This window comes from Oncorhynchus mykiss, chromosome 20 (genome assembly GCF_013265735.2).
Source record: "Oncorhynchus mykiss isolate Arlee chromosome 20, USDA_OmykA_1.1, whole genome shotgun sequence".
NCBI lineage: Eukaryota > Metazoa > Chordata > Actinopteri > Salmoniformes > Salmonidae > Oncorhynchus > Oncorhynchus mykiss.
Window position 1 is genome coordinate 12,653,753 of NC_048584.1, and position 243,565 is coordinate 12,897,317.

Here is a 243,565-nt window from a genome sequence, read left to right on the forward strand (position 1 = left end):
CAATTAAAATGCGAATCCTTTACACATGAACGCTCACTCATTCGGGAACAATTGCAATCAATATATATATTTACGCTCAGTATGTCGTCTTGATCGCTGGTGAAAAGTTTGTGTCTTTTGTAGAATTGTCCGTCTCTCTCCCTCTCTGTCTTGGTTAGAGGGGATAGTTCAAAGTGACGTTCGTTATGGAATGGATGTTTCGACGGTTGTCGTTCTTCGCGTTCAATGATACCGAATTCCTAGCTGCAGACTAGTAATTAGTATCAAAGACTTGTTCCTATTCTGTCGGTATCGATAGTCTAAGAGTTTAACCACGCGGTATGGTTAAAAGATTCTGCAACCTTTAGCCATCTCGTAATTGAGGTAAGCTCGGCCTACAACCTTTGTCCCCCTCCTAATGGAGGAACACATGGTCTGGTGATAATTTCTCAAAGTTGGGTTTTATTCGGAATGGCAGAAAAGGGCTGTCCCAGGATGTCTGACCCTAACTGGGCTCAGGGGCGTTCCTCTGATTTAGTTCAAATCCAATTCCCTTTTTGAGTTTTCCTTCATTAAACAGTCCAAAATCACATTGTAAAATTGTGTAAACAGTATCATACTCACTCATTCATCTTATACAACAATTAGATGTAAACTTTATATCTGGGGCTATTATATAAACAGCATTATGGTAATGTGGCCACACCGTCTCCCATGAGCTTCCCAAGTTGTGACAAACGGACCAGTTCGTAGCTGGATTCTTCACCGATCTTTTACACTTTCTCCGGAACATGAAGTTTGTTCATACCTCAAGTTCTGTGAGGTGGAAGGATTTCCTTTGTCCTCTGTGAAAGTTTACCCTATCTCTAATACTGTGTGGCCATGAGGCAGGGTCTTCTGAGGAATTTACGACCTCTGACCACAGCAGTCTGGTTGTAGAAGCAGAGAGCGGGGGATGGTGCTCGCTGTACTCAAAGAGGGCAACGTCATGACAACTGTATGGTATATATTTTTTTTTAAATAGATTTTTGGAAGGCAAAGTGACAGTATTTGATGTATCAACCAGGTGGAGATAATAAATGACACTTTCCTCCACTTAATAACTCTAAGATGTGTGTTTATGTTGCGTAGTTTGACTGCTATTGGCAGCGTGTCTAATCCTAAAACCTTTGAAAGGCAATGTTCCCGCATTAGAGGAATCTGCATATGTCGACTCAATCGGAAATGACTTAAATGTGACTGGTGCTATAATGCGGATTATCAACGCTACGGATTGAATTGAGCCCTCGTTTCTGAGCTTTTCTCAGGACATGTCCTTCTAAATTCCAGGAAATGTTGCGTAACTATGGATGTCTTGAAGACAAGCATCAGTTTGATTATTTTAAGATTAAACAATACCAAAACAATGGCAGAGGTCTAGACTACCATCTGTGTTTCATTTTAGTGTTTGTCTGAAGATATTATCGCAAGAGATAAAATTCACTTTATTTGTATACAGATTTGTTTGGGGTGGTGGGAAAATGTTGGGGAAAATACAGAATCTCTTTTTCTTGTTCAAACATGTGTGTTGACGTAGAAAGTCATGTTTGCTGTCTCATGGTGGATAAGTGTTTGTGGGATTGGCCTCAGGCCACTTGTGCATGGGGAGAGACTGATTAAGAGAATTGAAATCTGGAAAGCGGTCAACCTCAGACATGTTTGGATCTGTGGTCAATACTAATGCGATCGGGCATTCAGAATATTTCGAACAGTGGTTATATTTTTGCTCTCCTAGTCCACTAATACAGATGTAGGGTCTTAATTTGAGCAAGTTTGCTACAGCAGGACAATAATCCTGCCGCAACAGAACATGTGAATTATTATGTGGATTATAATTAATGGTCAATCTTTGTAGGGAAGATACATTTTACGTTAGGGCAATTAGAAATGTACAACTTTAGAAGCTTTTTTATTCCTTGAATGCACTACACTTTTATATATCCTGCAGTACAGGAACAATATTTTCAAGAAAAGAGTGATCAAAATAAGATCCTATGTCTGCGAGACTCATCTCAGCCTGAGTACTCACCATCATAGCAAAACCTGAACACCATCATTCTCAGACATTACCCCTTAGCAATGTTGTTCAGATTTGTTTTAGAAAGAGACAGAGGATCTTAGGATACATCATACTTCTAGTTGTCTGTAAAAGTGAACCCCGAATTGCTTCAAACAGTGGTTCCCCACTTGGTGTTCCCCTGTGACTCAGTGATTAAACAAAGCCAGTGCCTCTTTTAACATCAAAACAGGCTTGACCACAACCCATTGACCAGTGGCAACACCAGTGGGCCGCAAACCACTATCTTGAAAACACTGCTCGAAACGCTATCATAACATTCACAAAGAATCCTACATGTTCACAAAGATATAATCAGAAAACGTCATACAGTGTATTGCATAGGCCAGGAAACGAGTGTCTGATGGCTCTGTTTTGTCTGCAGAATTGTATTGTTTCTTCTCCTGTTCGGGAATTCTCCAATTACTTCTGGGAAATTCTCAATTGTCAATCTCAGGAAGATGTCCTTTTCCCTTTTTAGATGAGGCTTTGGTGACTTCATATTTCGTTTGGAAGTGTGGATGGGGGGCAATGCTGATTACTGCACTTTTATAAATAGTGGACTTCATTCTGTACTTCCCCTCGCGGGGATCCTGTCACCAGTGGGTTTTGACACAACTTTCACATGATTACAGTAGTAATGGAAAGGGCCTAATTAACATTAATACTGTTGTCCATATATCGTAAGTAAGAAAGATAACAGTTAGAAACTGATAAAATTAGTACATGCTAATGTAGAAAACCTTTGTTCATGTTCAGGTCACATGGTCCAGAAAAAACGAATGGATCTTGGAATGAGCATCGACCTCTTTTGTTCACAAGGTCATGATTAACAAAATGAGAGCCGCACACTCTAGGAGCTCAGATGCAAAAATGTAATACCAACGTTTCGACAGCCAAGTATTACATTTTTGCATCTGAGCTCCTAGAGTGTGCGGCTCTCTTTTATTTTCAAGTTTCTACTCCGCTAGCCAGCACCTCGTCTTAATAGGTGTGCGTTTCTTTTTCTTCTACATGATTAACAAAATAACACATAGCTTCAGTCACCAGACAAAGGGAATTTGGCGCACGGTGGCACACTCATGGGTTTCAAAATACTACATACAAATGATGTTTACGTATGTATGCGTCATAGAAAACCATCAGGGTTGTGCTGCATGCAGCCTTGCTGTATCTGAAAACAGCCATCTCTATAAATCAACAACATCGTATAAACAAATAGGCTTATGTACGGAAGAATGTAGATGAATGAAAGCGAGCCACACAAATATTTAGGTCACAAGTTTTATTACATCTTGTTTTGTAACTAAAATGTTGGGAGTCATCCCTTGTTAATACTGCATACAGCTTGAAACAGCTGAACATTTTGCTCTGTGATGCTCACCCAGTAGCACTGAGAAGTCAACACAATCATTCACAATAGTTTTCAGTCATTCAACCCCAGTCAAAATCATTCTGATAGTTCAGTAAGCTAGCATCACAGCTCTGAATCTTTAGAGATAACTTTCATATACAACTGTCATAGAAAATCTGCAGTCAGGCTATGCCATAATAAATAACACGTTTAATTAAATAAAAAAGTTAAATACAGCTTTATCTTTACTATGCTAAATAACATCAGCATATCATACAATGTATCACAAAGTGATGCTCTCTGCATCCCATCCTTTTAACATAAAAGATATTCAAGATGTCCAATTGCACTTTCTTCTGTGCAGAAATTCAGTCTGAATGCTTGTGCAATGTCCCAAAAACCCTGTCCCAGTGTGTGAAGTACGGAGCATAGTTGGACTTGAACTTCAGATGGTGCAGGTCGTGGTGCGGAGCTCCACCGTAGAGCCCAAAGGGCACCAGTCTATGCGTGGACCAGGGCAGGTCATAGCCAGAGTGGTCCTCCACAGAAAGCCAGATATTTAGAATATAGAAGAGCATCTCTGTCAGGGGGTGGCAGCCCAGCAGCAGAGGGTTGACCCCAGCGAAGAATCCCAGAGACAGGGTTTCCCAGGCCCCAGAGTACTCAGTGGTCAGGGCGAAGGTGGATGTGTGCTTGTGGTGCACCTTGTGGAACGTCCGGTAGAGCCAGGGCACCTTATGGTGCAACAGATGCCAGATGAAGTATTGGAAGTCGAACAGCAGGAGGCAGGCGACCACGTCCCAGATGAGACGCAGCGTTCCGGGGGCCTCGGGCATGAAGGTGGCTGGTCTCCAGAACCAGTGCAGCACAGTGAGAGGGAAGAGGAACACTACATGGTTGTAGAGGGAGTGAGCCAGGCAGCTCCACATCATGGTCCAGGAGACGTGGCTCTTCTGCTGGATCTTAAAGGTCCTGATCCAGGCCAGCCTGGGGGAGAGGAGGTCCAGCACCACGAAGGGCAGGCAGAAGGTGAGGTAGACGCTGAGGGAGAAAAGCACAGGGAAGAAAGGTGATCTGAGCCACGCATGATATCCCAGGATGAAGTCCCATAGGCTCTGTAGAAGCATTGTGTTCAGTCTTGTTGTGTGTGAGCTTGACAGGCGTGTTTAAACAACCTCCTGCAAAAGCTCTCTCCTTTTATGAGTTCTCTGTGAAAAGTATCCGCCCACAGATGTCCTTATATAGACTTACTAAACTTCCGGGGGACTTCTTACAGTGCCTTCAGAAAGTATTCATACCCCTTGACTTATTCCACACTTAGCTCAGTTATCTGATTCAGAGTATGATTGTTCTGTGTGCCTGTATTAAAAATCTCAATACAATCATTAAATAAATACATTCATAACCAGAAATGAGTGTTACTCTAAGCTAAGGTATATCAAGTTTCCCTGTACTGCATAATGTTATCAAGGAGAAGAGGAGGACAACGAGGAGGGGTGGGTTGAACATTTTTCTTTTGCCAGGAGCAAACAACGTGGTGAGAGCTGATGGAGGTCTGACCCACTGATAGTCAGAGAGACTTCACCACTGTTACAACAGAGCTGTGACCCTCTGATGACTCAACCTTGTGTAGCAGAATTCCTGTGAGAGCTGAGAACTTGGCATAGTGACAATGCAAACAGTAGATGGCGCTGTTGATTGCTTTCCGTTTCTGTTCTACTAATTGTCCTTCTATTCACATTCCAATGTGTGATGAAATGAACTTTCCATTCATCAGTTTTAGGGATGTGTTCCTGAACAGTATTGTGTCAGTGCCAGAGATCAAACAGAAAAGGAAACCTGTCATTCCTGATGTTGAGTGGTCGACTGCCTTGGTATTTAGAGTGAATAGCTGGATAATAGACCATGACTCATATAGGCTCTGTCAAGCCCTACTCATGATAAACATCTGTTAACAAAACCACAGTAATTAATTATTTTCTATGCACAATGAAGATGTCAATAGCACTTTCTGTAAACTGGATGTGGCAACTAACTAGGGTTTAGTTGGGATTAAAGCTCATCCTCATCTCCACTTTAAATTCAATGCATCTATCCTATGAATCACAGGGAGAGAGTGGGAGTGGGTCAAGTGGTGACTCTCCCTTTCTGAGATAAGATAAGGTAAGTTAAGTTCCACTTGTCTTTACTGGTTCTTTGGTGTCAGCTACAAATAGAGATCCTTCCATTCCCGGAAAATCCAAGGTGTACTTTCCAAGATTACCCAACACACAATGGTTACATTCCGAAATCTCAATTCTGATCATATCTGTGGCAGTGGCGACTGGATCTACGGGTTTACTTTGGCTCCCCCCCTCTGTCACACAGTCTGGCTTAGTGAACCACTTTACGTTTGTATTTTTTTATTTTTTATATTTCACCTTTATTTAACCAGGTAGGCCAGTTGAGAACAAGTTCTCATTTACAATTGCGACCTGGCCAAGATAAAGCAAAGCAGTTCGACACGTACAACAACACTGAGTTACACACGGAGTAAAACAAACATACAGTCAATAATACAGTAGAAAAAATGAATCTATATACAATGTGAGCCAATAAGGTGAGATAAGGGAGGTAAAGGCAAAAAAAAGGCCATGGTGGCGAAGTAAATACAATATAGCAAGTAAAAAATAAAAAATAAACACTGGAATGGTAGATTTGCAGTGGAAGAATGTGCAAAGTAGAGATATAAATAATGGGGGTGCAAAGGAACAAAATAAATAAATAAATACAGTAGGGGAAGGGGTAGTTGTTTGGGCTAAATTATAGATGGGCTATGTACAGGTGCAGTAATCTGTGAGCTGCTCTGACAGCTGGTGCTTAAAGCTAGTGAGGGAGATAATTGTTTCCAGTTTTAGAGATTTTTGTAGTTCGTTCCAGTCATTGGCAGCGGAGAACTGGAAGGAGAGGCGGCCAAAGGAAGAATTCGTATTGGGGGTGACCAGAGAGATATACCTGCTGGAGCACGTGCTACAGGTGGATGCTGCTATGGTGACCAGCGAGCTGAGATAAGGCGGGACTTTACCTAGCAGGGTCTTGTAGATGACATGGAGCCAGTGGGTTTGGCGACGAGTATGAAGCGAGGGCCAGCCAACGAGAGCGTACAGGTCGCAGTGGTGGGTAGTATATGGGGCTTTGGTGAAAAAACAGATTGCACTGTGATAGACTGCATCCAGTTTGTTGAGTAGGGTATTGGAGGCTATTTTGTAAATGACATCGCCGAAGTCGAGGATTGGTAGGATGGTCAGTTTTACAAGGGTATGTTTGGCAGCATGAGTGAAGGAGGCTTTGTTGTGAAATAGGAAGCCAATTCTAGATTTAACTTTGGATTGGAGATGTTTGAGACACCTAGGTGTTTGAGACACCTAGACACCTAGGTATTTGTAGTTGTCCACATATTCTAAGACAGAACCGTCCATAGTAGTGATGTTGGACGGGCGGGCAGGTGCAGGCAGCGATCGGTTGAAGAGCATGCATTTAGTTTTACTTGTATTTAAGAGCAATTGGAGGCCACGGAAGGAGTGTTGTATGGCATTGAAGCTTGTCTGAAGGGTTGTTAATACAGAGTCCAAAGAAGGGCCAGAAATATACAGAATGGTGTCGTCTGCGTAGAGGTGGATCAGAGACTCACCAGGAGCAAGAGCGACATCATTGATGTATACAGAGAAGAGAGTCGGTCCAAGAATTGAACCCTGTGGCACCCCCATAGAGACTGCCAGAGGCCCGGACAGCAGGCCCTCCGATTTGACACACTGAACTCTATCAGAGAAATAGTTGGTGAACCAGGTGTGGCAATCATTTGAGAAACCAAGGCTATCGAGTCTGCCGATGAGGATGTGGTGATTGACAGAGTCGAAAGCCTTGGCCAGGTCAATGAATACGGCTGCACAGTATTGTTTCTTATCGATGGCGGTTAAGATATCGTTTAGGACCTTGATCGTGGCTGAGGTGCACCCATGACCAGCTCTGAAACCAGATTGCATAGCGGAGAACGTGTGGTGGGATTCGAAATGGTCGGTAATCTGTTTGTTGACTTGGCTTTCGAAGACCTTAGAAAGGCAGGGTAGGATAGATATAGGTCTGTAGCAGTTTGGGTCAAGAGTGTCCCCCCCTTTGAAGAGGGGGATGACCGCAGCTGCTTTCCAATCTTTGGGAATCTCGGACGACACGAAAGAGAGGTTGAACAGGCTAGTAATAGGGGTTGCAATAATTTTGGCAGATAATTTTGGAAAGAAAGGGTCCAGATTGTCTAGCCCAGATGATTTGAAGGGGTCCAGATTTTGCAGCTCTTTCAGAACATCAGCTGACTGGATTTGGGAGAAGGAGAAATGGGGTAGGCTTGGGTGAGTTGCTGTGGGGGGTGCAGTGCTGTTGACCAGGGTAGGGGTAGCCAGGTGGAAAGCATGGCCAGCTGTAGAAAAATGCTAATTGAAATTCTCAATTATAGTGGATTTATCGGTAGTGATAGTGTTTCCTATCCTCAGTGCAGTGGGCAGCTGGGAGGAGGTGTTATTATTCTCCAAGGACTTTACAGTGTCCCAAAACGTTTTGAGTTTGTGTTGCAGGAAGCAAATTTCTGCTTGAAAAAGCTTGAACGTGTTACACAGATGTTGATCTATACGCAGCAAATTGGCCAGTGTTAACTAGTGCTGATTTTTCAGTGTAAAATTTCTAGTGTTGATTCAGGTGTTACATTAACTCTGTAAATCTGTCCTGTACAGCCAGGGCACCTTGGGGTGCAGCAGATGTCAAAGTAAGTATTGAAAGTCGAAGGAGGCAGGTGACTACGTCAATCTGAGAATGTGATCTGAGTCACATATGATATTCCAGTATCAAGTCCCATAGGCTCTGTAGAAGCGTTGTGTTCAGTCTTGTTGTGTGAGCTTGACATATGTGTTTAAACAACCACCTGCAAAAGCTCTCCCCTTTTGGGCTCCCGAGTGGCGCTGTGGTCTAAGACACTGCATCTCTGTGCTTGAAGTGTCACTACAGACACCCTGGTTCGATTCCAGGCTGTATCACAACCGGCCATGATAACACATTTGGAATCATGTAGTAACCAAAAATGTGTTAAACAAATCTGAGGTAACTCTGGGTCTTCCATTCCTGTGGCGGTCCTCATGAGAGACAGTTTCATAATAGTGCTTGATGGTTTTTGCGACTGCACTTGAACAAACTTTCAAAGTTCTTGAAATGTCCCGCATTGACTGACCTTCACATTCTACAGAAATTATGGACTGTGGTTTCTCTTTCCTTATTTGTTCATGCTATAATATGGATTTGGTCTTATACCAAATTGGGTTGTCTTCTGTATACCCCCATACCATGTCACAACACAACTGATTGGCTCAAACGCATTAAGGAAATAAATTCCACAAATTAACTTTTAGGAAGGCACACCTGTTAATTGAAATGCATTCCAGGTGACTACCTCGTAAAGCTGGTTGAGAGAATGCCAAGAGTGTGCAGAGCTGTCATCAAGGCAAAGGATGGGTATTTGAAGAATATCAAATATAAAATCTATTTTGATTTGTTTAACACTTTTTTGGTTACTACATGATTCCATATGTGTTATTTCCTCGTTTTGATGTCTTCACCATTATTCTACAATGTAGAAAATAGTTCAAATTAAAGAAAAAGCCTTGAATGAGTAGGTGTTCTAAAACTTTGGACCGGTAGTGTACTTATTGTATGTAGGCCTAATGCAACTTCCCTATGAATTCTTCAAAACCATGAATAAAATAAATATTGCCTCAGATTGAAAATTGAAAGTGAGAGATCAGGAATCTGTATCTTTAGCATTGTAGTTTCATAAGTAGAATGCTGCTGTGTTGTCTGCTCTATTTTGACTGGACACTGGCCACGGATGAAACCCAAAAATCTTTTGCCCCTCTAGCTCCTAGTGCAGAGCGCCATCAAGTGGTTAAAACAAGTAATGATAAAGCTGAATACCGATAGTTCATATAACGTGACCCGGTAAATTGTTGGAGAAATCCATCAGTCAAGCAAATGTATTGATAAAGCCCTTCTTAAATAAGCTGATGTCACAAAGTGCTGTACACAAACCCAGCCTAAAACCCCAAACAGCAAGCAATGCAGGTGTAGAAGCCGGATGTATGGTATGCTTGAGATACTATTAATATGATGGTGCATACACGTTATCTAAATTTCGATTCAGTTGTTGATAGTAGGCTACTGTTTTTTATTCACAGAAAAAATACTTTGTTACATGATAAATAGCTATTTGGCAGAATAGAAACTCATGGCAGTCACGTATCAGTTTCGTTTTCGTCTCTGCAAAATATAAATAATATGCCAGGGAGTGGCTAGTTCAAGTTTCAAGTTTCTGTGCCAATTATTTCTTTATATACTACATTACTTCCAGGGGGCGCTGTTTTGAAGCCTCCATCTTGGCTTCTAAAAAATGTTTAGGAAGCTATATAAATGCATTTATTGTCTACATTCATTTTTCCCATAAATGTATTATATTACAGACACTTTAATGCATACTTTGAAATTATATTATGTGAGCTAACTATACAGTGCCTTGCGAAAGTATTCGGCCCCCTTGAACTTTGCGACCTTTTGCCACATTTCAGGCTTCAAACATAAAGATATAAAACTGTATTTTTTTTGTGAAGAATCAACAACAAGTGGGACACAATCATGAAGTGGAACGACATTTATTGGATATTTCAAACTTTTTTAACAAATCAAAAACTGAAATATTATATTGGGCGTGCAAAATTATTCAGCCCCTTTACTTTCAGTGCAGCAAACTCTCTCCAGAAGTTCAGTGAGGATCTCTGAATGATCCAATGTTGACCTAAATGACTAATGATGATAAATACAATCCACCTGTGTGTAATCAAGTCTCCGTATAAATGCACCTGCACTGTGATAGTCTCAGAGGTCCATCAAAAGCGCAGAGAGCATCATGAAGAACAAGGAACACACCAGGCAGGTCCGAGATACTGCTGTGAAGAAGTTTAAAGCCGGATTTGGATACAAAAAGATTTCCCAAGCTTTAAACATCCCAAGGAGCACTGTGCAAGCGATAATATTGAAATGGAAGGAGTATCAGACCACTGCAAATGTACCAAGACCTGGCCGTCCCTCTAAACTTTCAGTTCATACAAGGAGAAGACTGATCAAAGATGCAGCCAAGAGGCCCATGATCACTCTGGATGAACTGCAGAGATCTACAGCTGAGGTGGGAGACTCTGTCCATAGGACAACAATCAGTCGTATATTGCACAAATCTGGCCTTTACGGAAGAGTGGCAAGAAGAAATCCATTTCTTAAAGATATCCATAAAAAGTGTCGTTAAAAGTTTGCCACAAGCCACCTGGGAGACACACCAAACATGTGGAAGAAGATGCTCTGGTCAGATGAAACCAAAATTGAACTTTTTGGCAACAATGCAAAACGTTATGTTTGGCGTAAAAGCAACACAGCTGAACACACCATCCCCACTGTCAAACATGGTGGTGGCAGCATCATGGTTTGGGCCTGCTTTTCTTCAGCAGGGACAGGGAAGATGGTTAAAATTGATGGGAAGATGGATGGAGCCAAATACAGGACCATTCTGGAAGAAAACCTGATGGAGTCTGCAAAAGACCTGAGACTGGGACGGAGATTTGTCTTCCAACAAGACAATGATCCAAAACATAAAGCAAAATCTACAATGGAATGGTTCAAAAATAAACATATCCAGGTGTTAGAATGGCCAAGTCAAAGTCCAGACCTGAATCCAATCGAGAATCTGTGGAAAGAACTGAAAACTGCTGTTCACAAATGCTCTCCATCCAACCTCACTGAGCTCGAGCTGTTTTGCAAGGAGGAATGGGAAAAAATTTCAGTCTCTCGATGTGCAAAACTGATAGAGACATACCCCAAGCGACTTACAGCTGTAATCGCAGCAAAAGGTGGCGCTACAAAGTATTAACTTAAGGGGGCTGAATAATTTTGCACGCCCAATTTTTCAGTTTTTGATTTGTTAAAAAAGTTTGAAATATCCAATAAATGTCGTTCCACTTCATGATTGTGTCCCACTTGTTGTTGATTCTTCACAAAAAAATACAGTTTTATATCTTTATGTTTGAAACCTGAAATGTGGCAAAAGGTCGCAAAGTTCAAGGGGCCGAATACTTTCGCAAGGCACTGTATATATATATGTGTTTTTTTAAATGTTAGCTCACATAATATAATTTCAAAGTATGCATTAAAGTGCCTGTAATATAAACATATATAAATATTTTATATAAACATTTTCCTTAAAGTACATTTTTTGAGATAACTAATGTACTGTTACCATTACAACAACAAAAATACTTAAAAACAGGTAATTTTGTCCTTGAAACATTGAATTGAAATACTGTAAAATTCCATTAATTTCTATGGAGGACTGCTCCTACCAGGGAGTGCCAATACGGCCAACCCGGTGGCTTCAAAGCCTCTCAATGGTCAATACATAGAAAAATCACAAAGCCAGGGTTTATATACATGATTGGTCTCAGATTTGTATTACCTCAATACTGTGGTCATATATCTTATCTGCCATCGAAAATAAAACGAGGTAAGAATTTTACACCAATTGTAAAATAATTTAATTACAATCTATCTCTCTGAACTACTTGATATCACAATAACAAACAATGCTGTTGTGTTGAAGATGAGGATGATTATGACTGTTAACAACGATGTCAATGTTGGGCTAGTAATAATATAATAACTTGTAATAATTTGTATTTTTTCTATTTCCTCACAGAGGTCAAAGTCCCTCAGTGACTCAGACAAGCAGCTCTGCTATGCCGGCTTTGGTATAGCAAGAAGAGAGACGGGGATGGCGCTGTGACATAGTTCAAAAACGCCTACCAGATTTGGAATGATAGTTGGGACAAGAGGCAGGCTGGGAAGAGGTACCTCTCAGCGGATCACAGAGGTGGCAGGGATAACAAGAGAGTTGGCGAGTCCTCTGAGATTTTGTCGTTCCACAAACAGGAAAGGTAGTCTGAGGACACAGGCGACCTGACAGATTCTTTCGGCAAAGGAATGAAACTCAAATGATATGCCTAACTACAACACAATGCATGGCTTACATGACTCACACTGCTGCATGCATTTGAGCATTTGAATGGTTTTAATGGCTAAGTGAAAAGTAAAGTTCAAGTTGGGACTACGCATCTCTGGCTGCACTCTTCGTTTTATTTTGTGCAAAAGTTGCAAAGAAAATTTTAGTTCAAATGTATTACTTTTGGGAAACATATATATTTTTATGTCTTAAGATGTCAGGTAGTGTCACAAAGTTCAGTTGTCTGAGTAAAATTGCACCATGTGGCTGCATGATACATCTTGCAATAAAACAACTAGGCCTATAAAAAAAACACTTGTAAGTGTTATTATAATTTCTAAAGTTTATTATTCATCATGTAAATAAGCATTGTTCAGAAACAATGAGTGATTATAGAGTCACTAGTGTTGAAATAACAATTTGAATATTTACTCGCTGGAAAATTATTTTTCTACAAGCATCTCCTCTCTACCCCTTATATGACCTTCTCCTTTCCCCCTTTATATAGTACACAGCGCCAGTACATGGTCAATCATTGCAGCACAGGAATTATCTTCATGCAGGTTTGAATAAGGGTGTTGATGGCACTGCTTTTCTATTCAAAGTTTTTAAAGTTTGTCACATGATGATCACAAGTCAGTAGACCATATACCAACATCTTATGTAGGCTACAGTGCAAAATGTTTAATAATTTACGTATTTGCACTTGTCAGAATGTAAACCGTGGCAATACAGCTACGCATCAGTTTCGGTTTCCTTTCATTTATTTGTAAATTGCAGAAGGTCTATATATAGCCAGGGAGTGAGTACGTGTTGGCTGTGTAGCCTATTCCGCGTACCCCGACATTACAAAAACACAACTCGCTGTATTCAACAAGATGAGGTGAGAATTTTACTCCGAATATTAGACAGGATCTCTATGTGGGATATAAATATATGTTACATTGTTATTGTCAATTTATCAATTAATTGAAGGCACAATTTGGCATCACCTGTGATATTTCTTCTTGAAATCATGATTTATTTAGCGTATACTACAATTTGTGTAATTTCGTATTGCTAATAAATAGCTGTCCTGAATGTGACAAGTTTATTTTTGGATGCAATATTCAGACATTCACAGAAGTAATGACATCATAACACAATCATCCAAACCGGAAAATGTAGTTTACAGTAGTCCTAGCGCTAATTTATGAAATATTGATTTAACACAATAGCTAATATTTAGATAACTCTCGGCTGACAAAAAAAAACCACAATGTGAATTAGCTAATAGCAATTACTATTTATAGTTAATCATATCACGGGTGAGCTCAACATTGATCGAAATAATTGAGTAAAACACTTTCTAGAAATAAAAAATAATCCGATGATGGTAGTTTGTGCGCGCCGCCCTATTTGTTTTCGCGTCGACCAAAGATAATACGAGACAAGATGAGTTTGGTCTGTTTGCAGTATGCATGTTGAAGGGGGTGTGTCGTCTACCATCATTGACTTCCCTTCATTCACTTACGGAAGTTTACCCGAATGACGAGTAAACTATTCCTTCACCTCATTATAACATCTTCCGTCTGGGGGAGGTGCCAAGATGGCGGCTTGAACCGACGCTTTTTTTACCGAGCTCCGTACTAAAATTTCTGAACGATTGTGAAAAAAACAAGTTTACAGTCATTACTATTACAGTTTTTATTTGTTCAAGATACAAGACCTTTCATGTGACTGGAATAATAATTGGATAATTTAATTCGGCATGTCCATGCAAAGTCGTGACAAAAAAAAGAAAGGAAGAAGCTAGCGGTTCTATTGCTAATCAACAAGAGAGAAACGTTCTTATAGACAACTGCCATAACTACGCGTGCCCTATGGATAATATCATGCTTTCGAATGCTGTTGAAGATCACGAATTCCCCTCTTTACCGGTTATTCCGTCCAAACATCCACCCTCCAAAAAACCCAACATGAACTCTTACATCGTGGCTACCCTCTCCTTACTCATCAACTCGCAAGTCTGACACAATTGAGAAAATGGTAGAGGCGCAAACACCATGGTTATCGAAGGCTTGAAAAAGACTGGAGTTTGCATGTGGTGAAATCAAGGATGTGAAAACGAGAGTGGCAAAAGTTGAAAAAAGTGTGGAAAAGAATAACAATGTCTACCATAGACGTCTCAAGATGCTAACGAAATTCCAATATCGATCAATGTGATACAATCCTTTCCCAAAGCGTCTGGTCTATCTTAACATTAATAAATGTGAACTCATGGCTGTCAAAGATTGTGTGACACCTTCATATTATGGTATTCCAGTAAAAGAATAACTTACATATTTAGGCATAACCATTACAAAGGATCAGAAGTCTAGAGGCGTACTAAATTGTAACCCTCTTATTTAAAAAAAACCCAGAAGAAGCTAAATCAATGGCTACAGAGGGCCTTATCTTTAAAAGGTAGAGTCCTAATAACCAAGGCTGAAGGTATCTCTAGACTAACATATGGCGCTCTATCTTTATATCTTGATGGTAAAATAAGCAAGGAAATAGACCAGATGCTTTTCAACTTTCTGTGGAGAATCCGTACCCATTACATTAGGAAAACTGTTGTAATGAACACTTGGTGTTCCTGAGACTAGACTAAAATGTTCAACACTTACAGCCAAATGTTTAATACCCCGGGTATTCCCAGAACACATTCTGGAAAGTCTATAGATTGAGTGGTCACTTTATTAGGTACATCCCCCTTTGCATCTGGAACAGCGTGAATTCAGAACTGTTGATGAAACTGGGAAAGGAGATAAGACTGTTCAAGTTTTTAAGTCCAGTTGGAGTTAATTACAGTCAGTTCACATTTTGGAACTTTTCTGAGTTACAGAAGACCATCACAGACTGCTGTCGTTTTGCACATTCTAAAGTTCAAACAAACAGTAACAGAATATCTGATTAATACTTCTCTGCATGCTTTAGTGTCTAGCAAGCCGAGACCACGGGGCTTTGTGTATGTACTGTAGGAGTAATTTATTTTCATGAATAGGATGGTGAACCTAATAAAGTAGCAACTGAGTGTAGATATCACAATTAACTCCTTTTGAGATGTGTTTGTCTGTTATACGTTTCATCAATGGGTATAATGGTAAATCTGATCCCCAAGGTCCTCATAGGCTCACTTGGATATATAGAGTTGGAGGTAAAGAAAAAAATATAAAACTAGGACTTTAACACACTGGCAGAATTCTTTCATCCACATCCATTCACATAAAATATGTATTTTAAAGTATAAATACCCTTCTTAAGTTTTTCTGGATGTTTTAAAAGGTTTGCAAATAGTTCTTTCTGCAAGGAATGTAAATTGAAAGGGATATGGTAATACTTATGTAGGTGATGTAATTTCTCCATTGGTATAATGGGTATAATGTGTGGTAGTTTCACACCTCCCTGCTGAATTATGTATAGCTGATTTGGGCCAGTTGATCTTTTTTTTCATGATCTTTTGTGAAAAAACACATTTTCACGTAGGCTTTGTGCTAGCAGTTTAAGAGAGAAAGAGAGCAAATAGCAAAGGGACAGCCTGGTTGAAGTCCTAGTTTTTAATGGTTAGTGCCGGTAGATTGCAGAGGGTTTCACATACAGTTCAGAGGCAAATCACAATGTATACATTTAGCCCAAAAACAAAACATGTACCTTCCACTTCTTTTATTAGTGCTTTTTTTTGTTATCCACCATCTGGTATCTTTATATATATATATATATATTAGCATGGGTATTGAAAGATACCAGATGGTATATATATATATATATATATATATATATATATATACACTGCTCAAAAAAAAGGGAACACTTAAACAACACAATGTAACTCCAAGTCAATCACACTTCTGTGAAATCAAACTGTCCACTTAGGAAGCAACACTGATTGACAATAAATTTCACATGCTGTTGTGCAAATGGAATAGACAACAGGTGGAAATTATAGGCAATTAGCAAGACACCCCCAATAAAGGAGTGGTTCTGCAGGTGGTGACCACAGACCACTTCTCAGTTCCTATGCTTCCTGGCTGATGTTTTGGTCACTTTTGAATGCTGGTGGTGCTTTCACTCAAGTGGTAGCATGAGACGGAGTCTACAACCCACACAAGTGGCGCAGGTAGTGCAGCTCATCCAGGATGGCACATCAATGCGAGCTGTGGCAAGAAGGTTTGCTGTGTCTGTCAGCGTAGTGTCCAGATCATGGAGGCGCTACCAGGAGACAGGCCAGTACATCAGGAGACGTGGAGGAGGCCGTAGGAGGGCATCAACCCAGCAGCAGGACCGCTACCTCCGCCTTTGTGCAAGGAGGAGCAGGAGGAGCACTGCCAGAGCCCTGCAAAATGACCTCCAGCAGGCCACAAATGTGCATGTGTCTGCTCAAACGGTTAGAAACAGACTCCATGAGGGTGGTATGAGGGCCCGACGTCCACAGGTGGGGGTTGTGCTTACAGCCCAACACCGTGCAGGATGTTTGGCATTTGCCAGAGAACACCAATATTGGCAAATTCGCCACTGGCACCCTGTGCTCTTCACAGATGAAAGCAGGTTCACACTGATCACATGTGACAGATGTGACAGAGTCTGGAGACGCCGTGGAAAACGTTCTGCTGCCTGCAACATTCACCAGCATGACTGGTTTGGCGGTGGGTCAGTCATGGTGTGAGGTGGCATTTCTTTGGGGGGCCGCACAGCCCTCCATGTGCTCACCAGAGGTAGCCTGACTGCCATTAGGTACCGAGATGAGATCCTCAGACCCCTTGTGAGACCATATGCTGGTGCGGTTGGCCCTGGGTTCCGCCTAATGCAAGACATTGCCAGACCTCATGTGGCTGGAGTGTGTCAGCAGTTCCTGCAAGAGGAAGGCATTGATGCTATGGACTGGCCCGCCCGTTCCCCAGACCTGAATCCAATTGAGCACATCTGGGACATCATGTCTCGCTCCATCCACCAACGCCATGTTGCACCACAGACTGTCCAGGAGTTGGCGGATGCTTTAGTCCAGGTCTGGGAGGAGATCCCTCAGGAGACCATCCGCCACCTCATCAGGAGCATGCCCAGGCATTGTAGGGAGGTCATACAGGCACGTGGAGGCCACACACACCACTGAGCCTCATTTTGACTTGTTTTAAGGACATTAAATCAAAGTTGGATCAGCCTGTAGTGTGGTTTTCCACTTTAATTTTGAGTGTGACTCCAAATCCAGACCTCCATGGGTTGATAAATTTGATTTCCATTGATAATTTTTGTGTGGTTTTGTTGTCAGCACATTCAACTATGAAAAGAAAAAAGTATTTAATAAGAATATTTCATTCATTCAGATCTAGGATGTGTTATTTAAGTGTTCCCTTTATTTTTTTAGCAGTGTATATACACACACATATACAGTATATACATACACTACCGTTCAAAATTTTGGGGTCACTTAGAAATTTCCTTTTTTTTGAAATTTAAGCAAATTGTTTTGTCCATTAAAATAACATCAAATTGCTCAGAAATTCAGTGTAGACATTGTTAATGTTGTAAATGACTATTGCAGCTGGAAATTGAATATCTACATAGGCATACAGAGGCCCATTATCAGCAACCATCACTCCTGTGCTCCAAACGTGCTCTGGCACGTTGTGTTAGCTAATCCAAGTTTATCATTTTAAAAGGCTAATTGATCATTAGAAAACCCTTTTGCAATTATGTTAGCACAGCTGAAAACTGTTGTGCTGATTAAAGCAGCAATAAAACTATCCTTCTTTAGACTAGCTGAGTATCTGAAGCATCAGCATTTGTGGGTTCAATTACAGGCTCACATAGAATAGCCTTCTTTTCTCAGAACAAGAATAGACTGATGAGGTTCAGAAGAAAGTTTTGTTTCTGGTCATTTTGAGCCTGTAACAATGTCTACACTGTACACTACACTGGCTCATTCTGTGGAATGTCCATGTTGATCCTCTTGGTTGTCTTGGTCCTCTAGATCCATCCACCGGTCTTCTTCGTTAGTCAGGCCTGACCACTTCATCCCGTAGTTTTTTCCTGTAATCTAATTTAATATGACTGAAGATGCAGAATTTTCTGTCAGGCCCCTTCTAATAGACTCGTTCGAACTTTAAACACACACCCTCTAGATGGACTACATGCCCTCTATCAAATCAAAACTGGAATTTTTACTCAAAACAAAAGTTATAAAAGTATGCTAGACATTTATAGAATGAATCATATCTAGTTTGATGATTGTGACAAACGGTGAATTAGTTATTGATTTTTAAATGGATTTTGACGAATGTCTGTTGAACGACTGATGAATGTCTGAATATGTGAATATAAAACCAACTTTACCTCGGTAGATTATCCTGATTAAAATGGTGTCCAACTTGAAAAAAATCCAAATATACATATTGCGAGATATTTGGCGAAATATACCAGCATGCCTCTCCATAGGAAAACAATGGGGGGAGCTCAGCGTTCCAAGGGCAAAAGGTATTTCGGGGCTAGCTTTTGATGACAACGAAGTACGCTACCCAGTTGAGTCAATTGCATCTGAATAATCTAAAAGGGCTAAACGAATGTTGGAGTTTATGTGACGGCCCTTCATAAATCCTGTTTGAGTCTCATTTCTAATGGTATCTATTCCTTTCTTTAATCTATTGGCATAATCCAGAGCAATCCATTTGTAATCAATATTTAATAAAGTAGTTGGTCTCCAATTGTCAATGAGAGAAGGGTCTTTATCGGGCTTCGCAATCAGTGAAATAAGGCCCCGTTTCATAGTGGAGACCATTTCATAATTTTCAATGCAATGTTGAAACATTAAAAATAGGGTCTTCTAGTAACTCCAAGTACTGTCTATAGAATTCAACTGACAGGCCATCAGGGAATGTCTGCATACTTGATCTGCGGAAACATTGGTGTAGTGCGTGGGCACTCCTCGAATGGAGAAGTTTGTCCGGCTCATTAAAGCCTCAACCATGAATTGCCCGAAATGCTGAAATGGGCTACTTCTATGTGAATTAATGAGGAGGTGGTACACATCTATTCAAACAGTTAGAAAATACAACTTGTTAGAAAATCATTTGAAATTGACAAGCCTATAGATAATTAGCAGGCAGCCCGTGTTAACCGTCCTGTTGCGTAACAATCACATTTTGGAAAAGTGAGTGCATTCTGATATCACGTGCACAAAACAACTCTGCTGGGGCGACTGTTAGAGATATTTGGAACTCACCTGTGAAAAGGTTTTAAAGATGACAATTGACAGGCGGGCTACACGTGAAAAAGGATTCACATAAAAAAAAATACCAAGAAGAAAATAGGACATACTTTGTACTCACACACAGCAACTTCGATAGTGCTAGTGCAATATTAATGCTCGGGCAGTAAAGGGAGCTAGGCATTAGTGTAAGTGTGTGAAAGGATAGAATAGGCAGATAGTGCCGGTCAGGGGTGTTGATCAACTAGACGACCTTGGGTACAATTGTGATTATGTGACCCTCAGCTTTATGGTCCGACACCTTGGGAGGCAGAAGTGACAACGGTAGTTAAAATGCTGGGTGTTAATTATGGTATTTTTGCCTTTCTCACAGTGCCTCGGTCAAAGCAGATATGGAAGTTAAGCTGAAAGCACTTGAGTGTCATTTCACATGGGGCATAAGGAAAGGTGACATTAAGGAACTGGACAGCCTCCCTGAAAAACTCCTGGATCGCATCATGAGGTTTACCACGCCGAAATACCATGCCACATATTTCAACTTACTAGCGTTCCTGAGCCACCTGGAGGAAAATAATGTTAGTGCTCTTGAGTATCTCCACAAGGCTGAGAGTGCATTGAAGGACAGACAGGATGATACAGAGTTACTGGTGACCTATGCTAACTTTGCATGGGTTCACTATCACTCAGGAAACCTTGATGATGTGGATGCCTACATTGGAAAGCTGGAAATCATCAGTAAGGGAATTCCAAGTGCCTTAAATATTCAAGGCAGCTTACCTTCCGTACATGCTGAGAAAGGTTGGAGTCTTATCAGGTTTGGGGGATTATTTTATAAGAGGGTAAAAGAGAGCTTCCAGAAAGCTCTTGAGGGGGAACCAGACAATGCATCTTTCAATATGGGCTATGCCTTGGTCCTGTACAGGTTGGAGGGCATGGTCAAGAATAAGAGAGTGAGTTCAGTGATGACTGCAGGTGCCAACCAGCTAAGGAAGGCCTTATCCCTGGAGCCTGATAACTCTGAACTTATGGTCCTCCTAGCTCTGAAACTTCAAAAAAATCAAGAAAACAAAGTGGAGTCCTTGAAACTCACCAAAGAGGCCCTCAGGCTGTCTCCTGACGTGCCTCATGTACTACGTTATGTGGCCAAATATTTCAGATATGAGGGCTCCATCAATGAGTGCCTACAGGTTTTGGGGAAAGCTCTGGAACTGTCTCCAAACTCCCACTTCCTCCATCACCAAATTGGCCTGTGTCACAAACAGCAGCTCATCCAGATGTTCGAGCAGAAGAGGGAAGGGGGAGAGGTGAAAGTGGGCCAGATAAAAGCAAAAGTGTTGGTCTGTATCCGTCACTTCGCCAGAGCCGTAGATCTGAAGCCCTCCAACATCCACGCCAGGGTGAACCTGGCTGAGGCCTACGGGAACAACTACCAGCTGGAAGAGGCGATGAAGATATTCACTGTCCTTTTAGTGGACAAGTCCCTCAGTGACTCAGACAAGCAGCTCCTCTACACCGGCTTCGGCACGTTTCTTTATTACAGGAGGATGGACGAGGATGGCGCTGTGACACAGTTCAAAAATGCCTACCAGATTCCAATTGAGAGTTGGTACAGGAAGCAGGCTGGGAAGAGGTTGAAGCAGATCGCAGAGAGGTGGCAGGCTAACAAAAAGAGAGTTGGCGAGGCCTCTGAGATTTTGTCGTTCCTCAAACAGGAGAGGTAGTCTGAGGACACAGACATCCAGACAGATTCTTTCGGCAAAGGAATGAAATTCAAATGATATACCTAGCTGTAACACATTGAAACACTGCTCAAATCAAACTTTATCTGTCACATTGCCCCGAATACAACAAGTGTAGACTTTACCGTGAAATGCTTACTTACAAGCCCTTAATCAACAGTGCATGTTTTTAATGGTGAAGTTCAAGTTGGGTGTACGCATCTCCGGCTGTGCGCTTCGAAAATTTCAGTTCAAATGTATTACTTTTGGAAAGCATATGTTTCTATGTCGTAAAGATGTGTCATGTAGTGTCACAAAGCTCCGTTTTTTTCTGTACAATTGTACCATGATAAATCTTGCAATAAAAAAAATACTTTGAAGTGTTATTCTAATTTCCAAATGTGGTTATTCATCATGTAAATAAGCATTGTTCAGAAACAATGAGTGATTGTAGCGTCACTAGAGTTGAAAAAACAATTTGAATATATACTCGCTGGAAAATTATATTTCTACAAGCATCTCCTCTCTACCCCTTATATGACCTTCTCCTTTCCCCCTTTATATAGTACACAGCGCCAGTACATGGTCAATCATTGCAGCACAGGAATTCTCTTCATGCAGGTTTGAGTAAATTGTTGATGGCACTGCTTTTCTATTCACGGTTTGAAAACTTTTGTCACGTGATGATCGCAGGTCAGTAGACTACCACCGTCTTTGTTAGGCTACAGTGCAAAATGTTAATAAATTACCTGTTGTCACTTGTCAGAATGGAAACTTTGGCAATACAGCTAAGCATCAGTTTCGGTTTCCTGTCTTTTGCGAATTGCAGAAGGCCTATATATTGCCGGGAGTGAGTTGTTTCGGCTGTGTAGCCTATTCCGCGTACTTGGTCATTACAAAAAACAACTCGCTGTGTTCAACAAGATGAGGTAAGAATTTTACTCCGAATATTAGACAGGATCTATTGGTGCGATATAAATAAATATGACATTTTTATTGTATTTCATCAATGACTTAAAGGCATACTTTGGCATCACCTCTGATATTTATATTTGAAATCATGATTTATTTAGCGTATACTACCATTTGTGCAATTTCGTATTGCTAATAACACCTATAATTTGTATCATCGACTTGACATAACACAGTAATAATCCGTGTGGTGTGCTGTATGCTTCTTCAGTTCAATTCACATTTTATTTATCCAGAGGGACAATTATTTCTGGAAATTAAAGGTGACAGTTGACAGGTGGACTACGCATGAAAAATGATTAATATAATTACCACAACATATAGGAAAAAAAACATGAAGAAAATAGGACATTCGTGTAGGTGTGTGAAAGGATAGAGAGGAGGCAGTGTTACTCCAATTTCTGTTGGTTATTCACCATGAAAATACGCATTGTTCAAACACAACGAGTGATTGTAGAGTCATTAGTGTTGAAAAAACAATTTGAATATTTACTCGCTGGAAAATTACATTTCTACAAGCATCTCCTCTCTACCCCTTATATGACCTTCTCCTTTCCCCCTTTATATAGTACACAGCGCCAGTACATGGTCAATCATTGCAGCACAGGAATTCTCTTCGTGGAGGCATTCTTACTGAATAAATTGTCGATAGCACCTCTTTTCTATTCACGGTTGAGAAACTTTTGTAACATGATGATCCAGGGTCAGTAAGCTAAATTACCACAAGATGTTGTATGCTACAGTGCTAAAGGTTCATAAATGGCGTATTGCCGGAATGGAGACGGGCAATACAGCTACTCATCAGTTTCGTTGTCCTGTCCTTTGCAAGTTGCAGAAGGCCTATATATTGCCAGGGAGTGAGTACGTTTCGGCTGTGTAGGCTACGTCCGCGTACTTGTGCAATGCAAAAAAGTACTCGCTGTATTCAACAAGTAGAGGTACGAATTTTACTGCGAAAATTAGACAGGATCTCATGTTGTGATATAAATATATTGTAATGAAACTTCAGAGAGTAGGTCTCGAACCCTCGACCTTCTAGCCCGAAGTCCAGCGCGCTATCGACTGTACCGCAAAAGCATGCTCAAGCAGCAGGGGCAATTTCCGCGCTTATAAACCCAGGCTCGTTACAATATGTAACATTTTTATTGTATTTCATCAATGAGTTGAAGGCACACTTTGGCATCACCTGTGATATTTGTCTTTGAAATCATGGTTTATTTAGCGTATACTACCATTAGTGTCATTTCGTATTGTTAATAATAACTATGATTTGTATCATCGACTTGACATAACACAGTAATAATCCGTGTGGTGTGCTGTATGCTGCTTCAGTTCAATTCGCATTTTATTTATCCAGAGGGACAATTATTTCAGGAAATGAAAGGTGACAGTTGACAGGTGGACTACGCATGAAAAATGATTAATATAATTACCACAACATATAGGGAAAAAAACATTAAGAAGAAAATAGGTCATACTGTATACTCACACAAAGCAACTTCGATAGTGCTAGTGCAATATTAATGTTTGAGCAGTAAAGGGAGCTAGGGTGTAAGTGTGTGAAAGGATAGAATAGGCAGATAGTGTAGGTCAGGTCTCAGGGGAGAGGGTGTTGATCAACCTGACGACCTTGGGTACAATTGTGATTATGTGAACCTCAGCTTTATGGTCCGACACCTTGGGAGGCAGAAGTGACCACAACCGTTAAAATGCTGTGTGTTAATTATGGTATTTTTGCCTTTTTCTCACAGTGCCTCGGTCAAAGCAGATATGGAAGTCAAGCTGAAAGCACTTGAGTGTCACTTCACATGGGGCATAAGGAAGGCTGACATTAAGGAACTGGACAGCATCCCTGAAAAACTCCTGGATCGCATCATGAAGTTCTGCCCTTCAAAATACCATGTCACGTATTTCAACTTACTAGCGTTCCTGAGCCACCTGAAGGAAAATTATGCTAGTGCTCTTGAGTATCTCCACAAGGCTGAGAGTGCATTGAAGGACAGACAGGATGATACAGAGTTACTGGTGACCTATGCTAACTATGCATGGGTTCACTATCACTCAGGGAACATGGATGATGTGGATGCCTACCTTGAGAAGCTGGAAAACATCAATAAGGGTATTCCAAGGGCCTCAAAGATTCAAGGCAGCTTACCTTCAGTACATGGTGAGAAAGGTTGGAGCCTTATCAGGCTTGGGGCATTCTTTTATAAAAGGGTAAAAGAGAGCTTCCAGAAAGCTCTACAGGGGGAGCCAAACAATGCTTCTTTCAATGTGGGCTATGCCATTGTCCTGTACAGGTTGGAGGGCATGGTTAGGGATAACAAAGTGAGGTCAGAGGAAAGTGAAGCTACCACTCAGCTAAGGAAAGTCTTGTCATTGGAGCCTGATAACTCAGAGGTCATGGTCCTCCTAGCCCTGAAGCTTCAGAACAAAAATAAACAAGAGTCCAAGAAACTCATCACAGAAGCCCTCAGACTGTCTCCTGATGTGCCTCACGTCATGCGTTACGTGGCAAAGTTTTTCAGATACGAGGGCTCCGTCAATGAGTCCCTACACATTTTGGGGAAAGCTCTGGAGCTGTCTCCAAACTCCCACTTCCTCCATCACCAAATTGGCCTGTGTCACAAACAACAGCTCAGTCAGCTGTTCGAGCAGAAGAGGAAAGGGGGACGAGTCAATGGGGGCCAGATAAAAGCAAAGGTGGAGGACTGCATCCGTCACTTCTCCAGAGCCGTGGAGCTGAAGCCCTCCAACATTCACGCCAGGGTGAACCTGGCTGAGGCCTACGGGAACAACTACCAGCTGGAAGAGGCGTTGAAGATCTTCTTCAACCTGGTGAAAGATAAATCCCTCAATGACTCTGACAAGCAGCACTGCTACACCAGCTTCGGCCTGTTTCTGTTCCACAAGAAGAAAGATGAGGGCAGGGCTGCGACACAATTCAAAAAGGCCTACCAGATTCAGATTGAGAGTTGGGACAGGAAGGAGGCTGGGAAGAAGCTTAAGCAGATAGCAGAGAGGTGCCAGACTAACAAGAGGAGAGTTGGCGAGGCCTCTGAGATTTTGGCGTTCCTCGCCACTGTAGACAAAGAGGAGAGAAAGGCTGAAGAGCCAAGGGGAGTCAATGTGGACTCTCCAGACACAGATGACCTTACAGATGCCCTAGGCAAAGGAATGAAACTCAAATGATATATTTGATTGTAACACAACGCATGGCTTACATAAGAATACTGCTACGTGCATTTTAATGGTTTTAATCAGGGAGTAATATTTACTTCAAGTTGCATGTATGCTTCTTAAGTTTGATTTTGTGTAAAAAAAATTGCAAAGAAAATTTGAGTAAGATTCTATTTACTTTTGTAAGATTTTTTTTTAATGTCTTTGGATGTGTCCCCTATAGCGTAGATGATTAGATATCTTCATTGACTGTTAAACTGTTGCTTCAACTGACAGTAACATTCTGAAGAGGTAATAAAACACAGTACCAAAGTCTTGATTATCTTTTGTTCTTGTTAAATTGCTATGTTTTTTTCTACTTAGTTCCTAAAGCCAACATTGCTTAATAAAGGGGAACCACGTCAGATATACACGTTTCCTGTTGTTCCCTCTAAGAATCTCCATGCTTGCACTTTGATTGAAGTTTGGAGGGACTCACTCGAAGTTTGACAGACAGTGAGTCTACCTACCACTTACATTACAGGGAACAATAAGAAATAAATTCCATAACAAAATTAAAAGTAATTTTATTTCAGATATTTAAGATCCAATGCAGCTGGGTTTTTTTTCTTCTCAATATCAAATAATTTCAGGCAGTCTTTCCAAACAGCTCTTACACTAATTTTCACAATTTCACAGTACTATTCCAACCTCATAGTTTGGAAATATATATAAATCACAGGAAAATCATGTTTCTACTGCACTGGGCATTTAACGATTGTAAGGCTTCATTTAAGGGGTTAGGCTATGGCTCTGGTGACAGTAAAATTGCAAACTGTTGTGCTGCCATCCAGGTTAGGAAGAGATTTTCAATGTACCGATTCCATGGTCTATGAACATACACAAAACAACACCGGATTCAATTTAGATTTGTATGGCCTCCCGAGTGGCGCAGCGGTCTAAGGCTCTACATTGCAGTGCTTGAGGCGTGTTTCCTACAGACCCGGGTTTGATCCCAGGCTGTGTCACAACCAGCCGCGACCAGGAGTTCCATAGGGTGGTGCACAATTGGCACAGCGTTGTCCAGGTTACAGGAGGGTTTAGCCAGGGGTGCTTTACTTGGCTCATTGTGCTCTTGTGGCGGGCTAGGTGCCTGCAGGCTGACTTCAGTTGAACGGTGTTTCCTCTGACACGCTGGCTTCTGGGTTAAGCGGGTGGGTGTCAAGAAGCATGGTTTGGTGGGTAATGTTTCGGAGGACGCATGGCTCGACCTTTGCCTCTCCTGAGTCTGTTGCAGTGATGAGACACGATTGAAAGAGGGGGTAAAAAATAAATAAACACTTTTTATATACAATTCTTGCTCCCAATATAATTGTATATATATGGGGGATACAACCATCCCAGCTCTGCAGAATTTGCCACGAAGAGAGAATCATTAGATTACTTGTTTTGGTACTGCCCATATGTAGCTTGTTTTTGGTCAACATTACAACATTTACCAGGATCTAACTCTGCAAATAGCACTGCTGGGTGATTTGAAAAGTCATAGTCAATCAATCAATAATATAATAATACTCTTAGCAAAACATTTGATCTTTAATTCACAATCTGTAGAAACTATAAGAATATAAAGGTACAGGTCTTTTGGGAAACATCACAGCACAGTTGAAAAATATATGACTAATAGAAATCAAAACTGGATGGTGTTCAGAGATAGATGGGAGGGGTTGAGCGGAGCTGAAGGGTGGGACTAAATACAACAAAAATAATCATATGAAAATAAAATGTTCCGAAAAAATTAAAGCATAGAGTAGTAGCCTACGGAAGAGTATTACTGCCAAGTGAAAAAAACAAATTAAAACATGCTGATGGATGGAAGTACTCTGATAAATGTTTTTTGCGCAGATAGTACTTTAAAAATGTAAAATACTTTTACAATAAAGTCAAGATTTCGAGAATAAAGTAGAATTTTCATTTTATAAAGTCACATTTAAATGCCGTGAATAAAGTAGCAATATTACGAGAATAAAGTGGGTATATTTCGAGAATGAAGTCGACATTTTGAGAATAAAGTCGCAGTTTCAAGATTAAAGTAGGAGATTTGGTTATTAATGATTAATGCATCCCTGGCTCATAGTTGCTTGGCGCGCCACGGTTAAAATGCCTGAGTTAGATGACTGGTGAAACTATACTTTAGGATTTGCTTTAGAAATAACGAAATCATTGCTCTTGTAGCACATACTAGCCATATTATTATAAGTCTAAGGACCTGTAAGAGGTTGTGCCACAAATTGGGTATTTTCAGGAGGAACCACACCAACTTGGAAGAGGTATTTCATCCAAGTCCGTGTGGTTACATACACAGGTAGAGACTGGTCGGTTGTGTGTGTTGGTGGGCGCTAAAAAGTACGGTGTTTCCTGGTGCGGCTGGCTTCCGGGTTGGATGCGAGCCGTGTTAAGAAGCAGTGCGGCTTGGTTGTGTTGTGTTTCGGGGGACGCATGGCTTTCGACCTTTGTCTCTGCCGAGCCCGTACGGGAGTTGTAGCGATGAGACAAGATAGTAACTACTGAAATTCAACAACAACAAAAAAGTACATTCTTAAACCATGTACCTCTAGGGTGCCTTTGTTTAAAACGTTCATCAAAAACAACCACCGACTTTCCTCATTGCTGCATGTGCCAATTGAATCTCAACATGGAAACAGTCAGTGGTTGTAGATTTATTTGGATGAACATTTTATTGAAAGGTATAGATTTCAGCAAATAAAGGCATGCAACAACAGAGGATAAACATAGGTACAAGGTAAAGGGTTTAAGAATTTACATTTTGAAGCATAGACTGCATAGCGAGCAACTCAGAGGAGTCAGAGGTTCCTTTTTTTTTACTCTAAGGAGGGGTTGCAGGGTCATTCAGCTTTCTTGCCAACATCAAATATCTGAAGGGTTACCCAGAGGAGGCCGTGGCTAATTTGGCTAAAGGCTGAGGAGCTCAGAAGGGAGCACTATGGGGAGAACTGTGAGAAACATCTGTGTCACCTATGGAGACCTCACCTGGTTATGTGTGGGTGATTACATCAAGTGCCAGAGCTACATAGAGAACTGAAGATCAAGGAGAAGTTTCTGGTTCCACATCTGTCTTGTACCCTGAGGTCTATCGGGGAGAAAGGCTGGACCTACCTCATGTTCTCCTATAACAACTATGACAAAGCTGTAGCGTGCTTCAAGAAAGCTCTGGAACTGGAGCCTGAGGAGAGTGAGTGAAATGTAGGCTATGCAGAACAAGAGCGCTCTTAATTTTGACTCGCCAGCTATCAAACAGCTGAGACGTGCCCTAAATATCAACCCACAAGACGCAGTCCTGATGGTCCTACTGGGCCTGAAACTGTCTGTCTATAAAATATTTGGGGAGACAGAGGAGCTAGTGGAGAAAGCTCTGGAGATGTCCCAAGACTGCATGCATGTGACACGATATGTGGGGAAGTTTCTCCGACCAACAGGAGCACATTTGCAAGTCCATTGATCTGTTGAATGGAGCACTAAAGCGTACAAGCCAGTCTGCCATAATATATCATCAATTGGCTTTCTGCTAAAAGAGGAAAAATATCGTTCTATGCTAGGAAGCTTCCATGAAAAGGGTGCTGAGATCCAGCAGCTACTCCGTAAGTGCATTTATCATCTGAAGATGTCTACTTTACTGATGTCCTCCTTCACCTATGCCACGGCTAAACTGGCACTGCACTACGGCGAGGATAAAGACACCGCCAATGCAGAGGAACTGTTCAAGAAAGTCTTAGACAGGACTGCCATTCTGCAAGTGGTCAACCTGCACACCGGCCAGTTCCACCAGTATCACAACAAATGTGAACCTCTGGCCATCAAGCACGACAAAGGTTTTTGGAGCTGCAGAAGGACACTGCTGAAGAGAAGAGATGTATCCAGAAACGGATGATGATCGCAGAGAATCCTTTCTCCAAAGACGCCACAGATGAAAAGGCCTGTGGTATCCTGGGGGTTGTGTATAAAATAACAGGGGGAGAAACAGCAGGCCAGAGAATGACAAATACCTCTCTGTGCACCGTGAACTCCGTCTCTCACTGCAGTAATAACATACCAGGGTAAAACAGTCATTTACAAAGTGATCTAGTAATAAATCCCTGCAAGGGTGCATGCATCAACTTTATTAGACATAGTTTAAATTCTCCCTGAGCAGAGAATGATGTGTTTTTATAATAGCTGAAAAATATATATTTTAGCCAATGTATTTATTGAAAAGGAAAAGGCGCAACACTTGCACACCATAACAAAATATTTGTTTTATTAAGCAAGGTTCAAAAATAAAAGTTTCGGCCTTCAATGGTTTTCATCCGAATAATCACACAAAAGGAATGAACAACATCATATACAGTGGTGGAAAAAGTACTAAATTCTCATACTTGAGTAAAAGTAAATATACCTTAATAGAAAATGACTCAAGTAAAAGTGAAAGACACCCAGTAAAATACTACTTGAGTAAAAATCTAAAAGTATTAGCTTTTAAATGAAGCTAGGGGGCACTATTTTCATTTTTGGAAAAATAACGTGCCCAAAGTAAACGGGCTATTTCTCAGGACCAGATGCTAGAATATGCATACAATTGATAGCTTAGGATAGAAAACACTCTAAAGTTTCCAAAACTGTAAAAATATTGTCTGTGAGTATAACAGAACTGATATTGCAGGCGAAAGCCTAAGACAAATCCAATCAGGAAGTGACTCGTGTTTTGAAACCGTTGTGTTCCTATGCACCCCTATTGGCCATTGAAAGGGATATCAACCAGATTCCTTTTTCTACGTATTCCCTAAGGTGTCTACAGCATTTTGACGTAGATTCACGCCTTTATGTTGAAGAATGAGCGTAAACGACTACATTGCGTAAGTGGCCAGCTGAGGGCTCTCCGAGTGATTCTTGCGTAAAAGACAGAGGTAGTCATTTTTCCTCTCGCTCCAACTGAAAAGCCAATTGTCCTGGTTGATATATTATCGAATAGCTATTTGAAAAACACCTTGAGGATTGATTATAAAAAACGTTTGCCATGTTTCTGTCGATATTATGGATATCATTTGGAATTTTTTTGGTGTTGTTGTGACCGCTTTTTCCGGTGGATTTCTCAACATATCATGACCAACAAATGGAGGTATTATGGGTATAAAAATAATCTTTATGGAACAAAAGGAACATTTGCTGTCTAACTGGGAGTCTCGTGAGTGAAAACATCCGAAGCTCATCAAAGGTAAACAATTCATTTGATTGCTTTTCTGATTTTCGTGACCAAGCTTCCTGCTGCTAGCTGGACATAATGCTATGCTAGGTTATCGATAAACTTACACAAACGCTTGTCTTGCTTTGGCTGTAAAGCATAATTTCAAAATCTGAGATGACAGGGTGATTAACAAAAGGCTAAGCTGTGTTTCACTATATTTCACTTGTGATTTCATGAATATGAATATTTTCTAGTAATATTTTTTGACCGTTGCGCTATGCTAATTAGTGTAGTTGATGACAATTCTCCCAGATCCGGGATGGGTAGTTCTAAGAGGTTTTAAGTATCAAAAGTAAATGTAGTTGCTAAAATATACTTAAGTATCAAAAGTGAAAGTATAAATAATAAAAAAATCCTTTATATTAAGGAATCCAGATGGCACAATTATCTAGTTTTTTTTATTTACGGATAGCCAGGGTCACAATCTAGCACTCAGACATAATTTACAAACAAAGCATTTGTGTTTAGTGAGTCCGCCAGATCAGAGGCAGTAGGGATGACCAGGGACGTTCTCTTGATAAGTGTGCAAATTGGACTAATTTCTGTCCTGCTAAACATTCCAAATGTAACAAGTACTTTTGGGTGTCAGGATAAAATGTATTGAGTATAAAGTACATCATTTTATTTAGGAAAGTAGTAAAGTAAAAGTAGTCAAAAATATAAATAGTAATGTACAGATACCCCAAAAAACGACTAAGGATTATGTTAAAGTATTTTTTACTGAAGTACTTTACACCACTGACAATTGAGGAGAAAACTCTTCAGCTGGCGGTGCTAATGAAAGAGTATGTGGCAAACTATACATGTTGGTCCTCAGGGTGAGGGGTACTGTGGACTGTCTTCACCTAGTGGTAAAATACAGAAATGGAACCAGTAAAACAATTGTGAAGACAGTATATTTAAACCTGCAGGATTTATAATCGATGTTAAACCATTACTATAGAATACATGTTGAATGTTAGGTATTTGAAAAAAAACAAGGCTAAGCAAAACTATGGATATCAAAGGGCCCCTTCTCTTTGTTAGGCCAGTGACAACCAAAGGCCAACTTGTTAATATTTTAGCATTTACTATTTTTTTTATTTTAGTCATATAGCAGACTCTCTTATCCAGAGCGATTTACAGTTAGTGCATCCAACCTAAGATAGCAAAGTGGGACAACCACATATCACAGGCATAGAAAGTACATTTGTACTCAACGTAGCTATCAGTAGAGTCAGAGCTAGAAGTGTGCAATTTAAAGTGCTGGTTAAGTGTTTTTTGGGGGGTGGATTAGTTAAGATACTGAAGAGGTAGGGTTTCAGATGTTTTCAGAAGATCGGCGGGACTCTGCTGTCCTATCGTTAGAAGGAAGCTTGTTCCACCGTTGGGGTGCCTGGACATAGAATATCTTGGACTGGGCTGAGTGGGAGGTGCCTACGGGAGGGCCATGAGATCTGAGGTGGCAGTGCTTGGGTTGGGGTGTAGGGTTTGAACATAGCCTAAAGGTAGGGAGGGGCAGTTTCTCTTGCTGTTCTGTAGGTAAGTGCCATGGTCTTGTAGTGGATGTGAGCTTCAACTGGAAGCCAGTGTAGTGTGCGGAGGAGCAGGGTCACATGAGAGAACTTGGGAAGGTTGAAAACCAGGCGGGCTGATGCGTTCTGGAGAAGTTGCAAGAGTTCGATGGCACAAGCAGGGAGCCCAGCCAACAGCGAGATGCAGTAGTCCAGACTGGAGATGACAAGTGCCTGGATTAGGACCTGTGCCGCTTCCTGTGTGAGGTAGGTTTGTACTCTAAGTACACTACCAGTCAAAAAACCTACTCATTCAAGGGTTTTTCTTTATTTGAACTTTTTTCTACTTTGTAGAATAATAGTGAAGACATCAAAACTATGAAATAACACATGGAATCATGTAGTAAGCTAAATATATATTTGAGATTCTTGAAATAGCCACCCTTTGCCTTGATGAAAGCTTTGCACACTCTTGGCGTTCTCTCAACCAGCTTCACCTGGAATGACTTTCCAACAGTCTTGAAGGAGTTCCCACATATTCTAAGCACTTGTTGGCTGCTTTTCGTTCACTCTGCGGTACAACTCTTCCCAAACCATGTCAATTTGGTTGAGGTCGAGGGATTGTGGAGGCCAGGTCATCTGATGCAGCACTCCATCACTCTCCTTCTTGGTAAAATAGCCCTTACACAGCCTGGAGGTAGCCTATGCCGCACTGACATTGCTCATCCATACATTTATTTCTCCTCTGACTCTGCCCTGCTTACGCCGCCAAGGTGCCTTCCTTACAAAGGAATTCACGCTCAGAGTATACGTAACAGGCATAATTAAAAAACTTGACTTTAAATCTGTGTGTGGTTCGCTCACCTTTTTCTTGAAAAAAAAAACTCAGTTCGAGATGTGGTATCCACTCGGCTCGCTTCCTCTTAGATCAAAGGTTGGTCCATCTGCTTCTTCCCGAAGTGTGGTTTCCCTGAGATCCCAAGTTTGGGGGATCCCTCGTGCACAATTTATTTACCTAGATCGTCAGGAACGGTCACCGAGTGAAGATTCACATCCCCTCCTCGTCGCCAAATGTCGTGGAAATTTCCTCTATTTACCAAATCATGAGAGCAAACCACACACAAGTCAGAGTTAGTTATCAAAGTCCATCTTTAATTATATGAGCTCTATCACAACCCTGTGACTCTCAGATCAATTCAGTGTCTATCAATGAATTCTCTGAGAGTCCCTTCCACATTTCAACTGAGATCCTTTATAGCAAAAACACACACAGGATAAGACAGCATCAGCATAATTCATCGTTCAGCTTTGTCTCCTAAAACATGTTATTTTCTCAAACTCAGAACCATAAACCAATCCTCCATATCAACAGGCATATATCAAATCCATCCTATCTTGACAAGATCACAGAGACACACTGACTGGCACACAGACATTGTGGAGCCAAGAGATACACGCTTGACCTCTCCCCTCTCTCCGGCCCAAACAACTTAGTCTTGACATAGAACAGATACTGCAACCCTGCCACAGTATTATACAAAAATAACATTCTGATGAGAAGTAACTTACAAACATATGATGAATATAAAACATCTTACCTATGTTACCAACCAATTCTGATTATTCCCCAACAAATCATCTGTTCCCCCACACTGCATCTCACAAAGACGCGGCGGTTGGAACCAAAAATCTCAAATTTGGACTCCAGACCAAAGGACAAATTTCCACCAGGCTAACGTCCATTGCTCATGTTTCTTGGCCCAAGCAAGTCTCTTCTTCTTATTGGTGTCCTTTAGTAGTGGTTTATTTGCAGCAATTCGACCATGAAGGCCTGATTCACATGGTCTCCTCTGAACAGGGAAAGGGGGACACCTAGACAGTTGTACAACTGAATGCCTTCAACTGAAATGTGTCATCCGCATTTAACCTAACCCTTCTGAATCAGAGGTGCAGGGGGCTGCCTTAATCGACATCTATGTCTTCGGCGCCTGGGGAACAGTTGATGTTGAGAACGTGTCTGTTACGTGTACTCTGTGAAGCATTTATTTGAGCTGCAATTTCTGAGGCTGGTAACTCTAATGAACTTATCTTCTGCAGCAGAGGTAACTCTTGGTCTTCCATTCTTGTGGTGGTCCTCATGAGAGCCAGTTTCATTATAGCGATTGATGGTTTTTGCGACTGCACACAAAAAAACGTTCAAAGTTCTTGAAGTGTTCCGTATTGACTGACCTTCATGTCTTAAAGTAATGGATTGTCGTATCTCTTTGCTTATTTGAGCTGTTCTTAACATAATATGGACTAGGTCTTTAACCAAATAAGGCTATCCTCTGTATACCCCCCCCCCCTACCTTGTCACAACACGATTGGCTCAAACACATTAAGAAGGAAAGAAATTCTACAAATTAACTTTTAATAAAGCACACTTGTTAATTGAAATGCATTACAGGTGACTACCTCATGCAGCTGGTTGAGAAAATAACTAGTGTGTGCAAAGCTGTCATCAAGGCAAAGGGTGGCTATTTGAAGAATCTCAAATATAAAATATATTTTGATTTGTTTAACACTTCTTTGCTTACTACATGATTCCATATGAGCCTCTAGTCCCACTCAACATGCCTCAGACAGCTCTTTTATCCCACCTCCAAACACATGCGGTGACCTCAGCCTGCATAACTAGTGCGTCCAGAGATGCAACCTCTCTTATCGTCAGTCAATGCCTAGGTTTACCTCCACTGTACCCACACCCTACCACACCCGTCTGTACATTATGCCCTGAATCTATCCTACCACACACAGAAATCTGCTCCTTTTATTCTCTTTCCCCAACGCACTAGACGACCAGTTTTGATAGCCTTTAGCCGTACCCTTATCCTACTCCTCCTCTGTTCCTCAGGTGATGTGGAGGTTAACCCAGGCCCTGCATGTCCCCAGGCGCTCTCATTTGTTGACTTCTGTAACCGCAAAAGCCTTGGTTTCATGCATGTTAACATCAGAAGCCTCCTCCCTAAGTTTGTTTTACTCACTGCTTTAGCACACTCCGCCAACCCTGATGTCCTTGCCATGTCTGAATCCTGGTTTAGGAAGGTCACCAAAAGATTTCCATCCCCAACTACCACATTTTCCGTCAAGATAGAACTGCCAAAGGGGGAAGAGTTAGCCTGCAAAGTTCTGTCATACATTCCAGGTCTATGCCCAAACAGTTCGAAAACTTCTAATTTAAAAAAATAATTTCTCCAGAAATAAGTTCCTCACTGTTGCCGCCTGTTATAGACCCCCCTCAGCTCCCAGCTGTGCCCTGGACACCATATGTGAATTGACTGCCACCCATCTATCTTCAGAGTTTGTTCTGTTAGGTGACCTAAACTGGGATATGCTTAACACCCTGGTAGTCCTACAATCTAAGCTAGATGCCCTCAATCTCACACAAATTATCAAGGAACCTACCAGGTACAACCCTAAATCTGCAAACATGGGCACCCTCATAGATATTATCCTGACCAACTTGCCCTCCAAATATACCTCTGCTGTTTTCAATCAGGATCTCAGCCATCACTGTCTCATTGCCTGCATTCACTATGGGTTTTGCAGTCAAACGACCACCCCTCATCACTGTCAAACGCTCCCTAAAACACTTCAGCGAGCAGGCCTTTCTAATTGACCTGACCCGGGTTTCCTGGAAGGATATTGACCTCAGTAGGTCCTGTCAGTAGAGGATGTCTGGTCGTTTTTTTAAAGTAATTTCCATCACCATCTTAAATTACCATGCCCCTTTAAAATGTACAACTAAGAAAAGATATAGCCCTTGGTTCACTCCAGACCTGACTTCCCTCAACCAGCACAAAAACATCCTGTGGCGGACTGCACTAGCATCGAATAGTCCCGCGATATGCAACTTTTCAGGGAAGTTAGGAACCATTACACGCAGTCAGTCAGGAAAGCAAAGGCTAGCTTTTTCAAACAGAAATTTGCATCCTGTAGTTATTACTCCAAAAAGTTTTGGGACACTGTAAAGTCCATGGATAATAAGAGCACCTCCTCCCAGCTGCCCACTGCACTGAGGCTTGGTAACACTGTCACCACCGATAAATCCACGATAATCGAGAATTTCAATAAGCATTTCTCTACGGCTGGCCATGCTTTCCTCCTGGCTACCCCATCCCCGGCCAACAGCTGCACACACCCCGCAGCTACTTGCCCAAGCATCCCCAGTTTCTCCTTCACCCAAATCCAGATAGCAGATGTTCTGAAAGATCTGCAAAACCTGGACCCGTACAAATTAGCTGGGCTAGACAATCAGGACCCTCTCTTTCTAAAATTATCCACCGCCATTGTTGCATCCCTTATCACCAGTCTGTTCAACCTCTCTTTCATATCGTCCGAGATCCCCAAAGAGTGGAAAGCTTCCGTGGTCATCCCCCTCTTCAAAGGGGTTTACTCTCTAGACCCAATCTCTTACAGACCTATATTCATCCTGCCCTGCCTTTCTAAAGTCTTCGAAAGCCAAGTTAATAAACAGATCACTGATAATTTCGAATCCCACCATACTTTCTCCGCTGTGGAATCCGGTTCCTGAGCTGGTCACGGGTGACCCTCAGCCAAGCTTAAGGTACTAAACGATATCATAACCACCATCGATAAGCGACAGTACTGTGCAGCCGTCTTCAGCTACCTGGCCAAGGCTTTCAACTCTGTCCATCACCGCATTCTTATCGGCAGACTCAACAGCCTTGGTTTCTCAAATGACTGCCTCGCCTGATTAACCAACTACTTCTCAAATAGAGTTCAGTGTGTCGAATCGGAGGGCCTGTTGTCCAGACCTCTGGCAGTCTCTATGGGGGTTCCACAGGGTTCAATTCTCGGGCCGACTCTTTTCTCTGTATATATCAACGATGCCGCTCTTGCTGCGGGTGATTCCCTGATCCACATCTACGCAGACAACACCATTCTGTATACATCTGGCCCTTCTTTGGACACTGTGTTTACAAACCTCCAAACACGCTTCAATGCCATACAACACTCCTTTTGTGGCCTCCAACTGCTCTTAAACGCTAGTAAAACTAAATGGATGCTTTTCAACCGCTGCCCCCGCCCGACTAGCATCACTACTCTGGACGGTTCTGACTTAGAATATGTGGACAACTACAAATACCTAGGTGTCTGGCTAGACTGTAAACTCTCCTTCCAGACTCATATTAAACATCTCCAATCCAAAATTTCAATCTAGAATTGGTTTCCTATTTCGCAACAAAGCATCCTTCACTCATGCTGCCAAACTTACCCTCGTAAAACTGACCATCCTACTGATCCTCGACTTCGGCGATGTCATTTACAAAATAGCCTCCAACACTCTATTCAGCAAACTGGATGCAGTATATCACACTGCCATCCATTTTGTCACCAAAACCCCATATACCACCCTCCACTGCGACCTATATGCTCTCGTCGGCTGTCCCTCGCTACATATTCATCACCAGACCCACTGGCTCCAGGTCATCTATGTCTTTGCTAGGTAAAGCTCCACCTTATCTCAGCTCACTGGTCACGATAACAACACCCACCCATAGCACGCGCTCCAGCAGGTATATCTCACTGGTCAGCCCCAAAACCAACACCTCTTTGGTCACCTTTCCTTCTAGTTCTCTGCTGCCACTGACTGGAACAAATTGCAAAAATCACTGAGGTTGGAGACTTATATTTCCCTCACTAACTTTAAACATCAGCTATCTGAACAGCTAACCGATCGCTGCAGCTGTACATAGCCCATCTGTAAATAGCCCATCCAATCTACCTACCTCATCCCCATATTGTTTTTATTTACTTTTCTGCTCTTTTGCACCTCAGTATTTCTACTTGCAAATCATCTGCACATCTATCACTCCAGTGTTAATTTGCTAAATTGTAATTACTTCGCTACTATGGCCTATTTATTGCATTATCTCCTCATGCCATTTGCACACACTGTATATAGACTTATTATTATTTAACTTTTTGTATTTATATTGTGTTATTGACGGTACGCTTGTTTATCCCATGTGTAACTCTGTTTGTGTTGCACTGCTATGCTTGATCTTGGCCAGGTTGCAGTTGTACATGAGAACTTGTTCTCAACTGGCCTACCTGGTTAAATAAAGGTGAAATAGAAAAATAAAGAAATGTGTTCTTTCATAGTTTTGATGGCTTCACTATTATTCTACAATGTAGAAAATAGTAAAAATAAAGAAAAACCCTTGAATGAGAAGGTGTTCTAAAACTTCTGACTGGTAGTGTATGTTGTCGAGCATGAACCTGCAGGAGCGGGTCACTGCTTTGATGTTTGCAGAGAATGATAGGGTGTTGTCCACAGACACGCCAAGGTTCTTTGCACTCTGGGAGGTCGACACTGTGGAGTTGTTAACCGTGATGGATAGGTCTTTGCGCGGGCAGGCCTTCCCCTGGAGAAAGAGCAGTTCTGTCTTGTTGAGGGTGAGCTTGAGGTGGTGGGCCGACATCCAAGTTGAGATATCTTTCAGGCATGCGGAGATGCGTGTCGCCACCTGAGTGTCAGAAGGGGGGGAAGGAGGAAAGTAGTTGAGTGTAATCTGCATAGCAATAATAGGAGAGGCCATGTTAAAATATAACCTTGTTTAAATAAAACAAAGCATTTTTAACCGTGAGTGAGCCTTTTCAATTATGTTTTTTTTTATTTCACCTTGTCTCACATTAGTTGTGCAGATGTATTTATGAAGATCTTGCACTTATGATGGTTATGAAAACTGTATGTTTCTGTGTGGAAATATGGTTTGTGTCATTTGAAGATATAGTTGTGAAATGTATATTATTGTATTCTATATGTGCTTTTAGGTTAATAGGCTTTTACTGCACTTTTATTTACAATACACTTACAATACACAAATGGCTATATTTCCACTACTGTATGATTTAAAAAAATTATTTTATTTAAAGAAATATCAACATAAATTCGTAGGTTTCTTCTGGACATTGTAAGAGAATACATTTAAATTGTGATAGATTCCATTTGGCAGAGGCTTCTATCCAAAGGGACTTACAGTCATGGTTGGATACATTTTACATATGGTCGCTGGAATTGAACATACTACCCTGGTGTTACAGGCACCATGCTCTACCAACTGAGCTACAATGACATAGTGGTGGCTTTGCAATTAATCCAAGGATACCAGGACACCTCCCCTTCATCTCCCCTTTCATCTAACTCCATTAAACCCTCTGTGGAAAAGGTTCTACATGGAACTGAAAAGGGTTCTAGCTGGAACCAAAAATTGCTATTCAAAAGGTTCTCTTATGGGGACAGTAAAACACTCTTTTAGGTTCTACACTGAACAAAAATATAAACGCAACATGCAACAATTTCAAAGATTTTACCGAGTTACAGTTCATATAAGGAAATCAGTCAAATTAAATAAATCCATTAGGCCCTAATATATGGATGCACAATGACTGGGAATACATATATGCATCTGATACCTTAAAAAAAAAAGTGAGCGTGATCAGAAAACCAGTCATTATCTTGTGTGACCACCATTTCCTTCATGCAGTACGACACATCCCCTTCGCATGGACTTGATCAGGCTGTTAATTGTGGTCTTTTGGAATGTTGTCCCACTCTTCTTCATTGGCTGTGTGAATTTACTGTTATTTATTTATTTAAATTATTTAACCTTTATTTGACTATTGTTGGTAACTGGAACACACTGTCGTCGTACACGTCGATCCAGAGGACCTCAAACATGCTCATTGTGTGACATTTCTGTCGAGTATACAGGCCATGGAAGAACTGGGGACATTTTCAACTTCCAGAAATTGTGTACAGATCCTTGGGGCCGTGCATTATCATGCCGAAACATGAGGTGATGGGGGAGAATGAATGGCTTGACAATTGGGCCTCAGGATCTGAAGTCGGTTGCGATGCTGAACTGCAGTCATGTCAAGACCCTGGTAAAGACCACAGCTTCCCTGAGATGGTTTCTGACAGTTTGTGCAGAAATTATTTGGTTGTGCAAACTCACAGATTCATCAGCTGTCCGGGTGGCTGGTGTCAGACGATCTCGCATGTGAAGAAGCTGGATGTGGCTGGCGTGGTTACACGTGGTCTGCGGTTGTGAGGCTGGTTGGATGTAGTGTCAAATTCTCTAAAAAGACATTGGAGGCGGCTTATGGTAGTGAAATGAAAATTCTAGTCTCTAGCAATAGATCTGGTGGACATTGCTGCAGTCAGTAGGCCAATTGCACGCTCCCTCAAAACTTGAGACATCTGTGGCATTGTGACAAAACTGCACATTTTATAGTAGACTTTTATTGTCTCCAACACAAGGCGCACCTATGTAAGTATCACACTGTTCAATCAGCCTCTTGAGGGGTTGGATTAAATGCGGAAGACACTTTTCAGTTGAATGCATTCAGTTGTACAACTGACTAGGTATCTCCTTTTCCTGATATGCCTCACCTGTCAAGTTGATGGATTATGTTGGCAAAGGAGAAATGCTTACTAACAGGGATGTACATTTAAGAGAAATAAGCTTTTTTTTGTGAGTATGGAACATGGAACCAACACTTTACATGTTGTGTTTCTATATAGTTATCAGTGTAGATAACACCTTTTTTTCTAAGTGGATCCAATGTGTGTTTTGAAGTCATATGGCTGAGATGGCCTATAGCTTTTACGTTAAGCTCAGAGAGGTCAGGACAAGGGTTGTTCTAATATGGAACAAGATAATTGTCCTCCTAGCCCTCTGGTGTAACTACAAAGTAACAAGTGGCAATGAAATAATACATTTTGTATATCTTTACAAAACTATACATTTGGTGTACACATGTAAAGCAAATCATCCTGTCTTTTAATGTCATCAATTATTGTATAGGAAATTGGTATGAAAATGCAAATACCTTTATAAATGAATAATGACTCATTCATTATTAACTTCTAAGTTCCAGTCTGAAGGAAGTTCCCATTATCATTCATTTCAATAGATCATAGTCGTTCACAAAGGAGTGAAAGACTATGGCTGACCTCCCATGTCAATATCAAGTATTTACGAAACAACTGGAAGACTGTTGTCTTCAGAAATAATCTATTACAAACACCCTGTCTGAATCTTCAGATATTGAAAATGATCAACTTCTTCCGTTACATTTGGATTGACAGACATGGAAACCCTGAAAGAGAAAGGCACATAAAATGAGCAATAATATCACAGCTTTGATAGACAGATCAGAAGGAAAATTCCATATTTCAACTGAAGCTGTTCTGGTTCCGGCGGAATTCTTTACATTCCATTTAAGTGTCCGTTTATAATGGCTCATTCTGAGGAAAATCAATCCCAAACTTGAACTACCACGCTAGATTATGTGTACCAATTGACCATCGTTTCTCATAATCTTCAATATACTTTGGTATTCCAACAAAACAAATGCAAAACTACACAAAAGCGTCCAATGTTAAGAATTTGCTGTGTTGGTTGAAGGGTTCACATCTTTACTTGAGGCTATGTAGAAGTCTGATCGGCTGCCTTGACAAGGATCCTGTTTGGGGTCTGTGTCTTTATTGTTTTTTCTGTGCTTTTGGGTCCTGCGACAGTGGCGTATCCCAGTCACTGTGCTGATGACCAGCGAGCTGGAGATGAGGGCAAAGCCACTGAGGAAGAAGGTGGCCGTGTAGGTGCCTGTGGTGTCAACTAGCCAGCCTGCGGAGGGAGGAGGAGGAAGGAGATATGAACATTCACTTAGGCTTTAACTTGATGGATGGAGGACTTGCTGACTATAATGCATGTGTTAATAAATACAAAATAAATCATTTTTAAATCAGTAAAAGTACACTGGTGGGTAATTTAACAAGCTATTGGTGCACTTAATGCACAATTTTTGCATCCAAGACAAAAGACAAAAAAAAACATTTTACATAATGTGAATATCTAACATCCATGGTGTACTCTTCAGGCCGGTTTCCCGGAATGGTTTAATCTCCTAAAATTCAGAATCAGGACTGAATAAGCGGGTCACTTATGAATGACATAATATACTATAAGTGACATTGTTTGCTGTTATAATTTTCTCAAAGAGACCAGCAGGCTTGCTCTACCTGATGAGAGGTCTAGAAAGAAGCCCACTGGGCACACAATGGTTAAATCAACTTTGTGTCCACGTGGAATAGATGTTGAATTGACATCTGTGCCCAGTGGGAGGTAAATGTCTGCTCATTGTTTGCTGCTCGCAAATGTGGTATTTGGCAAAGCTTTTAGTGAAGCAATAACAATGGCCCAAACACGGCTTTTTTTACCAGTAAAAGCTTTCATAAAGACCACTTTTGCGATCAGCAAACAACGCGTGGACATTTACTCCCATATCTTTTGTTCACCTCCTGTGCTATGAACGGTTAGTACTTAATCTTTTTCCTTTCAACACAAGGACACTCACCTCCTATTGGAGGGCTGAGCAGGTAAGGAATGGCATGTAGGAAGTACACAATCCCCAGAGCGGAGGAGAGGTTAGTTGTCCCCACAATGTCTGAGGTCACCACAGGTATGAGGGCCACGTAGGCGCCATCGAAGTACCCATAAAGCACAGAGAAAGGCACCAGCAGGGCGAACGTCCGCAGGAGAGGGATGAAGAGGCAGCAAAGTCCCTCCATGCCCACTGCAATCATGTAGCACACATTACGATACTTCTTCAGGCACCTGGGGGGGGGGGAGAAGAAGAGGGCATACAATCAGTCTAAAAACACATCCTACTGGGCACAATGGTTGAATCAACGTCGTTTCCACGTCATTTCAATGAAATTACATTGAACCAACGTGCACTAGACGTTGACTTGACGTCTGTGCCAGGTGGGATATTTCCCATATTGACCATCTGAATGATCTGCGGCTCAACTGTTCATGTCCTTACAGAAAAACTTCATGATTTAAGGTGGAAAATCACGTTATCACATTAACTTCACATAAGATCAGATGTGATCACATGAAAATGTGTTTTTGGAACAATTCACGTGATCATGTGAAATTAATGTGGGTTTTCTTAGAAGTGTGACTTCTTTGATGAAACCAGCTGTTTTCACCTTCAAGATAAAATTGGGTAACAGCTCCATTTCTTAGAGCAGGGCTCTCCAACCCTGTTCCTGGAGAGCTACCTTCCTGTAGGTTTTCAATCTAACCTCAGTTGTAACTAACCTGATTCAGCTTCAATCAGCTAAGTATTAGAATCAGGTGCACTAGATCAGCGTTGGAGCGAAAACCGACAGGAACAGGAACAGGAACAGGAACAGATCCTTGCTTAAAAAGGTGAGACTACAAAAACTAGGTGACAGTTCAGTAAAAAGTGACACTGCAAAAACCAAGTGAAAACTGAATAAGAAAAGGCTGGATCTGTATTTATGTTAAAGCATGGCTTCTGATTTCATACAAACTCCAAGTGGAATGTTGCAGAGGAAGACCTACAGAAAGACACAACTCAACAAATACAGGTATGTTTTGGACCTGTCTTCCAGTCCAAATAAAGGAATTGCGGGCCTATCAAAGAGCAAGGCGGGACAGAGGCACTCTTCATGGAATTAAAATACCCTTGTTGTGGTGGCATGTTCAATGGAACAAAATCTTAACTCAGGCCTACCTCCTGTCTACGAGCCAGCCGAAGGTGATGTTCCCCACGATGTCTATGACCCCCAGGATAGACATGAGGAAGGCGGCCTGGTGGTGGCTTACGCCCACATCCAGTGCGTAGGGCACAAGGTAGACAAATGGCAGGCTGCAGCCGCTGGCTAGGAACAAGAAGCTCACCGCCAGCATCAGGAAGTCCGGCATCAGCAGGAAGCGGTACTCCTGCATAGACTTGAAGCAGCGGCTGTCTTTGCTGTTGTTAATCGCCAGAGGTTCCTCTAACGTGCTCACCACCTGAGCTTTGACCCTATATCCACAGTCAGTATCCAACGGGACCGGACCATGGGCCTCCTCTTCTTCTTTCAGAGTGATAGGGCGCAGTAAGGCCCCACAGACACACAGATTGGAGACAACGCCCCCCAGGATGAGTAGGGCCCCGCGCCAGGAGTAGTGCTCTATGAGCAGCTGGACCACAGGGGCCAGGATGAAGGTCCCGATGCCACTACCTGACATGGCGATCCCGTATGCCAGGGCTTTCCTCTCACAGAAATATGACCCCACCATGGCAATGGCAGGGGTGTAACAGAGGGAAAATCCAATACCTGAAAATCAAAAGAGGAAAAGGTGGTTGTTGGTATGCCATGATCCATACTAGGGCATGTTTTTGGTACAGTATGTCTACCCAGTATCCCTGAATTATATGACGTGTGATTTATAGGGGTTCCTCATGATACTGCAGTTGCCCTTTTAGGTGCCTGTCTGAGGATGTCAGGGAGGACCCACCTGTGAGGACCCCCAGGCTGAGGTACAGGTACTCCAGGCTGGTAGCGAAAGAGCTGAGGACCAGGCCGATGGAGGACAGGAAGCCCCCAAGGATCACAGCGATGCGGCACGAGAGACGGTTCCCAATGAAGCTGCCTAGAGGAGCTTCAATCACAACACAGTACACATGTTAGTATGGGACTGTGCAGGCACGTAGCTTGAGCTGGGGGGAGACGGACCCTTTTCATTGGTCTGCATGTATTGCTTTAGTCTGCATTAACAGTTCAGCAGCACGCACTATCCCCCTCTCTCTCTTTCTCTTTGTGGTGTTTGCTGAGGCGAGGTAGCTACATGTTTGGAAAGATTAAAACGAGTAAAAGTTAATTAACATTTTATACATGTATTCCTATGTTGTTGTGTAACTAGCGAACTATTGGTGATGAGATAACATTGTGTAAAAAGAGTGTTATACCAAGTGATACTGATGCATGCAATGTTAGGTTGGCTATTTTTGCTAGGCTAACGTTAGCTAGCTACCTAAGCTTGCAACAAAAGCACAGTATGGTGATCTTTCCCTTTTGAACTGCAGTTTTAGATGAGCAGCACTTAGTGAGTCAGTGTTCACCCTACAGAAAAAGTAGCTTTGCCCGTAATGGAGGTGCCAACATCAAAGAGGAGAAAAGTACAGAGCATAAGATATTTTGGGGGAGTGCAGAGTACTGTAAATCAAAATCAAATCAAATTATATTTGTCACATGCTTCATAAACAACAGGTTTGGACTAATAATTACATTTTTTTAGGGGCAATTTTCCCTCTAAACTGAGCTGCACCTCGGACTGCCACACAGATGAAATATCAGCCCGCACAGAGAATCACGAGATTGAATTTCACTTAACTTTCTAGAGTATTCTCCATGATTCAGGCCTGTACTCAACACAGACCGGTGCGCCATAACCAATCAGAGCTGCAGTAGGCCTATATGCAAATAGACATAGCCATATTTGGATCATTCATTTGAACTGGACAGCATGAGCAGTCATGAGTAGATGCGCTTGTTTTGAGATCAAAGTGAGAACTGCATGAAGCAGTGGTGTAAAGTACTTTAAGTATGTTTACTTAAGTACTTGAAAGTAACTCTTAAGTAGTTTTTTGGGGTATATGTACTTTACTAATTATATTTTTGACCATTTTTACTTTTACTCCACTACATTCCTTAAGAAAATATATACTTTCTTCTCCATAGATTTTCCCTGACACCCAAAAGTACTCGATACATTTCAATGCTTAGCAGGACAGGAAAATTGTCTAATTCACGCACTTAAAGACAATATCCCTGGTAATTCCTACTACATCCGATCTGGCGGAATGACTAAACACATACTTTCTTTGTAAATTATGTCTGAGTGTTGGAGTGGGAACCCTGGCTATCCGTAAATTTAAAAAACTAGAAAATCGTGCAGTCTGGTTTGCTTAATATAAGGAATTTGAAATTATTTATACTTTTGATACTTACAGTGCCTTGCGAAAGTATTCGGCCCCCTTGAACTTTGCGACCTTTTGCCACATTTCAGGCTTCAAACATAAAGATATAAAACTTTATTTTTTTGTGAAGAATCAACAACAAGTGGGACACAATCATGAAGTGGAACGACATTTATTGGATATTTCAAACCTTTTTAACAAATCAAAAACTGAAAAATTGGGCATGCAAAATTATTCAGCCCCCTTAAGTTAATACTTTGTAGCGCCACCTTTTGCTGCGATTACAGCTGTAAGTCGCTTGGGGTATGTCTCTATCAGTTTTGCACATCGAGAGACTGAAATTTTTTCCCATTCCTCCTTGCAAAACAGCTCGAGCTCAGTGAGGTTGGATGGAGAGCATTTGTGAACAGCAGTTTTCAGTTCTTTCCACAGATTCCCGATTGGATTCAGGTCTGGACTTTGACTTGGCCATTCTAACACCTGGATATGTTTATTTTTGAACCATTCCATTGTAGATTTTGCTTTATGTTTTGGATCATTGTCTTGTTGGAAGACAAATCTCCGTCCCAGTCTCAGGTCTTTTGACGACTCCATCCAGAATGGTCCTGTATTTGGCTCCATCCATCTTCCCATCAATTTTAACCATCTTCCCTGTCCCTGCTGAAGAAAAGCAGGCCCAAACCATGATGCTGCCACCACCATGTTTGACAGTGGGGATGGTGTGTTCAGCTGTGTTGCTTTTACGCCAAACATAACGTTTTGCATTGTTGCCAAAAAGTTCAATTTTGGTTTCATCTGACCAGAGCACCTTCTTCCACATGTTTGGTGTGTCTCCCAGGTGGCTTGTGGCAAACTTTAAACGACACTTTTCATGGATATCTTTAAGAAATGTCTTTCTTCTTGCCACTCTTCCATAAAGGCCAGATTTGTGCAATATACGACTGATTGTTGTCCTATGGACAGAGTCTCCCACCTCAGCTGTAGATCTCTGCAGTTCATCCAGAGTGATCATGGGCCTCTTGGCTGCATCTCTGATCAGTCTTCTCCTTGTATGAGCTGAAAGTTTAGAGGGACGGCCAGGTCTTGGTAGATTTGCAGTGGTCTGATACTCCTTCCATTTCAATATTATCGCTTGCACAGTGCTCCTTGGGATGTTTAAAGCTTGGGAAATATTTTTGTATCCAAATCCGGCTTTAAACTTCTTCACAACAATATCTCGGACCTGCCCGGTGTGTTCCTTGTTCTTCATGATGCTCTCTGCGCTTTTAACTGACCTCTGAGACTATCACAGTGCAGGTGCATTGATACGGAGACTTGATTACACACAGGTGGATTGTATTTATCCTCATTAGTCATTTAGGTCAACATTGGATCATTCAGAGATCCTCACTGAACTTCTGGAGAGAGTTTGCTGCACTGAAAGTAAAGGGGCTGAATAATTTTGCACGCCCAATTTTTCAGTTTTTGATTTGTTAAAAAAGTTTGAAATATCCAATAAATGTCGTTCCACTTCATGATTGTGTCCCACTTGTTGTTGATTCTTCACAAAAAAATACAGTTTTATATCTTTATGTTTGAAGCCTGAAATGTGGCAAAAGGTCGCAAAGTTCAAGGGGGCCGAATACTTTCGCAAGGCACTGTAAGTATATTTTAGAAATTACATTTACTTTTGATACTTAAGTATATTTAAAAACAAATACTTTTAAACTATTACTCAAGTTGTGTTTTACTGGGTGACTTTCACTTTTACTTGAGTCATTTTCTATTACGGTATCTTTACTTTTACTCAAGTATAACAATTGGGTACTTTTGCCACCCCTGTGGCATGTGCACATTTGTTCATATTCTTTGCTAGTTAGTTGTTAGCCCAGTTAGCTAATGCAGCTAATTTCAACAATGGGGGAGTGGTTGCTTCCTACAAGAGCACAAAATGTGTGCATTTCTAGCCATCTTTGAAAATAGCTTTTTTTTGTCTTAAAGGGGCAATGTTGTACTTTGAGACCGTCTTGATTAAGCTAAGTAGCCAATAGGCAGAGGGTAGCATCATTTATCTGATTCTCTGTATTCGTGGTATGGGAATAATAATGAATTATATTTTATAAAGTGATTTCTTGCATCAAACAACACAACTTTTTCAGTCACCTCGTCTGAAGGACAAGTGGGTAAACAGGTTAATGTCAAGCCCTGCATGTTTTTTTCAAAGGTCTCATGGATTGTAGGTCTACATTGAACACCACACATTTGCTGCTACTGTAGATTGAATGATAGAACAGCTATTTCCATGTTAAAATGTCATGGGATGCATTTTTCTCATCGTTGTTTATGTTAGGCCACTCTGCTAGGCCTACATTATGATCAAGTAGCCTACTTGGCCACTGCTAAAACTGTAACTTAAAGCGGGAACAGCCTCAGTGTTTACAGTAAATTGCACAGGTAATTGCACAGAAATTTCACAATGTTCAAGTTTGTGCTTCGAAGACCTGAAATTTGCTCAGTGCTGAATTTTTTTGAGGGAATATTGCTTGCGGGCCCTTCCCAACAATGCATAGAGAAAGAAAATAGAGAAATAATAGAAAAGTAAAACATGGAATAATAGAAGTAATAATAGATACACAATGAGTGACAATAACTTGGCTATAGACAAGGGGTACCAGTGCCGAGTCAAAGTGCAGGGGTACGAGGTAATTGAGGTGGATGTGTACATATAACTAGGAACACAGTAGCAGATAGTAAACAGTAGCAGCAGTGTATGTGATGAGCCAAAATGTTTAGTGCAAAAACTGGTCACTGCAGATGGCTATTTGGTTAACTGTTTAACTAACTATTTAGCAGTATTATGGCTTGGGTGTAAAAGCTGTCTAGGGTCCTGTTGGTTCCAGATTTGGGTGGCTGGAATCTTTGACAATTTGTCGGGCCTTCCTCTGATACTACGTGGTATAGAGGACTTGGATGGCAGAGAGCTCAGACCCAGTGATATACCGGGCCTTACGCATTACTCCCTATAGCGCCTTACGGTCGGATGCCGTGCAGTTGCCCCACCAGGCGGTGATGCAGCCAGTCAAGATGCTCTCAATGGTGCAGCATAGGGTGTGTGTGTCTCAGTCACCAGATCTCAACTAGAGGTCGACTGATTAATCGGAATGGCCGATTAATTAGGGCCGATTTCAAGTTTTCATAACAATCAGAAATAGGTATTTTTGGATACCGATTTGGCCGATTTTAAAAAAAAATTTTTACACCTTTATTTAATCTTTATTTAACTAGGCAAGTCAGTTAAGAACACATTCTTATTTTCAATGACGGCCTAGGAACGGTGGGTTAACTGCCTCGTTCAGGGGCAGAACGACAGATTTTTACCTTGTCTGCTCATGGGATTCAATCTTGCAACCTTACAGTTAACTAGTCCAACGCTCTAACCACCTGATTACATTGCACTCCACGAGGAGACTGCCTGTTACGTGAATGCAGTAAGAAGCCAAGGTAAGTTGCTAGCTAGAATTAAACTTATCTTATAAAAAAACTATCAATCAATCAATCATAATCACTAGTTAACTACACATGGTTGATGATATTACTAGTTTAGCTAGCGTGTCCTGCGTTGCATATAATCAATGCGGTGCATATCGTTGCTCCAATGTGTACCTAACCATAAACATCAATGCCTTTCTTAAAATCAATACACAGAAGTATATATTTTTAAACCTGCATATTTAGCTAAAAGAAATCCAGGTTAGCAGGCAATATTAACCAGGTGAAATTGTGTCACTTCTCTTGCGTTCATTGCACGCAGAGTCAGTGTATATGCAACAGTTTGGGCTGCTTAATTTTCCAGAATTTGACGTAATTATGACATAACATTGAAGGTTGTGCAATGTAACAGGAATATTTAGACTTATGGATGCCACCCGTTAGATAAAATACGGAACGGTTCCGTATTTCACTGAAAGAATAAACGTCTTGTTTTCGAGATGATAGTTTCCGGATTCGACCATATTAATGACCTAAGGCTCGTATTTCTGTGTGTTATTATGTTATAATTCAGTCTATGATTTGATAGAGCAGTCTGACTGAGCGGTGGTAGGCAGCAGCAGGCTCGTAAGCATTCATTCAAACAGCACATTTGTGCATTTTGCCAGCAGCTCTTCGCAAGCACAGCGCTGTTTATGACTTCAAGCCTATCAACTCCCGAGATTAGGCTGGTGTAACCGATGTGAAGCTCTGAGACTTGGAGTGGTTGTTCCCCTTGCTCTGCAAAGGCCGCGGCTTTTGTGGAGCGATGGGTAACGCTGCTTCGAGGGTGGCTGTTGTCGTTGTGTTCCTGGTTCGAGCCCAGGTAGGAGCAAAGAGAGGGGCGGAAGCTATACTGTTACACTGGCAATACTAAAGTACCTATAAGAACATCCAATAGTCAAAGGTTAATGAAATACAAATGGTATAGAGAGAAATAGTCCTATAATTCCTATAATAACTACAACCTAAACTTCTTTCCTGGGAATATTGAAGACTCATGTTAAAAGGAACCACCAGCTTTCATATGTTTTGAGCAAGGAACTTAATTAAACGTTAGCTTTCTTACATGGCACATATTGCACTTTTACTTTCATCTCCAACACTTTGTTTTTGCATTACTTAAACCAAATTGAACATGTTTCATTATTTATTTGAGGCTAAATTGATTTTATTGATGTATTATATTAAGTTAAAATAAGTGTTTATTCAGTATTGTTGTAATTGTCATTATTACAAATAAATTGTAAAAATCGGCCGATTAATCGGTATTGGCTTTTTTTGGTCCTCCAATATTCGGTATCGGTATCGGAGTTGAAAAATCATAATCGGTTGACCTCTAATCTCAACCCAATGTGTGTGTGTGCGCGTGTCTTAGTCAACAGATCTTAACCCACACACACACACTTATGGGAGATTCTGGAGCGGTGCCTGAGACAGCGATTTCCACCACCAGTAACAAAATGGTAATCACCAAAGCTTATTCCAGACACTTGTATAATCTATGCGAAGGTGCATTGAAGCTGTTCTGGCAGCTTGTGGTGGCCCAATACCTTTATGTTGGTGTTTCCTTTATTTTGTCAGTTATCTGTAGCTAGCTAGCTAATTACACTGCACAATTCATAATAGACTGGTACTAGCTAGCTAGCTAGCTACAGTGCATTCGGAAATCATTCAGACCCCATGACCTTTTCCACATTTTGTTACATTACAGGCCTGTACTAAAATTGATCATCAATGTACGTACACACAATACCCCATAATGATAAAGGAAAAACGTTTTTATTTTTATTTTTTACATTTCTGCAAAAATTGAGCTCAGATTGTGTCCATTGATCATCCTTTAAGATGTTTCTACAGCTTGATTTGGAGTCCACCTGTGGTAAATTCAATAGATTGGACATGATTTGGAAGGGACATACCTGTCTATATAAGGTCCCACAGTTGACAGTGCATGTCAGAGCAAATACCAAGCCATGAGGTCAAAGGAATTGTCTTGTAAAGCTCTGAGAGGCAAAGATCTGGCGAAGGGTACCAAAACATTTCTGCAGCATTGAAGGTCCCAAGAACACAGTGGCCTCCATCATTCTTAAATGGAAGAAGTTTGAAACCACTAAGACTCTTCCTAGAGCTGGTCACCCGGCCAAACTGAGCAATCGGGGGAGAAGGGCCTTGGTCAGGGAGGTGACCAATGGTCACTGACAGAGTTCTAGAGTTCCCTGTGGAGATGGGAGAACCTTACAAAAGGACAACCATCTCTGCAGCACTCCGCCAATCAGGCCTTTGTGGTAGATTGGCCAGATGGAAGCCACTCCTCAGTAAAAGGCACATGACAGCCCATTTGGAGTTTTCCAAAAGGCACCTTAAGACACCAGTCTATATAAGGTCCCACAGTTGACAGTGCATTTCAGAGCAAAAACCAAGCCATGAGGTCGAAGGAATTGTCCGTAGAGCACCATGACAGGATTGTGTTGAATACTTATATACAGTGCCTTGCGAAAGTATTCGGCCCCCTTGAACTTTGCGACCTTTTGCCACATTTCAGGCTTCAAACATAAAGATATAAAACTGTATTTTTTTGTGAAGAATCAACAACAAGTGGGACACAATCATGAAGTGGAACGACATTTATTGGATATTTCAAACTTTTTTAACAAATCAAAAACTGAAAAATTGGGCGTGCAAAATTATTCAGCCCCTTTACTTTCAGTGCAGCAAACTCTCTCCAGAAGTTCAGTGAGGATCTCTGAATGATCCAATGTTGACCTAACTGACTAATGATGATAAATACAATCCACCTGTGTGTAATCAAGTCTCCGTATAAATGCACCTGCACTGTGATAGTCTCAGAGGTCCGTTAAAAGCGCAGAGAGCATCATGAAGAACAAGGAACACACCAGGCAGGTCCGAGATACTGTTGTGAAGAAGTTTAAAGCCGGATTTGGATACAAAAAGATTTCCCAAGCTTTAAACATCCCAAGGAGCACTGTGCAATCAATAATATTGAAATGGAAGGAGTATCAGACCACTGCAAATCTACCAAGACCTGGCCGTCCCTCTAAACTTTCAGCTCATACAAGGAGAAGACTGATCAGAGATGCAGCCAAGAGGCCCATGATCACTCTGGATGAACTGCAGAGATCTACAGCTGAGGTGGGAGACTCTGTCCATAGGACAACAATCAGTCGTATATTGCACAAATCTGGCCTTTATGGAAGAGTGGCAAGAAGAAAGCCATTTCTTAAAGATATCCATAAAAAGTGTTGTTTAAAGTTTGCCACAAGCCACCTGGGAGACACACCAAACATGTGGAAGAAGGTGCTCTGGTCAGATGAAACCAAAATTGAACTTTTTGGCAACAATGCAAAACGTTATGTTTGGCGTAAAAGCAACACAGCTCATCACCCTGAACACACCATCCCCACTGTCAAACATGGTGGTGGCAGCATCATGGTTTGGGCCTGCTTTTCTTCAGCAGGGACAGGGAAGATGGTTAAAATTGATGGGAAGATGGATGGAGCCAAATACAGGACCATTCTGGAAGAAATCCTGATGGAGTCTGCAAAAGACCTGAGACTGGGACGGAGATTTGTCTTCCAACAAGACAATGATCCAAAACATAAAGCAAAATCTACAATGGAATGGTTCAAAAATAAACATATCCAGGTGTTAGAATGGCCAAGTCAAAGTCCAGACCTGAATCCAATCAAGAATCTGTGGAAAGAACTGAAAACTGCTGTTCACAAATGCTCTCCATCCAACCTCACTGAGCTCGAGCTGTTTTGCAAGGAGGAATGGGAAAAAATTTCAGTCTCTCGATGTGCAAAACTGATAGAGACATACCCCAAGCGACTTACAGCTGTAATCGCAGCAAAAGGTGGCGCTACAAAGTATTAACTTAAGGGGGCTGAATAATTTTGCACGCCCAATTTTTCAGTTTTTGATTTGTTAAAAAAGTTTGAAATATCCAATAAATGTCGTTCCACTTCATGATTGTGTCCCACTTGTTGTTGATTCTTCACAAAAAAATACAGTTTTATATCTTTATGTTTGAAGCCTGAAATGTGGCAAAAGGTCGCAAAGTTCAAGGGGGCCGAATACTTTCACAAGGCACTGTAAATGTAATATTTCCCTTAAATTCTTTAAATACATTTGATAAAATGTCTATAAACCTGTTTTTGATTTGTCATTGTGGGGTATTTTGTGTAGATTGACGAGGGCAAAAAATATTTAATACATTTTTGAATAAGGCTGTAACATAACAAAATGTGGAAAAAGTTCAGGGGTCTGAATGCGTTCCGAATGCACTGTACACATAATGCCAGCCAGTAAATCAATTATTTATCTAATAAAAGCAGAATCTAATTAATGTTAATAAGCTAACCCCATTGTTAAGGCCAGACATTTTTGTCATATGATAATGGTATTTGGTCATATGATTATGGCAGGGGTCAAAGGCAGGCAGTAGAGAGAGTGACAGAGAGAGAGCATCGACCATGCTGAGGCAGGGAGAGGACAAACGGGTCATCATCAACTCCCCATCTTTGCCGACTGTAGCCCAAGTGCCATAACACATGTTGTTGCCTACATTCTGATTTAATTTGGTTGTCATGGCAGGGGTCAGAGACAGGCAGTAGTGTGACGGCCTTGAATTTGTCTGAACAGTCTCAGTGCTTCTCCTTCCAATAGGGCGGTTCCCCTTTTAATTCCCTATTAAATAGCCAGCATCAGCTAAGCAAAAGTAGGGTTGTGATGGTGGTGCAAATGAGGATGTGTTCAACCCTCAGTTCCGAAGCTTTTTTACTCTGTTTTGTTGTATTTCAAAGAGTGCTTTGTAGCCTTGTCTCAAGTTTAACCACCAGGATCGGATCCAATCACAGCTCAGTTGGTCTCCGCTGTTTCTTCATGGCCTTTCTCAGCTGGAGATCTGTTGGCTGATTGGATTGTCTGACTGACCGATGGGACTCATTCCCTCTCAAACTAAAAGGAGAAATCTATATTTTCTTTGGTAGGCACAACCTACCTGGCACCCTACAAACAATAACCTCAAGTCAAAACCGTTACAGTAGAGGGAACGAGAGCACCGCCCATGTTGATGTAGGGAGAGGACAAACAGGTCATCAGGTGAGAATTTGAGTTACAAGGCACTATCAGTCCCCCAGACCCCCTTAGAAGGGGTGTTGACACCGAAACATGTTGACCCTGACCCCCACCAATATACAGTGCCTTGCGAAAGTATTCGGCCCCCTTGAACTTTGCGACCTTTTGCCACATTTCAGGCTTCAAACATAAAGATATAAAACTGTATTTTTTGTGAAGAATCAACAACAAGTGGGACACAATCATGAAGTGGAACGACATTTATTGGATATTTCAAACTTTTTTAACAAATCAAAAACTGAAAAATTGGGCGTGCAAAATTATTCAGCCCCTTTACTTTCAGTGCAGCAAACTCTCTCCAGAAGTTCAGTGAGGATCTCTGAATGATCCAATGTTGACCTAAATGACTAATGATGATAAATACAATCCACCTGTGTGTAATCAAGTCTCCGTATAAATGCACCTGCACTGTGATAGTCTCAGAGGTCCGTTAAAAGCGCAGAGAGCATCATGAAGAACAAGGAACACACCAGGCAGGTCCGAGATACTGTTGTGAAGAAGTTTAAAGCTGGATTTGGATACAAAAAGATTTCCCAAGCTTTAAACATCCCAAGGAGCACTGTGCAAGCGATAATATTGAAATGGCAAGAGTATCAGACCACTGCAAATCTACCAAGACCTGGCCGTCCCTCTAAACTTTCAGCTCATACAAGGAGAAGATGCATCCAAGAGGCCCATGATCACTCTGGATGAACTGCAGAGATCTACAGCTGAGGTGGGAGACTCTGTCCATAGGACAACAATCAGTCGTATATTGCACAAATCTGGCCTTTATGGAAGAGTGGCAAGAAGAAAGCCATTTCTTAAAGATATCCATAAAAAGTGTCGTTTAAAGTTTGCCGCTTTTCTTCAGCAGGGACAGGGATGATGGTTAAAATTGATGGGAAGATGGATGGAGCCAAATACAGGACCATTCTGGAAGAAAACCTGATGGAGTCTGCAAAAGACCTGAGACTGGGACGGAGATTTGTCTTCCAACAAGACAATGATCCAAAACATAAAGCAAAATCTACAATGGAATGGTTCAAAAATGAACATATCCAGGTGTTAGAATGGCCAAGTCAAAGTCCAGACCTGAATCCAATCGAGAATCTGTGGAAAGAACTGAAAACTGCTGTTCACAAATGCTCTCCATCCAACCTCACTGAGCTCGAGCTGTTTTGCAAGGAGGAATGGGAAAAAATGTCTCTCGATGTGCAAAACTGATAGAGACATACCCCAAGCGAATTACAGCTGTAATCGCAGCAAAAGGTGGCGCTACAAAGTATTAACTTAAGGGGGATGAATAATTTTGCACGCCCAATTTTTCAGTTTTTGATTTGTTAAAAAAGTTTGAAATATCCAATAAATGTCGTTCCACTTCATGATTGTGTCCCACTTGTTGTTGATTCTTCACAAAAAAATACAGTTGTATATCTTTATGTTTGAAGCCTGAAATGTGGCAAAAGGTCGCAAAGTTCAAGGGGGCCGAATACTTTCGCAAGGCACTGTACATCATAAAAAGTTACGCCCTTCGGATTGTGTATTGCACTAGAGCAGTACATAGTGTCTTACTTGTTCTTATCCAAGCAAATGTCTGGCAAACTGTTGCCAAAAGACCGGTGTATGAATGATTTGTAGCCCAGGGGGAATATGGGCAAACCAGCTCTTTACTTTTCTCACACCCTGACACGATAAAACACATGCAGATACAGGAAAAAAGGGTGGAACACCAATTTAGCATAATATTAAGCTCTGATAAGATACACTACATGAACAAAAATATTTGGACACCTGCCTGTTGAACATCTCATTCCAAAATCATGGGCATTAGTATGGAGTTGGTCCCCCCTTTGCTGCTATAACAGCCTCCAGTCTTCTGGGAAGGCTTTCCACTAAATGGTGGAACATTACTGCCGCGACTTGGGATATTAGGCTTGGCTCATAGTCGGCATTCCAATTTATCCCAAAGGTGTTCAATGGAGTTGAGGTCAGGGCTCTGCGCAGGCCAGTCAAGTTCTTCCACACCGATCTCGACAAACCATTTGTGTATTGACTTCACTTTGTTCACAGGGGTATTGTCATGCTGAAACAGGAAAGGGCCTTCCCCAAACTGTTGCCACAAAATAGGAAGCACAGACTCATCTAGAATATGCTGTGGTGTTAATATTTCCCTTCATTGGAACTAAGGCGCCTAGCCCTAACCATAAACAGCCTCATTCCTCCTCCACCAAACTTTACAGTTGGCATTATGCATTGGGACAGGTAGAGTTCTCCTGGCATGCACCAAACCGAGATTTGTCCGTCGGACTGCCTGATGGTGAAGCGTGATGTATCACTCCAGAGAACACGTTTCCACTGCTCCGGAGTCCAATTGCGGCAAGCTTTACACCACTCCAGCCGATGCTTGGCATTGCGTATGGTGAACTTAGGCTTGTGTGCGGCTACTTGGCCATGGAAACCCATTTCATGAAGCTCCCGCCGAACAGTTCTTGTGCTAACGTTGTTCCAGAGGCAGTTTGGAACTCGGTAGTGAGTGTCGCGGAAACACGATAGTGAGTGTCGAGGAAACACGATTTTCAGCGGTCGGAGGACATGTTCAGTGAGCGTGTGTCGCCTACCACTTCGCGGCTGAGCAGCTGTTGCTCTTAGATGTTTCGACTTCACAATAACAACACTTACAGTTGACCGGGGAAGTTCTAGCAGGCCAGAAATTTTATGAATTGACTTGTTGGAATGGTGGCATGCTATGACGGTGCCACGTTGAAAGTCACTGAGCTCTTCAGTAAGGCCATTCTACTGCCAATGTTTGTCTATGGAGATTGCATGGCTATGTGCTCAATTTTATACACCTGTTAGAAATGGGTGTGGCTGAAATAGCCAAATCCACTAATTTGAAGGGGGGAGTCCACATACCTTTTCTATATATGTAACTCACCAACTGATTTCGGTCTTATGTAGCAAAATTATAATTTATTTAAAACATTTGATAAAAGTAGAGACTCAGAGCTACATAATGCTATATCATACACTGCATTTGAGGAAACAATGGGAACGTAATTCTGCTTTGAAAGTTGGTCAACTTGTAAACTCACCTTTGAGAAAACCGTCTTTCAATGTTTTGGTACTTCTATTGGAGAGCCCTTATTTGTCTACACCCATTCAACATTGTTCACACCCTCTTAAGCCTTAGTCAAGAGTTCTGTACAAACTTGGCAGCTAATTCCAGACAACTAAGAGAGCGAGAGAACAGCTAACTGAACATTCCTCGCCCTAGCAGAGCTGGTTAGGCTGTTATGTTATCTAGAGCGTTGGTGACTGCAACTGTGCTGTCAGATTGTCCGTTTGTAAATTCAGAGTGTTTCGCGTTCAGAGCGCTCCGGTCAATAAGTAGGATTGATCCAAAAGCTCTGACCTCACGACAGTCACAGCTAGCTAACAGTACACTTTAACTTGACATTAGGTTTATGCAGTTTTTACTACACATTAAAAAATAAATCAAATGAAAAGCCGCGTTCGACTCGATTATCTAAGCATACTGCATACTGACCAGCTCCAATAGACGCAGGCTATATGGCAGACCAATACAAACGCAACTCTTGGCATGTCCGGCTCACTCATTATCTCAGCCAATCATGGCTAGCGGGAAGGTTACTGACTTTTTCTGTAGCTAAACCAACTAGACTCGTAATTTAACAATTGTATTCGTATTTACAGATGGCATAAAAGTTTGATAGTAAAGGCACATGAAAGTTCACATGTTCGAGAAGGCATTTCTGACAAAAAAACGCATTTTGATTAAAAAAATACTTTTTACATTCAAACGGCTCTACTGTGAAGTCGTGACTTGCGACATACGCCTAGTTTCCTGAATCGGGTCACATATAGTGTACCTCACTGCTAGTTTCAACTTGTATAAATAGATGCAAGTACATTTTTCTCTTTTGCCACTTTTTTTGTCACTTTGGACCATTGATACTGTGAGTAAACACAAGACAAAGAGTTGCAAAATGTGAACCTAGAAGAGAGGTTTGTGATCCGCAGCAGTCCTCTGTGACCCGTGCTGACTTGCCTTGGCATACACCTGCCTGAACATGTTACCTAAGTCAGCCTTGAGTCTGCTATGAGTCAGTTTAAGGGTCTATTTTTACATGCTTTTTCAAAACAGTCTCTATCGTGGTGTCAAATTTCACTGGGAGCAAGCGAAATAAACAAACTCCCTCTGTTGGGTCATAGTGTTGTGACACTGTTTTGGTATTTCAAGATGTTCTCTGTGTGTTGCTGACTTTGTTCTCTCAAGAGCTAAATCAACAGGAAAAGAAGCAAACTCCTCTCTCTGGTGTCTGCTTTAGTCAGACATGGGGTTCTCAGTACTTCATTCTTAAATACGACTGCACTAATGTGTGCCTACTAATAAAATACAATCCTGTGATTCAACCCAAAAACTTTTTAAGAGCAATCAACATGTCCAAAAGATCTATAGAAGATCCAAAGAAGATCCACGCACTTAAAAAACACTAAAACATAACTTCTGTTCTATGTAAGGGGGTCAAACAGGGAACATCCCAATTTAAGAGAAGCAGATAAAACTGACCAATATGGTTGGCTGAGTTGCAAGGACACATTGCCAGTCAGCGGCCTGTGACTTTCTCAACTTAAGCATACTCTAACTTTGCTGTGTGATTGTAAAAAGCACATTTACATGACATTGTCTTCGTCATGTGTACTAATTGGAAGCAAAATGATGTACAAAATATCAAACCTAGTTGTCTTAGTTGTCAAACTGGCTTAACTTCTCCTTAACAGTCTTTTAAAAGCTTATATGTTTACATCCAATGAACCAAATCCATTTCATGACTACCCTGGGCATTGAGCAACCTGTCTAGACCACACATTCCAAGACAGTGCCAGGCCGAGTGTGATGCCAGATCACTGTTGCTGAAGCAGCACTTGACTGATGGCCAGTTGTATTTGTATGTATTATGTATCCCCATTAGCTGCTGCTAAGGTATAAGCTACTCTTCCTGGGGTCTGGCAAAATTAAGGCATATATACCATTTTAGAAACATTACAATACATTCATAAATTATTTCACAACACACTAAGTGTATGCCCTCAGGCTCCTACTCCGCTACCACATATCTACAACACAAAATCCATGTGTACGCATGTTATTGTGTGTGTGTATGCATGTTTCTGTGCCTATGTTTGTGTTGTTTCACAGTCCCCCATTGTTCTATAATGTGTATTTTTAAATCTGATTCTACTGCTTACATCAGTTACCTGATGTGGAATAGAGTTCCATGTAGTCATGACTCTATGTATTACTGTGCATCTCCCATAGTCTGTTCTGTACTTGGGGACTGTGAAGAGACCTCTGGTGGCATGTCTTGTGGGGTATGCATGCGTGTCAGAGCTGTGTGCTAGTCGTTTAAACAGACAGCTCGGTGCTTTCAACATGCCAATACCTCTCACAAATACAAGTAGTGATGAAGTCAATCTATCCTCCACTTTGAGCCAAGAGAGATTGATGTGCATATTATTGATGTTAGCTCTCTGTGTACATCTTCCACTGCAAATCTTCCATTCCAGTGTTTTACTTGCTATTTTGTATTTACTTCGCCACCATGGCCTTTTTTTGCCTTTACCTCCCTTATCTCACCTCATTTGCTCACATTGTATATAGACTTATTTGTCTACTGTATTATTGACTGTACGTTTGTTTTACTCCATGTGTAACTCTGTGTTGTTGTATGTGTCGAACTGCTTTGGTTTATCTTGGCCAGGTTGCAATTGTAAATGAGAACTTGTTCTCAACTTGCCTACCTGGTGAAATTAAATAAAGGTGAAATAAAAATATATATTTTTAAAACATCCAAGGGCCAGCCGTGCTGCCCTGTTCTGAGCCAATTGAAATTAACCCAAGTCCCTCTTTGTGGCACCTGACCACCCGACTGAACAGTAGTCTAGCTGCAACAAAACTAGAGCTTGTGGAACCTGCCTTGTTGGTAGTGCTGTTAAGAAGGTAGAGCAGCACTTTATTATGGACAAACTTCTCCCCATCTTAGCTACTGTTGTATCAATATGTTTTGATATGTTACTCCAAGCAGTTTAGTCACCTCATTTTGCTAAATTTCCACATAATTTATTACAAGATTTAGTTGAAGTTTAGGTTTTTGTAAATGATTTGTCCCAAAGACAATGCTTTTAGTTTTTGAAATATTTAGGACTAAAGTATTCCTTGCCACCCATTCTGAAACTAACTGCGGCTCTTTGTTAAGTGTTGCAGTCATTTCAGTCGCTGTAGTAGCTGATGTGGATAGTGTTGAGTCATTCCTATACATATACACACTGGCTTTACTTAAAGCAAGTGGCATATCATAAGTAAAGATTGAAAAACGTAAGGGGCCTAGAAGGCTGCCCTGGGGAATTCCTGATTCTACCTGGATTGTGTTGAAGAGGCTACCATTGAAGAACACCCTCTGCGTTCTGTTTGACAGGTAAGTCTTCATCCAGAATATTTCAGGGGATGTAAACACCTATGTTTTTCCAGCAACAGATCATGATCAATAATGTCAAAAGCTGCACTAAAGTCTAACAAAACAGCCCCCACAATCTTTTTATCATCAATTTATCTCGCCCAATCATTAGTCATTTGTATAGTGCTGTGCTTATTAAATGTCCTTCCCTATAAGCTTGATAAAAGTCTGTTGTGAATTTGTTTACTGTAAAATAACATTGTATCTGGTCAATTTTCCCCAAAACCTTACTAAGGGTTGGTAGCAGGCTGATTGGTCGGCTATTTGAGCCAGTAAATGGGGCTTTACTATTCATAACTAGCGTAATGAATTTTGCTTCCCTCCAGGCCTGATGGCACACACTTTTAGGTAGGCTTAAATTGAAAATATGGCAAATAGGAGTGGTAATTTCGTCCGCTATTATCCTCTGTAATTTTCCATCCAAGTTGTCAGACCCCGGTGGCTTGTCATTGTTGATAGACAACAATATTTTCACCTCTTCCACACTCACTTTATGGAATTCAAAATGACAGTGCTTGTCTTTCATAATTTGGTCATATATACTTGGATGTGTAGTGTCAGCATTTGTTGCTGGCATGTGATGCCTAAGTTTGCTAATCTTGCCAATTAAAAAAAACATTCAAGTTAGTGGCAATATGGCAATATCAGTTAGTTTTGTGATGAATGAGCCATCTGATTCAATGAATGATGGAGCTGAGGGAGCTTTTATCCCCCAAATGTAATTGAATTTCATAAATGTGTCAAGTGCAGCATCTGTTTGCTCCTCATTACACACCACATACCAGCAAATATTCTTTACATCATCAACATAGGACTCACTACACAACTTATTGTATGACCTCTTATACACTATATTAGGCCCAGCACTTTGGTTTCCCTAGATATGGCTACTATATTGTGATCACTACATCCGATGGATCTGGATACTGCTTTCAAGCACATTTCTGTAGCATTAGTAAAAATGTGATTAATACATATTGATGATTTCATCCCTGTGCTGTTTGTAACTACCCTGGTAGGTTGACTGATAACCTGAACCAGGTTACAGGCACTGGTTACAGTTTGAAGCTTTTTCTTGAGTGGGCAGCTTTATGAATATTTAAATCACCCAGAAAATATACCTCTGTTGATATCACATACATTATCAAGCATTTCACACATGTTATCCAGATACGGACTGTTAGCAGTAGATGGTATATAGCAGCTTCCCACCAGAATGGGCTTTAGGTGAGGCAGATGAACCTGTAGCCATATTACTTCAGTTTTTAATATGATGACTTACCACACAGCATAGTGGTGCAGTCCACCAGACTGTGGATCCAGGCTGTCCCTGAATAGTCCCTACCAAAGTGCATCTGAAACTCCACAAAAAAAATGGAGATGCATCTGGAACAGAAGAAAAAGATCAAGATGAAGAGAAATCATGACAAAAAATTGATTATCTTGCATATTTCAAAATGTACCAGAACTTAAAAATGTATGTTTCCTAGTGGTGTATCTGACACAAATTTGACACAAGTCACAATGGTGTGCATACACGCACACACACACACACAGTCTGACAAGCACACACACACCAACACACCATTTTTGGTGTATACAGCACACGTTCTCAGAACACACTGAGGTTTCTTCGATTATGTAATTACTCTTTTCCAGCTAGACATGGTGATGACCAGAGCGGTCGGAGGGAGCGATGCAACCGTAATGAATTGTGTAATCACGAAGCTGAGGGGAGAGCTGTAAAAAGCCTGGGACGTGTGGGAAGAACGCCTGCTTGGGGGGTAATGAACCACAAGCTCCTACGTCCGAATCTGCAGAGAGGCTGCACCTGTACAAACAGAGGAATAGCACCAGTCAGGCGATAAGGCCCAGATCACTCAGTGTGAATGTGACGGCCATCTGATCTTCATGTCCTCCCCAGCACTGGCCAGAGAACGCACATGTGGGGACCTACATAGTGTGGCCCTCCGTCAGCCTGCTGTTTCCTTACACACACACACAAACGTGTACACACACTCGCTGTCCGCTACAGCTGGTTTAGGGGTTTAAACTCACTCACTAGACCTTAAAGGACCTTGGGATCACTTATGCATATCAAGAAAGTAGAGGATCAGGACTGCCTAGACTTATTACCTTTGGTTACTCTCAAACCCTTGGTAAAATTTCACCCATTCCTTCCAATTCCGACCTAATATTGCAATGTGCAATAGGGTAAAGGTTCAAGGTGACAATCTGGGCAGGCATTATCAGTTTACAACAATCAGTGACCAGGTTGCTGTTTGATAATTATTGAATAATGTTGGGAGGGACATTCCAACATGCTCTTCCTTGTTTAAATGTTTTCCAATTCTAATCTATACAAAGGATTGCCTTATGGAAATGTGAGATTATAATCTCCTTCTTTATCCCTCACCCAACAGGTCTTCATCTGACTGAACCATTTTTTTTCAGTAATGCAATTCACTAAACCCCCTTCACCTGGGTAACAAAGCACGAAACGTGAAACCTTGAAAAACAACATTTTAGAGGAGACCTACAAAAATGTATTTGTTCCAGCAAACAGTTCGCTTGAGTTTTTTTTCTGGCAAGCAATTCTCTCAAGATTCTATTTGAATCTGTGGCAAACCTGTGGCAACAATATTTTTTGCCATTAGTGACAAACAGTTTACCAGAAGCCTTTTCTGGTGAACACATGAGTTCCAAGACCAGTAATCATTGGTGACCAGTCAGGGGGAGAAGGAAAATCAGTTGGAAAGCTATCTACCTAGCTACCTACCGAAATTGTCCAGTGAGCAGGGGTTGGAACCAGTTCAGGGAACAGAACCAAAAACTGAAAAATAAGGACAATTTTTAGAGGAACAGAACCGAGAACTAAAGTGATCAATACTGTTCTGGAACAGAAACGTTATTTTAAAAGCATGGAAATCGGTTAATAATGTTATTTTATGGGCATTTTTTTCAGTCCCACAACAAACACAACAAAGTGCCCGTGCAAAGCCCTCACTGTCACTCAAACTTGTTCTAGTGTCTGCCTGCCTGCCAGCTGAAAATCTTTGCCAGTGTGTGTGTGGTGTACTTGCCCCTCCCCCTCCTTACGAAGCATACATAGTCTACTGTAGCTACTGACGTTACAGGGGTGATTCAGAAATTAGGGAGAGCAATGTTCAATTAGAAAATAATGGATTAACTTTTTCAATGCTAGGTAAGGATACTATAGTTATCATGTTTCACATTGGATTTATTATCTACAAAAAGCTAAGATGTGTTATTATTTTAATTCTGGTTATTATTTTAATTCAAAATTGTTAGCTAGCTAAGCTTGTTAGCTTATGATCAATTAGCCTTTTAAAATGACAAACTTGTATTAGCTAACACAATGTGCCATTGGAACACAGGCGTGATGGTTGCTGATAATGGGCCTCTGTACGCCTATGTAGATATTCCATCCAAAATCAGCCGTTTCCAGCTACAGTAGTCATTTGCAACGTTAACAATGTCTACACTTTCCTAAAAAAAATAGCTTTTGTTTAAAAAACAAGGACATTTCTAAGTGACCACAAACTTTTGAACGGTAGTGTATATTGATTTCTTCATTAAACATCCTAAGAAACTTTAAAATTGTGTTAGCTAATTGATGCTTAGCAATGTCATGTTTTGGGGCCTCCCGGGTGGCGCAGGGGTTAAGGGCGCTGTACTGTAGCGCCAGCTGTGCCACCAGAGACTCTGGGTTCGTGCCCAGGCTCTGCCGGCCAAGACCGGGAGGTCACACAATTGGCCTAGCGTCGTCCGGGTTAGGGAGGGTTTGGCCGGTAGGGAAATCCTTGTCTCATCACGCACCAGCAACTCCTGTGGCGGGCAGCACTAACCAAGGTGCACAGTGTTTCCTCTGACACATTGGTGCTGGCTTCTGGGTTGGATGGCGCTGTGTTAAGAAGCAGTGCAGCTTGGGTTGTGTATCGGAGGACGCATGACTTTCAACCTTCGTCTCTCCCGACGATGCAGTGCAGCTTGGGTTGTGTATCGGAGGACGCATGACTTTCAACCTTCGTCTCTCCCGACGATGAGACAAGATAGTAGCTACTAAACAAAACATTTAATTGGATACCATGAAAAAGGGGTCAAATAAAAAAATTAAAAAAGCAATGTCATGTTTTATCGGATACACATTTTGGCACATCTTAACTTTTTAGCTATCATATTTTTTTCACAATTAATGCTAGCTAACTAATGATTTGCCTGAACACTTATTTTTTAGGTGAATAACTTGCTGCCGCTAGAACAGCTAAGGTAGCAACAATATGAGCTAACTTGACATCAAAGCAAAACTTTACTTTTGCAGATGGATACCGTTCCCCTACCCGTGGTGTTGGTTGAAGCTGCATTGGGAGGAGGATGCATCAACAACCTGGAAAGATGTTAGTGGTGCACTCCCTCATAACACTTTTTTTTGAGTGATAAATGAGTGTATCGTCTTCAAGCTTGAAAAGGACGCTATGTAAATGCATGTATTATTCTGATAAATTAATACATTCATTCTTTGTAACAATTAGATCTCTCATTGCTTTAAACTAGTAACGAGCTCATCTTAATCACGTGTTGCTAATTCTCCCTTTCTTTCCAGAAGCAATCAGTTACAATGCACCTGGTCAAGTTCAAGGTTCCTTGCATGCATGGCTTTGTTGACAGTAATTCATTTTGGAAAATAATATGAATTCCCATACTAGGCATAAATACATTTTATGTTGCATTTCTTCCACCCAAGCCTTGTACACCTGAGTCAGGAAGAAGAGACAACTATTTTACATTTAGCAGATGCTCTTATCCAGAGCAATTTACAGTAGTGAGTGCATACATTTTTATACTGGTCCCACGTGGAAATCAAACGCACATCCCTGGCAATGCAAGAGACATGCTCTATCAACTGAGCCACACAGGACAACTAAACTCAGCAAAAAAAAGAAACGTCCTCCCACTGTCAACTGCGTTTATTTTCAGCAAACTTAACATGTGTAAATATTTGTATGAACATAACAAGATTCAACAACTGAGACGTAAACTGAACAAGTTCCACATTTTCCAGTTCTTGCTGTGAGATGTTACCCCACTCTTCCACCAAGGCACCTGCAAGTTCCCGGACATTTCTGGGGGGAATGGCCCTAGCCCTCACCCTCTGATCCAACAGGTCCCAGACGTGCTCAATGGGACTGAGATCCGGGCTCTTCGCTGGCCATGGCAGAGACTGCCTGCAATGACAACAAGCTCAGTCCGATGATGCTGTGACACACTGCCCCAGACCATGACGGAACCTCCACCTCGAAATCGATCCCGCTCCAGAGTACAGGCCTCGGTGTAACGCTCATTCCATTCGACGATAAACGTAAATCTGACCATCACCCCTGGTGAGACAAAACCGAGACTCGTCAGTGAAGAGCACTTTCTGCCAGTCCTGTCAGGTCCAGCAACGGTGGGTTTGTGCCCATAGGCAACGTTGTTGCCAGTGATGTCTGGTGAGGACCTGCCTTACAACAGGCCTACAAGCCCTTAGCCCAGCCTCTCTCAGCCTATTGCGGACAGTCTGAGAACTGATGGAGGGATTGTGCGTTCCTGGTGTAACTCAGGCAGTTGTTGTTGCCAACCTGTACCTGTCCCGCAGGTGTGATGTTCGGATGTACCGATCAGGTGTTGTTACATGTGGTCTGCCACTGTGAGGACGATCAGCTGTCCATCCTGTCTCCCTGTAGCGCTGTCTTAGGCGTCTCACAGTGCGGACATTGCAATTTGTTGCCCTGGCCACATCTGCAGTCCTCTTGCCTCCTTGCAGCATGCCTAAGGCACGTTCACGCAGATGAGCAGGTGCATGTTCATTAATTGTTTATGGTTCATTGAACAAGCATGGAAAACAGTGTTTAAACCCTTTACAATGAAGATCTGTGAAGTTATTTGGATTTTTACGAATTATCTTTGAAAGACAGGGTCCTGAAAAGGGACATTTCTTTTTTTTCTGAGTTTAGTAGATAACTGGCTCTTAATGATCAAGTCCCCAGTCTAGATTGAAGATCATAATTAGTTGATTAGTTTGAATCACTTGTGCTAATGCTTGGCTGGAGAAAAATATTGTATACTGTAGCTCTCTAGGAACAGCTGGCCACACATTCAAATGTAGCTATAATTAGCCTAAGCCTCAGTTTACACTAGCAACCTTGTTTGTTTATATAGCATTTATACATGACAGAAACATTGCTTCCTTGCTGAAAAATATATAGAATGTATGTTTCAGTGAAAAGCATAGCAACATCAAGGTAACATTGTAACAGCTGATGCTGTTTTAAGATATATATATATATTTTAAAATTCCATTGGTTAAAAGCTATTGCTCAGTCATCACTTGGCTCATGTAAATTCTGTAGTTGCTCCATTAAACATCCCACGGTCAACATCCCCAATGTGTTCACATTTCTCTTTTGTAAATGTTATTTGGGAAATATTCGGTCTTTACTCTTTTCTGCATTAGCATGCCGATGATTTCAAGTTGCATTGATTTATTTTGATCTGTTTAGACATCGAATACATGTTGTTTAGAATATGTATTAAGTTTAGTTCAGTTTTCTCTGTGAGAAGCAGGTTCATTTAAAGTTATATGTTAATTGGTTTACGTAGACACAACATTTCAATGTCAATACAGTATTCAAAAGGCGCTCGCACATCTGAGCTATCTTTGTTGCAGGTGCGTGGTAACCTAACATGATGAGAAAAAAACAAGAAACACGCACACTGCTCTTGCTAGTATCACTGCTCTTTAATAAGCTTTACGTATCGGCCTCAAGGCCTTTGTCAGAGCTTTTGTGGGTGTTTATAATTTGCACCCTTATGTAGACATTACTCCCCCCTCACATCTCAATGCATCGAATGGGGTTGGAGTCGAGGGATATTCCCAAAAGGTCTTAATGACGAGATGCCCATGCATGTTGTGTTGTAAATGTGATCATTAATTAATGCCACTAATTCAGACTACTCTGACGTTTTTTCTTGCACTGTACCGAATGATTTATGAAAACTTACATGATAGGTCGATGTCCTCATTGTGGTTTTACAGACGTGCTTAATGCGTTTTTATGTACACACTTTATTAGAATACTTATGAAATGCACATTGTTATATTTGGTAACACTTTCTTATTTTCCCTGGATTCCAACCCCAACCCCATCCGATGCATTGAACAGATGTGGGGGGAGCAATGTTGTTAATACACAAAGTAACCAAAAACCTGATATTTGTATACATAATGCTTGTTTGCCACAATTTGCCGCAAATTTGCCACAACAGTTTGCCAGAAAACTCATTTGCGTGTGAAAATATTGTCAAAAATTTGTCACAACTATTTGCCAGAAATAAGCCTGTTTTTTTCCCCGTTAAGGGTAGATGTTAAAACACAACCATCCTCACTCAGGGTGTATTGTGCTTCAATGTAGTTCTATACTGAAGGCCTGCTTCTGACCTGCAGGTTGTTTACCAGGCACCCAGTGTAACCTGAACTGGGAAGTGTGATGGCAGAAACACAAGATACCTCTTGCCACTTTAGTAAACCGGAGTCTTGTTCTAAAGTCATACTCAGTCCAAGTTGCACTATATATAGAGTTGACTTTGACCTGTATTACATATATTATAAACATTTCATCATACCATAACAGTGTTATTGTTTGAAAATCATTTTCAGATGTATTTAAAAGGACATACAATATTTCTGTGTAAGATGATAATAAGTATTGGAGAATAAGTATTTTTGAATACCTTTCAACTCACACACTTTATTAAGTACATAGCCCACCATTATAGAATGGATGGATAACCTGCATCAAGTTTGGTTAAAATTATTGTTGAGTTTTGTTTGAAATCATAATTTGTCCCACAAACTTAACTGTACTCAAACATGTAATAAAATTGCTAATAGACTGATTTGTTAGGATGCCCACATATACTGTAAAATAAACACACATGCTTATCACTCCACAGTTCCCAGAGTTGGGTCAGGTCCCAGGGGATCTGCAGTGACTCTCTCCAGCTGCCAGACTTACCTAGTGACGGCACGTGTGCAAACAGTGACCATGAAGCAGCCGGCCACGATCACCCAGCCCCAGCCCCCATCAGGAGGGGGGACCGCTGGTCTCTTCTTCCCCTGAGCCATAGCCGCAGCATGAACCATGCTCAGATCCTTGTTCTGTTCACGCAGTTTTCTCCTGTTCTCAGCCAAGAAGCCCCAGGTACACCTCGCAGACAGACAGCCTCACACAGTCACAGCTAGAATGGGTTGCACTGATTGTTGAAGAGGCTGTTCAGTTCACTTCAGTTACACTGTTGTAGAACACAGGGAGAAGCAAATATACTAGCTAAGACTCTATGAATAAGTAAAAAAGAGACTTGGAATCATTGACAGGCATCAATTGAGAGGCAGTACCCATAAACAAAAAACCTCAGACATCTTCTCTGGGTCTAAAACATGTCCAGCCCATTCAGCATTTGTTGAAGAGCTAGCCTACGAACAAGGCTAGTCACTGCTGATGTGCATGTTGAAATACTTTACTCCCCGGCCCAAGCAGCACAGTGAGGCGACAGGGTAGTGACGTAGGAGTCCATGAGAGGAGGTGTTTACTGGCAAGGTGTCAGGGCTAACTCGGGGTGGTACAATATTAACTTCAGACACCAGCAGCCATCTGCTGGCATGACTTCGGACCCTGTTGAAAAGCTGAGGCATGTGCAACCCTAAAACACTTTCCATCTCTGCAGCTTTGGTTCCTCAGATGTCAATTGACCAGGTGATTTAGCTACCCTTCATTTCCTTTAAATGTACTCCCGCAAGCAGCAAAAAAGGATTTGATTGATGAATGTCAGTTAATGTCAGTACTTAAATCACTAATCTTAATCAATAATCCAGTGTGATTTAAATCAGTAATCGAAACGCACTAGCTCTATGATATCTTTATATGGTAACTAAATAAAGAGTTAACATTTTTAAATAAGAATGTGGAGGATATACAGTGCCTTCAGAAAGTATTCATACCCCTTGACTTATTCCACATGTTGTTGTTTTACAGCCTGAATTCAAAATTCAATAAATATATGTTTTTCTCTCAGCAATCTACAAATAATACCACATAATGGTAAAGTGAAAACATATTTTTGAAATCTTTTCAAATGTATTTAAAAATTAAATACAGAAATATCCAATTTACATAAGCATTCCCACCCCTGAGTCAATACTTTGTAGAAGCACTTCTGGAAGTGATTAAAACTGTAATTCTTTCTGGGTAAGTCTCTAAGAGCTTTCCACACATGGATTGTGCAACATTTGCCCATTATTGTATAAAAATTCTTAAAGCTCTGTCAAATTGGTTGTTGATCATTGCTAGACAACCATTTTCAAGTCTTGCCATAGATTTGCCATAGATTTAAATCAAAACTGTAACTCAGCCACTGAGGAACATTCACTGTCTTCTTGGTAAGCAACTCCAGTGTAGATTTGGCCTTGTATTTTAGGTTATTGTCTTGCTGAAAGGTGAATTCATCTCCCTGTGTCTGGTGGAAAGCAGACTGAACCAGATTTTCCGGATATTGCCGGTTCTTAGCTCCATTCCATTTCATTATTTTCCTGAAAAACTTACCAGTCCTTAACAATTGTGACCCGTTTGGCAGAAAAGCCTTCTCGAACATGTGAACTTTCACATGCCTTAATAACAAATTTTATGCCATCTGGAAATACGAATAAAATTGTAAAATTATGAGCCTAGTTGGTTTAGCCACAGAAAACTGCCCAACCAAGCAAAAAGGCAGTAACTGCTCATTTGGTAGAAAATGAGTTAATGTCATTTTTGCTACATTAAATACATGCTTAATCATGTGGACAAGTATCCTGCCTCTATTGTATTGTGTTTTGGAGAAAATGGGGGTCACGTTAGCAGTAACTGCATAAAGTTACTGTGAAACCAAGGTAAATAAAAGCAATTTTTCTCAGTTCCACGCTATAAGCAGCTACTGCCTTTCTGGTTGGTAGGGCAGAAAAAGTGGGCAAAAAAAAGTTCCCTCTAGCCACGATTGGCTGAGATAATGAGTGGGCTGGATATGCCGAGAGATAAGTTTGGATTGGTCTGCCATATAGTACGCTTCTGTCTATTTGAGCTGGTCAGTATGTCTAGTTAATCCTATCTAACGCTGCTTTAAAAAATATATATTGCATAGTAAAACTGCATAAGTGTGGCTCTCCACTTTCCGGAGGACCGAGTTTTGAAATCTGTGGAATTGGAGTATGATAGCTAAGGAGATGGAGAAAACACCTGTCTCCGGATTACATCTTCAAACTAAGGGCAGCCATGGCATCTGACAGGAGATGTGTCCATCCATGATGGGTAAGATGGTCTAGCTAGCTACATCTTCAGATATTACATGTTTCTAATTTTGACAGAAAGTGGTTTCATTTCAAGTTAATATGCACTGTTAGCTAGCTAACATTAGCTGGCTGGCTCACTAGCTAACATTACGTGTATGATATTATTATTCGTATATCAGAGCCATTTGCTTGGCTAGTTATAGCCTAATGTTAGCTAGCTAACATTGAACCTGGTTGGTTAGCTACCTGCAGATTCATGCAGGGTAGTAATGCCATGAGTTGGGATTATGGTTCATTGTTTAGCTAGCTAACTAGCGACATGTCTTAACAAAAGACTCCACTATTCAAGTAACAATTTTGGGTGCATTCGATTTCAGTGCACTCTGGTCTGAGTGTGCCAGAGTGCAGAATAACAGATGAATTTACGAATGCTCAACACACGTTGAATATGACCGGTGTCAGTAAACGACGGCAAAAAAGCATAATTAAATTGTTGCCAACAGCACAGTTACAGTAACCAACACTCTGGATAACAAGAAAACAGCTTAACCAGCTCTGCTTGGACGAGTAAAATGCTCAGAGTTTGGGTGTGGACTAAAGCTTAAGAGGGTGTGAACAATGCTGAATGGCTGTAGACAAAGAAGAGTTCTCCGGTAGGTATCAAAACTTTCAAAGGCCATTTTTTCAAAAGTGGGGTTACAAGTTTATCAACTTTCAAAGCATAATTACTTTCCCATTATTCCTAAAATGCCATGTATGATATACCATTTTGTAGCTCTGTGTCTCTGCTTTTAACCAATGTAAAATACACTATTTCACATTTTGTTACATAAGACCAAATCAAGGCTGTCGGTCACAATTACAAGCATTTTTTGCAGTATTACTTTAGTGCCTTGTTGAAAACAGGATACATGTTTTGGAATATTTTTATTCTGTGCAGTCTTCCTTCTTTTCACTCTGTCAATTAGGTTAGTATTGTGGAGTAACCACAATGTTGTTGATCCATCCTCAGTCACCATTGTCCTTACGGTGAAATTCCTGAGTGGTTTCCTTCCTCTCAGGCAACTGAGTTAGGAAGGACACATGTATCTTTGTAGTGACTGGGTGTAAGTGTAATTAATAACTTTACCATGTTCAAAGGGATATTCAATGTCATTTTTTTTATCAATCTACCAATAGGTGCCCTTCTTCATGTGGCATTGTAAAACCTCCCTTGTCTTTGTGGTAGAATCTGTGTTTGAAATTCACTGCTCAACTGGGACCTTACAGGTATGTGTGGGGTACAGATATAAGGTGGTCATTAAAAAATCATGTTAAACACTATTATTGCACACAGAGTGAGTCCATGCAACTTATGTGACTTGTTAAGCACAGTTTTACTCCTGAACTTATTTAGGCTTCCCATAACAAAGGGGTTGAGTACTTACTCATTTTTTATGCATTTGTAAAAATGTGAACAAACATAATTCTACTTTGACATTTTGGAGTATCGTATGTAGGTCAGTGAAAAAAAATCTCGATTTAATACATTTTAAGGCTGTAAAACAATTGTCTGCATTTCTAGTTGGTTAAAACCTGTCTGACTCCCATTGCTTCAGCTGCTGAGCCCATGGCAACCACCTGCCTGGTTCAACATGGCCAGAGCGACATTATTGCACAGCAGGGAGAATAATCTACTGAGTATCCAAACTATTACTACATAGCCCTATCTAGGTCAATTGTTCATCTAAATGTTGCTGATAAAAAAAAGATAATTTCATGGCATGTTTGTTTATCATTGTTTTGTTAACCTTAGAACTTAGACATTTGCCACAGTCGGCAAAATTTTGATTCTGAAGTTTAGGAGATTCAGTATTGCACTTCAAATTCATCAAGTAAAAACATGGGATCATGCGATAATGTTTGAGCCTCATATAAAAACATAAGACAACGCAAGCAATATATAGTATGTGTCGAATTGACAGAAGGCAGATATTGTGTGGTGGGTTCACGCGGCTGAACTATCGACAATGTGGACTGGGTCTCATGTTCACCATATTTCCTCCTCGGGAAATGGCAAGTTCTCAAAAACGTGCAGCTTTAGTAAAATGTGTAAAACTTTTTCAGACCTTCTTTCTCTTTGTGTTATGTTAGCGTGCAATAATTTCCAGTTTATATCAAACAAAACATGTGAACCAGTAAGTTACGGAATATTCAACTTCGTCGACTTTGTAACATTCTGTTCTTCTAATGAATACCTTTGGTTCTCATCAGCATCGGTCAAAGCGCCAATAGAACACCAGAGGCTGCTGGCTTCGTAGGCTACACATTATTTTTAAACAATCAATTGGAAATAATACACACAGCACCAACATTTGAAAATATTTCCAATAAACATTTTCCCCACAGTTTCTAAGATGGAGCAATAAGGTTCTTACCTTTCCAGACACACACATCAGCTGTTGTTGAATTGCATAGCTCAGTCAAGTCATTTACAGCCAACCTTGTCTCATAGCATTTCGTATTATTTGGTACGAAAATCCGAGACACTCCATTTGGTATGATATGTTACGTTTCGTATGGTATGTTTTAATTTGTTGATGTCCATCAGCCATTGTGTGTGATATGTTACGAATTACAATTTGTATGATTTGTTACACATTTTCTAAAATATGTTAAGAATTGGAAATATTTACAAAATGTTACCAATTTTTAAATCGTACAATATGTTATGAATTTGCAAAACTAATGATATGTTACAAATTCCAATTTGTTGTGGCTAACATTGGCTAGGTGTCTGGGTTGGTAATGCTAACGTTAGCTAGCTGGCTAACGTTAGCTAGGCTAGTGGTTAGAGTTAGGTTAAAGTATTATGGGAAGTGTTAGCTAAAAGGGTTAGGGGAAGTGTTAGCTAACATGCAAAGTAGTTTCACATTAGCTAAAAAATAGTACGTAGCTGAAAAGTTGCTACTTATTTCAAATGCTGAAGTTGGCTGTGATGAGATTCAAACACACAACCTTTTGGTTGCTAGATGTCTGCATTATATTCGTTTTCGTTTTTGCCCTAAGTAACCTTTTGTCATGTGTAACCATACTAAACACGCTGGCCTCCCGAGTGGTGCAGCCGTCTAAGGCACAATTGCGATGCACAATTGGCCGAGCGTCGTCCGGGTTAGGGGAGGGTTTTGTCGGCCTTGTCCTTGTCCCATCGCTCTCTGGCGACTCCTGTGGCGGGCCGGGTGCATACACGCTGACGCAGTCACCAGTTGTACTGTGTGTCCTCCGACACATTAGTGTGGAAGGCTTCCGGGTTAAGAGAGCAATGTGTCAAGAAGCAGTGCGGCTTGGGAGGGGTCGTGTTTCAGAGGATGCGTGGTTCTCGACCTTCACCTCTCCCGAGTCCATGCAAGAGTTGCAGCGATGGGACAAGACTGTAACTACCAATTGGGCACATTCTTCTCTTCTTCTCTACCCTGCAACTCGTCCCTGGGTCCTTGGTGTACAAAATATGTGTTTGCTGTCATACCTGGCAAAATCATGGTTAATAAACAACTGCAAGGGGGCCTCATCAAATTATATTTTGTATTTTACTGAATTCTGTTTTCTCTTTTTTTTTTTCCTTGTTTGAAATTTGTTTAAGTTTTTTACTCTCAATATTATAATTATTCATAGAGAAACAAAGAAAATTGATGTTCTACGTCCATGTCAAGGCTTAAATTACAACAGAAGACCATTTTGGAAAAATAAACTGACAAATGTAGATTGAGTGTAATTCCCCTTTAATTGGGCATCTAGCAAGAGAGGAATGTGTTGATCTAGCTATGTTTCTGCTGATAGGACTACTGCTGCACCATATGGCAGAGTTTGCAAACAATCACCAGCCAATTGATACAAATAATTATTATATTGTTCCCCCGGTTAAACCTACTTTGCAGTTAACATTTTATTGAGAATGTTTTTGGGGAAAGTCTTTCTGTCTACCCACAAAGACGGTTATCATTTGCATCGCTAACTGGCTAAATATGGAGTGATAGACAAACACGGGCACCAAACAGACAGACAGGAGCAATATTGCTGCAAATTAGTTGTCTATTTAAATGGAAAAACAAGGATGTCTTGATTGCGTAGGTCTTCACACCTAAGAGTTCATTTGTGATTAAAGCTGTAAATCATTTTGTCAAAATTGCTCAAGCTCAGTCAATTTAGTTGGGAATCATTGATGGACAGCAATATTCAAACCGTGTCTCTGATTTTCAAGCAGATTTAAGTCAGCACTGAGACCTTCAACACATCTTGGAAAGCCATTCTAGTGTGCCGGCTGAAAAATAAAACTCTAACCCAGGGTTAGGTTTTCAGAAGGCTGAAACAGATTTTCCTCTATGTTTTTACCTGGACTTTGCTCCTTTCATATTTCTTTTGATCCGGACAAACTCCCCAGTCCCTGTCGGTGACAAGCATACCCATAACAAGATGCTGCCACCATAGATGTCCCATTAAATAAAGTGTTCTAATTCCTAATTATATGGCTGCCACCACAATGTTTAAAAATACAGAGCGTTTCACTCTAAATGGATTTGACCCATACCTGACATTTTTCATTTAGGCAAAAAAGTAGATTTATTTAAAATGTTGTCTTTTAGTATTGGATGATTTGCAATATATATATTTTAAACACAGGCTTCCTTCTTTTCACTCTGTCATACAGGCCATTAATGTTGAGTGAATGCAATGTTGTTAAACCATGCAGTTCTCTCAGCTCCGCCAATAAATTATGTCAGCTTTAAAATCATTTTAAACCTCATAGTGATATCAGTTTCCATTCTCTTCCGCAGTTAGGATGGCCAGATATTTGCAGTGTCTGGGTGATATGATACACCATCCATAGATTCATTACCATACTTGACCATACTGAAAGGGACATTCAGTGTCTTGGAATTATTTATTAACCTCTCCTGATCTATCCCTGCCTAAAAATGTATCCCAGACATTCTCATGAATCTCATTGGTGGCTCTGAGGTTAAATCATTTTGAGAAATTCACTATACAACTGAGGGATCTTACACAGACAGTTGTTCTGGAATCATGAGAAGCATACATTTGAGTTTTTTACTTATTTCAGAACATAAAAAAACCAACTGAAAATGTGGAGTAGGTTGGGAGGAAATCCCAATGTAAACCCTTTTTAGATTGAAATTTAAGGCCGCAAAATGTGAAATCTGTGCAAGAGTGTGTAGACTTTAACTAGGCACTGAGTGTACAAAATATTGAGTTACATCCTGAATAACTCACCACAGGTTAACGAGAAGGCTGTGCTTGAAAGGATGCACATAAATAACTCTGCAATGTTGGGTTGTATTGGAGTCTCAGTCTTAAATCATGTTCCACAACCAGTCCGTGCCTGTATTTAGTTTTCATGCTAGTGAGGGCTGAGAATCCACTCTCACATAGGTACTTGGTTGCAAAGGGCATCAGTGTCTTAACAGCACTACTTGCCAAGGCAGGATGCTCTGAGCGCAGCCCTCTCCAGAAATCTGGCAGTGGCTTCTGAGTAAATTCTATTTTCAAAGAACCGCTTGTTGTAATTTTGATGAGGCTCTCTTGTTCAGATATCGGTAAGTGTTTGTGTTGTCTGTTTCGGGAAAGTACCTTCGTAATTGCGCACCCAGCTCACTCAGGTGCTTTGCTATATCACATTTGACATTTTCCGTAAGCTTGAGTTCATTTGCACACAAAAAATCATACAATGATGAAAAGACCTGTGTGTTGTCCTTGTTAATGCAGACAGAGAAGAGCTCCAACTTCTTAATCATAGCTACAATTTTGTCCCGCACATTGAATATAGTTGCGGAGAGTCCCTGTAATCCTAGATTCAGATCATTCAGGCGAGAAAAAACATCACCCAGATAGACCAGTCGTGTCATGCCTGCGGTCAGCCAAGTGAAAATTATTGTCTGTAAAGAAAACTTTAAGTTCGTCTCTCCATTCAAAAAAACTTGTCAATACTTTGCCCCTTGATAACCAGCCCACTTCTGTATGTTGTAAAAGCATTACATGGTCGCTGCCTATATAATTGCATAACGCAGAACATACACTAGAGTTCAGTGAAAATGCTTTAAGTTAACCATTTTCACTGTAGTGTCCAAAGCGTCATTCAAGCTGTCAGGCATTCCCTTGGTAGCAAGAGCCTCTCGGTGGATGCTGCAGTGTACCCAATTGGCGTCGGGAGCAACTGCTTGCACGAGCGTTACCATTTCACTATCTCTCCCTGTCATGGCTTTTGCGTCACCAGTACAGATACCAACACATTTTGACCACCAAAGTCCATTTGATGTCACAAAGCTATCCAGTACTTTAAAAATATCCTGGTTTCCAGTGGTTTGAGAAGAGGATGTCTTCCTTAATTGACCACCCATAAACGTAACAGACATATACCAGGAGCTGTGCCAGGCCTGCCACGTCTGTTGACTCATCCAGCTGTAACGTAAAGAATTCACTGGCTTGTATGCGAAGCAGTAATTGTTCAAAACATCTCCTGCCAAGTCACTGAATTTGTATTAATTTTATTTAACCTTCATTTAACTAGGCAAGTCAGTTAAAAACAAATTCTTATTTACAATGACGGCCTACACCTGCCAAACCTGGACAACGCCAATTGTGCGCCGCCCTATGAGGCTCCCAATCACGGATGGTTGTGATGCAGCCTGGATTCAAACCAGGGTGTCTGTAATGATGCCTCTAGCACTGAGATGCTGTGCCTTAGACCGCTGCACCACCCGGGAGCCCATGAAACAGTGTTGTTTGATGAAGAAATCGTCTGTATAGTTTTCTGGCCTTTCCCCCCAGCATAGTCCCAGCCATGTCCACAGCAGCAGGAAGAATGAAGTCCTCCAATAGCATGGGGCTTACCTGTCCTAGCCACTCGGTAGCTCACCATATAAGACGCTTCTAACCCCTTCTTAGTAATGGTATCTGTTGCTTTTATACGTCATACTACTCGAAAGTCATCTTAATTCTCAACTCAAAAACTCCTGTGGCTGATTTTTCAAATTGGCATGTTTTGTTTCTAAATGTCTGCGCAAGAGTGAAGGTTTCATTGAGTTGTGAGATAGTACTTTTGCACATATAACACACATATAACACACTAAGTGTGTTACCAACATAAGTGAACCCCAAATCAATGTAGTTCTCATCATACTTGTGCCTCTTCGAGGGTCCAACGTCCCTGTCATTTGTTCGGTGCTTTCTTGTGTCGTGGTGCAGGTGTAGTACTGCTGGTAGGTAGTAGCAGTACTACCAGTAGAGCTGGTATGTGTCTCTATGGACGCGGGCCTTACTCTCCCGACGGCATTGTGCGTACCCTCAGTTTGGGAATAGTCGGTCTATGTCATGGAAAGAGCAGGTGTTCTTAATGTTTTGTACCAAGTCTTCACTAGGCAAGTCTTATAAACACACACAACAGGACAAGGCAGGACATCAGAAAGTAAATGCAACAAACTCAACATATCATCAGGTTAGAGAACAGTTTTAATGACGACAAGCAAAACTGAATTCATAGCAAGACCCAGCTCCGTAATCCAGTTCAATCAGGTTCAGAGTTACATATATTATTCGCCATGACATGTATGCAGTAATTCAATTCATAAAGCACATTTAAAAATCTGTCCTAAAATATAGCTGAAAACTCCACCAGGTTAAATTGAGATAAAAAATAAACGTATGATGTTAGGGAAGTCAGTTTGGGGATGAGTCCAAGATGGCATCATATTCCTTATATAATGCGCTACTATTGATCAAAATCATCGCCCTGGTCAAAAGTGGCGACCCGTCATTCAGGGTAGGTGGAGCAGATGTACAGTGGTGACCCGTCATTCAGGGTAGGTGGGGCTGATGTACAGTGGCGACCCGTCATTCGGGGGGGGGGGGCTGTTTTCCATGTTATTTTGGCATTAATACATGTCACATATCAGTTTGCAAACAATGCAACAAAAAAATATATAATTGAGTTAATAAAGCCGCATACAAACAGGCAGCACCAAAATACAGGTGTTTCAGCCTAGCTCAGTGCTTTCTGTGATGGGGCAGGCCAGCAGAAAATAGGAGCATTGCACCGTGATTGGCTCAGTGTTCTGTCACTCATGGGGACACTAGCCTTTAGCAAGGGTAGACATCAAGAATGTGAGCCCTTTGGGTGCTACCCATAGAGTTACATTAGAAGTGCCCTTCCAAGAAGGCTCAACGTCAATGACCACAGACAAAATGACATCAAATCACGTTATATGTACAGTAGCTTTGATTGGACTGATCATGTCAACATCTTACTTTCAAAATCTTAGCTAGTCATCATCATAAATCAACTGGCAAATCCTTTTTAATCCTTGTCATATGAAGAGAAATAATGAAGATAAATGTCTAATACATAGACATAAACATTACACAACAACTTGGAAATCGCAAATTCAACAATGAGTTGTTTGGAAGGAATCGGTGACAGTGGCTAACAGCAAGCATTGCAACTGGGAAGTCAGACTGGGAAGATACGTTTTGAACAGTCATCCAACTCAAAATTGTAAATCTTTTTCTTTGATGACAACATTTGCCAACATACGACTGCCGCGCACAGCAAGGTGAGTCCAAAAATGTCTTAAATGCTGCTGCATAAACGATGCAATATGCCAGGGAGATATGGTCATATCAGCTATGTTTTTTTTTAAAGGCAGTAAACCAGGCTGAATGAATTGTTTCGCTGCCAGACAAGGCTCCGCTGATAGCCAGGTGTAGCGGTGGTAAGGATTCACTCCATGGTGCTGAAAAGAAAGCTCTGCTGTCGGGACAGCTTTATGTAGACCCTAAAAGTTTGTGGGCACCGCTTGTCGCCGTTATAGGGCAATTCATGTATTGTTTAGTGTTGTGTTGTGTAGTGGCTTTGCTGGCATGTATCTAAAAAAAAATGGGGGGGGGGGGGGAGTTTTCCACACCAAGATTTTCATGCTAAAATCACCACTGGTGAATTATATATGGAAAAGCGTGATCTGTTCCAAAGTATCGCACTATAGGGAATAGGATGCCATTTCAGATACAGCATGGATGTATTGTTTGTGTATTGGTCATGGGACCCTCTGAAGTGGACAGGAAGGCAGAAGGGTATGCAGCTCACAGCGGTTCACAGGCCAGCTATGCAGTTTCACTTGAAACCAAAATGCCATCATGAAATGTCATGAAATGTAACCAAGAGATCCAGTAGGAGAGTCAAATCTCCTTTCGACTAGAGTACTCAGCACAGTACATCCAAAACAAATATGAAATTACTATCATAAAGCACATACTGATTATTACAGGTAGGAAGGCAGGCATAAATGGTCCCCATCTTTGATGACAATGAAAACAACTGTAGTAAGTAAATATTGTTAAAGTCTCTTCACATGGAGGTGGAAACTTTGCGTAGCACTGCTTAGTGAGTCAGTGATTTGGCTTTGCTGAGGAACATGTACTTAATAATGATAATTAGGTGGTTGCTTATATTTGTCTTATTTCAAACACGTGCATGTGTGTATTAATACGCATGTGTGAATTGAAAATGTATTTTTCTGCATATCCCAACTCCCCTGGAAAGTGGAGTCACAGACAGGGTCTATTTTTTGAGGTTTCTAAGGATAATTTAGTAATGAAGGCTTGGTTCCAAAGTTAACTGTTTCAGTAAAACAGTAATGGAATTATAAGGCATGGGACAGGAAAGAATATACATAATATAGATTTTGGGCACTGGTCATTCTACTGCCACCGATAAAAATAGATGCATTATGTAAAGTGTTCTAAGGTTTTTCTGCGTATTATTAAGCAAAATCAACCCGCAACATTATCAGTCAAATTTAGCTATTGCTTAATGGTCCATATTCCACAAATTGGCAAATCCACAGATGACGGGTTGACAGAATGGGTTGATAAGAGTAACTGCGTACGATTCACATATTCAGTAGGGTAATACATTTGATTATATCTCAAATCATATCACAGAACATTAGGATAGGACGATTGATTAGAAAAAAAATGCAAAAGCTAGTTGTAAGCTAATGCTTTAAGTTAAAGATCAATGTAACTACTTGCATCTTGTAAGTACTTTATACAATTTAAATTAAACAAATAAGGGACCAATAAGAGGGGGGGGGGGGGGGTTCTCAGATCACTAAAAAAGTAAACAAAAGCAAATACACACGAAGGATCAGGGGTCAGTAGCGTTTGGCTTAATCACACATTCAATATACAGTTAGGGTTTTTATAAACAATAAGTACCCAGGTTTGCTTTTCAGTGGCAAATAAAACACCAACCTCATCTCCTCCAGCCTGCATTCATAATATTGAAAATCAATTTTCTTAAACATCAGCAGACGAGGAGGAGGATAATTAGTAGAACCTCTTAAAACAGTTAAATTATTCAAATGTAATTTCCTCATTTCGTCCAGTCAGTAGCAGTGTCTTGTGGTGAGAGTTTGGGTTTCGCCTCGGTCTGTCTCTGTCTCAAAGGTCATCTGTTATCCTCAGTAGTTCCAGGAAGGCACCGACGGCCCCAAAATAACCCTGAAAAAAACAGAGTGGCTCGGGTTAATTCATTATCTGTTTAGGTATTCGCCCAGGTTATCATCAATAACCTTGATATTCCTGTTCAGCGCCCAATTGTAACCTATCCAAATATATGCAGATGATCTGTTTACCCTTTTTATTGTACAATTAGACTAAAACAAGAGTGCTGAACATCCCTCACATAACACAGAACGTGGGCGGCAGGTAGCCTAGTGTTGGGCCAGTAACTAAAAGGTTGCTGGATCGAATCCCTGAGCTGACAAGGTAAACATCTGTCGTTCTGCCCCTGAACAAGGCAGTTAACCCACTGTTCCTCGGTAGGCCGTCATTGTAAATATTCATTTGCCTAGTTAAATCAAAATAACATATATATATATATACTGCAAACTACTTACCTCATGCTCTAAGAAGAGAGCTTTTAATTGTCCTTTGGACCAAAAGTCCATGGCATACGCAAGCAGCTTCGTTGACACAGTATTGATTCTCAGGAAATTCCCAACAAACACCACTCTTTCAATTTTCTGAAAGACAACATTGAACCATTGGTAAACCAGACATTTTTAGAGCTTGCAAGAATGACCGTTTCATAAAGCAAGACAGAATTAGACATTTCAAAAGTAAGATGTAAAAAAAAAAAAAGTACACATTTTTTTTGTTTAAAGACCTTAGGCCAGTTCTCTCAGACTATTAGCCATAGATAACGGACGTCAAATTCGTTCCATGGAGGGTTTAGTGTCGGCTGGTTTTAAATTCTTATTTTCAATGACAGCCTACCCCGGCCAAACCCAGACGACGCTGGGCCAATTGTGCGCCGCCCTATGGGACTCCCAATCACGGCCGGATGTGATACAGCCTGGATTCAAACCAGGGACTGTAGTGGCGCCCCTTGCACTGGGATACAGTGCCTTAGACCACTGTGCCACTCGGGAGCCCAAGGTGAGGGGAGTTCCTTCAGTTCCCAATCAGTGACCTTAATTCATCAGTCAAGAACAAGGGAGGAGCAAAAACCCGCAGACACTCGGCCCTCCATGGAATGAGTTTGACACGTGGCATAGATGGATGTATTGTTGCCATCTAGGGGAGAGAACCTGACATTACAGCAGTGGGAGGAGCTGTCTCACGATTCAGTGACTCAGCAGCAAGGGAGAAAAAGATTGAGCAACAGCCAAGAATGAAGAGCTCAACTCCTGTGAATGACATAGTTGCGGGGCTAACAGAGTAAGTCCGCTCATTCTAAGTAAAGCTCTACCGACAAAAAAAAAGCGCCGTACTTTGCAGGCTGGTTTTAAGACTTCCCCCAATTGATACACTGTACACTATATGCATAGGTAGCTAGAAAGCTGAATCAAATGTACATTTGTGTACCTCGTGCTCAAAACACTACAATGGGGTTACTCATGGGGCAGATCATTTGCCCACTTGATATTTGTGTCAGAAGACTTCCTGTTGTTGTTCTATGTGCTTTGATAGCCCTGTACAATGCTGCTTGATCTCCATGCCACAAGGCAACACTGTAAAGAAGCTGAAAGCACACAGAGTCCATTCCCATCATCCATCACACTGGCTGCCAAATCCACTTCACTCCTTTGCTTTATGGTGAAAGAAAAATCACTTTGAGAAAGTTGACCCCGTACGTTACAGTCACAACCACAGTGTGGTATATTCTCACTGTTTGAATAAGTGTTCATTTTGGCAGCTATTTTAAATTGAGTTTTAGTCTTGAAATACATTTTAGTCTTAGTCACGTTGTAGTCATTTCATCCTACGTCGGTTTTAGTTATTATCAGTCGACTAAAACTAGACTATTAAATAATGAATATTTAGGCTTTTCCAACTAGACCTACTATCCCCATGTAAACCGTAGCTGGCTACATTGATATTGTGGCAGATTGTAAACAATAACAGCCATAATTAACCACGTAGGCTATTAAGCCTTGGCTACAGGTTAAACAATTTAGAGCTCTGATTTTCTCCCCATCATAATCGTCATGGGGGGGAATAACAGTGGTTTCCTTGAAAAGAGGAAAATATGAAAATGCTGGAAGTATTACTTCACTCCTAATATCCAACAAATAGCATTTGTTTTTCCCATAAGGAACAAGCTACCTCAACTCGCATTTGCAGACCGCGGCGTGAGAGCAGCAACACAAGCGAGTGAATAACAGCACACATGGGAAAATAGAGCTTCTGTTGTGATCAAAGCAAAAACAGCCTACATGAAAGTACAAGAGAGTGTAAACATTGTTGTTTCTAGTTGAGGTTAGTTACAAGTCAAGTGTCCTGGCTTCTCATCAGTTGATAAGACTAACGAGTGATTGAAGTGACCACCTGGGAGCTGTGTGGGACAGCCGGGCAGATCAGCTCAGACCGTGCAACTGAAAATTGTTAATCCTGCCAATGAGAGGATTGCATGAAATAATCTGCATGCATGTATGCTTCGTGTCAAATTAAATGTTCATTCGTTTCATGTGGAATTCTCATCTTGTCATATTTCCGTAGACTAAATTGAAAAGTAATTTGTAATAGTTATCGGGGTTTTTTTTTCAGGGCATCTCGTTTCATTATCGTCACAGTTTTAGTCAGGAAAAATAGGTTGTCGACAAGTATTTTTTGTCAGAGTTATTGTTGACGAAACTAACACGGTTAGAATTACTCATTGAAGTAAGACTTCCACTGAAACAGAAGTAAATACATCTACTTTGTACCTCATTCACCGCACACATACGAGCAATAGAACCAATGTTGTTGGTGATGGTGACGAGAGTGGCTCGGGCTAGGTCCTCCTTACTGATGCTGACACGCTTCTCCTTGCTCATCATATGACCAAAACTGCAATGAATTATTCACGGGGTTAGTTTCCATAATACTCCGTTTTCAAAGCATACTGTTACTGGAAGTCTTGAGGTTACAACACGTATCATGTATCAGCTAACTTAGAGCTCACCTAGATGCAACTGCAGACCCCTGGAGGCCGAAGCGTTCATAGTCTCCTCCGTAGATGTCCTTCACCAGTTTGTCCACGTTGCTGCTGTCCCCCTTCGCTGCCATTTCCAGGGCCTCCTCGAAAGTCTCGCAGCCAGTCAGCAAGCAGCACAGGCCTAGGAAAGTACCACCTCCCAAACTGTGGGGGGGACAGGCAATTAATGTGACCTACTACTCTATGGGTTGTACCACTGTTTAGCTTGCAGGAAACAACCCACTGGGCACAGACATCATTTCAACATCTAGTTTTGGTTTACATTTGATTGAGTTGTCAACAGTGATGTGAATTCAAGAAAAAACATCACCATGTCATTGGATTTAGGTTATAAATTTGGTTAAAAAAAATACAAAATTCCCTTACGTTGATTGCTTTCTTTCATCACATTACATGTTTTCTTTGTTGAGATTACATGGAAACACCAGTTTTTGCCCAGTGGGAAAGTTGTATTTGACTAAGAAGTTATTAACTAGTTACCACGGTAACTATTATCTAGACTCAAAACAAGAATACTTTGAATACAGATGAACGCGAGCAATGACAGAACTGTGTTACCAATGACAGATCAAATAAATACAGCTATCATTATGTGGAGTGACACAGGATTACCTCTGTTTGCCTACACTAAAACAGCAACAGATTACATTTATTTACCTGGTGCCTGTGACCCGTTTGTAGTTGTCCTTCGAATAGACTGCCAGGATGCTGACCCCTGAGCCAATGTTTACCAACAACATGGGGAAGGGGTTGTCAAGGCAACATGCTCTCTTGACACAGTTCTCACTCTCGGGATCAGAGGGGTTCTCGAAAAAGTAGCACTTTGGATGGCCATTGAACCCCACTGAGTCCACATAGAGAAGACCATGGATAAGGCAGTCCAGTTCATCTAGCTTCTGTAGCTCTAGGTTGGCGATCTGGGAGATGGAAAGCAGAAGATCTATAAGACTATAGGACAGAAAGAGAAACTGGAGTGGTTTTGATATGCAAAGGTAACTCCTCCAAGAGCATGAACTGTCTATAACACACCTCAACCAGGCAAGCCTAAACCATCAACACCTACTCCCATCTAATCACATAAGAAACCATGTTGCCTGTAATGATCACGCCACAATATAGTTAACTGACTAATGACATGTAATAACATGCAATAAGACATGAATTCACATCGCCTGTCACTTTCAGTCATTCTCCCTGGCCGACAACACCCAATCGTTCTAGCAACCACCACGCACCGTCCTAAAGTCGTCCTCAAACTTGTACGCCCCTCCGCCGGTGGCACAGAGTGTGGTGTGCAGGCTGGAGAAGTTCTTGTCTCTGCCCATCTGGATGAAGCCCAGCATGTCTTGGGTGGGGAAGCGGATGAAGTGCAGGTTGCCCTTCCGGCCGCACATGGTCAGGTTTTTCAGCTCTAGGTGGACATCGCGGATGCCTGTGTCGCCGTAGGCCACATTGGAGGTCAGGTAGTGGCGGATGCTCTTCAGGCTCTCCACCTCCTCCTGCTCCTCCTCCGCCGTGATGTCCTTAGGCTCAAAGTAAACCAGCTTCACCAGGGTGCCGCCGATGTCCATCCCAAACCAGGGGAAGGCTGGAACAGAAAACAAAATTTGTTTTGAGAGATTAGTTGGTAGATTCAGGAAAAGCTTGGTCACCATTGCCTGTAGAAAAGCGCTGTTTAGCTCTTTTGGAATTGTGCAAAATCCTCTATGGAGAAATGCATACTCTCAAAACAGAGGGCTCTAGTATTCTGTCTATGTCACAACTAAGCTATTGCTCCATATAAGTCTACCAATGAACTGTGCAAACTGAAACTTACTCAAACCTGTTGCATTTTCTAACTTGATTTCACTGAAGACGAAAGCATCATGGCATATTATGCACACATCATGTCTTCATATTAGTAGATCATTGTGACATGTTTCTCTCTTTTTTTGGAGAGAGGAAGGAAGGGAGAGGAAGAGGGTCGTCTTAAATTCACAGCAGTGTGTTTGCTCTGCAACAAAAGATGAGGGCTTTGTTGCCATGGAAACCCCAGCATGGAGAGAAGATTGCCTGGATATCCTGCCTAACTCTCAATTAACTATTGAGTGTACAGTACAATGAATATGTAGTCAATACATCGGCAGGCAAACTGGTTCAATAGCACTTCATTTGACAGAGGGGTGTATAGTCCCTTATTGCTCATTCCACAAATCAGCCTGGTTACATTCAACTATGTGTGAAGCTACAGAAAAGCAGTAACCAAAAGACATGCTTGAGGTGCTTAAAATAGTCAAATTTGAGATGTAATTGTTGATTTGGTTCTGGCTTGCAATGATACCCAGATTACAACACCATTACACCTCTGATATATGGTCGATCCAATATATTAGAGGTGCACTGGTGATGTAATCTGGGTTGGACAATCAATTTCTAGTAGAGGAACTTGACATAACATAAATATATTGATCTCAGCAAATGTGTGAGTGTCTACTCTGGAATCTTCACTGACTGGAATCACATGCTTTCAATGTCTTCAGTCAGTTGTGCTACAGACAGATCCTGCATTGCAATGGTTTCACTGTAAATTTACAGAGGACTGAATGCTTGAATTTCTGCCACTCATTCTCAAGTAATGGCTGAGCTATATTGCTTTTACTATAATTTCACAGTGGTCACATGTATGTGCAACAAAGGACCAAAGCTCAAGTCAATGGAAATGATTTAACGGCATACATTTTCATAGTTGAGTCTGATTGGCAAAGCCTAGCTCTATTTGGGCTCCCGAATGGCGCAGTGGTCTAAGGTACTGCATCTCAGTGCTTGAGGCCTCACTACAGACACCCTGGTTTGATTCCAGGCTCTATCCCAACCGGCCGTGATTGGGAGTCCCATAGGGCGGAGCACAATTGGCCCAATGTCGCCCGGGTTTGGCCGGGGTAGGCCGTCATTGTAAATAAGAATTTGTTTTTAACTGACTTGCTTAGTTAAATAAAGGTTCAATAAAAAAATTGTCATAAAAATTGGGATTCAGTTTGTTGCATCCAAGTGGGAACTACCAATAAGAGACATCAACAAAGCATATGATGCTTATTCAATTGAGCATACTGGAAGGTAAAAATGTTGTATTTGTCTTCATGCCAAGTGCATTTTAGCAACTTGCTGCAATTGTCCACAATCCCTTCCATTCAATTATATAATAGAAGTGGTATTTTTGGATTCAAGACTTCTTTCCACAGTTCCCAGAGGAATGCAAACAAGCCAGCAGTGTTGTAGCAACGTCTTGGACAAATGGCTGGGTTGCAGGCATTGAAGACAGATAAAGACCGCTTCTAACTACACCAGCCAAATAGTTCCTGGCGCCAAAGTGTAACATTTGTAAAATTGCTGTTTGTTTGCTTAGATTTGATTCTGCCGAGGTAGCAGATGTAAATAAACAAATAAATGAAAGTAAGCAAATAAGTATATTTCATCCATTTAAAATAGAGTAAAAACTCGTACCTGTTTTTCTTAAACAACAAACTTAATTGTGATCCTCAGGTCAAGTTGCTTATGGTCAAATACACTTCATACCAAGACTGATAAGTAGTATCACTCAGTCCTAATGAATTGTGGCATGATGTCAACACAGCAATAAGGCGGACTACATTTTCCTGACATAGTGACACATTTGTTTTACAGTGTTATATTGGAGACAAAGAAAGATCTGTGCTATTCATGGAGCTGGCTGCTCTGTCAGTTTCTTCAGCCAACTTCCTTAGACAAGTACTGGCGGCTGATTGGTCGACATTATGTGGCTCTCATATCAGCAGCGATTTCAGCACACCTCCTGACTTTGGAACGACCAATGAAAAATGGCTCGACGGACAACATCAAAGATCTCACAATAACAAAGGGGACGAGAGAAAGAGAGGCTAAAGCTCTATTACCAGGAGGGTTACATTCGTGTAAAATACAAATTATTATTGCATAGTATGATTAAAACATGTAGAAATAATACAGAATATGGTGCTTGATTCTTATTGCTTGCTAAATTCTGCATTTCTCATAGACATAAATAGCTTATGGAATGTACTTTGAGGATACAGGAAAACAAAACATTTCTCCACATAGGAGTACAGGCCCATTATTCATTACAGAAGTCGTATCAATGGGAGAATTGGGCGGATAGGCTTCCTTATTTACATTCTTGGAAAAGCCTCGCAACGCGATAAAGCGATATTCTATCCTGCAGCATAATGTCTTAACTGGTTCATTGTGTCATCCAAATAGACTAGATATGGCACCATAGGAAATCTAGGCGACTGTCACTTTGGACACCCAGAGCTATGTGCAATCAATACTTAGGCCGAACCCCCCTCCCTTTCATTCCTGAGAGGTTGCTTTGAAATTGTGTAGGGCAGAATTTGACCGAATGTGTAGTTTCAATGTCGTATAATTTTCATCTTAGATTTTAGACAGCCGAGATGATTGACATCATCGATGCTGAAACAGTGTGGAAACGATTCATATTGTGTCCTACTTACGCGGTCGGTTCTTTTTGCCAGAATCCATTCTTCTCCTGAGTCTGCACCGCTTTGGAGGCGACCCATTATTATGGGCATCCTCCTGAAGATGGTGGACATTTTCAATTCCATTATGGCTACAACCACCACTAAAACTACTACTACTACTACTACTACTACACCCGCCACTACCACTGCTACTGGTTCCGTTTGAACCTAAAACATTGCAGCTCCCGTTGTCAGTTTGTGTAGGCATGAATCCATTTGTCAAACCATTCTCTTGGCAAGCGCCTGTTCTTTTCTGATCCGATGCTTTGCCATTATCCATTTTTTTTGCGCAGGGAAAGCACTAGCGGGCAGTCTCCGAAAGGCGAAATCTGTCCGCTTTCCTCGGCGATGTTTCTTCAAAAGAATGTCAGGCTATTTGGTAAAGATCTATTACGGCGATAAAAAAAGAAGATGTTTGGTCGATGTGGATAATGGGACAACAACTGCTAGAACGTTTGACTAAGGTCACTGTCTTTATACAATCTATGGGTCACTGTCGGTCATCTTGCTTCATCATGCTCCTCTTGCGGCAGCTTCAGAATTAAAACAGCCAGCAGCCTACGTCATTGTATACAGGCTGTTTCTTACAACCCCCAATTTCCCCTGTGGGTATTATTATTACATTGCTTTATCATGCTCCTCTTGCCGCAGCTTTCCGAGTAAAGATAGCCGGCAGCCTATGTCATTGTACAGGCTGTTTCATCAGCCTGGTCTCGGAGCATTTTGTATTATTCTGTACGTAAATTCTGTACGTAGATACTACTTTTCGTATGATATATTACATTTGGTATAGTAACATCATTTTACGGTGGATCAGTGGCCATATAACACCAACGTCTAGCAACCCAGAGGTTGAGAGTTCAAATGTCATCATGGGCAACTTTAGCACAATTTAGCTAATTAGTAACTTTTCAACTATTACTACTTTTTAGCTACTCTGCAAACTACTTTTTTTTCAACTAAACCTTTCCCGAACCCTCACCTTAACCCTTTTAGCTAACCTTACCCTTTAGCCAACTCCTAAACTTAACATATTTAATTTCTAAATTGTGTCTCAGATTTTTGTACAGAATAATACGAAATCCTCTGAGACCAGGTTGGTTTATTACATTTCTAAAACGACTCTTAATGCTGTCTCCCTTGCCCAAATCAGTTACTGTTATATTGTTACACATGGTCTCTGACATTGCTCATTCTGATCTTTCTTAATTACAACTTTTTTTTTGTGTGTGTGTGTGTGTGGGGGGGGGGATTATGTGTGTGTTGTTGTTTTTTTAAATTATTGCTAGGTATTAGGCCTACTGCCCTGTTGGAGCTAGAAACGCAAGCATTTCCCTGCACCTGCGATAACATCTGCAAATCTGTGTACCCAGCCAATAAAATTTGATTTGATGAACTGACTAGGCTAAATTTACAGTGTATTACTGTGTAATTATTCTTGTAGTGCAGCCTATCAAGAATTGGGCTAATTATGCTACATTGTTATACTCTAGGTCTACTTAAGAACGATGTACAAAGCCTCATTACAATTATTGGCTGTGTTGTATCCTACCTACAAGGCCTAATAAGAACCGAGTACTGCTAGAACAAAATGCAAAACAAAATGTCCAGTATATTTTTCAAAAACTTAAATAGAAAAAATAGCTATCCTACATTTGATTAGGACTACATTTATAGATTTAGCCTACCCAAATTTCCCCTTGCCATTAAAATAGATTAGGCTATAATATGCCCTATATACATCTATGTGGGGAAAGAATGATATTGTTACGTATACCTAGAATAAAGCCACAGGATGGCGCCAAATTATGTGTTTCAAAGTGTATCAATACCCCCCCCCCCCCCCCCCCCCCCCCCCCCCCCCCCCCCCCCCCCCCCCCCCCCCCCCCCCCCCCCCCCCCCCCCCCCCCCCCCCTCCCCACCAGCTTCTGTACTCTCTCTCTCACACACACACACACACACACACACACACTTGGTATATGTGTTGCTCCGTAAAAATAAAAAAAAAACATGAAATTCTGTGATAGGCCTATGAATATACTTTATTTTGACTGAATAATGTCCAACCACACTAGGCTACATCTACGCGGGTTCTTCTGACGTCATCCCGGTATATTCCCTTTCGCCAATAAAACATTTTCTCAGTGAGTTCTTTGCTGCGGTAGCCACTCGCGTGATGGTGACCAATGAATCGCATTACATTTAACAATGTATTACAAACCAAGCTTGTTAACGGGAGTCTGTTTATCCTATTAATCTACTCTATCCCATTAACCTGCTGATTTGGCGCCGGTGGATGGATAACTGGCCTACCGGGACTGGTAATTTGGAAGTTGTGGAAAAGACAAAGGTATCAATTTAGTTGGGAGGAAATTATCATTGTGATTTGATGGATACCCAATGCATTATTAATAACGGATTAATAGGCATTAAAAGAATGGTTCCAATGAAATAGTATTCATTTTATGAGATCATATTTGACCAAAGACCTGATGAAGGAATTTGCCAGGACCAGCATGACTACAGCGGGGATGGATCTGCGTTTGCTGAGAGCGCCCCAAACAACCATCGCAATTTTGCCAACTCTGAGCTTCACGGAAAATGACACCAGCTGCGGGGAGCAGATTCTTAGCCACGGGAATGTGGAGAAGGTGCTTATCGGAGGAGTTCTCACTGTGCTCACTTTGTTCACTATTTGCGGGAACTTACTTGTGGTGATATCCGTGTGCTTTGTGAAGAAGCTGAAACAGCCTTCCAATTATCTAATTGTCTCTCTGGCGGTGGCAGACCTGTCCATAGCGGTGGCGGTGATGCCCTTTGTCAGCATCACGGACCTCATCGGGGGGCAGTGGATCTTCGGACAGGTGTTCTGCAACGTTTTCATTGCCATGGACGTGATGTGTTGCACTGCTTCGATCATGACCCTGTGTGTAATAAGCATAGACAGGTGAGTCAAGATGCCTTCATTAATGATAAACCAACAAATCTTTAATTATTGCAAATGTTCTTGTTTTTTCCCCCCAAAACCATTATCTATGCAGGTTAGTCTAATTTATAAAAAATATATGTCAACAGCAATTAACACCAAAGTACTTGCTTACATTTTTTATTCTACCATTGATGAATAATTAAGAATGGATTTTCATATGTATGTAAGCAGGGCTGTAGCGAAAGCCTGCACACAGCAGCTCTCCAGGAAGACAGTTGGACACCTCATGATCTATACTATCCTCTGTGTGCTATATTTCAATCACATTACTTTCATCAGAGACTTCACAATATTTTTAACTAATCTCTTTGCTGTCACAGGTACCTAGGCATAACTAAACCCTTGACCTACCCTGTGCGACAGAGTGGGAGATGCATGGCGAAAGTAGTTCTGTCTGTGTGGCTGCTGTCTGCTTCCATCACCCTGCCCCCGTTGTTCGGCTGGGCCCAGAACGTCAACGATGACAAGGTGTGTCTGATCACCCAAGACGTGGGCTACACCATCTATTCCACCGCCGTTGCATTCTACATCCCCATGTCGGTGATGTTGATGATGTACTACCGCATCTACCGAGCAGCCAAGGTGAGCGCCGCCAAGCACACCATCCAAGGCTTTCCCAAGGCGGAGGACGAGCGTAACAGTGTTGACTGCGTGGCCGCGGCCTTTAAGCTCCAGAAGGAGGTGGAGGAGTGTGCCAGTTTCTCTCGTCTGCTTAAAAACGACAGGAAAAACATCTCCATCTTCAAGCGGGAGCAGAAGGCGGCCGCTACGTTGGGGATCGTTGTGGGGGCCTTCTCTGTCTGCTGGCTGCCCTTCTTCCTGATGTCCACGGCCAGGCCCTTCATCTGTGGGGTAGAATGTAGCTGCGTTCCCCTCTGGGTGGAAAGGTTTCTCCTCTGGCTGGGCTACGCCAACTCCCTCATCAACCCATTCATCTATGCCTTCTTCAACAGGGACCTGAGGACCACCTACCGTAACATCTTGCTCTGCAGGTACAGGAACATTAACCGCAAACTCTCCGCCGCCTGCATGCACGAGGCCATCAAACTGGCTGAGAGACCGGATCTGGAGATCTAGAACAGTGTTTCTTAAACTTCTCTAACACTTTGCTACACAAGGACCGGCAAACTATGGTTTAGATCAGGGTGTCAAACATTCGACTGCGGCCTGTGGGTGGTTTGAGTAAAAAAAAAAAAAACTCAATGTAGTGATAATGGACTTACATTTTTACAGTCTCTTCACTCTGTCCATCTTGTTAACAATCATCAAAACGAAAGCCTAACAGTCAGGGACCATCAAAATTACAAAAATGAGGTGCAAAATGAGTTTGACACCCCTGGTTTAAATGAAAACTTGGGCTTGACATATGACTAAATTGGAGCAGACAACCATCTGTGGTCCACAGGTCCACAGACCAGGGTTTGAAAAACACTACTCTAGACTGAGGAATCCTATTCCGTTCATGAGTAGAGAAGGCTACATGCATGTGTATAGAATAACTGACATTATTGTTAATACCTGGCACACACAAGAACATTAGATCCACATCTTGTCAGGTTATACACAGTACATTCATTTCACTTAAAGAGTTCATTTTAACACTACCTTAGATAACATATAGTCCCACTCTACAGAGTGTAAAAAGTACTCTGATTGTAGTGTTACATTTTGAGTGTTAATGTAACAATTCATATTATAAAATATTAACATTGCATTTCACGTGCCACTGTTACAGTGATTTTGGGTGTTGTTTTAACACTATTTGGTGTAAAAGCTAAATTTGCATATTTCCCATGGTGCCTTTTCTTTTCAATTGAATTGTAGCGTTACCACCCATGACTATATTTGTTAGTGACAAAGACATGGTTGTTGAATTCTTTCCTTTTAAAGACCTGTTATAATAAAAAATTTAACTTTATGACAATAGATTACATATATCATAAGGCTTTAATTTGCTAACAAATCCTAACTCGCTAACAATTGCTTTACAAATTACAGGCCACATCAGGCCTGCAAGTCCCATTATGCTGACTGGCAAAGGGATGTATAATTCCTTTTTTAAATTCAGCCAGTTAGTATATTCAACAGTTGGAATTTCTATTTACCCTCAACCTGCATTCAGAATGACTACCAGGGTTAGCAACCTGGTCTCAGAGCATTTCGGATTATTCTGTATGTAAATCTGAGACACGCCGTTTAGTATGATATGTTACGTTTGATATGGTTACATAAGACAGATGGTTAGTTAATGTGGGTTTATAACACGGGATGAGTGGGCGTAAAACATGAATATAAGGAAACCTAAACAACTTTGCAACAACATAGCATGTTTGCTAACCCTTCAGCTAACCCTAACACTAACTTTAACCCTTTAACCTAACTCCTAAACCTTAACCCTAACCCCTAGCCTAGTTAACGTTAGCCATCTAGCTAGAATTCATATCATACATTTTTCAAATTTGTAACATCTGGTACATTTTTCAAATTCGCAACATATAATACGAATTGTAATTTGTAACACATAATATGAACTGGGTGATGGACATCCACAAATGAATACATAACATATGGAATGCAACCTATCATACCAAATGTGTGCCTCAGATACAGAATAATACAAAAGAGTTCAATCAAATCAAATTTCATTGGTCACATACACATGTTTATCAAATGTTATTGTGGGTGTAGCAAAATGCTTGTGTTTGGTCTTAGACCAGGTTGGGGTTAGGAGCTATAAAAAAAAAATTGTTTAAAAGGAGACTACCTAAACCATGTGGACTGGAACAACCATTTCACTAATGAGTGCAATAAATCAAACTAATTGATTGGATTAGTTTAGAAACATGTATGTTATTTATCTTGTATAGCATAAGATTAATAAATCAATCAATGTACATGCAAAAACAGATATTAAAACAATCCAACAAAAAAAAGTACCTGCATAGCATGCTGGGAAATATGATAATGATAGTTGTGGTTTTGATGGTACTGGTTTCCTATCCACAGTGTAAAACAATAACTCTGGTTATTAACACTAACACTGGGGTTATTTTACACCAATGAGTGTTAATTTCACTCTAACAAAGGGAATTTAAAGGTGCATTATGCAGAAATTGTTCCACCTTTTCCTGGTTGCTAAAAATATTGTGTTTGAAGCTGGTGTACAAAACCAAACGTGAAAAACCAAAAATCAAATCTTAAAAATGGGAAGCATGAAAATATTTGGTCATGTCGCCCAACAAGTTACATGTTCCAGCTTTAACTCCTGAAACTATTGTGTGCTGTAGCTTGGAAAATAAATAAATAGGACTCTGGATGACAACATAATGATGTTTGTTTCCAACATTAGGGCTGTTTTCCTAAAACAGTTAAATACGGTTTGTGTTTTGTTTCCTTGCCAAGATACTAACGAGTATTGTGATACTAACGAGTATCGTCCCGGCCCTAACTGAAATGCACATAACATTTGTAGATAACATAGCACACTATTGTATTTGATGACAGGGCAAATAATAGTCTACGATTGTAATATATCTCTGTGTATTTGGTACTTGAAATTGAAATCATTCTCAGTGCATAAAGTTTGTGTGAGTAATGTACTTGGTAAAAAAAAAAATGTCAGAGTTTAACAGCATCCGACACAGATGGTGAGTCATGCTTCCAGTTGTGTATTGAGTAACAGGTAAATTATTCATTTTATTGTGTGTTCAAGGAACAACCTTCGAAACCATGTGAAATTGTAATTATTATGTATAGAATGTTGACCAATATCAGAAAGTCATGCAAGACAATCATGTTATAGTAACCTACTTATATCTGAATAGTATGACAGTTGTTGATATGGACGTTTGGTTAAATTTACCATGTACGTTTGTTTATTTGCTCATTTATATTAGCTTTTTTCGACTTGTGTGATAACAGGAAGGAACACGTTGCACACTATGTACTGATGTGTTGATTAACATTTTTGGTAGCCTTTTTTTTTTTTGCCTGATAGTTTTGCGTTTGAAATGGTTTATATTTTACATCAATACACTAGGTCAATACATCATGTTATAATTCTACATTTTGGTCATTTGACAGTGACGTGCTTGTTTCATGCCAAAGCCTAGTTAAACAAAGTATCTAAATGTTGAAGAACCAAAAGGAACACCATGTACTAGAAGAGACCAGAGGATCATAGATCTCTCCTCCCACAGGTGATCAGCATGTTCCTCTTGTCCCTCCACACAACCATCTGATAGGAGTGCTGATCACAAGCTTTAATGTGGAAACGTGATGGGCAGAGCTGTACTCACCAGAGGAGATTAGTATAATTATTAGAACCAAGGCATTAATTGCCTTGCTGGGAGAAAGGCGGGGAAGGGCACAGACTAGAGTCAGACTAAGTAGGTGCCTCTCATTCCATTCGTCAGGCACAACAACAGATGGCAGCCATTAAATCAACAAGCGGTGGTCGTGCTGACTGTAACAGTAAGACGTGGGCACTTTCCCTCAAAACAGCCTCAATTTGTCGGGGAATGGACTACAGTACAAGGTGTTGAAAGCGTTCCACAGGGATGCTGGCCCATGTTGACTCCAATGCTTCCCACAGTTATGTCAAGTTGGCTGGATGTCCTTTGGGTAGTGGACCATTCTTGATACACACGGGAAACTGTTGAGCGTGAAAAACCCAGCAGCGTTGCAGTTCTTGACACACTCAACCCGGTGCACTTGGCACCTACTAAATACCATACCTCGTTAAAAGGCACTTAAACATTTTGTATTGCCCTTTCACCCTCTGAATGACGCAGACACACAATCCATGTCTCAAATTTCTCAAGGTTAAAAAAAAATCCTTCTTTAACCTGTCTCCTCCCCTTCATCTACACTGAATGAAGTGGGTGATATCCATAAATGATCATAGCTTTCACCTGGTGAGGTATCTTTGTTTTTGACCACTGGATGTATAATGAGTGTCAGATTGAGGGGGAATGAATTCAGGGGACTCAGCTGCCGCCTGGATCGGTGCTTCCAAAGCAATTGGCTTGGCTGGTTCTTTAAAGTGGTATTTGTTTTGAGGTGTGAATCATAGACCAGTGAGGGACAGCTTAATTTACAGAATTTTTATTATCCTGTGGCGCACCCTATAGATCACCAATAATAAATAGCAAATCTGCTGTATGGGAGAATTTTAGATACCTCCATTCCCCTGTGCTAGGTTGTGAACAGAGCTACCATTGACGCACATATGACCTTAAAACAACAATTGCATCATGATGAGACAGTGGAACCGAAAGACAATATTACCGCAACTTGAAAACCGCATGGGAGAACTATTCAGACCATTTACCTTTCCCAAGGAAAGACAGAGAGGAACACGCAGTGAGATTACATGAGGACAAACAATAATACAGCAATAGAGGTTGAATGATAATCAAATAAGATTTGATTTGATTTGATTCGAGTTGGAGCCACTACAATGAATCTGTCTCTGACAATAAGCAAGCTTTGTACTCTCGCCGGCCTTTTATTGCTAAAGCAGACATCAGGGACTGCGCCCTCTGAGTAAATGAAATGTGTCTTTGGCTATAGTGACAGTAGCATCACTGAGACAGTGAGGATATTGGAACCAAGGTGTGAAAAAAATGACCTTGAGTTTATTATATTATATATATTGTTCCTAGATGCACTTGCACCATAAATCTCTTTGAATTATCCTAGAAAATGGATTGATTCATCCTCTTAAATGACCCAATGATTTTTCCTTTTCAATGACCCCATGCTAAGTTGACCAGTACTACAGAGAGAAGGAAAGCCACAGAATTCAGTTAAGGATAGAGGTTTTTTCCTCTTGTGCCTCTTGAGGGGTAATGCTCAGTGATAGTTGTTAGGAGTGCTGGATGGACATTGCATTCTTGAGAAATTGCCCTACCTGGCAGGTCCTTTTTTAAACTTCTGTTAATAATTCTCAATCATTAACACTTTTAAAGAGCCCAAAATGTTGAATTCCGGCTGGTCCACAGTCCATACTCTGAATTTCAGCACAGATATGCACATTCAAGGTATAACTGCAGTATGACAAATGGCATTCCATTAAATAGCATGCCACATTAAATCCTCTCTGTGGGAAAAAATAACAAGATATTGCTTGTTACTACTAACCAGGTTTCCATCCATTTTTTTAGTGCGAGTAAAGTACATGTCGGGTGAAAAGTAATGACAGGCCTGATGAAAATTTGGCGGTAAAATTTCCAAAAGTCGACAAAACAAAATACGCCAGACAGGGTGGGACCTTTTGGTGTCTGTAGATAAATTATGTGAGAACTGTCGGTGGAAACGCTTTTATGCTCAAATATTTATGTAATAATCGTATCAAAGTAAACTTGGAGTCATGTGATGACATGTGTTGTCGTCCCATTACGACTCGTCGGGAAAGCGTTCAGTTTATTAGGCTACAGATGAAATTCTGCACACCGCCTGGCATGGCAACTGCTCGGCATCCGACCGTAAGACGCTACAGAGGGTAGAACGTATGGCCCAATACATCACTGGGGTCAAGCTTCCTGCCACCCAGGACCTACAGTATGAGTCATAAGTTTGGACACACTGTTACATGGAATGATGCTGGAGAGACGAAGCAGGCACAGTAAAACATTTAATAAATAACGGACATGGAATGAGACAGGAACAGCGTCAGCAAACAGGTAAAACAAACAAAAGACAATCAATGCAGCAGCAGGTACAGAGCTGGGGAACTGACAAATATAGGGGAGGTAATAAACAGATGATGAGTGAGTCCAGGTGAGTCCAATATCGCTGATGCGCGTGACGAGGGGATGCAGGTGTGCGTAATAGATGATAGGAGGGAGTGATGCAGGGCAGCCTGGCGCCCTCAAGCACCAGGGGGTGGGGGAGAGCGGGAGCAGAGAGCAGGAGCAGAGGTGACACATACCTACTCATCGAAGGGTTTTTCTTTATTTTTAATATTTTCTACATTGTAGAATAATAATGAAGACATCAAAACTATGAAATAACACATATGGAATCATGTAGTAACAAAAAAAGTGTTTAACAAATATTTTATATTTGAGATTCTTCAAAGTAGCCAACCTTTGCTAATGAAAGCTTTGCAGACTCTTGGCATGCTCACAACCAGCTTTACCTTCTAAATTAATCACTGACAGTGTCACCAGCAAAGCACCCCCCACACCATCACACCTCCTCCTCTATGCTTCACGGTGGGAACCACACATGCGGAGATCATCCGTTCACCTACTCTGCTTCTCACAAAGACACGGCGGTTGGAACCAAAAATCTCAAATTTGGACTCATCGGACCAAAGGACAGATTTCCACTGGTCTAATGTCCATTGCTCGTGTTTCTTGGCCCAATCAAGTCTCTTCTTATTGGTGTCCTTTAGTAGTGGTTTCTTTGCAGAAATTAGAACATGAAGGCCTGATTCACGCAGAGTCCTCTGAACAGTTGATTTTGAGAAGTGTCTGTTACTTGAACTTTGTGAAGCATTTATTTGGGCTGCAATTTCCAAGGCTGGTAACTTTAATGAACTTATCCTCTGCAGCAGAGGTAACTCTGGCTCTTCCTTTCCTGATGCGGTCCTCATGAGAGACAGTTTCATAATTTTTGCGACTGCACTTGAAGAAACTTTGAAAGTTCTTGATATTTTCCATATTGACTGACCTTCATGTCTTAAAGTAATGATGGACTGTCGTTTCTCTTTGCTTATTTGAGCTGTTCTTGCCGTAATATGGACTTGTCTTTTACCAAATATGGCTATCATCTGTATACCTCCCTACCGTGTCACAACACAACTGATTGGCTAAAACGCATTAAGAAGGAAATCAATTCCACAAATTAACAAGGCACACCTAATAATTGAAATGAATTCCAGGTGACTACCTCATGAAGCTGGTTGAGAGAATGCCAAGAGTGTGCAAAGCTGTCATGGCAAAGGGTGGCTACTTAGAAGAATCTCAAATATAAAATATATTTTTATTTGTTTAGCACTTTCTTGCTCACTACATGATTCCATATGTGTTATTTCATAGTTTTGATGTCTTCACTATTATTCTACAAGGTAGAAAATAGTAAAAATGAAGAAAAATCCTTGAATGAGTAGGTGTGTCCAAACTTTTGACTGGTACTGTATATACTAGGAGGTGCCAGAGGAAGGCCCAAAAAATTGTCAAAGACTCCAGTCACCCAAGTCATAGACTGTTCTCTCTGCTACCGCACGGCAAGCAGTACCGGAGCGTCAAGTCTAGGTCCAAAAGGCTCCTTAACAGCTTCAACCACCAAGCCATAAGACTGCGGAACAATTAATCAAATGGCCACCCGGACTTACATGGACCCCCCTCCCCTTTTTTTTACACTGCTGCTACTCGCTGTTTATTATCTGTGCATAGTCACTTTACCCCTACATGCATGTGCAAATTACCTTGACTAACCTGTACCCCCACACATTGACTCTGTACCGGTACCCTCTGTAGATAGCCTCATTATTGTTATGTAATCTTATTATGTTACTTTTTAATTGGATTTTTTACCTTAGTTTATTTAGCAAATATTTTTCTTAACTCAAATTCTTAAACTGCATTGTTGGTTAAGGGCTTGTAAGTAAGCATTTCACAGTAAGGTCGACCCCTTCTGCATTTGGCGCATTTGACAAATAAAATTTGATTTGAAGTTATGAAGAAGTTCACAGAGTGGTGGTGAAAGTGCAGGGTGATGAGCCTGACGCTCCTTTCCAATAAATATGGAGGGTCTTATTCTGCTGACATGATCATCGATGATTGGCTGCTGTTTGACAAATAAAAATATTATTGCTCTTTTGTTCACAATAATCTCATATATGTTATACCTGCACTGTATCTGTGAGCTGTTGGCTAGAGCGCATGTGCCAATACAAGAGTGGGCATACTCGCTCTATAACAATTTTTTAGGGGAGAAAACCATATTTAGTTGAAGTTGCGATGAAAACCCATTTAACTTGTTTTTTTTTGGTACATGGAAATTTAACCGCAAATTTGTTTTTTTTTAATGTTCACTACGTCATCATGCACAGCCTTTTATCCCACGAGTCAATTTGATGGAAACACATCTCTGGTAGGAAAATGAGCATATCATTTTTAGGTGGATTTTTGAATATTCGCATCCTTGCTGGAATATCCTTTTTAATTTACCTTTCCACTTTATAGGGCAGAGATGGAATGTCCACGGGGCAGGCAGCATCACAAAATCCTCTTCTAGGGTAGACTTTTATGCTCTAATTTCTCAGTCTAATAAACATCCTAATAAATCAGACCTTATTATAATTAGACTTTTTTTTTTTAATAAGTAGAGGGGGAAGTTGGAGCTTAATTGAAGTAAAAATCCTGCAGACACGTGGTGCATGGTGCTCCCGTGGGCCATGTCTTGAAGCAGTGTCTACACCCCTCCACCCATGGTGAGGTAAACATGGGCAGGGCCGTGGTGCTCAGAGACAAAGGAGTCTCAGGTCCAATAAATCATACAGTCCAGTGGAATATTCCCCCATGCATTTAGAGAAGCAGACTTGTGTATTAATAGACCACCACTAGCGGAGTTCTGACACAAATTGGACATGAAGCTCGCTGAAGATTCTCATTAGGTGGAGAATGAAGAAGGTGACACTGGGTGTTGGGATCGTCAGATAGAGGGTGTACATGCAATCCGTCATCGGCGTCATTACCATTGGATGAGTGTGGGTGGGACAGGCTGGTAGCAGCAGCTTCTGTGAACTGTGGACCACATGTAGGGCTTATGCATTGCCACTGAGATATTCAATTGACCACTACTCAAATGGATAGAAATCTCTGTAAATGATATAACATGGCTGAAACCTCCCAGGCCTCCCTGTGTCTGTCCATCTGTCCAGTGTCTCACTGCCACCCAGACCTCTGTCCTTTGCCCTGCGGACTCTGGGGGACATTGAGAGGAAGTGTGGGATTAATACCAAACGACAAAAGTCAGGGATAAACAGCTGACAGCAAAACTCTGAAGGTAATGCACTCAGAAAACCCGTAATTCATCCGTATTGAATTCATCACACCTGGAGATGAGATTGAATTAAATCTATACACTTCCATCACCTTTTTTCTTGTAGGTGCAAACAGGATTCATTGGATGACTTATTTTAATACACAAGGGACTGATAGACAAGATTGAATACTTCAGAATTGTGATGAGTCAAATAAGTTATTTCACCCTATTTAGAGACAGAGAAAGAACAATGACATGTACTGTTCCAACAAAATAATTTCCTCATGGCAATAGCACTTCATGCAAATTCAATGTCAAATGCTGAGCAATGGTGGGTAGTCAGGCACTAATCCATTTTAGATGGCATGATCAACTGAGAACCAAATTCAATTTTAGGTACTTCAGTGTATTTCAAGGTCCTGCTATGCATGTTGGATAGCAGAGATCACAGTCCTAATTGTCCCATTATGTTGTCTCGCCTGCCTAGCAGATGCCTGGTTGGAAGTACACCGAACAAAAATATAAACTCAACATGCAACTATTTCTAAGATTTTTACTGAGTTACAGTTCATATAAGGATATCAGTTGATTAAAATAAATTCATTAGGCCCTAATATATGGATTTGACATGGCTGGGAATACACATATGCATTTGTTGATCACAGGTACCATACGCGTCGATCCAGAGCATTCCACACATGCTCAACGGGTGATACGTCTGGTCAGTTTGCAGGCCATGGAAGAACTGGGACATGTTTGGTTTTCAGGAATTGTGTACAGATCCTTGTGACATGAGGCTGTGCATTATCATGCTGAAACATGAGGTGATGGCAGTGGATGAATGGCACGACAATGGGCCTCATGATCTCATCACTGTATCTCTGTGCATTCAAATTGCCATCGATAAAATGCAATAGTGTTCATTGTTGTAGCTTATGCCTGTCCATACCATAACCCCACCGCCACCACGGGGCACTGTTCACAACATTGACATCAGCAAACCGATCGCCTACACGATGCCACACACACAGTCTGCCATCTGCCCGGTACAGTTGAAACCGGGATTCATCTGTTAAGTGCACACTTCTCCAGCATGCCAATGGCCATCGAAGGTGAGCATTTGCACACTGAAGTATGTTACAACGCCGAACTGCAGTCAGGTCAAGACCCTGGTGAGGATGACGAGCACACATATATGAGCTTTCCTGAGACGGTTTCTGACAGTTTGTGCAGAAATTCTTTGGTTGTGCAAACCCACAGTTTCATCAGCTATCCGGGTGGCTGGTCTCAGATCATCCCGCAGTTGATGAAGCCAAATGTGGAGGTCCTAGGCTGGCGTGGTTACACATGGTCGGCGGTTGGAGGCAGTTTATGGTAGAGAAAATAACATTACATTCTCTGGCGACAGCCCTGGTGAACATTCCTGCAGTCAGCCATCAAAACATCAGTGTGTGACTAAACTGCACATTTTGGAGTGGTCTTTTATTTTTCCCAGCACAATGGGGTAAATCAGTTTTTTCCGTTTTTGATATGCCACACCTATCAGGTGGATGGATGGATTATATTGGCTCACAAACAGGGATGTAAACAAATGTGTGCACAAAATTTGCAAGAAATAATATTTTTGTGCATATGGAACATTTCTGGCCTCTTTTATTTCAGCTCATGAAAAATGGGACCAACACTTTACATGTTGCGTTTATATTTTTTTTCAGTGTATATTACCACACTCTTATTTCATTGAGGTCTCTGGACAGCCCCATCAACTGAGACACTGCAGGCCACCAAGCTCAAATATAGATCTTCAAAGACGAGCTCTACTATCTCATGTTTTTCATATCATTATCAATAAGATTTTTTTTTACCACGTTGACATTGCCGATAAAAGGTACATATCAAATCTGTACAGTAAATTAAAACAATGTCATGGAAAGTAGTACGTCTTCATCACTAGTGTGTCATTTTAATGAGGCCATAGCAAACTGGGCCGATCAGAGGAGGACCTCCACACAGCACACACCAGCCGGTTCTCACACACGCCCTGTGGAATCCTAATCAGGACATCAAGGCTGCTGCAGACCCCAGACCAGACAGCATGATAAGGTTACAGACCCCCTCCCCCAAGGCCCCACCAGTGTCCAATTCCACCTTACAAGTTCAGATGATGATCACATAACCAATGCAACAAACGTGTCAACAAAAACATTAATCAGTGTGGTGGGACGTCTGTGCTACACTGCCTGCAGTGTCTTGTTTGAATATCAGGCGACCTAATTTAGACAAAAAATGTACAGGGCATGTTGCTAGTGTCCTATGAACAATTAACATTGCCAGCGCTTCTATCGACTTTTAAAAAGTATCTCCCGCTTTGCTGCTTGGCTGAATTCAGTGTTCATTTGGCTAGTTCTGAATCTATAAAAACGAATGGGCAGAACGCAAATAAACACTTGTTACGTTCCCAAGCAAGAAAACCAAATATTGTTGCTCAAACAGAAGGGAGAACAAACAAAGAATCACTGAACAACAACCAAAACCAAACTGATGGGGTTTTATGAGGGGTTCTGAAAGACGCTCATGAGGGTGTCCACTGAAAGTTGCATCGCAACAACAATTGGGACCTAAAAGACACCCACCATGAGCGCCCACAAAATTTGCCTAAATTGAGGCCAACCAAAAGAAAAACACACACCAAACTTCAAGACAGGAAGCAAACCAAAAAGGTGGAGCAAAACAAAATCAGATAAAGGATTGTTTGCCATTCTTAAATAGCACCTAGGCCAGCCCAGCTGAAATACCTTCCCACCAATGAGATAACAACCAGCAAAGGTGTAGCACATACGGACTAAATCTAGAATCGGCTTCCTATTTCGCAACAAAGCCTCCTTCGCTCATGCCACCTAACATACCCTCGTAAAACTGACTATCCTACCGATCCTTGACTTCGGCGATACAAAATAGCCCCCAACACTCTACTCAGCAAACTGTATGTAGTCTATCACAGTGCCATCAGTTTTGTCACCAAAGCCCCATATACTACTCACCACTGCAACCTGTATGCTCTCGTTGGCTGGCCTTCACTACATATCCGTCGCCAAACCCAGTGGCTCCAGTTCGTCTATAAGTCTTTGCTAGGTAAGGCCCTGCCTTATCTCAGCTCACTGGTCATCATAGCAACACCCACCTATAGCACGCGCTTCAGCAGGTATATTGCACTGGTCATCCCCAAAGCCAACACTTCCTTTGGCCGCCTTTCCTTCCAATTCTCTGCTGCCAATGACTGGAACGAATTGCAAAAATCTCTGAAGCTGGAGTCTTATATCTCCCTCTTTATCTTTAAGCATCAGCTGTCAGAGCAGCTTACCGATCACTGTACCTGTACACATCCAATCTGTAAATAGCACACCCGACTGACTACCTCATCCCCATATTATTACTTACCCTCTTGCTCTTTTGTACCCCAGTATGTCTATTTGCACATTATCATCTGCACATCTAATAACTTCAGTATTATTGCTAAATTGTAATTATTTTCACATCAATGGCCTATTTATTGCTTACCTCCCTACTCTTCTACATTTGCACACACTGTACATAGATTTTTCTATTTTTCTTTTCTATTGTGTTATTGACTGTACGTTTGTTTATGTGTAACTCTGTGTTGTTGTTTTTGTCGCACTGCTTTGCTTTATCTTGGCCAGGTCGCAGTTGTAAATGAGATTTTGTTCTCAACATGCCTACCTTGCTAAATAAAGGTGAAATTAAAGATTTAAAAACAGTAAATTGAGCTTTCCTCATAGTCTCGAGGAAGACCATAGTCAACGGTGACAGCAGCAGCCACAGGCAGAACATCACTACCAGTTTACACTGACTTCTCCGTCCAATCATATGGTTTCAACATGTTGACATGACACAGGCAGGTTTTCTTCCTGCGCTCCGGTGTGGCAATGATGTAATCCAGGTTACCATTTTTTTTTACTATGGGGTAAGGGCCTGAAAAGCGAGCCTGCAATGGTGGGCAACGAAACCAGGTCTTGGCCACATCAGAATTGTCTCTGGGTCTCGGGCCTTTCGATCGTACCAAACTTTAATTTTCATTTGCGTCTTCTCCAGATTATCACTGGCAAACTCACAGGTGTGGTGTAATCTGTGCTAATGTTCTCCAACAGATTAGTTTTTGTGTTTAAGGTGTCATCCTGCAACAAGCTCTCTCTCAGCAAACTCTGACATGATGTCCAAACACGAGTTCATTCGTACAAAAACCGAGAGATTCCTGAATAACCTCCTGCGCTGTAAACAGCACAAGAGGAACCTCTTCATCCCAGTCTTTCTCAAACTCAAAACAGTAAACTCTCAACATAGACTTCAAAGTCTGATGAAATCTCTCAAGAGCAACTTGAGAGTCAAGGTGGTAGGCAATAGAGGGTCAATGGGTGTTGTAGGAATTTAATTCCTATATGTTCATTGACCAATTAAATTGTAACAAAGCAAAACACTTTCTAAGACGTTTCTAAGAATTTGTAAGGTTCTTATTTGCATAAAATAGACAAAGACCAGTCTCAAAATATACAATAGCGTTTATTCCCGAGAGCTCTGCTCAAAATACCATGTACATTAGTTTATATACCATTCTAACCTACGCACATACATACACACTAACATTAGGATTCTCTCTTTTTCTACTGAAGTCTCACCACAGTTTATCACCACTCAGCTGACAGTTCCAGGCCCCCCCAGATACGGGAAACCTGGAGGGGCACTCCTTGTCCTATCTTATCTCTCCAGAGTTATAGCTGGGTCGGTTCAAACACAGGTTAAGGATCCTCTTTGTTTTCGTTAGGCACACACATGCATTCCTCTCTTCCCCCCCCCTCCAACCCAGTTGGAGCTGTGTTTATTATTTTTAATTACTCCTTGTTCATGCTACATAAACGCTAATCCCTAATGGTTAAGTTTCTGGGTAGAAATTATTTAATAATTTATCTTAAATCTTGATAAAATATCTTAACAATGGGTTACACTAAACTGTTGTAGCACTTGCTGGAAGACCTTTGACATGTAATTATATCCTTGGTCTGACTGCACTAGCTGCAAAAGTCCAAATGTTGAAAATAATTTCACCAGGGCCTTAACAATACTGGGAGCTGTGATTTTCCTCATTGGAATGGCCTCAGGAAAACAAGTGGTTATGGTTAAGAGAAACTGGTTACTAATCTTGGCTTTGGACAAAGGACCAATACAATCCACCAGAACCCTGCTGAAAGGTTGGTCAAAAGCAGGAATAGGCTGCAAAGGTGCAACTAGTACAGCTTGATTTGGTTTACCCATCCACTGACAAACGTGACACAATTTACAGTAAGCCACAACATCCTGTTTCAGACCAGGCCAGAAGAAATTATGCAACATACGTCTTGTTGACCCCAAGAGGGCCTGCCATACTACCATCATGAGCCAACCTCAGTATCTCTTGTCGAAGTGTAACTGGAAAGACAATTTGAGATACACTGGGCCAATCGTCTTTCCCAGAAGTAGTGCGAGAACATCATTTCCTTATTAGAACCCCATCTCTGTCAAAGTAAGCCTCACAAACTTCCTCAAACTCCTCCTCCGGACATATTTCAGCAAAAAGAGGGTAGAGGGAAAAATATTTACTCTGTTCCACAATCAGCTGCTTCCTTGAGATCGAAGTGTCAACTTTAGGGTACCTCTCTTCCTTTGGGGTTTTCAAAGGAGAAGTCAACTCAGGAGGTTTAGCAAAATCAGGATCACCCATAAAGGTATCGGACAGATCGACCATGGTGGAATCGCTGACATCCTCCAGAACACTAGACCTTCTTAGACATACCACGTGTAACAGCACATGCTGGGAACAATCTAGGGTACTTTTCTGATAACCCATCAGGTTTCTCTACTCTTGGTTCCTTACAAATGGCAGGATTCGGCACAACCTTCCCTCCAGCCAAATCATTTCCCAAAAAGAATGATACTCACTTCACCGGTAGGCTAGGCCTCACTCCAACGACGACGGAAACAAGAAATAAGATCAGACTCGAGTTCCACATTATACAAAGGAACTTCCATGCAACCCATCCCCACACCTTGTACCAACACACTGTAAACAGTTGCTGAAGTGCCAGACAAAAGCAAAACACCCCGCTTAGTGAGTCTGCCAGATCAGAAGCAGTAGGGATGACCAAGGATGTTCTCTTGATAAGTGCATGAATTAGACAATTTTCCTGTCCTGCTTAAGCATTTAAGATGTAACTAGTACTTTTGGGTGTTACGGAAAATGTAAGGAGTAAAAAGTATACTATTTTCTTTAGGAATGTAGTGAAGTAAAAGTAGTCAAAAATATAAATAGTAAAGTAAAGTACAGATACCCCAAAAAAACTACTTAAGTAGTACTTAAAAGTATTTTTATTTAAGTACTTTACACTACTGATTAAAACGTCCCCTAACAACCAGCTGAAATGCCATAGAGGCACCAATTCCGATCATTCCATATGTAAGGTGAAAGGAAATGAAAGGCCAATTTACCTAACTCTCTAGACACCAAAAGAGGGAACGGGTTTGATAACTTGTCATTTTAAATCTTAACAGCAATGTTAGGTAAGTCGGAAGTATGTGGAGCAGGGCTTTGTAAACAAAAAGACCGTAATAATGTGGGTTTATGCCTTGGGGGAGATCTTCATGGGCTATACTCAGGATAGCAAGTTGGTGGTTGAAGATATCCCTCTAGTGGTATGGGGGCTCCTTTGGCAAAGTGGGTGGGGTTATATCCTGCCTGTTTGGCCCTGTCCCGGGGTATCGTCGGACGGGCCACAGTGTCTCCCGACCCCTCCTGTCTCAGCCCCCAGTATTTATGCTGCAATAGTTTGTGCCGGGGAGCTAGGGCCAGTCTGTTATATCTGGAGTATTTCTCCTGTCTTATCCGGTGTCCTGTGTGAATTTAAGTATACTCTCTCTAATTCTCTCTCAACTGTTCTGCCTGCAGCTATGGAACCCTGACCTGTTCCCTGGACGTGCTACCCTGTCCCGGACCTGCTGTTTTCAACTCTCTAGAGACAGCAAGAGCGGAGACACTCTTACTGATCGGCTATGAAAAGCCAACTGACATTTACCTGAGGTGCTGACTTGCTGCACCCTCTACAACCACTGTGATGATTATTGTTTGACCCTGCTGGTCATCTATGAACATTTGAACATCTTGTCCGTGTTTAATTATTATTATTATAATCTCCACCCGGCACAGCCAGAAGAGAACTGGCCACCCCTCAAAGCCTGGTTCCTCTCTAGGTGCCGGCCTTTCTACTGAGTTTTTCCTAGCCACCGTGCTTCTACACCTGCATTGCTTGCTGTATGGGGTTTTAGGCTGGGTTTCTATACAGCACTTTGTGACATCAGCGGATGTAAGAAGGGCTTTATCAATACATTTGATTGATCTGGCCAGGTCACAGTTGTAAATGAGAACTTGTTCTCAACTGGCCTACCTGGTTAAATAAAGGTGAAATAAAATAAATAAATACAATCTACGTAACTTAAAAGATGTCTAGCCAGCCTTTAGGTAAATAATACAGTGATGAGTCTTCTGTGATAAAGCAAAGGGCGCTATGAAAAATGGCATCCAAGGGTTAAAGAGTAGAGGCATCTGCACTTTGATAAATAGTGTTGTGGAATGTCTTATAATGGACACTCAAAGGCAATATTACATGAATTACTCTTTATTGTCAGCAAGCTGGAGAGGTCAGAGTCAAACTTAGATGTATAAAGTACCGGTCTGAAGTGAGATCTAAAAGTGCGTTCCTTAAATAGAGCCTTTACACGGCTACATAAAAACCTACATAAACAGGATCTCATTGGATTGGTTCCTACGTGTGACTGGCTCAGTCTCCTACCTTAACTTAAAGAACATATTCTGGGCGTTCTGCCAGATGGTCCTACGGAGGGGGTCATGACGGCCCTCCCTCGTAATCTTTACCAGAAACAGGCAGGAACCAAGAATAGTTTATTACACCAAAGATAAGATGCACAAAGTAACATTTTCTTCCCAATAGTATCACCATAATCAAGAACAGGTAGAAAGGTTGACGACACAATCTGCTTCCTGCTGACTAGAGAGAAACCAGATCTGTTTTTGTAAAAAACAAATCCACGTTTCCATTGGAACACAGGAGTGATGGTTGCTGATAATGGACCTCTGTACGCCTATGTGGATATTCCATTAAATAATCTGCTGTTTCCAGCTACAATAATCATTTACAACATTAACAGTGTCTACACTGTATTGCTGATCAATTTTATGTTATTTTGATGGATAAAAAATTTGCTTTTCTATCAAAAACAAGGACATTTCTAAGTGACCCCAAACTTTTGAACGGTAGTACAGAGAAACTTTTATAAAGTCCTCCGAGTGACTTTAAATCAAGGTCAATTGGGAAATGGAATTAGGGTGCGGTAATTCAGTCTCAGATTACCATCGTGTTAATGACAAGGTTAGCACATCCTTAATGACATAAGCAATCTTAATGTTTCAGTTCAGCTGTCCATAAACGAAAGCTTGTCTCCAAAGCTTCCTCAACCCAACTTCAAATGCATCAGCAAACATTTCCTCTGCATGTTGAAATAAGCAAAGCCATTTTTTTCAAGTGTCAGGGAGTGACATGGTAATAGAATTCAGAAACATTTTCAATTACGAAATGGAATGACTGGGCAAATAAGATGAGAGAATCAAACTGCATCCCAGAACTCAGGATGAGGATATGACTCAACTCCAAATGCATGTTTTCCCCAGATGAATGTGAAAGGCCAATTTAATACCTTATTTATTTATTTATTGGATGGAAGACAGAATATACTGTTTGCAGCTATTGTAATCCAATAGTCATAGTAAACCAGGCCTTCTACACTACCGGTCAAAAGTTTTAGAACACCTACTCCTACAAGGGTTTTTCTTTAATTTTTACTATTTTCTACATTGTAGAATACAAGTGAATACATCAATACTATGAAATAACACATATGGAATCATGAAGCAACCAAAAAAGTGTTAAACAAATCAAAATATATTTTATATTTGAGATTCTTCATATAGCCACGCTTTGCCTTGATGACAGGTTTGCACACACTTGGCATTCTCTCAACCAGCTTCACCTGGAATGTTTTTCCAACAGTCTTGAAGGAGTTCCAACATATGCTAAGCACTTGTTGGCTGCTTTTCCTTCACTCTGCGGTCAGACTCATCCCAAACCATCTCAATTTGGTTGAGGTCGGGGGATTGTGGAGGCCAGGTCAACTGATGCAGCACTCCATCACTCTCCTTCGTGGTAAACTAGCCCATACACCAGCACACCATAACACCTCCTTCTCCATGCTTTATAGTGGGAAATACACATGCAGAGATAATCTGTTCACCCACACCGCATCTCACAAAGACACGGTGGTTGGAACCAAAAATCTCCAATTTGGACTCCAGACCAAAGGACAAATGTCCACCGGTTTAATGTCCATTGCTCGTGTTTCTTGGCCCAAGCAAGTCTCTTCTTATTGTTGGTGTCCTTTAGTAGTGGTTTCTTTTCAGCAATTCGACCATGAATCCCTGATTCACACAGTCTCCTGTGAACAGTTGATATTGAGATATGCTGCTACTTGAACTCTGTGAAGCATTTATTTCGACTGCGATTTCTGAGGCTGGTGACTCTAATGAACTTATCCTCTGCAGCAGAGGTAACTCTGGGTCTTCCATTCCTGTGGCGGTCCTCATGAGAGCCAGTTTCATCATAGCGCTTGATGGTTTTTGCGACTACACTTGAAGAAACTTTCAAAGTTCTTGACATTTTCCAGATTGACTGACCTTCATGTCATAAAGTAAGGATGGACTGTCATTTCTCTTTGCTTATTTGAGCTGTTCTTGCCATAATATGGACTTGGTCTTTTACCAAATAGGGCTATCATCTGTATACCCTCCCTACCTTGTCACAACACAACTGATTGGCTGAAAATGCATTAAGAAGGAAAGAAATTCCACACATGATCTTTTTAGAAGGCACATCTGCTAATTTAAATGTATTCCAGGTGACTACCTCATAAAGTTGGTTGAGAGAATGCCATGAATGTGCAAAGCTGTCATCAAGGCAAAGGGTGGCTACTTTGAAGAATCTCAAATATAAAATATATTTTGATTTGTTTAACAGTATTTTGGTTACTACATGATTCCACATGTGTTATTTCATAGTTTTTATGCCTTCACTTTTATTCTACAATGTAGAAAATAGTAAAAATAAAGAAAAACCCTTGAATGAGTAGGTGTTCTAAAACTTTTTACTGGTAGTGTATGTATTTACCCTGGAATGCTCATCACGGGACTGAAATTGTGACTGAAATTTCACACCCCTTGGATTTCTTCACATTTTATTGTGTTACAAAGTGGAATTAAAATGTGCCATTTTTTTGTCGACAATCTACACAAAATACAATTATTTTAATATATATACAAAATTCATAACTAAAATAGTATTTGCATAAGTATTCATCCCCTTTGTTTAGGCAAGCCTAAATTAGTTCAAGAGTCAAATTTGGCTGAATCAATCACATGGACTCACTCTGTGTGAAATAATAGGGGTTGACATGATTTTTGAATGAATAACCCTTCCTCTGTCCCCCATACATACATACATACAAGTTCGAATCCCCGAGCTGACAAGGTACAAATCTGTCGTTCTGCCCCTGAACAGGCAGTTAACCCACTGTTCCTAGGCCGTCATTGAAAATAAGAATTTGTTCTCAACTGACTTGCCTAGTTAAATAAAGGTAAAAATAAAAATACATTCAACATCTGTTTGGTCCTGCAGTCAAGTATTGAATTGCAAGCACATATTTAACTACAAAGACCAGGGTGCTTTTCGAAAGCCTCAAAGAAGGGCAGTGACTAGTAGATGGGTAACAATAACAAATCAGATATTGAATATCTCTTTAAGCATGGTCAAGTTAATAATTATGCTGTGGATTATATATTAAACCACCCAGACACATCAAAGATAGTGTTCCTTCTCAACTGAGCTGCTGAACAGGAACGAAACTGCTCAGGGACGTTACCATGAGGCGATTGGTGATTTTAAAACAGCTACAGAGTTCAATGGCTGTGATGGGAGAAAACTGAGAATGGGATCAACATTGTAGTGACTCCACAATAATGACCTAAATGACAGAGTGAAAAGAAGAATACAAGTATATACAATACAAATATTCCAAATTATACAACAGGTGGGTCTAATCGTGAATGCTGATTGGTTAAAACTGCATTCCAGCCTGTGTCTATTCCACAAATTACCACAGACTAAATCTATGACGTTAAAATGCTGATTTACTCTGTTCCATCTGACTGCGCAATCCACTGTCTCATCAGCCCAGCCAGGCAATTTATACATTTGATCTCCACTATAAAAAGCAGATAGACATTACGAATCCCCGAGGTGACAAGGTAAAAATCTGTCTTTCTGCCCTTGAACAAGGCAGTTAACTCACTGTTCCCCGGTAGGCCATCATTGTAAATAAGAATTTGTTCTTAACGGACTTGACTAGATAAATAAAGGTTAAATCAATTTAAAAAATAAATACATCCTTTCATTCCGTTTTCAACAGCGGAGATTTGTATTAACCTCGCTGTCTGTCTCTCTGACATTTGCAACATTGTTTCAATATTCAAATCTCCAGCTGTCACATCGTAATGACCATGTCGGGAGTCGGGACGAGACAAACAGGCAGGTAGTTTTTCTCAGCCAGAAAAAAATCATGAATCAGTCATATTTTTATGGATATATACACAAAGAAATATCCATAGAAAACAGGTCAAACGAAACAAAGTGCATCTAGTTTGCAATCTTTCCAGATTCAGTTTGAAGTGATTGTGTTAGCTTGTGTTGTTGGCTAGCTCCTCTGAACAACAGTATCTTGACAAGAGACCACATTTTCTATGCCAGGTAAAATCTCGCCTCGTTAGCTCATTGTTATGGATGTATAAATGTCACTGGAAATCAGCTTAAACAAATGCAAATGCAGCTACTATGAGGTTGGATTAATACTGCCCTTTAAGTGTTAGAGCTTTTTGAAAAGACTGAAATTCAGCCTGTTTTGGTGGGATTGGGTTTTGGCCTGTCACTAAGCGTTTAATTAGTCAATGGACCAATAAGAAAGAGAGTTCAAAACCTCTCTGCCAATAACAGCTAGTTTTCAGTTTTCCCCTCCCCACTCCCAGAAAGTCAGAACAAAATTCTTTCAGGAGAAATTACTCTTGCACCACAGTCTCCTTCAAACTCAGGACCCTGGTACTGAACACCTCCCTCTGCAACTGGATCCTGGACTTCCTGACGGGCCGTCCCCAGGCGGTGAAAAATGTAAGAATGCTGAGAATGATGAGCTCCAAGCTCATCATCAAGCTGGAGGCCCTGGGACTCAACCCCGCCCTGTGCAATTGGCTCCTGGACTTTCTGACGGGCCACCCCCAGGTGGTGAAGGTAGGAAACATCTCCACTTCACTGACCCTCAACACTGGGGCCCCACAAGGGTGCGTTATCAGCCCCCTCCTGTACACCCTGTTCACCCACGACTGCGTGGCCATGCACGCCTCCAACTCAATCATCAAGTTTGCAGAGGACAACAGTAGTGGGCTTGATTACCAACTACGACGAGACAGCCTACAGGGAGGAGGTGAGGGTACTCGGAGTGTGGTGTCAGGAAAACAACATCTCACTCAACGTCAACAAAACAAAGGAGATGATCGTGGACTTCAGGAAAAAGCAGAGGGAGCACCCCCCTATGCACAACGCATCACTGGGGGCAAACTACCTACTCTCCAGGACACCTACAGCACCCAATGTCACAGGAAGGCCAAAAAGATAATCAAGGACAACAACCACCCGAGCCACTGCCTGTTCACCCCGCTACTATCCAGAAGGTGAGGTCAGTACAGGTGCATCAAAGCTGGGACCAAGAGACTGAAAAATAGCTTCTACCTCAAGGCCATCAGACTGTTAAACAGCCATCACTAACTCAGAGGCTGCTGCCTACTTACAGACTTTAAATCATTGGCCACTTTAATAAATGGACCACTGGTCACTTTAATAATGCCACTTTAATAATAATGTTTACATATCTTGCATTACTCATCCCATATGTAATATACTATAATTTATACCATCTATTGCATCTTGCCTATGCCGCTCGGTCATTGCTCATCCATATATTTATATGCATATATTCTTATTCCATCCCTTTACTTAGATTTGTGTGTATTAGGTAGTTGTTGTGGAATTGTTAGATTACTTGTTAGATATTGCTGCACTGTCGGAACTAGAAGCACAAGCATTTCACTACACTTGCAGTAACATCTGCTAACCATGTGTTTGTGACCAATAAGATTTGATTTATTATAGAAGATCTAGTGTAGACTTTTGTACACTGAACAAAAATATCAAATGCAACAAGCAAAAATGTCGAAGATTTTGCTGAGTTACAGTTAGTGGAAGGAAATCAGTCAATTGAAATAAATTCATTAGGCTGTAATATATTGATTTCACATGACTGGGAATACAGATATGCATCTATTGGTCACAGGTACCTTAAATAAAAGCTAGGGAAGTTGATCAGAAAGCCAGTCAGTATCAGGTGTGACCACCATTTGCCTCATATAGCACGACACATCTCCTTTACATAGTGTTGATCAGGCTGTTGATTGTGGCCTGAGGAATGTTGTCCCACTCCTCTTCAATGGCTGTGCGAAGTTGCTGGATATTGGTGGGAACTGGAACATGCTGTCGTACACATCGATCCAGAGCATCCCACACATGCTCAATGGTTGACATCTCTGGTGATTATGCAGGTCATGGAAAAACTGAGACATTGTCAGCTTCCAGGAATTGTGTACAGATCCTTGCGACATGGGGCTGTGCATTATCATGCTGAAATATGAGGTGATGGCAGCAGATGAATGGCACAACAATGGGCCTCAGGATCTCGTCACAATATCTCTGTGTATTCAAATTGCTATCGATTTTACAGCAATTGTGTTCGTTGTCCGTAGCTTATGCCTGTCCATACCATAACCCCACCTCCACCATAGGGCACTCTGTTCACAACGTTGACATCAGAAAACCGCTAGGCCACATGACATCATCCCAGGCATCTGCCCGGTACAGTTGAATCCGGGATTCATCTGTGAAAAGCATATTTTTAGAGTGAGCCAGAGGCCATCGAAAGAGAGCATTTGCCAACTGAAGGTTACGACACCGAACTGCAGTCAGGTCAAGACCCTGGTGAGGACAACGAGCACGCAGATGAGCTTCCCTGAGACAGTTTCTGACAGTTTGTTCAGCAGTTCTTAGGTTGTGCAGACCCACAGTTTCATCAGCTGTCTTAGTGGCTGGTCTCAGATGATCCGGTAGGTGAAAAAGCCAGATGTGGAGGTCCCGGGCTTGCGTGGTTACACGTGGTCTGCGGTTGTGAGGCCGGTTGCACGCACTGCCAAATTCACTAAAATTATATTGGAGGTGGCTTATGGTAGAGAAATTAACATTACATGATCTGCCAACAGCTCTGGTGGATATTCCTGCAGTCAGCATGCCAATTGCACGCTCACTCAACACTTGAGACATCTGTGGCATTGTGTTGTGGGACAAAACTGCACATTTTAGAGTGGCCATTTATTGTCCCCAGCACAAGGTGCACCTGGTCATGCTGTTTAATCAGCTTCTTGATATGCCACACCTGTCAGGTGGATGGATTATCTTGGCAAAGGAAAAATGCTCACTAACAGGGACGTAAACACTTTTGTGCACACAACTGGAGATAAATCTGATTAGGAACATTTCTGGAATCTTTTATTTCAGCTCATGAAACATGGGACCAACACTGTGTTTACATTTTTGTTAAGTGTAAATTAATTGGAATGACTGGAAATCTGACAGACTTTGGTTTTTAATGTAAAGATATATCCTATATCTGTAGTAGATAACAATGGGTTAGAATAAGCCTGATTTATCCTGCAATAGAGGTTGTTTAATTGGTCATATTAATTTAGTCTTCCAATGCATCTTAAGGTGAAAGTAACGTAAAAATAAATGAAAGTAATCAGATTACGATACCGAGTTTGTTTAATCCAAAAGTTACCTTGATGAGTACAGTTTTGTACATGTAACTAACATTACATTTAGAAAGTAACCTACCCAACCCTGTCTACCTACACTAAGTGTACAAAACATTAGGAACACCTTTTGAGTTGCACCCCCTTTTGCCATCAGAACAGCCTCAATTTGTCAGGCCATGGCCTCTTTAAGGTGTCAAAAGCGTTCCACAGGGATGCTGGCCCAGAGTTAGGGTAACCCTGACCCAGTTGTGTCAAGTTGGCTGGATGTCCTTTGGGTGGTGGACCATTCTTGATACACACGGGAAACCCAGCAGCATTGCAGTTCTTGACACACTCAAAGCGGTGCGCATGGCACATACAACCATACCCTGTTCAAAGGAACTTCAATATTTTGTCTTTCCCATTCACCCTCTGGATGGCGCACATACACAATCCGTCTCAAGGCTTATGATCTTTATTTAACGTGTCTCCTCGCGTTCATCTACACTGATTGAAGTGGATTCAATAGGTGGCATTAATAAGGGATCATAGCTTTTACCTGGTCAGTCTATCATGGAAAGAGCAGGTGTTCCTCATTTTTTTGTACACTCAGTGTATATGTACACAGCTACCTCAATTACCTCGTCCCCTGCACATCAACTCGGTACTGGTAATCCCTGTATATAGACATGTTATTTTTACTCGTTATTGTTATAAATTATTCACTGTGTATTCATTCCTCGTGATACGGTTTCTATTTTTTTATCTTTAACTCTGCATTGTTTGATGATAAACTGTAAGTAAGCATTTCACTGTTAGAATACACCTGTTGTTTACGAAACATGTGACAAATAAAATGTATAAGGTATTTGTTCTCAATCAAAATGGTAAAAAAATAAACAAAATCACAGCAAGGTACTTAAATTGTTACCCAGAAATGATTCAAAAATGGCTGCTTCGGGCCTTTAAAACTGGAAACAAAAGATATCCAATAACAAATCACATCCCCTGCCAAGGCTCCATATCAATGACACCTCTCTGTATGTAATTTCTCACACCTATTGGCCAGAGTGGAAACACTCAGGACTTTAATCAAAAGCAAAAGGCTGCTGTAGCTGGAAGAGGTAAAAATCGATGTTGAGATAGATTGGGGGGGGGGGGGGGGGTATGTTCCCCTGCTTGTTTAGATCTGATTATTTATTTCAATTGACAGCCATACAGTAGTCATGAAGCAATGCGGAACATTTACATCAAGAGCACTCAGTAGAGAAACTGGTCCTTGATAAGAATCCACATACCATCACTAATCACCTTGGTGAACTACAGAGCTTTTCCATTATCTCCCTTGTCCTCAGAGCTGACCACTGATTGGCCACAAGCACTAGCTTTCTTCAACAACTGACTGTTGAAAATATTTTCTTCTGGGTGACTGCCTATACACATGAAAGTGGTGATCAGTCATTCCCAACACAGCGCCGATGTGCTGTGCTGTGACTGCTTCAAACGCCCCCAGGCCTGCTAACTTAAGTACATATATTCAAGTAATGATTTTATACTGGGAAGTGTTGTAGTCCATATTTTCGGATTTTGCACAATGCAGCCAAGACATTGACAGTTCAAGTTGAGCTATGTTCATGAATAAATGAAGTGGCAGAGTGTGTGGGATCTTGCCATCATAAGGAAACCATTATCTTGGCCACTGTTAGGCTGGTAAACCAAATCCTTCTCTGCCTGTATGTTAAGTTCAGTGAAGAGTCATCGGTGAGCAGTAGCACATTGGGAAGACATGGGATGGATTTAGACAAAATGCCTGATAATGATGAAGTGACAGATGGCCTATTCCCCCTCAGGAAACTAAAAAGATTTGGCATGGGTCCTGAAACCCTCAAAAGGTTCTACAGCTGGAACATCGAGAGCATCCTGACTGGTTGCATCACTGCCTGGTAAGGCAATTGCTCGGCCTCCGACTGCAAGGCACTACAGAGGGTAGTTTGTACGGCCCAGTACATCACTGGTGCGGAGCTGTCTGCCATCCAGGACCTCTACACCAGGCAGTGTCAGAGGAAGGCCCTAAAAATGGTCAAAGACCCCAGCCACCCCAGTCAAAGACTGTTCTCTCTACTACCGCATGGCAAGCAATACCAGAGTGCCAAGTCTAGGACAAAAAGGCTTCTCAACAGTTTTTACCCCCAAGCCATAAGACTCCTGAACAGGTGGCTACCCGGACAATTTGCATTGTGTGTGTCCCCCAACCCCTCTTTTACGCTGCTGCTACTCTCTGTTCATCATATACAGTATGCATGCATAGTCACTTTAACTATACATTCATGTACATACTACCTCAATTGGCCCGACCAACCAGTGCTCCCTCACATTGGCTAACTGGGCTATCTGCATTGTGTCCCGCCACCCACCACCCCCTCTTTTACGCTACTGATACTCTCTGTTCATCATTTATGCGTAGTCACTTTAACCATATCTACATATACATACTACCTCAATCAGCCTGACTAACCGGTGTCTGTATGTAGTCTCGCTACTGTTATTTTTCACTGTTTTATTTCTTTACTTACCTATTGTTGGGGCGGCAGGGTAGCCTAGTGGTTAGAGCGTTGGACTAGTAACCGGAAGGTTGCAAGTTCAAACCCCCGAGCTGACAAGGTCGTTCTGCCCCTGAACAGGCAGTTAACCCACTGTTCCTAGGCCGTCATTGAAAATAAGAATTTGTTCTTAACTGACTTGCCTAGTTAAATAAAGGAAAAATAAAAAAATTGTTCACGTAATACCTTTTTGCACTATTAGTTAGTAAGCATTTCACTGTAAGATCTACCTGTTGTATTCAGCGACGTGACAAATACACTTTGATTTGAAAGCCCCAAATCATAGACTGTTCTCTCTGCTACCGCACGGCAAGCGGTACTGGAGCGCCAAGTCTGGGACCAAAAGGCTCCTGAACAGCTTCTACCCTCAAGCCTCCTGATCTGCTGAACAGTTAATCAAATGGCTACCAGGACCATTTACATTGACACCCTTTATTATTTATTTTTTGCACTGAATCTCTTGTATTGGCTCTATGCACACTCACTAGACTCTACCCACACATACTACACTGACACACACACAAATGCATGTTGACACCACAGTGTAGTATGCATAAGTAGAGTCTAGTGAGTGTCCATAGAGCCAATGCTCCTCTGTTTATCTATCCTGATTGCCTAGTCACTTTTACCCTTACTTACAGTACACGTACATACTGTATTACCTCAACTACCTCGTACCCCTGCACATTGATTCGATACTGGTACTCCTTGTATATAGCCTCGTTATTGTGTTACGTCTTTAAAAATATATATTTTCCATACTTTTTAACTCTGCATTGTTGGAAAAGGGCTCATAAGGAAGCATTTCACGGCAAAGTCTACACCTGTTGTATTCCTGCGCATGAACCAGAGTTGCTTCGTGGAATCTATTTATTTAATCCATACAATTGGATGGGACAGGGAAGGATAGTCAAATTGGTGTCACCCTTCTTTTGGCTTTTGAGAAGGACTTTCATTAATTTCTAATACACACTAAAACAACATCGCTGCATTTGAATGTTTTAACTAGAATGTTTTAACAACAACAACAAAAAAATCCCCACTCATCAGGGAGCAAACACACAAACTAAGATGAGACTTCCACATGACCCTTTAGTCACGGTAACTATGCTTCTCCAAGCTCTGATGCTTCTGATGGTCATTAGCAGCCTACCAAACTTGCTAACTGCCTGGTACTCAGCACTCTGAGTACCAGGCACTCTGACATCAATGCAAATGTAATCGAAAATCTATTCAAACACTTCATGAGAGCCCATGAGCTCATGTTGCGCAACATTTCTATAGGCTGTGCAATTGCGAGACAAAACAGTGTGATGGCTTCTATTAAACATATGTAAAGACAAGATTAAATCAAGAACAGTCTGATGGGTGACAATATTAGCCTATCACTTGTGAATTGTGCCCAGCGTAAAGCAAGAAACAATGCCTTTTTTGTGTGTGACTTTGTCAAATCACAGAATGTGCGCAGTCAACTCATTTTGCAAAAATATCCTTTCTATTTGATTCCTTTATTTTCTAGTATGATGAATACTATTGAACATTAAATAATGCCATGGAATTCTAACCAAATCTTGTCTGCTAAATTAACTAGTGTAGCCCACAGCCATAGCCAGATCAGGACAACTCAAGAGTATGCTGGTCTGTTCTTCTGAACTAGACTACATTTTCTTCTTATCATGTTTCTTTAGACCTGTCTAAAATAATCAATGGATTTTTTGAGAAGGTGGATTTATTAGACATTTTCAAATGTAACGTTCCAAAGGTCTCCATCAGTGGCTTGTAGGCTGTGTGTGGAAGCCAGGAGATGCTGTGTTTATGTTAATTAACGGTCAATTAACATGAGACCGACAGTAATTTGCTTGACAATCACCAGCTGATGAAATGTTGTGATCGCCACAGCCCTAGGCATAATAAATTGGACTGGCATATATACGGCATTATAATGTAGTAGTTTCAGGAGTCCAGGTGTCTCACCTTCTATTGGAAGGATGGCCCCACGAGACCAATAATGTACAGACAAGCAACCTGTACAAACAAAAATGTGCAGGGCGCTAAATAACGCAGCTCTTCCTGCCTTGGCCCACCACAATGTTAAATGCAAAAGTGTTATGAAAAACAACCCCGCTCTAATTATGTAAGAAAAAGATGCTCCCACCCGTCATGTTGTGTCTTTACTGTGGTCGTCGCTCTGCTCTGCACCAGGCGGTGTCAGAGGAATGCCCCCCAAAAAATAATCTGAGACCCCAGCCAGACTGTTCCCTCTGCTACCGCATGGCAAGCGGTACCGGAGCACCAAGTCTAGGACCAAAAGGCTTCTCAACAGCTTTTACTCCCAAGCCATAAGACTCCTGAACAGGTAATCAAACGGCTACCCAGACTACTTGCATTTCACTGTAAGGTCGACACCAGTTGTATTCGGCACACATGACAAAGAAACTTTGATTTGATTGTTATCCAACTGTTTCTAAAGTGCTGATAGTAGTGAACTAGATAAATCAATGACCTTGCTAACATTTACTGCTGAGCAGTTGGGGAACACTAAAAGAAGACAGGCAAAACAGATGTGAACCTTAAGACAGACTTAGTGGGGTTTCTTCTTTGTGGTCTCCTTATACATTGACAACTGTAGGGGGCTGTTGACATGGGACAAGATACAGTAGAAATTTAACAAGCAAAGTTCAGAGATGGTATACATCAATTTGTAGCATAGTGATATAGTTGAGTAGATTCCATACTCTCTTCTCACCTGCATGCTTACCCTCAACAGGATGTTCTACTTGGTCTCTCCCCACGGGATCCTGAGACACAGATTGCTATCCAACTGCTTTAAAAAAAATGCTGATGGGAGTAAACAAGATAAATCAATGGTCTCTTGATACCCTGCTAAACAGATGGTCCAAATCTTATTGGTCGCTTACACATATTTAGCAGCTGTTATTGCGGGTGTAGGGAAACACTTGTGTTCCTAGCACCAACAGTGCAGTAATGTACAAAAAAATTAAATATTGCAAAGTTGCTTAGGAGCCAGAAAGTCTATCTGCACAACCTTGCCCCCCATTTTCTATTGAAGTGGCTTTAACCAGACTTCAATTCCTGTAGGTTATTATGAATTCTAATGCTTTGTCTATTATTTACAAAAAACAGCCAGGCAATGCAGAGAAAAAGCATTTAATCAGAGACATGTTTTCAATGACAACAGCAATGACGTAGACAAACACTGGCAACTGTCCCATTAAATTGCCCACTTGAGACTGACTGTGAGAGTGGGACCTCTCAGGGGCCCACCACAGAGAAGGGGTGAGAGATGAGCTGTATTATTTACTCTCTTCAGATGACAACCACCCCTGACGGCTGCCACTAAAATAAATGACCATGACATTCTACACTTTTGGCCCCATTCGAGCAGGACAAAACAATACTCCATCCTCCAATGTGTCCCTTGTCTACTGCGCTCCAATCACAGGCTGGGTCTCCAATGTACATTTACAAAATGGTTTGGTACTTGCCATGTTTCCTATAGTGTATACTATTTTCAATTTAAAAAAATAAGAGTTTAAAACAATGTAAAAGAATGAGAAACAAAATCTGAAAATATTCACATATGTACATGGCTAGTTTTCTAACAATAGTTTTTAAATCAAGTAAGCAATATCAACTCCTGGCCACTGTTGACGAAGTCATTTCCTTGCTGTTCTTGATCTAAGCTGCCTCCTGATAATTAGATGGTCGCTTTCTTTCTCATCTTGATCAAGACCAATGATCTGCAACATAAGAACAAAACAATATTAGCTTGCACCAGTCGTTTGTTAATGCCACCTAAATAGATTCTTTAAAAAGATCCAGTTTTTACACAGAAACCATCAAAGTCCCACCACCTGATGAGACATCGGACCATCTCGCCAAATCTTGTTAATGCAAGTATGGAAAACTTAAGTATTGGATTTTTGTTTTGTTTCATTGGAAACGCTCACTGGCTGTTAACGCTCATATTTGATTAGCTCTAATTAGAAATGACATTTCTCCCCAGGAGAGGAATTCCCTTGTTTTCCTGTGCCCATTACCCTATCATGTCAGACAAAGTTTAAGTAGCAGAGTTATTTTGTGTGAAACCTGCAGTAACTACAAAGTAAAAAGCAAGGCAAACACTTTGGCTTTGGGCCATCGTGTTCTGAATGCAGTTACCAGCTCTGCCACACAAAGGCAAAGAACAGTATCGACACAAACAGTGAAACTATGAAAAATGGCTTTACAGTTCATTTGCTGTACAGACAAATACAGTTGAAGTCGGAAGTTTACATACACTTAGGTTGGAGTCATTAAAAACACGTTTTTCAACCACTCCACAAATTTCTTGTTAAACTATAGTTTTGGCAAGTCAGTTAGGACATCTACTTTGTGCACGACACAAGTCATTTTCCCAACAATTGTTTACAGACATTACTTCACAGTATCACAATTCCAATGGTTCAGAAGTTTACATACACTAAGTTGACTGTGCCTTTAAACAGCTTGGAAAATTCCAGAAAATATCACATTTTAGAAGCTTCTGACAGGCTAATTGACATCATTTGAGTCAATTGGAGGTGTACCTGTGGATGCATTTCAAGGTCTCCCTTCAAACTCAGTGCCTCTTTGCTTGACATCATGGGAAGGAAAAAAATCTAAAAGGAATCAGCCAAGAACTCAGGAAAAAAAAAAAACAGTAGATCTCCACATCTGGTTCATCCTTGGGATTTCCAAATGCCTGAAGGTACCATGTTCATCTGTACAAACAATAGTACGCAAGTATAAACACCATGGGACCACGCAGCCATCATACTGCTCAGGAAGGAGACGCGTTCCGTCTTCTAGAGATGAACATACTGTGGTACGAAAAGTGCAAATCAATCCCAGAACAACAGCAAAGGACCTTGAAGATGCTGGAGGAAACGGGTACAAAAGTATCTATATCCACAGTAAAATGAGTCCTATATTGACAACCTGAAAGGCCGCTCAGCAAGGAAGAAGCTACTGCTCCAAAACCGCCATGAAAAAGCCAGACTACGGATTGCAACTGCACATGGGGACAAAGATCGTACTTTTTGGAGAAATGTTCTCTGGTCTGATGAAACAAAAATAGAACTGTTTGGCTGTAATGACCATCATTATGTTTGGAGGAAAAAGAGGGACGCTTGCAAGCCGAAGAACACCATCACAACCGTGAAGAACGGGGGTGGCAGCATCATGTTGTGGGGGTGCTTTACTGCAGGAGGGACTGGTGCACTTCACAAAATAGATGGCATCATGAGGCTGGAAAATTATGTGGATATATTGAAGCAACATCTCGACATCAGGCAGGAAGTTAAAGCTTGGACGCAAATGGGTCTTCCAAATGGACAATGACCCCAAGCGTGCTTCCAAAGTTGTGACAAAATGGCTTTAGGACAACAAAGTCAAGGTATTGGAGTGGCCATCACAAAGCCCTGACCTCAATCCTATAGAAAATGTGTGGGCAGAACTGAAAAAGCGTGTGCGAGCAAGGAGTCCAACAGACCTAACTCAGTTACACCAGCTCTGTCAGGAGAAATGGGCCAAAATTCACCCAACTTCTTGTGGGAAGCTTATGGAAGGCTACCCAAAACATTTGACCCAAGTTAAACATTTTAAAAAGGCAAGGCTACCAAATAATTGAGTGTATGACCCACTGGGACTATGATGAAATAAATAAAAGCTGAAATAACTACTATTATTCTGATATTTCACATTATTAAAATAAAAGTGGTGATCCTAACTGATCTAAAACAGGGAATTTTTACAGGGATTAAATGTCAGGAAATGTGAAAGACTGAGTTTAAATGTATTTGGGTAAGGTGTATGTAAACTTCCGACTTCAACTGTATGTTGTAGGTAGACAAGTGATGAAGCACTGATGCTTTATGTTATTATGAAGTCATTTTTTTACGCATATCAACCACTAAGTCAAATAAATACCATACAAGCAAAAACAGATGAACACATTTAGAATGTAGATACTGCAGTCAAATATATATATATATATATATTTTTAAGTATAAACTTTCTGCGTGATGAAATAGTCCTTACCTTATGGCGGAAAAAATGCTTGAGGGTTACTACAATACAACATTCAAAACATGAAGACATAACTACATTAAACCATTAAATGCAGTTGGAACTCAAATAGTTTCCATCTAACATAAACATTTACACGAAAGTTGGACAAACATTTACAGATCGTTGATAGCTCGCTTTGCCTTACCCATATAGTTGTTTAAGGTCATACAAAGGCAGAGTGCAGTCTGCATTTTAGGGTTCATACATTAAATCAGTGGTCATGGTTGATATGCATAAAATATTAATTCATAATGAAGATACATCACTTATCCAACAACAACATAATAGCTGGCTAACAAAACAAAACATTGAAACTGAGAAATGGCTTTACTGTTGGCACAGTTACTGCTTTTGCCATTGTAGGGCAGCAAACACTACCCCTTTTTATTGGCTTCCCGAGGAGAATTTTCCCAGGCTTTCAAAGAGAACATAAGAAGCCTGGGCTTCTGAGGCCAAGTTCCACCCAGTTGCCACTCACCGGAAGAGATGGGATGTCCAGAGGAGAGGATATCTCGGTCTTGTACAGCTTCCTCTTGGTCCTTTTCGGTTTCACTGATGTGGCTCTCTCTCGCTTGGTAGATCTTCCATTTACAATCCCCATAATTGACTTAGCTATGAATAGAGACAGACATGTAGTGTGTGTATATATATATATATATATATATATATATATATATATATATATATATATATATATATATATATATATATATATATATATATATATATATATATATATATATATATGACTGAATGTCTGATGTGTGTACAGAACATTGACATCAGTAAAGGACAACAGCCAGGTCTTGCTAACCTTCGCCCCCAAGCAGAGTTGGGGAACTCTGGATGAAGTCCCCAATCTTCTGGACTGTTCCATCCTTTTTGGCTTCCATTGGTGTCCATTGCTTGTTCTGGTCTGTTTTTACACCGAGCACTGTCGGCGACTGTTGACATGACATGTATACACAGGATAAGCTTTACTAGTGACAGTCAAATAGGATTATAAGTCTAGATTCTCTTCTCACCTGCATGTTCACTCTGTTGTTCACCCTCAACTTGATATTCTTTTTGTTCTCACTTTCCACAGGGCCCTAAGGGACAGAGAACATTTCAGAATTAGTGACACACAGTGTTGTATCAAATCAAATTTTACTGGTCACATACACATATTTATCAGATGTTATTGCGGGTGTAGCAAAATGCTTGTGTTCCTAGCGCCAACAATGCAGTAGTATCTAAACACGATTCACAATAATACACAAATCTAAAAGGAAAAAGAATGGAATTAAGAAATTGATGATCTTTTTGGCCTTCCTGTGACAACGAGTGATGTAGGTGTCTTGGTGGACAGGTAGTTTGCCTCTGGTGATGCGTTGGGCAGACCACACCACCACTGGGAGAGCCCTGCGGTTGCGGACGATGTTGATGTACCAGTCGGTGATACAGCCCGACAGGATGCTCTCAATTATGAATCTGTAAACGTTTGTGGGTTTTAGGGGACAACGTCAAATTTCTTCATCCTGCTGAGGTTGAAGAGGTGCAGTTGCGCCTTCTTCACCACACCGTCTGTGTGGTTGGACCATTTCAGATCGTCAGTGATGTGTACGCCGGGGAACTTGAAGCTTTCCACCTTCTCCACCGCAGTTCCGTCTGTGTGGATAGGGGCATGCTCCCTCTGCCTTTTCCTGAAGTCCACAAGCAGCTCCATTGTTTTGTTGACATTGAGTGGGAGGTTATTTTCCTGGCACCACTCTCCCAGGGCCCTCACCTCCTCCCTGTAGGCTGTGTCGTCATTGTTGGTAATCAGGCTTACTACTGTTGTGTCGTCTGCAATCTTGATGATTGAGTTAGAAGTGTGCGTGGCTAGTCATGGGTGAACAGGGAGTACAGGAGGGTGCTGAGCACATACCCCTGGGGGCCCCGTGTTGAGGATCAGCAAAGTGGAGGTGTTGTTTCCTACCTTCACCACCTAGGGGCGGCTCGTCAGGAAGTCCAGGACCCAGTTGCACAGGGCGGGGTTCAGACCCAGGGCCACAAGCTTAATGATGGTCCAATGCTTTACCAGAGCGAGTACTACAGTCAATGTGATGGTAGAACTTCGGAAGTGTTTTCCTCAAAATTTGCTTTGTTAAAATCCACATCTACAATAAACACGGCCTTAAGCTATGTGGTTTCCAGTTTGCATAAAGTCCAGTGTAGCCCTTTGAGGACCGACGTGGTATCGACTTGAGGGGGAATATAACCGAAGAGACTCCTCTTGGGAGGTAATACGGTCGGCATTTGATTGTGAGGTATTCTAGGTTGGGTGAACCAAAGGACCTGAGTTTCTGTATGTTATCACAAACACACCAGGAGTAGTTAATCATGAAACATACACCACAGCCTCTTCTTCCCAGAGAGTTCTTTATTCCTGTCGGCACGATGTACTGAGGACCTAGATGGCTGAATGGCTGGGGATAGTATATCCCGAAAGAGCCATGATTCTGTTAAACAGAACTCTAACAGATTCTGTTAAACTCTTTGGAAGGAGATCCTCGCCCTGAGCTAGTCTACTTTATTATCCAGAGACTGAACATTAGCGAGTAATATATACTCAGAAGCGGTGGATGGTGTGTACGCCTCCTGAGTCGGACCAGAAGTCCACTCCGAATACCTCTTCTCCGCCAGTGGTTTTTTGGAGCAGCCTCTGGAATAAGTTAAATTGCCCTTGGGGGTACAAACAAAGGATCCAATTCGTGAAAGTTGTATTTCTTAATGCTGGTGGGTTACCGCTGCTCTGATATCCAAAACGTTATTTCCGGCTGTATGTAATAACACAAAAAAAGTTTCTGGGCTAATAATGTAAGAAATAACACACAAAAAAAATACTGCAAAATTGCTTAGGAGCTAGAAGCAGGGCTGCCACTACAATAAAGGGGTCAATTCTTCAGCATATAAATTCATGTATAGCATAATTGGGATCTAATTTCAAAGGGATCTGGTTAAATCTGTTACCACTTTTTCCAAAGTTTCAAAAAAAAGGAGGAAAAGCAACCAGGACCTTAATACTGTCCAATCTGACTGAAGGGATTGTGCTTGTAGTTCCAGGTTCCCACAACTGTTTATAAGCCTCATCTGTTGACGTTGCTCTTGTTCCTTTGGCATAGGTCTGTTAGTGAAAGCCATACGGGGGGGTTGATTTAGCAGGATAATACAATAAGAATGTTTGGAAAGGTCCTCTGGACTGAACATTAACGCAAAGCCACTATCTATACAATTCAGCTTCTGTAGGGTTGTTATTATTGTTCACTGACCTTAATCCTACTGAACAAATAGAAGGGTTGCTTTGAGGTAGTTTGTCAGTGCAGAGAGAGAGGACAGACACTGTTGTGTTTATAGTTGTCTATATGCGGCTTGGTCTCTGGAAGGGCTGGGTAATAACCAGTCTGTTTGTTAAGATGTTCTCATCCCCTCCACCTCAAACTCAAATCTCTCACACATGCATGCACAAACACAAACTAAATCAAATGCAAGGCAACCCAGTGACAGAACTGGCTCTCCATGTCTACATTTTGGAGGAAGTATAATGAGATTGAATGGATATGTAGTTATATTTCACGGTAAAGTCCACACCTGTTGTATTCGCCACATGTGACAAATAAATTTGATATGCCATGTTAGCCTAGTGGTTAGAGCGTTACCCAAACTGACAGGGTGAATAATCTGTTGACGTGCCCTTGAGCAAGACACTTAACCCTAATTTGCTCCAGGGGCGCCATATGACTATGGCTGACCCAGTAAAACACCACATTTCACTGCACCTATTAGTGTTGCACGGTATACCAAAACTTCTGTACTTTTTCTTAATAGAACCTGAAAAACGGTTCGGTACTAGAATTTGTTCCTACCGGCAGTTCTGTCAAATGTGTTTCACGTTGTCTACTGATTGAGAGAGGACCAAGTCTCTCAATCAGCACAGCCGATGTCCCCTTATAGTGCAAGAGCACCGTGCCTGCTCCACTTACTCATTGCCAGCTCTAGCCGGTCCCGAGGAACCACTGCACTCACTTGGCTACATCACCGCTCATGCAGCAGAGGAGTTAACATACATGAATAAGGCAACATGGCATGTAGAAATGTTGAAAACGTTAATTACTGTTCGCAAAACAATGTCCATTTCAGGCTAGAACACTTCACATTGAAAGAAAATACCGGTAGCTTCCAGCGTTGTAGGCTAACTTTCCTTGCTAGCTTACAGCTGAAGGTAACATTTCAACTACCCTAGTACCTTGTTTGTGATATGCAAACCATAATGCAAAAATATTGCTCATTTCAAAGCTGATCGTCACCAAAAACGTTATTAATTCAAATCTCCCCCCAGCCTGCCTTACGTCTCTCCCAGTCAAGACTATCTTTGCTCAAGCCTCAAACTAAGTGTTTGTGTGAGAAAATGAAGGAATGGTCTTACAGAGCGCACACTTAAAAAAATACGATTGTTTCTTCTATGCAAATGTTGATCAGTACAATAGAATAAGGCCCAAATGGAAGGTTGCCGCATGAAATCAACCAAAACAAGCTCAATAACTCAATGCATGCATGTGACAATAACATTTTAAATTTTTTTATGGTTTTCAGTCAAATGTCTTCTGGACCTTCTTTTCTAGACATATCAGTTATCCTATCACACACACTTTGAAATGTACCTTCTCCATCTCGTTGCTATTCCTCTTCCTGGCTGAGCGGGTGATTTTGATGTTCACAGACTTGTTCTCTCCCTGCCTCCGGACGTTCAGCTTGTTGGGGTGCAGAGGGGTGAGCTGGCTCTCCAGCTTGGGGAAGCAAAGCGCTCGCCTGCCGTCTGTGGACACCTGCGGGGAGTCCAGTACCTGCCCAGACAGACCAACATCACACACCCCTATTTATTATCCAATTAATCAAATATGAATGTTTCTTTACACCCTTACCGGGATGAGTCTATCCCTGATTTTGTGGCTGAAATTGCAAAAAAAATGACAAGAAAATAGTCAAACATGAGAAGCAGCTATACTGAACAAAACTATAAAACGCAACATGTAAAGTGTTGGTCCCATGTTTCATGAGCGGAAATAAAATACCTCTGAAATTGTCCATACACTTATTTCTTTCAAATGTTGTGCAAAAATTTGCTAACATCCCTATTAGTAAGCATTTCTCCTTTGCCAAGATAATTCAAGTTGAGGGAGCGTGCAATTGGCATGCTGACTGCAGGAATGTCTCAGGAATGAGCTATTGCCAGAGAATGTAATGTTCATTTCTCTACCATAAGCCGCTTCGCCTCCAATGTCATTTTAGAGAATAAGTAAGTCCAACCAGCCTCAACCGCAGACCACGTGTAAACACGCCAGCCCAAGACCTCCTGGCTCCCCAGAGGGTGGCCCTCCCAGGCCCACCCATGGCTGCGCCCCTGCCCAGTCATGTGAAATCCATAGATTAGGGCCTAATGAATTTATTTCAATTGAATGATTTCCTTATATGAACTGTAACTCAGTCAAATCGTTTAAAATTGTTGCATGATGCTTTTATATTTTTGTTCAGTATAAATAATTCTCTGATGTATACTGACATCTTGTGTTTGGAAATTGAAGTGGTCATGGAGCTCCCTGAGCTTGTGCTCTTTCTCTGCGTTTCTCTCCTGCATCTCTAATTTGAGAGCCTCAACTATAGAGACACTCTCCTCTTCTTTTTCTGAAGGTTGTTTAGACAATTTCACCTGGAAAACAGACATTAGCTTAAAAGGCAGACAACACTTATGGTGAGAAATACTGTCAATTGCTGTGTGAAATGCACCCACTTTCCCTGCAACTACATACATATAATTTAGAGGGAAAGTGATAAGACACAGGCTGGTAACTTCAATGATGTATGGATCAACGTTAATGCTATTAGAATTTATGTGATCCTCAGAGATTAGAAAGGTAAAAAATTAGCAATGTCCCGCTAAATTATGCAGAAACTAGGGATTAGGTCACAGAAACCCATATTCTGAATGTCATTTAGCAACTTCCCGCTTCCTACACTCTGAAACTCCATTGAGTACTTCCTCGCACCCAGAGATGCCATAAAGGCCAGCAGTTCTAATGTGTTTATTAAATCAGAGTCAGGATGATCCCATTACCTTTTCAGTCTGCAGCGTGCTAAGGCAGAGCTCCTTTTGACACTCCCTCATCAACTCTGGAGCCAAGCACCGACTCTCCTCCTGCCCTGGCCTGTCGGCTCCCTCCATCAGAATTGCCCTCTTTTCAAGGCATTTCTGGTTCTCCACCTCATGCTGCTCATTAACCAGCTAGGAGGACATCAAAAGGAATGATTACTTCCCTCACCACGTGTGCATACAGGGTCCTGCTTCAAACAGAAACGTAAATTGCTAGAGTTTCAGAGAGACTTTGAGAATGAGTATGAGGATCTGTGATCAAACGACGGCTTACCTTCAAGCGCTCTTCAGTCCGCTGACGTTCCTGCTTCACGTTCTCGCCAGGACAGTTGATCACATGAGAAAACTTGGCACTGTTCACGTTTTTTGGAAGGCAGCTGTCCTTCAAACTCATCAGCTCTGAAATGCAAAATGTAGACATTGGTGCAAATTCCCCCAAAAAATTCGGAATGAAGACATGGTTAAATGAGTGGGTATTTTCTTTTTCAATCGTGTGACCACTCACCTCGACTTAAAGCCTCAATCTCTTTCATCTTAGCCTCCAGAATCTGCTCCTGTTCTGTTTGTGTCCTCTCCTGCTCTGTCAGTGCAAGACGCATGTCTTCAATCACCTTCTCCTTGGACTTATTTACATGACTTTCTTCCACCTGGGACAGTTTCTGCTGAGCCACCTCTAGTCTCGCTTGCAGAGCGCCACACTGGGCCTCCCTCTCAGCCAGCTGCTTCTCCAACTCCACAACCCTCTCAGAGCTGCCTCCAGAGGCCTGCACCTGAACCTCCAGGTCCACGATTCGCTCCTTCAGGTGGCCTGCCATTTGTTCGAGGTCAGAGTAACTCTTCGTAATTTCATTGTAAGCCCCCTTCTCTAATTCGTAGTCCTGCAGGTTGAATTGTGCCTCTGACCGCAGTGTCTCTAGCTCATGTCTCAGCTGGCTGCAGAGTTCTTCCTGTCCAGAGAGCTGCTCTCTGACCTGGTTGAGCTCCTGCTCCAGGTCAGCTATCCACTGGCTCTTCTGGAGCAACTGTTCCACCACACTCTCACACTCCCTTTTCATGGCATCTATGGTGCCATGGAACTTTGAGTCGTTCCTCTGCACAGAAGAGACCTTCAGTTCCTCCGCTTCCTTCTGGAGTCGTTCAGTTTCCAAAGTCAAGGATTCAATGGTTTTGGATGTTTCGTTAGATTTGTCTTCGAGCTCCTTCAAGAGTGCTCTGGCTGCCTCTAGCTCCTCTAAAAGATTGGCGGACCTCTCAGTCTGTTCGATAAGTTCTGTTTGGAGAGTTTTCACTGAAGACTCCGCTTTCTGTGATGTCTGCTGGAGCTGGAAGATGCCGTTGACCAGTGCTTTGTTGTCTTTAGAGAGCCTGGCTGTCTCTTTCCTCTCTTTCTCCAGCAAAGCCATCACAGCTTCACAGTCATCCGTCTGCTCCTCCAAATCGTTGGTGAGCTTCTGTAAGGTCTGTTCGAACGAAACCTTTTCGCGTTTGAGCTCATCGGAGTCTTCGTTCATTCTTTTTATCTCTCCTTTGACTGTCTCCAACTTCTGAACCATCGCCTCATGTTCTTCTTTTAACTGTGAAATGGTCATGTCTTTTTGATGACATTCCGCCTGGAGTTTCTCCAACTCGCCTGCTAGAATAACACGCTCATCCTCAAGACTCCCTGGAGAGAGAGGGGCTGGTCAGACACATACAGAACTCAAAGTAAATAAGGACCATTAGCCCCGATACAAGATGTTACTCCTTTCATCTTTTATGACTACCTTTCTTCAGGGCAGGCTGATCATCAAGGTTTTCCAGGACATCAGCATGGAGGTTCCTGCCCTCCTCAGCACTGGGGCTTTCCCGACTCATACACTTACAATTCTGTTTCAAGCTCAGAATCTCCTCCTTGATGGAGTCAACCAAGGCCACCTGTTGACAAAAATAGTGAAATGGAACGCATATTATCATATAGAGGTTCTGTGATTGACATATTACAAAGCACCCCCATATTCACCATTAATACAAGTATGAAATCATTAGTTCAAGTAAGTAATTTACTTACATCCCTAGTTGCAGCCTCACTATTCTGGTCTATTGCTTCCTGCAGCTTGGTAATCATGTCATCTTTCTCATGGCAGATTTCCATTAAGGCCTCAAACGTCCGTGTCTGAGATTCCAAATTCTGCATAAAACCAAAATGTGGAGAACAATTAACTCTAACCCAACATTTCAGTATTCACATGGAACAAAACACACCTCAATATCAGCCAGGCTTACCTCCTTCGCATCCTCTAGCTGCCCGCACAATTGTTTCAATTCCATGCTCATTTCGTCCATTTCTGTAAACAGAGAGAAAACACACTTAAAGGGATACTTGGGAATTTTGGCAATAAGGCCCTATATCTACAGTGCATCCACATTGTGACATTACAACCTTATTCAAAAATGTATTAACACGTTTTCCCCCCATATCTAAATCATATTTACTTAAGTATTCAGACCATTTACTCAGTACTTTGTTGGAAGCACCTTTGGCTGCGACTAGAGCCTCGAGTCTTCTTGGGTATGACGCTACAAGCGTGGCACATCTGTATTTGTGGAGTCTCTCTCATTCCTCTCTGCAGATTTTCTCAACTGCCAGGTTGGATGGGGAGAGTCGCTGCACAGCTATTTTCAGGTCTCTCCAGAGCTGTTTGATCGGGTTAAAGTCCAGAATCTGGCTGGGCCACTCAAGAACATTCAGAGACTTGTCCCAAAGCCACTCCTGCGTTGTCTTGGCTGTGCGCTTAGGGTCGTTGTCCTGTTAGAAGGTGAACGTTCACCCCAGTCGGAGGTCCTGAGCGCTCTGGAGCAGGTTTTCATCAAGGATCTCTGTATTTTTCTCCGTTAATCTTTGCCTCGATCTTGACTTGTCTCCCAGTCCCTGAAAAACATCCCCACAGCATGATGCTGCCACAACCATGCTTCACCATATGGATGTACCTGGTTTCCTCCAGATGTGACACTTTACATTCAGGCCAAAGAGTTCAATCTTGGTTTCATCAGACTAAGGTCTTAAGGTTCCTTTTTGGCAAACTCCAAGCGGGCTGTCATGTGCCTTTTACTGAGGAGTGGCTTCCGTCTGGCCACTCTACCATAAAGGCCTGATTGGTGGAGTGCTGCAGAGATGGTTGTTCATCTGGAAGGTTCTCCCATCTCCACAGAAGAACTCCAGAGCTCTGTCAGAGTTACCATCGGGTTCTTGGTCACCTCCCTGAACAAGGCCCTTCTCCCTCGATAGCTCAGTATTGCCAGGCAGCCAGCTCTAGGAAGAGTCTTGGTGGTTCCAAACTACTTCCATTGAAGAATGATGGAGGCCACTGTTCTTGGGGACCTTCAATACTGCAAAAAATGGTGGTACCCTTCCCCAGATCTGTGCCTCGACGCAATCCTGTCTCAGAGATCTACGGACAATTCCTTCAACATCATGGCTTGGTTTTTGCTCTGACAGCTGTGGGATATTCTATAGACAGGTGTGTGCCTTTCCAAATCATGTCCAAACAATTGAATTTACCACAGGTGGACTCCAGTCAAGTTGAAGAAATATCTCAGGGATGGTCAATGGAAACAGGATGCACCTGACCTCAATTTCAAGTCTCATAGCAGGGTCTAAAGGGTCTAAATACTAATGTAAATAAGTTATACATTTTTAATACATTTGCAAACATTTCTAAAAACCTGATTTCAGTTTGCCGTTATGGCACTCTACTTCCCCAGAGTCAGATCTCTGTCCAGTATGAAGGAAGGATGCTAGAAGATACCCATGGACTTCCAGTCATTGCACTAACACTAGTTAGCATCGGCATGCAAAACTACCTCCAACTTCCTTCATACTGGACACAGGGATACCATTTTTATGTCTATGAGTTCATCTGACTCTGGGGAAGTAGATAAAGGGCATCATTGCCAAAATCCCAAAGCATCCCTTTAAGCTAAATCCTGAATATTTATCAGACATAAAAAAAAAAAAAATCACAGTTGATACACACACCATTTGTTTTGAGGTTGAGTTGCTGCTGGGTCTTGAGGAGCTCCTCTGATAAGTCATCCACTTGCTTCCTCGGGCTGGCTACAGTGCCAGAAGACTCAGGCAGGTCCACCAAACAGGTCTGTGCAGCCTCCGCATCCCTCCTGATTCTAGCCAGGTCGTCTCGCATTGCGTCAATGATCCCCTCCAAGAGCTCTACCTTATCCTCCTGCGAGGGACAACAAAGACATCCGAACTCAACTCAGTAAACAAGGACAGATAAGGATGTTAGTGGTGAAGTTGTATTTTCTGCATGATCTGATATTATAACCTGTGTCACGACACTAGCCATTTCAGTGAATTGGCTAGCAGAGATGTGAACACCCCCCTTTACAATCACTTCGTACATTTCTTGCAGAGAATCTGGTTTCCCTGACAATGCCATAAAGGAGAGAGAGGGTCACAGTAGAACAAATTCTACTACATCCCAGAATTTGACAATTTACCAATATTCCTATTTTGAAGAACGTGTAAACGGTCAGTTGAGAAGCCAGCATTGACCCGGTCCAGTTTGTTTCATGTTTGTGACCTCATGACAGGCAATACAACAACATTAATCTAACTCTGTTTATACTGGTTCCTCAGTTATGAGGCTTGCATCTAATTACTGAATAAAATTAATGAGTAAACATTAAACTATTTGCAAAATTATGTAATGTTAATCTTTAAAAATTTGAGAATTGGCTTCACATGTAAAGTTAAAATAAGTCAGTAGCCACGCCCAAGTGAATAGACATTGGTTGGAAATGAACCAACCCCCTTTCCACTCTTGAATAAAGGCCTCCATGACGAAAAATCAACTCAGTTCCAAATACCGTGAGGACTTGTACTCACGTTTAAAAGGTCTTATTATAATTTCAACTCCACAGACCAGGAAACGAGAGAGCTTGCTCCACACGTTAAATGGTATGAGCTCTGAACTATTGATCACCTAAAGAGGTGCATACTAAACTATCATATATCAGACTGCAGCTGAACATATGCGCAAATCTAGTACGAGAACACCGACGTAGAAGCATCTCCAGAGTGAGATAAACCTCAGATCACATGAACCTCTCACACGACAACCCGGATGAATCTACAAAGGACAATGGCAACATCGACTGTGCAAACCAGAGCCTCACATCACCAGCTCAACAATCGAAGCAAACTTCACGTAAATACAATGCATTGCTTTTCCGAATGAACGATCGTTAGTGGCATATGTATTTGTGAGAATAGCTTCCCAGGTCCCAGCATCCTTCCAAAACCCCCATATCTTCTCTCTGAATCAATCGTGTTATAACCAAACTGTTTTTGTTTAGTCCACTAACTGTATAATTCTATTATGGATTGTATATTCTGTAATTGTTTAATTAGTTAGTAAATAAATTGAGCCAATTTGTGAATGGATGATTTATAAGGCTGGGTTTGTGCAGATAACCAAGAATTTTACGAGGTTCAGATGAAGCTGACGGAAGGTAATAATAATAATTCATAATTAGAAGGCTAATTGATCAGAAATTTAATTATTTGAAGTGTTTGTCTGAAAATTATGACTCTCTAAACCAAAATTTTCCATGGTACATTGACTTCCTAGTTAATTAAATTAACATTAGTTTAATCACGTGATAATAATTACAGAGAATGGATTTGATAAAATAAGTCTTCACATTTAATGATAAGTCAGAGACATGACACCTGTGATGTGAATATGACTTACCTTTGTCATTTCCTCGTCACCAGTGACACTTGCACACTTTCTGACACTTTTGCTGACTAAATTCTTCAGGATCTCCAACCTCTTGTCCGCTCTGTCCTCGATGATCTCCCTCTCTTTGGAAAGACGCTCACTGCATAACAAAAACATTGTTCAGTCAATGCATCTACAGACAACGGCCAAGATTGACAGATTGTTCAAAGAGAGAGAAATGCGACTACTTACTTGTAATCACTTTCCATTTTGGAGAATAGCTCCATGAACTCGACGGTGACCTCTTCACGGATATGAGACTCCAAAGCCAATTTCTCAGCTTCCTCCTTCAGAAGTTTCTCCCTCAGTTCCTCCACCAGAGCAAACTGGCCCTACAATACACAATCAAATCCATCTTTTATATTTGTACTTAAGGGTCCCCATTAAGGCCAAGGCAGCAGCTAATCTTCCTGCGGTCAAGCAACATTAGGGCAGTTATTCACAAATTAAAATATTCCATAACACCTTTCACAACATATAAGTGTGTTCCCTCAGGCCACTAAACAACTACCACATCTCTACAATACAAAATCTCTGTCTCAGTCCCTGCCATTCCATAAAGGTTGATTTTAATATTTTATCTGATTCTACTGCTTGCATCAGTTACCTGATGTGGTATAGAGTTCCATGTAGCCATGGCTCTACGTAGTACTGTGCGCCTCCAATAGTCTGTTCTTGACTTGGGGATTATGAAGAGACCTCAGGTGGCATGTCTCGTGGGGTATGCATGGGTGTCAGAGCTGTGTGCTAGTCGTTTAAACAGACAACTCGGTGCATTCAACATGTCAACACTTCTTACAAGTAATGAAGTCAATCTCTCCTCCACTTTTAGCCATGAGAGATTTACATGCATATTAATGTTAGCTCTCAGTGTACATTTAAGTGCCAGCCGCGCTGCTCCATTCTGAGCCAATTTTAATTTGAGGCCCCTCTTTGTGGCACCTGACCAGATGACTGAACAGTAGTCCAGGTGCAACAAAACATGTAGGACCTGTCTAGTTGATAGGGGTTTTAAAAAGGCAGAGGAGCGCTTTATGATGGACAGACTTCTGCCCATCTTCGCTACTGTTGTATCAACATGTTTTGACCATGACAGTTTACAAGCCAAGGTTACTCCGAGCAGTTTAGTCATGTTGCACAGGATTACAAGATTTAGTTGAGGTTTAGTGAATGATTTGTCCCAAATACCATGCTTTTAGTTTTTGAAATATTTAGGACTAATTTATTCTTTGCCAGCCATTCTGAAACTGCAGCCCTTTGTTAAGTGTTGCAGTGATTTCACTCTCTGTAGTAGGTGACGTGTATAATATTGGGTCATACGCATACATAGACACACTGGCTTTACTCAAAGCAAGTGGAATGTCATAAATAAAGATTGAAAAAAGTAAGGGGCCTAAACAGCTGCCCTGGGGAATTCCTGATTCTACCTGGATTATGTTGGAGACTTCCATTAAAAGGAAAACCATCTGTGTTCGGTTAGACAGGCAACTCTTTATCCACAATATAACAGGGGGTGTAAAGACATAACTCATATGTTTTTCCAGCAACAGACTATGATCGATAATGTCAAAAGCCGCACTGAAGTCTAACAAAACAGCTCCCAAAAATCTTGTCAATTTCACTCAGCCAGTCAGTCATTTTGTAAATGCAGTGCATGTTGAATGTCCTTCCCTATAAGCGTGCTGAAAGTCTAGTCAATTTGTTTACAGTAAAATAGGATTTAAAATATTTATTTTTAACTAGGCAAGTCAGTTAAAAACAAATTCCTATTTACAATAACGGCCTACCCCAGCCAATTGGGTGTTGCCCTATGGGACTTCCAATCACGGTCAGATGTGATACAGCCTGGATTCAAACCAGGGACTGTAGTGACGCCTCTTGCACCGAGATGCAGTGCCTTAGATGGCTGCGCCACTTTGACATCTGGTCAAACACAATTTTCTCCAAAAATGTACTAATGTAAAAGGCTGACTGGTCGACTATTTGAGCCAGTAAATGGGGCTTTACTATTCTTAGGTAGCATAATTACTTTTGCTAAGTTTGCTAATCTTGCCAATAAAAAATATCAGTGGGTTGTGTGATGAATGAGCCATCTGATTCAACGAATGATGGAGCGGAGTTTGCCTTGTTACCCTACATTTAATTTAAGGTGCTCCAAAGCGGTTCCGTATTTCACTGAAAGAATAAACTTTTTGTTTTCGAAATTATAGTTTCCGGATTCGACCATATTAATGACCTAAGGCTTGTATTTCTGTGTGTTATTATATTATAATTAAGTCTATGATTTGATATAGCAGTCGGACTGAGTTGTTAGGCAGCAGCAGGCTCGTAAGCATTCATTTAAACAGCACTTTCCTGCAAATATTCTTGTTACATTGCACAACCTTCAATGTTATGTCATAATTACGTAAAATTCTGGCAAATATACAGATTTCCGATTGTTATGAAAACTTGAAAACGTCCCTAATTAAAATTGTCCATTCCGATTAATCGGTCGACCTCTAGTTATAACCATGTACTGCAACTACTATTAAAAGGTATCATCTAAGTGAGTTTCAGAGATAATCAGAATATGGATGTCATGTTATTAGCAAGTTATTGATTTCATGAACCTTGTTTCTTAAGCTACATTAATTAGGTTACTTACATTGTGTCTACCAACGCCCCTAGGATAATGTACATTTGCTGAAGCATTATGACAACTCAGCGACACAATGGTAGGGATTAATTGAGCTGGGCCATTGATAAAATCACTCAACGCAGCCTTATAAAGCTGTGAAAGGATCCAGGAACCCAAATTATTCAGGTGGATCCCATCCTCCTTATAAAAAGGAGGATTTTTCAAAGTCGTGTAAAGTCAGTGAAAAAGAACCAGCATATCAACATACTGAATATGAACATAACCTACATTGAAGTCCTCAAGCACCGTCTTGTCCTCTTCTCCCGCCTCCAGAATGGTCTCCTCTGCCATGCTCTCATCGCAACTTTCCTCTTCTTCATAATCATCCTCCTCTTCATCCCCATCTTCCTGCACATCTTCTAGAGTCGTTTCCCAAGCCACCATGGAGCTCTCCCTCCTACTCCACAGGTTCTTGCGGCCAGCATTGTTGATGATGAGGGACACATCCCTGGCAGATCTCTTTGGAGCAATGGCAGGGACTGGTTTGATGTTGAGGACCACAACCTGAGAAGTCAAAGAAATTAAATAAATTAGCAATTTGGCCACATATATTACGAACCAAAAGATTACTTTTCCTTACAAAAAGCTCCTCTGGCTGACCTTTTGGGCGATGGCAGAGAATTTGAGGACGTTGAGCGTCTCGTCGTACATGGAGGCACACTGGTTGATGTTGACAATCATGCAGGCTTTCCCTCTACCACAGAAAAAGCCCTGGAGGTAGTGTGTGAGCTTGCTCTCTCTGAAGGGGACATGTTGTTGGAACCTGGAAAATATTTACATAGGATGAAAGGAGCATTATATTGGTTCATTAGAAACAAACATGCAGTCAGTGTTTGTAAAAGACTAAATCTGTATACAGGTCAAATACTCACTTTGCTTGTTGGTTGAGTCTCAGCGCATTGATGCATTTGCCCAGAGTGAGCAATGAGGTGTTGATATTGCCAGCCTCTTTTAGCTGCACTCCTTTATTCTGAGTCTTTGCACATCTCTCAGATCCAGCCAGATCACACAACGACAACCTTAGACATAACACGCAACTATGAATTAAAACAAGACAATCATGAGAAAAGCAGGAGAAAAAAAATGGAATAACTTGGTCACTTACTCGCTAATTGTGTGGACTCTGGGTATACCAACATCTTCAATCCGCAAGATACGAATGGAAAATATGCTATGGCTTCTGCTTGAGACATTGTTGAGCTTTGTGCAGGAGAAACTCTGGTTCTTCTTTCCTATCTTCAGGACTTTGTAAGCCTCCTCTGAATTATTTACTTGAACCCACTTTAAATCTACAAGAGAAACCATGTGTATGTTCTGTATGAACTGAAATCCCATAGCTTCTAGGCGAATTCATCACATATTCAATCAAAGTGACATTACCTTTCACAAAGGTGTTTCCCTTGATGTCTTGGGACAGCCGAAGGACGGTTCTCCTATGTGAGCCATTAGGAATGGGCTCCAGTAGGTCGTAGATATTCTCATTGTAGATTTCACAAAAGGAAACCCACACAGAGTATTTAGTGTGAGAGTCCACATCCAGACAGAAACTGTCTCCTTCCCCCTGATCACTGATGTCGCTCAAGGAGGAACCTGTCAAACAACAGATCTTACATTACATCTTTAATTGTAACAACGAAAAATGTGTCACATAGTATCAAGAAACTCATAATACATACATAGCTACTGTACTTTGCATACTCTAGGCCTGCAACAAGTGTCTTACCCTCCAGTATTGTTGACCTGCAAGTGGAGCTCATCGTGCTTTTCAGAAAATCACTCTGAAGAAAAGTGGGAAAGAAAGTAGAATGAGACTAATTTACATTTCATTAAGAATGCAAAGCAGGGGGGAATTGTGCGAGAGGTTATACTGTTAAACCTCACCTCCTTTGACAGTCTCATGAGGTTTCGCTTATTAGTAGACTCTTCATCCTGCTGGTCCTTTGTGAGCCTAGTGAAGTCTCTGCATCGATGTGGTTTGATGTTGTTCTGTGCATAGACCCGGCCCTCGATGCTGTTGAAGATCACGTTCAAAGACCTTGGAAGAATTCCACCATCACTATCAGGGCCTGGAAGTAAAAATAGACAAAGTGTTTAACATGAACCCGTAGCAGTCACTTTTTTATTTATTTTTTTATTGTGGTGAGCATCTGTTATGAAACCGAGAGGCCAAAGGGCAAATTTGTCTGTATATAAAACGTAAGACAGCTTATGAAAAATGACTTAACCCAACAATAAAATGTCAAATGCGAATTGAAACATGCTAAAAGAATTCTGACCAAGGAATGTGAATGTCTTCCCGGCGTTGGTGACTCCATATGTGAAGACAATAGAATTTCCTCCTTCTAGAACATCTCTGACCAGACGTTTCACTGTGCCATCAAACATTTGCCTCTGTGTAGTGTCAGGGCCATATACCTGGGGGGGGGTAAACAGTTTAGGAAAAATGGCTACACTTCACACCCATTTTTTTGATAAGCCAATCTTTACAGATAGCTACTAATTAAACAGCTGGAAAAGGCCTTACCTGAGAAAACTGAAATCTTTGGGTGGTCTGAGTGACTGATTTGTCACCATCTGCGTGACTGGTTTGTCGTCTGGTTGATAAAGAGCTCCTAGGAGCCCTGAGTAAAACAGTGTCTGGTGGCTCCAAGGACACACATTCCTGGATTTAAACAGAGGAAAAGGAGCACGTCAACAAATGCACTCTGATCAGCAAAGGACCACTGACTGACCATCCTGCCCCTTGCTACTGCAGGAAGTGTCTTGACACAGGTGCAATTATATTGAGGATTTTCTAAGTCATATTCATCCAATCCAAGGGTACTTTTCATTGGTTGTAATAACTGGAAATAATAAAGAATGTGACTTTACAGTATATCAAGGTCCTTTTGCGGCAGATCAATCATGATCCTCATCTCAGTGTACTGTATGTGTCATGGGACAATACCTGAGATTCACCACTTTCATTCTCTACTGTGGTAAAGGGACGTATCCTTAGGTAGACCCGCAGATGCTCTTTCTCAAATACTACACAATCCTGTAGGGAGAGATTAATATACAGAATTGCTTGGGGTATTGTGTTTTTTTTAGTTAAAGTAATTGGCAAATTTTGCTAGCTATATAGATAATATTAAAACATCTGATAACATTAGCCCCTAGTTAGCTAACGTTAGCTTGTCACATCAAGAAAAATCCCAGTACAGTACAAGATTCAAAATCAAACCTGTGGCAGAGCAGATGCAATTGCAGAAAAATCAGCAAACAAGTCCTTTCTCAAATCCTCAACAACTATAGGCCCCACTCTCTCTGGTTTCTTGTCCAAACACGTATCCATCACTCTATAAAAAGAGACATTTCACATTGTTTATGATGAAGTCCTTTAACGTTACTCTTTAGCTAGTCTACAATAAATTAGCCGAGACAAGGCTAGCCGTTGTGTTACCGTCGTGTCTTGCTGGAAAGAGAGAAGAGCAAACACGTTGACACAGACAGAGTAAAAAAAGTTATGCATCTATCTTTGGTAATCGGATTTTTAAAAATCGTTTACCTACTGTACTAACTCACGTTTGTGTGTTTTTATTCATCGACACATTGATGTAGCTAGCTACAGTCCTCTCCATTCGTTTTTGAACAAGCTGACCGCGGTCTAATTTTTAAACTGGACCAATCAGAGAACTTGTAGTCCGCATACGGTTGTTGGCTACAACATGTCCCATAAGGCATTCTGTTAACGCACCATCCACATGCACGTTTAACATTTTACACACGGAAACATGGCTGTGTTCATGGACTTGAATATTACCTACACAACCGACAAGAAACGACTTCGGAGTGTTATTGAAACAGCAGCGCACCGTAACTATGTTTATCTTGTTCACATTTGCAAAACTGTTTAGCTGGCTTCCACTAACCTCGTAAAGAAGACCATGGCTCTCAACTTGGCTAACTGGCTAGCAGCTCACCGCAAATAGCTGTTTAAGCTTGTTTATATTTGCAAACTGTTTAGCTACTGTAGCCCAAACTTCACATTCGCTGAATCGTCTTTGCTAACTTCTAGCCTAGGCAGCCATATATGTAGCAGGACCAGAGCAAGCTACAATATATCTTGATTGATTTGCTTATCAAGTAGCTAATGTTTTCATGTTTCAGTTGGATACTCTACAGTTGCCATCAATTATGTTGTTGATTTGCAACAAAAGAAACAGGTAAGCTCCTCAGTGTTCCCAGTTTATGACTCATGAAGTCAAGAGAACTATTCCTCACCCTTAACGTTTGTTTGCTTATGTTTACAGGAAATTGGCAAACCAAAGTGTGTCTTAGAGCTGTTTGATACATTTCCCATAGTGCAGGTAATGTGGCATAATAATAATGTTGATACATCATGTAATACTTTTTCATGATGTTACCTATCCCGTTTCTCCATGCATTGGGAATCGAAATAATAGGTAATATCCCCTTCCTTTTGCACAGGGTAAATCCAGACCAATCAAGGTGTTAAACCGATTGACAGTTGTGGCCTCTGACCCATCACACTTTGTGAGTCTGATATACTGTAGAAGTTTGAGCATTTGCTGACAGTATTCATATTGCACAATTTTTCAAATAACTAACGTTACATCTATCCCTTTCCAGAGACCAAATGCAGAGTACAAAGCCTATGACTTAGTGGCTGTCTATCCTACAACAGAGAAGTTGTTTCATGTTAGTACTTTTGTTCAGGATCATTATCACTGTGTATTACCATCCGCTACTGACAATGTATGTTGATAATAGGATGACCTTCTGCTAATTTTGGCCTTCTACTTGTTTCAATAGGCAGCCTGCATGACATTTGATGTTGACATAATTTGTGTAGCAGTGATAGAAAAACAACCCTTCTTTTTCAAAAGATCTCCAATAAATGGGGTAATTATCTATACTTCTCAGTATTTGAATTAACAACATACTTTGTACTGATTTGAAGACTTGCCTACGACCTGTTTCTTTTGGTTGGACTGAATGCTTTTTATGTAGTAAAAGTGATATTACTTGTGCTTGTGTAAGGCAATTGAAAGAGGTGTGTTCTTTGAGATAAGTTACACACCTGCTATTCGAGACTCCACCATGAGAAGATACACCATCGCAAATGCCATCAGTCTCATGGAGACGTGCAAAGGGAAGGTATATCAACTCCTCATGGTTTATTGTTCACCTGTTAATCCACCTACCATTTTCAAACAGTGCGTGTAACAGCAATGTTTATTTTTTTCAAACAGAATGTAATTGTGACCAGTGGGGCAGAAAAGGTAAGATAGAAATGAGATATTGTCTTACCCTCTTAGATACCAATCATGTTAATATCTTTCTGCAATGAACCTTGAACCAGTTTTTTTCTCTCATTCAGCCCCTTGAGTTGAGGGGACCCTACGACATTGCCAACTTGTATCCTTTCATAAAACATTACCTACCTACTTGATGTAGACTACTAGAATATGGGACATACTATATGCAGGTGTGATGAGGTTAACCCGTGTTACTGCTATTATCCTGAATGGTGTCCAGAGGCCTTCTGTTTGGGCTGTCAGAAGGAGATGGCAAAGCTGCTATCTCAACCAACTGTCGAGCTGTCCACTTACATGGAGGTAAATAGGCCGCATTCTTTTACGCATTTGTCAATCAATTTAATACATTGTGTCATGCCATGTATCTTTTTTATTTAACTAGGCAAGTCAGTTAAGAACAAATTCTTATTTACAATGACTGCCTACCTGGGGAACAGTGGGTTAACTGCCTTGTTCAGGGGCAGAACTACAGATTTTTACCTTATCGGCTGAGGGAGTCGATGGTTTAAAGGGCAAGTTAGTAGCCCATCCATGGAATGTGAATGTTGTGATCATAACACAATTGTAACACAAGGTGTCATTTACCTACATTTATTACTTGGGTATCAGTCTCAAATCAATATTTGTGGGCGGCACAAGAGAACCAATTTATGTTCCATGTTGTCATTACAGAAACAAGAAAGACTGCCTTGGGTATCGTACACACTATGAAGAAAGACCAGCCGTTGACTGAGAGACAGGAGGAAGAGCATGCTCCAGTGTCAAAGAGGGCTAAGATTGAGACTGTGTAGATTGCTAATACTGTGTAAAGTGGTGGCTTGTTTTGATTTTGAAACTGTTTATTTATGGAAAGAGAATGTGTTTATGGAATTAGCCTTTTATGGATACATGCTCCATATTTGTAGACAATTGTTTTGTGACATTTTCTTTTATATTAAAGAGAATTTTGAAATGTATTGGATTCAAAGTCAATTTGTTCAAGTTCATTTAAACTATAATCTGATATATAACTGAACCAATCAGAGAGCTTGTCTTGTTGTATCCAACAACCAGATGCGAGAGAAAACAGCTTCCTGCCCCATAAGGCATTTCGGGTCAACTCACGTGGAAACATGGCTGTGTTCATGGACTTCAATATTAGCTACACAACCGACAAGAAACGACTTCAGAGTGTTATTGAAACAGCAGCTCATCGTAACTATATTTTATCTTGTTACATTTGCAAAACTGTTTAGCTAGCACAAACTTCAAAGATATTTAAATCGTCTTTCGTTGCTAACTTCAAGGGCGGGTCAATGGAATTACTGACAACAGCTGTTGTTGCGATGGACAGGAGTTAGCTGAACTATGTCTTGATTGATTTGTACTAATCCATTGATATTTTCACGTCTCAGTTGGATACTCCACAGTTGCCATCAATTATGTGGTTGATTTGGAACAAAATAAGCAGGTAGGCTACTGATTGTACCCTGTTATGGCTAATCATGAAGTTGAGGGCTTTCCTTGTACATATCCCATTGATTGAAATGTCACCCTTTTTGTTTGCGTATGTTTACAGGCAATTGGCAAACCGAAGTGTGTCTCCGAGCTGTTTGAAACATTTCCTATAGTGCAGGTAATGTGGTGTAGTAATAATGTTGCTACATTATGTAATATTCTTGAAGCTAGCTATCCCATTTCTCCATGCCTTGGGATACTTACAGTGCGTTCAGAAAGTATTCACACCCGTTGACTTTTTACACATTTTGTTGTTTTGCTGCTTGAATTTGAAACGGATTAAAGAGATGTCACTGGCCTACACACAATTCCCCATAATGTCAAAGTGAATTTGTTTTTCACAATTTGTACAAAAAGAACATGAAAAGTGGAAATGTCTTCAGTATTCAACCCTTTTATGGCAAGCCTAAATAAGTTCAGGAGTAAACATTTGCTAAACAATTCACAAGTTGCAATAATATCGTTTAACATGATTTTTGAATGACTACCTCATCGCTGTACCCCACACATTTATCTGTAAAGTTCCTCAGTCGAGCAGGCAATTTCAAACAGATTCAACCACTAAGACCAGGGAGGCTTTTTTAATGCCTTGCAAAGAAGGGCACCTATTGGTAGATGAGTTAAAAAATATATATATAAAAAAAAATTAAACTGACATTGAATATCCTGTTGCGTACGGTGAAGTTACTATTACATTTTGGCTGGTGTATCAATCACCCAGTCACTACAAGATACAGGTATCCTTCCTAACTTGCCGGAGAGGAAGCAACCTCTCAGAGATTTCACCATGAGGCCAATGGTGACTTTAACACCATTTGAGTTTAATGGCTGTGATCGGTGAAAACTGAGGATGGATCAACATTGTAGTGACTCCACAATACTAACCTAAATGACAGAGTGAAAAGAAGGAATACAAATATTACAAAACATGCATCCTATTTGCAATAAGGCACTAAAGTATAACTGCAAGAATTGTACTTTATGTCCTGAATATAACGCGTTATGTTTGGTGCAAACAACACATCACTGAGTACCACTCTTCATATTTTCAAGCATGATGGTGGCTGCATCATGGTATGGGTATGCTTGTCATCGGCAAGGACTAGGGAGTGTTTTGCGATTAAAAATAAAAGGAATATAGCTAAGCACATGCAAAATCTTAAAGGATAACCTAATTGTCTGCTTTCCAACAGACTCTGGGAGACAAATTCACCTTTCAGCAGGACAATAACTGTAAACACATGGCCAAATAGACACTGGAGTTGCTTATCAAGACGACTTTGAATGTTCCTGAGTGGCCTAGTTACAGTTTTGACTGAAATCGTCTTGAAAATCAATGCAATGATCAACAACCAACTTGACAGCGCTTGAAGAATTTTTAAAAGAGTAATGTTCAAATATTGTACTATCCAGGTGTGCAAAGCTCTTAGAGACTTACCCAGAAAGATGCACAGCTGTAATCGCTGCCCAATGTGCGTCTACACATTTGTAAATGTGTAGACGCACATTTGTTTGCAAAAATGTATAGAAACATGTTTTCATCTTGTCATTACGGGCTGCTATTGTGTGTAGATGGATGAGAGAAGAAAAAAAATATTTAATCCATTTTGATTTCGGGCTATAACACACTGGAATAAGTCAAGGGGTACGAATACTTTTCTGAAGGCATTATGTCCCCCTGATTTTGTACAGGGTAAATCCAGACCATTCAAGGTGTTGAACCGACTGACAGTTGTGGCCTCAAGGGCAGCACACTTTGTAAGTCCAATATACAGTAGAAGTTTGAGCATTTTGCTGACAGTATTCATATTGCATAATTTGTGAAATGGGACTAATGTAATTTATCCTTTCCCAGAAACCATTAAGAGAGTACAAAGCCTATGACTTAGTGGCTGCCTATCCTAAAACGGAGAAGTTGTTTCATGTAAGTACTTTTTTTCACCACCGTCAATAATATGTACTGTATTATTGTTGACTACACTGGCAAGGTATGGATGACATTCTGCTTGTGTCGGTCTTCTCTTTGTTTCAATAGGCAGCCTGCATGGAATTTACTATTGACATCATCTGTGTAGCAGCGACAGAAAAACAGCCCTTTTTTTTCAAAAGATCTTCAGTCAATGGGGTGAGACCATTGCTCTCTGTGTATTTGAATGAAGAGATTGCTTGGCCATTTCCAAGTAATGTACAGGTGGTAATGCAAGTTGTGCTTGTTTCAGGCAATTGAAAGGGGTGTGTTTTTTGAGGTACGTTACACACCTGCAATCCGAGACTCCACCATGAGAAGACACACCATCGCAAATGCTCTAAATCTCATGGAGGCGTGCAAAGGCAAGGTAAATAGACCCAACATGGTTCAACTTCACTTCACCTGTCAATCAACCTGCCATTTTCACACAGTCTGTGTAACAGCAATGTTTTTTTGGTTTTTTAACAGAACGTAATTGTGACCAGTGGGGCAGAAAAGGTATATTACCCACTTGGATACCATTCATACCATGAGCATTGAACATACCGGTTTTAACATCTTACTGAAATTAACCATACCACTGTAAATGTGTGTTTTGTTCAATCAGCCCCTTGAGTTGAGAGGACCCTATGACATTGCCAATTTGTATCCTCTCTTAAAACATTACCTACCTAGTACAGTACTTGATGTATGCGACTCTAATATGGTACAGTATTACAGATAGACTATATGCAGGTGTGATGAGGCCAAACTGTGTCACTGCTATTATCCTGAATGGTGTCCAGGGGCCTACTGTTTGGCCTGTCAGAAGAAGATGGCAAAGCTGCGATCTCAACCAACTGTCGAGCTGTCCACTTACATGGAGGTAAATATACTGCCATTTACACATTGCTCGAGCAGCTGAATGAATACATTGTGTAAAATGTTATATGCCAGGCAGGTATGTACACTTGGTTAAAAGGCCAAGTGAGAGTAGCCTGTCCATGGAATGTGAGTGTTATTATCATGTAACAGTGTCATTGAACTACATTTATTACTTGTCTTATCATTCTCAAAGCTGTGTTTGTGGCACAAGAAAAATCAATGAATATACAGTGTTGTCATTACAGAAACGAGAAAGACTGCCTTGGGGATAGTACACTCTATGAAGAGTGAGCAGCCTTTGACTGAGAGACAGGAGAAAGAGGATGTTCCAGCGTCAAAGAGGGCTAAGATTGAGATGGCGCAGTAGAATGTAATAACTTGTTTGAATTGTAATACTTTTTCTTTATGGATAGAGAATGTGTTTATGTAAATGTACTTTTAGGAATATCCTTATTTGTGGTAATGTGACCGTTTTCTAGTAACTGCTCAGTGGTCGTATAGTTTGTCATGTATTAGCAACAATGATGATGCTTGTTCCTTTTAGACAAAGCAAACCAATTCGGATGACACCGGCAATACTGTTTATTTCATAACGTAATATAAAATGACCAGCAAAATGCTAACGGTAAACATGTAGTAGAACAATTAAAATGACTTCAGGAAGTGCATTAGAATCACACAAGCATTTTAAAATCCTGTGTTCTCACTGACTAGCACAAAATCAGTTTGAAGCCACCAGCTCACTGTCATTTTATATTAAAGAGAAATTAAGAATGTATTGATTCAAAATATTTTTTTCAACAATTAAACTGCAATTTAGTATTTAACTGAATGCATATTATAGTCATGCTGATGTCATAATTCAAGTCACAACTACAATTTCCAAACTTTCTCTTTCCCCATATAGTTATTTGTCAACCTTTTCAACCTTCTTGAGCATCTCCGACCTCCAATAAGCTGCCTATAAAAAAACAAACATCCTTAGAAGCAAATGCAAAGTTACTGCAATTTTTCAGGCCAAACTTCTGCTGGTTAGCAAGAAATGACTTTCGGTCTTGAAGTCAGCCTCCGTTTAATGAAACCTTGGAAGCTGTATCGCCATAATCAACTGAGCAGTTGTGAAAGTTAAGTCTCTCCACAAAGGAACTGGGTTAGCATTTGCTTGTATCTACTTATACAATTGAACTGGACTTTACTTGACTGGAGTTTTTGCATCATCCTTGAAGTTGCTGAGAATGGATTTAGCCCCACTCTGCCACTCCAGAGTGCTATCCAATGGTGACTTCCCCTCCTGTGTTGGAGAAAAACAAAGATATATTAAATATTTCAATCGTATGTTTTCCTAAATTGCTCTAGGTATGGGCTTCTGCTAGATGACTAAAATGTGAAGGGCCTTATTTATTTTGCTCCCGAGTGGCGCAGCGGTCTAAGGCACTGCATCTCAGTGCGAGAGGCGTCACTGCAGTCCCTGGTTTGAATCCAGGCTGCATCACATCTGGCCGTAATTGGGAGTCCCGTAGGGCGGAGCACAATTGGCCCAGCGTTGGCTGGAATAGGCCGTCACTGTAAATAAGAATTTGTTCTTAACTGACTCGCCTAGTTAAATAAAGGTTCAATTAAAAAAAAAATCTGTACTCAAGTGCAATCTTATGTATCACCACAAGATGGCACTGTGGTTATGTATCAATCCTGTCACCTTTGCTATTTTTGTATTTTAATTTATTTCACCTTTATTTAACCAGGTAGGCTAGTTGAGAACAAGTTCTCATTTGCAACTGCGACCTGGCCAAGAAAAAGCATAGCAATTCGACACATACAACAACACAGAGTTACACATGGAATAAACAAAACATACAGTAGAACAAAATAAAAAAAAGTCTATATACAGTGAGTGCAAATGAGGTAAGTTAAGGCAATAAATAGGCCATGGTGGGGAAGTAATTACAATATAGCAATTAAACACTGGAATGGTAGATGTGCCGAAGATGAATGTGCAAGTAGAGATACTGGGGTGCAAAGGAGCAAGATAAATAAATACAGTATGGGGATGAGGTAGGTAGATAGATGGGCTATGTACAGGTGCAGTGATCTGTGAGCTGCTCTGACAGCTGGTGCTTAAAGCTAGTGAGGGAGATGTAAGTCCAGCTTCAGAGATTTTTGCAGCTATCACTAGTTTGATTCTCTGAATACATGATACATGTAAGCCTTACGAGCAAATAAGTCATTTTTAAATCATTGTGTTATTCAAACAAAATGCCACATTCTATGATAGATTGAGGAAACAAGTTTGCTGGTCATGTTAGTCAAGAACTTACGCAATTCTTGAGTTTTGCATTGGCTCCATGAAGCAGAAGTAGTTGGATGATTTTGAATCTGTTCAGTCTTACTGCATCGTGCATGGGGGTATCTCCTTCCTGTGTGAATATAAAACCTCTTACAGTTAAAGACCCATTGGTGTTTCATATTTCTGATTAGATGTTAAGGTGTTTATACTGTCTATCAGAGCAAAGGTTTAAATAAACATTTATTCTTAACTGAATTGCCTAGTTAAAGGTATAATAAAAAATTAATTCCTATACTGAATGAGAATAGCTCACTCTGTCTTTGGCATTGATGTCCGCTCCACAGTGGATGAGATGTTCAGCGCATTCATAGTGTCCGGTTCTCACTGCAACGTGAAGAGGAGTGCTGCGTAGCTTAGGGACACAGAAACATTTAAGGATAAATCACATTGAACATATTCTCAGATCCGAGTCCGGATTGCTAGCTGAGTGTTCTGTAGGCTTACCTTATCCCTGGCAGAGAAGCTACCATCGTGGTTGAGCAGCAATTCTAACACAAGCATGCTTCCTCCTCGGCAGGCACAATGGACAGCAGTGGTATCCAGCTAAAGATAGACAAGCAATCCCTTGTTTTTATCTATTCCTTTCTCATCAACACTCCAAATGATTTTACAGTATAGGATCAAAGACTGTGCAATATATTGCCAAGAGCTTGGCTCCCGTGGACCTGCAGTTATTTGGAGTTCTTCTATTTAAAGTACCTTGTCTTTGTTCTCAATTAAAGCTCCAGCCTCCAGTAGCCTCTTCACAACGTCCACATGTCCCTGTGTGCAAGCTCTGTGCAGGCCTGTACGTCTGAACTGTAAAGGCAGAGGAAGCAGGACACATTACATTACAACACACACTACACGTGATGACCCAGCTGAGGTGCGTTGGCAAACTTCAGGTTGGTTGGTATTATCTAAACACTCACATTGTCACAAGCATTGACGTCTCCTGATTTTTCCAGATACCTCTCGATCAATGGCAGTTTGTTCTCCTCGCAGGCCTTGAAAAAGTCCACCTCATCCACATAGTAAGGCTGGAAAGAGAGAAGGTGATTTAGCTGAACGTAGCAGTTACTTAGTAATTATTTGTCTTATGAAGGGTCAAATCTTGAAGTAAATTGCCTCTATTCCTATGTCTCAAATTAGATACCTTATCACCCTACTCAGCTAGTAGGCCTGTCTTACCACAGTCTCGGGTGCGGGTGGTGGCTTGCGAACTTGTACTCTTCTCGCTCTCTTTCTCGACTTCCTCAGTTGCAGCATAATCTGGAGGTCATCAATTGTCTCTAACCGCAGATGGCCAGATTTGTCTACCTGCCAACCAAACATTTCAAATAGAGAGATATTATACATCTTGCACTTCTATAAAACGGCTTCCCAATTGAGGATAAAACGCTTGGAGCCATGATTGTAATCTGTGATTACACTTTCTGATTTCAGATTTATTTGAAGTTAGTGTCATAGCTACTACAGCAAATTCAGACAGTTGCCCAACCAAGATTCCAAATGCAAAACCTTATGTCTGTCTATTCAACACATAATCATTAGGTCTGAAACACTTAACAGGTTCGCTGGCATTGTACTAACGACGCTAAGAGAGTATTTGACTTACATTTAAATTCATGGGGGCATCGGTGTCAGCCAGGCTGTCCTTGTGAGATCTCAGGTCCTCTTGTTTCTCCTGGTTGATGGATGTCTCGTATTTTTCCTCTGAAGACTGCACATCTCTGGATTCTTTGCCCTCACATTTCTGGCTGGAAACCTTGAATATGAAAAACAAGACTATTAGGAATATGTGAGCAACTGAGACAATTCTGTTTGTCCTGTGCCCCCCCCCACCCCCAAGGCAGTTAACCCACTGTTCCCAGGCCGTCATTGTAAATAAGAATTTGTTCTTAACTGACTTGCCTAGTTAAATAAATACAATTTAAAAAGGAGTAAGTGCAAGACAAGCAGCAGCGGGTGTAAGAAGAATTTCAGTCTTAAGTGTGATAACCATTCTCAAACTGTGGCTGTAGAAGTTCATATTCATCTCAAAGGTTTGTTGAGGTGTCAGCTAAGCATCATGAAAGCTGTGAACATAGTTCAACACCTGAAATCCTCATTTCAACCCTATATTCTTTGCAACTGTGGTTATTCTGTGGAATCCACAATGAAAGCCTCTGGATTCTGAAAAAGAGATAAAGACGTAAAGACCTACCAGCTCTTGTACTCGTAGAATACCCATCATCATTTGTCAAGTATATGTGGTAGCTCAAATCTCCAGTCAATGACCAGTGTCAACTGTCTGTGCTCTACGGTTGCGGGCCTCGGTTCAACATTTTATATGTGTTTGGAGCCGGCAAGGAATGAGATCATGTTCTAGCCTGGGTGACTCGCCTGCCCCCGCCACAGGGCAAGGTTTCCTGTCATGGCCTGGCTGGCAGAGAAGGAAGGGGTGAGGGAAGAAGGAAGGGGTGAGCTGAGAAATCCATGGGAGTGAGTGAGATGCATTTGGCTGCCATCGCCTCCAGTCAGTCAGTAGGTGAAATCTGAGTGGCACTAACTCTATGACTCCATGCCGCCATGCACGATGACCAAAGGCTCCAGCCATGTAATGGCCCTCCACTCCCCTCTCCTACACTTCTCATCGACAGCTGGCCCCGGGCCCTGTAGCCTCTGCCGCATAGAACCTAACAACATTCCTCAACTGCGACACAGACAGGACAGGAAGAGATGACTTAGTAGGCTTACAGCATCCAAATGTCTATTTATACAAATCATTGACTTGTGTTCTGTATTCTACTACCCGTGACAAATGATGTACCATCTGATATAAGTGGTTGTTTGTTCCTCAGTTGGGGTACTGACTGATTGCATTTTATGCCTTGTTTTCATCTTCTTCGGTTTCTGTCTCTGCATTGCTTACATTGGGCAATAAAACCATTACTATCTGACACTATTTTTAATGGAGCCGGTGATAAATAATCTTCCTAACGATTCACATGTTTGACAGCTGTTGTTTTTTTTAAAGAGTACACACTAAGCTGTAGAGCTCAAAATGAACAAATGAAACAGCAGATTTTTTATAGTTACAAAGGACAAATCACCTTATTTCCATGTCCAATTGGTAAATAACACCATAAATGCTATTTTTAGCAATGTGGGTGGCGCAGTGTTCGGGCATGTCTTGAGTAATATTTCAATGACACAGGACATTAAGATGTAACCATTACACCTATATTGATATGTTGTCTCTCGCCCTGACATCGAAGAGCTTACTTTATTAAGACCTTGACGATGTCTGCAAAGGCCATACCATTCCACTTACGTATCACATTCATTTAGAAAGACAGACAGATCTTTATCACCTTTTTCCATTTTTATTTGCCTGCTCCCAAAAATACACGACATTTTATTTCCTTAAACTTGGTGCAGTAGGCGTATAATGATTTCACTTTTCACAGAAGTGAGATTCCATGATTGGGAACTTTTTTATTCTAAAAATCGTAGTGAATCGTAATCATTCATAGTGAAAACGATGAGAGAAAAAAAGTGGCTGTTGAGTAGTCTATCCTGTTGTGAGAGCATTGTTTAACTACACGTGTTTACACAGCATCCATGGTTGCACCTCAATTGCTCTCTGAGCATTAAACATACCATACTTCACAATGCAACAAAATGTAATATACTGTGGAAGACGAACCAATTGGATTACTATTATAATAATCATGATAATGGTTTCAATTCATAAATAAAACATCCATTCCATAAATGTTCAGAGAGTGGAAATATATTTTTTTTCAAACTCCTGCTTGTTTCACAAAGCACATTATTTCAAAACAAATGGAACTTAAGAAATATCTGCACTATTTTGTAGTTTATTTGCACACAGGATGATGAAAAAAAACTAGCCTGGTGGAACCAGCCTGATTGCCGCTTTTACCATAATATTTCACCAAGCTAGAAAACAACAAAGACCAACAAAACACTAAAAAGCATGTATTAAAACATCCAAAAGGTTAAAGTTCAACATGCTTTCAATGAGTACCATGGATATTATCAGTATCAATCTTTGATTACAGTTGGAATACAGTAGATATTCTTAAGTGGCCAAATGCATGTGTATACCAAACCCTGCATGGCTACTGTTGAGCACCTTTACATAATTTATCATTGTATCAAAACCAACATTGCACATCGTTATTATTCAACAGCATATATGAGGATATATGAATACAGTATATTTACATTGTCTGCAGTGGCAGGATCCATGGCCTCTAGTCGTCCATACCAGGGTCTCTACCTGATTGTATTTTCTCAGTTCATCCCAATATTGACAGGTGGGGGGGTTGGATCTCTTGTGCTCAGGTCAATATCTTACGCCTGCGGGGAGGTTGGCCCTCTTTAAAACACTGCTTTACAACTTGTCTGCTACCTCCACCCAATCACATCCCTCCCTCATCACTGTATCTCTAACGCTAGAACAACCGTGATATACGTCACTCCTGCTTACCTCCATCCTCAGCTTAGTTCATACCGCGGTATACCGTGGTATCATAGGATAACATTTTATGGGGCATGTTGTTCTATTTTTAGCATTTCTCACACTACCTTCAATCTTTTTTTTATTTTTTATAATTTTATTCACTTTTTAAACGCAGTGACATACTGTTTTTGTTACAGCAAAAAAAGGACTTGAAGAAACATATCTTTGAGGAATTGAATCTGAAGGTAGCTGAAGAAATGAACAGGGCGGGAGTGAGCTATCAACATAAAAGGACGACAGGACATCTATGTCCACAAGGACTGAGATACAGTTTCAGGACAACATACAAGTGAATAACATATTTTCATGTTTTCATGTTGTAAAATGCATGAGCCACAGCATGAATAGAATACAAGCAGCCGAACAGAAACAAAAACCCCGATCCAGCCTCTCATGATGACAAAAAGGTAACTAAGCTGTAACAAAAAAAAAGAAGCTAATTTTCTTTATTCAACCTTTATTTATCCAGGTTAGTTAGATCTCTTGCTCTGAGACTGCAGCAAAAATAATTTATAGTAAAAAATTTGTGCAGCTGTAAAATCTTCCCCTCTTTAGGGAATTTAATCATTCTAAAGGTTTCGTTGTTTTTAAATAAAAGATAACAGTCCTCTGTCTTCCAGCTTAAACAGGTACATCGTAGTGATAATGGTATTTAGAATGTACAGGCCTTGTTTCTTAGACCTAGATGAAGCCTACTCGACGTGGACTAACAAGCACTTCAAATAGAGAATCTCCATTGAAAAAGGTTTTCATCTGGGTTTTCAGAAATGAAAAGTCCCACATTGTCCAGACATTTATCATGAGGTAATGTTCATTCAAATTTAGGTGAAGTGGCAATCCTATCTCTGGCATGGTTGGCATACTTTTGGATCAGGAGTGTTGTATAGTACAATAGAACCATAAATAAAACAGTGGACATAAAAAGTCAAAGGTCAGAGACCAGTGCTACTGAATGATGTGCTGGTCAGGGGTCAAGTTCTACCTCCTTGCACATCTTTCCTCCTCTCAGACTATCACGAGGACTCATGAAAAAAAAAGAAGATTTTAAAACAAAATCTGTAGGTGGTAGGCCTGATCACCGACAACGATGAGACAGCCAATAGGGAGGAGGTCAGAGACCTGACCTTGTGGTGCAAAGACGACAACTTCTCCCTCAACGTAATCAAGACAAAGGAGATGATTGTGGACTACAGGAAAAGGAGGACCGAGCACGTCCCCATTCTCATCGATGGGGCTGTAGTGGAGCAGATTGAGAGCTTCAAGTTCCTTGGGGTCCACATCACCAACAAACTGACATGGTTCAAGCACACCAAGACAGTTGTGAAGAGGGCGCGACAAAACCTATTTCCGATCAGGAGACTGAAAAGATTTGGCATGGGTCCTGAGATCCTCAAAATGTTCTACAGCTGGAACATCGAGAGCATCCTGACCGGTTGCGCTGCCTGATATGGCAATTGCTCGGCCTACGACTGCAAGGCACTTCAGAGGGTAGTGCGTACGGCCCAGTACATCACTGGGGCAAAGCTGACTGCCATCCAGGACCTCTACACCAGGCTGTGTCAGAGGAAGGCCCTAAAAATTGTCAAAGACCCCAGCTACCCCAGTCATAGACTGTTCTCTCTACTATCGCATGGCAAGCGGTACCGGAGTCCCAAGTCTTGTTTTCCCCCCCAACCCCTTTTACGCTGCTGCTACTCTCTGTTTATCTTATATGCATAGTCACTTTAACTATACATTCATGTACATACTACCTCAATAAGCCTGACTAACAGGTGTCTGTATATAGCCTTGCTACTCTTTTTTCAAATGTCTTTCTACTGTTGTTTTATTTATTTATTTCTTTACTTACCTACACACACACACACACACACACACACACACACACACACACACACATTTTTCCCCGCACCATTGGTTAGAGCCTGTAAGTAAGCATTTCACCTGTTGTATTCGGCACACGTGATAATTAAACTTAGATTTTATTTGATAAGCTATAGCTAGCTAGCACTGCAGTGTATAACATGTGGTGAGTAATTGACTCAAAGAGAGAGAAAGACAATAGTTGAACAGTTTTGAACAAATTAATTTCTTCCAAAAGGAAAGAGAAACAAGAGAGTGACAGAGAGAGAGATTTCATAATTCTTTTCACTTCCAATTTCACTTACTTAGCTAGAAAATGCAGCTAGCTAGTTTAGCCTACTCAACCACCCTGCTCAAACAGAGGGATGATTTGTTAGCTAGCTGGCGATGACTATCCAACACAACACTGGAACTCTTCCAAGTCAAGGTAAGCTTTTGGTTTTACAAATGTATTGCCACTTGGGCTCGCCGTTGTAAGTGCTAAACTGCTTATTGAATGTACACTGTAACGTTACTGCATGATTGTAGCGGGTTTACTAACAAGTTAGTTATATTAGCTATGTTGACTATGATGTTACTTTAGGTAATATGGTGACAATGATGTAGGCTGTGTGTAGCAGTTATGATATGGTTTGGCTTGGAAAGGTTGTTTCGACCTGGTCACATACAGCTAATGTGTTGTGCATTGAAGTCCACAAGCGAAGGGAAAAGGTGAGAGGAGGAGAGCGCATAAATGCGAGAAGGAATACAATGAGGCTGCTATGAAAATGAACTGTGTTTACGTGTGATCTGGGCTGTATTTATTTCACCGATTTTGTTGAAAAACGGAAGCAAATTGAATGAACCGGGATAAACATGCCTGAATTTGTCCAATAGAAATGATTGTTTGCAACTGTTGGACTAAAGATTACACTCTAGATCAGCTAGATGCATGCAAGAGTGTGCAAGGTGATATGGAAAGTGTCCCTGTCTGTCACCTCAAATCTTTCTCTTCGACCTGTGTGCACCAATGTTGTAAACCTCCGATCATAGGCTAGGTTGTAGCAACCTCATGATGGGTATGGGGAATATTTGAGTATCATGTAGTAGCTTAAACCTATCTCTGTTACATTGAACTGGGTGAATATGAATGCCAGTCATCCAATATGCTGTAATAGAAATAAGGCCATGCTCATGAAAAAAAAGAATCATCCTCCCTCTTAAACGGCACCGACCGCCACTGCCTTACACACCCGCAGTGCCCCAGTGGCTTTCCATAGACACCCTACACATTAAAATGTTAGTCATTTAGCAGACACTCTTATCCAGAGTGACTTACAGGAGGAGCAAATAGGGTTAAGTGCTCAAGGGCACATCGACAGATTTTTCACCTAGTCGGCTCAGGGATTCAAACCAGAAACTTTTCCAATAACAAGTTTATAAATTGCATGGCTGGGCAGTGGATCTGTGAAAGTAGTAGCCAAGTAGTAGTAGGGCGTTGCAAGTTAACGATGTAAACAATGGCACTTTCTGTTAATGTACTGGCCATATGTAGGCCTAGGTTGTCTAGTATAATATTGGTAGGATAGGCTATAACAATGGGAATTCCAAACCACCTGTTGTATAATTTATAGCATTTCACTTATCTCAACAATATTAGAAAAATTACTTTAGGTCTGCTTCAATGGCTTTTACAGGCTAGCATTGTTAAATGAGGACTAATGGCAAATGTTAACAAATGAATGGTAATATTAAATTAAATTGAAATGAATGCATTTTCAGGTGGTGTATAGTGCAAGGTCCCTCAAAATGGTTTTCTTACATTTCAAATGATCCAGGTTCAACCACCATTTGTCCTACTACATGTTCTCAGACTACATTCTGAGATAATATATGACAGTGCAGTTTTTCTTACTATTATAGGCAACCTTAAGTTTGAATATTGATTAATTGAGCCTATGGTTCATGAAATGCGGTTTAACCAATGTATGTTGCCTGATAAAGTGGGTTGTCAACAATTCAATCAAAATAATTTGATTTAATTTAAAAACATGTTTTACCCTATTCTTAGTCCACTATACTTTTTGCTGACATATCAACCACCTGGTTGGAGCACATCTTTCCAAAATTCTTGCTTTTTCATCTGTTTACATTTGAGCTATTTATTTTCATATTCCTACTTTTCCAAGGTCTCTACTAACAGGAATGGTGTCATGTTAATACCTGACCAACTGCATTCCTGAATTTTATCCCATATCTTTGGTGACTGATTGTGAGTTTTCTTACAGCCCTCTGAGTGGGAAAAGTTAAGAGTGCCACAAAACTGAACTGCAGCAACCCAAAGGGATACAAATTATGTTAATTGATGCAGGAAGGCTGGGGGAGTTAACCAAGTTCAAGTGAAGATTTTTTTTTCGTCAAAACATGCACTATCAGACGGTTGAGAATAGGGTTAAAGGGATAAAGAAATGTGAGTTCTAGTATGTGAAATGTGCCCTTAGCACAGCTGCTAGCGAGTAATTATATCTCTGTTTCCAACCTCAGCAGTTGTTTTGGGTTCCTTATGAAGGCATGATCCGCCCACATGTAGCCTAACACACCCCTAGACAGAATGGCGGGCATGTCCTTTCAATTAAGACATTACATTTTTTTTTTTTTTTTTTTTTGACTAGTCAAGTCAGTTAAGAACAAATTCTTATTTTCATAAAGGGCTGAAAGGTGGCTGACACATATCAACCTATTTATTGATACCTACAAAAATGAATTCACTAGGAAGAAGAGTTACTCCTGAAATATAGCAAATTATATGTTTTTAAATGTTTTTATTTTGACATATGTTGTATAACTGGATACTGGCCAGTCCTATTTTATATCTAGTGGACTAAAACGATGCAATAACATGGTCATATCAGGCTACTTATCAACACTAACACTTTATGACGCTATGAAGACAAGTGGATATGTAGGGTAAATCTGTTTTATATGTTGGTGAATACTGTTTTAATGTTTATAGGCTAGGTAGCCCAGGCTACTTCAGATCTATAGGCCCACAAGTCCATCAATCAATACCATGCCTCTGCTCGGGTTGATGAACAGGTTTCAGGAGCTTTGTGTTTATCATATTATATAGACTACGCGTTACTGGACTAGAGTAGTTGGTAATTGAAGGCTGCGCCCTAGTTTGTGTCCAATCAGAGGGTATCTGCCGTGGAATGAATAAAGCAGCAATGCGTAAACAAGCGCTGGATCCTCCTCCGCTCCTTTCCTATCATCTATTCTGAAACCAGTTCCGTATTCAGTGCTAGCCTACATTAATGTAACATCGGCGCCCACATCATACAGCGTATATAGATAGAATTGTCGGATAAGATCACACCATCTCGACCATGGAGCCTTGAACTGGAATGTAAGAGATGCGTTTACTACTCGCTACTCAGAAGCCGAGAAAACGATGCTTGTGCGTATCTTTTTTCCGTAGGTGCTGTGATAGTAAAGTTTGGGGTGGGTTGGGAATGCGATCATGTGTCATACGGGCTATCAAGTTCTAGACATGTGCTTTTTGGTCATAGTCAAATGTGTGCCGTGGCGCTAGTTTATTTATTATCTTAGTGATTGAATTATCTTTGTACGGTCCCCACAGTTAGGCTGAATCTTAAGTCAGTTTTTCAGGGTATGATAAACTCACCATAATGTAATTCGCGCAATACCGTGGTTGACAGAATGACGCGTATGGTTTCCTGGTGATGATGAGGGACATAAGCCCCAATTTTGTCACTGTAAAGGGGACCATCCTCGATTTCCTTACTGCCAATTGAGGATTTTCAGCAATCAAATTTGTGACAATTATATCATATGACATTTCTTCTCAGAATATACCAGTCATAGGTTTACCTGGTATTGAACTCTGGGATCATGCAACAGCATAATGACCATAGCTAGCTAATAGCGAAAGCAGAGATCTCGATTTTTTGTGTCGTTCCGCTTGAGTGGGCGAACCGAAGTAGCCTTTCTCCAAACTTTGGATTTGAAAATACTATTTCAATTCTATTACTGTGACAATGAAGGGGTTATACACTTATGTCATAACAATCTTTGGAAGGAACTGAAGTTGCTTTCGATTTAAAAAAAGCATAAAGTGGGCGGGGCATAAAGGTGAAACGTTACATGCACCTGTAGCCTTGACTTGTAATGAAATAGGTGTCGGTACTGTTCATATTTAGGTGCAGGAGCTCCACAAGACTTTTGAGATAATATTCTATAAGAGGAACATGACCTCAAGCAGTAGAACATTTGAGGTGCCGGTAATTAGCTCCTGTCCAAGTCAAGCACTGGCTGTAGCTTATCCATGATATTTGTTTTGGTCAAATGTATTCTATTTCATGAAATAATACAACTTTGCAATTTGCATTTGTGGTAACAGATTTTCAAATATCAAGCATGTAACCTGGGAAATACCCAAACAACGCTGTTTTCTACTTTCATTCACAGACACCCACAGCACCACAGAGATGAACATGCAGCACACTTGATATCTCCCTGGAGGGGAAGCCTGATTTAAGATGAAGCGACTGAAGGGGAAAACCCAGAAGTGTGGAGCATTTCAGAAAATCCTGTGAACTCTGACCTCCAGCCCCCATCTGCCATCATTCCTTTCCCCCAAATACACAGCACTCCCATCCATCAACACTCCTGCTCTGGTCCAAGATGACCTCGCCGAGAAAGCACCTGGTCAAGGATTTCAACCACTTTATCACATGCTACGTATGTAAAGGATACCTGATCAAGCCCACCACGGTGACTGAGTGCCTGCACACCTGTAAGCCCCTCCTCCCCCTTGTTCTCTCTTTCGCTCTCTCTCACTTTCTTACTCTCACTCAATCTCTCACTCACTCACTCACTCACTCACTCACTCACTCACTCACTCACTCACTCACTATCTCTCTCTCTCTCTCTCTCTCTCTCTCTCTCTCTCTCTCTCTCTCTCTCTCTCTCTCTCAGGTGCCTCATTCATAATGACATCATGTAATCTGACATCATGTAATGTAGGCCTGTGGCTATACCAGAAAAACAACAAATTTTCACTATGCATATTTTTATGATTTCAATTTAGTTCTGCCTAATATATATGCATTATACCTAACTTCCCTTACTAGAAATTATATCTAACAAGGATTTTATGCAGAAATATCCTAAGGATTTTTTTGGGGGTGTAGTGTGACTTAAAAAAAAGACATCTTATTTGTTTTATGCCACAGCCTTGCACAGTCACAGCAATGCATTTTTAAAAAGCCCTCTGTTGATCTCATCGATGTCATATCCTGCATGATTTACAGATCATATTACATGGCATCCTTCTCCATTTCTGCCCTCTCCATCTGAACTGAATGTTTTATTGGAGGAGAACGGCAGATCTCACTCCCATGAATGACACATCTCAAGTGATCAGGGTAAAACACAGTCATCTGTAGGTTCAGTCACCATGACAACAAATATCCTCCACACAGGATAAGCTGTTTGTGTCCAATGTATTTGTTTGTTTGAGGGCAAAGTCACTTCTTTACAGTCATATAAGTTGTATTGACCCCTAGCCATAATCTCAATAATGAAAAATATCAGCCGCTGCCTAGTACAGTACGTTTTTGCTGTTGCATGATCTCTTTCAGTGTGAATGCCAGTGAATTTCAGAGATCTCCAGCAAAATATACATTTGACATTAGTCTCAACTGTTTTTGTTGTAACATCTACTATAAATCAAATCGAATTGTATCGGTCACATACACACATTGAGCAGATGTCATTGTGGGTGTGGCGAAATGCTTGTGTTCCTAGCTCCAACATTGCAGTAGTATCTAACAGTGCAGTAGTATCTAAAAACGATTCACAACAATCCACACAAATCTAAACGTAAAATAATGGAATTAAGAAATATATAAATATTAGATCGAGCAATGTCGGAGTGGCATTGACTAAAATACAGCAGAATAGAATACAGTATATACAGTTGAAATTGGAAGTTTACATACACCCTAGCCAAATACATTTAAACTCAGTTTTAAACAATTCCTGACATTTAATCAGAGTAAAAAATCCCTGTCTTATGTCAGTTAGGATCACCACTTTATTTTAAGAATGTGAATGTCAGAATAATAGAAGAGAGATTGATTTATTTCAGCTTTTATTTCTTTCATCACATTCCCAGTGGGTCAGAAGTTTACATACACTCAATTAGTATTTGGTAGCATTGCCTTTAAATTGTTTATCCTGGGTCAAACGTTTCGGGTAGCCTTCCACAAGCTTCCCACAATAAGTTCGGTGAATTTTGGCCCATTCCTCCTGACAGAGCTGGTGTAACTGAGTCAGGTTTGTAGGCCTCCTTGCTCGCACATGCTTTTTCAGTTCTGCCCACATATTTCCTATAGGATTGAGATCAGGGCTTTGTGATGGCCAATCAAATACCTTGACTTTGTTGTCCTTAAGCTATTTTTCCACATCTTTAGAAGACCCATTTGCGACCAAACTTTATGTCTGACGTCTTGAGATGTTGCTTCAATATATCTACATAATTTTCCTGCTTCATGATGCCATATATTTTGTGAAGTGCACCAGTCCCTCCTGCAGCAAAGCACCCCCACAACCTGATGCTGCCACCGCCATGCTTCACGGTTGGGATGGTGTTCTTTGGCTTGCAAGCCTCCCCCTTATTCCTCCAAACATAACGATGGTCATTATGGCCAAACCGTTCTATTTTTGTTTCATCAGACCAGAGGACATTTCTCCAATAAGTACGGTCTTTGTCACCATGTACAGTTGCAAACCGTAGTCAGGCTTTTTTTATGGTGGTTTTGGAGCAGTGGCTTCTTCCTTGCTGAGCGGCCTTTCAGGTTATGTGGATATAGATACTTTTGCACCTGTTTCCTCCAGCATCTTCACAAGGTCCTTTGCTGTTGTTCTGGGATTGATTTGCACTTTTCGCACCAAAGTACGTTCATCTTTAGGAGACAGATGAGCCATATGACGGCTTGAAATACATCCACAGGTACACCTCCAATTGACTCAAATGATGTCAATTAGCCTATCAGAAGATTCTAAAGCCATTACATAATTTTCTGGAATTTTCCAAGCAGTTTAAAGGCACAGTGTATGTTAACTTCTGACCCACTGAAATTGTGATACAGTGACTTATAAGTGAAATAATCTGTCTGTAAACGATTGTTGGAAAAATTACACGTGTCATGCACACAGTAGATGTCCTAACCGACTTGCCAAAAATATAGTTTGTTAACAAGAAATATGTGGAATGGTTGAAAAACAAGTTTTAAAGACTCCAACCTAAGTGTATGTAAACATCCGACTTCAACTGTACAGGATTTCATGAGTAAAGCAGCATGTAAACATTATTTAAACATGATCAAAGTCACTAGTGTTCCATTATTAAAGTGGCCCGTGGTTCCAAGTCTATGTATAAAGTACAGTATTCAGAATGCAATTACATGTGAATTACATGCAATTACATGTATACGTATAGGAAACGTCTGAAGAGAACATCTGCCACTATTACACACTACTGTGCACAGTGAGGTCTGTCTCATATGTGTCACGCGCAATAGGTGGTGCTGGCTATTGAAAGAACATGTAAGCTGTTGTCCCGACATATCGTTTCCCTTGGCAGTCATGGTTGATTGAGAATGACAGCAGCTCACTTCTGTACGTTTGCGAGGATTGTTATGTAGGCTATAGGTCGGTGCATAGTGCACAAGTACATAGAGTATGCGTCGTGTTGACAATGGCAATTGCTAGAGGGGAGACTGTGCCCTGTATTTCCGCAGAATTGTTGATCTGTATTTGTATCTGACGATTTGACGACATCCCGTTGTGGGACGTCGGCTTAATCCTCAGGTCAGTATTGTATGGAATCGGTTTGTGTTCTTAAAAGAACGATCAGACCGTACATCGTGCACCACCTCATAGATGGTGTACGTGTGTCCGTGTGCCTTATTGCACATACAGTCTGTGTACATGCACGTGTGTGTGTGTGCGCTCTGTGGTATTGGCTGCAGCTGACCTTGGCTGTGTGATCGACGTGTGTGATAGAACTGGCCATGCTATACCCACTATTTCCTTATCTCCCTGCCCGGTCCGCAGTTTAGATTTCAACTGCAAGCGCAAGTTTTTAGTCATGTTTCAAGGCTCAACAAACACTCTGCTGTTTATCCAGTTGAAACTGTAGAGATGAGATGTTAAGAGTGCTATTCCTTTTTGGGTCTTAAACTTTACTTTCAATTGAGAATCATTTTATTGTGGAGATTACCTGAGCGAAAGGGATAAGGAAAGAGAATATGCCGTCATCGTGGCATTTATTTAACACCAGAATGGTGTGATAAAAAAAAATCCATATTTACTTTAGGTCCGTATTTTGAGATGGTCAACTTGTCTTTGTCTCGATCTCCTTTTATTCTGTCAACAGTTTGTAAAAGCTGCATCGTCCAACACTTTGAAGACAGCAACGACTGCCCCAAATGTGGCATTCAAGTCCACGAAACCAACCCTCTAGAGATGTTAAGGTAATACACCTAATTTGACATCTTTGACAGAATCTTATCTGCATTTATGTTTTCCTTTTGAGAATCACAGGATCGTAATGTATACTACTGAATAGATGAATTTATCAAAGCCATCAGTAAAGTATAAACATGCTGGCCTTTGCGCTTCTGAACTGGCCCTAGCCGGATTTTGGCAGTTTTTCTTCAGTTGTCTACTTGACTTGTGAGATTGTAAGGCTGGTGTGGGCTGGGCTGGGGGAGGATAGAGTGAACTTGAGCTTGGCTGCGGTGAGATCCAGGCAACAGCTGGACACCATTCTGGAGCCAAGGTCTCAGCTGAAGACCTCACCCAGTGCTCAGCCACCCAGCTACCCAGCCCACAGATGCAATGTCTGGGAATGTGTATGTGGGTTTGTGGTTGTGTGTGTGTGTGTGTGTGTGTGTGTGTAAGTGTACTTACTTTTATTCTTCCTTGACGTCTCATTCTATCGCCAGGTTGGACAACACTTTAGAGGAAATCATTTTCAAACTCGTGCCTGGGCTGAGAGAAAGTGAGTGAAGTCATTTTAGTATCCACCAACATCAGATATATAATCTTGCCTTTGATAGTAGGCCTAAGAGTTACTCAAGCTGTTTTCCATTCGACTTGAATGATATAACTCCTGCCCTGCAGGACTCTACAGTGCTACCATTTTGGGGGAATAGAAATACTTTGCTGTGCTACCTGGAATTCTTATTTGGGAGCACTAGTGCCCCTAGAAAATAAATTGCCCAGGTAATAATTATTGTAATGATTTCTTCGCTGTCCCGCAGCCTCAGCAGTACACAAACACGTGGTGGCACAGAAGGAAAGTAAAAAGGAGAGCTTTTTCGGGAGATGAGCTTCAAACGTAGCTAGGATTCATATAGGCCCAAAGTAGGCTATATCTCAATCTTAAAAATCTATTGTTCTGGTGCTCCTAAACCCTGTATTTTGTAATTGCTGGCAATTCGTATCATTAAAGGGGCAATCTGCAGTTAGTACATCCATATTTGGACTCATAAACGAATGATATAAATCCATTGATTCTTGAAGAGTATAACTTCTAAAGGCCACATGAGCTTAGTTAAACTGTTGTACCCCATCAGAAGCTAAAATATACGCTTTTTCCCCCCCATTGTTTGTAAACAAAGTCAATGTAAACAAAGTAACACTGTATAGCCTCAAAACATGGTTAAAATTATAATCCTTGCATCCTTAGCTCTGTCTATGAATTTGAGGGTTGTTACATTTCTCCATCCCAGGGGAGAACGACTGCCCCTTCTCATTGAAGCCACGGTAGATCAAGTCCAACCGTGGTATTGCAGGCATTGTTAGCAGAAAACAGGATCCCCATTATGGTGAATGGAAAAGATGGCAATTTTCGTGGTCAATCTTCGTGTAAATATATATATATTTTTGAAGACAGTCATGGTACCAATAATTGCTTCTAATACACCAGATGTACAGTATGTCCTTGAACCGATTATTTAAAAATCGCACATAGAAGAAGTATCCTGAGAGGGGGCAGAACTGAGCTAGCCTACAACGTCACTTACTGGACTAGTTCAAACTGCGCATGTTATGTCTCCATGAGACACCATCTTAACCAACTTAATTGGCTTCAATGCGCTACTGATTCTTCAAATAGGAATGAATGGTGTCATGTGATCAACGGTTTTGTCCATTTATATGTACAGTCATTGCTCCAGCCCCATCCCTCAACCTTTTACTGAAACAGTGACAGGGACAGCTTTGTTATCGTTCAGCAGCAGATTGCCGCTTTAATACACCAAATATTTTTCATTGTGCTCCTAAATTTCTTTGTGCGCTCATATATTTTTAAACTTAGGAGCACACATTCTCCTTGTAATTGTTTTTTTATCATAGAGCCCTGCCCTGTGTATACATATCTTCTCTGTTTTTGCTTATTGACTAGAGGAACAACAGCAGGAGATTGAGTTCTGGAGGAGTCGAAAGTCGAAGGAGAACGGAGAAGGTAAAAGATCTGTATTTAGTATCCATGAAGACCAAGACCCTCAGGGGGGACCAGAATGAACCTTGGGCTTGGGTGTGCAGAGGTGGGCTGTGATGGGTTATTGAGGTGAAAGGTAAAGAGGCTCTATGTGGGAGACGGATCAGCAAGGCGACAAAGAGAGAGAAGGAGTTACGGTACGACTTAGGTTCTATCGCTGCAGTGGCGCACGACCGTAGGTGGCTGTGAGTCATATGAGGCTGAGAGGGAGAGAAGGAACAAGAGGAGGAGGGACAGCACACTCTACAAGGCATCGACAAGATTAGCCTGTTGATGAGGTATAATACAGGTGGGGAATAAATCAGATGGAAACCACAGGGCGACTAAAGGTGGATGGATTCAGTCCGCCAGACTTAAATGCCATCTCCATGACAATGTGATGATAGACAATTTGTCCCAAAGGTCTTACCTTATGATTTTGCATTTCGAAGTGAAAAGCGAAAGACATCAGGATCAATCAAACCCATGCTTATTGTGAAGTGTCTTTTCACAGTTTTAAACAAATTCAAGATAAAGCAAGCTGAACTTGTGTCCAGTGCGTGCTCTTGTTCACACACATAAAGTATAACATGCTTATCCATTTCTTTTGTCATAGAAGATGGCCCCCGATCAAAGAGGTCTAGGCTGGATGCCGAGAATGATGACGGTGGAGATGGAGACTACCACAGGAGTGACCCTCAGATAGCCATCTGTCTGGATTGTCTACGCAACAACAGTCTGGTGGAAGAGAGCGTTGTGAGGGTAAGTCGCGGGGGAGAGCTCTATCTGGAGCGCCTCTCTGCTGCTCTTTCCTCCACGTTCACCCTCTTCCCTGTCTCCCTAACCTCATTCCTCCCGCTCTTTTAGGCTGATTTGGTTAGGTACAGTGTTACGAAGCTAACTCCGTTACGTCCCTCTAACTGTCTAACACCGCAGAATGTGAGTTTGGTAGAATATAGAGAGGCGATGACGCTGTGGTTTTCCTTTATTTCCTGGGCTGCCATTGAGAGCAGGTCATTCAGTCAGACACGCTCCTCTATCAGCAGGTGTTAAAACAGTCCATCACTAATTAGGCAGTTGTTTTCATGAAAATAGTGGTCCTCGTTGCAACAGTGGTGTTGCTGTTCGTAATTGGTTGGCAGAACAGTGAATATGTGGAGAGAGGAGAGGCTCACAATTGGTTTCAAATTGAGGCATACTACATACAAAAAAAATGGGGTTCCTCAAGTGTTCTTTGGGAAGGGTGGTGGTTCTATGTGGAACCATACTGACCCAAAATAACCCTTGGAACCCTTCAATGGTTCTTTGCACTTTTAAAAAGGGTTATTTCCTCTTTTTGTGATAATTAAGATGTAGGGGCAGTGGCTCGTTATATTATTTTTGGGGCGTGGTTTGTGCAGAGCTCTTTTTGTGCAACCGTGAGTGAGAGTCATTCCGGTTGATCAAATCTGTTGTGTTCATCTATTACATATTATATATATGCCTATGGCCAGTGACGGTGTCTTGTGAAAGACTCACATATGGCCTTGTGTCAATTGAGAACGGTTGACTAAGTCAGTCCTTCTCAACCCTCTGCTCAGGGACCCTCGGCTGTTCCAGAGCTAGCACAACCTGATTCAACTTGTTAGTAAACACAACAATAAAAGCTATGGAATTTTAGCAACATAATATGGCTATTAAACCAGAATATAAAAAAAAACATATATGGTTTTACAAAGACTGAGACTGAGAACGGTTATTTATAGAACCTTTGAGAGTGAGAAAGGTTATTTATAGAACCATTCTCCATAAATTCTCCATAGAAAATGTCCTATATGTTGTTTTTAGTGTGTATAGAAGGAGTTTCTCTGCACCAAAAGGTACAAAAGGTGTCAAACTATTCCTAATTTACACATTCGTTGATTTATTTATTTATTTTTACCTTAAAATGGCTGTTTGAATGTTTGGATTTGCATGCTCTTCACATAAGTAAAAAAAAAAAAAAAAAAGGGAGATGTGCCTGAATCATTAAAGTAATCTTCTGAACCTCCTCTAGGGCTTAATGAAGAAATTTATACGCTGCTCGACTCGAGTGACAGTCGGAACAATCAAGAAGTTTCTCAGCTTGAAGTTAAAGCTTCCAAGTTCTTATGAGGTAAGAAATGAAGCTTTTGTATGTGCTCTATACCCTTTCGTATGTATCTACTGTATGACAGATATTAAGCCATATATGCTATTGAATATTTATCCTTTTATGTCAGTTTTGTTTGGGCCTCACATACAGTAGCTGTTCCCGCAGAGTCTCTCCTGTGTGTTTGGTGTTGTGGGTAAAAGTTCTGGCCTTGTTTGCAGGCCCCCTGCTGTACTGAGTCTGTCCTTAAGGCTTCAGCATGCTTTGGTTTGGCTGGCACCTTTGCTGATGATTTAAAATACCTGTGCTTGAAAAACGAGAAAAAGCGGCAATAGTACTGTTTGTCCATCTTGAGATGCCGTAGCCAGTATACACTTCCTCAAAAATGTCAGAATTATTCTAAGATAACTCCAGAAATCAGTCATTCACTTTGACGTTTTTGCCGAGGAGATCTTAGTCACGTAATTTTACATCTAACTGAGATGTTTAGTGCAATATTTCTCAAGTGAGAAAATGTGCATGAAAAGGAGTCATATCTCGTTGAATGACAACACACACAACACAAACATGCAAGAATCCCTATTCTTGACCAATGATCGACAAGGGGGCGTAGACTTCGGCTCCGAACTTCGGCTTGCCTCGAGAATTTTTGTGTGTGCGGCATACTGTAAATATTGGTGCATTGTGGGAAAATGTGGGCGGGAAATAATTTCTGTATTTCGAATGGTACTGTAATTCCACCCCACAAAATACAGTACCGTACATTATTTCTGGAGCGCAAAAAACCTTTTGACCGCTAGTGGGTGCATGGTATTGTTGTTTCTAACTTATTAAAGGGATACTTTGGGATTTTGGCAATGAGGCCCTTTAACTTCTTCCCCAGTGTCAGATGAACTCCTGGATTCCATTTTTATGTCTCTCTGTCCAGTATGAAGGACGTTAGAGGTTGTTTCACGAGCCAATGATAACTAGTGTTAGCGCAATGACTGGAAGTCCATGGGTATCTACTAGCACTTGCCGTGGCGCCCATTCGTTTACAGATCTCCCCTTACTTTCAATCAGTAAAACATTTTTTCAAGGCCTGAGGCACTTTTTCAGACACATTCCTGAAGCCCAAGAAACAAATACTTAGCTTCCTAGTACATATGGAAATGAAAAAGGTTCAGGAATGACTTTTTTGAAGGTTACTGTAAGAGTGATTTATTCAATAAAATCTTTTTGACATTGATGACAGGCACATGGGCCCCCAGAGCTTTTCTGTTTGTTGGACCAGTATAAGAAAGGAAGATTTGTCTAGGTCTAGTCTTCCTCTCAAACAGCATATACTCTCACTATGTCCCGCCGTCTACCTCTTAGTCACCAGCCTCCGTGTCCCCTCACAGCTAGACGTCCTATGCAACGGGGAGATCATGGGAAAAGACCACACCATGGAGTTCATCTACATGACGCGGTGGAGACTTCGCGGTGAAACCGTAAGTAAGCCCCAAATGATATCAATGCCCAACCCCCTGTTCCCCTCATTTTGAAAGATGCTAAGCCCTGTACCTTTCTAGCCATGGGGATAAACTGTGGCTGCTGAATGACGGTCCTGGAGTCTAGTCTCCATGTGAGTCACTGCTTTGCTTGGCTTTAAAGCTGATTAGCTGGTTAGACGTCTGAAGTCCACAGCCACTCTACTGTATAATCTGCCACAGCAAGGAGGATTTAAAAAAAAATTAAACCTTTATTTAACTAGGCAAGTCAGTTAAGAACAAAGTCTTATTTACAATGACGGCCTACACTGTACCAGTGGCACGGTTAATAGAGTTGATTACAGGTCACCTTTAAAATATGTCTGGTACTATAGGTTCACATCAAAAGTACGGTGAGTTAAATTGGTGGTTCCTTGTGTTGCAATGGTACGAAACACCATTGGAGACATTTGCAAGGCTAGTATGGTATTGGTAGCTCATGGTAAAATGCAGTTGACATACAGCACATAGTGTATTTCTACCTCTCTTCCTCAATGAATTCAGAATTTACCCACTTTGTTCACTTCACCCCCAAAAAAAGCACGTTGTGGTTGCTACATCTGGACCTTCAGTCAACCATGCATAAACGTAACCAAGCACCCCAAGTCCTTTGCACAGTATGCTAGGCTAACTAACACACTTCAGCTTGACCTCAAAAGCACTTTTGCTGGCCAGGCGCCTTGGCTGCTAATTTCATTGCCGATGATTGTCGCTTTTGGATGGGCTGATCGGGGCTCCGGCAACACGGGGTCAGGTCAATGAATCGCTGTATTGGTCCAGGGAGACAGGTGAGGAAAGCAGTGAAGGCCCCTGACAGCTGCCCTAGCAGGGTGCCTGTTCCTGGGCTCATTGCCTGACACTCCTCTTCCACAGCCATAGCTCATTACCACTGGCTCAATAGAGGGGCCTTCTAATGAAGGCGTCCTGTTAGCAGCAGCAAAGACCATTTCTGTCCCAGTTTGGTTTCAACATACAGTACAACGCACCTAAGGCCTCGTAAACTGTACAGTTTTAATAGTTCAATTGATTCCCCTGTTTTGAATGATACTCTGCTAAGAGATGAAATGTTATTTATAATAACATTTTGAAATGAAAATGGATGCCCCCCCCCTTCAGCAAAATGTATCTTACCTAAACCCTCCCTAAAAACAAAAAAATATATCAAAAGTGACCTTCCCCATTACCCAAAAGAATAACTAAAACAAAGTGGATAGCAGAGCCTTAGATATGCAGTGAGAAACAGTTTTGTAAGCATTACATGGCAACATGGGAATTTTGATAGGACACAGGGCTGCGGGCCAGAAGGTTGTGGGATTGCAGACCACCGTGGACAAGAGTAGGGGTGGAAAGATCTCTGTTATAGTAAAGCATCTGTTTTGCAGGTCTGAGAAAAAAAATAGCCTTTTTTTTTTTATAAACATCTCATGCAATTCTACGTAATTTTACATGTTAGCGGAATCTTTATTTATTACCATACAAATCAACTAAATTACCAGCTAAGAATGGACAGAGAGATGGACCATGTGATCATCTGATCATATTTCTCCAATGCCAAATCAGTGTAACGAAAATGTCCCTGTTTGCAAATTAGGAATCTGAGCATGGTACTTTCAAACGTTAGGCCTACCTTTCCACCCCAGACAGAGTAGGCCTTCCAATGCAGAAAAACATTTAAGCTTTAACTGCTAAGATACTCTTCTTCCGTGGCTTAACCCAACGAGAGGTCACAAGTGTTTCTGTAAAAGACGTCTGGGTTTAAACATATTTTATTGTACAGAACGTGAATAGCTTAATCAGTTGCTAGTGACAAAAATGGATTACTTCCCAAGCAAAGTCAGCCTCTGAATGTCAAAGAAATGAAACAATGATATCCCTATATGCATCGGAGTCACGGTTTTCCCAGGTATTTTAAAGCTTGTTTCTAGCATAATGCATCACGGACCAAAGGGCTGATATAGATAGTTTTATATAATCGGATCTGTAAAAAAAAAAAATACAAATCTTAAGCTAACAAGGTAGGCCTGTGCTTTTTGCCATTTTCTTTCATAAAAGGTGGGCCTATGGCATACCCTCTCATACCCTCTTAATTCGACTATTGGTTTTAACTTCACTGATACGGAGGGAGGCTATTTAAAGAGTGCATAGTGGGTGGAGGAATTGCCTGACAAATCTATGGAAATAGCAGCCTATAGCCTAATTTAATCTGTCTAACAGGTAGGCCTACCTCTTATTTCTAAAATAGGAAGAAATAGGCTCCAACACAAAGCCCTCTTGTTGTTAGTAAAATCTAATCAAAATGAAGACGATTGAAATGAATTATGCCTACTCGAATTTGCCTACTTTCAGCACCATGAGCTGTCCATTTCGGATAGATTGTGCTGCGGCTGCTGCTTCAAGTTTCAGCACCACAATGTAAGTTACTCGAATCTGATTGATTGAACTCGAGCTCTGATAAATACATAATGGGCAAGAAACATATTCTTTTTTAATAAAAATCAATTATAGTAATAGCAAGCTATCAAAGTTTGATCAGCAAGAGCAGAGCAGGGTTGGAATATCCATTGCAGTGTGCAATGCAGCCTAGTTTTATATACACAATCCTAGCAGCTATCTTAGAAATATACGTTTGTTCTGGGCTTCTCAGAGCATGCACTTCATAGCCTATAGCCTAAAGACTATGGATAATTTGATTGAGACATCACTAAATAGCCTATAGACACAATTGATATTGTGCGCCCAGCAGAGATTCAGAGATGAGGGCCGGAATCAGGCACACATCGATATACAGTGCATTTGGAAAGTTTTCAGATCCCTTACATTTTCCCACATTTTGTTACGTTACAGCCTTATTAAAAAATGATTAAATAAAAACATGTCCTCATTGATCTACAAACAATACCCTATAATGACAAAGCGAAAACAGGTTTTTAGAAATGTTTGCAAATCTATAAAAAATTTGAAACAGAAATACCGTATTTATTCAGGCCCTTTGCTATGAGACTCAAAATTGAGCTCAGGTGCATCCTGTTTCCATGGATCATCCTGTTTCTACAGCTTGATTGGAGTCAACCTGTGGTAAATTTAATTGATTGAACATGATTTGGAAAGGCACACACCTGTCTATATAAGTTGACAGTGTATGTCAAGGCAAAAACCAAGCCTTGAGGTCAAAGGAATTGTCCTTAGAGCTCCAGGACAGAATTGTGTCGATGCACAGATCTGGGGAAGAACACAGTGGCCTCAATCATTCTTAAATGGAAGAAGTTTGGAACCACCAAGAATCTTCCTAGAGCTGGCCGCCCGGCCAAACTGAGCAATCGGGGGTTAAGGGCCTTGGTAAGGGAGGTGACCAAGAACCTGATGGTCACTCTGACAGAGCTCCAGAGTTCCTCTGTGGAGGTGGGAGAACCTTCCAGAAAGATAACCATCTCTGTAGCACTTTACCAATCAGGCCTTTATGGTAGAATGGCTATAAGGCACCTAAAGAACTCTCTAACCATGAGAAACAAGATTCTCTGGTCTGATAAAACCAAGATTATACTCTTTGGTCTGAATGTCAAGTGTCACATCTGGAGGAAACCTGGCATCATCCCTATGGTGAAGCGTGGTGGTGGCAGTATCATGCTGTGGGGATATTTTCAGCGGAAGGGACTGGGAGACTAGTCAGGATCGAGGGCAAGATGAACGGAGCAAAGTACAGAGAGATCCTTGATGAAAACCTGCTCCAGAGTGCTCAGGACCTCAGACTGGGGTGAAGGTGCACCTTCCAACAGGACAATGAACCTAAGCACACAGCCAAAACAATGCAGGAGTGGCTTCGGGACAAGTCTCTGAATGCCCTTGAGTGGCCCAGCCAGAGCCCAGACTTGAACCCGATCGACCATCTCTGGAGAGACCTGAAAATAGCTGATAGAGCTTGAGAGGATCTGCAGAGAAGAATGGGAGAAACTCCCCAAATACAGGTGGGACAAGCTTGTATTGTCATACCCAAGAAGACTTGAGGCTGTAATCACTGCCAAATGTGCTTCAACAAAGTAGAGTAAAGGTTCTGAATAATTTTTTTTATATACCTTTGCAATTTCTAAAAACCTGTTTTTGCTTCGTCATTATGGGGGTATTGTGTGAAGATTGATTAGGAAAAAACTTTTTATTCAATTTTAGAGTAAGGCTGTAACGTTACAAAATGTGGAAAAAGTCAAGGGGTCTGAATACATCCCAAATGTACTGTATAGCCTAATAAGCAACTAATTCTAAAACACTGAGAAATATTGGAATTTCATCAATTACAAATTACATGACCCTCCGCTGGACTAGATTAAAAATAAAATAAAACCTCCCCTTGACTGAAATGTAAAAAGCATGACCCTCCCCCATTTTCCTCCAGGTAACCATTCTGTAAATGTCGATCCATCCCTAATTTGGGCTTGCATTAAATACAGGCTTTGGCAAGCTTAAAATAACCTTGTCCTCAGGCCTTATGCAGAACATTCTGATGCCAAGAACAGAGTCCCAGGAAGGAATCAGTAAAGCGCTTTTAGCTTAGAAGAACTATATCCAGTGAAGAGATCCATGTTAAAAAAAAAGAAAAAAATCACATGACAGTATTACTGATCTCACATGACCAAATTTGTCATCTGGGCCAGATCGTCCCACTTTGATTGTACCAGACAGGGATAATCTGACTGGTCTCTTAGGAATTCTCTATCTGTGCAGAATATGTGACAGCTCTGTGATGCCAAGAATGAATTCCTGTCCTCCCCTGGACCAAATGACCAGGAACTGGGTCAGTGTGGGCCGACTCATTTCCGTTCTCTTCGGGATTGTACATAAGTGTCTCCTGCCTACCGCTGCTGTCTGCCTGCCTGCCTGTCTAAAAATAGGGCTGCTGCATGTGATGTCTGTGGATTGTGTCTTTCACTTTCACCTGCTCTGGCATCAGACTTGTTCTCTCCTCATCACACTCCCACCGCTCTGCACTCACCTGCATTAGTGCTCTTCTCTCACTGCAGAACATCTTACTGTAGCTACGAAGCTACAATCTGTAGAGATTGTGTTGTTTTTGTGTTCTAACTAGCAAGTTCCCCTGTAAGTGTACTGTATATATTGTATTCTTACAATGCTAGAACATCTACCTTCCTTAGTCTCTGATTACTGTCTCCATTATAATGGGTTCTGTCCAAGGGTGATCAATGTCATCTCTCTCTTTCAGGACTACCCAATGGTACTAGAATATCGCCCACGGATAGACTTTGGTTGACGGAGGGAGACGTGGGACTGCTCCTGCACTAACAGCCCATTGACAGACTACACAATGAATGGATGTGCCTGGCACAAGAGACAAGGACCACACATCTTCTTATCATCTGCATGCAGTAATCCGTGATTGCCTCTAATCTCATTCTGTTCTCTTACGTTATCCTTCAGTTTCACTGTCTGCGTTTCATTTGTCAAAAACGCATCAAGGGTTTGAGAGCATGCCTGTGTAATCATGACGTATTGATTTTTTTTTTTTTTAAAGTACCGAAACGTAATTGACTGAAGAGTGAAGACATGCCCTTTAATTCTACAGCACATTGAAGTGTCCCTAATAATACAAGGTGAAATGACTAGTAGTCTGTTGTTACGCAACACAACAGAGATATTACAAGACAGGTGTGCGCACTGGCAAACGGCTCCTAATATTCCACCTTATCTATGCTGGATTTCGTGTCTTACATGGCTCCCTCCCTTATTCCTGTTTTTAACTACGGTAGTGCCTTTCCCCACATGCCTCTTTCAGTGCAGTGCCCTCCGAAATTCAAACTGCTTTTCATATGAAATCCCGAATAGTGAATTCAACAGCCCCAATATATAGTCTACATACAACTACAAGGAAGCTATGGATACCATACCTACCATATCCCTATCTCAATAAGCTATATTCTTCCATTCCATGCCATTTTGATGTTATTACCGCATATTAAGCAATACAAGTACTGTAAGACTAGATTTGGCGGAAGAAGGTTAGAAGGAGCTGAATATCACCTACACTGTCTGAAATGTGTAGCTGTGTGTTTGTGCACTATGTAAACGTATTGGGCATTATTGTTGACTTGTACATAGCAGAGATTTGTATAGACTGTTTACTACTATGCTGTATGTCCTACCGGATGGCTTAACATTAATTTATTGTTGTTGCCGTATAGAAACTGCCCAGACTGTCGTTACAGGGTCCGATAACCCTTGCCATTTGTATCTAATTGTGGATCAGTACACAAGTGCTTTAAATGCTTTTTCCCTCTTCACATACAGTGCCTTCAGAAAGTATTCACACCCCTTGACTTTTTTCAAAATGTTTTTGTGTTACAGCCTGAATTTAAAATAGATTAAAATGAGATTTTGTGTCCCTGGCCTACACACAATACCACATAATGTCAAAGTGGAATTATGTTTTCCCGAGAAAAAAAAAATCTGATTAATAAAAAATGAAAAGCTGAAATGTCTTGAGTCCATAAGTATTCAGCCCTTTTGTTATGGCAAGCCTAAATAAATGATGGATTAAAAATGTGCATAACAAGACAGATAATTCGTTGCATGGACTTTGCATAGTGTTTAACATGATTTTTTGAATGACTACCTCACCTCTGTACCTCACACATACAATTATCTGTAAGGTCCCTCAGTCAAGCAGTACATTTCAAACACAGGTTTAACCACAAAGACCAGGGAGGGCACCTATTTGCAGATGCGGGGGGAAAAAACAGACATGGAATTTCCCTTTGAGAATGCTGAAGTTATTAATTATACTTTGGATGGTGTATCGATACACCCATTCACTACAAAGATCCAGGCATCCGTCCTAACTCAGTTGCCGAAGAGGAAGGAAACCGCTCAGGGATTTTACCATAAGGCCAATGGTGACTTTAAAACAGTCACAGAGTTCAATGGCTGAAAACTTTGTAGTTACTAGACTATACTAACCTAAATGACAGAGTGAAAAGAAGGAAGCCTGTACAGAATAAAAATACTATAAAACCTGCATCCTGTTTGCAATAAGGCACTAAAGTAAAACTGCAAAAAATGGGGCAAATAAATTAACTTTACTTCCTAAATACAGGGCATTATGTTTGGGGCAAATCCAACAAATCAAAGAGTACCACTCTTCATATTTTCAAGTTTGGTGGTGGCTGCATCATGTTATAGGTATGCTTGTCATTGGCAAGGACTAGGGAGTAAAATAAATTGAATAGAGCTAAGCACAGGCAAAATCCTAGAGGATAACCTCGTACAGTTTGGTTTCCAACAGACACTGGGAGACAAATGCACCTTTCAGCAGGACAATAACCTAAAACACAAGGCCAAATACACTGGAGTTGCTCACCAAGACAACATTGAATGTTGCTGAGTGGCCTAGTTTCAGTGTTGACTTAAATCTTCTTGAAAATGGCAAGACATGAAAATGGCTGTCTTGGAATGATCAGCAACCAACTTGGCAGAGCTTGAAGAATTTAGAAAATAATAATATGCAAATTGTACAATCCAGGTGTGAAAATCTCTTAGAGACTCACTCACAGCTGTAATCGCTGCCAATGGCGATTCTAACATGTAGTGACTCGGGGGTTTAAATACTTATGTAAACAAGATATTTCTGTATTTCATTTTCAGTACATTTGCTAAAATGTCAAAAAATATGTTTTCACTTTGTCATTATGGGGTATTGTGTTTAGATGGGTGAGAAAAAAATATCAATTTTATCAATTTTGAATTCAGGCTGTAACCCAACATTTGGAATAAGTTAAGGGGTATGAATACTTTCTGAAGGCACTGTATACCATTCATCTTTTTCTCACTCTCATCGAAACACCAAAGAATAAGAGCAGAGACAAACAGCAGTGGTTGTATTTTATCTGTTACATTTTAACAGAGACATAATAATTAAAACATAATGTAGGGAAACGTTGAGAGTACTGAAGTCTCCTTGGTAGGAAACAAAACGTTTGCAATTTGCCACTGTAATAGGAATTTCCATACAGCAGATGTCTGTCAATAGTAAGTTGATGTTCATTTGCAGTTATGTGCGAACCAATCAATGGACAGATTGGACACTACTTTCTGGAAGGGCCTACAAGTTCAAGTCTTTACAAATCTCCGCAAGTAAAACTTTGAAGCTTACTTAGCATTCTTGTGTACTTTCCTGTTTCACACATGTGCTTTTTCCTGTTTGAAATGGTATCTCTTATTTTCCCTAAAAACTCAGCTCTAGTGGTTTTAAATGTTAGAAAAGTAAATGTTTAGACCGAATAATCCTAGAAACGTCTCTGTGCTGCAATGAACAATATGTATTTTTGTAACAAGAAGCACTTGTAGATATTTTATCTTTAAAAATGACATTGTTTGTTGTACATTTAACAAACTTAAAATGCTGCCTGGAATAATCTATTATATTTTTCAATGTCAATGCACCTACAAGCATTCCTAGAAAGATTAGAACTGTACATATGCAAGAGCTGCTCTATATGTGACATAATAACAAAAATACAAAAATCCAGAACACATTGAATTAACTTGGTGTCATTTCATAATTGACAAGTTACTTATCTGTCAAAAGTGTGATTTTTTAAAAAGTTTTAAAGTTTCAAACATTTGGTTTCAAGACTACTTTTCTTAATAATATGAATGGTCTGCATTTTGTGATTGTCACTGACTCCCTCTAAATGTTATTCTTTCTTATGGAGGCAAAGTTGATCTTCCTGATTCACTCCTAAATCCAAGGATCCCAAATGGTATCCCAGTTCCTTTCAGTTCCATCTTTCATCCTGACAAAGAGCGACTTAAACCTTCTGCTTCTCCTGGACAAACATGGCTCCTCAGTGCTCCACCTAGAATTGCAAAGCTACCGGTAATTTACCAAAGTTACCAGAATCTTCAGTAATTTTGTCACGCCCTGACCTTAGAGAGCCGTTTTATTTCTCTATTTGGTTAGGTCAGGGTGTGATTTGGGGTGAGCATTCTATGTTTTCTATTTCTTTGTTTTTGGCCGAGTGTGGTTCCCAATCAGAGGCAGCTGTCTATCATTGTCTCTGATTGGGAATCATTCTTCGGCAGCCTTTTTCCCACTTGTGTTTTGTGGGTAGTTATTTTCTGTTTGGTATCTGTTTACCTGACAGAACTGTTCGCTTTCGTGTTGTTACGTGTTTCTTTGATCAGTAAAATCATGAATACTTTCTACGCTGAGCTTCGGTCCACTCATTCCGACGAGAGCTGTTACAGAACTACGCACCACCAAAGGACAAAGCAGCGTGGTCAGGAGGACTGGACCTGGGAGGCAGGCTTTCCTAGACGGGAAAGGACCCTAGAGGCAGGCTGGGGAGTATCGCCGTCCGAAGGAGGAGATAGAAGCAGCGAGAGCAGAACGGCGACGTTATGAGGCGTTAAACCATCGAGGCACGAGAGGAAGCCCCAAAAACTTTTTTGAGGGGGGCACACGGGGAGATTGGCAGAGTCAGGGTTTAGACCTGAGCCAACTCCCCGTGCTTATCGTGGGGAGCGTGTGACTGGTCAGGCACCGTGTTATGCAGTGATGCGCACGGTGTCTCCAGAATGCATTCATTGCCCGGTATGCTCTATTCCATCTCCCCGCAGTTGCCGTGCTAGAGTGGACATTCAGCCAGGAGGGATTGTGCCGGCTCAGCGTTCCTGGCCTCTCTTCGGCATTCCTGGCCGCTCAGCGTTCCTGGCCTCTCTTCGGCCCAGGTTATCCTGCACCAGCTCTACGCACGGTATCCCCAGTTCGCCAGCATAACCCAGTGCGGCCTGTTCCAGCTCCCCACACTTGCCGGGCTACGGGGGTATCCAACCAGGACGAGTTGTGCCAGCTCTGCGCTCCAGACCTCCGGTGCGCCTCCACGGTCCAGTGTGTCCTGCGTTGGCTCTGCGCACTATGCCTCCAGTGCGCCGTCATAGCCCAGTGCGTCCTGTGCCAGCTCTCCACACTCACCGAGCTAGAGTGGGTATCCAGCCAGGACATGTTGTGGCAGCTCCACTCACTAGGCTGCCAGTACGTCTTCTCAGTCTGATGAGACCTGTTCCGGCTCCACGTACGAAGCCTCCAGTGATGATCCATGGCACGAAGCCTCCAGTGATGATCCATGGCACGAAGCCTGCAGTGATGATCCATGGCCCAGAGCCTGCAGTGATGATCCATGGCCCGGAGCCTGCAGTGATGATCCATGGCACAAAGCCTCCAGTGATGATCCATGGCACGAAGCCTCCAACGACGGCCCCCAGTCCGGAGCCTCTAGCGACGGTCCCCAGTCCGGAGCCTCCAGCGACGGTCCGCAGTCCGGAGTCTTCAGCAGGGGTTCCCAGTCCAGAGTCTCCGGCGACGATCCACGGTCCGGTTCCACAGAAGCCTAGGGAACGGGGGCTACGTCCCGAACCGGAGGTGCCACCAAGGGTAGATGCCCACCCGGGCCCTCCCCTATAGGTTCAGGTTTGGGAGTCCGCACCTGGGGGGGGGGGGGTACTGTCAGGCCCTGACCTTAGAGAGACGTTCTATTTCTCTATTTGGTTAGGTCAGGTTGTGATTTGGGGTGGGCATTCTACGTTTTCTATTTATTTGGTTTTGGCTGAGTGTGGTTCCCAATCAGAGGCAGCTGTCTATCATTGTCTCTGATTGGGTATCATACTTAGGCAGCCTTTTTCCCACCTGTGTTTTGTGGGTAGTTATTTTCTGTTTAGTATCTGTTTACCTGACAGAACTGTTCGCTTTCATTTTGTTACTTTGTTAGAGTGTTTCTTTGATCAATAAAATCATGAACACTTTCCACGCTGCGCTTTGGTCCACTCATTCCGACGAGAGCCGTTACACATTTGGTAATTAACACAAAATCTTTGTCAATCTAACTTTGATAATTTATACTTTAATAACTTTAAAAATATATATGAATATACATTATTTTCAATTAACTCTTCCAACTATTTACTTTTTTGCCATAACTGCCACCAGTTTGACGCCAAAACATTGACAGCAAATACATATTGACATAGTAGAATAAAAGTGTGTAAAAAAAATGTAAGGATATATCATGCTGAAACTCTCATATTAAACACCAATGGTATTCACTAAGTTTATTGTTTATATTTAGGATAATGTTTAACAGCTTTCACGAAATGTTTCTATTTTCAAATCAACTTAATTATTTATTTTATAAATGTTGCATGTGATAAGACCACACAAAGGTCCAGAGATAATTAGACACCTGTGATAATCTGAAGTACCTAAAAGGGAAACTAGATGTCTTGTGATAGACTACAAAAAATCCTTGAAAGATACAAAAAATGATGGCAGTTTACTGCTAAACTTTGAAAGCTTCCAGTAATATACCCTCCCTTTGCAACCCCAGAGGGGCCCTTAGACAGAGTCTCATACTTTCACCATGATTTCATCAGTGCTTTATCTGCCAATGACAAGGTTTCTCCTATATTAAAACCAATCAACATTTTGACTACTTGAATACTAGGACACTGCTTTTGGCAGGGAAAAAAAACATGTGCTGAAGAAGTGCCCATGCTGTTTTGGAGTGGGGCGAGGAGGGCGAGGAGACAACCACAGCTGTCCAGTCCAGATTTTGCATTTGCTTGAAGAAAGTGAAGGTTGGTTACATACACACACAGCACACAGTACAAAAGCTGTTGACTGCCAGACAGAGGCACGCTAACTTTGGGGTCAGTGTTGCTATTTGAATGATCCCCTGAAAGGACCATCCCTCTGGTGACCAACACTGTCTGAATCCTGATCCCTACGAAAAGAAACGGTTGCTTTCCTTGGATTGGCCCAAAATATTATCTCTGGATTTCCATTCAGCCCCTCAGCCAAACTGTCACATTTTCCACAGGCCCCCTTCCTTTCTTCTCTCTGTCTGGAGACTTCCACTACTAAATGGTCATGATTGTGAGGCCGAAAAAAAAAAACTTGGCTGACCTGAGTTAAGTTTATCCTCCTTGTGGACAATAGGGAGCTGCTGTAACACAGCTTAAGTTCTGCAAGCTGTGGCATTCTTATCTGTGCTTGAGAGGAGCAGTAGCTCTGATGCACCAGCTGGGTTTAAATTAAGCTCAATGCTCTTCGGGTCCATTTTTACACTTTTGTCTCCCTCTGCAAGCGACTGGCTCCTCCACTGACTGGCTATAATTGGAGGAGTGTTTACTCAGCTGCAAACATTTACATGTCTATGCAAAGTCCCCATAATGTTTTCACATTTACTACTGGTGTTGTGCTTGCATACAGACACACACTATGAAATCATGTTTTTAGCCAGGAGTGGTTGTGGGAGGAAAGACTGATATCAATGTCTCATATTGCCATTAGACATACTTAAAAACAACAGTCTGTTGCTAATTCTGAAAAAGAGAGCTCCAGTGCCACTAAACCTTTAGATTGGACTGTTTAAAAACAGTGCTTGTTTGTGTGAGTAATCTTCATTCCATCCACTCTGGGCAGTGTGTGGTACTATATCAAAACAGCCAGCAATTACAGTGCCTCTCAAAAGTATTCATCCCCCTTTGCGTTTTTCCTATTTTGTTGTAATGGACATACACAAAATAGTCCAAATTGATGAAGTGAAATGAAAAAAAAAAGACTTGTTTAAAAAAATTCAAAAGAATAAAAAACAGAAAAGGGGTTGATGCATACTGCATACAGAAGTTGGAGGTTTACATACACCTTAGCCAAATACATTTAAACTCAGTTTTTCACAATTCCTGACATTTAATCCAAATAAAAATTCCCTGTCTTAGGTCAGTTAGGATCAACACTTTATTTTAAGAATGTGAAATATCAGAATAATAGAAGAGAGAATGATTTATTTAAGATTTTATTTCTTTCATCACATTCCCAGTGGGTCAGAAGTTTACATACACTCAATTAGTATTTGATAGCATTGCCTTTAAATTGTTTAACTTGGGTCAAACGTTTTAGGTAGCTGTCCACAAGCTCCGTACAATAAGTTGGGTGAATTCTGGCCCATTCCTCCTGACAGAGCTGGTGGAACTGAGTCAGGTTTGTAGGCCTTCTTGCTCGCACACGCCTTTTCAGTTCTGCTCACAAATTTTCTATAGGATTGAGGTCAGGGCTTTGTGATGGCCACTCAAATACCTTGACTTTGTTGTCCTTAAGCCATTTTGCCACAACTTTGGAAGTATGATTGGGGTCATTGTCCATTTGGAAGACCCATTTGTGTAAGGGCTTTCTACTGTGGACGAAGGATCGGACCAAAGAACAGCGTGGTTAGAGTTCAACATGTTTAATAAAGACCATAAACGTGAACACTACAAAATACCAAAACAACAAATGTGAAAAACCGAAACAGTCCTATCTGGTGCATAGACACAAAGACAGAAAACAACCACCCAAAAAACCCAACACAAAACAGGCTACCTAAATATGGTTCCCAATCACAGACAATGACTAATACCTGCCTCTGATTGAGAACCATATCAGGCCAAACTGACAAACTGACAGTACTGTGCAGCCGTCTTCATAGACCTTGCCAAGGCTTTCGACTCTGTCAATCACCGTATTCTTATCGGCAGACTCAGTAGCCTCGGTTTCTCGGATGACTGCCTTGCCTGGTTCACCAATTACTTTGCAGACAGAGTTCAGTGTGTCAAATCGGAGGGCATGCTGTCCGGTCCTCTGGCAGTCTCTATGGGGGTGCCACAGGGTTCAATTCTCGGGCCGACTCTTTTCTCTGTATATATCAATGATGTTTCTCATGCTGCGGGCGATTCCCTGATCCACCTCTACGCAGACGACACCATTCTATATACTTCCGGCCCGTCCTTGGACACTGTGCTATCTAACCTCCAAACGAGCTTCAATGCCATACAGCACTCCTTCCGTGGCCTCCAACTGCTCTTAAATGCTAGTAAAACCAAATGCATGCTTTTCAACCGTTCGCTGCCTGCACCCGCACGCCTGACCAGCATCACCACCCTGGATGGTTCCGACCTTGAATATGTGGACATCTATAAGTACCTAGGTGTCTGGCTAGACTCTAAACTCTCCTTCCAGACCCATATCAAACATCTCCAATCGAAAATCAAATCAAGAGTCGGCTTTCTATTCCGCAACAAAGCCTCCTTCACTCACGCCGCCAAACTTACCCTAGTAAAACTGACTATCCTACCGATCCTCGACTTCGGCGATGTCATCTACAAAATTGCTTCCAACACTCTACTCAGCAAACTGGATGCAGTTTATCACAGTGCCATCCGTTTTGTCACTAAAGCACCTTATACCACCCACCACTGCGACTTGTATGCTCTAGTCGGCTGGCCCTCGCTACATATTCGTCGCCAGACCCACTGGCTCCAGGTCATCTACAAGTCCATGCTAGGTAAAGCTCCGCCTTATCTCAGTTCACTGGTTACGATGGCAACACCCATCCGTAGCACGCGCTCCAGCAGGTGTATCTCACTGATCATCCCTAAAGCCAACACCTCATTTGGCCGCCTTTCGTTCCAGTTCTCTGCTGCCTGTGACTGGAACGAATTGCAAAAATCGCTGAAGTTGGAGACTTTTATCTCCCTCACCAACTTCAAACATCTGCTATCTGAGCAGCTAACCGATCGCTGCAGCTGTACATAGTCTATTGGTAAATAGCCCACCCATTTTTCACCTACCTCATCCCCATACTGTTTTTATTTATTTATTTATTTTTATTATTTATTTTTATTATTTATTTATTCTGCTCTTTTGCACACCAATATCTCTACCTGTACATAACCATCTGATCATTTATCACTCCAGTGTTAATCTGCATAATTGTAATTATTCGCCTACCTTCTCATGCCTTTTGCACACAATGTATATAGACTCCCCTTTTTTCTACTGTGTTATTGACTTGTTAATTGTTTACTCCATGTGTAACTCTGTGTTGTCTGTTCACACTGCTATGCCTTATCTTGGCCAGGTCGCAGTTGCAAATGAGAACTTGTTCTCAACTAGCCTACCTGGTTAAATAAAGGTGAAATAAAAAAATAAATAAAAAAAAAACAACATAGAAATGGGAAAACTAGACACACAACATAGAATGCCCACTCAGCTCACGTGCTGACCAACACTAAAACAAAGAAAACACAAAAGAACTATGGTCAGAACGTGACAATTTGCGACCAAGATTTAACTTCCTGACTGATGTATTGAAATGTTGCTTAAATATATCCACATAATATTCCAGCCATCTATTTTGTGAAGTGCACAAGTGCCGCCTGCAGCAAAGCACCCCCACAACATGATGCTGCCACCCCCATGCTTCACGGTAGGGATGGTGTTCTTCGGCTTGCAAGCCTCCCCCTTTTTCCTCTAAACATAACGATGGTCATTATGGCCAAACAGTTCTATTTTTGTTTCAATAGACCAGAGGACATTTCTCCAAAAAGTACAATGTTTGTCCCCATGTGCAGTTGCAAACCGCAGTCGTGCTTTTTTTTTATGGCAGTCTTCTTCCTTGCTGAGCGGTCTTTCAGGTTATGTTGATATAAGACTCATTTTACTGTGGATATAGATAATTTTGTACATGTTTCCTCCAGCATCTTCACAAGGTCCTTTGCTGTTGTTCTGGGATTGATTTCCACTTTTCGCACCAAAGTACGTTCATCTCTAGGAGACAGAACGCGTCTCCTTACTGAGGGGTATGACGGCTGCGTGGTCCCATGGTGTTTATCTTGCGTACTATTGTTTGTACAGATGAATGTGCTACCTTCAGGCGTTTGGAAATTGCTCCCAAAGATGAACCAGACTTGTGGAGGTCTACAACTTTTTCTTCTGAGGTCTTGGCTGATTTCTTTTGATTTTCCCATGATGTCAAGCAAAGAGGCACTGAGTTTGAAGGTGGGCCTTGAAATACATCCACAGGTACACCTCCAATTGACTCAAATGATTTCAATTTGCCTATCAGAAGCTTCTAAAGCCATGACATCATTTTCTGGAATTTTCCTGTTACGGTGCGTGAATGAGGACCCAAAAGCGAATTAACGTAAACAGAACTTCTTTAATAACAAAACATAGGTAGGCTCAGATGGACCGGCAGATTCCGACAGGACAGGACAAGGTTGCAGCAAACATGACGATAGTCTGGTTCAGGCATGAAAAACACAAACAAGAATCCGACAAAGACAGGAACAAAAACAGAGAGAGATATAGAGGACTAATCAGAGGGAAAAAGGGAACAGGTGGGAAAAGGGGTGACGAGGTAGTTAGGAGGAGACAAGGAACAGCTGGGGGAAAGAGGGGGAGAAAAGGTAACCTAATAACGACCAGCAGAGGGAGACAGGGTGAAGGGAAAGGACAGAAACAAGACACAACATGACAATTCATGACAGTACCCCCCCACTCACCGAGCGCCTCCTGGCGCACTCGAGGAGGAAACCTGGTGGCAACGGAGGAAATCATCGATCAGCGCACGGTCCAGCACGTCCCGAGAGGGAACCCAACTCCTCTCCTCAGGACCGTACCCCTCCCAATCTACTAGGTACTGATGACCACGGCCCCGAGGACGCATGTCCAAAATCCTACGGACCCTGTAGATGGGTGCGCCCTCGACAAGGATGGGGGGGGGGGGGAAGATGAGCGGGGGCGCGAAGAACGGGCTTGACACAGGAGACATGGAAGACCGGGTGGACGCGACGAAGATATCGCGGAAGAAGAAGTCGCACTGCGACAGGATTAATGATCCGAGAAATACGGAACGGACCAATGAACCGCGGGGTCAACTTGCGAGAAGCGGTCTTAAGGGGAAGGTTCTGAGTGGAGAGCCAAACTCTCTGACCGCGACAATATCTAGGACTCTTAGTTCTACGCTTATTAGCAGCTCTCACAGTCTGCGCCCTATAACGGCAAAGTGCAGACCTGACCCTCTTCCAGGTGCGCTCGCAACGTTGGACAAAAGCCTGAGCGGAGGGGACGCTGGACTCGGCGAACTGAGATGAGAACAGCGGAGGCTGGTACCCGAGGCTACTCTGAAAAGGAGATAGCCCGGTCGCAGACGAAGGAAGCGAGTTGTGGGCGTATTCTGCCCAGGGGAGCTGTTCTGACCAAGACGCAGGGTTGCGAAAAGAAAGACTGCGTAAGATGCGACCAATAGTCTGATTGGCCCGTTCTGCTTGACCGTTAGACTGGGGGTGAAAGCCGGAAGAGAGACTGACGGAAGCCCCAATCAAACGGCAAAACTCCCTCCAAAATTGAGACGTGAATTGCGGACCTCTGTCCGAAACGACGTCTGACGGAAGGCCATGAATTCTGAAAACATTCTCGATGATGATTTGTGCCGTCTCTTTAGCAGAAGGAAGCTTAGCAAGGGGAATAAAATGAGCCGCCTTAGAGAACCTGTCGACAACCGTAAGAATAACAGTCTTCCCCGCTGACGAAGGCAGTCCGGTGACAAAATCTAAGGCGATGTGAGACCACGGTCGAGAGGGAATGGGAAGCGGCCTGAGACGGCCGGCAGGAGGGGAGTTACCGGACTTAGTCTGCGCGCAGACCGAACAAGCAGCCACGAAGCGACGCGTGTCATGCTCCCGGGTGGGCCACCAAAAACGCTGGCGAATGGAAGCAAGCGTACCCCGAACGCCAGGATGGCCGGCTAACTTGGCAGAGTGAGCCCACTGAAGAACGGCCAGACGAGTAGGAACGGGAACGAAAAGAAGGTTCCTAGGACAAGCGTGCGGCGACGGAGTTTGAGTGAGTGCTTGCTTTACCTGCCTCTCAATTCCCCAGACAGTCAACCCGACAACACGCCCCTCAGGGAGAATCCCCTCGGGGTCAGTGGAGGCTACTGAAGAACTGAAGAGACGAGATAAAGCATCAGGCTTGGTGTTCTTAGAGCCCGGACGATAAGAAATCACGAACTCGAAACGAGCGAAAAACAGCGCCCAGCGCGCCTGACGCGCATTAAGTCGTTTGGCAGAACGGATGTACTCAAGGTTCCTATGGTCAGTCCAAACGACAAAAGGAACGGTCGCCCCCTCCAACCACTGTCGCCATTCGCCTAGGGCTAAGCGGATGGCGAGCAGTTCGCGGTTTCCCACATCATAGTTACGTTCCGACGGCGACAGGCGATGAGAAAAATACGCGCAAGGGTGGACCTTGTCGTCAGAGAGGGAGCGCTGAGAAAGAATGGCTCCCACGCCCACCTCTGACGCGTCAACCTCGACAACGAACTGTCTAGTGACGTCAGGTGTAACAAGGATAGGTGCGGATGTAAAACGATTCTTGAGGAGATCAAAAGCTCCCTGGGCGGAAACGGACCACTTAAAGCACGTCTTGACAGAAGTAAGGGCTGTGAGAGGAGCTGCCACCTGACCGAAATTACGGATGAAACGACGATAGAAGTTCGCGAAGCCGAGAAAGCGCTGCAGCTCGACGCGTGACTTAGGGACGGGCCAATCAATGACAGCTTGGACCTTAGCGGGATCCATCTTAATGCCTTCAGCGGAAATAACAGAACCGAGAAATGTGACGGAGGAGGCATGAAAAGAGCACTTCTCAGCCTTCACAAAAAGACAATTCTCTAAAAGGCGCTGGAGGACACGTCGAACGTGCTGAACATGAATCTGGAGTGACGGTGAAAAAATCAGGATATCGTCAAGGTAAACGAAAACAAAGATGTTCAGCATGTCTCTCAGGACATCATTGACTAATGCCTGAAAGACAGCTGGAGCGTTAGCGAGGCCGAAAGGAAGAACCCGGTATTCAAAGTGCCCTAACGGAGTGTTAAACGCCGTCTTCCACTCGTCCCCCTCCCTGATGCGCACGAGATGGTAAGCGTTACGAAGGTCCAACTTAGTGAAAAACCTGGCTCCCTGCAGGATCTCGAAGGCTGAAGACATAAGAGGAAGCGGATAACGATTCTTCACTGTTATGTCATTCAGCCCTCGATAATCTATGCAGGGGCGCAGGGACCCGTCCTTCTTCTTAACAAAAAAAAACCCCGCTCCGGCGGGAGAGGAGGAGGGGACTATGGTACCGGCGGCAAGAGCTACAGACAAATAATCTTCGAGAGCCTTACGTTCGGGAGCCGACAGAGAGTATAGTCTACCCCGGGGGGGAGTGGTTCCCGGAAGGAGATCAATACTACAATCATACGACCAGTGTGGGGGAAGAGAGGTGGCCCTGGACCGACTGAACACCGTGCGCAGATCGTGATATTCCTCCGGCACCCCTGTCAAATCACCAGGCTCCTCCTGTGAAGAAGAGACAGAGGAAACAGGAGGGATAGCAGACATTAAACATTTCACATGACAAGAGACGTTCCAGGAGAGGATAGAATTACTAGACCAATTAATGGAAGGATTATGACACACTAGCCAGGGATGGCCCAAAACAACAGGTGTAAAAGGTGAACGAAAAATTAAAAAATAAATGGTTTCGCTATGATTACCAGAAACAGTGAGGGTTAAAGGTAGCGTCTCACGCTGAATCCTGGGGAGAGGACTACCATCCAGGGCGAACAAGGCCGTGGACTCCCTTAACTGTCTGAGAGGAATGTCATGTTCCCGAGCCCAGGTCTCGTCCATAAAACAGCCCTCCGCCCCAGAGTCTATTAAGGCACTGCAGGAAGCTGACGAACCGGTCCAGCGTAGATGGACCGACAAGGTAGTGCAGGATCTTGAAGGAGAGACAGGAGTAGTAGCGCTCACCAGTAGCCCTCCGCTTACTGATGAGCTCTGGCTTTTACTGGACATGAAGTGACAAAATGACCAGCAGAACCGCAATAGAGACAGAGGCGGTTGGTGATTCTCCGTTCCCTCTCCTTAGTCGAGATGCGGATACCTCCCAGCTGCATAGGCTCAGCACCCGAGCCGGCAGAGGAAGATGGTAGTGATGCGGAGAGGGGGGCAACGGAGAACGCGAGCTCCTTTCCACGAGCTCGGTGACGAAGATCAACCCGTCGCTCAATGCGAATAGCGAGTTCAATCAAGGAATCCACGCTGGAAGGAACCTCCCGGGAGAGAATCTCATCCTTTACCTCTGCGCGGAGACCCTCCAGAAAACGAGCGAGCAAAGCCGGCTCGTTCCAGCCACTGGAGGCAGCAAGAGTGCGAAACTCAATAGAGTAGTCTGTTATGGATCGATTACCTTGACATAGGGAAGACAGGGCCCTGGAAGCCTCCTCCCCAAAAACAGATCGATCAAAAACCCGTATCATCTCCTCCTTAAAGTCCTGATACTGGTTAGTACACTCAGCCCTTGCCTCCCAGATTGCCGTGCCCCACTCACGAGCCCGTCCAGTAAGGAGAGATATGACGTAGGCGACACGAGCAGTGCTCCTGGAGTAAGTGTTGGGCTGGAGAGAAAACACAATATCACACTGGGTGAGGAACGAGCGGCATTCAGTGGGCTCCCCAGAGTAACACGGCGGGTTATTGATTCTGGGCTCCGGAGATTCGAAAGCCCTGGAAGTGGCCGGTGGATCGAGGCGGAGATGGTGAACCTGTTCTGTGAGGTTGGAGACTTGGGTGGCCAGAGTCTCAACGGCATGTCGAGCAGCAGACAATTCCTGCTCGTGTCTGCCTAGCATCGCTCCCTGGATCTCGACGGCTGAGTGGAGAGGATCCGAAGTCGCTGGGTCCATTCTTGGTCGGATTCTTCTGTTACGGTGCGTGAATGAGGACCCAAAAGCGAATTAACGTAAACAGAACTTCTTTAATAACAAAACATAGGTAGGCTCAGATGGACCGGCAGATTCCGACAGGACAGGACAAGGTTGCAGCAAACATGACGATAGTCTGGTTCAGGCATGAAAAACACAAACAAGAATCCGACAAAGACAGGAACAAAAACAGAGAGAGATATAGAGGACTAATCAGAGGGAAAAAGGGAACAGGTGGGAAAAGGGGTGACGAGGTAGTTAGGAGGAGACAAGGAACAGCTGGGGGAAAGAGGGGGAGAAAAGGTAACCTAATAACGACCAGCAGAGGGAGACAGGGTGAAGGGAAAGGACAGAAACAAGACACAACATGACAATTCATGACATTTCCAAGCTGTTTAAAGGCACAATCAACTTAGTGTATGTAAACTTCTGACCCACTGGAATTGTGCTACAGTGAATTATAAGTGAAATAATCTGTCTGTAAACAATTGCTGGAAAAATAACTTGTGTCATGTCCTAACCGACTTGACAAAACTATAGTTTGTTAACAAGTAATTTGTGGAGAGGTTGAAAAACTAGTTTTAATGACTCCAACCTAAGTGTATGTAAACTTCCGACTTCAACTGTATGTATTCACCCCCTTTGCTATGAAGCTATGAAATAAGATCTGGTGCAACCAACTACCTTCAGAAGTCACATAATTAGTTAAATAAAGTCCACCTGTTGGCAATCTAAGTGTCACATGATCTGTCACATGATCTTAGTATATTTACACCTGTTCTGAAATTGCCCCAGAGTATGCAACACCACTAAGCAAGGGGTACCACCAAGCAAGTGGCACCATGAAGACCAAGGAGCTCTCCAAACAGGTCAGGGATAAAGTTCTGGAGAAGTAGAGATCAGGGTTGGGTTATAAAAAACTATCAGAAACTTTGAACATCCCACGGAGCACCATTAAATCCATTATTAAAAAATGAAAAGAACATTGCACCACAACAAACCTGCCAAGAGAGGGACGTCCACCAAAACTCACAGACAAGGCAAGGAGGGCATTAATCAGAGAGGCAACAAAGAGACCAATGATAACCCTGCAAAGCTCCACAGCGGAGATTGGAGTATCTGTCTATAGGACCATTTTAAGCCGTACACTCCACAGAGCTGGGCCTTACGGAAGAGTGGCCAGAAAAAAGCAATTTCTTAAAGAAGAAAATAAGCAAAGACGTTTGGTGTTCGCCAAAAAGCATGTGGGACCCCAAACATATGGAAGAAAGTACTCTGGTCAGATAAGACTAAAATTGAGCCTTTAGGCCAAGGAATGATGGATGACGCTAAATACAGGGACATTTTTGAGGGAAACCTGTTTCAGTCTTCCAGCGATTTGAGACTGTTACGAAGGTTCACCTTCCAGCAGGACAATGACCCTAAGCATTCTGCTGAAGCAACACTTTAGTGGTTTAATTGGAAACATTTAAATGTCTTGGAATGGCCTAGTCAAAGCACAGACCTCAATCCAATTGAGAATCTGTGGTATGACTTAAAGATTGCTGTAAACCAGCGCAACCCATCCAACTTGAAGGAGCTGGAGCAGTTTTGCCTTGAAGAATTGTCAAAAATCCCAGTGGCTAGATGTGTCAAGCTGATAGACATACCCCAAGAGACTTGCAGCTGTAATTGCTGCAAAAGGTGGCTCTACAAAGTATTGACTTTTGGGGGGTGAATAGTTATTCACACTCACGTTTTCTGTTTTTTTGGGGGTCTTATTTCTTGCTTGTTTCACAATATAAAATATTTTGCATCTTTAATGTGGTAGGCATGTTGTGTAAATCAAATGATACAAACCCCCCCAAAAAATCTATTTTAATTCCAGGTTGTAAGGCAACAAAATAGGAAAAATGCCAAGGGGGGGGGACTACTTTTGCAAGCCGCTGTGTATCTCTGAGATATGTTCTGTGATATTATTCAATCGTTGCCTTAGGGTGAGACCCAAGCCCACTTATGTCAGTGATCATAGTGCTAGCATTTAGCATATTATTGCCTTGTTGTGAATACAGATTAGTATCAGGCTTTCCAGCCAAAGGTTAGGACATTTGCAATTCAACAGGAGGACATAGACAAACATACAGCCTACAACATGGCCTGAGAAATGATCGATGAGTATGTCCCCGCCCAGTTTGAAATATGAGATAAGAACATAATCCTTGCTCCATTTGACCATGACTACAGTATCTGTGTTGCCTGGTTGGGTTGTCATCGATAGGCAGACACTCATAGCATGTCTTTCTGCCATCAATTGTTTCATTTAATCTGGGAATGCTGTGAGGCTTGAGCCTCAGAAGCTACAAATAAACTGTCCGTACAGTAGCCCATAACTACTGAATACAGTGTAATCTTTAAGATAAGGACCGTTTGCAGTTAGTCATCCGTTAATAACACTTAATAACATGTTAGTAACACGTTAATAACACTGTCTTGTGATAAAAAAAAGGGTCTTGCCCTTTTCTTAGATGTGATCTGAGTAATGATTGAAATGTTTTTTCCTTCTGTTTCTCTTTCTTTATGAAGTCTCACTTTCATAATGTTTTCCCATGACCTGAATGCATGTTATCTTGTAAATCCAGCTTGTGCGTCTCTGTCCCTGTCCACATAGAGAGTACAGGGAAGGCAAAGTCCGGTGAGAATCTGTGTAGCCTATATTGAGATCATATTGCTTAGCTCCCTCATTAACTCTGTGCTGTTAGACAGTAAATGCTGCCAAGGCCCCACGATACAGCTGCCCCTTCTCCTCAATGGGTAATTAGTGATAGAATTTATGAACTGTAATATTGTGTGGGAGCTGGGAAATGTAGAATTGTTTATGGCTCTGAGAAACGAGACTGTGACAAATAGACGATTGGGAAACTTTTAAACAGAGTGGGGAGGTGAGAACGGTGTTGTGTTATAATAGTTATAACAGGGGCCTCTGTCCTATTTAAGTAATACAACTATCAGCTGTTTAATATCTCAGGATTTAATGTAATCTCAAGTTTAACACAGTTTCATTCTTCAAAATTAATTTAGAAAAATGGAGACATCACTGCATGTGCATCTTGGTCCCATGGGAGCGTCTTCAGGAAATGTCACCATGGTGAAATGCCAACTAGGATTCAGATCTGTGATGCTGAAAAACAGTCATATACACTGACTGTACAACACATTTGGCTCTTTCGGTGACATAGACTGACCCGGTTAATTGAGGTGAAAGCTAGGATCCCTTATTGATGTCACTTGTTAAATCAAGTTCAATCATTGTAGAAGAAGGAAAGAAGACAGGTTAAAACAGGATTTTTAAGTCTCGAGACAATTGAGACATGGATTGTGTATGTGTGCCATTCAGATGGTGAATTGGCAAGACAAAAGATTAAGTGCCTTTGAACGGGGTATGGTAGTAGGTACCAGGCGCACCGGTTTGAGTGTGTCAAGAACTGCAACGCTGATGGGTTTTTCATGCTCAACAGTTTTCCATGTGTACGAAGAATGGTCCACTACCCAAAGGACATCCAGACAACTTGACACAACTGTGGAAAGCATTGGAGTCAACATGGGCCAGCATCCCTGTGGAACACTTGTAGAATCGAATTGAAGCTGTTCTGAGGGCAAAAGGGGGTGCAACTCAATATTAGGAAGGTGTTTCTAATGATTTATACACTCAGTGTAGATGGATGCATTGCAGGTTAACAAGAACATAACGTTCTGTCCTGCACAGGTATTTTGTCTGTTTGGCGGTTAAGTCCCGTCTCAACAATTTACTGCAATGGCGCGTTTCAGCAGCAGCTCAAGATGCAACTCAAGCTAGGACTCCCTCTAAAGTTAACACATCTTTATATAGTATTCCGCTGAAACATAGAGTGTATATGTGTGTGTGTGTGTGTTTATTGTCATATACACCGGACAGATGTGCTCTTTTACTACAGGGAGAACAGATTGATATCATGGGGTGTCAGACTGTATATGCCTTCCAGAGACAGAGGTGGAGAAGTCTTGACTACTTGTTATAGATCATGATGTAGGTTATGATGCCTACACTCAAAAAAATGCTAGGTTGTTTGGTTGACCCATCTGCTGGGTTGCAGGTGTTGGGTCACTTAGTTGGGTTGTTTTCTTTGAAAACTGCTGGGTTAATGATGTTGGGTTATTGAGATAGGACCCAGCGGGTCAGGTCAGAAGACTGGAGATGTGGCTTAGTAGGGGCATGGCTTGCAGATAGTTATTTTTGGGCACCCGTGAGAGTAAATGTCATTCTGGTTCATCTGTCCTGTTGTATTGTTATCACATGTTAACATTGAATACTGACACTATTGAAGTTTTGATGAGGCTTACGCAAGTGTATGAGTTCTTCAAGAGCCTATGCATATCCCAATGTTGGGATATGTAAATAATACATATCCCAACATGGTATCTCGATTTTGGGACATGTAAATGATAATGTTATGAATTTTGTATTAGAAAGTGTATTGCGCAAAAATATTCAAGGAAAATTTAAATCTGCAGTGTACATTCTTAACATGATGAACAAAAATTATATTTATTGTTACGAGTGGCCAAAAATTATGATATGAAAGCCACGCCCCCAGTAGGCCACACCTCCTGAAAATAACCAATGGATTACATTAATTAAGACCCAGCTGCTGTGTTAATCCAACTGATAGTTAAAAGAAACACATGCAGGTTAAATTAATCCATGTTTGGGTAATCCAAACAACCCAACATGTTGGGTTCTTCACCCAATCCAACTGGCTGGGTCAAAATAACCCAGCGTGTGTTCTGTCCAATATTTACCTGGCGCTGGGTTACCAAATTACCCAAATTCTGTTGTTTTTAGCCCAGCATTCTTTTGTGTGTAGCATTAATTGAGAGTGAAGGCTGTGCATTGTAGTCCCCACCTATTCCCACAGTGCTGAAAACAACAGTTCAATTGTGATGATACTTTTTTCAAATATAATGTAGGGGTCATCATTTGTCCTTCACTTTAATGCGCTGGGCTGTAATATTAGTGGGAAGTCCACGTAAAATCCATTATAGAATTTTAAAAAATGTGCTTGTGCCCTTTCACTCTTCATACTATTGTCACTAACAGGATTGAGGCCAGTCTGTGAAACTTTGTCTCAATCACCCTTTGTTCAGGAACAAGGCAGAAAAACGGAAAGGGCATAAATGAAGGAATTGGGTCCGGGCCATACCACTGGTCAAAGAGTTCTGTTCTGCCTCCCTTTCAGCTGCTCTCAGCGGTGTGAGAGCCAGCCAAGGAAAATAAAAGCTTTGTGCCTGGGCCCTCACCACACACACACACACACACACACACACACACACACACACACACACACACACACACACACACACACGCACACACACACGCACACACACACGCACACACACGCACACACACACACGCACACACATACACACACACACACATGCACAGACACACATAAATGTGTACACACAGACACACACGGATGGACAGACACACACTCTTTAATTTCACAAATTTATGTGCGGTTTCCCATCCTAAGTCAGACATAGTAAAAGCCTTAGAAAGTAAGCCATCCACATGAGGGTGTGTAAGGGTGTGCTGAACTCAAAAAGTAATTGATTACGTCAAATAGCTGATAATCGGATTGCCTTGTAGTTAAGGCTGTAGGCAATCACTCTTTCCAATTATGAGCTGAACCTATGAAAATATTATCATTAACCTAAGAATCCAGTGCTAAGTCACCTGACTACTGCAACTGTAAATCAGCAAAACCTTCAGAGTGAATTCAGACGAATAGATCTCATTACGAAACCATGATGGCATCCCAGCCGGGAGGGCTAAAATTAGCATTCAGCCAGCATCGCTTAGTCACAGAATGTCATTTCTTTCAAAGCCATCCACGCTCAGCCATGACATCACTCACTGTTTGGGAACAACTCCCATAATGTAGCCTATTGAAGAGGGCGGTACCTTAAAACTTGGTTAGACCTGCTATACTTCAGCCTAGAAGACCTGGTACAACACGCCACCACCAGAGAGGATGCTAGTGACAGATATACATGTACCGTCCGATATGGTGACAACATTCCCCACAGCGTCAGCCTGTAAAGTTGATCCTTCCCATTATTAACACTGGTGGCGCGTAAGTGACACTGTGACTATTATGTGTCATGTTAATGGTATGTGAAATCAGGTGACTTGGATCAATGTACCCCATGCACATGTTCAGTAGACATGTTCCCATTTTTTTTTGCTTTAAGTAATGGATACAGTACAGATATAACTACAGGCTGGCTAAAGCTAGACCGTATTGATCAAATGTACCAGAAGTACAGTAGTTAGAGTGGTACCTCTCTGTACTGTTAGGGAAACAGCACAGAGAGTACAGCACAGAGTTAAAATAAAACAGACAATTATGTTGAAACATAGAGCTGCCAAATGCAGGTGGAGATTACCACACACCTCTTGGAGGCGAAGAGAATGATTCATACATCATGTGATGTTCCAAAGCCGTTGCTAAGCATCAAGGATGTGAGTAGGGATAGAAAGCAGGACAGAGAGGCACTCAAACCAAGCTGAAGAAGTGATACCTTTCAATTACTTTCTGGTATCCCTATAATAACTAATCATAGACAGCTCACCTATCAGAGTTGAACTTGATATGCATATCCATATCCTGTATTGTGTTTTACAGTAGCTATGGTTATGTAACGTCAGGTCAGGTCCTAACTGGAAAACTATGACCCAGATTTTTTCCTGGTCCGTCCACACTTTTGTAAAAACCCCTTGCCATAGTTACAGTAAACACTGTTCAAATCAATTTTGCCTTCAAGACTTTCATGCACAATTCAAACCACAGACTCATATTAACACAGGAAATTATAATCTGCGATAAACAGACTTCTTGTTGCTATGAGACTACACATTCAGCTTCAGTTCTCCATTTTTGGACATGTCAAGTTATTTATAAACTCAAATCAAATCAAAATTGTATTGGTCACATACACATGTTTAGCAGATGTTATTGCGGGTGTAGCGAAATGTTTGTATTTCTAGCTCCAACAGTGCAGTAATATCTAACAAGTAATATCTAATAATTTCACAACAATACACACAATACACACAAATCTAAAGTAAAGGAATGGAATTATGAATATATAAATATTTGAACGAGCAATGTCGAAGCGGCATCGACTAAAATACAGTAGAATATAACAGAATACAGTATATACCTATGAGATGAGTAATGGAAAATATGTAAACATGATTAAAGTGACTAGTGTTCCATTATTAAAGTGGCCAGTGATTTGAAGTCTATGTACAGTATATAGGGCAGCAGCCAATAAAATGCCACCAGAGAAGAAGGCAGATATTTTACGTGTCCCCAACCGATTGTGCATTTCTGTTCGTTTATAACCTTTCTTAAACTTATTTCGTACATAACGTTGCCGCTACCATCTCTTATGACCAAAAAAAACTTCTGGACATCAGGACTGCGATTACTCACCACGAACTGGGAGAATCCTTTTTTTCCTTTAACGAGTCTTACGAATCCCGACGCAAACGATGTTGTCACGCCCTGACCTTGGAGATCCTTATTATTCTCTATGTTTGGTTAGGTCAGGGTGTGACTCGGGTGGGAAATTCTATGTTTTCTATTTCTTTGTTTTTGGCCGAGTGTGGTTCCCAATCAGAGGCAGCTGTCTATTGTTGTCTCTGATTGTGAGTCATACTTAGGCAGCCTGTTTTCCACCTGAGTTTGTGGGATCTTGTTTTCTGTTTAGTTGCTGCTGCCTTACAGAACTGTGTGCTTTCGTTTTTTTTTTTTTTGTCTTTGTTATTTTGTTTGGTGTCATCAATAAAAATACGATGTACGCCTACGACGCTGTGCCTTGGTCTCCTTCTACTAACGAGAGCCGTTACAGATATACTGCTTTCACGGGAACAGGCCTAGATAAGAGGAGTGAAGAGCGTGAAGAGGAGGCAGAGAAATGGGGGTCAGAGGGCGGGCTGCCTTCGGAGAATTTGTAGGTGATCGAATAAACCCCCACTTCCTTCCATTTTGCTAGCAAATGTGCAATCTTTGGAGAATAAAATCGATGACCTACGTGCAAGATTAAACAAAACTGTAATATCTTATGCTTCACGGAGTCGTGGCTGAACGATGACACTATCAACATTACAAGCGGTCTGGTTATACGCTGTACCAGCAGGAAAGAACAGCGACGTCTGGTAAGACAAGGGGCGGCAGACTATGTATTTTTGTAAATAACAGCTGGTGCACACTATCTAAGGAAGTCTCGAGCTATTGCTTGCCTGATGTATCTCATGGTAAGCTGTAGATCACACTATATACCTAGAGAGTTTTCATCTGTATTTTTCTTAGCTGTTTACATACCACCACAGTCAGAGGCTGGCACTAAGACAGCATTGAATGAGCTGTATTCCGCCATAAGCAAACAAGTAAACGCTCACAGAAGCGACGCTCCTAGTAGCTGGGGACTTTAATGCAGGGAAACTTAAATCCGTTTTACCAAATTTCTATTAGCATGTTAAATGTGCAACCAGAGGGGAAAAAAAACTCTGGACTCCACACACAAAGATGCATACAAAGCTCTCCCTCGCCCTCCATTTGGCAAATCTGACCATAATTCTATCCTACTGATTCCTGCCTACAAGCAAAAATTAAAGCAGGGAGCACCAGTGACTAGATCAATAAAAAAGTGGTCAAATGAAGCAGATGCTAAGCTACAGTACTGTTTTGCTAGCACAGACTGCAATATGTTCCGGGATTCCTCCGATGGCATTGAGGAGTACACCACATCAGTCATTGGCTTCATCAATAAGTGCATCGATAACGTCGTCCCCACAGTGACCGTACGTACATATCCCAACCAGAAGCCTTGGATCACAGGTAACATCTGCACTGAGCTAAAGGCCAGAGCTGCCGCTTTCAAGGAGCAGGACTCTTCTAAGAAATCCTGCTATGCCCTCCGACGAACCATCAAACAGGCAAAGCATCAATACAGGACTAACATCGAATCATACTACACTGGCTCTGATGCTCCTCGGATGTGGCAGGAAACCATTACAGACTACAAAGGGAAGCATTTCCTGACGGGCCACCCTCAAGTGGTAAGGGTAGGTAACAACACATCCGCCATGCTGATCCTCAACACAGGGGCCCCTCAGAGGTGCGTGCTCAGTCCACTCCTATACTCCCTGTTCACTCATGACTGCACATCCAGGCCCGATTCCAACACCATCATTAAGTTTGCCGATGACACAACAGTATCAACAGCCTGATCACCGACACTGACGAGACAGCCTATAGGGAGGAGGTCAGTGACCTGGCCATGTGTTGCCAGGACAACAACCTCTCCCTCAACGTGATCAAGACAAAGGAGAAGATTGTGGACTAGAGGAAAAAGAGGACAGAGCACACCCCCATTCTCATCGACAGGGCTGCAGTGGAGCAGGTTGAGAGCTTCAAGTTCCTTGGTGTCCACATCATCAACAAACTAACATGGTCCAAGCACACCAAGATAGTCGTGAAGAGGGCACGACAACACCTTTTCCCCTTCACGAGACTGAAAACATTTGGCATGGGTCCTCAGATTCTCAAAAGGTTCTACAACTGCAGCATCGAGAGTATCTTGACTGGTTGTATCACTGCCTGGTATGGCAACTGCTCGGCCTCCGACCGCAGGCACTACAGAGGGTAGTGCGGACGGCTCAGTACATCACTGGGCCCAAGCTTCCTGCTATCCAGAACATTTATACCAGGCGGTGTCAGAGGAAGGCCCAAAAAATTGTCAAAGACTCCAGCCCTGCTCATCATAGACTGTTCTCTCTGCTACCACATGGCAAGTGGTACCGGAGCGCCAAGTCTAGGTCCAAGAGGCTTCTAAACAGCTTCTACCCCCAAGCCATTAGACTCCTGAACACCTAATCAAATGACTACCCAGACTACAGTATTTGCATTGCCCCCACCTCTTTTACACCGCTGCTACTCTGCTGTTATCATCTATGCAAAGTCACTTTAAGAAATATACCTATATGTACATATTACTTCAACTAACCGGTGCCACAGCACATTGACTCTGTACTGGTACCCCCCTGTATATCGTCTCGCTATTGTTATTTTACTGCTGCTCTTTAATTACTTGTTACTTTTATTTCTTATTCCTATCCATATTTCATTGTTAGCGGCTCGTGAGTAAGCATTTCACTGTATTTGGCGCATGTGACTAATAACATTTGATTTGATTGCTATTTAACAGTCTGATGGCCTTGAGATAGAAGCTGTTTTACAGTCTCGTGGTCCCAGCTTTGATGCACCTGTACTGACCTCTCCTTCTGGATGATAACGGGTTGAACAGGCAGTGGCATGGGTAGTAGTTGTCCTTGATGATCTTTTTAGCCAATCTCTTGGCTGGACAGTAATTGCATTTCCCTGCCTATGGAGCTCTTACAATGAGAACAAACATCTGCAGGAGTCAGTTCTGTGAATAGGGGGGTGCTCCCTCTGCTGTTTCCTGAAACTATAAGGGCCTTGGTCGGAGTGAGAGAGTAGGCTTGAAAATGCTTATTTGGAATGTGGAGAACAAAAGCTATGTTGACATTTGAACATGCTCTATTTTCTTTGTCCTGGAAATTGGTTTGACTTTTATGCATTGATAGCACATTCCTTACCCAATGTGGATTTCAGTCTCAGGCCAACTCAATGACTCAGGGCAGAGGTAATGGTAAAACCATTCAACCACATAGAAGTTTCTTTGGTGTTGTCACTAATATGAGTTGTCATATTTCCTGTACACCTCATAAAGTGTGTACAGTATGCAGAAGTTTAGGGAATACAGATTGACAGTGCTTCAGATGACCAGTCTCAGTGTGGCTTGTGGTGAGTTGCAGGCGTCTTTCCCACAATGACTCTGAATAGTCAGCGCCTCACAAAAGCCAACCTCGTCAATGCTGCTGCTAAGACTTCATTCAAATTCCAGCTCTGCCAAGAAAATCGCAGGACATGCCGACTTAGTCCATAGTCAATGGCGGCATGTGCATTTAGCCCCATTAATACAGGCTCTAAACAAAAGTATGTTCCCTAACATGGCTCTCCAGTCCCCACCTCTCGGGTGTCTCTGTGGAATGCACCAATAAAGCCTGTCTTGTTAATTCAAATGTAATGATCCAGTTTCAGGGTCTGACTACCTAAGAGCCAAGTTTTTCAAACATGGTAATCTGAGGCCATAAACATATCAAGCCGTAAAGTACCGTGTTAGGACCCTACAGATAGGCTTAAGTCATGGTGACAGTCGGGTGTCATTCCACGGGGATTTGTATCGCGCTGAGAAAAGGTGCCAGTGTCATCCGAGTCATGTTCCCCTGCATGGGGCCAGAGCCGCAGCGCCAGCAAGCACCAAGGGTCTTGGCTGTGTACACACACGGTCATGTTACGGTTGGGAAATGTCTGACTTACTGGATACCGACAGGTGGGCAGTAATGTGTATTGGTCAGGGTGGAACGGGGATAGGTGCACACATGGAGCACTCTGTACAGGTTACAGAAGCTGCCTGAACATCACTTAGGTATGCTAACGTATCAGTCGAGGCAATGCGGGAACATCATGCGTGATTCACATCTTTACGAGGAACATGCGATATGTTATCACCTCTTTATTACTGATGTGTGAGTCAGCCTTGGTGTAGGTTTGCTTGAATAAATATGCAAAAAAAACGTTATAAGCTTAAAATATTAGATGTGATTGTAATGATTATATAACAGCTACTGTAACCTGAAGCATGTATGTTCTTCACCGCAAATGATGACATTTGACAACAATTGGATAAGATGGATAAAGTGAGCTTATGTCCTTTACCTAGTATTCAAACAATGACTCCTTTGTTTGTAATGACTGAGTGACATAGATTTCCTAGATTTATTTCCTAGATTTCACAGATGGAAATCTGGTCTTGCAGTTCCATGTGTAATGTTATGGAAGAACAGCCAGATGTTCCCTTCTGTATTTCAGCAGGGGGGGTCAACTGAGAGTGAATGATCCATCTCTTGTCTGGACAATGATTGCATTTCCCTGCCTACGGAGCTCTTACAGTGAGAAGGTACATCTGGAAGAGTCCGTTGTAAATACAAAGCCATCCAGGAAACCAAATACAGTGCGAGGAGAAACTAGATGTGACGCTTCTGCTCGACCTTGTCGTCCTTACAGAAGAACTGTTCAAGGAATAGAATGAGGTCATGTATAGCACTGCAACATAGAAAAATACCCTAGTTCAAATACAATAGGCCTGGAACGATTTGAAAACAGATCCATTCTACCACCTACTGGTTGAGTCAGACACTTACACCATAGCATGTGTGGCATGTGGCACTACAGTGCGATTGTATTCTGTACATTTGTGATATGTTATTTGACTGATCAACTATCTTCATCAGGAATTATAAACACATTTCTGTCTCTTCCACTATGTCATTCAGCATCCCAAAGAGAATTAGAAACGATAGCCCCCCCAAAATCATATAGTAAATCAAATTGGCCTCTAGTGCAATTTGCACCAGTAATGTAATCAATAATCTTCTAGCATGGTCCTCCTCAGATAGCAGCAGTTGATTGCTTTGTCCAGTGTCCATGATCTTCACCACCAAGTGGTGCTGATCACTAGTCCAGTGGTTGTATTCAGGCTCTGGCTCCACTCTGGCTGTGTTGGAAAACACTCCACAATCGTCTCAAACATGTGGCTTGAACATGTGGATAGGGGGAATAGCTATAGCATATAGGACTCTGACTCAGTGCCCAGTGATGAAGCTGTGAGGATCCCACTCTGTCAGCGAGAAGTTCCATAATGGCAATTTGTTTGCATCAGCAACAATCACCCCAATCTACAGTGATGAAGAGGCTGTAATTATCCTCCTCATTACTCATCTGACAGATTATTTAAAGCTTAGTTCATGCTCATGATGTGCCTGGCGCTCATCTGAAGTTTGTGTTGGCACTAAAAACAGAGTTGTGGTAAAGGGTGGAGAAGGCTCCTCTGCTCTGGTTATCTTACCAGTGAAACTTACCAGTAGCCTGCTGAGATGCTGAAAGTGTCTATCTTCCCAATCAACTTTGTAGTACTGTATTATGATTAGAAAAGGCAAAAGCAGGGCCAAGTCACCACGTGTAATAACACCGTTATAATAACGTGTTGAGTTTACAAAGTAGGCCAGTAGGGCAGGGTAGTAAACCTAGTCTATATCGTATCACTTGGATTCCTTGAATAGGCCTACAGAGAAACTCAAATGTGGTCTATCAGTAGCCTACTGTACATAGTAATAAATTAATCGCTCGAGCCGTTTCCTCGAAGTTTAAACAGACCCTGGCTGGGAGAAGTAAATCAGTCAGCACTACCGTGCAGTGCACACAGCAAACCCGCGCACTTACGTAAGGACATCCATGGTATCCAAGCTCGTAACTATGAACCTCCTCTTAAACAACATGGCGCATGTGTACAGCTGCGCTGCAAATATAGACGATACATCCAGTTAGGTGGGAAATGAGTCATTTATGCTCACCTAGCACCTAAAATAGACTTCGGCGACACGATCGGATGCAGACGCTCGCGCCTGTTTACTTTGACAAACAGCATCAGTCTCTGCGCGCTTTGACAACTTTGCGCGAGCTCACCTGTTTACCATGAAGACGAGAGAGCCTTTCAGGTCCTGAACCGTTACTTCGTTTCAGATCGAATGTTTTGTTACTGCGGGTACCGTGTATGCGGGTACTGTGGGTTATTTTAACTTGTTTTAGTTAAGAAATAAGCACAAAAAAGCTATGTGACTGCGACCTTAACCAGACTTCAACGGATGAAGAAATGCTACTCAACATTATGAGAGAAAACAACACACAACTGCACCAGGGGGAAAGGGAGAGAGATAGACTCCCTCCAATTTCAAATCATTCCTCTGTGAGTATGATTTTTTTTATTATTAAATATGACAAATACATATTTTCATGTTCAATTAACAAAGACATCAAATAAAAATTAAAAAGTAAAAAAATATATTAAAAAATAATGTGGGATCAATGTCATACTAATTATGTCATGTAAAAATACAATCAAACGTTTAGAAAAAGGTTTGGATTGAGAAAAATGTGTTTTTCCAATGCATAATAGTAACGTACTAACGCATTTCAATGATCTCAGAGCTTGTCCTTTTGGGGAAATGTGTTAACGTTAAAACTGAGGGTGGAACTTTTGGACAGCTCTTCCTACCCTATTATGCTATAAAACAGCATCGCAACTCTGTGAGTAATGAGTGCTAATAATATGCAGTGTTGGGGAAGCTACTCCGAAAATATAGTTCACCAAGCTACCAATTACTTTACACTGAAAGAAGTTAAGCTATACCAAGCAGTAAAATTAGATTTAAAAAAACAGATACAAATATACCATCTGGAACAACGGGACTGTGAAGCAACACAACCATAGGCACAGAAACATGCGTACACACGCGATAATGTACACACTATACACACGTACGCATGGATTTTGTGTTGTAGATAACGTTATGTGGCAGTGGTGGAGTATGGGGCCTGAGGGTACACAGTGTGTGAATGTTTTGACAATTGTATAACTGCCTTAATTTTGCTGAACCCCAGGAAGAGAAGCTGCTGCCTTGGCACCAGCTAATGGGGATCCATAATAAATACATATTCAAATACCAAAGCTACCCCGAAAATATAGTTTACTTAATTCAAGTTACTATCAATCAATCAATCAATCAATCAAAATGATTTATTAAGCCCTTTTTACATCAGCCGATGTCACAACGTGCTATACAGAAACCCAGCCTAAAACCCCAAACAGCAAGCAAATGCAGATGTAGCGCTATGAAAAAGTAGTTCACTACATCCAAACTACTTCGTGAAAAATGATCCTATCATAAAAATCTGAAATGTCATCGACTACAAATTGTACGAACAGATCACCCTGGAGTGAACAGAATGTGTAATTTAGCTTATTAAATTTCAATTGAGAATTAGCCAGGTCTGATGTCGAAAAATAAACTCAATTAGGCAATATTTTCTTTCCATTTAAAAAAGTTGGATGTAATTCCAGTAGTCAGCTACAACACTACATGGCTAAATAAATAATTAACTACTGAAACACTACCAAGATTTGAATTTAGTTCAACTACCACCAAGCTACTGCAAAATGTTGTTACATTACTAACTGAACTACATGTAGTTCATTAATCCCCAACACATTATCACTAAAACAAAGCCCACATATTATACTGTACATTTTGTTCATGTATTCCACTTTTATTTCTGTAGCCTAAGTGCCTAAGTACTTGCTGTGAATGAACAGTATTCTATGCTGTCATAGTTCTCATCTATACTATTATAATTATGATTAAATCCAGGACTTAATGTCAATATTTGAACATCCGAGACTCCATGATGTCTATAATATGAATTCTGTTTTTTTTTTGTCATAGGGTACTGATCGTGGACCAAAGCTGCCATATCCTTCCCTCAATTTAATCTCAAACCACAAAAAGGAGGCTGGTAGCCACAGCTTCTCCTCCCAGTTTATTCTTCCTGGCATACGGCATGGTAGGTCCCGTCATGGTAACCCTAATGAACACATTACTTCATTCAAGAGTCCGTCTGGAGATTGTGAAGCTCATACTGAACCAACATCAAAGTGCAGACATGAAGAACTTACTCCAGTTTGATCCCAATGGCATATCCAACGTGAGCTATCAGTATGGCTACCTAGCACATTTCTGATGTTCTTACCTTCAGGAACAGGGTGTCTAACAAAGCTGATTCGATAAACAGATATCGTCTCTGGCATCAATCATCTCTAATTGATAAACAGTACTGTCCTGGGATAGACTGCATCTTGGCTGAGTATGAACAAAGTGTTCAAGAGGAACACATTGAGACTTAGAGATATCACTGAGAATTTTACAAGGAAATAGTTTTCACAGCGCTCACAAAAGAACGGCTTGTTGCAATTTCAAAGTGACCCAAACAGGCTGCTTTGAAATAATGAACAATACACCAGGCAGATGTGTTGTCATGGCTTCATATTCTTGAGGTCAAAGATGTTGGAAGAGACTTGAAAATCATTGATTGATGCAGATGAGAGAGACAAAGGGCCATTCAGAGCTGCTCATCCATTAGAGGGATAACTTGTTCTGGGTAAAATGAGCACTACTGTTGTGTTTTCAAAATACAAGATGTTAATATGTTGTTGTCACTTATACTTGTAAGTATGGAGAGTTCATTGACCCATGCAAAAAAAAATGTTATGCAGGTTTCATCTAATGGCTTAAAAAGTCCAAGGTTGCAAGTCTGTCCATCTTGTTATATCACCATTAACTGAGATAGTTAAACTATAATATTGATTGTGGATTAGAGTACCTGTCTTATACACCTTATACTCTGGTACCTGGGCTCTCATTGCCAGTAAGTAGGGTTGATAATATGAATTACCGCCTTCGTTTTAGTTAGGAATTGGTTATGTGGTTACATGTGTTGTTATTCCCCCTGCAGGCAGAGATCTTCCCCCCATCTGTCCTGATGTCAGACAAAAGCATCAACATCGCATCACCATTGACATTCTGTCTCCTGAGGTCAGGGCTCGCTTTGCCTCCGATCCTGTCATCCCCATCCGCACCAAGACAGCCAAAGAGTTTCAGTAAGCACACACACACACACACACACACACACACACACACACACACACACACACACACACACACACACACACACACACCTGTGTCATCATTATCATCAATATTATACTCCAACAGAAACATCTGTTAATGTTCATCTAACTTTCACTAGGGAGGACATTGAGAGGGCCACGGTCTCCGGCGATTGGAAACACGTCCATGACTTCTACTTGACCACATTCGACTCCTTTTTGGAACTGAATGCTGCCTTTAAGGTGGGGGATCCCTATGTGTGTGCCATATCCAATCCTGCGGTTCCATATTTGCATCGTCAGTCAAGCCAGTGCTAGTTATACAGCATGTTCTTAAATGACTTATTAAACTATATCAATTCATTTGACTGGATAAGTGCGATGGTAAAATTGCTAAAGCAACAGTGATCATTTTGAAATATGACTGATCAATGCAAATAAAAGGTGACCATTGTTTTGGTGTTTAAAGTCGGTGAATAGAGTCTTTCTGGGAGCCAGGAAAAGGGGAATTTGGAGAGTTGTTTTTGAGTCTGTAAATGAATGAATGAAGTCATTCAGAAGGTTGTAAAAAAAAAGAGCACGTGTGTGGTTTCCATAGAGAGTATTAATCATGAGAGCAGAACCTATAAGAAAGCGTATGATCATATATGGCAAGGAACAGTTGGGTAAATGTTTAGCACATGTGATGGTCGACTTAACTAGCTCATGTGTTGGTCCTAATCTAAACGTGTTCTTCATTTCTCTTTTCAGAAAGAAGCAAACGCTCCGTTCAACACGATTGAAGACTCAGGAATCAATACCAAATTCGTCAATGCTGTCTATGACGCGTTATTGCTCACTGTATGTAGAATGATAGAGCAACGCATAACCATGTTCATGCTGAAATGAAAACCTTTCACTTACGTTGATCCAACATTGATTCAACAGCCTCCTGATACCCAGAGAGCAGTGCTGAAGGGGATCATTAACAGCTTGTTAAGAGAATGGAAGGGGTGAGTGGCACTCTCCTACATTAGTGCTCTTATATTTCTCACTCAAATCAAGCAATTCCTTTCTACATAGTAAAGCTCTATACTTTGTGACTTGAATATTAATGCAAACGTTAGATGCTGGATGAGAACTTAAATGAACTTCACATTATCTGCTTTGTTTTGCAGTCGACGGACGAAGGATGACCTGAGAGCGTATTTCATTCTAGTTCAGGTGACCTCATGCATTATCTACATGTACATACTGCTGGTAGAAATGACATACAGATTTGGCCAAGGAGCTCTTTTGACCGCTAATACTTAATTCCACGCTATATATAGCAAACCATTTCATTACGTAACAAGAGAACATGGTGTACTTTCCAGTAACAACGGCAATTTCCCTGTTAGAAGTGAGACAGTTTCTGCACACAAATGTGTGCGTTAAGCACACGCACGCATGTGCTCCACAGACATCTTACAAAATCTCTTTTTGTTTTGGGGCCTCCTTATGTTAAACACAGCAGCCCTCCGTCTAAAGGCGAATCGGAAACACAGGAAACTCTCGATCTGCTACCTCGCCACATGGCCCATTGACTCCAGTCATAGCCCAGGCAGTTAGTCAGGCTCTGGATATAATGAGAGCAGAGTGTTTACTTCACACATGAGCAACAGACTAGAGGCAGGCTTGGCACTGGCCAAATATGGACACGACCATTAGACACAGAGTCTGGTGAAGACTTGGGGGGCAGACTGGGAAATGGCTGAATAGAACTGGAAGGGTTTCTTTGGTTGGAGACTTCTGGTTTCTATCCCATTCATAGTTTTTATTGTTTCATATGCTTTACAGGGTTTATGGGGCAGTAAATTAAAAAGCACGTCTTCTATCCCTTTCTTACCAACAACTTTTTGTGGCTATTGAGCCTCTACAGTTCTCTCTTTCATCCACATTTTGTGTATGATGACATACGTTTGTCTTTGCGCTGTTGATAGGCTCTCTGACCTATATTTCGGTGGCGGATCCTGTGAAATTGAAAGGCACGAGGCAATTATTGGCTTTGTATCCCAATTGGCACCCTATTTCCTATATAGTGCACTACTTTTGACCAGGGCCCCATTTGGGAAGCAGCCTTAGTAGACGTGTCTGTCTGACTTGGTTGATGTCAGTCAGCCCCTGGTAATACCAGTGTTATTACTTTCTCTCTCTCTCTCGTGCTCTCTGCCAAGGGAACGGATGAGGTCATGTTTGGAGTGGAAAAGTCTGGTTTGCTCTGTAATGTCAGTCTTTATTAAAAGCCAGACTTCTTATGCTGCTGCTCCAAATGAAAAGCTATATTTCCTTTTTGAAATGCACTGCCACTGCTGAGAAAGCTCCTCTTTGTTGCAGAATCCTCAGTGCACCAGCCCAGCCACATATGTCATCTATGCACACTTACTGAGGCAAATAGCCGCGCTGGCTGAAGCAGACCATAATTTCCTGATGCACTGGTTTAAGAAGTAAGAGTCTGAATTGTTCCTCTGTGTTATGCAGTCCAATGCTTTTTCAAGCCAGTATAGTTGCTATCCACAAAGTGAACACAGTCCTAAGAAAGAAACCGTTGTTGTTATTCTTTATCCAGGAAATTTAAATAAATTATGTTAAAAATATGTTTTCGAAATTGCTTTAGTAACAGTTGGTAGGTATTGAGCAGTCATACTGTAGCTTTCAAACAAAGATTATCTATTTTCCATTATATCATTCTGATGATGGTGATCATGATAATGCCTGAATTTTTTTTATGATGATTATCTAACTCGTGTCCTCCTCTCCCAGGCTGTCCCAGAAGCGATTCAAACAGCTAGTGGAGCGGCTCCACTTCTTCATCTCCACCCGTTTGTTCCCAGCCAAGCCTGAGGAGCTGCCCCCCATGGCCAAGTGCTACTGGTGGATCCCCTCCGCCACCAAGGTCCTCTCCCTCCTCAGTGAGTAGGACATCTTCAATAATGGATTGAACTATACTTTCAACAGACATTGAATTCTCCTGACCGTATACACTGTGCATTCGTAAAGTATTCAGACCCCTTGACTTTTTCCACATTTTGTTACATTACAGCCTTATTCCAAAATGTATTAAATATTTTTCCCCCTCATCAATCTACACACAATACCCCATAATGACAAAGTGAAAACAGGTTTTTAGACATTTTTGCACATTTATTAAAAATAAAACACAGAAATACCTTTACATAACTATTCAGACCCTTTGCTATGAGACTCGAAATTGAGCTCAGGTGCCATGAGGTCGAAAGAATTGTCCATAGAGCTCCGAGACAGTATTCTGTCGAGGTACAGAACTGGGGAAGGGTACCAAAATATTTCTGCAGCATTGAAGGTCCCCAAGAACACGGTGGCCTCCATAATTTTTAAATAGAAGAAGTTTGGAACCACCAAGACTCTACCGAGAGCTGGCCGCTCGGCCAAACTGAGCAATCAGGGAAGAAGGGCCTTGGTCAGGGAGGTGACCAAGGACCCGATGGTTACTCTGACAGAGCTCTAGAGTTCCTCTCTGGAGATGGGAGAACCATCCAGAAGGACAACCATCTCTGCAGTACTCCACCAATCAGGCCTTTATGGTAGTGTGGCCAGACGGAAGCCACACCTCAGTAAAAGGCACATGACAGCCCTTTTGGAGTTTGCCAAAATGCACCTAAAAGACTCTCAGAACATGAGAAACAAGGTTCTCTGGTCTGATGAAACCATGATTGAACTCTTTGGCCTTAAAGCCAAAGGTCATGTTTGGAGGAAACCTTGCACCATCCCTACGGTGAAGCATGGTGGTGGCAGCATCATGCTGGGAGACTAGTCAGGATAGAGGGAAAGATGAATGGAGCAAAGTACAGAGAGATCCTTGATGAAAACCTGCTCCAGAGTGCTCAGAACCTCAGACTGGGGCGAAGGTTCACTTTCCAACAGGAAAACGACCATAAGCACACAGACAAGACAACGCTGGAGTGGCTTCGGGATGCTGAATGTCCTTGAGTTGCCCACCCAGAGCCCGGACTTGAACCAGATGTGATAAATGTGCTAAAATGTCTAAACCTGTTTCTACTTTGTTATTGTGGTGTATTGTGTGTAGATTGATGAGAAAAAAAGCAACCATATAAACATTTTAAGATAAGGCTGTAGCGTAACAAAATGTGGATAAAGTCAAGCGGTCTGAATACTTTCCGAATGCACTGTATGTCTGGATCTCCTATCCATATTTGTCTTGGGTACACATAGTTTGAGGGTCAGGAGGTGTCAAGGTTCAAGCAAACATCTGTCTCCAAGAGACCTTGATACATTTGTATTTTTCTACGTTTTCTTCATTGTAGATGCAGCCAATAGCATTTCTTGCACTCCCTTCATGCCCTTTGTTGACTTCTACAACCTCACACTGGACCACACTGACTTCATGGAGGATTATCACACATGGCAGACTCATGGAAACTCTACCAGGTGAGGCAGGACAAAAGCAGAGCAAAACTTATGTTGACCAGTACTGTTCAATTCTGCCCACAACCCTTGTTGTTATGGTACCTGTGTTTCCCTGTAAATAAATGGAACTCCCTCTTGTGCCAGCTTTCAGCTTTAGAACAGCAGCTTTATTGTTTATACACTATATATACAAAAGTATGTGGACATCCCTTCAAATTAGTGGATTTGGCTATTTCACGAACACCCGTTGCTGGCAGAAGTATGAAATCGAGCACACAGCCATGCAATCTCCATAGTCAAACATTCTCAGTAGAATGGCCTCTCTGAAGAGTTCAGTGACTTTCAACGTGGCACCGTCATAGGATGCCACCTTTCCAACAAGTTAGTCAGTCAAATTTCTGCCCTGCTAGAGTTGCCCCGGTCAACTGTAAGTGCTGTTATTGTGAAGTGGAAACATCTAGGTCAACAACGGCTCAGCTGCGAAGTGGTAGGATTCACCAGCTCACAGAACGGGACCGCCGAGTGCTGAAGAAAGTAAGGCGTAAAAATCGTCTGCCCTTACACAAGCCTAAGATCACCATGCGGAATGCCAGGCGTCGGCTGGAGTGGAGTAAAGCTCGCCGCCATTGGACTCAGTGGAAACGAGTTCTCTAGTGTGAGGAATTACGATTCACCATCTGGCAGTCCGATGAACTAATCTGGGTTTGGCAGATGCCAGATGCTACCTGCCCAAATGCATACTGCCAACTGTAAAGTTTGGTGGAGGAAGAATAATGGTCTGAGGCAGTTTTTTACGGTTCTAGACAATTCTGTGCTTCCAACTTTGTGGCAACAGTTTGGGGAAGGCCCTTTCCTGTTTCTGCATGGCAATTACCCCATGCACAAAGTGAGGTCCATATAGAAATGGTTTGTCGAGATCGGTGTAGAAGAACTTGATTGGCTTGCACAGAGCCCTGACCTCAACCTGGTTGAACACCTTTGCAATGAATTGGAGCGCTGACTGTGAGACAGGCCTAATCGCCCAACATCAGTGCCCAACCTCACTTATGCTCTTGTGACTGAATGGAAGCCGATCCCCGCAGCAATGTTCCAACATCTAGTGAAATTCCTTCCCAGAAGAGTGGAGGCTGTTATAGCAGCAAAAGGGGGGACCAACTCCATATTAATGCCCAGGATTTTGGAATGAGATGTTCGACAAGCAGGTGTCCACATACTTTCAGTCTTGTTGTGTATATATAATTTACAGTTAAACCCAGACATATCATAATATCCAGCTATGATACAATCTCCAATGAGCATCATACACCAAGAGAACACAATCCCTGATTAAACCAAAACATTCTTTCTATGTGATAAATTGTGAAAACCAAACATCCCCGTTCCTACCTGTTCTTCCCCACCCGCAGGTTTACATTCTGCCAGTTCCCCTTCATTCTATCCACGGTGGTGAAGAAAGCAATCATCCAGAAGGACTCGGAGCAGCAGATGATCAGCATGGCCAGGGTGAGACAGAGGTCACTGCTCACATTGTCATCCATCTATGACAGTGTCATTGTATAGCACAGACTGTGCCTCACAGTCTCAGACATATATATATATATATATATATATATATATATATACATTGCCAGTCAAAGGTTTGTACACCTACTCATTCTAGGGTTTTTCTTTATTTGTATTATTTTCTACATTATCGAATAATAGTGAAGACAGCAACACTATGAAATAACACATATGGAATCATGTGGTAACCAAAAGTGTTAAACAAATTAAAATATATTTGAGATTCTTCAAAGTAGCCACCCTTTGCCTTGATGACAGCTTTGACATTCTCTCAACCAGCTTCATAAGGTAGTCACCTGGAATGCATTTCAATTAACAGGTGTGTCTTGTTTAAAGTTAATTTATGGAATTTTGGAGTAAGAGTCCAGAGTGTGGGAACAAACAGACTGTCCCATGGTTGAGTAAACAAGCAAGTTCATAGTCAACAAAGCATGCCAGAGTCATGAGGCAAATAGCATTAAGGTAGTCACCTGAAATGCATTTCAATTAACAGGTGTGCCTTGTTAAAGGAATTTCTTTCCTTCTTAATGCATTTGAGCCAATCAATTGTATGACAAGGTAGGGTTGTGATACAGAAGATAGCCCTATTTGGTAAAAGACTGTCCAGATTATGTTAAGAACAGCTCAAATAAGCAAACAGAAATGACAGTCCATCATTACTTTAAGACATGAAGGTCAGTCAGTCCAGAAAATTTCAAGAACTTTGAAGTGCAGTTGCAAAAACCATCAAGCGCTATGATGAAACTGGCTCTCATGAGGCCCACCAAGGGAAAGGAAGACCCAGAGTTATCTCTGCTGCCGAGTTATCAGCCTCAGAAATTGCAGCACAAATAAATGCTTCACAAAATTCATGTAACAGACACATCTCAACATCAACTGTTCAGAGGAGACTGCGTGAATCAGGCTTTCATGGTCGCATTGCTGCAAAGAAACCACTACTAATGGACACCTATAAGAAGAAGAGATTTGCTTGGGCCAAGAAACACGAGCAATAGACATTAGGACGGTGGAAATCTGTCCTTTGATCTGATGAGTCCAAATTTGAGTTTTTGGTTCCAAACGCCGTGTCCCTGTGAGATGCAGAGTAGGTGAATGGATGATCTCTGCATGTGTGGTTCCCACCGTGAAGCATGAAGGAGGAGGTGTGATGGTGTGGGGGTGCTTTGCTGGTGACACTGTCTGTGATTTATTTAGAATTCAAGGCACACTTAGCCATCATTCTGCAGCGATACGCCATCCAATCTGGTTTGCGATTAGTTCGACACCTCCAGGCTATGTAAAAGCAGCCAACAAGTGCTCAGCATATGTGGGAACTCCTTCAAGACTGTTGGAAAAGCATTCCAGGTGAAGCTGGTTGAGAGAATGCCAATAAAATAGGATTGGATTTGATGTGAAGAGTGTGCAAAGCCGTCATCAAGGCAAAGGGTGGCTCTCAAATCTAAAATATATTTTGATTTGTTTAACACTTTTTTGGTTACTACATGATTCCATATGTGTTATTTCATAGTTTTGATGTCTTCACTATTATTCTACAATGTAGAAAATAATGCAAATAAAGAGAACTTGAATGAGTAGGTGTGTCCACTGGTACTGATTAGTATTATTAGTATTTTACATAATTGAAGTATGTTGGACCGAGAGTATTTCCCGGTCAAGTCTTCAAATCAGGAATAACCCTGAACTATAAGTATACAATATTTACAGTGTGTATCAGCCTGAAAACATACACTCTCCCACTCTGACAGCAAAGCAGTGGTCCAATGCTAACAGCATGTACTGTGGGAGCAACTGCAAATAAAGAATGTGACTTGTTATTTATTGCAGCAAAGCCTAGTGGACAAAGTGTCTCGCAGACAGCGAGTTGACATGAGCCTGCTGTTTCTCAACATCAAAGTCAGGCGGCTGCAGCTGGTCAGTGACTCACTGGATGAGGTAATACCATCTCCCATCTATATCTAGGCACAGTACACACAGACACACAAGCATTACTTAAGAAGACAGCCCAGCCCTGGTAGAGTAGCTTGATAGCTATTTCTGTTCATTCAAGAGCCAATTAATTTGAAGCAGTTATTCCACTGCTTTCAATGCAGTGCATTTCAAAAGTGAAACGTCCAAGATATGTATAAGTTCAGACATGCAGCATGCCTAGGTCTGATGAGCTCAAGAGAGTTGGCCACAGCTTAACTTGTTCTCTTGCTTTTAGCTTGCTAGAAACCGAGCAGACTTGAAGAAGAAGCTGAAAGTGACGTTTGTGGGGGAGGCTGGTTTAGACATGGGCGGTCTGACCAAGGAGTGGTTTCTCCTTCTCATCCGACAGATCTTCCATACAGACTACGGTGAGACATATGGGACAAAAAGATCAGGCATATGTGTTGCCCTGAGCCATAAAGATACAGATGTTACAGCTGTTTTGTTTGCAACAAGAATATTTTTCTCCATAGATAACAGTAGAATATTATTGGAGTTACTTCACATTTAGCCCTAGCTGTCTATATCTCATCCTAAAGTTTCAACAAGTACCAAGACTAAGAATGTTGACATAGCCATAAATGAAGAACAAAACTCAAATGTATGATGTTCATATACCACTGCAATAATAGATAACCATTCAATTACAGTAACTCCCATTTAGTCTGGGACCTAGCAGTCCAAAAAGGAAATTCCCATGTACTCTATTCTGACCATTTGTTATCTTTCTTTGACTGGAGGCCTGTGTTCTATGTCATGTCTGGGCCAGAGTTGTGTTTAAGCAGAGTTTATTTGTGTCTCCTCTCTGAAGGCATGTTTACATTCTTCAAGGATTCCCACTGTCACTGGTTCAGCAGCTGGAAGTGTGACAACTACTCTGAGTTCCGATTGGTCGGAGCCGTATCCTTTTGTACCATACCGTGATTTATGGTACTGTGTAGCCTGTGGTGAACTGTAAACAGATTCTCAACGTACAGCAGAAGTCCTCATATTGTACCCTTTAAACTGGCGTTTGAATCAGGTCACATAGTTAGCTGACTAAAACTCCTGGCGTTACTCTTAAGGGGATCTTTGCACATTTATCATATGTGGTTCTCCACTCTCCCTACGCCATGTTAATTGCTGCTTTGCAGATGATAGCTTTAAGTTTTAGAACTATAATTTTGTGGGGATTTGTTTAGAATTTTGTTATCTTCTAAACACTGGATCCAATCAGAGGAGACTGTAATGCTTTTCTATTTGACACATTGCAATCTGATGTAATCTTATAGAATAACTAAAGTATGCAGACTATTACTGTGTTAAGTTAACGGGTCATTCCACAAGTAGAGTGCCTTTTATATCCTTTTGACATTATGCGTGTACATTTTGATAAAACACTCAATTTAACAGTTGGATCCAATACATTTACACTCTAACTAAAGTAAATTATGTTAAACAATTCCAATAGTAGTGTGTTTTCATGAAGTTATTTCCGAGGAAAATCCCTAATTTTGGCATGTCCCACATGATTGTCCGACTTATTTTAACCAGCGGTTGGAACCAAAATTATTTTCCAATAATTTTTTTCTGAACAGCACCATTATTCGTGCACCATTATTACTGCACCATTATTAGTGCACCATTTTTAGTGCACCATTAGCACGTTTTTGGTTCCATTCCACTGTTTCGACCAGCAAAATACAGTTCTGAACTGTTCGAACCAAAAAAAGTAACCGTTTTATATAGTTCCTTTCTGTTCCTTTTGAAATCAATTTTCTTTTAACATTAAATGACTTCACCAATCACTGCGAATAGAACAGCTTTCTATGGCGGGGGCAAGCTATAGTTATTTATATGAATTGGACAGACAAGTGTAGGGCGCGAGATGAGACTGACATTTTGCGGGTGGAGAGAGGGTGGAGGAGGAAGCTTGGCTTGAAATGCATCTTCTTATGACATGCATTATCTGAATTAGGCCCACAAAATTATACCTACGGATGAGCTGCTTCTATGAAGGAACTTTGAATGTCTCTGAACTTCCGAGAGTTAGCTTAACGCTGGACCAGAGCTGGCTAGATTGAGATTCCCAGTGTGTTATCCCTCTGCTTTCAACTATCTAGAAGCACAACCAAATTCCAATGGAAAATATATAGGATTTTTGGATTAGTTGTCACCTAAATGTGTTATCACTGCGCTTTCAACCATTTAAAAGCACACCAAAGTTCAAATGGGAATTCAATGTCAGATATTTAGTTGATTTAAATACAACATCTTAATGTGTTATCGCTGTGCTTGATCTAATAGCACAACCAAATAACCTGGATTGCAGTTAGTTGAGATTACGTTAAAGTACATGGTGCAAGTGATCAATGCCGTTTGAGATTTTGTGCAGATTATTATAGCAATTGTGAATATTTCCACAGACCTTAGACCCTGAATGCTTTCTACGATTACATAAGAATACATTTATTGTCACAGTAACCTCAAAATGTGTCCATGGATGCGTTACTAATTTTATGGTTGAAATACTGTTACATTAGTTTGTAAGATAGCCTTAACATTAGGCTATTTACTGTCTTGTAAAAGTAATATTGAATTGTGTTTGGTTGACAACGCAACCAAATATCAACATTTTAAAGGAGGTGTACGGTATCTACTGCTTGGATAGTTCCATCTGAGCCACGGCTTAATTCTATTATTTAACATCTCAACCAAAAATAAAAGTTAAAGAATAGGATCAAATCAAACTGTATTTAAAATTAGCTCCTATTTAAAATGTAGTCCTATTCTTTAACTTCGATTTTTGATTGAGATGGAGATGTGAATCCAACATATCAATCAATAAAAATTTTATAAAGCCCTTTTTTACATCAGCCAATGTCACAAAGTGTTATACAGGGTTAAAATATAATAATCACAGTGGTTGTGATTATTCAGCACCTCAGGAGTAAATTGGAGTCAGTTGGCTTTTCATAGCCGATCATTCAGAGTTGGAGACAGCAGGTGGGTAGAGAGAGAGTCGAAAATATCAGGTCCGGGACAAGGACACATAAACTATTGCAGCATAAATAATGGATGCCAAGAACAGAAGGGTCGGGAGACACTGTGGCCACGTCCGACGATACCCCCGGACAGGACCAACCAAGTAGGATATAACCCCACCCACTTTGCCAAAGCACAGCCCCCACACCACTAGAGGGATATCTTCAAACCACCAACTTACTACCCTGAGACAAGGCCGAGTATAGTATAGATCTCCCCCACGGCACGAACCCGAGGGGGGCGCCAACCCGGACAGGAAGATCACGTCAGTGACTCAACCCACTCAAGTGACGCACCCCTCCTAGGGACAGCATGGACGAGCACCAGTCAGCCAGTGATTCAGCCCCCTTAAATAGGGTTAGAGGCAGAGAATCCCAAGTTAATAGGATTTTTACCATATTGTAAAAGTGATATGGAATTGTGTTTGGTTGTCAACTCAACCAAATATCAACTTTCGAAGGAGATACATCTTCTGCATGGATAGCTCCATCTGTGCCACTGAGTCTGGTTTTAATTCCAGTCTGTCTACAAATTAATTTTTATTTTGGATTCACGTCTTCATTTCAACCAAAAAGCGAAGTTAAAGAATAAGACTAAATCAAATAAAAGCAAACTTTAAATACAGTTTAATTTGATTTAATCATATTCGTTAACTTTTTTGTTTGAGATTGAGACGTGAATCCAACATTTATTATTAACTTGTAGATTCCATTTGAAAGGCCTAAATAGCATCATTGATGTATGATTAAGTAGGGTTCCATTTCGTTTGCACTGTTGAACCTACTCTTTGGAATGACTTCAATAGCAACAGTGAATCTATTAAGTAGAGATTTCTCCCAATTTTTTGTCATGATAGTACCGTACATTGGTAATAGCCAGTGACAAATATCAAAGCTAAGCAGCACTGGGCTTGGTTAAAACTCTGGATTGGAGACCAAATTAATAGATGTAGATATATCAAATCTCCAGTAAAATGTTTCAAATGTACAAATTCAACATATTTTATACAAGGTTTGTCTATGTTGAAAATTGGTTATGATGACATAATCCTATGGTAATTTGACCATCAAAACAACCGTTTACTACGTTGATGACTTTCTTTGAATCCAATATTTTTTCCAAGTAGGTTCCACATCACAATACATTGACAAATGACAATGAAACAACGTTAATTTAACCACTTTGTTCCCAGTGGGTAGTTACAGTGCTTCGGAAAGTATTCAGACCCCTTCCCCTTTTCCACATTTTGTTACGTTACTGCCTTATTCTAAAATAGATTAAATAAAAACATTTCTTCATTAATCTACATACAATAACCCATAGTGACAAAGCAAAAACAGGTTTTTAGAAATTTTGCAAATGTATTAAAAATAAAAACCTGAAATACCTTGTTTACATAACTGTTCAGACCCTTTGCTATGAGACTCGCAGTTCAGCTCAGGTGCATCCTGTTTCCATTGATCATCCCTACAACTTGATTTGAGTCCACCTGTGGTAAATTCATTGGATATGATATGGAAAGACACACACCTGTCTATATAAGGTCCACAGTTGAAAGTGCATGTCAGAGCAAAAACCAAGCCATGAGGTCGAAGGAATTGTCCTAGAGCTCCGAGACAGGGTTGTGTTGAGGCACAGATCTAGGGAAGAGTACCAAAACATGTCCGCAGCATTGAAGGTCTCCAAGAATACAGTGGCCTCCATCATTCTTAAATGGAGAAGTTTGGAACCACAAGACTCTTCCTAGAGTTGGCCGCCCGGCGAAACTGAGCAATCAGGGGAGAAGGGCCTTGGTCAGGGAGGTGACCAAGAACCCGATGGTCACTCTGACAGAGCTCTAGAGTTCTTCTGTGGAGATGGTTGTCCTTCTGGAAGGTTCTCCCATCTCTGCAGCACTCCACCAATCAGGCCTTTATGGTAGAGTGGCCAGATGGAAGCCACTCCTCAATAACAGGCACATGACAGCCCTTTTGGAGTTTGCCAAAATGCACCTAAAGGACTCTCAGACCATGAAAAACAAGATTCTCAGGTCGGATGAAACCAAGATTGAACTCTTGGGCCTGAAAGCAAAGCGTCACTTTTGGAGGAAACCTTGCACCATCCCTACGGTGAAGCATGGTGGTGGCAGCATCATGCTGTGGGGATGTTTTTCAGCGGCAGGGACTGGGAGACTAGTCAGGATCGAGGGAAAGATGAATGGAGCAAAGTACAGAGAGGCCCTTGATGAACGCATGCTCCAGTGCGCTCGGGACCTCAGACTGGGGCGAATGTTCACCTTCCAACAGGACAACGACCCTAAGCTCACAGTCAAGACAACTCATGAGTTGCTTCGGGACAAGTCTCTGAATGTCCTTAAGTGGCCCAGCCAGAGCCCGGACTTGAACCCGATCGAACATCTCTGGAGAGACCTGAAAATAGCTGTGCATTAATGCTCCCCATCCAACCTTACATAGCTTGAAAGGATCTGTAGAGAAGAATGGGAGAAACTCCCCAAATACATCTGTGCCAAGATTGTAGCATCATATCCAAGAAGACTCGAAGGCTGTATTCGCTGCCAAAGGTGCTTCAACAAAGTACTGGGTAAAGGTTCTGAATACTATGTAAATGTGATATTTCAGTTTTAAATTTGTAATATATTTGCAAAAATATATATATAAAAAAAACTGTTTTTGCTTTGTCATTATGGGATATTGTGTGTAGATTCATGAGGGGGAAAACAACAATTTAATACATTTTAGAGTAAGGCTGTAACTTAACAAAATGTGGAAAAAGTCAAAGGGTCTGAATACTTTCCAAATGCACTGTATGTTATGTGGGTGGACTGAGAGTCTGAGTCAGTCCACCCACATACACTCGCACCCCTTCCACCTCACCAGTCTGTCTGCCACTCGGTTAGAATTACAGCACACTGAAGTGGCTATGTGTCTCTATCTGAAGCGAACACAACAGGGAGGGCAGGGTGACAAAAAAAATCCCATGTCACAACGGTGCGAGAGAGAAAGAGAGAGATGTAATAGAAACAGAAGGTTTTGTTGTGTCCTATTTTGTGATCTGCAAGTCTGTTCTGGAGCGGACTGCGTTTCATCCTCCGCCTGTCAGTTCTCATGGAATTTTCCCCAAGCCTGCGCCAATATAACTTTAAGCATTTTTCCAAACTCTATTTAGCAAGCTAGGGAGCTCGTAGAGAGAGGGCTCTGCAGCTCAACCTCTCCCACAGAAGTTCCATATGGACGACACGTGGAGGGAGATCTGCCAGAAGCAGCTGGTAGCACTTTAGGAGTTCAGGCTCCCTACAATTTCATTCTAAATGCGTAATACACCTGCTGTTTATATTCCCTGTTCAGATCTGCTACAAGCCAATATAAAGTACATGGCAAAATGCAGTGATAATAGAGTAATGATTGGGATCATTAGCACATGCTGCGGGGTCTTTGAAGCGGGTATAACATGGTGTCATTGTTACAAAGTATGAAGAGCTCAGAAGCCGAATACTTTAACAATGAAGTGAAAAGGTTTTCATCTGAATGCTATGCTACATTAAATTAATATAACTAGACACATTTCAAATCTGTTCTAGTGGTTTATATGATTATAACCGTGAGTTATTTTGGTGTTGAAGATACTTGCTTTCAATTGTAAAGGATCTGTACTTTGTTACACACTTAACTGTATATGTGTCAGCTCATGGGCCTGGCCGTGTACAACAGCATCACTCTGGACATCCGCTTCCCTCCCTGTGTCTACAAGAAGCTTCTGACCCCGCCCGTGGTGCCGTGTGACCCCGATACCCCCGTTGGCATGGCGACCCTCACCCTGGACGACCTGCAGCAGGTCATGCCTGTATGTACACGACACAAGCTGTGACTCAGCTCTCTTAGTTACCCTCTCTCACTGACATTCTTTCCCAATCACACTGCACTCTTCTCGTAAGGATCACAAGTACAATAATATTGCTTGCAGTGGTAATAAACCATGGGAAAGTAACATTTGTTTACTTGCAAAGTACTGCGCTTTTCAATAATAATAATGTATATAATCAAATGAATGGATGTGATGCTTATGAGAGTACTGGACTGTTTTAGAAAGCTTTACATGGTCTCTGAAGGGTTTAGTGTTGATCTGTATATGAATATGGTCCACTGGGCAAACACTGGTTGAATCAATGTTGTTTCTACGTCATTTCAATGAAGTGACGTTGAACCAACGTAGAATAGACGTTGAATTGACGTCTGTGCCTAGTGGGTGATGTATGGTTGCTAGACTAAGATGTTATATAGACTGTGTTAACTGCAATATGCCATTGTTCCTACTTATAGCTAAATGTACAGGAACACATGCAATACTCATAAATAATGTACTTGTAATGATGTGAGTCATAGTACGTACATTGCACTATTGATGCCTGGGGTCTAAAGAAATCCTCGTGTGTCACATGCGTGTGAAATAATCAACCAGGCTCACATTCCATACAGTCCCAGAGTCTCACCCTGCCACCAGTCTTGTTATAACAGTATGGCTGCAGCCAAGGTGATATGAGACTGAGCTGCAGCCAGGTCTCAGAGGTGCCGTTACAGCCATCATCACCTCACACCCTGGTAAAAGCTGCCCATAGATGTCACACACAGGGAGCCCAACACTGCTGATGACGATCTCCTGGTGATGGCAGCTTTTAATTTTTTTTTATTGAACAGGAAGATTCAAGGATACCAGGCTAGCAGTAGTTTGTTAGCTGTCTTGGAAGAGAGATGGAGAGGAGCGATACAGTTCACGTGGCATGACATGCTTTTCTTTATATTTTTTGATGAACTCCCAAATGAATATTCTGCAATTGCCATCAAATGTATGCTTTGTTGTTATAAGATGTCCTTATATAATCCTGTAGTTCCTCATAATATGTTGATTTTTCATTTGCTAGTCAGTGATTGAAGCCTTGACGTTTTCCAATATTCACCAGCAGAGGGGTGTCAAGCCCAACTTTTGCACATCGCCACTTGCATGTTTGATGTCCACAAACTCAAAAGAACAAACCAAATCTATATTAAATCATATGCACATACAACACATTACTGTCACTAAGACTAGTATTTACCTGCTTTTGGTGTAATTGTATAGCTTTTTATGCGGTATGCATCTCATTTTGCTGCGTTTTGCCGAGTCAACCTTGCTGAGGCCAGATGTTGGTTTTTACTGGGCAGCTGGCCTTCTCTTTGCTTACATAACGGCCTCTGGGCGTTTATTTGCTCCCCGTTGAATACTTTTTCCTAAATTGGTGGAGGATAGGGAAAAAGCTACTGCAAGTTCTTTAAAAAGACATGCTAATAGTGCCCGGCACTGACGTCAAACACATGCAATTGTTCTTCAAATGATTTTGCATTGTAAAATGTACTACATTTTATGAGGTATGGATTGGAAAGCATAATGTCATGTAAAATACATACAGCATATAATGGTTATTTTGTTTCCTCAGTACGTTTTCTAGATTGTGTAGTGGCAAAGGCTTTACATGATTCTCTTGTTGTTTTGTCTTACAATTCCATTACTGTAATTCAGTAAAGTCAGTCATTAGATATCAATAATAAAATGAAGTCAGATTTTCCTCCATGAAACATTCTATGAACATAGTGTACTGTGCTGCATAGGGCAGTACACTCAGGTTTTTTTCTATTAGTCCTTCACATATTTAGAAGAAGACATAGACTTCATAAAGACTAGTTGCAATCTACAGTAGCAATCAGACGTTTGGACAAACCTACTCATTCAAGGGTTTTTCTTCATTTTTACTATATTCTACATTGAAGAATAATAGTGAAGACATCAAAACTATGAAATAACACATATGGAATCGTGTAGTAACCAAAGAAGTGTTAAACAAATCAAAATAGATTTTAGATTCTTCAAAATAGCCACCCGTTGCCTTGAAAACAGCTTTGCACACTCTTGGCATTCTCTCAACCAGCTTCACCTGGAATGCTTTTCCAACAGTTTTGATGGAGTTCCCACATATGCTGAGCACTTGTTGGCTGCTTTTCCTTCACTCTGAGGTCCAACTCATTCCAAACCATCTCAATTGGGTTGAGGTCAGGTGATGCAGCACTCCATCACTCTCCTTCGGGGTCAAATAGCCCTTACACAGCCTGGAGGTGTATTGTGTAATTATCCTGTTGAAGAACAAATTATAGTCCCACTAAGCACAAACCAGATGGGATGGCGTATTGCTGCAGAATCCTGTGGTAGCCATGTTGGTTAAGTGTGCCTTGTATTCTAAATAAATCACAGACAGTGTCACCAGCAAAGCACCCCACACCATCACACCTCCTATTCCATGCCTCACAGTGGGAAACACCTACTCTGCGTCTCATTTGGACTCAGATTTACACCGACCTAATGTCTATTGCTTGTGTTTCTTGGCCCAAGCATTCTCTTCTTCTTATCGGTGTCCTTTAGTAGTGGTTTATTTGCAACAATTCAACCATGAAGACCTGATCCACGCAGTCTCCTCTGAACAGTTGATGTTGAGATGTGTCTGTTACGTGAACTCTGTGAAGCATTTATTTGGGCTGCAATTTCTGAGGCTGGTAACTCTAATGAACTTATCCTTTGCAGCAGAGGTAACTCTGGGTCTTCCTTTCCTGTGGTGTTCCTCATGCGAGCCAGTTTCATCATAGCACTTGATGGTTTTTGCGACTGCACTTGAAGAAACGTTCAAAGTTCTTGAAATTAAATGTTCCGGATTGACTGACCTTCATGTCTTAAAGTAATGATGGACTGTTGTTTCTATTTGCTTATTTGAGCCATGTTTTTACCATAATGTGGACTTGGTCTTTTACCAAATACCAACCCTACCTTGTCACAACACAACTGATTGGCTCAAAAAAATCCACACATGAACTTAACAATACTTTTTTTGGTTACTACATGATTCCATATGTGTTATTTCATAGTTGTGATGTCTTCACTATTATTCTACAATGTAGAAAATAGTAAAAATAAAGAGAAACTCTGGAATGAGTAGGTTTGTCCAAACTTTTGACTGGTGCTGTATATAAAAAGCATTGCTTATAGATTTAGTCTTGTGTTTCAGGATCTTGCTCATGGGCTGGCAGAACTTCTCAGCTATGAAGGCAATGTGGAGGAGGACTTCTGCACAACTTTTCAGGTTGGGAAAACACAAATTCTTGTTCACAGTAACACTTGTGAAACATAATATCTTTGACTTCACCATAATCAATACTGTTGCAGCACAAGGGAAGCGCTCCACTAAATGTGATGATCATTTTAGGTGTCACAGGAAGAACTAGGTGTGATTAAGTCCTACAATCTGAAACCAGGAGGAGATAAGATTCCTGTCACCAACCAGAACAGGAAGGGTAAGTGAGGAGTAGACAGACTGCCAAAGACCAGAGAAAAGACAACTGTCCTGCAGGAGCATGTGATATCTAACAGTGCCTTTCAGACTATGTGGCATTTGCTTGTTCTCTCATAGTTGAATCATTGTTTGATTATTCTTGTCTTTGCAGAGTATGTCCAGCTGTACGTAGATTTCCTGCTGAATAAGTCCATTTACAGGCAGTTTGCTGCCTTCTTCTATGGCTTCCACAGTGTGTGTGCCTCCGACGCCTTGTTGGTAAGAATATCAAGACTTTTACTATCAAAGTGAATTAATACATTCATTCTAATTGGTGTGAACAGCTGTAGAAAACCATTATGAATTCCAACTGTCATTGTAGGTTTTAGGAATTCAGTATATCACTTTCACTGAGAATTCAGTGGACATCATTTCAGTGCCAGCTAGTCCTGTTTGAAGTGTCAGGAGCCATGAGTTTAGTCAACTCCTATAGAATGTTTTCTGATTAGGCAGCATCGTGATCGTGAGGCCCGGAGAGGCAACGAGGAGTGCAGGATTGGAAGCTCAACTGTGAGTGCGTGCATGTGTGTGAGTGAGTCTACTGTTCCTCGCTGCCTGTTCACAGAGGCTCCCCACCCCCTCTCTTGGCACAGGCCTCCTAACGGGGGTGTTGTGTGTGTGTGTGTGTGTGTGCTCTGTCTCCACTTAGTGACCAGGGCTCTTTGGGCCAAAAGGGGGAGGCTCATATGAGTGGCCTATTTAAAGAGTACGTAGGGAACCACAGTGGCAGGGTTGACGTCCACCATGAATATCAATCAGACAGACCACAAATCTGCTGTATTCATGCAGAACCAGCCCAGCTTTAGGGTTAGATTTGCATGGTTTAACATGGGAGGATCTGGATCACTCTGGTCGTTGTCAGTTGGTTTCCCAATAGTTCCTTAATTGTTGCTAGGCTCTGTGAACCCTGTGAGTATCCTCACTGATCTGCTGACAGAAACCTATCAGCATACTGTGTAACTGTTTCTAGGCCGTCATTGAAAATAAGAATTTGTTCTTAACTGACTTGCCTAGTTAAATAAAGGTAAAATAAAAATAAAATAAAAACTAGCAAGGAGTGAAATACAGGTAACTGCCAAAATAAAGGAAACACCGACATAAGGTGTCTTAATAGGGCATTGGGCCACCACGAGCCAGAACAGCTTCAATGCACCTTGGAATAGATTCTACAAGTGTTTGGAACTCTATTGGAAGGATGAGACACCATTCTTCCATGAGAAACGTTGTCTCAGGCGCCACTCCAGAATCTCCCATAAGTGTTCAATTGGGATGAGATCTGGTGACTGAGACGGCCATGACATATGGCTTACATCGGCCATGGCATATGACTCAGCAAAAAAATAAACATCCCTTTTTCAGGACCCTGTCTTTTAAAAATAATTAGTAGAAATCCAAATAACTTCACAGATATTCATTGTAAAGGGTTTAAACACTGTTTCCCATGCTGCTTGTTCAATGAACCATAAACAATTAATGAACGGTCGTTAAGACACTAACAGTTTACAGACGGTAGGCAATTAAGGTCACAGTTATGAAAACTTAGGACACTAAAGAGGCCTTTCTACTGACTGAAAAACACCAAAAGAAAGATGCCCAGGGTCCCTGCTCATCTGCGTGAACAGGCAGGGCATGCTGCAAGGAGGCATGAGGACTGCAGATGTGGCCAGGGAAATAAATTGCAATGGCCGTACTGTGAGACGCCTAAGACAGCGCTATAGGGAGACGGAAAGCTGATTGTCCTCGCAGTGGCAGACCACGTGTAACAACACCTGCACAGGATCGGTACATGCGAACATCACACCTGCGGGACAGGTACAGGATGGCAACAACAACTGCCCAAGTTACACCGGGAACGCATAATCCCTCCATCAGTGCTCAGACAGTCCGTAATAGGCTGAGAGAAGTTGGACTGAGGGCTTGTAGGGCTGTTGTAAGACAGGTCCTCACCAGAAATCACCGGCAACAACGTCGATCTGTGGGCACAAACCCACCATCGCTGGACCAGACTGGCAAAAAAGTGCTCTTCACTAATGAGTTGCGGTTTTGTCTCACCAGAGGTGATTCGTGGTCGGATTTGTGTTTATGGTCGAAGTAATGAGTGTTACACCGAGGCCTGTACTCTGGAGTGGGATTGATCTGAAGGTGGAGGGTCCGTCATGGTCTGGGGCGGTGTGTCACAGCATCATCGGGCTGAGCTTGTTGTCATTGCAGGCAATCTCAACGCTGTGCGTTAAAGGGAAGACATCCTCCTCCCTCATGCGGTACCCTTCCTGCAGGCTCATCCTGACATGACCCTCCAGCATGACAATGCCACCAGCCATACTGCTCGTTCTGTGTGTGATTTCCTGCAATACAGGAATGTCAGTGTTCTGCCATGGCCAGCGAAGAGCCCGGATCTCAATCTCATTGAGCACATCTGGGACCTGTTGGATCGGAGGGTGAGGGCTAGGGCCATTTCTCCTAGAAATGTCCGGGAACTTTGCATGTGCCTTGGTGGAATAGTGGTGTAACATCTCACAGCAAGAACTGGCAAACCTGGTGCAGTCCATGAGGAGGAGATGCACTGCAGTACTTAATGCAGCTGGTGGCCACACCAGATACTGACTGTATCTTGTATCTTTTTGACCCCCGCTTTGTTCAGGGACACATTATTCCATTTCTGTTAGTCACATGTCTGTGGAACTTGTTCAGTTTATGTCTCAATTGTTGAATCTTGTTATGTTCATACAAATATTTACACATGTTAAGTTTGCTGAAAATAAAGATAGGACGTCTCTTTTTTTGCCTGGTTTATATATTTTACCCCTTTTTCTCCCCAATTTTGTGTTATCTAATTGTCTCATCGCTGCAACTCCCGTACGGACTCGGGAGAAGCGATGGACGAGAGCCATGCGTCCTCCGAAACACGACCCAACCAAGCTGCACTGCTTTTGTATCCCTCATTTACTCAGGTGTTTCCATTATTTTGGCAATTACCTGTACTATATCAACCATCCTTAATAGGCAAACCATGGTCCATATCTGGACCCAGAACAGTGTCATTGTGGACCGAAGGTGACATATGCACAATTAAGACATGCCAAAATGTTAATAATTGCAGGAAATAAGTTTTAAAACAAATATTTTCTTTCCACACTATGGTAAAATGTGTAGAATTACAGGAAATTAGCTTTAAAATTGCAACATTTTCTCTCCACCAACAAGAGGTGTGTGAACAGTTTGTCGTGCCTGTCTTGGGGTAGGCGTTTATTACTACACTGATAAATGGCAATGTGCATCTGGACCTTTGCCACCTAGGAAATGTGTGTGAATTGACCCTTTCTAATAGTATTTCAGTACCCCTGGACTACACCAAGTAATCAATCAATTAAAATTGACAAGATTAAAATAGACTGGGGTACTGCAATTAACTGTGTGTAGTGAACTGTCAGATGAGCTGACAGCAGTGAGCTCAGGGATGTGTCTGGACAAGGATTCTGCTGTACCAGCAAAAACAAATATTTGACTGTTCAATTATCTGTTTGGTGTACGTGTCAGTGAATGCCAGAGTTGGTATTTACTGTACGCCACAACCTACCCGACCCCACCACAAACCACAGTTAAACATTAATTAGCCTAACTGCTTTTCCCTTTGCAGGAAATGTAGCATGCTGATTCATCCTTTTTATATACTGTAGATAGAAAAGAAACGCAAAAGTAGAAATAGTATAGTATGCATGTACCAGCAATACCATTTTCAACAGGATCAACCCCTACAAAAATATCCATAAATTATAATCCACATAATAATTCACATTTCCTGTTGCTGCTGGATTATTTCCCTGCTGCAGCAAACTGGGTCAAATTAATATCCTACATTTTTATTCTACTCAATTCTTGCAAATCAGGAGATTTTCCCTCTTTGCTTTCCAAGGCAGTGCATGCACCTATAAACAGGCTCCTTCTATACATGTATGTTCATGCTGGTCAATGCTAGTGTGACAGTGGGATAGAAACATGTAATGTACATGTAGGAAAAGTCAGCTATAGCCCCCCCCCCCCACATAGCCCCACGCCAGCCAAAGCAATCGTCTTTCAAACCAGCTCATTGTGACAGTTACGCAACAGTTGTCTACGCTCTCATTGGTTATGCAACTCTGCTTTGACAGTTATACCAGCTGCCTGGTGGGGTGAGGGAGGAGGGGGTGTGGCAGACAGGGTTTGAACCGACCCAGATTCTTCAGTAACTCTATATCCCAGCTGGAACTTACCTTTGGCTTGGCTTGCTCTAACTCGTCACCGGGTTGTATTTCTGTTTGCACTCCTCGGACACGGTGAAATTCTGTGAGGGGGTTGTGCAGACCGTGCACTGCCTGACACAGACGTCTGGGTGTGTTTTGATAAGGTGGAGTCACAGATATGAAGAGTGCATGGGAGTGAATGTGGTCAAGGACCAAGTGATACAGAGAAAATATGCAACTATGTCAAATAGGGTTTGCAAAATGAGGCCAAATGTCAAGTTAACAACAGATTGGATACTGTATCTGATAAATACAGTTAAGACAGTGTGTGACACAATGATCCATGCATATGGCACGCTGATCATGCACCCCATGATTACCCCATGATTACTTACTATGACACTGTACCATAGTCATTGATTGCTCTGTTTAAGTGCACATTTTGTGCAGCACTAGTGCAATGAACAGGGATTCATGATTGACTACCATGGTCGTAACTAATTGTCTTGTGTCATGCAGTAGGTTAGTTTTAAAGGGCAACTCCACTTCCTGATTTAGCCTTTTTTTTCTTTTTCATTAAGAAATGCTAGCAATTAGCTTCAGCCGGCTGGTGTGCGACTGTGGCAAAGTTGTTTTGACTTTGGATAGCCTAGCTCTGGGGCTAGTTAGGGACCGTCAACACAATGTAAATGAGACAATATTTTCATGTTGCACACCTTTTAGTTTTCTCAGGAAATGCTTTCAATATTTGTATTTGAATTTCTACAATGTATAATTGGTTTGAGGTTTTTAAGTCATTGAAATTTGGAGCTATAAGAATTTTTACATATTGTCCAATGTACATTGTGTAATTTTACAGATAGTCGCTAACAAGCCCTACAGGGATATCCAAAGTCAACCCAAATTTACCACAAGCATTACAATTGGGTTGCTTACAGCTGTAGTCCGAATTGATGATTACTTGTGCTGCCAGCTGTGTTTATGTGGGTAGGATTGAAACAAACTCAAATGTACGCTGGGATGCAGTAATGACTACAAGTCTCACAAAACTGTGGCTGACCAAAATTATCCTATTTCCACTTTGTAGTCAATTCTGACAGTAGAATAAATATTTCTGACACATATTGTTGCCACGTAGGCTGTTTTCTAAATGAGAAGTGTCTCTTTAATGGACAAAATTCCATCCCGTTGGGCACATACTAGTTGAATCAACGTTGTTTCCACGTCATTTCAATTAAATTATTTTGAACCAATGTGAAATAGACATTGAATTGACGTCTGTGCCTAGCAGGATGGTAGTGATTGGTTGTCTTGTGAAATCCTGTAGTTTCACTGGAATCCCAGGTGTCCTGTATTTTCATATCCTGTAGTTTTTCTTGTCATACTACCATGATATTGATTCCTTGTCTTGTCACTTTGTTTTAGTTGCTGAGGCCAGAGGAGGTGGAGATCCTGGTGTGTGGTAGTCCCAACCTGGACATGAGCTCTCTGCAGAAGGCAGCCCAGTATGAGGGCTACAGCAAGACTGACCCCACCATCAGGTACTGTAAACCCATCATCATATCATTCATTTTCCCATCATTTTGTAAAAAGGCCTGATATTAAAGCCATTATCCTGAGTTTCTAAATGACCATTGAACAGTAGGAAATATCCCAGATGGTGCATTTAACGCAGGGATGAGCCCTGACCTCAACCTCATCGAACACCTTTGGGATGAATTGGAGCACCGACCGCGAGCTAGGCCTTCCATTCAGCCACAAGAGCATTAGCGAGGTCGGGCACGGATGTTGGGCGATTAGGCCTAGCTCGCAGTCGGCGTTCCATTTTCATCCTAAAGATGTTCAATGGGGTTGAAGTCAGGTCTCTGTGCAGGCCAGTCAAGTTCTTCCACATTGATCTCAACAAACCATTGCTATATGGACCTCGCTTTGTGCTCGGGGGCATTGTCATGCTGAAACAGGAAAGGGCCTTCCCCAAACTGTTGGCACAAAGTTGGAAGCACAGAATCGTCTAGAATGTCATTGTATGCTGTAGCATTAAGATTTCCCTTCACTGGAACTTAGGGGCCTAGCACAGACCATGAAAAACAGCCCCAGACCATTTTCCTCCTCCACCAAACTTTACAGTTGGCACTATGCATTCGGGCAGGTAGCGTTTTCTTGGCATCCGCCAAACCCAGATTTGTCCATCGGACTGCCAGATGGTGATTCATCACTCCAGAAAATGTGTTTCCACTGCTCCAGAGTCCAATGGCGGTGAGCTTTACACCACTCCAGCTGACGCTTGGCATTGCGCATGGTGACCTTAGGCTTGTGTGTGGTTGCTCGGCCATGGAAACCCATTTCATGATGCTCCCGACTAACAGTTATTGTGCTGACGTTGCCTCCAAAGGCAGTTTGGAACTCTCTAGTGAGTGTTGCAACTGAGGACAGACGATTTTTACGCGCTACACCCTTCAGCACTCGGTGGTCCCGTTCTGTGAGCTTGTGTGGTCTACCACTTCGTGGCTGAGCCGTTGTTGCTCCTAGACGTTTCCACTTCACAACAACAGCACTTACAGTTGAGGCAGCTCTAGCAGTGCAGAAATTTGACAAACTGACTTGTTGGAAAGGTGGCATCCTATGACGGTGCCATGTTGAAAGTCACTGAGCTCTTCTGTAAAGCCTTTCTAATGTTTTTTTTTATGGAGATTGCATGGCTGTGTGCTCGATTTTATACACCTGTCAGCAACGGTGTTATTGAAATAGCCGAATCCACTTGTTTGAAGGGGTGTCCACATACTTTTGTATATATAGGGTATACACTGCATTCGGAAAGTATTCAGACCCCTTGACTTTTTCCACATTTTATTACGTTACAACCTTATTCTAAAATTGATTCAATATTTAGTTTTTCTCATCATAATACCCCATAATGACAAAGCGAAAACAGATTTTTAGCCATTTTTGCAAATATATTCAAAATGTAATAACACAAATACCTTATTTACATAGGTATTCAGATTCTTTGCTATGAGAAACGAAATTGAGCTCCGGTGCATCCTGTTTCCATTGATCATGTTTCAACAACTTGATTGGAGTCCACGTGTGGTAAATTCAATTGATTGGACATGATTTGGAAAGGGAAACACCTACCCACTTGGGAGCCAGGCCCACCCACTGGGAACCAGGCCCAGCCAATCCAAATTAATTTTTCCACACAAAGGGCCTTTATTACAGACAGAAATACTCCTCAGTTTCATCAGCTGTCTGGGTGGCTGGTCTCAGATGATCCCGCAGGTGAAAAAGACGGATCTGGAAGCCATTGGCTGGCTTGGTAACACGTGGTCTGCGGTTGTGAGGCCAGTTAGACATACTGCCAAGTTCTCTAAAAAGACATTAGAGGTGGCTTATGGTATATAATGTCTTATTTAATTTTCTGGCAACAGCTCTGGTGGACATTCCTGCAGTCAGCATGCCAATTGCATGCTCACTCAAAACTTGAGACATGTGTGGCATTGTTTTGTGTGACAACTGCACATTTTAGAGTCCCATTTTTTTGTCCCCAGCACAAGGTGCACCTGTGTGATGATCATGCTGTTTAATCAGCTTACTGATATACCACACCTGCCAGGTGGATGGATTATCATGGCAAAGGAGAAATACTCACTAACAGGGATTAAACAAATTTGTGCACAAAATTAGAGAGAAAAAGCTTTTTGGAACTTTTCTTGGATATTTTTTTAAGCTCATGTAACATGATGCTAACACTTCACATGTTGTGTTCAAAAAAATAAAGGGAACACTTAAACAACACAATGTAACTCCAAGTCAATCACACTTCTGTGAAATCAAACTGTCCACTTAGGAAGCAACACTGATTGACAATACATTTCACATGCTGTTGTGCAAATGGAATAGACAACAGGTGGAAATTATAGGCATTTAGCAAGACACCCCCAATAAAGGAGTGGTTCTGCAGGTGGGGACCACAGACCACTTCTCAGTTCCTATGCTTCCTGGCTGATGTTTTGGTCCCGTTTGAATGCTGCCGGTGCTTTCACTCTAGTGGTAGCATGAGACGGAGTCTACAACCCACACAAGTGGCGCAGGTAGTGCAGCTCATCCAGGATGGCACATCAATGCGAGCTGTGGCAAGAAGGTTTGCTGTGTCTGTCCGCATAGTGTCCAGAGCATGGAGGCACTACCAGGAGACAGGCCAGTACATCAGGAGATGTGGAGGAGGCCGTAGGAGGGCAACAACCCAGCAGCAGGACCGCTACCTCCGCCTTTGTGCAAGGAGGAGCAGGAGGAGCACTGCCAGAGCCCTGCAAAATGACCTCCAGCAGGCCACAAATGTGCATGTGTCTGCTCAAATGGTCAGAAACAGACTCCATGAGGGTGGTATGAGGGCCCGACGTCCACAGGTGGAGGTTGTGCTTACAGCCCAACACCGTGCAGGACGTTTGGCATTTGCCAGAGAACACCAAGATTGGCAAATTCGCCACTGGCGCCCTGTGCTCTTCACAGATTAAAGCAGGTTCACACTGAGCACATGTGACAGACGTGACAGTCTGGAGACGCCGTGGAGAACGTTCTGCTGCCTGCAACATCCTCCAGCATGACCGGTTTGGCGGTGGGTCAGTCATGGTGTGGGGTGGCATTTCTTTTCTTTTTTTTCTCCATGTGCTCGCCAGAGGTAGCCTGACTGCCATTAGGTACCGAGATGAGATCCTCAGACCCCTTGTGAGACCATATGCTGGTGTGGTTGGCCCTGGGTTCCTCCTAATGCAAGACAATGCTAGACCTCATGTGGCTGGAGTGTGTCAGCAGTTCCTGCAAGAGGAAGGCATTGATGTTATGGACTGGCCCGCCCGTTCCCCAGACCTGAATCCAATTGAGCACATCTGGGACATCATGTCTCGCTCTATCCATGCACCATAGACTGTCCAGGAGTTGGTGGATGCTTTAGTCCTGGTCTGGGAGGAGATCCCTCAGGAGACCATCCGCCACCTCATCAGGAGCATGCCCAGGCGTTGTAGGGAGGTCATACAGGCACGTGGAGGCCACACACACTACTGAACCTCATTTTGACTTGTTTTAAGGACATTACATCAAAGTTGGATCAGCCTGTAGTGGTTTTCCACTTTAATTTTGAGTGTGACTCCAAATCCAGACCTCCATGGGTTGATAAATTTGATTTACATTGATAATTTTTGTGTGATTTTGTTGTCAGCACATTCAACTATGTAAAGAAAAAAGTATTTAATAAGAATATTTCATTCATTCAGATCTAGGATGTGTTATTTTAGTGTTCCCTTTATTTTTTTGAGCAGTGTATATACAGTTGAAGTCGGAAGTTTACATACACTCATTTTTCAACCACTCCACACATTTCTTGTTAACAAACTATAGTTTTGGCAAGTCGGTTAGGACATCTACTTTGTGCATGACACAAGTAATTTTTCCAACAATTGTTTACAGACAGATTATTTCACTTTTAATTCACTGTATCACAATTCCAGTGGGTCTGAAGTTTACATACACTAAGTTGACTGTGCCTTTAAACAGCTTGGAAAATTCCAGAAAATTATGTAATGGCTTTAGAAGCTTTTGATAGGCTTATTGACATAATTTGAATCCATTGGAGGTGTACCCGTGGATCTATTTCAAGTCCTACCTTCAAACTCAGTGCCTCTTTGCTTGACATAATGGGAAAATCAAAAGAAATCAGCCAAGACCTCTGAAAAATAATTGTAGACCTCCGCAAGTCTGGTTCATCCTTGGGAGCAATTTCCAAACGCTTGAAGGTACCATGTTCATCTGCACAAACAATAGTACGCAAGTAAAAACACCGTAGGACCACGCAGCTGTCATACCTCTCAGGAAGGAGACACGTTCTGTCTCCTAGAGATGAACGTACTTTGGTGTGAAAAGTTCAAATCAATCCCAGAACAACAGCAAAGGACCTTGTGAAGATGCCGGAGGAAACGGGTACAAAAGGATCTATATCCACAGTAAAATAAGTCCTATATTGACATAACCTGAAAGGCCACTCAGCAAGGAAGAAGCCACTGCTCCAAAACTGCCATTTAAAAAGCCAGACTACGGTTTGCAACTGGGGGACTGGTGGGGATGGGGTCTCAGATGGTTAGGGGGCAGATCTTGGGGAACTGTGGGGGGTGGAGATCTTGGAGGGCTGGTGGCCTGGCGATTGGGAGCTTGGGCCGGTGGTTGATGGATTGCTGTTTCGGGTCCCCATTTTTGACCTTGTGGGAGATCTGTTGACGTGCCCGTGAGCAGGGCATTGACCCTGGTTGCTTCTGTGTGTCGATCTGGATGATCTGTTAGATGACTAATGTGATGTAGTTGTTGAGCGGCTTCACTGCAAGTATTTTGGATCTTTTTTTAAATATACAATGAAAAAAATATTTAAATAAAATACTTTCTGAAGGTAATGCATCTAATGAGTTAAATTGTCTGTCTCTGTGATCAGGGCATTCTGGGACGTGGTGCTGGCCTTCCCTCTGGAGCTCCAGAAGAAGCTGCTCCATTTCTCAACAGGAAGTGACCGTGTCCCCGTGGGAGGAATGGCCGACCTCAACTTCAAGATCTCCAAGATTGATGCATCCACCGACTGGTTAGATACTGCAGATGTCCTCACTGTGTTCTTTCTTATTCATTGTAAACATTTTGAAAAGTACTGAAAGCAGACCTCCTTTCATCAGTTGCTATTGTCACATTTGATTTGTATAGAACAGCAACTTTGAACAAATGTGAATTCATCATTTTACCTTTTCTTCCTCTCCAGGTTGCCTATATCTCACACATGTTTCAACCAGATCTGCCTGCCAACATACAAAAATAAAAAAGAACTGAAGCAGAAGTTAACTATTGCCATTTCAAATGCAGAAGGGTTTGGACTGGAGTGAACTCTGATCTACAAACCACAATGGTGGAACTGTCATTTATCTTGTTTTGTGGTCAGTAGGGTGTGTACATTTGGATATGTTCAGACATGCTATTGGTATACCAGTAAGCTCTCCGCTTCAAATGTTCTTAGCAATTAACTTAACCAATCTGTTTGTATAGAAATATGAGTGAAACGTTACATTACAGGTAAAGCTTTCAGAGCACTTGTTTGTGCGCTCAATACCTTTGCCTTTTGGAAATCGAAATGGACATGGAAAAGGTTCTGCCCAGTCCAGTAACAATGAAGTAGTTTATTAAAGTAAGGGGTTGAATGTAGGTTAGATCCGGGCTGTTTTGGCCTGTGATAAAATATCTAGACAGTCTGTCAGTACTGAGGTGTAGGTTCTTAGTGACAGAGCCCATCTCTCTTCCTGAACTGAGTACCTGTACTCTCTGTCTTTGACGAAAGCCTTTTCAGGCTTAAGATTGAACTCATTCTGAGACTGTTGGTAAATTATGAACACAGAGATTGTCTCCTTGGTATTTATACTAATATATTTTGTTGTCAGAGGTCTCAGTGGTTTTAAAACATTTGGAAGAAGTTCCTGTTATTTGTGAGCAGACTTTTTAGACCATCCTTTCAGGATGTTTTAATGTAGAGCCTGAAAGGGAATCAAGCTTCAGTAGGGTTTAATCATGTTACAGTAGTTGTGCTGGTTTATGACCATTGTTAATGTGAGAACTTTGGGTATACCCCCCCCCCCCCCCCCCCCCCCCCCCCCCCAATTGTCGGTGATGCCTCTCGATACAGATTACGTCTAATGGATACGCTTGGTACATTTGGCATATTGTATGAAATGGTTACGAAACACTAATAGGATCATGATTGATATCAAGGCAAATAAGAGTTATATGGACCTCACACACCTGCAGGTTAGAATGATGAAACGGGTGTATGATCGGGAACTATGTCATTTAATGCGGTTGTAAAGTGACACCTCTTGTGTTGTAGTAGTCAACTCACTCTCAGGATGTCCACATTTCATGTACTGTACGACTCTTCTGAAATGATGATCTTGATAAGAAAAATAAGGTATTTGTTAACGCAGTGGAAAGGTAAACTGCTTTATTATTTAAAAATTGATAGTGCATGGGTGACGGAGAGAATTGAAATGGTGCAGTTTGAGGCCATGGAGCGGAAAGTGATGCGGGTGCTGGAGATGTGGGTCTGGGCAGGGGTGAAGTTGTGGATTTTTGTATGATGTTGTCGTTTGTATGTGTATATTTTGTATTGTTTATCAAATAAAATATTTTAAAAAAGGTATTTGTTTAAACACATCCGTTATGTAAGTGTCACTCCTGTTTCATTTAGCTTCATAGTAACCAAAGTTACCAGGCTTAGAAGATCTTGCCTTAGATTTAGGCCTCCCTCATCACGCTCTCCTCAGAGAATGGACACTTACAGAACAGAAAGACTACCTGTGCTTCTGTCACAGGAGCAAGCTGTTATTTTGATTTATGGGCCCATGTCAGCTGTTTATCGTTCTCCCCAAGAGTGAGAAAGTGAAGTTGAAATGCATACCACCAACTGTGATGTAATGGAAGTTGTTTAAAATATCAGCTTTGTCTTATAGACTAGACTGAACTATACTAACATCGTAAACAAATCTGGGACACTCAAATTTGTTTGATATTTTATGTTTGATATGGTTACATAAGACCACTGCTACTCTAACTTCCGAGATGCCTACAAAGCCCTCGCCCGCCCTCCCTTCAGCAAATCTGACCATGACTCCATGTTGTTGCGCCCATCCTATAGGCAGAAACTAAAACAGGAAACACCTGTGCTCTGGTCTATCCAACACTGGTCTGACCAATCGGATTCCACACTTCAAGATTGCTTCAATCACGTGGACTGGGATATGCTCCGGGTCGCCTCAAACAATAACATTGATGTATACGCTGACTCAGTGAGCAAGTTTATTAGCGAGTGCTGATGTTGTACCCACTGTGACTATTAAAACATCCCCTAACCAGAAACCGTGGATTGATGGCAGCATTCGCGCAAAACTGAAAGCGCAAACCACCGCTTTTAATCATGGCAAGGCGACTGGAAACATGACCGAATGTAGTTATTCCCTCCGCAAGGCAATCAAACAAGTAAAGTGTCAGTATAGAGACAAAGTAGAGTCACAATTCAACGGCTCAAACGCAAGATGTATGTGGCAGGGTCTACAGTCAATCACGGATTACGGATTCCTTCTCCGTGGCCAACGTGAGTAAAACATCTAAACTTGTTAACCCTCACAAGGCTGCCCGGCAAAGATGGCATCCCTAACGATGTCCTCAGAGCATGCGCAAACCAGCTGGCTGGTGTGTTAACGGACATATTCAATCAATCCCTATCCCGGGCTGCTGTCCACACATGCTTCAAGATGGCCACCATTGTTCCTGTTCCCAAGAAAGCTAAGGTAACTGAACTAAATGACTATTGCCCCGTAGCACTCACTTCTGTCACCATGAAGTGCTTTGAGAGACTAGTCAAGGATCATATCACCTTCACTCTACCTGATACCCTAGACCCACTCCAATTTGCTTACCGCCCCAATAGGTCCACAGACGATGCAATTGCAATCACACAGCATACTGCCCTATCCCATCTGATCAAGAGGAATATGTAAGAATGCTGTTCATTGACTACAGCTCAGCATTCAACACCATAGTCCAAATTCATCATTAAGCTGGAATCCCTGGGTCTCAACCCCAACCTGTACAATTGGGTCCTGGACTTTCTGACGGTCTGCCCCCAAGTGGTGAAGGTAGGAAACAACATCTCCACCC

The 243,565-nt window shown here is 41.6% G+C and overlaps 12 protein-coding genes across 28 annotated transcripts; 7 read left to right on the forward strand and 5 right to left on the reverse strand.

Moving 5' to 3' along the window:
• Positions 1-3,344: 3,344 nt before the first annotated feature.
• Positions 3,345-4,615, reverse strand: LOC110498991 (cholesterol 25-hydroxylase-like protein). The gene has a single exon (XM_021575763.2). It carries the CDS (start codon positions 4,553-4,555, stop codon positions 3,797-3,799), a length of 759 nt encoding a protein of 252 aa, XP_021431438.1. The 5' UTR covers positions 4,556-4,615; the 3' UTR covers positions 3,345-3,796.
• Positions 4,616-13,303: 8,688 nt separating this feature from the next.
• On the forward strand, positions 13,304-21,863 carry LOC118936365 (interferon-induced protein with tetratricopeptide repeats 5-like). Its single transcript, XM_021575340.2, has 2 exons — positions 13,304-13,423; positions 20,133-21,863. The coding sequence occupies exons 1-2, from the start codon at positions 13,419-13,421 to the stop codon at positions 21,478-21,480; spliced, it is 1,353 nt and encodes a 450-aa protein (XP_021431015.2). The 5' UTR covers positions 13,304-13,418; the 3' UTR covers positions 21,481-21,863.
• Positions 21,864-22,145: 282 nt separating this feature from the next.
• On the forward strand, positions 22,146-26,036 carry ifit9 (interferon-induced protein with tetratricopeptide repeats 9). 2 transcript variants are annotated; one of them, XM_021575338.2, is made up of 3 exons: positions 22,146-22,170; positions 22,307-22,406; positions 24,201-26,036. In XM_021575338.2, the coding sequence occupies exons 1-3, from the start codon at positions 22,161-22,163 to the stop codon at positions 25,639-25,641; spliced, it is 1,551 nt and encodes a 516-aa protein (XP_021431013.2). In that variant the 5' UTR covers positions 22,146-22,160; the 3' UTR covers positions 25,642-26,036.
• A 13,274-nt stretch (positions 26,037-39,310) lies between these two features.
• On the reverse strand, positions 39,311-74,368 carry LOC110498992 (monocarboxylate transporter 12-B). Of its 3 annotated transcripts, XM_036955832.1 has the most exons (8): positions 74,235-74,368; positions 69,512-69,788; positions 64,216-64,269; positions 62,719-62,822; positions 44,790-44,933; positions 44,020-44,608; positions 42,829-43,088; positions 39,311-42,098 (listed from the first exon to the last, which is right to left on the reverse strand). In XM_036955832.1, exons 2-8 carry the CDS (start codon positions 69,637-69,639, stop codon positions 41,854-41,856), a joined length of 1,524 nt encoding a protein of 507 aa, XP_036811727.1. In that variant the 5' UTR covers positions 69,640-69,788; positions 74,235-74,368; the 3' UTR covers positions 39,311-41,853. The 3 variants fall into 3 exon arrangements, with proteins under 3 accessions (XP_036811727.1, XP_036811726.1, XP_021431439.2); XM_036955831.1 differs by lacking the exon at positions 74,235-74,368 and having other exon boundaries at positions 69,512-70,028; XM_021575764.2 differs by lacking the exons at positions 64,216-64,269; positions 74,235-74,368 and having other exon boundaries at positions 69,512-70,026.
• A 4,931-nt stretch (positions 74,369-79,299) lies between these two features.
• Positions 79,300-90,546, reverse strand: LOC110498993 (pantothenate kinase 1). 2 transcript variants are annotated; one of them, XM_021575768.2, is made up of 7 exons: positions 89,854-90,546; positions 86,584-86,936; positions 86,006-86,265; positions 85,316-85,492; positions 85,077-85,200; positions 82,767-82,892; positions 79,300-82,368 (listed from the first exon to the last, which is right to left on the reverse strand). In XM_021575768.2, the coding sequence occupies exons 1-7, from the start codon at positions 90,158-90,160 to the stop codon at positions 82,309-82,311; spliced, it is 1,407 nt and encodes a 468-aa protein (XP_021431443.2). In that variant the 5' UTR covers positions 90,161-90,546; the 3' UTR covers positions 79,300-82,308. The 2 variants fall into 2 exon arrangements, with proteins under 2 accessions (XP_021431443.2, XP_036811728.1); XM_036955833.1 differs by lacking the exon at positions 89,854-90,546 and adding an exon at positions 88,829-89,028.
• A 1,395-nt stretch (positions 90,547-91,941) lies between these two features.
• On the forward strand, positions 91,942-96,913 carry LOC110498994 (5-hydroxytryptamine receptor 7-like). Its single transcript, XM_021575769.2, has 2 exons — positions 91,942-92,827; positions 93,190-96,913. The coding sequence occupies exons 1-2, from the start codon at positions 92,346-92,348 to the stop codon at positions 93,944-93,946; spliced, it is 1,239 nt and encodes a 412-aa protein (XP_021431444.1). The 5' UTR covers positions 91,942-92,345; the 3' UTR covers positions 93,947-96,913.
• Positions 96,914-123,732: 26,819 nt separating this feature from the next.
• kif20bb (kinesin family member 20Bb) lies at positions 123,733-145,031 on the reverse strand. 3 transcript variants are annotated; one of them, XM_036955834.1, is made up of 28 exons: positions 144,888-144,958; positions 144,766-144,777; positions 144,547-144,661; positions 144,271-144,360; positions 143,848-143,985; positions 143,600-143,738; positions 143,205-143,389; positions 143,047-143,101; positions 142,704-142,913; positions 142,429-142,612; positions 142,196-142,342; positions 141,924-142,086; positions 141,552-141,827; positions 138,836-138,975; positions 138,614-138,743; positions 136,876-137,080; positions 135,123-135,184; positions 134,908-135,027; positions 134,624-134,774; positions 133,366-134,523; positions 133,135-133,259; positions 132,825-132,992; positions 132,273-132,419; positions 131,374-131,556; positions 127,717-127,782; positions 127,506-127,635; positions 127,170-127,303; positions 123,733-124,341 (listed from the first exon to the last, which is right to left on the reverse strand). In XM_036955834.1, the coding sequence occupies exons 1-28, from the start codon at positions 144,941-144,943 to the stop codon at positions 124,258-124,260; spliced, it is 4,773 nt and encodes a 1,590-aa protein (XP_036811729.1). In that variant the 5' UTR covers positions 144,944-144,958; the 3' UTR covers positions 123,733-124,257. The 3 variants fall into 3 exon arrangements, with proteins under 3 accessions (XP_036811729.1, XP_021431445.1, XP_036811730.1); XM_021575770.2 differs by lacking the exon at positions 144,766-144,777 and having other exon boundaries at positions 144,888-145,031; XM_036955835.1 differs by lacking the exon at positions 132,273-132,419.
• On the forward strand, positions 145,022-147,600 carry rpp30 (ribonuclease P/MRP 30 subunit). Of its 2 annotated transcripts, none has more exons than XM_036955842.1 (11): positions 145,022-145,178; positions 145,473-145,528; positions 145,616-145,672; positions 145,794-145,859; positions 145,956-146,024; positions 146,139-146,228; positions 146,367-146,483; positions 146,579-146,608; positions 146,689-146,744; positions 146,865-146,944; positions 147,317-147,600. In XM_036955842.1, the coding sequence occupies exons 1-11, from the start codon at positions 145,097-145,099 to the stop codon at positions 147,433-147,435; spliced, it is 822 nt and encodes a 273-aa protein (XP_036811737.1). In that variant the 5' UTR covers positions 145,022-145,096; the 3' UTR covers positions 147,436-147,600. The 2 variants fall into 2 exon arrangements, with proteins under 2 accessions (XP_036811737.1, XP_021431453.1); XM_021575778.2 differs by having other exon boundaries at positions 146,707-146,744.
• Positions 147,601-147,625: 25 nt separating this feature from the next.
• LOC110498997 (ribonuclease P protein subunit p30) lies at positions 147,626-151,750 on the forward strand. Of its 4 annotated transcripts, none has more exons than XM_021575775.2 (11): positions 147,626-147,838; positions 148,039-148,094; positions 148,203-148,259; positions 149,834-149,899; positions 149,997-150,065; positions 150,177-150,266; positions 150,361-150,477; positions 150,579-150,608; positions 150,718-150,755; positions 150,896-150,975; positions 151,206-151,750. In XM_021575775.2, the coding sequence occupies exons 1-11, from the start codon at positions 147,757-147,759 to the stop codon at positions 151,244-151,246; spliced, it is 726 nt and encodes a 241-aa protein (XP_021431450.2). In that variant the 5' UTR covers positions 147,626-147,756; the 3' UTR covers positions 151,247-151,750. The 4 variants fall into 4 exon arrangements, with proteins under 4 accessions (XP_021431450.2, XP_021431448.2, XP_021431449.2 ...); XM_021575773.2 differs by having other exon boundaries at positions 151,220-151,750; XM_021575774.2 differs by lacking the exon at positions 150,718-150,755.
• On the reverse strand, positions 151,541-157,665 carry LOC110498996 (ankyrin repeat domain-containing protein 1). Of its 4 annotated transcripts, none has more exons than XM_036955840.1 (9): positions 157,534-157,665; positions 154,916-155,065; positions 154,489-154,617; positions 154,230-154,337; positions 154,018-154,116; positions 153,763-153,861; positions 153,572-153,670; positions 153,290-153,388; positions 151,541-152,265 (listed from the first exon to the last, which is right to left on the reverse strand). In XM_036955840.1, exons 1-9 carry the CDS (start codon positions 157,555-157,557, stop codon positions 152,167-152,169), a joined length of 906 nt encoding a protein of 301 aa, XP_036811735.1. In that variant the 5' UTR covers positions 157,558-157,665; the 3' UTR covers positions 151,541-152,166. The 4 variants fall into 4 exon arrangements, with proteins under 4 accessions (XP_036811735.1, XP_021431447.1, XP_036811736.1 ...); XM_021575772.2 differs by lacking the exon at positions 157,534-157,665 and adding an exon at positions 155,504-155,745; XM_036955841.1 differs by lacking the exon at positions 157,534-157,665 and adding an exon at positions 155,396-155,412.
• Positions 157,666-162,882: 5,217 nt separating this feature from the next.
• On the forward strand, positions 162,883-179,713 carry LOC110498999 (polycomb group RING finger protein 5-B). Of its 3 annotated transcripts, none has more exons than XM_036955844.1 (9): positions 162,883-163,127; positions 164,159-164,486; positions 168,135-168,231; positions 168,706-168,761; positions 170,169-170,228; positions 170,860-171,005; positions 172,279-172,377; positions 173,736-173,825; positions 179,074-179,713. In XM_036955844.1, exons 2-9 carry the CDS (start codon positions 164,375-164,377, stop codon positions 179,119-179,121), a joined length of 708 nt encoding a protein of 235 aa, XP_036811739.1. In that variant the 5' UTR covers positions 162,883-163,127; positions 164,159-164,374; the 3' UTR covers positions 179,122-179,713. The 3 variants fall into 3 exon arrangements, with proteins under 3 accessions (XP_036811739.1, XP_036811740.1, XP_036811738.1); XM_036955845.1 differs by having other exon boundaries at positions 162,883-163,076; positions 170,863-171,005; XM_036955843.1 differs by having other exon boundaries at positions 162,884-163,076.
• Positions 179,714-207,915: 28,202 nt separating this feature from the next.
• LOC110499000 (probable E3 ubiquitin-protein ligase HECTD2) lies at positions 207,916-242,046 on the forward strand. 2 transcript variants are annotated; one of them, XM_036955836.1, is made up of 21 exons: positions 207,923-208,471; positions 210,009-210,126; positions 211,075-211,219; positions 211,369-211,471; positions 211,979-212,068; positions 212,156-212,220; positions 212,386-212,431; positions 213,584-213,693; positions 214,010-214,158; positions 215,551-215,674; positions 217,060-217,156; positions 219,041-219,148; positions 219,420-219,552; positions 219,996-220,084; positions 225,890-226,048; positions 229,290-229,364; positions 229,488-229,575; positions 229,726-229,832; positions 235,259-235,374; positions 240,309-240,452; positions 240,624-242,046. In XM_036955836.1, exons 1-21 carry the CDS (start codon positions 208,379-208,381, stop codon positions 240,742-240,744), a joined length of 2,280 nt encoding a protein of 759 aa, XP_036811731.1. In that variant the 5' UTR covers positions 207,923-208,378; the 3' UTR covers positions 240,745-242,046. The 2 variants fall into 2 exon arrangements, with proteins under 2 accessions (XP_036811732.1, XP_036811731.1); XM_036955837.1 differs by lacking the exons at positions 240,309-240,452; positions 240,624-242,046 and adding an exon at positions 230,063-230,123 and having other exon boundaries at positions 207,916-208,471; positions 235,259-235,317.
• Positions 242,047-243,565: the final 1,519 nt, after the last annotated feature.

What these genes read in the sequence shown, in the direction of transcription:
- LOC110498994 (XM_021575769.2), top strand. Translation starts at nt 92,346, where the DNA reads ATGAGATCATATTTGACCAAAGACCTGATGAAGGAATTTGCCAGGACC. An exon ending in TGTGTAATAAGCATAGACAG is followed by an intron (nt 92,828 to 93,189) that starts GTGAGTCAAGAT and finishes TTGCTGTCACAG; the next exon opens with GTACCTAGGCATAACTAAAC.
- LOC110498996 (XM_036955839.1), bottom strand. Translation starts at nt 155,335, where the DNA reads ATGAATATGAACTTCTACAGCCACAGTTTGAGAATG. An exon ending in ACAGCCACAGTTTGAGAATG is followed by an intron (nt 155,066 to 155,299) that starts GTTATCACACTT and finishes TTCATATTCAAG; the next exon opens with GTTTCCAGCCAGAAATGTGA. An exon ending in ACGTCAATGCTTGTGACAAT is followed by an intron (nt 154,117 to 154,229) that starts GTGAGTGTTTAG and finishes CTGCCTTTACAG; the next exon opens with TTCAGACGTACAGGCCTGCA.
- rpp30 (XM_036955842.1), top strand. Translation starts at nt 145,097, where the DNA reads ATGGCTGTGTTCATGGACTTGAATATTACCTACACAACCGACAAGAAA. An exon ending in ATTTGCAACAAAAGAAACAG is followed by an intron (nt 145,529 to 145,615) that starts GTAAGCTCCTCA and finishes TTATGTTTACAG; the next exon opens with GAAATTGGCAAACCAAAGTG. An exon ending in TGGAGACGTGCAAAGGGAAG is followed by an intron (nt 146,484 to 146,578) that starts GTATATCAACTC and finishes TTTTTCAAACAG; the next exon opens with AATGTAATTGTGACCAGTGG.
- LOC110498992 (XM_036955832.1), bottom strand. Translation starts at nt 69,639, where the DNA reads ATGGTTCATGCTGCGGCTATGGCTCAGGGGAAGAAGAGACCAGCGGTC. An exon ending in TGCACACGTGCCGTCACTAG is followed by an intron (nt 64,270 to 69,511) that starts GTAAGTCTGGCA and finishes CTTATTTTTCAG; the next exon opens with TTTTTGGTTCTGTTCCCTGA. An exon ending in CTGCTCACTGGACAATTTCG is followed by an intron (nt 62,823 to 64,215) that starts GTAGGTAGCTAG and finishes CTTCTGTTCCAG; the next exon opens with ATGCATCTCCATTTTTTTTG.
- LOC110498997 (XM_021575773.2), top strand. Translation starts at nt 147,757, where the DNA reads ATGGCTGTGTTCATGGACTTCAATATTAGCTACACAACCGACAAGAAA. An exon ending in AAACATTTCCTATAGTGCAG is followed by an intron (nt 148,260 to 149,833) that starts GTAATGTGGTGT and finishes GATTTTGTACAG; the next exon opens with GGTAAATCCAGACCATTCAA. An exon ending in AGCTGTCCACTTACATGGAG is followed by an intron (nt 150,976 to 151,219) that starts GTAAATATACTG and finishes TTGTCATTACAG; the next exon opens with AAACGAGAAAGACTGCCTTG.
- LOC110499000 (XM_036955836.1), top strand. Translation starts at nt 208,379, where the DNA reads ATGCTACTCAACATTATGAGAGAAAACAACACACAACTGCACCAGGGG. An exon ending in ATGACGCGTTATTGCTCACT is followed by an intron (nt 212,069 to 212,155) that starts GTATGTAGAATG and finishes TTGATTCAACAG; the next exon opens with CCTCCTGATACCCAGAGAGC. An exon ending in ATTGATGCATCCACCGACTG is followed by an intron (nt 240,453 to 240,623) that starts GTTAGATACTGC and finishes CTTCCTCTCCAG; the next exon opens with GTTGCCTATATCTCACACAT.
- kif20bb (XM_036955834.1), bottom strand. Translation starts at nt 144,943, where the DNA reads ATGGAGAGGACTGTAGCTAGCTACATCAATGTGTCGATGAATAAAAAC. An exon ending in ATGAAAGTGGTGAATCTCAG is followed by an intron (nt 143,986 to 144,270) that starts GTATTGTCCCAT and finishes GTTTAAATCCAG; the next exon opens with GAATGTGTGTCCTTGGAGCC. An exon ending in AAAGATTTCAGTTTTCTCAG is followed by an intron (nt 143,739 to 143,847) that starts GTAAGGCCTTTT and finishes ACCCCCCCCCAG; the next exon opens with GTATATGGCCCTGACACTAC.
- LOC110498999 (XM_036955844.1), top strand. Translation starts at nt 164,375, where the DNA reads ATGACCTCGCCGAGAAAGCACCTGGTCAAGGATTTCAACCACTTTATC. An exon ending in TGGAAGAGAGCGTTGTGAGG is followed by an intron (nt 171,006 to 172,278) that starts GTAAGTCGCGGG and finishes AACCTCCTCTAG; the next exon opens with GGCTTAATGAAGAAATTTAT. An exon ending in AGCTTCCAAGTTCTTATGAG is followed by an intron (nt 172,378 to 173,735) that starts GTAAGAAATGAA and finishes GTCCCCTCACAG; the next exon opens with CTAGACGTCCTATGCAACGG.
- LOC110498991 (XM_021575763.2), bottom strand. Translation starts at nt 4,555, where the DNA reads ATGCTTCTACAGAGCCTATGGGACTTCATCCTGGGATATCATGCGTGG.
- ifit9 (XM_021575338.2), top strand. An exon ending in GCTGTGTTCAACAAGATGAG is followed by an intron (nt 22,407 to 24,200) that starts GTAAGAATTTTA and finishes TTTTTCTCACAG; the next exon opens with TGCCTCGGTCAAAGCAGATA.
- LOC110498993 (XM_021575768.2), bottom strand. Translation starts at nt 90,160, where the DNA reads ATGGATAATGGCAAAGCATCGGATCAGAAAAGAACAGGCGCTTGCCAA. An exon ending in TGGCAAAAAGAACCGACCGC is followed by an intron (nt 86,937 to 89,853) that starts GTAAGTAGGACA and finishes TTTCTGTTCCAG; the next exon opens with CCTTCCCCTGGTTTGGGATG. An exon ending in GTATGTGTGCGGTGAATGAG is followed by an intron (nt 82,893 to 85,076) that starts GTACAAAGTAGA and finishes GTTGTCTTTCAG; the next exon opens with AAAATTGAAAGAGTGGTGTT.